At 39.9% G+C, this 288,358-nt stretch overlaps 12 protein-coding genes across 15 annotated transcripts; 6 read left to right on the top strand and 6 right to left on the bottom strand.

Moving 5' to 3' along the window:
- Nucleotides 1–14,806: 14,806 nt before the first annotated feature.
- LOC146708410 (neuronal acetylcholine receptor subunit alpha-7-like) lies at nucleotides 14,807–63,636 on the bottom strand. Its single transcript, XM_085460288.1, has 10 exons — nucleotides 63,393–63,636; nucleotides 55,026–55,165; nucleotides 46,032–46,076; nucleotides 36,626–36,735; nucleotides 28,376–28,455; nucleotides 27,111–27,278; nucleotides 23,897–24,091; nucleotides 23,272–23,358; nucleotides 21,513–21,622; nucleotides 14,807–20,708 (listed from the first exon to the last, which is right to left on the bottom strand). The coding sequence occupies exons 1-10, from the start codon at nucleotides 63,460–63,462 to the stop codon at nucleotides 20,106–20,108; spliced, it is 1,608 nt and encodes a 535-aa protein (XP_085316414.1). The 5' UTR covers nucleotides 63,463–63,636; the 3' UTR covers nucleotides 14,807–20,105.
- An 8,407-nt stretch (nucleotides 63,637–72,043) lies between these two features.
- Nucleotides 72,044–85,115, bottom strand: LOC146708409 (neuronal acetylcholine receptor subunit non-alpha-3). Its single transcript, XM_085460289.1, has 8 exons — nucleotides 84,652–85,115; nucleotides 78,283–78,434; nucleotides 76,834–76,878; nucleotides 75,556–75,665; nucleotides 74,899–75,412; nucleotides 73,201–73,391; nucleotides 72,832–73,048; nucleotides 72,044–72,627 (listed from the first exon to the last, which is right to left on the bottom strand). The coding sequence occupies exons 1-8, from the start codon at nucleotides 84,725–84,727 to the stop codon at nucleotides 72,493–72,495; spliced, it is 1,440 nt and encodes a 479-aa protein (XP_085316415.1). The 5' UTR covers nucleotides 84,728–85,115; the 3' UTR covers nucleotides 72,044–72,492.
- A 15,379-nt stretch (nucleotides 85,116–100,494) lies between these two features.
- LOC146708407 (neuronal acetylcholine receptor subunit alpha-3-like) lies at nucleotides 100,495–140,634 on the bottom strand. Of its 3 annotated transcripts, XM_085460286.1 has the most exons (9): nucleotides 113,828–114,072; nucleotides 113,640–113,663; nucleotides 112,610–112,749; nucleotides 111,542–111,586; nucleotides 109,103–109,212; nucleotides 107,657–107,864; nucleotides 105,429–106,040; nucleotides 103,672–103,941; nucleotides 100,495–102,344 (listed from the first exon to the last, which is right to left on the bottom strand). In XM_085460286.1, exons 1-9 carry the CDS (start codon nucleotides 113,847–113,849, stop codon nucleotides 102,219–102,221), a joined length of 1,557 nt encoding a protein of 518 aa, XP_085316412.1. In that variant the 5' UTR covers nucleotides 113,850–114,072; the 3' UTR covers nucleotides 100,495–102,218. The 3 variants fall into 3 exon arrangements, with proteins under 3 accessions (XP_085316412.1, XP_085316411.1, XP_085316413.1); XM_085460285.1 differs by lacking the exons at nucleotides 113,640–113,663; nucleotides 113,828–114,072 and adding an exon at nucleotides 140,421–140,634; XM_085460287.1 differs by lacking the exon at nucleotides 113,640–113,663.
- Nucleotides 132,334–134,152, top strand: LOC146708408 (uncharacterized). The gene is made up of 3 exons (XM_085460284.1): nucleotides 132,334–132,535; nucleotides 132,680–132,962; nucleotides 133,090–134,152. The coding sequence occupies exons 1-3, from the start codon at nucleotides 132,444–132,446 to the stop codon at nucleotides 133,759–133,761; spliced, it is 1,047 nt and encodes a 348-aa protein (XP_085316410.1). The 5' UTR covers nucleotides 132,334–132,443; the 3' UTR covers nucleotides 133,762–134,152.
- Nucleotides 140,635–153,092: 12,458 nt separating the features above from the next.
- On the bottom strand, nucleotides 153,093–161,058 carry LOC146708406 (neuronal acetylcholine receptor subunit beta-2-like). The gene is made up of 7 exons (XM_085460282.1): nucleotides 160,913–161,058; nucleotides 159,270–159,314; nucleotides 159,050–159,159; nucleotides 157,638–158,164; nucleotides 155,970–156,460; nucleotides 154,686–154,831; nucleotides 153,093–154,174 (listed from the first exon to the last, which is right to left on the bottom strand). The coding sequence occupies exons 2-7, from the start codon at nucleotides 159,294–159,296 to the stop codon at nucleotides 154,159–154,161; spliced, it is 1,317 nt and encodes a 438-aa protein (XP_085316408.1). The 5' UTR covers nucleotides 159,297–159,314; nucleotides 160,913–161,058; the 3' UTR covers nucleotides 153,093–154,158.
- On the bottom strand, nucleotides 160,996–176,280 carry LOC146708405 (excitatory amino acid transporter 3-like). Its single transcript, XM_085460801.1, has 5 exons — nucleotides 176,256–176,280; nucleotides 173,502–173,573; nucleotides 172,971–173,063; nucleotides 172,449–172,550; nucleotides 160,996–161,058 (listed from the first exon to the last, which is right to left on the bottom strand). Exons 1-4 carry the CDS (start codon nucleotides 176,278–176,280, stop codon nucleotides 172,453–172,455), a joined length of 288 nt encoding a protein of 95 aa, XP_085316927.1. The 3' UTR covers nucleotides 160,996–161,058; nucleotides 172,449–172,452.
- Nucleotides 176,281–180,999: 4,719 nt separating this feature from the next.
- rnf38 (ring finger protein 38) lies at nucleotides 181,000–204,559 on the bottom strand. Its single transcript, XM_085460280.1, has 13 exons — nucleotides 204,432–204,559; nucleotides 202,776–203,485; nucleotides 191,477–191,538; nucleotides 184,998–185,200; nucleotides 184,516–184,888; nucleotides 184,142–184,306; nucleotides 183,722–183,892; nucleotides 182,980–183,165; nucleotides 182,761–182,864; nucleotides 182,550–182,634; nucleotides 182,297–182,418; nucleotides 182,079–182,178; nucleotides 181,000–181,814 (listed from the first exon to the last, which is right to left on the bottom strand). The coding sequence occupies exons 2-13, from the start codon at nucleotides 203,395–203,397 to the stop codon at nucleotides 181,752–181,754; spliced, it is 2,256 nt and encodes a 751-aa protein (XP_085316406.1). The 5' UTR covers nucleotides 203,398–203,485; nucleotides 204,432–204,559; the 3' UTR covers nucleotides 181,000–181,751.
- Nucleotides 204,560–213,383: 8,824 nt separating this feature from the next.
- Nucleotides 213,384–215,331, top strand: LOC146708403 (cysteine-rich protein 1). Its single transcript, XM_085460281.1, has 4 exons — nucleotides 213,384–213,733; nucleotides 214,603–214,697; nucleotides 214,810–214,864; nucleotides 214,963–215,331. The coding sequence occupies exons 1-4, from the start codon at nucleotides 213,691–213,693 to the stop codon at nucleotides 214,971–214,973; spliced, it is 204 nt and encodes a 67-aa protein (XP_085316407.1). The 5' UTR covers nucleotides 213,384–213,690; the 3' UTR covers nucleotides 214,974–215,331.
- Nucleotides 215,332–217,312: 1,981 nt separating this feature from the next.
- pi4k2b (phosphatidylinositol 4-kinase type 2 beta) lies at nucleotides 217,313–230,385 on the top strand. Its single transcript, XM_085460279.1, has 11 exons — nucleotides 217,313–217,853; nucleotides 222,266–222,417; nucleotides 222,922–223,002; nucleotides 223,188–223,307; nucleotides 223,496–223,627; nucleotides 224,509–224,662; nucleotides 224,918–224,985; nucleotides 226,134–226,236; nucleotides 227,200–227,333; nucleotides 227,435–227,494; nucleotides 229,036–230,385. Exons 1-11 carry the CDS (start codon nucleotides 217,499–217,501, stop codon nucleotides 229,207–229,209), a joined length of 1,533 nt encoding a protein of 510 aa, XP_085316405.1. The 5' UTR covers nucleotides 217,313–217,498; the 3' UTR covers nucleotides 229,210–230,385.
- Nucleotides 230,386–232,879: 2,494 nt separating this feature from the next.
- On the top strand, nucleotides 232,880–242,289 carry htra3a (HtrA serine peptidase 3a). The gene is made up of 10 exons (XM_085460278.1): nucleotides 232,880–233,533; nucleotides 237,407–237,512; nucleotides 237,940–238,162; nucleotides 238,571–238,768; nucleotides 238,907–238,939; nucleotides 240,514–240,631; nucleotides 240,754–240,801; nucleotides 241,075–241,132; nucleotides 241,558–241,653; nucleotides 241,890–242,289. The coding sequence occupies exons 1-10, from the start codon at nucleotides 233,107–233,109 to the stop codon at nucleotides 242,056–242,058; spliced, it is 1,476 nt and encodes a 491-aa protein (XP_085316404.1). The 5' UTR covers nucleotides 232,880–233,106; the 3' UTR covers nucleotides 242,059–242,289.
- Nucleotides 242,290–256,670: 14,381 nt separating this feature from the next.
- LOC146708400 (G protein-coupled receptor 26-like) lies at nucleotides 256,671–259,151 on the top strand. The gene is made up of 3 exons (XM_085460954.1): nucleotides 256,671–257,700; nucleotides 257,884–257,997; nucleotides 258,405–259,151. The coding sequence occupies exons 1-3, from the start codon at nucleotides 257,027–257,029 to the stop codon at nucleotides 258,646–258,648; spliced, it is 1,032 nt and encodes a 343-aa protein (XP_085317080.1). The 5' UTR covers nucleotides 256,671–257,026; the 3' UTR covers nucleotides 258,649–259,151.
- A 556-nt stretch (nucleotides 259,152–259,707) lies between these two features.
- cpz (carboxypeptidase Z) lies at nucleotides 259,708–267,083 on the top strand. 2 transcript variants are annotated; one of them, XM_085460277.1, is made up of 13 exons: nucleotides 259,708–260,009; nucleotides 260,477–260,509; nucleotides 261,177–261,228; nucleotides 261,392–261,714; nucleotides 261,816–262,031; nucleotides 262,582–262,778; nucleotides 264,242–264,403; nucleotides 264,765–264,923; nucleotides 265,005–265,140; nucleotides 265,262–265,401; nucleotides 265,748–265,847; nucleotides 266,004–266,149; nucleotides 266,253–267,083. In XM_085460277.1, exons 1-13 carry the CDS (start codon nucleotides 259,916–259,918, stop codon nucleotides 266,454–266,456), a joined length of 1,962 nt encoding a protein of 653 aa, XP_085316403.1. In that variant the 5' UTR covers nucleotides 259,708–259,915; the 3' UTR covers nucleotides 266,457–267,083. The 2 variants fall into 2 exon arrangements, with proteins under 2 accessions (XP_085316403.1, XP_085316402.1); XM_085460276.1 differs by having other exon boundaries at nucleotides 262,582–262,817.
- Nucleotides 267,084–288,358: the final 21,275 nt, after the last annotated feature.

Here is a 288,358-nt window from a genome sequence, read left to right as displayed (position 1 = left end):
CTGCGGCCGGAGGTTAAATTCCTTGGCCACGTGATTTCTGCTAAAGGCGTCCAGGTAGATCAAGAAAAGGTCAAGGCCCTGGAGGCATGGCCGGCTCCAAGGAGCGTGCGAGAGGTGAGGCAGGTGCTTGGATTCATGAGCTACTACAGGCGGTTTGTGCCAAGGTTTGCACAGTTGGCCAAGCCTCTGCATGCCCTGGTTGGGAAAGGGTTGAAAAACACGTCGAGGGGCACCCAGACGTTTGTTTGGACCGGTGAGTGCCAGGAGGCACTGGATGAGCTGAAACGGTGCCTGGTGTCCCCTCCAATCCTGGCCTATCCCAACTTCGGCCTACCCTTCATATTGACCACAGATGGGAGTCTGCACGGACTCGGGGCTGTGCTCAGTCAAAAACAGGAGGGCGTAGAGCGTGTGGTAGCCTACGCGAGTCGGGGGCTGAGAGGCTCCGAGAAGAATGACAAGAATTACAGCGCATTTAAACTGGAACTTCTGGCGCTTAAATGGGCTGTTACCGAGAAATTCAGGGACTACCTGATGTACGCCAGGTTCACGGTAGTCACGGACCATAACCCGCTGCGCTACCTGGCAACGGCTAACCTGGGGGCTGTCGAACAGCGGTGGGTAGCACAACTCGCTGAGTATGACTTTGAGGTGTGTTACAAGCCCGGGCGGCAAAACACGAATGCAGACGTCCTCTCCAGAATCCCTAACCAAGAGGAACCCGAGCAGGAGGACACGGGCAAGGACTTTATCAAAGTGGGCCCAGAAGAAGTGCGTGCGTGTCTGTGGCCTGCTAGGTTGGAGGAGGATGGTAGGGCTGATCTGAAAGCCAGAGTGCAAGCGACTGCTGGGAAAGCTCTTGGTGGGCACAGCTGGGAGGAGGTCGAAGTGGCTCAGAAAAACGACCCGGTCGTCGGGCCCGTGTATCGGGTGGTGGAGAGGGGCACGGGGATGAGCCATGCCGATCTCCACGCGTTAACACCTGACGCGAGGCGGCTTCACCAACAGCTTGACCGCCTTAGGCTTTATAAGGGTGTGCTGTATAGGCATGTCAGCAACCCTCGTGATGGGGAGGAGATCAGGCAGCTCATTGTCCCAGGGGCCTTACAACGTAGGGTATATGAGAACCAGCATGAGCATGGGGGGCATTTCAGTGCAAAGAGCACCCTCGCGGTAATGAGAAGGAGCTATTACTGGCCTACCATGAGTAGAGATGTTCAAGATTGGGTTCAGCAATGCAGGCGGTGTGCATTGGCAAAGGATGTCTTTCCCAACCACAGGGCCCCCATGACCTGCAGCAATGTCACCGCACCCCTGGAGGTCCTTGCTATGGACTATACGGTGCTAGAAAAGTCTTGTGGGGGATACGAAAATGTCCTTGTCCTTACAGACATGTTCACCAGGTTCACCGTTGCCGTCCCCACCAGAAACCAAACTGCTGAGACGACAGCAAATGCTTTGCTGAAACATTGGTTTACCTATTACGGGTGCCCAGCCCGGTTGCACTCCGATCAGGGGAGGAGCTTCGAGGCTAGTGTTATAAAAGAGCTGTGCAGGGCCTATGCGATTGCCAAGAGTCGCACCAGCCCTTACCATCCGCAGGGGAACGCGCAGTGTGAGAGGTTTAATAGGACCATGCACGACATGCTCAGGACACTGCCACCAGAGAAGAAGCGGGATTGGAAAACGTACTTGCCAGAGTTGGTTATGGCCTATAACTCTCGTGAGCACTCTTCCACGGGTTATGCGCCCTTCTATCTCCTGTTCAGGAGGGACGCCAGAATGCCCTTGGACCTCCTGGGAGGGAAAGACATGAGGGAACCAGAGGCGGACAATCTGGACGACTGGGTCCGGGACCACCATGAGAGGCTTAGGACCGCGGTATAGAGTGTTACTGAACATGTGGGTTAATATGTGTTATTCTGTGTTTGTTACAGGGATGAACTGCTTGAGTCGTCGCTGGTGTGGCAGGGTTTAGCTGGGGGGAAATGTGAGGGCACATATTTACGACCCTTAGAAAACGGTCACGGGGTTTTTACAGCCTGAAGCAGCCAAGAGGAAGTGACGTAGCGTGAAGAGGACGGGCATGCGCAGTGAGAGAGAAGACGAGCGGAGCAAAAAAAAAAACACACGTGTCCGGACGAGGGAGGACGCTAGGAAAGACCCGAACAAAGTGTAAACGAGGGGTTAGCGAGACAGTGTACGGTACCGCAGCGAGTCTAGGCTGGGTTTCCGTCCGTGTATGAACTCTGATTCCGGCTACAGCGGCCTTACGGGTGCAGCGCCGGGGCGAAGCGTCGGCGGAGATAGCGCTAGCCGAGGGGCTAATCGAGAGCTAAGGGCTAGCGGCCGCTCCCCTCCAATCTGCCTCAGTTTCCCGGCGTTACCGGTAGAGTTTGACGGTGAAGAACGTTTAGAAAGCGAGACAGCACGGCCGGCTGTCTGGCGAAGGACCAGCGAGTTTCCGAGAGAGGAGTTGGGCGGCTTCGCTTCGCCCGGCCTGGGGACTGCCGTAGCTCCGATAGCCCGCGGGACCGCCATTTTGGGCCTCAACGTCGGCGGTGTTTGGAGTACCCTGCCACCCAGACGACGCTCCGGATGTTCACCCTGCTTCAGCGGGCTGTATGTAAAAGCTTCGCCTACCCGTGAGTTCATCACACCCCATTTCAGGAGGGGCAAAGGTACTGTTTCTGTGTTTTTTCTTTGTTTTGTGTGGACCGGAGAATGGACATTCTATTCCGGCTGTGGAAGTTCTGGACAGCCTAACAGACTGTAACTCCGGTTAACGACACCTACCCCTAGAACTATCTGTCCGTCCCACCCCAGAGACAATTTACTGGATTAAACTGTAAAGACTGAAATGTTCTTTTGGTGTGTCGGACATTGTAAATGATGCGTTGGGACTGTGTCAGCCATTTTAGACTGGATAATTGCTGTGTTAACTTTTACTGTTCTTCTGTATTGTGAGTGCTTTCTCTGTGACTAGGGTGGGTTGTGCGGAGTCGAGGACTCCTAACACTGGGTCCCACCAGTCTGTTTTGATTTATTTTACCTCATTTTATTTCTTTCATTTCTTTGGTCCTGGGGAGGCTCCTTGCTGTTTTCCCTTTGCTCTCCAGGGCCCTGTGGACATTGTTAACCAAGTTTGGTTTTTTTTGAGGGCTCTCCAGATAAATAAAAAAAGAGCCACGTGGTTTAAAAAGTCGTTGTTGAATGCTTTTGTCCGACCCAGGTTGCCTTGGAGTAGGGGCACCCGAGTTATTTGGTTAGGCACAGGACGACGGAGTTAAGTGGGACTGTGCTAGTATTCCGTGTGCAGGCGCTGCTATCATTGCAGGTCCGGGCCTGGAGTCCTCCTTTTGTGCCTACTGTTGCCAGGTAACTAACCCCATTCTTACTGAAGTAAGTGTCCGGGTCAATCGCGCTAGAGGGGGTTACGGACTTAGATCCCACCACCCGCTAGTCGTTCAAGGCAGCCTGTGCGCCCTTCTACCCCTACATAGCAGGGCTAGTAGCCCCTCACATGAACAACCAGGTTCCCACCCACCGTGCAAACTCCTGTTTTCTACAGTTAGAGAAATGGTCCCCAGAACTCCTTTTATCCACATTTGAAAGAGATACACATATTTACACCCAAACACACAAGTTTACAAGTTTAGTGAGTATTTTGTGAGGTTGTATGAAGCCAACTGAAAAGTCTTCTTTGAGCTCAGGCTTCTCTTTGTCAGTGACTCACAGACACTGATATGATAGAGAAAATCTTGGCTGTGCGTATTAGTCTGATTGTGTATGTGTGTGCATGCATGCAAACGTGCATTTGTGTATGTTTGATATGTGTGTTATCTCATTAGGTTGAAAAATGGTAGTAACACATACACACGCTTAGTTCATCCCTGAGGCACAGCACATCTCTCTGTCTCCTACTCTTCTCTCTTGCTCTCTTTCCATCTCCATATACACCCTATTTCAGCATGTGGTTCATCTCCCCTGACTTAAGCTGCTCTTCCGTAAGACTGGTCTGAACATGTGTATTGCACATTCCCTAAAATTTACTTAAACACACACAAACGGACACACGAGAAAAACAGAGAAAAGTCGCATTAGCTCATAAGGCAATGGGTAACCGCTGAGCTAGACAGCACATGTTGACTACCTTAGAAGAGAAAATCTACTTAACTTTGCCAATGCAAATTGAGTCAGAGTCAGGATGCCTGTAATGCAACATACAGCATAAAACATTACTTAAAGGTGCACACATTTATTTACATCTCTCCTTGCAAGACTTCAAGATTCCTTCCTCAGGCCTTAAAATATTAATATTTTAAGCATTATTTTCTTGCTAATAACAACAGAGGTACTGAAATGCAGAATAAAAGATCCAGAATTAAAGAAAAATGCTAAAATATTAATTTTACAACTTCAATTAGACTTCTCTGCAGAACTTGGTTAAAGTTTGTTGCTCCTTGTATTAGTTTAGCTTAACTTAGCTAGATAAAATGTCTGCAATTAATTTTCTTGTATGCCACATTTTTACACTAAAAACAGAATCATGTTTCAAATTGTCTGAGTTACACTATAGTATGATTCCAATTAGAGTCATTGCAACCAAAATACCTACCAGCCTGCACAAGATTGCCAATTCTGGTTTGAGGATAAAAGTGTTATATACCATTAGCCATAATGAGCCCTCAGTCAGCTTCCTTTCTTTCTTTCTTGTTTCTTTTTTTCAGAAAAAAGAAAGAGGCAAGCATTTCAATTAGTCAGAGAAAAATGTTAATGCGAAAGCTGTAAGAACCCGATATATTGTGTTTGTATTATATATGTATGTTTATCTTGTTTGGTTATTTATTATTTATTTAATTATGGAAGTACCTTTATCCTGAATCCCTAAATCTGATGTGTGGCGACTGCACCATGCATAGAACCTATTGTCAGATTAAATCTGTTATCCACTATCGTTGACTAGACTACATATGGTTGTAGTTAGTGTGTGTTATTTCTGGCTCAAGAAAAAGAAAACAATTTTGTTTGTAGAAAAACATTACTTTCTGTAAATACCAGCTATTTCTCCAAATGAACTTGAACTAAGATGAATCATGCAGCACTGGTACAAAAATGATCACAGTTATTTATTCATCTATTCATGTTTAGATATACACAGTTAATTTCTTTGTTGGATCACAGATTCATTTGGCATGTCCTCTAAAGTCCCATAAATAGTGGACATCAAACCCAGCCAAACAGGATATGACCTGACTAATTTGAATAACATTTCAAATTATCAGCCATCCTGCCAACTTTAAACTGTAAATCTCTATTCATGAAAATAAATTGCATAAAAGATAAAAAACAGTTTTAGATTTATTTCACATTTTCTTTTTTATTATACAGCTTCTGCAATCCCTAACTAATTAATTTTGTGTTTACTTTTTTTTTTTTTACCAGTAAATAAATTTAAAAAATATATAATTCCCTTCAGTATGGTTATCTGTTAAAACAGTTACCAGAGCTACAGGATGGTGTACTTGTTCTCAGTATGTTCATGGATGCCTGTCGCTGGGATCATGTTAACATGATGATTGATGATGCTTTGCATCGGTTATGAACGCCATGCTGCCAGTGGTGCACTTTGCCCCATAGCAGAACTAAGTGCCAGAGCATGACCTCTACCACATGCTTCCTGTAGAGGACCTCAGCCAAAGCTGGCATTCTGTCCACCACGGGTACATGTTAGATCCATTAACTTTCCCAAACAAGCAAGAAAACCCAACTAACTCTCTTACATACACACACATATTTTTGGCAAAGCGAAAGTATTTTGCACAGCAGTGCATTCTGACTGATTCTGCTTGGGGAAAAAAAGCTTTTTATACTACAAGAAGTGCATAAAATCATTTCTGGGCAGCCATTGTTGGGAATTTTAGCGGGTTACAGTGAAGGTCCCTCTTACAAAGATACAACGTAAAAAGCTGGCTCAATTTTTTTTCTCAACCTTCATTGCTTTTCAGATATAATATACTGTATGCTGGAAGTGAATTGCATACAGTGTAATAAAAATGCATTCGCTCACCCTGACTGGTTTATCAGCTTCCTTCATCTCGTACGTACAGTGGGGCAAAAAAGTATTTAGTCAGCCACCGATTGTGCAAGTTCCCCCACTTAAAATGATGACAGAGGTCAGTAATTTGCACCAGAGGTACACTTCAACTGTGAGAGTCAGAATGTGAAAAAAACATCCATGAATTCACATGGTAGGATTTGTAAAGAATTTATTCGTAAATTAGGGTGGAAAATAAGTATTTGGTCACCTCAAACAAAGAAAATCTCTGGCTCTCACAGACCTGTAACGTCTTCTGTAAGAAGCTTTTCTGTCCCCCACTCGTTACCTGTATGAATGGCACCTGTTTGAACTCATCGTCTGTATAAAAGACACCTGTCCACAGCCTCAAACAGTCAGACTCCAAACTCCGCCATGGCCAAGACCAAAGAGCTTTCGAAGGACACCAGGAAAAGTATTGTAGACCTGCACCAGACTGGGAAGAGTGAATCTACAATAGGCAAGCAGCTTGGTGTGAAAAAATCAACTGTGGGAGCAATCATCAGAAAATGGAAGACATACAAGACCACTGATAATCTCCCTCGATCTGGGGCTCCACGCAAGATCTCATCCCGTGGGGTCAAAATGATCATGAGAACGGTGAGCAAAGATCCCAGAACCACACGGGGGGACCTGGTGAATGACCTGCAGAGAGCTGGGACCAAAGTAACAAAGGTCACCATCAGTAACACACTACAACGGCAGGGAATCAAGTCCCGCAGTGCCAGACGTGTTCCGCTGCTGAAGCCAGTGCATGTCCAGGCCCGTCTGAAGTTTGCCAGAGAGCACATGGATGATACAGCAGAGGATTGGGAGAATGTCATGTGGTCAGATGAAACCAAAGTAGAACTTTTTGGTATAAACTCAACTCGTCGTGTTTGGAGGAAGAAGAATAGTGAGTTGCATCCCAAGAACACCATACCTACTGTGAAGCATGGGGGTGGAAACATCATGCTATGGGGCTGTTTTTCTGCCAAGGGGACAGGACGACTGATCCGTGTTAAGGACAGAATGAATGGGGCCATGTATCGTGAGATTTTGAGCCAAAACCTCCTTCCATCAGTGAGAACTTTGAAGATGAAACGAGGCTGGGTCTTCCAACATGACAATGATCCAAAACACACCGCCCGGGCAACAAAGGAGTGGCTCCATAAGAAGCATTTGAAAGTCCTGGAGTGGCCTAGCCAGTCTCCAGACCTCAACCCCATAGAAAATCTGTGGCGGGAGTTGAAAGTCCGTGTTGCTCGGCGACAGCCCCAAAACATCACTGCTCTCGAGAAGATCTGCATGGAGGAATGGGCCAAAATACCAGCTACTGTGTGTGCAAACCTGGTAAAGACCTATAGTAAACGTTTGACCTCTGTTATTGCCAACAAAGGTTATGTTACAAAGTATTGAGTTGTATTTTTGTTATTGACCAAATACTTATTTTCCACCCTGATTTACGAATAAATTCTTTACAAATCCTACCATGTGGATTCATGGATTTTTTTTTCACATTCTGTCTCTCACAGTTGAAGTGTACCTCTGGTGCAAATTACTGACCTCTGTCATCATTTTAAGTGGGGAAACTTGCACAATCGGTGGCTGACTAAATACTTTTTTGCCCCACTTTATGTTTCACTAAATTCATTTATGTCATATACAACAAAATATTCCGAAAAGAGACATTTCACCTTCACATTGGAAGCACAGCACTACTTAATTACTGTAACTTACTGGTTAATGTGTTTACTTAATTTTATAATACAAATGTAATCAGAGGTGGAGAAAAGAGATGTGTAAAAGAGATATAAGAGGTGTGTGAACAGGGATGAGTAGACATGCACATATAGTAACTGGTAATGTTTCACAAATGCAAAAGGAGGAAAAAAAACAAGGTAGATGGTATGTGTTCAGACAGGAGGAGAAATGATGATCATCAAATGATGAAATGTTTCCGCCATGGCTCCCACACACATCAGCAGCCTATTTGTATCACTTAGGGCACGAAGCGCAAAAACAGAAAATACGCCTCTTCAAACACATTAAGTTAACTCACTGCAGCACTGGGGCAGGGGCCAGACACAGGCTGTGTCTGTCACACACACTGCCTCTCCACACCTTACTGATCTGATAACAGCAAGCAGAGACATTATATTCAACATAATATACTGCAACAAAACATCTGCAATAAAAAGCAGCAGTGCAAATGGTAACTGTCACCATTCACCCCTGACTGCTTTAAGGGGAAAATAGTGATTTAAACCTGAGAGAACTTTAACTGCCAGTTTATGAGGTTCTGCCTGACTTCTCATGTGCTATTGCAGTTAGGGTTAGGGTTTTCTTGCTTTGCGGTGCCATTTAAATATACTTTATCAGAACATGTCTGATCAGAAGTGAAATATTGCCATTAAGTAAAATCACTTTCTCATGGTTGTAATTACAGAAACTCCTGAACAGAAGTTTAAGTTAAATGTTTATTTTTTCTTCATTTAGAAACCGCAGTCTTTCAATTTAGTTTTAATCATGTGTAATTCCCTCCAACTACGACATGCGATACATGGTTTTCTCATGTATCGCCAACAGCAACATGTGACCTCCTAACCTCCTTTAATAACCTCTTTTCTCCCAATCAGTTCTGTTATGAGCCAAGATTATGCACTAAGAATAACTGTGAATATGCACTGTACTCGTAGTGTTACTATGAGAGCATTTGTTAAGAATAGAATGGAAAAGGATTGAAGGAGTAAATGAGATTATATACCCCATTCACCCTGAAATCAGATTAAGAGCATTTTATTTATATGTTTTATTTTTTTACACACTACACACATATACATGCATTTCCATACTTCTGGATTAAGTTGGAGAGAAGAGAAAGTGGTTGATACGTGAAATAAATGAACATGGATGTAATTATTATTATTTCTATTTTTATTATTCCTTGGTTATAGACAAGGTGAAGTGTAGATTTTAACATAAAAACATCCATGGTTGATTGCCACATCTGTAAGACAATGAGGACGGCTGGTAACACATTTGTGTTACCAGCCATTGTCAGCAATGATGGACAGCACAGCTTGATGTCGGGTAAGCCTTGTGTTCTCACTGGGTTCAATTTGTTTTAATACTGCTGAGAACTGCCATTTGAATGGAAAATGCATGATTACAGAGATCAGATTAGACTTACTAGGTCATGCAGGTTATTCAAAAGCAAACTACTTCATGAAACATCCACGACAGCAGTGACTTTCAGATCATTGGCTAGAGGCTGGCTTTCCTCATATTCAGGATGCAGTAAGTACTTTTGACTTTTTGCATTCTAAATAATAGAGATGCATTAAGACATTATATTGCATTGCATTTTATTATTGTAAGAAACAATAGTTATTCAAAATACTCAGGTTAGCTTGTATTTATTTAGCTGCAAGTTGCAAAACATTTTATCATAGAACTGTTTAGGACCATATACATACACCTCACTGGAGATGTTAGGTGTGTGGTCTTTATATTGAACTACACTATTAAGCCCACAGAGGTGTGTTCCAGATTACCTGAGACCAACAGTGCCACCAAACAGAGAAAACATTACTCACCAAAACTGTGCAAGCATCCAGTACAACCAAAGTGGCCTGTTCCAGGACAATTTCAGGTAAAGGTTATGGCACTGTGTCTGTCACCTTGGTCTGCTGGCAAATGGAAGGTTGGGGTCCATGTGTTTGTGGTGTGATACAGTGGGGTGCAATTCCAGCCACCTACAGCTGTCTGTATGTGTGCAGTGAAGCCTGAGATTAGATTTGACCAATTTGAACATGTTATCACACTGCTGAGCAGCATTTGGTGTCTGTGTGTTTGTGTGTGTGCTAAGCTGCTGAAAGTCCTGACTAATATCATAGGCAGTAAGGAGATTGGATACTGTCTGACTTTGTTTATTTCCTCCATTCCTTCCTCTTGGGAAATGAGGAAGGCTGCTGAACCATACTGTCTGATGAATGTTTGTTACATGTTCACATATCTGAGTTTAGTTTAACTTATCAGCTCAGGGTGCAGAGAAGGTTCTGGCTCAATTTTGTGTAGTAATCTGAAGCCTGAGCCTAGAAATACTATTCCTAAAACAGGGAATCTTTGAATTTTGCATTGCATCGAACATGAGTTTTGAAATGTCAAAAAATGTCATTTCTTATCTTAAAAAAAAATCTATCAATACTGGCATATGTAAATCAACATGTGGTTCTGGATGTCTCTATTGAAGCTAGGAGCTTGACACAGCAGCAAGTTAATTACTGTATTTTCCGCATTATGAGGCATACTTAAAATCCTTTAATTTTCTCAAAAATCAATAGTGTGCCTTATAACACTGTGCGCCTTTGTGTATGAATTCTGGTTGTGCTTACTGACCTCAAGCCGATTTTATGTGGTCACGGCGCTCAAAAATCTGTCAAAAAATGTTTTAGTACGACTTTGGTAAGCTATGTAGCTGCACTGCTTGATGGATTGTCAGAGCATTACGGCTACCATAGTCAGGAGCGGAGTAATCTGGGTCCAAAACTCTTTCCACTTCAGGTCCCAAAATTAAAACGAACACTGCGGCATCAATGAGAGGTAAAAACTGTCTAAATTCTTTCATCTTTAACAAAATTAGCAAGATTTGAAGTTAGAAGTTAGAAGTTAGCAGGAAGTTAGCTCCCTAGTTTCCACCTAAACTTGATATGGTATGTTCTAAATGAGAGATTTCTGAAAAAAAATAAAACTTACAGCTCTGCTATCACTTCCAACATACATGAAGACAGAAAACTAAACAACAGTGACTTTTGTAAGGTTACTGAAGTTGGACTAGCTGGTATTTAATGATGTGCTATGTCAGTGGTTCCCAAACTTTTTTCGCTGCGCACCCCTTTGTTTTACAGAAAAATGTTCGCGCACCCCCCCCCTCGCGCGCGCACACACACACGCACGCTCTAACACATCCTCCAACCACACACACCCATATTTTGCTCAATTGTGGTTTATTTCACACCTCAAACATTTAGTAAACAATTAAGCAAATACAAGTAATCTGCAGGTAGTAAGAAAATAAACTACTAACTCTTTACGCTACACGGGTATTTTTTGAAAACGCAGCTGTTTCGTCCACACGTAAACGGCGTTTCGAATCACCGAAAACGGAGATTTTTTAAAACTAATTTTTTGCGTTTAGGTGTGGATGAGGAATACAGTTCGTCTCGCACCGTCAAAGGTATGTGCCTTTTTTCACGTCAGCTGTGCACCACGTTATTGCTTACATGAGTGGAATTGCAGAATGGCAGATAGTCAGATTAACAGTATTTTGTCTCTATCTTCAGGTTTTACATGCTTACATATAAACACGCAGTTACTGTCCCTCAATTTAGAAAGGCAGAGGCATCACGGTGTAATTATTTTACATGTAGTTGTTTTTTTCCTGTGTAATAATATTCAACATTGCTATCAATACATTTTTCAAAAAAAAATGCCTCTCTGTGCAAAATGGGTTTAAAAACATAAACAGCTGTGGGATACTGTTTGTCCATGATTTAGACAGGGGGAACAAATCGTGGCAGGATCAGCCTGATATTATTTGTACCCCACTGTAACTTTACTGTATAAAGAGCTAACATCTCCAAAATGTCAGGAGTAGTTTAGTCATTACAAGAAGTGTTTGTGAACTAAAAATCACGAATGTGGGATGCTGTTTGTCCGTGATTTGGAGAGCCCAGCTTGTGCTCCCAATGAAGGGAAAACCAATTCTGCAGGGGAGACCTACCTTGGCACTTGTGCAGGTGAAACCAAAGGGAAGATATGCTTCACCATATTTTCTAGTCTTTGGCTTAGAATGAAGTTGGTTTGGAAACATATTCAGCGATGCTTCATCTCCTGCTTTGCGTTTGTGTGGGCGCCCAATGGTTGTTTTGTTTTTTTCCCCTTTTCATGCTGCGCCCCCCCCTGCAATGGCTCTGCGCCCCCCATAGGGGGCGGGCCCCACACTTTCGGAAGGTCTGTGCTATGTGATCGCTAATGACACAGCTAGGATAATGTAATGTTAGCATAACATAAACACAGTGAAGCTGGAGGATGAATGCTAACTTTTTTCGACTCGATAAAAGTTAACATGAGGGTTCCCAATGGTTAGGAACAAATGCAATCACATGGCAGGATGCTGTAAACGAACCAAACTTCAGTTAGGAGAACAACTGAGATAACCCATCCACAATACGAGGTTAGTCATTAATATACTGCAACAACATGGGAATAGAGCAGCTGCAAGAGAATTCAACATTAATGAATTAATGGTAAGGAAATGGAGGAAGTAAGAAGAATGAGTTGAGTAAAATTTGACTTATCTGACTGTTTTGTTTCCCTTAATGCGTCTTATAATCTGCATTATATGTATGAAAACAGACCCGTTAATCTATAGTGCGCCTTATAATCCAAAAAATATGGTACATTTAGATTTGTTCACAGCTTAACCTTTATGCTATGCTGAATGACTCTTGACTTCATGGATCTTACTGCACATGTGAAGCTTCATGATCTCACTGTCATGAAGAAGACATATGCAGTTAGGGTCATACATATTTGGACAATAATAGAATTATTGCAATATTGTCTGTATGACATCACGGTCCAGCAATCAAGCAATTCAAGTCATGCAGTCAAGATGATTGTAGTGCAGACTTTTATGTTTAATTTAAATGATTTAACGAAGATATTAATTGTTTACATTAACTGTTTACAGACATTTTTAAAGAAATTCTCCTATTTTCAGAGGCTAAAAATAATTATAAAATTAACAAAGTTTTTTAGTTTTGATAATTGTGTTTAATGCTAGACTAGGGCTGCCACAAACGATTATTTTGATAGTCGACTAGTCACAGATTATTTTTGCGATTAGTCGACTAATCAGAGCATGCATCTGCTCTTATATAACTATCATTAGCTTACAGCTTTAAGTGTTTAAGGTATGTGCTAATTAAAAATAAAGGCAAGATGATAGTTTATTAAATTTTAATGAAATTTGCAGATTGTTTCGGTGAAGTTTAATAAACTCCTTGCTATCTAAAATATAACAGGACACCGGAGTATATTCTCGAGCATTTCACACTTCTGATAATCAGTTGTCTGCTTGACGTTTATTCAGCTGTGTAAAAACTATAACTTTAATCTCAGCCAAACCGATTTACTCAGGAATAAATAAAATACTAAAAAAAAAGCCAAACAATAACATTTTAAGTTATAACATATGTAGTGACTTACATATCATGTTTAACCCGAGTAGCGAAAGACGGCCGTGGGTTTGAAAACGATTTGCCCGGAGTCCGGGGTTCTCACCGGCTCTAGTCAGCTTTGCCCCCGGCTAGCTATCGAGGTAGTGGGGAACAGACGTTTGAGTGCTTTTCAAAATATGTGGTGTCTTGATAAACTGAGCAGATATTTGAGGTTTGCACAGCTACATTCTCGCTTGAAAATATGTTAAACGTTTATTTTGTGACCCAGAAAGAATAATAAGAGTAATATTAAAACTAACTAGCTACCGCCATTGTTGGAAACTGAGCTGGGCTGCGCTATGAATTCTGGGACAGAGCTACTTCTTTTTCTTCTTCGGGGTTTAACGGCAGCTGGCATCCTTATACATGCAGTGCTGCCATCTTCTGTTTCAGTACGTTATTACACTCTTAAATCCTACTTACTACTACTTATTCCTGCATCTTTTGTGATCTTACAAAAGCTTCAAACGACGCGTCGACTATTAAATTAGTCGTCGACGATTTTGATAGTCGACATAATCATGACTAGTCGACTAATCGTGGCAGCTCTATACTAGACAATGAAGCCTGGAAAATCATCCATTGCTGTGTTACCTTCCTTGTTGGCCTCTGCTAGGCCTTTACTGTAGTTGGCTTCAGTTGCTATTTGTTTGTGGGTCACTCTGCTTCATCATGATTGACTGATATTGTTGTATGCTTTCGATCATGAGGTGTTCTTTCCCTTCTCCATACTTCCCCCAGTCTCAATACTTAGATGTTTGTCTTCTGTGGTCTTTCTTGCCCTTGGCTGTTAATGAGCTACCCAGTGCATGGCTTTTTAAGAATATACCCAGTTTTGCTGTTTTGTCTGATAGATAAGATTTATTTTTCAGGGTAATGATAGCCTTTTTCAGTTGCATCAGCATCTGTCTGGACCTTATTTTAAAAGCACCAACGAAGGGCTACAAAAGTTTAGTATTTGGAATTACCACCTGATTTAAATCTCTGCTTAAATTAAAGCTGAAAGTCTGCACATTAATCACATCTTGGTTTTCTGTTTTTTTAAATCGACTGTTATGGTATACAGAACCCATTATTGGTTGCATTGTTCAAATACTTATGAACCTGATTGTGTGTATATTTTTCTAAATTTTGAACTCTTTTGTTAGAGCTTATTGTGAGAAAAAAAATAATATATTATTCTGTCAGTGAAATATGACATTTTATAAAACTGTGTGAACAATACCATAGAAGTCACTTGTGATTAGGCAGGCATATTAGATGACAAGCTGTCATTTCACTGACTCTTCAGATTGCAAAAAACAACCTAGTAATGACCACTTCCAGTCGGTTCCAGAATTCATCATGACTGATTGAAAATTCTGGTGGTAACATTTTAATCAAACTATATAATTTCATGAATTGTAGCATGTCAGCAAGTGAAATGCCAATAATTATTAGTCACTCCTTTATTTTTCTCAAAATAGTGATGTACACTGAGCATTTATGTACATTATTCAACGTAGAATGACTCTGAATGATACTGAGGCACAGACTACAAAGAATAAGACACTCAAGTTGACCAAAATACAACATTGTCAGTTTAAAAACCATTAAAAGCAACAGACAAATTCAAAAGCATTGCAAAAAGTAAACTGCCACATCCTCATTTTTAGCTATACTTGTCAAAATCATTCAGCAGAATTAAACCTTTAAAAAACTGCAATTCGAGCCTTTAGTGTGTGGGTGAACTTCAATATATTGAATTGTAAATTGCATTGTCTTTTACATTAAACAATTCTTGACATGGTTTTATTTCTTCTAATGCAACCTTTCAATTCATGCCTCATATGAACTATTGCATCTGTATGTTCCAACACGTTGGTAGGTGAGATGGAGCACATTTGTGATACCTTCCCACTTCTATCTGCATGGACATTTGCAGGCATTTCCAATAAATCCCAATAAATGTTTTGTTATCAGATCATCTATGATTGGATTCATATTTAAGCAAATACTGTACAATTTGGAATATGCTAGGACCGTGCACAATTAGAACACTGACCAATATTTAATGGAATTGTTCAACTTGGTAAAAAATGGATTTGTTTCTCTGAGTTAGACAGAAATATGTCAGTCAAGTAAGTTACCATCAGCATGTAGGTAGCTTAAGATAACTCCAGAGCACTGACTATAGCTCCTTTATTACACAGATGTGAAAGTGGTATTCATCTTTTGATCTGTTTGAAACAAATGTCTGCCTGTTCATTTAAAGATTATAAGACTACTCCGTGTTATTTTTAAAAGCATATTTGTGACATTTAAAGCAAGTAAAAACATCAAATCCCTGGTCACAGAAAAGTAGATTTTTGAATGCAGCTTAAGTTCGCACAAAAGAATTGGCAATAAAGCAACACTGTACATTTCATTGGCTTCACCTTTTGCTTCATGTCTATTATGACTGGACATAACAAACTGTTTACAGTGCTTTAGTGGCATAAAAGGTCGACAGCAGTTGGAAGCTGTTTGTCTGTACGTAGTGCATTGATTAACTGTAACAGCATGAATTCCATTTCAGTGAGTATTTCTGCAATCGCTGTGTGGTATACTGTATGGTGTTGCTTCATTCTTCTTTAGTTTCCCCACTTAACACCATTTAAAATATCCAATAGCTTGGTGGAAAAAGGCTGTGAATTTATGTGGGTTTTTAAAATGGGAATTCACTCATGTCTTTTGCCCCCTGGAATCAGAGGACAGTCAGGGGGCGAAAAGAGACAAAGTTGAACAAAAATCTGTTCTATCAAGTCACCCAGTAATTCTTGTTACATGTTGTCACTAGAGATTAGGGAAGAAAAGTGTTTGCCTTTCACTGAGCATTAGAGAGTAAAATACAAAGCACTCACCACTACAAAAGAGTACTAAATGCACATCTCAGAATAGATTTCAAAATATTCTCTTTCTGTATTGTGAGTTTCTGTGTGAGAATACAAAAACATGTCTAGCTCACACAAATAAACAAAGATGAATTTACTACCCAAGGAAAAATTGCACTGTAAGTGAGTGTGAGTGATTTACAAATAGTGCATCATATGCTAACAAAACTATACTGTATTAACACAAGGGATGGATGTAATGAAGTGACACTTTAATAAACTGCCCTGAAAAGTTAAGTTTTCAGTCACAGAAAAGTTCCGGTAGTATTAATTTGTCGCTTTAATGTCATTTCAAAACAGTAATGTTGACTGAGTATTTTTTCCAGTGTCTGGTAAATCATTCCTATAGTTTAAATGAACTGCCACTGACAGACTGGGTTGCTGTGGAGAAGCAGAGATTGGTAAGATTTGGCCTGTAAGGCAGGGTTAGCAGAGGTATATTAACATTTTGGTGCCTACGTATTCTGTGTTCTTCTGTCTGCAGTAAATAAACCTTATAAAGGGCAGGCGATGTATTGCAGGTTTTCTTGATTGCTTAAACACTATAACCAATCTTTTGAACTAAAATTTCAAAACCATAATGCTATTTTTCAAAAAGCACACCCATTTCCTTGAACTATAAACACTATTCCCCTGCTTTAACACATGAGTCAGATGTGGGGAACTGTTACTGCAAAACTCTACACACAAATCCCTACATTTTTCAGTGCTTATACCATGTGGCCATTTAGAAAGCGCTTGCATTCAATAATGTTAACTTAAGTCAGCACAGCTTGAGCTCAATTAGCACACAATTAACCAAGTGGAAACACTACGAGTCAAAATTTATCACACACCAATCGGAAACTCATTCAGGTTTGAAACAATGGATTCAAAGAGATGCAAAGGAAGAGGTTGAGGAGGAAAAGGAGGTCTAGGACACCAAGGAGGAGGTGGAGGAACATAATTGGCCATTGGGCTATTGTAAATGTACCTGGTCAGCGTGGAGGGAATGTCACTCTGTGCGCAGCCATCAGCCAACGAGGGGTACTCCACCGCCATGCCATTCTAGGACCCTATAACACTATGCTTCTCCTTGCTTTTCTTGATGGTCTAAGACAACATATGTTCCAGCGGGACTACAGTGAACCAGCACAGCCAGAGCAGCCTCACTATGCTGTTGTTTGGTGTAATGTCAGCTTCCATCACACTGCTCTGGTTCATGACTGGTTTACCAATAACCCAAGGTTTTCTAACATCTTTCTGCCTGCATACTCTCCCTTTCTAAACCCGATGGAGGAGTTATTTTCGGCGTGGCAGTAGAAAGTGTATGACAGAGAACCTTATGTCCGTGTTCACCTCCTCCGGGTCGTGGAAGAAGCCTGCCTATACATATCAGTAGATGCATGCCAGCGGTGGATCAGGCATGTGAGAGGATTTTACCCCTGCTGCCTGGCCAGGGTCAATATAGCCTGTGATGTGGATGAGATTCCCGGACCTGACCCAGATCACAGACAGGATGCTGCAGGTGGAATAATGTTTTTGCTGTGTGTTGTACTGTATGGTACATGAATAAAAATGTGCCACTGTATTAGGGCTGGGCGATATGACCCAAAATTCATATCTCGATATTTTTTAGCTGGATGGCGATATAAGATATATATCTCAATATTTTTTTTAAAGTTTTAAGTTTTAAGTTAAGAACAAAAAGAGAGTTCTAGTCACACTGTGTCCCAGATGTCACACGGGCACTTTTATTTACATACAGCGTAGATGTACATGAAGAAATTACTCAAAAATAAATTATCAGCATTTATTAAATAATCATGGTCCATAAATAAAAGAAAACAATGTTGTTTTTGTGCATAACAAAAAGCTCACAATTGTGCAATCAAAATGTAAACTAATAGACGCTGAGCATAGTAACAAAGAGACAGATTTCACAGCTGCACCACGTCTCTGAACAGGTGCCATTTGTGGTCCTTATACACACACAGTACGTATCACTCCGCGAGGCTCCTCCTCGGTAGCCGTAATCCTCCGACAATCCATCAAGTGGTGCAGCTCCGTAGCTTAGCAAAGTCATATTAAAACATTTTTTGACAGATTGCTGAGCGCTGTGTACCACATAAAATCGGTTCGCGTCAGTAAGCACAACCAGAATTCATACATAAGGCGCACTGTCGGTTTTTGAGAAAATGAAAGGATTTTAGGCCGTGCAGCTCCTCCGGGCTGCATGTCGTTAGCGCGGTTAGCTCGTTAGCGTGGTTAGCTCGCTAACACGTTGACACCGTCCAGCCCCACGCACGGGGCGATCCGAGGTAACTCGCTAACGGAGATTTTCCGCTTTCATCTTGTCATTGCCTGCAGGTGAAGCTATGGGGGAGGGGGAGTTGTGTTCAGTGAAGGAGAGGCGAGGCCGAGTGACGTTGCGTAGAGACAAAAGTGGACGAAAGAGAGGCAAACCTGCGGCTCCATAAGTATAATTATAACGTAACATAGACTATATGATATAAACGATATTGTCACATCTTATATCTCGTATGAAAATATATCGATATTTTTCAAAAACTCGATATATCGCCCAGCCCTACACTGTATGTACATTGGATCTTTTGTTTTCATGATGTGAAAAGGTTTTTGAGGGGAAGAACCACAAGCAACATAACTTGACAGTTTTTGAAATATTGTTTTCAATTTATTGCACCAATGTGTAAGACTATGTTGTAGTGTGTGTGTTTTTGAGGCCTTGTGTCTGATGTCTGTGGACAAAGTTTGGTTTTTCAGCAAGAGTGAATGGTTTTGAGTGTAGAGCTTAATTTTGACCTGAAAATACAATTTTCGGGAAATTGAGTGAGACGTTATGGATTTGTGTTTACTGTTTTGAGAATACGAGCCATAGTTTCAAGAAAAGTGTTTAAGCAATCGAGAAAGACTGTAATATATATTAGACTAATAGCTCCATTTGTAAAAGGAAGAGTAATAATGAAGGTATAAAGAAATTATTTGGCTTTCTTTGTTGTAATGAATCAGATACAGTTGTAAGTCAGGCTGTGGGAAATTATAATGGGCATTTTCACCTTGAGGGGACAACTATATAAATAAAATTGAGTTGAATTGAAATTTTAAATCAAATTTCAGTTAGCGAGGGAAAATGGTATATTTATCTAAAATGAAAATACTCAGTAGTTTCACACCTCAGATTAGTGAAATGTATAATTTCAGTAGATCTCAGTGAATTTGCTAACTCATTAAAAAATCAATTTCAGCTTAACCAGATTGCACTGTAAAATGTGGATTTATTTATAAAATACAAAGAACAAATGCATTACAAGAATACACCTGTAAAACCCTGTACTATATATGTAACTGCTGAAGTTGTTTAGGTAAGACATCTCTAGAAAACGGAGTGAAGACAGGATGTGTAAATTCTAAAATTAAGAGAAAAGAAAAGCTGTAAGGGAAAGAGTGAATTCTGATGAGACGTGACGCTCAAATGGTGGCAAGTAAATGATGTGGTGCAGCAGGGATACAGAAGAAAAGTGCATCAGTCTGACTTTCTACATCATTAACTACTACATGTTGCTTCAACTTCCTATGTACCTGTATGTATGTTGTAAGCTAAAGAGGAACCTTCACAGGGAAAAAACACATTACCCCAGCTATATACCAACAAACGTGTAATGAGAGGGGTAAAGGCTGGGTACTGATCTATGGTGATATCAATTCTAAATTAACTTGAGCTTGTGTGTCTTCACATAAAAGTACAAGAGAGGCTTGTGTGGTGCAGGTCTAATTGTGTCAGAATTTCTACTGTTAGTTTTTATCTGTCAGTGATGATAGAGAGCAGCCTTACGTAAAGTCTTTTGACACGGCTTCAATGAAATTGGGAGCTGACATGAGAATAGTGAAGGTGCAGATGATGGAGAACAGCGAGAAGGCCACCAGGCATAACCGGTCCACGACTGCAGCTGCAAATTTCCACTCGCTGCAGATTGCCTCCCCCTCGTCCTGCTCTCTGAAGCGATTCGCAATGTACTGCACTTCTTCCAAAATCCGGCAAATTTCGGGAATCTGCTCCAAAAGCAAAGTCCGTGTCTGGTCTGAGTGGATGTCAAGCTGGGAGGTACCGTTATGATGATTCCCTCCACCTCCATTTCCACCACCGCACACAATCACACCTGAATCAACACTAGGTGGAAACACAGGGTTGTCTGTGCCCATTGAGTGGTAGCTAAAGTATAGGTTCATGTTTCCATTGGTTGTTGTTGCCTGAGTGGATGGCTGCCCTGGTATGGTGCTCATCTGAATGCTGGTGGTGCTAGTGTGGTGAGCAGGAGAATGGGAGTACTTATAAGTTGGAGGACTGCTTGAGCTCACTGGAGTTTTGCTTTCCTCTCCAGGCTTCTTCATACGGAGGAACCAAGCGCACCAGTTGAGAAGAAAGACTCGGACCTGAAAGAAAGAAATAAGAAAGATAAAGATTTAGCTGGAGGAAAGAAGGTGGAAAGATTGGATTGATATGTTAATTTACACTGGAAAGTGTTCCTTAGACTACCATGACCTGGATGACAGAGAATCTACATAGACAGTTTAATTGACACTTACCAAAAAAATAGTCTAAAATCTTCTAAAATGACTAAAGCTAGCAACAGAATTGAAACAACAGTTGGTATGATTTCATCCTGAAAATTTCTATTTCTCGCATTTATTTGGTGGCCTACCAAAAAGGCAAAGCTTCTTAAGAGAATGAGAGCAGGACTAAAAGGAAAAAAATCAAAAGATAATAGAAGGATACATCAGAAATGACTTGTTCACAGCCACTCTTAAAATGTTGCCTCAAGTGGTAAAGGGTTTAAGAAAAGTTTTGCAGAGTATAGTTTTAAAAAGTACCTTTAATCATTGTGTAAGATCTTGGTGTCATGTCCTTACACAAACAAACTCGAAAATAAAATGGACTTATACTGGCTCAGCGGCTGTACCTCTATGCATTATGTTAGAGCAGTGGTTGTCAGGTGAAAAATATGATGTGAAACTAAGGAGAGTCAATTTTTTTTTTTATGGTTTTTTTTTTTTACTAAACAAAGAAGGATCTGTTATTGTTATTGTGCTAATGATGCGTACCCTTTTTGTTGCAAGAACTAACCTTTTTCAACTTCTAAAGAGGGGCACATCAAAGCTTGGAAACAGTTTTAGAGAGGTGGTTATTGAAATAATACTGTAATTAAATTGTCTCTTTTTTCCCCTTATTGAACTCACCCATTTAGGCATTTTTCCTCCGTGGGGGTCATGGTGGTGGAATTGCAGAACCAGAACAGTTACCACCACCGACAATCCCACAATCATCATGGTGCTAGCAAAATACTGAGCTGAAGAAGAATACGAACAAATCAGTATATTGCAATTTCAATAAAGGACACATGGCTTGTTAGTAGATATTGTAGTCTGTTAATGAATGATTTATTTATTTAAATATATAAGTGAAATGGTCATTTTAAAATTATTAGATTAGAAAGCATCATCACTGTCACCAAGTAAGGTAGCTGGTTGATTATTCAGTGAAGAAATTATCCCTGTCAACAAATCTAAGGTCATAACACCCCAGGGGCGGTTAAGAGGATGACTAACATCTTTTTTGTTAATGTAAAATGTAGCCAAAAGACATAACAGCCTTGGAGGCACTGGAAGACACACAGGGACATAAAAATGCATATCCTTTCCATGTAGGAAAGCATGTTTTTCAAACACATTCTGATGCAGCTGTGATGTCAGCGATTAAGTAGAAAGGCGGGCTAATGAAATTATACGTTTCCGTGTCACAATATAATTGGAATTGTATGATAACCTCTGATAGTAAATGTCAAAGACATTTTTGTCTTTTATCTATTATCTCTGATATACAGTATCTGTAGTGTGTTAAACATCTACTCTAAAAGGCGTGTTTTCTCTTGGCTTTGTTTTACATCACTGAGCTGCCAGATGATGCAGGGCAGCAGCCCTATCTGCAGCTTCTCCTCCCTTCTTAAAGTCTGCTGCCTTGTCTTCCCCTGTCTGCATCAGTATGGTCTTATGCAACACAACTGTTTATCTCCTACACTGAATATAATCTTCACATACTGCATCAGCAAGCAAACACCCACCCCACACTCTTTAGAACCCGCCCACAGCCACAACATATCAGTCCATCTGTGCAAAGAATGTTTTCTGCTACAGACTGCCCTGTGATGTGAGTATGAGGCATAACGATCTATTTTGACACTCTAACCTATTGTAGCCAACTGTCTCCTGGGTAAATTATTCTTTTCATCCAGCAACTTTCCATGGTTTTCTCTCTGAACAGTAAATTGAGAAAATAAAATCTCCATACTGACCCACTACCCTCACTGTGGCACTTTATACCTTTTCCACCTTTTGGGCAAGTCATGATATATTATAATTTTCTTACCTATTTATTGTAAAAACAATTCCATCAATTAAAAATAAACTAAAAATAGCACACATTTTAGCTCTTGGATGTTTGAAAATGGAAATATTAGATTGTGATTTAAATAACATTTTCTAGTGTTGGCATCCATAACCAATTTAGAATCACCAATTAACATCCATGTCTTTAGGTGGACACCAGAGTACAGTCTCTATGCACTACTGTGTAAATGGACTTGGTTAACTGATTATCAACAATTGCAATTGCTTCTATTAAAGCAGAAGTTTTAGCAGTTGACTCAGCAAATGAAGTGGTATGATAAGACCCTAAAAGAACTCCCCATAAACCTTGCAAATAAGATTTCTTCACAATTATTTTAGAGACTAGTGAAGTCATATAGAAAACCAATCAGTGCTTCAAGTTATTGCTGCTAAATGTTGTTCTACAAGCCACTGAATCGAGGGATGTGCATACTCAGACTGCATAGGTTCCTGTGAAAACCTTCACAATTCACAATTGCTTTAATGTTGTTTTTAAACCAACAATTAAATAATTACCAATAAAAGCATTACGAGGAGCTGAATATTGTCTTACCAATTAGAGGAACTGAGTCTGAAGTGGCAGGCATGATCTCTGCTACCAGTAACATGAACACTGTCAGAGACAGCAGTACCGTTATGCCTAAAAAGGGCAGACACATATTAGATACATTATTTCATCAAACATCTCTATTGCTGTTAAATTGTGACTTGAGAGAACTCAAAATAAATGCAGCTGGTTGTCTTCAAAACAGGTGACAAAAGCTATGAATTTATTTTTGGAATATTTACTATCTTATCCACCGTCAAAGGAGCACTGTCTCATTTCTATTTAGTGCAGCCCTGTCTCACGGAATGGCATTTTGAAACAAGCTGGCATTTTCAGGTCCACATGATTATCTTTCCTGCGTTAACAGTGGTGCTTTTGTTCATCTGCTAAGGAACAGAATTCAAAGCAAATGCTTATTCAAAGCAATAATGTCAGCGCTAGCATAAAGCAAAGACAAATAAATGGGTAAGCAATTGCAGTCTGGTGGGCAGAGATGACCAAAGTAGGGGAGAAAGGCACATTTTTGTCTACATGTATGAATATAATCATGAATCATTGTCCCTCTGCGTGAAACTGTGTATCTGTGTCTTTGTGTGCAAGGATGGCCTGATGTGTATGTGATCCTCTGTACCCAGTGAGATCTTTTCTCCAGAGTCAGCAGGGAGCAGAAAGACCAACAGTGCCAGACCAGAGATGAGCACACAGGGGATGAGCAGGTTTAAGCCATAATAAAGAGTCCTGCGGCGCATAGTGACTGTGAACGTCACATCGGGGTAGGGCTCCTTGCAGCAGTCATAATACAGCTCATTACGCTTTGCTGGTACACCTGGGAGACATATTAAGGGGTAAAAAGGTGTCAGTTTAGAGGTCAAAAACACAGAATTATGAAATAATGGTCCAGTTCTTTCTTCTGCTTGACTGAATATTTTTTTATAAACAGTAAAATAAGCCAATAATGCACATTTCTTCATACTTCATGTATGGCCTTGTTAACAAAAAGGCATTAGTTAAAATGTAAATAAATACAGGCAAAATACTTGTAGAAGTATAATGTTTTACATTTTATGGAAAGCCAACTTGTACTTTTTATAGAAGATGTTGGAAACTTATGAATATGATAATAGTACTTTTTTCTTCTTCTTTCAATTTCTGTATTTCATAAATTTGTAGACTTTAACCAATCAGATTAATATTATTTTGTCCAGACTGGAATTTAGTTAATCATGTTGGGAAGCAGCTTGCTTTGAAAAAAACAAAAACAAAAGAAAATCAACTTGTGCCTAATAATCTCAAATCCATTCCACCTGTTTGTTTAGCAGGAAGTTATAATCAGTATAAAGAATTGCTCATACAGTAGAGACTGAAATAGAAGTTGCAAGTTCATGGCTTTAAAATGACAGCCATTTGTTGAGAGCAGTAATTGGCTTTTGAATCTGTTTGCTGACCAGCTGGCCATCTTTTCCTCCTGTTATTGGAATTTGTTTGATCAAAACCAGCTTGATAACTTTCAAATATAAACTATTAAAATTTATGAATACTTCCACATCTATTTTACAGACAAACAACAGTTCCTGTTCCTTACAGCATATTTGAAAGGCACCTTTTGTACACAGTACTAGTTCAACGTATCAAAACAAGTAAGGGTAGACAAAAAATTAAATGAAAACAGTAAAATGACATTAAAAAGCAGTCACTAAAGTTTATTTTATGTTCAAGTTCATTTCATGGTGACTAAAAAGTGAAAATATAGAATATATATCTGAACAGTAACTCTGTTTTTGTAAAAAACAAATAAACAAAAACTAAAAGGAGCGTGTATTTATCTTTAGCTGTAATTTAAATAGTTTCAAATAAAATTATCTTTGGAGATTGTGGAAAGTTAGCTGTAGCTGCAATGCATTGTGCCATGATCATTGGTTGTATTATATGCCGAGCAAGAGTAAAGGACTGCCACACAATGTTAAAACCTGCAAATGTTAGTAAATGCTTCAGATTACCCAGCTACATCTCCAAAAAGCAGTCATCTGCCATGTTCAACACTATAGTTTTATCTTTGTTGTTGGCATAGATATATTTTGATTTTTAAAAGGTCAGTAACAGAAATCAACATCACATTGGCCTGGCCATAGTCAGAAAAACTACAAGTACAAGAACAATTGTATAGCTAAATGATCAGTAACAATAGCAGATCTATTTCATATGTATAATCATTTTAAGGTGGAATGCAGACAATGTTAGCTTGTCCTCTGGATTAATATCATCAATCAAGGACCTCTGTGTGAGTATGTGTGACTGCCAGGCAGTCATGTGTAGCTTACAATCAACAATCAGTGATGAATAAAAGTCAACCCACAAGAGTGCTGCCTGTGTATGGTTTACCCAGCATTATACACCTCTAATAGCAATTAATTGATTGTGAAAATGACACAATCAACAATACAGTCAAAATGCACAACTTTTTTCAAGTCAGTAACAGAAAACACTTGATATTATCACTGCGTGTGTGAGCCTTACTTCCTATAGGAATTCAGTTTAAATTGATTGCTCGGATTCAATTTCATTTCATTTAAAACTCTTGTCACCCGCTTGCCGAAGAGAAATAGCCTTTGTTAGTTTCTATTAATTTGATGGATTGTAGACCTGCAGATGTGTGTGTGTGTGTGTGTGTGTGTGTGTGTGTGTGTGTGTGTGTGTGTGCGTGCGCGTGCGCTCACTTGTATGGGGTCATGTCCTCCATTCCCTTTAGGGACTTTAACCTGACAGAACACTAACCCATGGGAACGTGTGTCACCCTAGAGACTTAAAAGTGCAGTCCCGAAGGGTCCAGACTGCTTTTTGGGGATAAGAGTTGGTTTTAGGGTAAAGGTTATAAATAGGTGAAGGGTGGGGGTGAGGCATTCAGTTGTGATAGTTCAGATTAGGTTAATGGGCTCAGGAATGGCTTAATTTAATGAGTTACCCCCTGAGACAGTGAAACAATGCGTGTCTGCTTGCTTTTGAGTGTGTGTTTGCACTCTTGCATGAACATGGGGATGTTCTAAGGCACCAGGACAGTGTGTGTTCTTGGCCAGCTAGCTGCCTGGCTGTGCCTGAATTAAGTGAACCATCCCTAGGCCAGCTGTCACCACACACACTCACAACCCCCCATCTATTCCCCCAGCCAGCTGGGTGCACCAACTCTGTGTGTTAGTCAGTTTGTGTCTGGAAATTATTCCATTGGCCTCCGATTAACACCCAAACCTGGATGAGTTCTTTATTTCCATATGGAGACACAAGCAGTGGAATATATACGGTAAAAATATTGATAGGATGAGGGATAAAGTTAGGAGGATGATTTTAAACGGCACTTTGATGGGCAACTTTCCATGTTTTTTGATATGCTTTATCCATTTGAGTCATCAACCCTAACCCTAACTGTAGGCAAAATGCTGGAGTCATTTCCTAGATGCTTCTGAAAGGCTTGAAGGTATGAACTGAGAGAGTTCTTTTTAACTACTTCTGATGGATTTTATTTTTAGCTTTGCTAGCCTACCTGTTGTGATCAGTATTTGAAATTAGCATCACCTGTATTGTACAGAAATGCTGTCAGAAACAGAATTTGTTGAAGATTTATTTAGTACTATAGTAAATAGAAGCTGCATTATTCACACCATCTAAAGACCCCTTCGTTGTGGACTGATTGACTAAGAGAGTGGCATCTTACAAAGAAAGAAACACAGCTGAAACACCTGCTGTGTGTGACACTGATTGGATGTTTCACATAGTTAATGCTGAATCTCAGTGAGAGTCTTATCAGGGTCTTTCTTATTCAGCATCTATGCATGACATTTTGTTTTCGTTCTTACCAACAAGGTCCCACTCCCCATTGGGTATATATGTAGAGACATCGACTTCCATCATCTGGAGATCCAGCAACCAACCATTGTGGGTCCAGGAACCAAATTTCAGGTCACACTTCTGAATATCAAACGGGAACCACCGAACGTCGATGTAGCAGGTACTCTTCAAGATACCTGCAGATAAATTACTTTTAGAAACCAATCAGTTTTTTTATGTAAATATTTATTTTTAAAATAATAAAAAGTTACTTCTACATGACAATTTTTACTTAAACATACTTTAAATAAATGCTTCTCTGATACTAAAATCTAGTATATTCCAAGCCATTTATTATAGGCACTGATATCCTTTTAGAATACAAATAAACATCAGCTTTGCGATTCAAAAAATACTGATCTAGAAACAGATCAAGAGCTTTAGTTAGTGTTATATCAAACATTAGATGGGGTGGGGGGGGGGGAGTATTTGAGTTCAGTGGCCATGGCATCTTTGCTGATGCCAGGCAGGGTAGTTTGAGTGAGTCTGAAATTGCTGATCTCCTGAGATTTTCACCAGAACAATCTCCAGAGTTTACAAAAATTGCTCAGTGAGCAGCAGTTCTGCAAACAGAAAAGTGCATGTAAAAGACTAAAAGAGAATGGTGACACTAGTTAAAGCTGACAGAAAGATGATGGTAAGCCCTTTAGAAAGCATAATAAGTGGAAGACCATGACGCGCTCTTCTCCTGTCAGCCAAGAAGACAATGCTGAGGCTAGAGCTAGCTTGTGTTAATAATCCAAGTTGGTTGTAGTGGTATAACAGTTTTCTCTGCAAACTTGAACTTGTATGTCTGCATGCTATAGTCTGAATATTTTTGCTGACCATATATTTCTTATACCCATAATTTACCATCTTCCAATGGCTGTTGCAGTAAAACAATGCAAGACAGCAATCCAATTCTGTCTTTGTGAACAAGAAAGTGAGTTCAGTGATCTTCCATGGCCCCCCGAGTCACTAGATCTATATCAAATGGAACAACTTTGGTATGTGGAGGAAGTGGAAACAGTCTCTAATGTTCAGTGATTGTAAAATGACATTGTCTTGGGAATCTGAATAGAGATTGTTCACCAGAACAGTGAGGTGAGAATGAGAAGGGTGTTGATGGCAGTGATAACAGTAATGATGATGTTGAGATAATGATGTCCCTAAGATGATGACAATTTGGATTTAGCATGTTGGGAGTAGTGTGGGACGGTAGTGTAAGAATATAGAAATATCTGGGATGTCTCACCTGGTGGAATGTACTGACAAGCTCCTGAAGCATTGACCAGCACATTTGTATGGAACGTGGCATCAAACCTCTCATCAGCACTATAGGGGGACAAGAGTAGTTAAATGGGGCATTTTATCATAACAATTAAATGGAAGAGAAAAACACACAGAAAGAAGAGAATAGAAGTTATTAAGCTGAGTCAGAGTCAACTACAAAAGTAAAGATAGACAAAAAAACATCAAGTGGTAAATGAAGGTGACAGAAGGCAGAGACAAGGGGGATTAGTGAAGATCCAGACAGAGTGTGTTTAATTTTGCTCATCATGTTAAATAAACACGGTCGTCTGTTACCAAGACGTCCTTCAAGCAGACCAGGGATTATCTATTTCGCATGCTCAAAATCTCTGGAACACAAAAACTGATTAATGTTTCTTTCAGAGAGTAAAAATAACCAGAAGAGTATCTGAGAAGTCAGTTGAAGAATACTTTTGCTTTGTTAGGCTGATTTGATTGTGTCATGCTGAAATTGTATCTATTGAGCTTCTGACAACACACATGCTAATAATAAAGTCTTCTACACTGACAGTTTAATATACCAACAACTAATTAACATCTAACAGTCAAATTAAACCATGCCACTGTTAGATAGTGAGCTACCACTGACTCATATTATGTTGAGATTAGTATGTGACATTAACTTCATTCATTGTAGGTGTCTTAACAATTATGGTTGCAATGTGGGATAAAATTAACAATGCCCCAGTCATACAGCTCTACAGACTGGTCAGGACCCATCTGGGAACTGGCAGGTTGCAAGTGGATGATGGAGGTTGATGGAGGGTGTCACTAGGAAAACAGTTGCAGGTGCAGAGACTGGTCAATGACCAGTGGAATAACCATGGAAGTGACAGACTTGTGCAGCTAATCTCTCAGTTGTAGTAAAACTCAAGTGTTACTGTCCCTCAGCTAGTAGTTACCAAGTATTTGAGGTCAAACATGCAAAATCACAGGCAACTGTGAGTAATCAAAGCAATCACTATGACTTTTTGGTGAAGCATGTTCTTTGAAGCCAATTTCACTGTGCGAGCAACAGTGACCTCTATTCATTGTTGTAAAAGTAAGCATGTGAAAAATATAAAAAAGTGTAGCTTTTAATAAATTCTAGACTGAATCTGTGAGTGAATGTGAGTGCGAATGGTTGTCTGTGTCTCTATGTGTTAGCCCTGCGACAGACTGGCGACCTGTCCAGGGTGTACCCCGCCTCTCGCCCTATGACAGCTGGGATATGCTCCAGCGCCCCCCTCGACCCTGGAAAGGATAAGTGGAAGTGAATGGATGGGTAGGGATTAGCTTGAAAAAATCTGTTGACTCATTAAAACACATCTTGATTGAAATATACTTGTCAGATGTCAAAACTTGTCAATGAGGTCATCAAATGGAAAGAACTAAACTAAATTGCCAAGCATCTGAGTATGTTAGCACGGTCATCATGAGTAATTAGCATATAATTTTATCATTTAGCTCAAAGCCTCCTGTGTATAAGTATACCCTATCACGGTTGTAAACACTTTTGAGTTTTGTTTATGCTGGATAATGAGATGGAAAAGAAGGGGAAAAACTACCAAATGGACAAAGCATATGGACTGAAAACAGCCTCCTTGCAAAAGTAATGAACCGGTAAATGGCATACAATTATACCTATTTATCCATGTATTCATAACAAGTATAATATTTAATTCACATATTTCAGTATGCTGTGACCTCTTAAAAAGGAAAACTGAATGAGGTGCACTGGCAACTCAATATATCTCATTTTAAAGGATGAATGAATGTTAATGCAACTCAGACAACAGTTCAAACCGCACTGTTATTTTCCATTAGTAAATATTTACTGCTTGTAGCATGAGACTATATGCAACTGGAGAGTGAGGAACATTTAAACAACATTTCAAATTCTTCTGACAAGCTTTTTGCTTTGTGGGTGGAGTATAGATTTTAGTAAAGTTTTTGGGACTGAATCCAGAAGACGTGTAACAGGACAAAGCTTTAATGGATGCAGATTTATAATGCTACATCCATAATTTATATCTAATCATTTATTTCACTTAAAGGGTGGAAGACAGAGACTGTGAGAATATTTCAGAGTAGCTCTCATCCATTGCCTAGAATAAATGATCTTAGCATTTAGCCTTGTAATGGTATCTGGAATACATCTACCTCACATGGACAAATTAAAGCATTAAAAATTGAAATAAAAACATTTCATTTTTCATTTACTAAACCCTCTCTCAAAATGCCAATATAAATGTTTAATATGAAAGACAATGACTTGAATAATGTACAGCACACAGAGACCCAGGCATTAATGATTCCTTGATGTATAACTTTAACCGCATTTAATTAGATCACATATTAATAAAAGATCACATGAAAACTACAATATGTCTTAAATCCCAATTGACTTTTTATTGAGTTTTTTCTTAATGGGATTCTTCAAAAACTTTACTTTATAGCAATAAATAATTCCAAAAGTGTAATATCCCAGTATTAAAAGTGAAAAAGAAAATGTATAAATCATAAATGGAAGTAAAGTATTACTTAAATTAAATTGGTCATTACTGCACTGTAACTTTAAATATGTTTCTCACATAGCAGTATAGAATATGAAGTCTGGTTTCAATAGTCAGTGGAGAAATGCAATGACACGGTCTGGACTGACATATCATTCTTGTCAAACACTGTTGTAGTGTGTGTCAGCAATTTATCTTTTAGATAACTAGCTATAATATAAAAAAGTAATGCTTCTTTACAGATAAATGGTCTATACTATTTACATGGGAAAAGTAGAAAGCTTAGTCTTTTTGTATTCAAGCTTTCCAGATATCTATAAATGATGAAATATTCAAATCCATGTCTTTGACAGAGAGGAATTGTCATTGTATTCATATTTTATTCATGTGAGGAGATTATTGATTTGTTTATGTGCTGGCACAAGCAAATACAAAATTACAACTGTCCCTACTTTCTGGACCTAGTGTTCAAAAATTCTTGACTAAGTCAAAGTCACTAACTTTCTTTAGAAAAAAGAAACAGAAAAAGACTATCCAGGATACAAAAAGTGGTACATTAAAATGCACATTCTCTGAAATAATATCAAAGTCAATCCACTGATCTTTGTCCTAAGGTGTTGTTGTATGAACTACCTTATGATCAAACAGTATCTGATACAAGTCCTGAGCCAGGAATCCTTAATGTCCCACTCAGAGACTCCAATAAGATGAAATTCTTTGAACTGGTTTTTGCTTCATAAGCATAAAAAAATAATCACCCTTTTTGAGAAGTGCAGCTGCATAGGGTTTACCCTTTTTGTTCTCTCAGATAAAAGTCCAACTAAACACCTCTACACCAGTAGAAGGAATATGATCATTGGTATCTTTTCACTTCCTATACTGTCTGCTGCGTCTTCCCCACCAGAGAGGAGACATTCTACATTGCCAGTCAGACTTCATAGTCCCAGACTTACCTTGAGGGTTGAACATGAGCATGGTTGACCTGGGCTTAGACTTTGTAAATCTTAGGGGCTGATGTGAGGCTGATGGGACCAAAGCAAAGATGCTTGATCCAGGTTTTACTCTGACCAGGGTCAGATGAAAGAAAGGTCAAGTGAAGTGTCAACCATGGCTAAAGACTTGGAACTTGTAGCATTTCTGAATATCCACAATCCAGAATATAATCTACTAGAAATGTGCACTTGCATTAGAGTCCACCACTTGGGAAGGAGCGCACTTTACGCTGCCATCATCATCATGCTGTCTGTGATAAAATAAATAAATAAGAATTTATTTTTTGCACAAAGGGCTGAATGGTCTGAAGATTGACTTAAGGTCTATGTATACCATCCATCCATCCATCTTCATCTGCTTTATCCAAGGCCGGGTCGCGGGGGCAGCAGCCTAAGCAGAGAGGCCCAGACCTCCCTCTCCCCAGCCATCTCCTCCAGCTTATCCGGGGGAACACCAAGGCGTTCCCAGGCCAGCCGAGAGATATAATCTCTCCAGCGTGTCCTGGGTCTGCCCCGGGGCCTTCTCCCGGCGGGACATGCCCGGAACACCTCACCCAGGAGGCATCCTTGTCAGATGCCCGAACCACCTCAGCTGGCTCCAGTGTATACCATCGTAGCTTATTGTCAGCTGGCCCAACAGTCCTGATTCCCATGGCTTTCATGTTGTATTTAAGGGGCATAGTAGTAAAGACAGTAAACATTTGTGACACAAAGTGGGCAGATCCTGACCTAAAAGTATCTTAATTTTGAAAAGATCATTTGATGTGATTCCTTCTGGGAGTGAAGGATACCAATAATTGACATCTGACAAGTTGGTAAATACATTAGATTGTTCCCTATGCAACCAAAACCTGCAATGCCCATTACCTACTAACCCTTAGCAGTGAAGTGGTAAATCTCTCTGACATGGGGGATAGAGGTTTAATGTCGAGATTTGGTGTGGGTGGAATGAGGGTGGTCCTGTCACTTTGAATTTAAAAAAAAATGTGTGTGCTAAAGCCTTGCCACTGCACTGACCTAGTTTCCCATTAGGGATTTGTAAAACTACATCTTCTCATAATTTTAATCTCCTCTCATGCTTGCTTTCTTGATTCATAAAAATAAGAGTAAATGATTTTACTCCAGATTTATGTTGAATCCATGAAGAATGTCATTTACAATCTAGGTCTCTGTCAGGAGCATATTGATCATTATCAGTTATCCCTACTGTAAGCCGCTTAATGTTCTGTATCATCCCTTGTAGACACCCAGAGCTCTTGCTTCCATCCCTCTTTCTCACTCATTCTCTCTCACTCTGTCAGGGTTCCTGGGTCGGTGACCCAGTGTTTTCAGTTCACACTCACTGTTTATCTACTGCCTGTTCCACTTCCTGTTTTATTGTGTTAGCCTTGGTCTGTGTGTATTATGTTCAATCCTCTTCCCATTATCATTAGTTCATTATGTTCAGCTGTGTACTCACCGGTCCCTCATTATCATCATTATCACCAGTCTGTGTATTTAAGCCCTCTGTTCTACCCATTCAGTGTCGGGTCATTGATGATGTTGTTTCTGTCGTGTGTTCCGTCCAGTCAGTCAGTCAGTTAGCCAGCCAGTCTACCAGTCCGCTAAGTCCAGCCAGCCAGCCATCCATCCTATCATCTGTTGTCTACATATTCAATAAACCTCGTTCTGCACCACGAGTCCTGCATGTGGGTCATCCCTTCCTCGCCTCCGCACACGAGCCCTGACACACTCAGTCATAGGTAAGCTGTAAATCTGTCACTATCTCTCCCTTATGAAAGAATATTTAATCAACTTAAAGAAGCTGAAACAGAAACATCAGGAGTCAAATCTACCTCTATCTTGTGTCCTGTTGTCTTTTTCCCATCGCAAGTCTACTTCTTTGTAAGCAAGAAGCAGTGTATTGCTGCAAGGAGTTAAGTGAAGCGCTGATGCCCTGTTTAATATCATCTGTTTTGACAGGTTAATAATGATCCACAATTACATAGCTGTCTGTTTTAGTCACATAAACTGGAGCACTATATAAATACCACTTCAGCGTTTCCTCAAGTGGCCTTGCCTTGCACATTTCTTTGATTAATGTTTAGCAAGTGGACATCCTTAAGTAAGAACTAGAACTGTCTTCCACTTTGCAGTTTAAACTGTAACGATTACTTACTATGGCCAATAAAATAAATAAATAAAAAAATAAAAAAAAACCTTCCTAAAATTGTCTATGTTGTTGCAACTCCTAAGATATTTTACTGCAATTTTCAAAGGAATTTTAAGTGTTTCAAGACACCTACCAAATTCTTCTCTGAAGTGAATATTATTTCACTATTTATTGACTTTATTTATTTATCTATTTTTCTCAGCAAATGCTTGTAGACAAAATCATGATTGATGTGCCCCACAGAGGCACACTGGGTGTTGCTGTTGATTTTTATTATGTCACAGCTGTTTTGCAAAAGGGTAAATGTTCTGTGTTATTTGTTTACTGTGTAGGCAGCTGTCAGTATATGTTATAAAAGTCTAAAATCAGGTTATGTTTGAGGACAACACTGGTGCCACAGAAAAGGTCAAAATGCAAAGGACTCTGGAAAATGATCAAGTCAGTCACTGGCAGTAATGTGAGGTGCTTGAATTCTTCTTAAATCTGACCAGATCTAGACGACATTGTGAAAGCAGCCCAAGCGCTTTGTATTTCTTCAATCTAGCCAAGCAGGACAATGAGCACAGGAGCCTCATGTCCAGCCAAATATGCTGAAAGAAAAGAGGTTCTGTTCTATTGACCTCTGTATCAGAGAAGCCAGTGAGCCAGTGTTCAAGAGACAGATTATTTCCCCTTTGTGCTATTAAAGCCCAATTCTTTGATAAAGGAAGAAATGAGCTTGTTCAGATGGATGTTTCCAAGAGCCTGTGGTTCATTATTGAATTGAACCTCATCTACAACCACGGTGACAGGGCCTAAAACATGGAATTAAGAGAAGAGAAGAATTCTCCAAATAAATAAAGGTAGTACAGAATATAGCTTAAATTCTCTCTATTCTTCTGAAGCTTGAATCGTTATTAGTTTTCAAACTAGCCAAAGCACTGGCAATTTTACCCACTTGGCACAGTGCTTTCAGTAGTCAGAGTCCTATGCTGTTACTGGAAACAGATGCAAAGCCTAAAAGGAGTTATGGTTTATTCCCCAAAGAGGGAATTGGCTCGATCATTTAATTAAATGATACTGTAAGCAGAGTGATATTTCATCTATAGAATCTTTCATTCTGCTGTGTTTTTGGATACACAGATACATGGCAATGTAGTGTAGTGTTGTGTCCATTCACAAAAGAAAGCATATTTTTCTACATAGAAGAAGAATGGCGAAAGAGAGAAAATGTAAAAACCAAAATATATAATGAAATCTAATGAAAAATTAAATGGTAAAAATCAATTTGAGGAAACAGTGTTGATTATTCTAGTGGGCAGTATGATGTAATTAACAGCAAAGTGGAGGTTTTGTAATGTGGGTTGCCTGTCCTTATCATTTGCTTAAAGTCAGTACACTTTATTAAATACCCACTCTAATTCACTACACTTTACCATGTGAACAATTTTAAATACAAAATGGTGAAATACCAAGAACTGTGTAAGTTGTCATGCCCATGGACTGCAAATTATATAATGGGTAAATTTAGCAACTATTGCCTGAGAAACTACATTTGAAAAGACATTATGAAATGTTTTACTTAATTTGGTCTGAAATAGTTTGTAAGCTTTTTATATTACTGTTGTAGCCAATTAATTGATGAATAAGTATTTTAACATGGTAAAATAAATTGCTAATTACCAAAATTGGACTAACAAATTCTAGTCATGATTATTGATTTGCTGTCATTTCAAAATTGTGTTTTTTACCCTTCACATTGACATTTTAGCCAGAAGATGGCTTTCAAGTTTTGGCTTCTGCAAGCTCCAAAACAACCCGTTCTCACTCCCAAAGCGTAACATTTTACGCTAGGTGACAAATCGTCACCATATTACGTTTTCGGCTACCCACCACGTTCCTAAATGACGACCTCGGAAAAAGAGGAAATATGAGAACCGTCTGGACTGAACCTACACATGTTCGCTCTTATTCTTCAAATCGCTTAGAAACACGCTATTTAACATCATTAAAGTCCTGGTTAAGGTCAGGAATAAGGTTATGGTCAGGGCCAGGGATAAGGTTAGGTTTAGGGCTGGAATACAGGGCTGGAACGTCTACTCCCGCGGGAGCGTCATTGCACTGGATTCCAGCCATAACCCGCCGCGTACCATAAGAACGTTCCTCAGGAACGCCGCGGGACGTGACAAAACGTCGACATGTTACGCCTCGGGAGTGAGAACGCTCTGTCCAAAAACACAATTTTCTTTTCTCAGTCCTTTATGACTGATAATGGAAAAAGTATATATCAAATTGTATTCAGTTTTAAGTTGTCAAAAGTCAGAATAGTTTTTTGTTTGTTTGTTTGTTAAAGAAGATTTTTTTTCTGTTTCCGGTTGAAATAGTTAAAAGCCATTTGAGCAAGGCATGTTCTTCTAATGGTATTAGAAGATCTATATATTAACTTATAGTTGGATCTGCTAGATGAGCATGGTTCTAATCAGTAAAATAAATGAACAAATGTTACTGGAAAGCAATGAAGTGACCCAATCACTAGCCTGATAAGACCAACTCAAAAAGATGAGAATGTAACATACCTGTTGTAGAGAAGAATATCTGGGACCCACACTAGATTTGAAGGGAAACGGAGATTCTGAACCCCAGGGTAGCTGTCTGGGTTCCATGAGAGGTAAATGTCTGTCCAATGCTGAAAACAAAGTGTCAAATTAGAAAAAATTATGTAAGGCAATGGAAAAGTGGAGGGTCAACAAAAGTGACATGTGAAGGAAACTTTTTCCCACCCTATATATTCGTGGTACAGTTGCATATATATCACATCACTGGTATTTCATAGCATTTTTTACTGAAACTATATCCATGCATATTATTGCTTTACCCTTGAATGACCAAAAGTATCAGAAACTGCAGTAGGAAGAAATCCACTGATAAGCTGGAATTTCCATCTGTTTTATGTGCATTGATATTAATTTATGTTTCACATGGTATTTGAATCCTCATCTCAACTGATCTGAAAAGTTTGGTGATTAACCAAGAATAGTTATTGTAGATAGATTTTCTATAGCAGATCCTAGAGGATGAGGGTGTACAGGATGTTGGAGCCAAGTCCAGGCCAATATTTTACTCAGTTACATCATGCCATATTTAAGTATTTGTCATGATCTTTAAGTTTTTATTATAATCTTGATCATTTTAGGTTATAATGTAATATGCTGTGCTCCATAAATTAATCCTGCTTTGTTAGTCTGTTGTTGTTGTAAAGTGTTGGTAGATGTCGTAAAGGGGGTGTGTATTTGGCCCGCATGCGGAGGGGTGTGGGTAAAAGGTTAGGTAAGCAAGCAGGACGTGGAGCAACAGTTTTCTGATCGTCGCCGTTTTAATGTTATCTTTTGTTGTAACACAAAGGGAATATAAACGGAGCTCCCACCAGAGGCATTTGTTTTGTACCTTTCGATTTGTAAGGAAAATAAATGTTTTGCACCTTCTTTCCTTCGCCTCGTTTTTTGCTATCGGAAGGCATCCAAGAGACTTAACAAGAGCACGAGTCAGAAACTTTACGTTCTGCAGAAGCGGCAAAGAAGGACCGAAGGTTGTCGCTATAATACAGAATTCTACTTTCCACTCAAACATTTTGAATATGATATTCAAAATGTTTGCTATGGATTTTTTTTTCTTTGTCAAATCACTGTAAAACTACCACAAGATTTTTAAGTACTTCTAGTAAAGTGTTGCTGTATTAGATACTCCTCTGTTTGCAGATAAGAAGCTTTTTAAGTCCTTAACAAGAGGACAGCTTCAACCCATTAGAAGTCAAATATTTCCTCTTCACACAGACTAATACAGCTGTTGGCTCTTCTACTTTGTCTCTAACTCTGATAATGAAGCTTGGCACAGAAACGTTGCCAGGCCAGCAGTTGTTGGCACTAACCATGTGCAGTCCCATTTGAGCCTGCCAGTATTCAGCTAACTGAACACAGCATCAAAGGGTTCAAAAACACAAAGAGTGAGTGTGATATGTGTTGCTTCTGTGCTTATTTTCATTACTTGTAATGCACAGCATGATGATATATGATCCACAGTGGTATAAATACTGGCATTCATCCTGGCATCTAAACGTATGCTAGTATTATGCTTTTTTCTAAATCTGTGTGCAAGCACACGTGTTACCCAGATTAACCACAATATTGAGCATGTCTTTACAATACAATTCACTGTTTGGAAATCTAGTTGTCAGGGTATTCATGTGGACAGACCATTCACCCAAACATTACATGGCAAGCACATTTACTCACGGCGAAGGTGGTTACAGGATAAAGTGCTTCGCCATTATAAAAAAAATCGGCTTAGGAGTGGCTTGACCAAGTGTATTCAGACTTAATAAAATCCATAAATTAGTCTGTCACACCCAGTCCATTGAGGTCTTGTCCCACTACTTGCAGCAATCAAAGAATCTGCTGCTAACATCTGAGTGACAGACACTACAAGACATAGTTTTTCCATGCTCCAATGAGTTGGATGTGTTTTTGCTGCATGAAAGCTATATGGTGTGTATATAAATATATGGTGGAGGCATTCAATTGCTGAAAGCACAGGGCAAATTCCTCATGTACCAACAAAAATCCCCAGAGCTAAAGTAGCAACAGTATATTTGGGATCATCTGTTTGTGTGTATGTATATGTGCATGCATGTATTTTTATAGTGTTTTTTTTCTTCCACTTAAAAGGTTTAGTCCTTGTGACTGTCAGCATGTTTCCACACCATCTGTCAGTTAAATATACAATAGAAAATGATTTCAAAGATATTCCATCCATCTCAAATGGGCCTGCTGCATATGTCTGCACTCACGCAGCTAATGACTTAATCACTACACTTGTCATCTGTGGGCCTTGGCGGTTTGGTGCTTCTTTTCATGTTCATTGGCTGGAAACACACAACTAACAGCCAACAGAACTAATCACAGCTCACTAACTTTGTAGTCTGTCAGGAACAGATGAGGAGGACTGAAAGCTATGTAAGGTAACAGCTGTCTAAGAATAGGTATGGAGTTGCATAACATAAATTCAAGACAGCATCTGTCACGGCGAGTGAGGTGAGCCGTGTGGAGGCAATGAAGGAGGATCCAAACGCAGGCAGTTGTGAAGGTGTGAAGGTGGTTTATTGAGCATGAAAGTAAATACAAACGGCAAAGGGAGCTATGACTAACTAGACTGGGAACAAACTACAGAACACGAACCTGAACATGAGCAGAAACACTTAGCGGTTGACAGCAGGGAAACACACAGATGACGCAGGGTGGAATACACAGACGGACCAGCAACTACAATGACGGCAGACATGACTTAAATACACGGAGAATCACAGGGGAATTACACACAGGTGGTGGACACAGCTGGGAATGATCACAAGACGAGACAAAGGTAAAACTGAACACACTCACATGAGACGCAGACCATCACAATAAAACAGGAACAAGAAACCATCACACTAAGACACAAACTCGACAGAGAGACAGACAATGGCACATGGAGCTAGACAAATACTAAGCAGACACAACCGAAGAACAAATCCTAAACACCACAGAAACATGAAACTCAAATAATAAACATCATCATCATCAACACTACAAGAGAACAAGAAAACAATCCCTGATGCAAACTAAAACATAATAAAACTCAAACTACTGGGTCCAACGGACCCAGAACCGTGACAGTACCCCCCCCCCCCCCAAAGGGCTGGCTCCCGACAGCCCCAAACAAAAAAGCACAAAGCACCAAGCCAGGGCGGGCGGAGGGGGTCCAGGAAGGAGGGTCTGAAACAAAAACAAGGAGCACAAGAGACCAGAATAAACCAAAAACAGGCCAACACAAAACAAGACCATACACGAGTCCACAGTAAAGTCCGGGGGCCGACAACACAAGAGCCGAAACAGTTCAGGGGGCCGACCCTGCACACAGCAACGGCGGCGACAGGCAAACAGTTCTGGAGGCCGACCGTGCGTGCAGCAACGGCGGCGAGGAAGCAGGTCTGGGGGCCGACCGTGCGGACGGCAACGGTGGCGCGAATACAGTTCTGGAGGCCGACTGCGCACACGGCAACGGCGGGCAAACAGTTCCGGAGGCCGACCGCGCACACAGCAACGGCGGGCAAACAGTTCCGGAGGCCGACCACGTGGAAGGCAGTGGCGGCCACCGAGCAGGTCCGGAGGATGGCCGCGATGCCAGCGGCGGCGACGAACACCTTCCGGAGGCCGTCCCGAAGGCCATGATGCCATCTCAGAGGCCCGGAAAACGGCCGGCAGAGGCGAGGCGGAACGGGTCGAGCTGGCACCGACGGCGGCGTGGCAACCACAGGACCAGGCGAGGCAGGACCAGGCGAGGCAGGACCAGGCGAGGCAGGACCAGGCGAGGCAAGACGAAGCAGAGGCAGGACCAGGCGAGGCAAGACGAAGCAGAGGCAGGACCAGGCGAGGCAAGACGAAGCAGAGGCAGGACCAGGCGAAGACGAAGCAGAGGCAGGACCAGGCGAAGACGAAGCAGAGGCAGGACCAGGCGAAGACGAAGCAGAGGCAGGACCAGGCGAAGACGAAGACGAAGCGGAGGCTGGACCAGGCGAAGACGATGAAGACACGGAGGCTGGACCAGGCGAAGACGATGAAGACACGGAGGCTGGACCAGGCGAAGACGATGAAGACGGCAGCGGGACGGCTGCGGAACCTGACGGCGGCAGCGGGACGGCTGCGGAACCTGACGGCGGTGATGCTGCAGAAGGTGATGTGGAGATGTGCTGGCTGGGTCCTCCAGGACCACCAGCAGATGTGAGGATGTGCTGGGTGGGCTCCACGGGCCCACCAGCAGACGACACTTGAGGCTGGCTGGGTTCTCCTAAACCCCCAGCAGACGACACTTGAGGCTGGCTGGGTTCTCCTAAACCCCCAGCAGACGACACTTGAGGCTGGACGGGCTCCTCAGGCCCTCCAGGGAAAGCAGTCTCTGAAGCAGCAGGTACGGAGACCTCTGCCAGTGTGGACACTGGCTGGGACTGAGCAGCACCGTGGCTAGACTCAGGCAGCAACAGTGGGATACAGTCCTCAGAGGGCTGGAAGTGTTCCCCAATACACTCAGCAGAGGACTGAGGCGGACGGGTGAACTCACTTGAGCTCTCAGGGGGTGCTGAGAGCCGAGACTGTTCAGGTGAGTTCTCCGGTGAGGCTGCTGGTGCTGGTGTCTTGACCTCTAGGGGTCCAGAGTTGGCTGGTGACTGACACCCAGCCTCTGGGGAGGCCCTAGAGGGAGCAACTGCCTCTGAGATGGCCAGCTTAAATGAACCAGCAAAAGTTTGTGTGGAGTGTGTTCCCTGCTTGTAATGAGGCTGTGAGGATAAAGGCTGGGTAAATGAGTGGACAGGCTGCTGAACTGGTGGCAACTGAGCTACAGGTAGCAAAGTAGTAACAGGTGGTGGAGTGGCTGGCTGAACTGATAAGGCTGATGACTCTCTTGCCAACTGAGCTATTGACTGGGCTATGGACTGTAACATGGTGTCTACTGGGTCTGACTGTGACTGTGATGGAGGTGATGAGTGAGTGGCTGACTGAGTTAGCAACTGCTGGGAAGCTAACCGAGCTACCGGCTGAGCAGCTGACTCAACGAACACAGCCCCGGTATAAACAGTCATATGAACTGGTGAAACAGACAGAGCGTCTTTTCCACTCACCACAGCCGGCAGTTCTGAAGTCCTATTCTCCAGCTGTGGGGCGACGCGCCGACGGCGCGATCGTCGCTTCCTCCCGGGCAAAACCTCCGGCGGGCCGGGCAAAACCTCCGGCGGGCCGGGCAAAACCTCCGGCGGGCCGGGCAAAACCTCCGGCGGGCCGGGCAAAACCTCCGGCGTCCGGCTGGGTTGGGAAGCGATAGCGGCTGGTGGGTGTAGGTGAAGTTCGTGAAGGATGAAGTCTTGCGCGAGTGGGTGTAGTGAGTCCAATAGCCAGGGATAATCCGTGAGCAGCTGTTGCAGTCTGGCTTCCAGAACGTGGAGGAATGCTTCTCCCTCATGCTCTAGCCACAGGTTGATTATTTGTGAAGCGGAGTTCGTGATGAGGTCCCGAAGCTCCGTGGGTGGGGTGAATGCCGCTGGATCCATATCTAGCTGGTCCGTACTGTCACGGCGAGTGAGGTGAGCCGTGTGGAGGCAATGAAGGAGGATCCAAACGCAGGCAGTTGTGAAGGTGTGAAGGTGGTTTATTGAGCATGAAAGTAAATACAAACGGCAAAGGGAGCTATGACTAACTAGACTGGGAACAAACTAACTACAGAACACGAACCTGAACAGAAACACTTAGCGGTTGACAGCAGGGAAACACACAGATGACGCAGGGTGGAATACACAGACGGACCAGCAACTACAATGACGGCAGACATGACTTAAATACACGGAGAATCACAGGGGAATTACACACAGGTGGTGGACACAGCTGGGAATGATCACAAGACGAGACAAAGGTAAAACTGAACACACTCACATGAGACGCAGACCATCACAATAAAACAGGAACAAGAAACCATCACACTAAGACACAAACTCGACAGAGAGACAGACAGACAATGGCACATGGAGCTAGACAAATACTAAGCAGACACAACCGAAGAACAAATCCTAAACACCACAGAAACATGAAACTCAAATAATAAACATCATCATCATCAACACTACAAGAGAACAAGAAAACAATCCCTGATGCAAACTAAAACATAATAAAACTCAAACTACTGGGTCCAACGGACCCAGAACCGTGACAGCATCACTAATTTGAGAGTATGAAAGGCTGATTTTTTTTCTTCAAATTCATATATGACACATGTGAGTCAACTGCAAATCCAAAGAGGTAACAGAGGTAATTGAAAATGTAGCACTAATCTGATTTTCGTTATTTGCAAGGGTGAATTGATTTTATTTGCACTGCAATGGCCATATTACTATATAAATATTCTACAAAATGTTGGTTTCATAATCAATGGATTGTTAACAATAACACAATTTCAGATACACTATTTTTATTTGTTTATTTGTTTTTTATTTTCAGTGCTGAGTATTTCAGTCACATCTGAATGTAGAACAATCATTGACTGATAAACCTGTAATCCCAAACTTGTCCTTTCTTTGACTGTCTGGCTGACTTTGTATGAGCTGGTTAATGTAAATCTTAGGTCTCTCTCAAAAATTGCAATGTCTGCAAAGCCCCCTTGAGCCACTGAACCATAGTAGATGCCAGTATTAAAGAGGAGGCTTCCTGAATAATTGATTTATTCAACTTGTAAGGTAGGCAGCAGCCAACTCAACGTGACGGCTGTGACATACTTAATGGGATCTTCTGAGTGTGGCTGTTCTTATAATGAGACTGTTGTACCTACCTGGTTTGATGTAACACTTTTCCTAGAGCTACTAAACGCTGCAATCCATATTTTTTATGCTATTTACTTCTTTGCCAGTTTCTATTCTGATATAGAAATTCTATTTAAGTGGATAAGAGATAGGAATTTGTCTGACAACAGCATAGCAACCACACACAGGTTTTGGTGGACTGTGTTGAAGCAATGCAAAGTTTTTAAAGAAATTATGAAAGTAGTGCTTGGAAATATATGCAAACAAAATTACCACAGATAGTGTGGCATTTGCTGCAACCTGCAACCTAAGTCAACAGTCTAATCCATGTTTCCCTTCACACATACAGTCATGCAATGTTTTGACTGGACTGCATAGAGTAATGTGAAAACAAAGTACACCCTTACTGCTTACATGGGAATTAAAAGACAGGTGCTACTTATCAAATAGATTTGAACAGTTTTAGCAGTTTGCTGGTTTAGAGCATTCAGGCATATTCTAACACATGCAGCCTCCCCAGGAATGGATGTGCCTGTAAATTTACCGCAAGGTCAGATCAAGAAATGCTCAGAGAAATTGCAAAAAAACCTAAGAGCTGCATCTCAGATGCTACTGGCCTCAGTTAACATATTAAATGTTAAGGACTTGTAAAAAGCATGTCTTGTTTGGAATGTTTGCCAAGATAAAGCTCTCCTCTCTAAAAAGAACACAGCAGCAGCTTAAGTTTGTGGTTTAAGCCAAATGGCCTTTGTAACAATGTTTTTAGGAAACTTGAGATCAAAGTGGGGATGTGTGACCATAAAGTTCCTAATCCACATTTGGCAAAAAAACCAACACAACATACAGTACAAACACCTCATGCCAGCTGTCAAGCACAGTAGTGGAGGGATACTGATTTGGACTTGTTTTGAAACCAAAGGACTTGGACAACTTGCAGTCATGAAATCCACAATGGGTAATGGCTCAGTCAAAGTCCAGACAACAATCTAAAATGTGGCAGTGCTTAGGATAGATAAGTGGAGTTGTTCTTATGTAGTACCTTTCTAGCCTGTTTGAACACTCAAAGCTCTGTATACAGCATGTCTCATTCAAACGCACATTCATACAACCATTTTTTTCTACATCTTAGTGTTTTCTGTCTTACATTCATATTCCGATGAACTCATCAAGAGCAACTCAGTGTTCAGTAACTCATTCAAGTATACTCTAGCAGACTGGTGCAACCAGGGATCAAACCTACCAACCTTCTTTTTAGTATATGACCTGTCCTACCTCCTGACTAACAGCCACCATGGAGGGTTCAGCATTAACGAATATCTGCAAACCTCAATTAACTAAAAAAAAAAAATAGAATATATCAACAATATCAAATTTGTCCCACAATGACATGAGAGACTAATGAAGTCATACAGGAAACAATTACTTCAACTTAGTGCAAGTTATTTTCAGTAAAGGTGAGTCTCACAGATGGACTTTTAACAGGAATCTACATATTTTGTATTAAATACCTCTACACCACAACAAAGTAAAAACCTGAACTGTTGACTCTCTACAATGAAGATATTGTGTAGCAGTTATGCTTTGGGCAGTATTTAGTTAGCATGGATTGGTCCACTTACCTCATTAGGAAACACGATAAATACAGATCAATACAAAGTTGTTCTGAGTGGTCAAATTTATGATGACATTTTTCTGTGCTGACGGCAGTGATCCTGGACAAGCTGACAACGAACCTATCCACAAGACACTAGGGGTTTATGGTTCAGTGGTTTGATGTGTATGAAATGGATGTGAGTCACTTCACAGTCACTAGAACTCAACCCAGCTGAACACCTATGGGAGATTTTGGATTGATGTGTTAGACAGACGCCGCCTACCATTATCAAAATATAAAGTGGGAGAATATCTTTGGGAATATGGGAATGCTGATAAGTCCAGGAATATCCCAGAGACTGGCATGTAGTGGCCTAAAAACTTAAAAAGTAATGTCTTTCTTTGTCACCTGTCTGTAGGAACGGCACTATTTTTTGTATTTTAGTGTGTGACTGTATTAGTTGAGGAGGATGTTGATTTTTCTGTGGCTTTAGGAACCAAGATTTAAAATTTGTATTTTAAATGTTGTCAAATCAGATATAATTTTTAAGAGTAAAACAAAGGTAAAATAGAAAAGCTTAAACAGCAAAATAAAGTCACCCAGTGTTTTAAATCTTGAGTCCTGAAAGAATATCTTTGAAAATATATTTCTATCACCTTCCCCTGCTATATTGCTGACAATAAATAGCCTTATGATACCATGCTATTATTAAATATTATATAATATCATATTATCCTTTGTGATCCATCTTAACATAATTTTTCCTTTATACTTGGCAGTTAAAGATGTCTGCCATAAAACTGCATCGTGCTGTTTCTTGTTTGTTCCCAGAAATTGTTTTTGTTAAAAACAAAAGGTTATTGGTTGTAGCTTGTGCTATGCCTTCAAGAGCAGTCAGATGTGTACACTTATTGAAAATATGAATGACACAGCCCACATATGGCTTCCAAAAATATACTAAACGACAATTATTGTGCAGTGATCACACAAAAAAGGACTTAAAAGTGAGACGTACCAGCTGCAGCCAGGCATTTGTTATCAACACTTGGTTCTTTTCATCCTGGAGGGGAACAAAAGGAGACGGAGAGAATAATCATCAGTGAGTTGACATGGGTGCAGGCAGATAGTAAATGACAATATTCTACAGGGCAAGAGTAAAAAAAAAAGAAAGAAAGAAATTATTCAATTCTGGTAAACATAAGGCACAATAATGAGACAGATCGGCAATGAAGTCAAACAGCATCTCATACGAGTCTGAGCTGCCGGCTAACTGAATGACAATGATGTACTTTTTCAGCATTCTCTTATTTACAAGGTTTTTCCATTGCCACGTCAAAGAAGTAACATATATCAATATTTTAAACAGAAGTAAAAATAATAAAGAAACAGGGTCAAGCAACAATTTCCATTGACATTAGACAGGGTGAGTGCTTTTCAAGAAAGAGATGAGCATACAGCCATTTCTATCCATATTGTGAAAGTATAAATACACAGAAGCTCCTAAAGTCCAACTCATGGTCAAATGTTCAGATGGAGAAAAACAGAGAGGATGGCTGTTGATTCTTTTATGATTCTAGAAGTAGTGAGATGAGAGTGAGAGCAATAAATGCAAAAAATATTCAGAGAAAACTGATTTCAGAGATGCTTCAACAAAGCAAGTCATAGAAGAAATAGTAGTAGTAGTATTGGATAAAGAGAGACAGGAACAATGCAGGGGGGAAACTGAGATGTGAATGAACTAGAGTCTGTTTTGTGAAATCCTACATGACAGCAGCACATTTTGCTCCTTGTGTTATTACTGATACATTGGGTTCATGTTTTATCACTGCCTTGGATCTGAAACACTTGCAAGCTGCTTGTGGGTAACTGGATGATCTCGTGCTGTGTTTCTTCATTGAATAGCCCCTTTTTAACATTCATGGATTCATTGAAGTGACTTATCACATTATCTTCTACCCATGACTGAAGCTGGAATAATACAGTTATTTCAACCCTTTCAAAACTTTCCCTTTAAAGTTACTGAGATAAAATCATGAAATCAATTTACTGTACTCTCTATTTTTCTCTGTTTGTCAGAACTAAGCTTCTGAACAGTTTTCTGTCTTATCAGACTCTTTCACGCTGTTACTTTTATTTTTCTCCCTCTGGATGTTCAGGATTTCTTATTTTGTGAAACAGTCCAAGTGGTGAAGTATGGTTAGATATGACCTTACAGGTCACCTTCAGATGTTTTTAAGACTATCTTTAAACATTAGTTGGGAGACCACGTGTACACTGAAATATTTGCTTGGAATGATTCTTGATTTTCATTGAGATGTTAGGAAAACCCTTCTTTAAGATGTATACAGTAGCTTGTAAACTTTGATTCTATATTTTACTGCTAAATAGATTTGAAATACTAGAAATGAATCACTGTCACATATATCCCCTCTGTTGAATATTGCTTGCCTAATAGTATAATCTAAAAACGGTAGTCAAACAGTAAATAGTACTTTGATAATGTTTCCATTAAATTGTTTTAGAGAGGCGTTGACATATTCTTCACAATAATTTTGGAGGATGTTTGAGGGTATTTTAAGTCCTTTATTTGAGCAAAACTGTCCTTTGTCACTGATCCTGTTCACAACTTTTGTGTACAGACTTTCTATTTGCAGGCAAGTAGAGCAAGGTTTCTGGTTTGGTGGCCTCAGGATCTCCTCTCTGTAGGATTAAAATATAACAAAAACAAGTCTGAGGCCATGGTTCTCAGCCAGAAATGGGTAATGCACCTAGAAGGATGAGTTGTTACCCCAAGAGTGGAGTCAGAGACTGACAGACTGATTGTTGTAGTGTCAGCACTGACGTGGCTGCTGTACAGATCTGTTTGTTGTGAAGAGTGACTTGAGCGTGAAAGGAAAGCTGCCAGCTTACCAGACAATCTATGTTCCTACTCTCACCTATGGCCATGAGTTTCCTCTGGGCTCAGACTATGAGATTGGTTGAGGAGCTCAGCCAGAAAGGGGTCATAGTAGAGCAGCTACTTCTCAGTATCCAAAGGATCCAGCTAAAGTGGTTCAGGGATCTGACTAGGATGCCTACTGGGCACCTACTAGGTGAAGTGTTTCAGGCATATCCTAACAGAGAGACACCCCAGGGCAATCACAGGACGTGTTGAAAATTATACCTGTCACTTGGCCCTCCAAAATCTAACTCAAAGTTTAAAAGCTACTGCCAGTGCACTTAATATTGGCAACCATGATTTTCTATTTTCAATAAAAAGGCACAATAAATGTATTAACAAAGCATTTACAGATGCTCATTTACACTAGAACTAAAGTAAATTAAAGTAAATATACCATATAAAATAGGCAACTGACAAAGAAGAGAATCGTGTCTTTGTGTTTACCAATATAAATCAATTAAAACATATTTTGCATATAAAGAATCCTAAACACATTTGTTCTGCCTCAGCACTATCTCTGATATGGGTTAAGCCAGAAATTATCCTCAACATCACAGGAAAGCGAAGCTAGCCAGAGGGGGAAACGTTATTAAACAAGTGTACTGACCCATGGCCCTTTTATCTATCTAGTGTGAGGTTCTGATTGGTAATCAACCAATTTTGAGTCTGAGTTTTCCACCTGGGAAACTGCTATGACACCATACACAATATTGAATCCCTGTGGTTCCTGAATGAGAACATGGTACAGCCAGTGATATAAACCCATTTCCACATGGACACATGAACTCTAGACAGTGTCAAGAGAATTAGGTCAGGACATTGCACCTTCTTGCATGCAGTGCTTAACAGGAGTTAGTCTGCTTCAGATGCTGCCCATTACTGGAAGTGCTCTATTTGATTTAGACCTGCGTAGAGCCTGCAAGGAGCAAGCAAATGCATGCAGTGATTCACCTATTCTCATATGCAGTACAATCATATATTACACAGACTTTCTACTAAGGGGCTGATGGCAAAACTGTCTAATATCTGATCTGATAAGGTTGGACACTTGCTTTTTTACACGCAGCTACATTCTGTAATATCTTGAAAAAGGTCAGGGCACAAGTGCATTTGTGAAAATGCACTTACATAGGAATTCATGAGAAGAGATTTTAACAAAAACTATAACTAAACCTAAGTCATACGCAAAAAAAGGAAGTTATAATGTGTAGGATACTGGTCTTGACAAAATACAATTCTGTAGACTATGCTACCCTGTCTCTACATGTTTTTTTTTTCAGTCTTTCACTAAAAAGAGGATTTTTTTTCACATAGGTATATAATGGAAATTCTGAACATACTTACTATACATAGACACACACACTCAGGATTGTGGTCACCTCAATTAAAAAAAAACAATGTAAGTAAATGAGATTTTTTTTTACAGTTACCAGTTTTATTCTTATTCTAAATTGTAAATGTAGCAGCACACACCATACAACATCGAATTTCATTAACATTCTCCGTCATGATTATCAGGATGTATAATCAACTACCACAGTTTTCCAAAGGTTTAACTTTGTGTCATCAGCGACAAGCCAAGCAAAGCACTGCTTTTACTTCTCTTTGTAGTGAAAATCGATTCTCACAGTTTACATCCCCCTATCCCTCTGCCTCCTCAATTCCTCCCTAACTCCCCCCAAACTACAATCTTATCTCCACCTGTCCTTTCTAATCTCTGCTTCTTTTAAACAGGCTTCCTTCTCCACAGTTGAAATGGAACAGCCTTCTATTGTATACATTACAAAGAAACATTTTATGTCCCTCTGGTGTGCAACCTAATGTACAGTTTTGGAGACCTGGCTTTGCTTTAAGGTTGCTGTGTTTTTGCTCTATTTTGTGGCTGACCTCTCTTTTTTTGGTGTTTTGTGAGATTTCACTGAGCTGCAATATCAGCTCTGTGACACCCGCTATAAACACTCTAATCTTTTCATAAATCTACTGTGATTGGTTTTTGTAGGCTGTGCTTGATGGACACTTGCATTTAATAACAGCTCTTTATCTGTATTTCACTGCAAGCGATATAGCATTCAAGGCTGAAAAATGTAATACACATATGAAATAGTTCTTTGTTTGAAATCTTCATGTGCATTTCCCCCCAGAAAGAGGATTTCATCTGTGGAATTCATTCAGTTATATCCCCAGCTTGGAACAATAGGATAACTTCCTACCTCTTTTTCTTCCAATCCAGATGAAAGGATCAATATTTCAAAGATAGAGAATCACCAAACAGGGAAGACAACAAATTCTAAAATCTGAAATAAATAATATCTTCTTAGAAAACTCTATTGTGCTTCATGTACTTGCATTGACTTTATATTTCCCATCAGTTTCTTTGAATAATAGAGCTTCATCGGGACAAAGAATAGTGAAAATTCGTTCTTTTATATACAGGTCAATGGATACGGTCATGCTTCTGCTGCAATGCATCAGTTTATCTGAAAGAGGAGCATTTCTCTGCAGATACTTTATATCTCAGGGTTGATTGAATCAAACATGAGCAGAAGCAAAGAAGTGCCTGCTCTTGTGCAAAGAAACATCTGTTACAAGCATTTTTTCTGACTATTTTAATCTTCCTCAAGAGTCAAGAATCTTCCTCCAGAGTTGTTAAGTAATACTATTATCCCAAAGCAAACAGACTTCCATCTTTCTTTGAATGTAGCATGAGCATACTTGGCAACTGAAGAAGTAGTATTCAAAATGGTTTACTTAAGCATTTATGACTAGTATTAATATTTTTTAAAATTATCACCACAGCAAATTCTCATTGTGTGAAAGTATGTTTTTATAACAAAAACTTGTTGAGAATGTGTCTTCAATGAAGCGTTTTTGGCAAAAATCCTGCAGATGAGTTTTTAACAGTGGAATTGGCCATGGTACATCAAAATTGTGACTGTTATATTTTATCACTGAATCATCTTCATTGAGGCAATACGATGATTGTGCAAATTTAATGTTGATAGCCGGATTAGAGCTCATTATTTATTTGATTTCATATTTAAATTTATAATAATGTCATAGTACATGTTTTTTTTTAATTAATTTTATTTATTTTTTAATGTAAAACCCTAATCAGTTAAGAACGCAACACCTATAGTATTCAAGTATAAATGTGCGGTAAAGTAAAATTGCAAATATTTATTTCTCATTCATAGTTGTTCACTCAGAGGTAAAAGAGAAACTCAAAAGAATGACAGGGTATATATGTGTTGTCCTCAATTAAATATACTTTGTTACATATCTGCAATGAACTTTACTGGTTTCCTAATAAGGTGCATGAGACACATGGTGGCACTTTAAACTATATGGTTACCAGTTGTCCATCAGTCTGTCTGTGTATGGCATTATTCATGGCAGTGGACCCAGTGGGCATCAACCTGCCCTATTTCCATGGTTAGAGAGTTACCCAGGAGCAGATGGAGGAATCAAAGGCCATATTACACACACATTGCAATTATACTCACATACATATACACAGACACAGCAAGGTTTACATTATTTACAGATGCCCAGTAAGCATTAATTCATCTGGTTTTGCCAGCTTATTCATTATTTATCAAGCCATCTAACAGCACAACAATACATAAACAACCAACACACAAACACACATACATGCACATACACTGAACAAAAATATAAACGCAACACTTTTGTTTTTGCTCCCATTCCCCATGGGATGGACGTAGAGACCTAAAATTCATTCCAGATACACAATATAACCATCCCTCCCAAACAGTGGTCACAAATCAGTCCAAATGTGTGGTAGTGGGCACATCTGCTATATTGAGATAATCCATCCCACCTCACAGGTGTGCCACATCAGGATGCTGATCTGACATCATGAGTAGTGCACAGGTGTACCTCAGACTGCCCACAACAAAAGGCCACCCTGGAATGTGCAGTTTTTTGCGCTATTGGGGGTCTGGGGACCCAGAACCGGTCAGTATCTGGTGTGACCACCATTTGCCTCATGCAGTGCAACACATCGTCGCATGGAGTCTATCAGATTGTCAATTGTGGCCTGTGGAATGTTGGTCCACTCCACTTCAATGGCTGTGCGAGGTTGTTGGATATTCGTGGGAACTGGTACACGCTGTCGTATACGCCGGTCAAGCACATCCCGAACATGCTCAATGGGTGACATGTCCGGTGAGTATGCTGGCCATGCAAGAACTGGGACATTCTCAGCTGCCATCTGCCCTGAACAATGTGAACCATGATTCATCCGTGAAGCGCACACCTCTCCAACGTGCCAGATGCCATCGAATGTGAGCATTTGCCCACACAAGTCTGTTACGGCGACGAGCTGGAGTCAGGTCAAGACCCCGATGAGGACGACGGGCATGCAGTTGAGCGTCCCTGAGACGGTTTCTGACAGTTTGTGCAGAAATTGTTTGGTTGTGCAAACCAATTGTTCCAGCAGCTGTCTGGGTGGCTGGTCTCAGACGATCTTGGAGGTGAACCTGCTGGATGTGGAGGTCCTGGGCTGGTGTGGTTACACGAGGTCTGCGGTTGTGAGGCCGGTTGGATGTGCTGCCATATTCTCTGAAATGCCTGTGGAGACGGCTTATGGTTGAGAAATGAACATTCAATGCACGGGCGACAGATCTGGTTGACATTCCTGCTGTCAGCATGCCAATTGCACGCTCCCTCATTGCTTGTGGCATCTGTGGCATTTTGCTGTGAGACAAAACTGCACATTCCAGGGTGGCCTTTTGTTGTGGGCAGTCTGAGGTACACCTGTGCACTACTCATGATGTCAGATCAGCATCCTGATGTGGCACACCTGTGAGGTGGGATGGATTATCTCAATATAGCAGATGTGCCCACTACCACACATTTGGACTGATTTGTGACCACTGTTTGGGAGGGATGGTTATATTGTGTATCTGGAATGAATTTTAGGTCTCTACGTCCATCCCATGGGGAATGGGAGCAAAAACAAAAGTGTTGCGTTTATATTTTTGTTCAGTGTACATGCACATACATGCACACTATACATATTTACATAACATAAACTACAATAACTATAAAATAGTTTTAAAAGAAAAGAAATTTGTAGTCATGTAACTATGTGACGAGTTCTTCAGAGATTCCATGTGGAAGCTGCTTGGTTCTGATTCTCCATATGGAAGCTCAAGATCTAAAATGCATTAAAATGTTTTTAGTGTGCGCTGTTTGAGACTTCATATTAACAATAGAATTAGAATAGGAGTCTAGTGTATGAGATTTACTGTACCACCATGTAGTTATCATGAGGAAACCTCATGTTTTGTCACAGGGCTGACTCTGGGAAGTGACAGGGTGTCAGCTTGGCTTTTTTGGTTGAGTGCCCTGGCTGTGTGGTAGGGCCAGAAGGCAGGAGGTTTGTGTGTTTTTGTGCAAGAGTAGGTGTATGAGATGGGGAACAGGAGGAAACACTTGACTGAGTGTAGAGCAAACACTGAAGGAGCAAAATATGAGATGTGACAGAAAATCTACTCAAACCACAGAAGTGTCAATTTAAGAGTTGTGGGTTTAACATTAAAAAGAGTGAAGAATGTCAGAGAAAGGGAGGATTGTGCCTTGTTGAGCTAAATGGTGTGTGTATGGGTGTGTGTTTGTGGGTATAAAATGTAGGACACAAAAATAAGAATGGATGCTTTAAGTCAAGCTTTTCTCTCAGGGTACCACTTCAAATGATATCCATAAAATGAAGAAGACAAACACAGGTATTGTATTGTGTTGTGCAGGAAGTGTTTAAAGGAGTGGCAACCAGCTAATGTTAGGTGGCTAATTAAGTATTCAGGCTGGCAAATGTTGTCTGGGATCGAAATATGCAGTCAAAAATAACTAAATCTGTCTGTTGAGCACTCGAATTATATTTTTCCATATGCCTTAGCTTGTTGACTAGTTAGGAAGACATGATGACATTGTTAATCAGCTCTAATTTAATATAATGATGCTTTGGGGTAATAAGTGTTTGAGGTGACAAAACAATTTTAAAAATTGTCAAGTAATAATATATTCTTAGGCTGAGTCACCATTATGAAACCTTCTAACCTCTGTTTTAGAGGTTATTTCTCCTATTTCTGGTGACAAATATAAGCAGCAATTTAGCATAGCATAGAAGAGCAGAGTTCTTTAAAGAGAAAATAGCTGAAGACGAAATTAAAATATCTTACAATATTTGATCTTTATTGTTGTTTTCAAAAACAACAAACTGAAAACTGACAGTGTTTGACACTGTAGATAAGTTTTACCTTGAAAACCTTCTACAGGAATTTCTAGAGAGGCACTCTATACTGCCTTTGGTTAGGATATGGTTAGCATTTTCAGCATGTCAATCTTTAATTTTTCCCCCTTGACTGAGTTTGACACTGTGGGAATAATAGTTTGAAATTCAACTTCACAGTTTTAAAGAAGTACAAAAGATGCATAAAGAAAGATGAAATACCTTCAATATAAAAAAGCCTAAAAGACATGCCTCAAGTTTCACAAAGTAAGACAGCATTATAAGCCCAAAACACATATAACGCTGGGCAAGGGAGGTATGGAAAGAAAGTGACAAATAGATGAGAAAACGTTTTTATTTAATCAAGGAATGCTATTGCTTCATTTTCAAGTATAAGTTGGAAAAGATTCACGTAATCAATCTTTTGGGATAAATATTTAGCACATTTGCACCGACCTGCATGCAGCCTGTTGCTATTACCCCTGTTTTTTTCCCCATTCTGTTATTTTTCATTATTTTGGATTGGGATTAATGAAGTATTCTGATTCTAATAAGAGATAAGAACCATTATTAGAAGACCAACACCTTTTTGTAATCCTGTTATTAGGGTAGGCAATAAACCTCAAGCTTGTTTTCAGTAAAAGTAATCATCCTCTCAAACTGAACTAACAGCAGTGGCTTCTATGTGCCACTGGCTGCGAGATGAGTGTTTGTTGCAGGCAGTGTGCTGCTGTACAACTTGTCTTAAAAAAACCCTCATCCTCTTTCAACTGTCTTCAGATATTCTCGGCACTTCACAACACACACAGACTCACCACATCAATAATCTGTAGCAAAGTGAGGCCGAGTTCGACCACAATGGGTGCAGAGTCGTTTTGGACTGGTCTCTCAAGTCGATTGTAGTTTACCATCAGATCACGATACAGCTTTCTCTGGTACACTCCACCATGACAAACTGCAGGGAATAAATTGAGAATTATAACCAAAATGAAGCAAGATAGTCACTCACTTTTTAACTTGTACAGATTTGCCCTATGGTAAAAGAGGAAAATGAACTAGCAAAGGAAACCAAAGGAACAATGGTGCAAGGAACTGATCAATTTAAATTCTGCTGTGCACATCCTTTTTCTTTTTCACTCAATCCAGTAACTTTATAAAACAATCAAACAGTTACTCCACCCATATTAAATCTAATCAGCACTGTTATTGCAGTTACAACCAACATTGTTCATGCAGTGTCAAATTCTGCAATAAATACTGATTAAGTCGCACTAAGGTGAATGTGATGAGCACATTAAATCATTGAACTTTAATTGTGTTGACTGTGTTTCCCTTTTTTCTCTCCTGTATTCATTATGCCTCATCAAGAGGTTTACACTGAACAATTACAAGTATTACAGCACAGTCCCTCAAGCAAAAGCAAGCCCAGGCAGCCACGAGGGTATCGCACATCCACAATGCTAAAATTCTTTTTTATCAGTGCTGCTGTCGTAATTTGAAATATAATTACTTTGAGTGGCGGTCAAAGCAGTGACTTTAACCAAGTTGCTGTTAAGGCCCTTTCACAGCAGGCAGGGTGAGCAGGGTAAGCAGAGTGATGATGGATGGTCAAATCGATGGAGCTGTCATGTCACACAGCTGTTGAGTCCACATTTCAAACAGTTTTTGTGTTCAAGTGTGACTCTGGTGGTTGCAGCTCTAAGTGTGTATCTGTTAGTGTAACCAGACAAAAACAAAAAACCCACTATTGTTATCAAACTAGTCTTTACAGTCAAAGCTTAAACTGAAGTAAACCTGTGTTGAACATTATTATATACTTGTTAGAATTTTTAATCTGAATCTCACAGTTCAGCTGTATTATTTAGAATATGTGAATATTTTGTGCTATAATGCCTTGCAGTGTTGCTTTTGAAAAAGACAGCAACTGATATAAATATAGAACAAGGGGGGATTTACACAATCAAGGCTCTGGTAAAACGAATGGAAGAGAGCCATAACTTTAGGTTCAGTGAACACCAAGACATAAAAATCTGATGAAAAAACTTTAATAATGTTTGGTGACTTTGGATTATGTCACAATGACATAAATTATACAGAGTACCAATATAATTACTGTTTCGGGCTCCTACCATAGCATTTGAATAAATGCCATGCAACATACAATGAAAATCCTGACTGTGTTCTTCCTATATTAACATGTAGAAATGTGTGCGCAACACAGATGTGAACATCAAGTGTATACTTTCTTCTCCAGAACAACAACACTGGCTTCCCATTTCAGCTGTTTTAAAGCTTCTGATTGGCTCTTTTGAGTTATTGGTGGAAGAATATATGGACTTCATATATTTTATTTTAGGATTCCTGGTTGGTTGCATATCTCTCACAGTCTCTCTGAGTTCCCCAAAACCTTAGAGCAGCAGCTTCTCTCATTAAAGGATGACATTAGATAATTTTCTAAACTTCTCTACTTCAGTGTCATTTTCAGTCACAGTTGAAAAGGTCTCAGTCTGCCTCTCCCCAGTGATCCATGTCCAAATTAGATGTTGTCTTAACATATTCCAGCAATTACCAAGTGACAGCCAAGACGTGAGTGCACCGACAATGACTGAGTGAATGACTAATTAGCTAATGAGGCAAAAATAAACAAAGGCATCTAGCTGTTCATTTGTGAGTGAGGGTGTTGGCGAGTGATAGGCCACTCCTAAATCTTGGGGTGACAGGAAATCTGCATAATGGCTGAAAGTGGCAGCCAGCAAAAATGTTGAGAGTCAGTAAAATGAAGTGAGCCAAGAAAAAAACAAGCTGAACAGTAAAGAGACCTGTCAAAGAGCCACTACAAATAATATACATCTCTAAATGGGTGTCAACATGGCAATTAATGAAATCTGTCTTGCTATAAACCTTCACAATAAGACAGAAATATCATGCGTATGTGTATGTGTGTACTTGCGATGTGTTATTGTACAGCAAACTTAAGAAAGCAGACTTCAGAAAAATAATGAAATGGTAATAGCTGCATGCCATCTACAAATTTAGAACATTTAGGACTGTTGCTTCTCCTTCAAGGAATGGGCATCCTGCAAACATGAAATCTCCACAACAAAACTATAGGTTCATATTTACATTATAAGAAAAACCCTGAAAAATGTTGTGTTAAAAAGCAACAAAGATCCTGAACATAGCACGAGCTAAATTGTGTGTTATAATTGGCTATAGTTTATTTAGCTGTAGCTGTTTGTAATTGTTTCTGTTTCCTGCACAACTGTAGTGAGAGCTTAGTTTGCACTAGCAGCAAAAAATCTTGTTCTCAGTGCCTGTTGGTCTGCCGTTTACCACCAATTCTGTTCATAATATTTATGGACAGAATTTCTAGGAACAGCTAAGGGTGGAGAGTTTGGTAGAGCTGCTACTCCTCCACATCAAAAGGAGCCATTTAAGGTGGTTTGAGCATCGGACCAAGATGCCTCCTAGGCACTTTCTAGGTAAAGTGTTTCAGTCATGTAATGGAGATCTAATCTCTCCAGAACACACTAGAGAGATTACTAGGCTGACTGGTTGACTAAAATACAAATAATGCTCACTTTAAGTTATGAAATGCCTCTTTGTTGTCCTTCTTTTTCTTCAAATACACAACTGCACATACAGTAAAACCTATAGTAAGATCTTAGAAATGCTTGATGTTGTACATGTGTTAATTATTGTAATCTAATAATGTTTACACTCTTTCTAGTGTTGCTGCAGCATACAAATCTAATTAATTATGTTAATTCTTAACATAGGGAGAATTAAAAGGCAGCAGTTTTCAAGGAGCGTAAAACGTCTATGTTGTATATTAACCTCCCTGAACTGCTACAAAGCTTTAGCTGAAGATTCAAAAAAGTCATGTTGTTCATTTTTCTCTATGGTAACTTCATAATTCCTTAAATATGTTTTTTTAGTATCTTTACAGAATTACATTTTTAGATCTGATGTTTACTTCTATTATCACGATAAATCCAAAAATACAGTCCAAAAAAGTCGATCATTACCCACTGAGAGAACAATGCCAAAAAACACTTTGGAAAGAATATTAACTTAAAATAAGAAATATTTTAGGTTAGTTTTGCTTTTAAAAGCAAAAGCTAGGGAAATATTTTCTCATGCTCTGTGGGTGGTCTTATCCTCAATTTTTTTTTTTACACAAATAGCTACATCCTCAAAATATTCATCTTACCCTCAGGTCCTGCCACTGACATACAGGATTCTGCCCCAGTTTTCCATCGTCAAGTCATACTTCCATCACCCAGATTGCAACTGTAGCTCTTTTTCAGTTTTAATTAATTAATTCTGAACTGAATGATACAGATGCACAGGACATACCAGTACAGTGTAGTTAACGGCAATGAAAATATTTTTTTTCTTTTTTATTGTCTGGATTCTACAGCAGTAGACAGAAAGACAATTTAGTTTATAAGTGGTTCACCCTTGAAGTTGTATGCTGCCTTTAAAATACTACACATACTGGCATCTGTACTGTTGTCATTCTTCTTGGCAAAGAAAACAAATCATAATCTCTCAGTTACACACAAACCTGATGCATGTTGGACATTATTCATTTTCATGTACTTAAAATTAGGCTTAAAGTAACACAGCTGACAGTAGAACTGCTGGATCTACCTTATGAATGTAATATCTACATATTACATTCATAAGGTGGAAATCCAGCAATTAAGTACAGCATGTCATTTCCTAAAGTTTGCCCCAAAATCTATTCCTGTCATTGTGTCCAAAATCTTGTAATTGCCATAGCTGAACTGAAAACCACATATTCTTCGCTCCTTAAACGACACTAAAAACTTTGTTTTACAAACTGAAAATATATTGGGGGAAAAATGAAACTATACTTCCTGAAGCAAATTCTTATCTGGGTTTCTCATCTTACTGTACACCATATTGCTTTTGCCAGCCAAAGGGAAACCCTAACAGCTTTTGGCTTCCAGCAATAAAACGGACACTTGAGGACAGCAGGCCAAAGACGGGCTTGAGCAGAGGAGAGTCAATCTTTAATGCCTGCAAAAGGTAGGTTGGTTTACACAGAGTAGTAAAAAGTGAAATTCACAGGACAATGAATAAAAGACCATTGTACCACTTTAAGTGTGACCGTCAGCGAGATTGCAATGAAAACAATCTGTTGTCAGTGTTTACAACAACCGACAGGGAAAATTGAACCTTGTTTAAAAAGCTGATAGCTGGTGGAATAAAGGCCCTCATACCAACTATCAGTGGTCCTTCTTGTGAGGTATGAGCTCTGCCCAGAAAATTGTCACTCGCATTTTGAGCCCTGACTTCTAAAACTTGTGCTCCCAAACTGCATTTCCATGTTATCAGACATTACATTTGTTTTTGGCATTGTACAAATAGGTTTGTATTCAATATATCTTTGTTCAAGTGGTTGCCTTTCTTCTGTCAGTTCTTGTCAGGCGACCAGTCACATATTAAATAGGGTGTTACTTGTCACTTCTGTGTAACCCAGAAAATAGACAATTAAATGTGGTTACTTTGTGAAAGTAAAAGGGTTTTCCTGCACCGAACAGTAAGTAAATACAAAACTAAGCAGTGAATAAAAAACAAAACCTAAAACTCATTAAAGTGAAAAATTATGCTTCCACATATTACTCTCCTACATCAAAGTTTTTTTTCCCTTTGAGTGGAATTTGTGGACCTTTGGAATTCTGTTGTAGTGATATTACACTTCCCTGCTAATGTATCTGAGCACTTACTTTAGTGGTATTGGGTCAATGTTGCCTCACAACAAGAAGGTCTTGGGTTCAAATCCACAGACTGGCTAGGGCCTTTCTGTGTGGACTTATGTGTTCCTCTGCAGCTTCCTCCAACAGTCCAAAGACATGTTTGGAGTTAGGCTAATTGGTGATTCTGAATTGGCTGTAGATGCAAGTATGAATATTTTCTGTTTTACTGTGTTAGCTACCTGATGAGGGTGTATCCTTCCTCTTGTACTTAACCATGAACTGGGTAAGTAGAAAATTTATGGAAGGATTTTATTATTTCCCAGAAGCATATTTTTGGTATAACTAAATATCTACATATCTAGCATATAACACATATGTAGATCAAACACAAACAGTTTTTCCTTGTTGGGTGTTTTATTTAATTTTACTTCAGTGTTTATTGTAGAAATACACATTAATATTGTACATTTTGCTGTGTGTGTTATTATAGTTTTCCTCTTAAATACTCCTACAGAGTTAGGATCACAACTGCAAGCACATGAAGGAATGTACATGAAAGCAGATACCATTCAACTAAAGAACAGATATCATGACAATTACCACACCACAAAGACAGATTAAATATTGATTAGTCTTGGCGAGTCTGAACATCGAGGAAGGCTGGCCAAGTTTAAAATCGAATCACATTAAAGCAGATGGTTTGCAAACATCTGCAAAAGATCAATACATATCCAGAATTTGAAAAGCAAGAAAGACAGCCCAACTGTGTCTGAGTGTTACAAGTAAGTTTCCTTGAGAATATGAAGTCACTTTGCTGGGAAGTGGAAATATGTTTTTAAGGAGGTTTTGCCATTGCTCTAGTCAATACAAAAACATGATTTAATAATTCCAAAAAAAAGTTGTCTCATACTTTTTTTTTTGTAAGCAACATTGATTTGTGCATTGGATCTGCATTATTTATTATAAGAAATGTTCTTTAACCTCCTAAGACCCGAACTCTTCCATGGCATGCATTTTTAATTTCTCTTTGATATTTGGGCTGATGACCCGATGAATGTAAAAACAAAGAATTAGAAGATTTTTTCTTTTTACCTAATTTTTCTTTCTAAGAAAAATGAGAGCCACATATGAGGATATTCGTTTAAAATTTCGATAGAACGGTAGCAGTATAATGTCCTCGTAAGTGGATATCAGGCGCTTGTAGAGCAAAATTGAGTATTTTGGTCTAAATAACCCAAAATGTGATGTTCACATATGTGGATGCCAGGTCCTAGGAGGTCAAAGCTGCATCAATTTTTTTCTAGCCACTTGGTGATGGTGTAACAACCTGTAAATAAAACAGACAAACTTTCAAAATAAAACTAATGAGGGATTTAAATGTTATCATCCAGGACCAACATTTTTCATTTGGCGTGGTGTGTGACCACCAACAGTTTACTTTGTATTCTGATCCCCAGTAAGTCCAGAGGGAAATGTCTCATGGCCTGCTAACTATTCCACTATGGTCAGCATCTAGGTACCACTCTTTTTTTTTTTTTTAATTTAACAGCGCTAATCAACCTAGAAACAGGTTTGATGCTGCTGCTGTATACTGTAGATATACTAGAATTGAAATGAAGTAGTATTTTTTTCTTTTATTTATTTTTTTTACTTTTTAATAGTTTTTTATATCTTATGTATGTTTATTGTTTAATTCTAATGTACAGCACTTTGTGTAAGCTGTGGTTATTTTAAAGTATTTCATAAATAAAGATGGTATGGTATGGTATGGTAGTTAAACCCAACTCAAAAAGGAAAGATGTGGGCTGAAGAATAAACTGAAAATTGCAAAATTCAGACAAATACTCAGTTTTCAGCAGCCATTAACATTTGTCTGAGTCACTCTGAACACAGGCCCATGAGTCATCCCAGTTTTGTTTTCAGTCTTAATCATTTATATCTAACTATTCAAAGAGAAATTGTCCTTTGAACTGTTTTCATCATGGCCGACTCTGAATCAGCTGCATATGCCTAAATGTTGTCAAACACAACAACAAAAATGGCTACCCATTTAGGGTGTATACATAGATTTTTCAGAATAATAAGCAATCATGCTACACTGTCTCATTAGCAGCCTTAATTTTATGGTAAGTCCACTGCAAATAATCATGTTCAGTGAGCTATGAAAGGACTAGATCCTGGCCATATTTTACAGACTATACTGAGAGTAACTACTGTATGATCTGAAAGGACTTGTGTGACTCAGTGTTGCTGGTAGAAATGCACATTATTAAGAAAAAAAACAACAACAACTCAATGATGCTCATTCATTGGGAATAAGTGCCAGTATCAATGAATAAGCATCTTTTCATTTCAGGACAGCTTAAATCCCCCTTCAATTATGACCAACGTTTTGTGCAGCATTGTAGAGCTCAGAAGACAAATCCCTTAATTCATTGAGTAATGAAAAGGGTTTGATGCACTACACTCGAGACAATTTCCTTGAAGATTCACAGACTCATCTCGTGAACAACATTTAACTTCACACTTGTCTCTTAGAAACTGCTCTTGAACATTCTCCAGGAAATGCCCCTCCTCCAGCCACTTTATTATACAGAATGTATGTTTGCCTGCTTTTGTAATAGCAATGTGGCTTCTTAGAGCTGCAAGCAACCTGTTGGGAGAAGCTGAGAGGACACATAAGCATACAGCACCCTCCTTACTTGAAGTCCTACCATGTTGGGATATTAATCTTGGAGCAATTAAAACGTAAAGAAATCACTTTTTGAAACTGGCTGTTCAACACCCCCCTCCACCTCCGCACCCTCTCAACAGCATCAAAATAAAAAAAAGACTACTGCACAAAGACAGAATAAAACGAGGGATTCAGACATAGACTTTTAACCTCGTCTGAGGGTTCTCTTGCTCAGTTCCACTGTCGCGCATTTAACAATCCTTTAATTGCAGATTACACTGAAGGGATGAATGGCCCCATGAAATTCGTGCATCACCGCCGGGACGCCCTCCTTATTGTGGGCCAGCTGTCGCCACTCTATTAAAGAAGGTTCACTCACTATCGTGTACGCGCAGACACATGCAGCCACTGAGCCATGCGCTGCAAGCATGGAAATCCAGTAATACAGCACTTTTAACCGTGGCAATCTTTAGGGATTCACTCTTTGCGCATATAATAATATACCGCAAATATATAGCCACACGACTGATATTACCACGCTGACTTAACATTATAATCAAGCATTATTATTATTATTTTTATAAAAGTCTCTACAGTATGTACAACTCATGTGCTTGGCTTTTTTAAACACACTGGATACAAATCTCATGACCGATAAACATCCGAAGTAATCCGAAGTCTGTCTTAAAACATGTCAATCCATTGCTCCTCTCTCGGTCTTTTTGGCCATCTTTTCACGCACGCATACAGAATATAGACTGAAGGCTCCGGTGACCCACCTTGACAGCAGAATGTTGCCCACAGGTAAACTCCAACCAGTACAAAACCAGTGCGTTTCCGAGGCTCCATGGTCGCGGCGGAGCACAACTCTTTCTGTAGCCGCTGGAGATGTCAAACTTTGAGGGAGTGCAGCTTTGTCAGACTGCTGGTGCTGCTCTCTCTCGCTCTGTTTCTCTCTCGCTCTCTCTCTCTTTCCCCTTGCCGGATGCTGGAGGAGACGCGCGGGCACGCACGCACACACCCAACGTGTCTTTTTGCGTTTGGGTCTGTTCAAAAGTCACATCGAATTCAGCTCTCTTGTACTCTTTCTGCTGCTCTCACGCGTATTTTTATATCAAATGTCTCGAGCCTGACCCTCGCGCGTTTCCGGTCGATTGCGCGTGCGGTGACGATGACAGCCACCTGTCCGCTAGCTGCTGCTGCGCAATACTTCGTCAAGGTTTGTCCCCTCCAGTCATTTCAGGCTCATCCTCATCTTCTTTATGGATGATGACTAAGGAACCGATGAACGCATAATCTCAACATGCACACATTTCCAAAAGAGGACAGCACGCCCCCACCCAACTTTTAAAAAAAACTTTTTACACACTTTTTTTTGGTAATTGATTGACTAAGCGGCTTAGCGTGATTTCACACCCAGTGTAATAAAAGATCTCCTCCTGCATGCCACAGGGATCTAAAACAACTGAGAAACAAATAAACAAGTATAGAAAAGAGCACACATTGAGCAGAGAGCCAAATCTTCTCCTTTTGTCACACTTCCTACAGCTCCTCCTTATTTCTTCTAACACACTGCTCCTTTGCCAGGAACCTGCCACTGAGAAAGTAATACTTTTAGATTGCACCTATGTCGCTGCTGTTTTTATTATTATTACTGTGCGTATTTCATGGCAGGGGAAAGCTTAAATATTCTAATTTAATTGTGAGATTCTTGGTAATACTAGTTCTTCACTGTGCAATACTTTTTGTTTATAGAGTGTTACCAAATAAATGCCAAATAAACAGCTTTAAATGCTTTAAGCTTTAAGTTTAATATAGATCTTTCTAGTTATGTAGCTCTCAATGTGATTCAGTCTATATTCAGTCTATATATCTGTATCCATAAAGTTCTGTCTAGCTCCAAATGGCCATGCCTACACCATCTTTACCCTTTCATTGTCATAGGTCTCAAATTGTCCTCCATAGCACAAGTAGGTGCAAGGTCATATTAGCATAGCGTTCTACATCACAATACAACACATGTCTGAGGGACCCCTTTGAAGTAATCTGTGAAATGACAAAAAGAAGACAGTGAAATTTGAGTTGGAAATAAAGGTAATGAGAGGCAAAGTTGACTTTGAGCTTTGATGCATTAAAAATAATAAGACTACAAACATGTGTACATGAATGAAAACCCAGAAACCTTTTGAAAATTGAATTTCACAGTAAAACAGACATGGCTCAGATCATGTGGAATCATGTGGCTTTTGTTCCCCTATGACTTACTCTGAAATTGTCAGTAATAATTTCAAAGAATATGCAGACTTGTTAGCATTGTTTCAAGGTACAATGAATAATGCAATCTGAGGGTTAGGTTTTAGACCGCAACCACCTGAAAATCATCTTAGACTTGTACTTCAAGCTTGGAGGAGGATCATTGGTCAATAAAACCACCACAAACCATCCTCTGTAGAGTAATTATTGATGTCTGTTCTAGGCTACTGTTCTCGTGCAAAATCATGGACCCCATGAAGAAGGACAGGGACCAAAAAATTTACTCCATTTGTTTTTTCAAGGTTATTACACATCTATTACAACATATTTTTGGATGATTCTGGTCTGTAGATTCTGTTAACTCCTCACACATGGAGCCATGCTGAGTCTTTAAGACATTCTTTAAAAAGGTATCTCAGCACCTACCAAAAGTTACTTGGCTTTCATTGTTCACTGCTCATTTAGATTTGTTCTAGTGAGTGTCAGTGTTAGGTCTCTCAGTTATACCTTCTTGCACATTACTCTTTTTTAGATTGGAAGAATAAGGTTCTTCCTGTTTTACCAATCAATGTTAATTTAAAAATAATAATAATAATTTTAGTGTTAGTCACTAACCAACATTTTATACCAAGAACATCATCCATGGCATGTCTTTGCAGCAGTGGTGCAGATGATGAATTAGGTTAGATGAACACAGTTTCATTTCAGCATGCACCACTGGTTATGTCTTTAATCAGCATGGCAGCTGTCCAGTCAGGTAAGTCTGGTGCATGTGGCCAATTGTTAAAGCATATTCCATCACGTAATTACTTCTAACGAGGCAGTTGCCTGAGCTTCAGTGTGGTGCTGTCAGTAGGGAGAATAACATCTTCAGGGCACAGGCAGCACACCTTGCATGGCACGACTGTTGTGTTGGGTTGCATGTGCGTGCACTTTGTGTTGCAGCTTGCGTGCAGCATTGCCACCCTGTATAGAGACCTTTCAAGTTGTTGTTTGGTTTGGTGTGATGCACATATGATTGGTTTCCACATCAGTTAGCTTAGTCATTTATGCTACCCCTGCATTCACTATATTATAGTTCTTTCTTTCCTATTCTTTTCTTCTTAGTCACCCTTTCACCCACCCTCATGTCCTCCAATTTTTTTCATTCTTTTTCCCGCTGCTAATCTGCTATTCCCACTCAATCCCTCTTTAAGCGTGATGTTGTCTTTTTTTCCTAAACAAACTGCAGTCTCTGTCTTCTTCCTCTCTGCTTCCGCTTGTCTCTGTTTTGTACTCTTGAAGCACTGAATATGAACATCAGATACAGTGATATCCTCAGACCATTACAAGAGAGCCTGCAGCGTTTTTCTTGCTCTCACTATTTACCACACTCTCTCACTGGATTGCCTTATCCACAGTGTAAAAAAATTCCCTTCTTCCCATGCCTCCCCATCGTCGCTTTCTGTCTCCCTAAGGCTTCAATCTGGACACAGTTCTGTGCATATATGATGAGTGCTATCAACTCAAATTAAACACAGGTCCCTTTGGCTGAGCCTGGAGGGTTTGTTACTGGTACTCTGCTCCTATTTGTGTGCTATTCTGTTTCTTTAAAATGCATTGCACTGTAAATAATCAGGTTGCACTGAAGACACAACACATACTGAATACAATCCTGCATGTGTCTTATAGCTTTAGCAGCTAAAAGTCTGGATATTTACCTCAAGAGCTGGTTCACGAGTTTATTTATACAACTGTTTCGTAATACGATCAACATATTTGCTTAAAACGACCAGTGGTCCCATTGTTGTTTTCTCATTTTTTTAATTGCACCTTAATAAACCATAAAATCTTTTCCATCCAGGATTAGGAAAATGTTTTGTTATATCTTATGTACCCGGTAAAAAAAAATGTCATAATTACTTCTTAAAGTTACATTTTGACCTTTTTCAAGTTTAATAGACCTTAAATAATAGAGACAGCAAACATGTTAGCAAATACTTGTGTATATTTAGCAGGTCTGGAAAAACATTAATTTGCAATTCCTGTGCTCACTCTCCTTCTCACTCTGTTTTGTTCTTCACTAACTCCCAAGGAAAATATCCTATTTGTTGCCCGGAGTGGAAGAGATTAGGTTTTTTTTGTTTGTTTGTTTTCCTTCTTTGTTACAGTTGGAAATGTGGTTTAGAAAGGGCAAATTCACATGTAGAAGAAACTTTAATTACACCTAACCTAACTGCTCCTTGGCGACAAAAAATGAACTGAAAGTTGCTGAAATACTCTACAAAGGACATGCGATGAATATGAGTTATCTTTACATCACTTCTCACTAAATACTTTTAGAAATTAAATATATTAATTTTTGTATAAATGACTTTCACACACAGACAATCTCTTTTACGAATGCAGCATTTTAGCATGACCTTTTCCATACCTAGTACTGATTTATTTAACAGTGAGTAAATGTACCTCTGTGTCATGGTCTACTCCTTGTCATGTCTCTGTGTCTGTCTCCATGTTCTTCTCCCTCTCTGTCATCCTTTATCTTCCCCAGTCTGTTGTGTGTTTCCATGTTTGTATACCCCTGTCTTGGTGTCAAGCCTGTGTGTCCTTGTCTGACTCTTGGTCTGCATGTTACTTCCTGTTTTATTTTGGCAGTCCTTTGTGTCATGTGCATTGTGTTCAGTTTTTGCTTCCCCTGTCTCCTTATGCCTGATTTGTCCTGCGTATGTTTCCATGTGTCTCCACTTAAATCACCCTCATGTGTATATATTGTGTCAGTTACTCCATGTATCCATGTGTCCAGTTCTTAGTGTTTTGTTTAGTTAGTAAAGTGTCTCTTTTTGCCTTTTGTAATCTTGTTGGTTTTTCTCCCAGCCTAAATAAACGGCTTGCTTTTTGTTAAGTCCACTCCTGTCTCTACGCTTCTGCTTTTGAACCCTCTCTCCAACACGATCTGCACACACAGATCATGACACCTCTGTGTGAAGTCCATAACTAATAGCAACCTATTCACCTTCTCACAGCTAACCCCTCTTGAGAAACCTACCTCGTTGCCATGATTTTTCTATAAATTTCTTCACTTTCATATCTCAGTGAGCAGAAAACAGCAAATGCCCTTCACTCAGACTGTCAGTTTTCATGACAGAAGACATGAAAGGTAAAGGTCACGTCGAAATAGGTCTGTGTTTTCTTTGAAAGGTAGGATCACACCTTTAAATGAAGAGGCTGAGGAGTGCAATAGAGTATGTTTTGCAGTCCTTACAAGCTTTTCGTAGTGCTGTAAGTGCTACTGACAATTTATGTCATGAATTCACAAGGCTTGTGTACACACTTACACACACACACACACATGCACACACACAGTAGATGTGATGAAAATATAAGGTCAGCAAGTGGATGGATGAACAGGTCTTTTCCAATACTTTCACCCACAGTGCCAGGGCAACAACCCTGTAATTTCTCAGTGATGTACAACCTGGAATTGTTCCATTAAGAATGGTTGTGAGACTGACCTTGTAGAGAACCTTGTGTGTTTCTGCCTTTTCATTCAGATAAGCTGCAGTTCCCAGTGGTGATAACAGATATAAAGCTGAAAATTGAGTCTTTCTTTATGCCAGGAAATTCCCTAGCGTGCCTCTATGATCACCTTTTCAATCTTTTCTTTTTCATTCCTACTGGAATTGTATGTCGGTGTCACAGAAAATAAACTATGCATATCCCAAGTCAGTACTAAGCAGAAAAGAAACCATGAATGTTTCTCAACGAGAGCTTTAATCGTGTATTTCTAAACCTGTCTCACAGTAAAGCAGTGCCTATTGCCTTGAAATGAAATGAAAATACCTGACACATAAAGGTAGGTAAAGCTGAATTTTACTTGTACGGTGTCTGGCTTAGCAATGAATGTTCATTCAGATGGAACGAACCGAGTCGGGATCCCTATGAATATAAAATACTGCATGACAACTTTAGTGAGTCCAAGTGACCCGTGTCCACGAATGTATGTCCGACATTTGTAATTTATCCAACACAGCGGACAAAAGTGAGACTTGTTTATCATTCTCTCATTTCCCTGTTTGGCAATTTTCACCCTAGCTTATTGATTTGTGTCTGATTGCTTTCACCTGTGTAAAATCTGTGCTATAGAGTCTTGCCTGTCCTCTTGTCGACTGTCAGATCATTAGTTTGTTAAACACTGCCTGGTAAACATTAACGAGTTAATTCTGCCACTAAGATGAATCTGTTCCTTGCTTTCTGCTACATGGTCAAAGTTACCTTTGGCTGTTTCCTTTGTTACAAGGGGTCATCACCATGAGTAGCTTTGCATATTTGATTTGGCAATTTTCTTTATGCCAGATGCCCTTACTAAAGCAACCCTCAAGAGATTTGTGTCTCCTCCTGGGATCAAATGAGAGATTTTTGACTTTTATTTAATCAACTAAACTTTTCGTCATATGTGTTTTTCACCATTTGTATAAACAACTTATCAAATTGCTCATTTTCAGCTGGGTTTTTCTGTCTTATTCAACTTGTGTCTTGTGGTATTAGTATAGCCAGTTTCCTTAATATTAGCTATACTGACAAAGACAGAGACACAGAGCTCTCCCTAAACACAGACATTTAGAACTTTCTGTTTGTGACAGGCAGCCAATCACAAGATAGTTGGCTGAGAGTGAGGTTTTCCTAAAAGGGAGACAAGCTCAAACACTTTCTTTCTGACAAAGGATGAACTCAGACTTCAGCTGTTGCCAATAAAAAAAGTTAAAAAGGATCATGCAGGGAACTACAAATCATTCAATGTGCTATTCAACAAAGACAATAATCATAATAATATGGAGTTAGAATAAAGCATATTGAGTACCCTTTACGTGCCTTCTTTTCTGTGGCGATCGTGGCTCAAGAGTTGGCAGTTCGTCTTGTAATTGGAAGGTTGCCGGTTCGAGCCCCAGATTGGACAGTCTCGGTCGTTGTGTCCTTGGGCAAGACACTTTACCCACCGCCTACTGGTGATGGCCAGAGGGGCCGATGGTGCGACATGGCAGCCTCGCTTCTGTTAGTCTGCCCCAGGGCAGCTGTGGCTACAACTGTAGCTTGCCTCTACCAGTGTGTGAATATGAGAGTGAATGAATAGTGGAATTGTAAAGCGCTTTGAGGTTCTCAAAAAGCGCTATATAAATGCAATCCATTATTATTCTTTTCAGTTAACTTTTGTTCACATGATTTGTCTAAATTATAACAACAAAAAATGATGTTTCAATCATCCATCCTTTACTATTTATTGATGCTGCTTTTTTTGTTTTTTATATTTTCTATATTCTTCGAGGTTTTGGTACTTGCAGTATAGATGTAGACAGTATGCCCAGAGAAGGGGGTATGATGTGACAAGCCATCCATGTTAATGCCACAGCAATAAACTGTAAAATGGGTGTGATGATTTGTGGTATGTGCCGTAGCGTATTGATATAAATATTTGGTGTTGCTAATAGCAACTTCAAGTCAATACACTGAACTTCCATTCAGTTTCAGATTCATAGAAACTGACTCAAAATGTGCATAACACAGGCAGTGTCATGGACAGAGCAAGCCTGGGATTAATTGCTCAAGTCCCACACCATTGTTGTTGTTTTTTTTTTTTTTTGCATGATTCATTGTTGATACTAATCCTTTATTACCACAAGATTGGCCACATTTCTCATTGGCTTTAAGATTGGCTGTCCCTTGCAAATAGAAAATTTAAACAAGTGGTTGGAGATGCAATGCTAACAGCCAGAACTATATGCTTAAAATGACCATGTTAAGGTCATCTGCTTTTGGTGATATCATGCAGATCCAGAAGTACAGAAAATAAGGAAAGACAAAGGTATATTTTAAAGTGCTTTGGTGGGTTTCAGTTTTTTAAACACAAATAACTGACGCCACCTGTCATACAGTTTAGTTGTCTTGAATTATTAATTTCCCAGCAGCTCTAAAGAAAGCAAGTAGATGAAATATGTTTTTGGCTGGAAAGAAGAGCTCCGTTCAAAATATTTTGGGTGTCTCGCATACGGTCAAAGATTTTTCTCCATTGAAAGAGCTGAAAGCTTGTTTATTTGTATGCAATCCTGAGGGGCTTGCACCCTCCTCTGTCACAGTCTATCTGTGTCACACACACACACACCTGTCTTCCTGAGTCAGATCTGTAGCTATGAATAATGGAAGAGTGGGCTGAGGTCAGACTGTTCAAGTGCAGGGGAAAGAGGGGAGACTCTTGCTTAAGCATCCCAGTCATATTTAATAAGTCAGAGAACAAACTCATCTTCCAAAAACTAGGCCAAATCACGCAACAATACGATATCGCCTTAGACTGCCACTTGTAACATCTGGGTGACTAAAAATGTAAGAAAGTTACCACCATTATAAAGTTATAGTTGGTGGTTCAAATACACACCCAGTCAGCTGGGAGAACAAGTTCTGGGGAGATTTAAGGTCACTGTCTCCTCGTGTAATTACTAATGATGACGATGGTGATGATAATATGCCCTTGTGCAGAGCTCATCTGATGAGGACTGACACAGCACCTCACCATTTTTTCTTGGGGGGTGAGGGGGTCTCTAGGGTTGATGCTAAACCATGGCATCAACCCATCCATCCAGCTATCCTTTTCCTCCTGCTTATCTAGGGTTTGGTCGAGGTGGCAACACCCTAAGCAGCTATCAGACATCCCTCTATATTATATCAAGTGATTTTATTTTACTAACTTATTATAGTCTATGTACAGTGTCTTAAATTGTAAATTGTATCTGTTGCATTATTATGTAGGCAAATTGGAAAGCAAAAAATGAACCCTTTTAGAAACTGTTTCTCAGCCATTGTTGCTCAACGCTAATTCCACCACATTGTTGAACAAAGACTACTGCTGTTCTGCAGAGACCGTCATGTGTGCCTTTGTGACAAAAAATGGATGTCTGCTGCCACTTAGTGTATATACTGTGTCATTACAACCAATAACACATTCTAGTGCACACTGAAGCTGTTGGGTGCAGTTTACAGTGCTAGATTACCATCTAGCGGACACTATGGGTACCAGACATCTATTTTTATTATTATTATTATCATTACTACTACTAATCATTTTACCATATTTATATATATATCAATTTAACACTTTATTCTACCTGTTCAGCATGTGTGGGTGTCGCAAAAAAGGACGTAGAAATAGTGGTATTCAATTTTTTCTTTATTCTGATCATCATTACAGAACATACAATAATCAACAAAGTGCATGTGACACATAAAACAGCTCAATATTCATGGAGTGACATTGTGCATTTTGTTGCATGTATAATTACTTTTACATTTATACAAACAAAGATGTTCAAATCATACACGCTACCTTAACCTGTTTATTGCTTATACTCCTCTGCACCCCTCTACATGCATTTCACAGCAAAGGACAAGTTGCATCTAGAGCATTACAGTCTCCAGTAGTTATTACAGGCTGCAAACCATGTTGTAGGGAGGTAAAAGTTTGTTGCCCGGGCTTGTCTCTACAATAGAAAGATACAATATGAATGTTTCATTGAGCTTTATCAATAAATCATAGTTAAAGACAGACTGGAAACCAAGAACGAACTGTTGGATAGTATTCATGAGTTTGAGTGTGCGCCTTCATGAAGGTGTGCTGAGGTACATCTGCAAAGCAGGGGTGAAGATAAGGATAGTTCCCAGGATTGACACTGTTAGGAAGGCCCACAGGAAAATTCTGTCCAGCACCTGAGCCACAAATTTCCAGTCTTGTACAACCTGATGAAACAAAGAGAGACACAGAAACACAAAAGTACACAGGTGTGAGTCTGTGTTGGCGCCAAACATTTTTTTCACAGTAAAACATCCCTCATTAGGGACATGTAAATGACTCTGTGCCACTTCTGTAACAGTAAACAGATGATGTAACACGCATCCAACCCAATTCGTCCCACATCTAGTCTCCCGTTTGGCCACGCCCACCTCTCTTATAAAGTGCTCCTTTTTGATATGACGGCTGATGTAGCGAACGGAATTTGTGGCTTTCTCCAGCATTGCCAACCAAGCTTGGTTTTCATCCTCCTTCCCTCCATGGGGGCCTCTCTGCTGACCGCCACAGTGCCCAGGAACGCCCCTCCTACCCGCACCTCGACGGGGCTTCAGCTCTGGGCTTAGCATCTCAATGTCTGGGAAGTGGTATCTGCAGATAATGACACTAAATCTGTTATTTTATTTCTTTTATTTTGCATGTGTAGCTGCTAACTGAAACTGTTAGGCTTCGAAGGTTAGTTGGAAATTTTATAACTAACTCTCTTAACTAATATTTGTTTAACTAAAGCTGATCTTTGTTACCTGTCTGTGTGTCCCCTCATGCAAAGGAGTCTGGGCAGTCTCTGAAGAAAGAGGCTCTTTACCCAGGGTGCCATGGGGTGATAGGTGGCAGAGGAGCGATGGTGGACGTTAATCACAAAGACAGTGACAATAATGGAGAATGTGACAAAGATCATGATGAAGAGCAGGTACTCTCCAATTAGTGGGATCACCTGTAAATGTAAAGATGAGACAGGTATTCAGCTGTGTACAAACATCAGTAATACTTCCATCCATCCAGCTATCTTTTTTCTTCCACTTATCTGGGGCTCTGTCAAGGTGGCAACAGCCTAAGCAGATACCAGACCTCCCTCTCCCGAACCACCTCCTCCAGCTACCTCCTCCAGCTTATCCAGGGGAGCACCAAAGTATATCCTGGGTCTACCCCGGGTCCGTCCCCAGTAGGACATCCCCAGCTGTAAATGTCATTCTTTCGATCACTAACCAAAGCTCGTGACCATAGGTGAGGGTGTGGACGCAGGTCGACCAGTAAATCAAGAGCGCCCCTAAACTATCTTTTCACCACTTTGGACTGGTGCAGCATCCATATAACTGCAGCAGTGGCCCCAATCTGTCCGTTACTTCCCCATTATCATTACTCATGAACAAGACTGTAGGATAGTTCCTCCACTCACTAATCAGCAAAATTTGGAATATTAGCCAAATTTAAAGAAAAATTTATGTCATGTAGTAGTGGTTTAAGAGACCTGAGTTTGTTTCACTGGCTTTTTAGGATGCACTGTATATAACATAAATAAATTCTTTTGATTCCTTGTGGTAGAATTTACTTTTTCTCATGTACTCTGCAGAAGATTACAAGTCTTTTGTGCATTATGTTTGAAAAGACCTCTGCTCAGGCTCGTGGCTACTAAATGACTGGAATTACGTGACATCATATAACTCAGTGTACCTCCTAGACTCCAAGATGTATAAGTCGTTTCACCTTAGCAACTCTATCAGGAGATTCAAGGAGCTGTTAATGAAGCAGAGACTGTACCCACCCACATGTTTCAGATAAGAGCTATAGTTTAACACTGTAAGATGCCAGTGTAGATGTTTAAAATACAATTTCATGCCTTTTTTTTCTTTTTTTGCTGTCATGGATGAAATTTGTTTATATTTAACAAAAATTGCTTTAAAAATATTTAATGATGAACAAAGTGCATTTCTGATGTGTTTCAAAGCTTGTTAAATATAGATTTTATTCATTTGCAAAAAAATACTAATTAGTCTAATACATTTAAAAAGCATGGTACACATTTTAAGAACTTTTATAGCATTTCTACTTACTTCTTGTTTAAACTATCCTCTGTAATAACATATTAACCCTGAATAAAACATTCAGGCAACATTATAATAGTCTATGAAATATGCCTCGTAGTGGGCTACAGACTGAAAAGTCATTGATTCTGTCATTGCCTTTGAAAGTAGTTTTTTCTGAAGGCTTTTTTGTTTTTCTCTGCTGCTTGGTTAATAGAGCTGACATGCAGTTCAAACAGCAGGTAATTGAGAAGGTTGGGGTTGTGCTCCATTTTAATTAGAGCATGCTGTAATTAAGATTGTAGTTAGGATAACTGAACACAGAAGAAAGAAAAATGGATTCAAAAATAAATAAATAATAATCATAATATAGCCCAGTAAAAACTTGACTATGGAGAAACACTGACATAGATTACCCACCTTTGAGGATGAAGGGATAATTTCTTCTATGACCAGCAGGAACACAGTGAGCGATACCAGCACCGATGTTGAAAGTGAAAGTTTCTCTCCTTCGTCTGATGGCAAATAGAATACCAGCACAGTAAGGAAGGACAGGCCAAGGCAGGGGATGATGAGGAAGAGGGTGTAGAACAAGGGCAACCTTTTAAGGATGAAGGAGTATGTGACAAATGGATACCAGTAAACCCCATCCCTCCTACTTCCCTTTACTCCAGTGGCATTGAGGATCTCCCATTCGCCATTATCAAAGAAGTCTTTACGATCCACGTAGTGGTCCACCAGGACAAGATCCACCATATTTCCATCATAAGTCCAGGAACCGAACTTCATGGAGCAGTTCTGTCGGTCAAAGGGGAAGAAGGTGACATCCATGGTGCAGGACGACTTATAGCTGGCGGGTGGAGTCCATGTTATGGTGCCATCCCAGCGCACAATGGCTTTAGTCATCAGTGAACCTTCAAAGCGACCATCAGCACTGGGAGAAAATGGAAAGAAATGGAAAAGAGAGAGGAAAAAAGGCTGAAGTCACAAAAGTGAGGCAAGGGAGGCAAAAAACAAAGCCACTGAGCAATGCCTCAGAATGTGGTACCAATGTGTGTAGAGTGTTGTGCAACTCACTTTTCATACAGAACAATATCAGGCAGCCATATTGTCTCCGAAGGCACTCTGATAGAGGTAATGCCCCCATAATCATCAGGGTTCCACTTCAGCTTCACATCAACCCACTCCTATAAAAACACAAACAATACCACAATGACCCACTGATACATTAAGCCTACAAGCTAAGTGCATGCAGTTTCTGCACACATGGTACTGTCCATGGTACCATCCATGCGCAGCACCATGGACAGCACCAGGCAGGTCGCTCAGCAGGAATGGAACGGACACTAGAATATGTTTTCCACCAGTATACTTCTCCTTATTTTTAAGGAGAAGTATACTGGTGATTTTACTTGCAAATACAATCTAAGATTATTTATTTTTTGCCCTTGTCATTGTGGTTTAAAAAAACGACTTTCTATTTCTATCAAGAGCTCACTCGCAGAATTTTTACTAAATAATTTATAATTAGAATAATTAACACTAAAGAAACTGTACAATGCGGCAGATATAAAGTAATGTTTACAATCAGGTGTAAACAGTAATAAGAATGGGACCAATTCTTAATACTTTTTTGCTGTTCTTTTGCTGATCTGACGTCTGATATCTCTTGTAGAAAGTAACACTAGTGTGAGACATTTTAAAGGATGGATTGGGAATCATTAAAAGGTTATTACTGAAAGGCTGAAAATTAAAAAAAGGCAAAAGCAGTATGTAAAGGTTAAAGCTACCCCCATCTATTATATATCTATGCATGTTTATTATCTTTATCTATTATACATCTTGTGTCAGCCAATTTACTATTGACCAAGGCCAGAGATGTATTGTTCCGTGAGTCCGACACAGGTTTCAAAAGATCATCTCTTGCTGTAGTGCAGTCATTCAGGATCCAGCCTCCTCTTAAATGGACTTTGAACCTCTCCAAATGTAATAAAATATACAAAAGCAAAATTTAACAGTGTGTTAAAGATGGGCACATTTCTTGCCTCTCCTCACAATGTGCCTCTGGAAATATGCGTAAATGGAAAATGTTTTATTGAGATTCATGTGCTCAAGTTTTATTGTCTTTTAAAAATAATAATAATAAATCGATAATTACTCCATAATAATCATTATTTTATATATACACAATGGTACATTTATGCCTTTATTTAATCATGTAGTCTCATTCATTTATATCTTCTTGTCCATGGACACCAAAAAAAACCCTTACCAAAATGTGAATAATAACAGTAAAAATTAGCTTACTGAAAATTAAAGATCCTATAATTTGTAAGCAGTAGAGCTAGTATTCACCTGCCAGAGCCAAACATTTGTAGTCATTAGCTGGTTCTTTTCATCCTGCAAGACAAAAAAAGAATAAAATACCAAGTTCATTATTTATAAATCTACTTACTTGAAATGATAAATGAAGATAATGAGGAGGTGAGCAGCAAACCCAAAGCTGGAGACAAAAAGCTGAGTGGCATTGAAGAAAGGACATAAGCCTAAAAAGGTTGATGGGTTAATTGCTTCTTCAGCTTCCTACTTAATAAGTGCAGTGGAACAGCTTTTGGGGTCTCGCACATATTTTAGAGTTTCTCACTTTTGAGTACAAACAATATTAGACAAAAAAAAAAAGAGATAGGTTACTCCAAATGACACTTTCACTTGGAAAATAGTATATAATAATGACATGGTTTACTATTGCTGTGATCTTACTCCTATCTTGTGCTATACAAAATAATGAAACCCACTGTATAAAAACACATTTGAGAGGGTGGTAGAGGATTACCAGGAGAAGGTCAAAGACAGAATACATTCCATGTGGAGTTTGAGAGCAGAAAAAGTATAAAGTATTAAGAAAGATGAAAATCTATGAAATCGATTTTGTCTACTCTCGTGAGCTTGTGAGGCATACCTGACTGCAACATTTAATTAATTTGGTATAAATATTTGCAGTTTAGACAGAAAACCAGAAGATGGCACTCTTCTAAATGTTATCTTTTCAGGGAGAAGTACAAATGTGAAATGCTGATGTAGTAAAACTGTTGCCCTCTTTAGACTTGGGACAAGCAGCTTTGTGAGCACATACTTGTGTGAATAATAAATGAAATCTGATTCCTCTCAGCTTGATGGCCTCATTACTTCCTCTCCCACTGCATGTACAAGTCCACTTTGGACTTCACTTTTAGTCTTTCTTCTTCTCTCTTTGTTGTTACTCTCTCTTCCTTTTGAGGTCCTTTAAATCCCTCTCGACACCCTTCTCCTTGTTTATCCTCACTGAAGGCTTCATCTCTACAATAATTTGTTTTTTACCTCCATATATAACATTTACACCTATTGTAAGCTCCATCTGTCTATTGCCTTGCTTACCTATCTTCTAGTTCTCCTGCTGCTGTCTCTCCTCTTTTCTTATTTCCACACACTCCTCTCTCTTGTTCCTGTGAATAACCCATTTCTCCTCAGACGATTATAACAGGATTGTATTAACCGTATTACATATTAATCTATGTTAATTTATGCAGAGTCACAGACACAGCTGTGTATTCACCTGAATCTACTTTGCTCAAGAATTTGATCAATACCAACTGACAAAATTACCCAAATCCTTGTAATTGTGACCTAATATTATATAAAAATATTGGGTAGAGTAAGCAGTGTCAACAAGCAGAGGCAATGTATAGAGCAATTTAACTAACTTGGCATTACTATACACACTGTATACCTCCTGCAGGTTTATGGATGTGCATGTTATTTCCTCACCACATCAACCAGCTGTGAGATCTTTAGTCCAAAGCGTACAGTGATGGTGTCATTGGCGTGCTGAACAGGCCGCACCCACTTCTGGTAACCTCTGAAAAGGTTCCTCAGCAGAGAATCCTCCAACTCTGCCAGCGACACAAAATCTTCCTGGACTGGAAGGAGGGGGAGAAGGTAGTAGGGATAAGGCCAGAAAGGAAAAATGTAAGACTGTTGTACGTCGTAAAAAGCAGGAGCAGCTGCCACACACTTGTAAAGGAATAGATGTGCTTCTGGAATCAATGCAGATCACTACACACATCACATAAACCTTTTGTGTCACTATTTATGGGGTAAAACTGTGGAATAGTTTTACTATAGATCTACAGCAATGCTCACGAATTAGTAAGTTCATGAAAATACTTCGAAAACTGATTTTGGAAGAATATGATACCGATAAAGATGATCACCCATTGTATGTATAAAAATATCAAATTATATCCAAATTATATCAATCACGGTAGCCATGTTTATATAGGTTCTCCTCGTGTATTGTGTGGAGTATGTGATGATGGGAATTAGGTGAATTATGTGGGATCAATAAGATGTTGAGCAGGGGTAGGAATTAATAAGTATGTTCATACTTCTTCCTACTCCTTTTCAGACCAAACAGTGTTACATTATGTCAGACGATTTTGTTTTATTTCATTATATTTTTTTTTTGTTTATCTGAACACATACGTGTGTGTGTGTGTATATCTACATATATATTCGTATCTGTAAATGAAAATATATGTAGTGTGTATATATTGTTTTTTTGTTTTATATGTCTGAAACAAATAAAGATACAATACAATACAACAATAATTACTCATATTTCACACAGACTGTACCTGAACTTAACATTTGACCCCCCTCTCCTTTTGATGTGTGTAAGTACAATGATTAAACTCAGCTCTTTATTTACCTAAATTAAGGTCATTTACACTCAGTGATTTCACATTCTTTTGACCATTGTGGCTTTCAATGCTGCTCTTCTAACATGCTGTTTCATTACTGTGCAGCTGTGCAAACCTTTTACTGTATAAGACACCGCCACACTAGCAGCTTAGTAAGGCTCAAAATGATGGTGGTAATATGATGATATTTAACAGGTTTCATTTTTACAGTGTTCACATTTACACACTAACACGTCATAGCAAGTTTAGCACTTGGAATCATTTCCAGATATTTTATTTCCTTAATTGTCAAATTACTTTTGAGCCTCTGAAAATAGAGGCCTATGTGTAAAAATGGCTGTCATGGGCTAGCAAGTTAATTTAACACTTGTGTGAGACCCTCTGAATTAATCCACTGTGGTGGCAAAATTATATATAAAAATGTCAAAGGCCCAAACTTTGTTGACCTGATTGTACATCATAAAGTGCATTACTTAAAAATAAAACTAGTTGAACCTCTAAACAGATGGCTACTTACCTCATATACACTCAACATTCATGTGCAAAACAGATCTGCACATAACTGTCACACTTTTCCAAGTTTTACATGTTTAAGTTATGCATGAACGAGCTCTACCACATGTCTCCGGAGTCTCAAAAATAAGTGGGATAAAAAATTAAGTCAGGGCCTTAGAGTCAGGCATGAACACACAGTCAGCCTCGGACTGACAGCTGGTCATGGCCGAGCGAATGCATCTAAGCTCCCAAGGCTGACAAGATGATCATACTGACATGATCACCTCAGACAGAACAATCGCCAGGGGAAACAAAAAGAGCTCAGAGCGCTTTGTGCAGTCAGGCACAAGACATAATAGCCAGTTAAAGAGTGACGCTCATGCTGAACAGGAAACAGTGCAATGAAGGAACAGTGCATTCATTTCAACAAGCCGGGAGATGTTTTTTTTTTTTTTAGGTAAACAGTTATAGAGGAGAACATGCAAGATTATGATGTGAATTTCAGTTTAGTTCATCTTTGCTAAAATATACATGTATGAGTTTGAAACCTAGACTGAGTAGAAAAAAACTACTCTTTGTGTGTAACTAAGATGCAAATGACAGCAGCATCCGTTGGACGCTCAGAGCATTATGTGGTATTTGTACTTGAGAGTCACACAAGAGCCTCCCACAGTAACTCTGTGGCTTTATCAGCTCAAAGCTTGGAGCAATTGTCTGCATAAGAGCCCGATATTTGGCACAGCCTATGGTAGTGTTGCAACAGAAGCTGATAGACAGAAAAGAGAAGTTTGAATCAACAGCCTCTAAAATGAGAGGAATGCTGCAGAGGAGTGGAGAGTGCTGATAAGAGAAAGAGTGAGACAGAGTGACCCAAAGCAATTCCCTCTAGAATATAAGAGAGACAGAAACAGGGGGAAGGGGAGAGGTTGCTACAGAAGGGTACACTAACTGGGGCAAGGGGAATGAGAACAGGCAGAAAAAAAGATAGAAGTGAGAAAACAAACTCCCACTTCCACTTGCATCTTAATGCAGCGACATTGCTCTCTGCTAAGCAATGCAATCTTCTTTTCGTCCTACATTTTGGTATACAGTCGTGATATAATATTTTAGCTGGAGAGGGAGATAAGAAGGGCATCCCTATTTATATAATTATTAATAAATAATATAGGAAACTAGGTTTATTTTAGATTGCATTTAAAATGTAATCTGCAATAATTTATTCTGTTTTTGGCTTTTTGGGAGGGCTATGGTAAATAATGATCTAGTGGCCACAATAATTCGAGCCAAAATGACTTAGCAAGCAAGAACAGCCTTGTAATGAAAGATGACTAGAGACCTGACAGTTGCAATAACAAAAGTTCAGAAGTCCTGAAGTGAAGAGAAAACCTGCCAGAATGACAACGCTTTCAACAGCTCAAGCTTTTATGGTAGAATACCTAGACAGAAGTCACTTGAGTAAAAGAGACTTGTGAGACTGTCAACTCTTTTTATTTTATTTGGTCTTACAAACTTGGTTTCTAACCAGATACTTACTCTAGATTTCATTACATTGGCCTCTAGTAATTCTCTGCAGAATCTTGGAGTCCATTTTGACCGGGACATGTCCTTCAACATGCATATTAAGCTAATATGTAGGACTGCTTTCTTGTATTTGTGCAATATCTATAAAAGAAACAGACTGAGTGGGTCTGAAAGACAAACGGAACTATTTCAGCAGAACTCCAAGCTCCAAGCTCACTCCATGCTTTATTGACTCCCTTGTTGATTCCTTATCAATCATCTCTGAGCCAGAACACAATAAAGAAAATGAGGAAAATGAAAGGCTTGTATATGACTATGCATGCTGGCACTGGTAAAAATAATAAAAGCTTGGAGTCATATCATTCAGATTAATTAGAAAATCTGGAAATGGTTTTCTACTCCCATCCCTACTCATTATCTGGTGGGTACAATCCATGCAATTAACTGTACTGTAGGAATGTGTCTCTGTGTCACGGACAGAGAAATGGGTGAAAGAATAGCAATGATTGCAGCCAAATGCAGAGAGGTCCTTGAAGAAGTTCTGAAATGTAAATACCTCATGAAGTGGTGATGCTGAAACTTAAAGCATGACAGTGAAGTGAAGCATCCAGCTAGGTCAACACTTGCATGGCTTCAGGACAGGTTTCTCATCATTAACCCTACCAAGAGTCTAAACCTAACCCTATGCAATATTTGTAGAAAGACTAAAAGATGAGAGTTTACAGATGCTTCCCATTTAATATAATGGTGCCTGAGAAGAACACCTTGGAAGTATTTCAATAAATTGCCCCAGTTCAGACATGTCCTGTAGAGACTTACCTGTACAGACTCAAAGCTGCCATTGAATCTATAAGGATATGAATGAACATTCTGAATGTTTGTACATATAACAGATATAAATTTGCTTTTTTTTTTTAAAAAAAATTATGCAAACATTTGATAGTTATTGGTCATCAATTGAGGGAAAAAACATGCAAAGGACAAAAAAAATACAGTGTGGGTAAAATGTGAAGGGTGTGTGTGCGTGCATGCATGTGTGTGTGTGTGTGTGTGTGTGTGTGTGCATGGACACAAATATACCGTGTATTTTTTTCATTTTTAGATTCCTCTTGTTCTCTGTTGGGTGTGCTGCCATAAGTTAAAGCACATGCTGTGTTCATACGCAGACAGATTACCTACTATTGCATCAGATCCGCTCTCAGTTTGTAAAGACTTGAAATGGGGCAACAACACACTCAGCTGAATCCATCTATCTCCCATCACAACAGGAAGCAGCCCATCTCGAGATTCTCATCAACAAAAACCCAGGAGCCCCTGTAGTCAAACACCACAGGGATGGATTCCTCTACAAGGGCCAACGCCCTCCCTCAGAGAGACGCTTACTGACCCTGCACTATGTGAGTGTGTGCATATTTGACTGAGCAAAGGTAAAGAGGAAAGTATTGATCAGAACACACACACTGTGATGGTTGGAAGGATGCGGTTGCTTCTCTGTGGGGAAATTATAATGCATTAGGTCGAATGTGTGTGTGTGTGTGTGTGTGTGTGTGTCTGAGAGAGTAAAAGAGATTTGTTGATGATTGATAGAGACAAAGGAGTGACCCAGCATGCAAACATGCACCCTGCCTCCTCCTCAATTTGAAGCACCCCATGGGTGACAACTGGTATGATCACCTTGACGTGACTACCATCTGTTCACATAGAGCGACAGCAGGATGCACCACTGCGAGGGGTAATATGAGAGAAGGAAACTGGAGGGGAACACCTTTTTTGGTCACACACCAGTGCATATGAACAACACTTTAACTTTATATTCTAACTCCACTGTCACTGTTTCAGTCTCAGCAAGTTGACAGAGGTTTTGATGTTTATTGGTCTGTCTGTGTGTCAACAGAATTATGCAAAAACAGTCAAGCTGAACCTCTTAACATTCACCAGGTCACTCATGACATATATGGTAATCACTAGGATTTTCGGGGGGGGGGGGGGGGGGGGGGGTAATTCACATACTAAAGAATCATATTTAAAGAAACTACAGGTTGTATCACTTAACCACTAGGGGACTAATGAAGTATTATCTTTTCATTGTTATAATAATGGAAAAGTAGGAAGCGAGCTTTGAATGCTGAGGGGTAATTTCAGCATTTCCCCTTATCCATGAAAAGTGATTTAAGTGACTCTAAATGTGGCATGGCTGTTGGTGCCAGACAGGCAGGTCTGAGTAGTTCAGAAACTGCTGATCTACAGGGAAGGTTTACAGAGGATGGTATGAAAAAGATAAAATATCCCGTGAGCAGCAGTTCTCGGAGTAAAACTGCCAAGCTGACAGGAAAGCAACAGTAACTCAACTAACCATTCATTACAACCAAAGTATGCAAAGAGCATCTTATAATATACTTTCTTGGCACACTTTGAGCATCATTTAAACACTATGTCCTTCCTAAACATTGTTGCTGACTGCATTCATACCTCTATCGCCACAGTGTACCCATTTTCTGATGGTTTCTTCCAGCAGGATAATGTGCCACGTCACAAAGTTCATACATCGGATCTCATTCCACCTTTGTTATATAATGGAATGGGAGATTCACATTTTTGATGCGCAACTGACATATCTGCAGCATGTAATAGATGCTATAATGTCAGTATGAGCCAAAATCTCTGAAGAAAGCTTCCAGCACCTTGTCCGTCTAAACCATGAAGTATTAAGGCAAAAGGTCAAGGCCACTGAGATGAAGTGGATTTACACAGGCATGTGCACAAACACACAAACAGATAAACAACTTTAGATTGTTAATTTGTGTCTGCGTGTTAAAGTAATATCTGCCCACGCTCACACACACACATGACAGCAGGAAGAAGAGACAGCAGTTTGATCGTGGACTTCTGTTCTGCCATCTCTGTGTCACAGTATTTTGCTCAATATATTTCATATCAAATTCTATGAGGCATAGCCCGCTCACGGCTTTATTATGTAAGGGAATTCTTCTCTCCCATTGCTGTGAATATGTATTGTATTTATACCGTCCCTTATTGTTCTACTGTAGTGTTATAAAGCCCATTCTTAGTCACACATCCCAAGGGGGGGCGCTGTGAACTCACTCTTTAATAAATCATAAACATGCTCTTTCACCTGACCCCATCGTTTTGTCCTGCGCCCTGATTAAAAACTATAATCATATTTAAACTACATAGCATGATCGCCTCTTTTTAAAACACCTTTCTCACTGGGCAGAGCCGTGGCACGTTAGCCAATTAGTGTGAATATTGAGGATATAACGTGTTTCGATTTAACTAGACGCAATTCTCCTGCTCAATCTTCTGTCAGTTTGAGCTTTTGTTTTGTACAAATTAGATTTTCTGTCCTGACAGTTGTGCAGATTCAGCAGTTTAAAGACGAGTGTTTCCAGATTCTTACCTTGCATCGTAGCTTTCCCAAGAGCCACGCAGAACCACAACACCGCAACCGCAAACTTCATCTTTCCTCCTGTCATCAACGAGACCGAGTGGATATTTCCACAGCGAAGATCAAATTATCTGACTGTTCATCCCTGCATGCATCTCAGCAGCCAAGTGGGACCTCCGGAGTGTCACCGCCGTGATGTGCAGTTTAAATAATGAAGGACGGTCGGTTGTTGGTGGCTTTGTACAACACGCACCGCCTTCACGCTGCGAAACACCACCTTGTGTCGAATATGTGTGTGTGTGTGTGTGTGTGTGTGTGTGTGTGTGTGTGTGTGTGTGTGTGTGTGTGTGTGTGTGTTTTGTTTTTTTCCTTGTCTTGGTTCTGTCGCCTGTTGGGTTTCTCTGCACCTTCTTTTCGTGCGTGTCCCGTCGCAGAGATGGATCCTGCCCGAGCCGAGATGGGCTGAGGGCGGGACAGAAGAGGGCTGGCTTGTCATACTGTGGGATGTAGGGGGGAGGACAGATCTGGTCCCCAATCAGAGAAAAAAATAAAGAAATAAAAAATAAAATACATTTCTGTGTGAGCAGTACTAGCCTCTATGATTAGGAAATTACATGCATGGTCTTATTATTAATGTTAAATATTCCAAAGTAGTGCAGCTCAGTGCAATTCGACACTCGTCAAATACGAATGATGCCAAAAAAAAAAAAAAAAAAGCATAATGAAAAAGAAGATTAAACTTGGCTGTGTTGTCTCCAGTTCAGAGTTACAGGTTGTTACATGTTTTATTCAGTGATGAGTGTGGTGGGGAGATGCTCGCTTGAATCTGTTACCCCACCACAAAGTGATGGCATGCTGCACGGACTGCACTTCATCGTCACTTACACGAATATTGCAAGTGTAAGAAAGAGCGGTGGTTTGCATATTCAACAAGTAAGGTAACTCTAAAAACGTTATATAAACCACAAAACTTGAAATAAATACCAAGTAGGTTGTTCCAGAGCTGAATTTCTAGTACATAAAATCCTGTTTGAGTTTTAACAGACAGTGTTTGCTTGCTAAGCCATGACAGGAATAGTACAACAAAGAAGGAATTTAATAATGAGAAGACTAACTTTAAAAGATACACGCTAAGATACACACCAGCTGCTGAAGCGACCCACTTTTTTTTCCTTTCCTCAACCCTTCTGAAGTTACATGTTCACACAAGGAGCAAATAATTGTGATGGACTGCAGTACTTATTGCTTTACTTGCAATAGTGCTGATGTGGTGAAGCACTTTGGTTTATGATTAATGGCTTAAGATAATCTTTCAGGAAGCAGTGACCTGTAAGTTTCCAAGAAGCGCATTACACAGTTTTATAGGTAGTGCATTATCATTACTCATCAGAGAGCAGAACTGATGCTTCATTCATTCGACTAGACAGAAAAAGACACTTACGCTATGCAAGCCATGTTATGTCCATATACATATGCATGCCGTGCTCCGATCTTTTTGGCTGGGTGTGGTTGTATAACACAAAGAAACGGAATCAATCATAATAATATAAATACACTGAGCAGGGGATGATAAAAGCATCCAGTGACTGGAACTATGCTGTAGACTCTGGCACATCACTTCCTGAAACTAAATCTGATTAGAGGTTATAATGTATGTGGGCATCGTAGACCTTGATTAGAGCCTGAATCCACAAGGCTGAAGATACTCACGCAATTATTTTTATGTATTTTTTTATTCCAAAGCTATCACCTTTCACTTATAAAAGGTAAAGTAGGAGAAAAGCACTTACTGCAGCACAATCTATCTAATTACTTGCAGTACAAGCTGAGCAGATGAGATGATCTAACTATCGATTTTTAAAATGTTCCATACAGTATTTGGATACTGAGAAATATCTATCGCCTTCAGTTATAATCACATCACTACCAGTTGTCAGCAGTGTAACAGACAGAGAATTTGACCAACTGACAATGACCAGGCTTCCCAATCGGTCAAGCAACTTTACCTTTCTCATATGTAATATAAAATGCATCGTGTCACTGTTTAAAAGACAACTAGTAGAAAACAAATAGAGTGTGAAGAATGGGGTTGATTTATTGAGGCACAACAGGCCAGCAGCCAGCCCATCTGACACAGAGCAGACAGTTCAGATTCATTTGCTTTGTGTCATTTATGCAGGCAATCAAATGAGCAGTCGGTTGACTCGTAAACAACTCATGGCGATTTAGTGAAGAAGATGGAATCCCACTCTCTCTGCTAATTAAGTTTGAGCTAACAGCAGCTGGAAGAAGAACTGTAAGGTGAATCATCCTGCACCTACACACAAACACACATGCAGGTCACATGCTTGAAAATCTGCCACTCGGCTGCTTTTGTTGGCTTTGTGTGTCTCATTAAATGCCATCTTATGCCAGCACCTGATCACTGCTCTGGTATTGCCAAGATTTGCCCAGGGGGACAGCCCAGCCTATCTGTCTCAAACACACATAGATAAACACATTCCTGTCAAGTAAGGAGAACCTTCATGTTTATCTAACACACAAACAACCTATGCCTCTTCTGTGTCAATGTAAACAAACTGAAAGTGGATGCTTTTAGAGTCTTGTTATCCAACGATGGTTGTAAATGTAGATTCTGGATGGACTTAAAATTGCAGACTACTTCAGTAATTAGTCTCATTCACTCCCAATCCAAGTTAATTAAGAAAATGAGTTCACATTAAGGTCATGAGTGCTGAGGGAAGGTCGGTAGAGCAGTTTGTGCCTTAATTATACAAGAAATTATCAAAATTCTTGAGGATCTGGAATACACAGATGAGTCCACAGTTTTTTTCTCTTCTTTTTTTTTCTCTGTCGCTTAATATCAGCTTTATATCTGTTATTTCTATCTTCCCCTCTTTTGATGAGTAAATGAATGGTTGACTGTAGTGGAAAATCCATCACATTAAATGATGGTATTCATCCCTGACTGCAATGCATTAAGTACATGTTTTTTTCTTATGAATGAGTATATCACTTTATGTTGCTTGACTGCTAAGTCACCGTGGAATCAGTGCTGCCCTTTAAGCCAGAGGTAATAGACCAAAACTTAATGCACGGCACGTATATCTGACTACTCACACTTACAGACAAATTCGCTAACAAATATCAATCCTCTTTGTCAAACTGGAGTCATTTTCACATCCATTTAGCAGCTTCGCTTTGGTGTGTGTTCAGTGACCTTTTCACTCCAAACAGCAAGAGAGTTAAAATAAGAACATTTGCCCCTGGCTGTGTACCCATGAGTTTCTTTCTTTATCTTTACATCGACAAAAAAAAAAGAAAAAAAAAAAGCTCCTTCTAGAGTTTTGGGGGCAAATATTGAATTTGCCCAAGAATTAAATTACCTTAGAGTATGTTTTAGCTATAAGCTATTCTTTTTAGAGTTATTCCACATCATTAGCTAGCTTAATATCTGACCAAACAGGTTATAACCAGATTCATTCATTTCACTGGAAAAGTCTATTTGACAAGGAAAAAAAGAAAGGATGGAAGACACATAGGTTTGGGTAGATTGGAAACCAGAATGTTGATTATGACAAAGCGATAGCTCCGATTTTCTGCCCCAGTTGCCCTGGCAGCCAGGAGCAGCTGCAGTAGCAGGAAAGCATTTGCTCTGCCATTCCACTCCTTCATTCCCTGAGCCAGTCAATTATCAATGATATGGAAATGCAAGGAAAATCCTGCTGGGCCCACTGCCTGACACAAGCTGGGGCCACAGGAGGGGGAAGAAGTATACACACACAGAGAATAAAACAGGTTGTCTGGTTGGCCTATAGCTGATGTTAAAATCATGGACAGATTAGAAAGGGAAGAAAAAACGATCATAAATACACAGATGCACTCTCACACTTGCTTTTTTCCCTCAGGAAGTAATCAAATTATGTAGCATTCATTCCCTGGAGACTTGTACTAACATTAACCACACACCAATCACGCATTAAAATCACCAACAGGTGAAACAAATACAGTAACGTTGATTGACAGTAGCCTGCTTCTTGACAGTAGCACCTCTCAGGATATGTTATCTGACAGGTGACAATGAGTTCTTAAAAGAGATGAATCTAAAGAAAATGGGTAAGCATAAAGATGAGAGTGATGTTTAACTGTGGTGGCCGAACGACTGAGACTATGTTTCACCAAAACAGCAGTTCTGTGAGGACCACTATTGTCATAGAACATTGTTATTTCCCAGGAACTCGTGTCATACCACACGCATATGTGGAAAGCACAATGTGTTGCAAAGCAGCTTGCAAATGTGCAGCTAAACAGAAGGCTGGCTAAAGTACTGTTTATAGCACTGTTTGAATTGTTGCAGTTTTACATGTATAAGGCTGTACGGATCCATATCCACTGCCTAAATGTACGTGTACATGTTAAATGTAAGCTTCAAACATGGATCATGGATAAGTGAAAGAAGGTGGTCTGAACTGAATCACAAAAGGGGAAAAAAGGCAGCAGGATTCACTATGTGCATATACAGGCAGTGTGATGCTTGGGACAACATCTGCTCAAATGGTTGTTGTCACTGCTGTATCACCCTATTCTATTCTATTCTATTCTATTCAGTTCATTTTTTAAAATATATAACATAATATATTACATATTATACATTTCCCACATTTCACATATCATACTGATTGAGGATTTGTAGGAATTTATGGGAAACTATGTCTAATTCACTGCCTCACCTTGCAACTAACTTGTGCACTCTTTGTTTTGAAAGGGTAAATATATTTTGGTGATATGAGGGGGATGAATTGACGTGATCTGCAGTATGCTCTGGAGCAAAGATTTTAGAATTGTATCTTTTGTCGTCAGTAATGACTCAGCATGGTGCTCTGAGAGCGCTGTGACATCATAATGTTTCTTTAATGACCCACACATTAGCAATCTCATTAAAGTGCTCTTCAGAGAACAGAAGCAGGCAAGAGAAACGTTTTTATAATAACAGTGATCATCTCTGAGTGTCTTCTCTTCCTCTTTTTATATTTCAGAATAAGTGTTACACTGCCTCTGCTATTTAAACTGAAATGAAAAGCGGTGTTCACTACACTCTTTGATACGTATTTTATTGCTTCAGTCATGACATCTGCTAGGACTTACCAGATAGATTTACAGCGAACAAGGTTTATTTCCCAAAGTGTTCACTATAAATTCTCTGTTTGCTTACTGGAACAAAAACTTCTAATGCAAGATATTAAAGTGGAATTCCCTACATGCAATACTGTCGATAAACTAATCATACAAAACTCCTTGGTCTGAATCTCTACAAATCAAGTGCTACTTTCTATTTTCAGCATACATGCAGTACTACGGTGTGTGTGGGAAAGTATATAGAAAAGAATATATTAAGGGAGCCTTGGTGAATCATTATTCTTTGATAGCTGCCACAGTTATCCACCCAGAGGGCTTCAGAAGTTTCAGATACTGGAGCGTTCAGGGTGGTATTATGGGGGTTTTGTGTGTGGATTCATGTATGTGTGTCTGTGTGTGTGACAGAGAGAGAGAGAAAGAGAGAGATTAATTTCAAAAGAGGTCACATGGTGACAGGGATACAGGCTAGGTGAGTCGGATGTAAAGGTATTTGTTACAATGTAACTTTAACATTTCTTGCATGGGTGTCTAGAGGGGTGTGGAGGAGAACACACACACACACACACACACACACACACACACACACACACACACATATGTATATAAACACTTTGTTATACATGTGCGTAATGCAGTGAGCAGAGAGAGAAAAATAAGGAAGAGTGAAGGAGTCTGACTGAGTCATACCTTAAACTCTCCATCCAGAACATTTTTGTGGCAACTTTAGTGGTAGGAGAGCAGAAGGAGTGTGTATGTTTGTGTTCATATGTGTGTGTGTAAATGCGTACACATATCAAGGTATACACCATCCACGAAGGCAGACAGTGAGTCGCACTGAGTCAGATCTCTGTCTCTCTATTAGAATATTTTTGTGACAGCTTCTGTAGAAAAGAGACAGCGAGCTAGAGATGAAATGACAGTCTTGGTTTTACTTATTGCAAGCTCCTGTCCTGTTAGTTGTGTGCGTGACTGTCTTTGTGGGTGTGTGTGGGTTTGTGTGTAGTTGGCTGTTTTTGCATGTCTTCTTGTGTTGCTTTTACATTTTCTTAAGAGGTACTTTAGTTAGACAAAAATGTTTGACAGTCAAAGGGTCACTTCATCCTTCAATATACATACTCAAGTTCATATGCAGCTGAACAATGAGCGAATACTTTTGGCAATAAAGAGTATATTTACACACGCATCAACCACATTCAAGGCTACTCAGATCTTCTGATATGTGCATATTTTAATCTTTTGTAATCTTCATATCTTACTTTTCTGCTCTACATATTTAAACTCATCATTGGTGCACTGGTGTTTTGGTAGGTGGTATACCCAAACCCTGACAGCTAATTATAGTGAATTGAAGTAAATAAATATATTGCTTTTTGAGGGTGTGTATTGTTATTTATGTGCAGGAATACCTTGACTTTACTTTTATACAGTGCTGTAACTTACAAAATCTAAAGAAATCCTCTACCATTTCTCACCACCCACTCATTTGCTGGTGTAATGTTCCTAACACTAAATCAGTTGCATTATCTCCTTCTGGAGATTCAGCTCCCATCTGCTTGTGGCAATCATCTGTATAAGTACTGGCAGATGTTTATTTTTCTCATTGACAAATTTCATCCTGCACTTCTCCCAAAACTCATGGCTGTTTCTTGTGTTGCCTAAGAGGAAGACTGTCTGCTGTCTCACACTGCAAGATGTCCAGTGATACATAGCCTACTGTATCAGTGACTTTTTAAGTAAGAATACATTAGCCTTCACTGTATACACTGTATATATCCATGCATATACCACTGCACCTACCTCTATATAAGACCAGTCACCCAATCAGCTTGACTGACATATTGTTGAGATTTTTGCAGTCCCTTTGCTCTTCTGCAGTTTTTTGGGACTTACTGTTACCCGGGATAGTTTATTCTGCATAGACTCACAGCATTTGTGAGTATTATTCCAAAATAAAAATATAGATCAAACTAATAAACATTTCAGCCTTGTTGGTTGTTTTGCTAAAAATATAAAGTACTTCTCTAGTAAAGCCACTTCAATAGGTTTTTCAGTGGGAAACATCAGAGTGTTTACTGTGTAGTAATTAAGAGGCTTGAGTTAGATTTCTTTCATGTCACATGAGAAACTTATTTAAGACTTGAAGATTGTGTCCAAGTAGCAACCAAAAAAGTTGTTGGTCTAAAAAACCTAATATGGCCAACATGGGACTTAACGAACATGCCTGAAAGAAACAAACGTGTAAACAGTGCAAAGTATTTACAAGTCAGTAACATGAGCATATTATTTCGCCATCAGTTACTCAAAATATTTTACAATTACTGAAAGAGTATATTTGTAAATGTAAAATAACATCTCACATAATCCAACTGATATAATCAACTACCCTCTCCATGTTCTTAATAAGACTGAGAAAAACAAAGAAACAGGTGCTCAGAGGTGTTGATCTGCAGGGGGAATCCAGCAATACAGAAAGTTTCAGATCAGGATTTCAGATTATCTCATGACTCTAGCAAACATACTAAAACCACGAGAACAGATGTAACCAGGTGCTGACAGAAAGCCATATAAATAATAAAACATATATAGTGATCTTTAAAACATACACTAATGTACAAAATAGATCAAGTTAGTTAATCAAATGAGTCACTTCTCAACAAGGAAAAAAATAAAGTGCACATTGTATAGCCTACAAAATCTGAAGATTTCCTCCACCGTGATGTAGAGTTATAACACAATCATTCATTTGAACTCATGTTTCAGGAAATCTAATGAATTTTAGTTTCATATCACACAATAACAAAGATAAGCACTTTATCTAGTTACTTAATTTGGAAGCAGCAGTTTTTAATCTCTACAACTGTTTCATTGGTTTGCAATTGTCCATTACGAAACAGCAGTATAATATAATTTTGCTAACACCAATAGACAGTGTTTTTGTACATCTCCCTCCCACTGCTCTGTCTGAAGTGTGCCTGTGAGAGTTATGCAGTTTAACATCGAACATTAAATCTTGTGATTTCCTGCCTCCGCTAGCCATCAAAGGAACACCTCTCTGCTACCATGGACCACATCTCTGTCTTTTTTTCCCTTTTCCTCCTCCAGTATCCCACAAGCAAACTCTTTTCTCAAAGAGGGAATGTCAGCAACGCCCTCATAAGTGCAGCTAAAAAAAAGTTGAACGATTTCCACACACACGTCAGTGCCAATTTTAAAACATGTGTTGTGAAGCTTCAGAAATAGAAATGTAATGTTTTTTTTTTTTATTTCATCTGCATCAAGATCTCAGAGATCTCATGTATTTGTGTGAATCCATGTTTATGTAAACAACAGGCATGTGTGTTTGTGTGCATTATAGACACAAGAAACTGAACTGAACTGAAGAATAGTTCAGTATTTCTATCTCCAACTTATTACCACATTACTGTAATATTTGCAAGATTAAATCAACTGTTGAAAATGAACTTAAAACTGAAACTGAGCTGTTTTATGCTCAGTACCAGCCCAACTATCAGTGTGAGCAATCACTCTCAAAGCGGTAAGGCCTCAGATAACATGATTTAGTGCTACAATTGGTGAAGATGTTTCATTACAATGGTAAATTTAGAGCATTTTACATAATTTTCAACACTTTCATCGTCTCTCTCATACAGTTTACCGAGTATGCTTCTTCTGCCCTCTGCATACTATTCCTAAAATAAAATCTTTCACATATATCATAAATCCTTGGCAGCGTTTGCAGCATAAAAAACTAATTATGTATATGAATATTGCACCAGCCACATTGAACCTAGCTCAGGGTTTCTTTGCTTCATACATTCCCACAACCAGGCTTTTCAGTAAGTCGTGCCATGATTTAATGTGCCAGCACTGTACAGAAAGGAAAAAATTTCTAGAGGGACTTGGATGTAAATTTGTATTACACATCATAATATTTCCTATTAGGATTGAGCTCCATTCCCTTTTGCAAATCCCTCTGAAAGATAGAGCATGAATCACCCCACACAATGTAATTCCAACTCTGCTTGACATCCCAATTTCATTTGACCTCCATTACTAAGAGCTTCCTGTTGTAGAAGGCACTTCATAGTAGTGTGTTAAGCTGCTCCATTAATGTTTTTCATTTCTCTTTCTTCTGCCTTTAAGCATTGAGCTAAACTGTTATGAATTAAATCTAAATCAAATTTTATGCAAATAGGGAAATCAAATGGCACCGAACCTGAAAATATTGCCAGCTCCAAAGCATGGGTTATTGATACTTTGCGGCTAGATGACTCAATACACTGCATCAGAGTCCACAAAGAGTGACTGACTTATGCATGACACCTTACAAAAAAATCAGTAACTGAGGATTTGTGCATGTTCTGTATATCAAATCATATCATATCTGCCTATTATGTTGTTGTGTTGCTATGACCTGATCACAAACCGGATTGTGACCATTTTCATCATGCTAAAAGCGTTTTTCTTTCTTTGATAAACAGATTATGAGGCTCCTGCGACAAATTCTTGATTTCTGATAATGCTTCTGATAAAGCTGGCATTTTCCCAGAACCACCACTACGTGCATGAAATTTGCAAACCTAGACTGAAAATGAAACATAAATCTCGAGTTTGATTTCCTGTGCTGCCAACTGTTCCTTGTGACCAGAGGGGCGGTTTGTTAGTGTGCTTCACACTAACAAAACCCAAACAACTACACTGGATCTGTCATGAATCGATGTGTGCAGGCAGGAGAGGAGGACCCAAACGCAGACTTCACAGAGGCAAAATGTGAACTCAAAAACACTGCTTTATTGCAGGCTCAGAAGTAATACAAAACAATATCAAAACTAAACTGGGAGAATTCTAAGTATACGGGGAGACACTGGGAAACACACAGCATGAGGGTACGATGCAACGATGAGTAGGAGCAGACACGGACACTAAATACACACACTCGGCAACAAGGAAGTGGTGCACAGGAGGGAGACACACCTGAATCTAATTGGCCAAAACGAGACAAGGGAAGCGAGACATAATACACTAACCTGAGACACGGACCTTCAAAGTAAAATAGGAAACACACAGACAGAACTTACAGACAGACTAAGACACACGATACAGATATTGTACATCAAAAACATAAAGATAGGGATGACTAGACAGGAAAGGCGGGACCAGGGCACGTACAGAGACACCCACCAGACACTAAACAGAGGGAGCACTGAGCACAGGAACCAAAACCTAAGAGCTAGAAATACAAAACAGAAATCAAACCTTAATACAGCGGGGAAAATAAGTATTTGACACATCAGCATTTTTATCAGTAAGGGGATTTCCAAGTGGACTATTGACACAACATTTCCACCAGATGTTGCCATCAAGCCAAATATTGACGTCATACAAACAAATCAGAACATATAAGTATACAAGTTAAACCACAATAAATAAAGTGAAATGACACAGGGAATAAGTATTGAATACATGGAGATAACAAGGGGCAAAATGACATAGAAAGCCAGGAGATCACCTGAAATCTGTCAGTATTGATAGAGAAATCCTGTCCCCTATCAGTACTAATTGATATCAGCTGCTTTAGTCCTAATTGATGGCCTATAAAGGCTCCTCATTACCCAGAAGGCACACAGGAAAGACTTCATGATGGGTAAAAGCAAAGAACTCTCTCAAGATCTTCGTAATCTTATCGTTGAAAAGCATTTTGATGGGAATGGTTATAGGTGCATTTCCAGAATGCTGAATGTTCCTGTGAGCACTGTGGGGGCCATTATCCGGAAATGGAAAGTGCATCAGTTCACCATAAACCTGCCACGATCAGGTGCTCCACGCAAGATCCCTGTCCGAGGAGTCCAAAGAATAATCAGGAGGGTTCTCCAAGAGCCAAGAACCACTCGGACAGAACTTCAGGAAGACCTTGCATCAGCAGGTACTGTTGTTTCAAAGAAAACCATAAGCAATGCACTGAACCGCCATGGCATCCATGCACGCTCACCACGCAAGACTCCATTGCTGAACAAAAAGCATGTCAAGGCTCGGTTAAAATTTGCGCAACAGCATTTGGAGAAGCCTGTGGATTATTGGACGACTATAGTATGGTCAGATGAAAGCAAAATTGAACTTTTTGGCAGTCATTCTACACACCATGTTTGGAGAAGAAATGGCACTGCTCACCACCCCAAGAACACCATACCAACAGTCAAGTTTGGGGGTGGAAGCATCATGGTTTGGGGCTGCTTTTCAGCAAGGGGTACTGGCAGACTTCATATTATTGAAGGCAGGATGAATGGAGAGATGTACCGGGACATTCTGGATAAAAATCTGCTGCCATCTACCAGGAAGCTAAAAATGAAAAGAGGGTGGACATTTCAGCAAGACAATGATCCCAAACACAAGGCCAAGGAAACAATGAAGTGGTTTCAAAGAAAGAAAATCAAGTTGCTTGAATGGCCCAGTCAATCACCTGACCTAAATCCCATAGAAAATCTATGGAGAGAACTGAAGATTAAAGTTCATAAAAGAGGCCCAAGGAACCTTCAAGATTTAAAGACCGTTTGTGTGGAAGAATGGGCCAGAATCACTCCTGAGCAATGCAGACGACTGGTCTATCCATACAAGAGGCGTCTAGAAGCTGTAATCACCAACAAAGGCTTTTCTACAAAGTATTGAATAAAGTGTGTTCAATACTTATTCCCTGTGTCATTTCACTTTATTTATTATGGTTTAACTTGTATACTTATATGTTCTGATTTGATTGTATGACTTCAATATTTGGCTTGATGGCAACATCTGGTGGAAATGTTGTGTCAATAGTCCACTTGGAAATCCCCTTACTGATAAAAATGCTGATGTGTCAAATACTTATTTTCCCCGCTGTATATCCAAAACACTGGGTCACTGACGACCGTGACAGGATCAATGTGCTAACTCAAATTTCCTTTAATCGCAATGTTTTACCTTTATTTTTCATGCACAACATCATATATTTAATGTTACTAACATCCAGAGAAACCACACAAGCACAGGCTTGAAGTGTTACCTGCGGCATAATTATGTGATAAAATAAAGTCACATAATTTAGATGAAATAGCTGCTCAGTAGAAGTGTTTACAGATATGTAAGATTTCCAAAGGAAGTAAATTGACTGTGACTATAAAAACCATAAAAAGATACCAAAATTAAATTTGCCCACCACCTTCATCAACACTGTCTTCTTAAAAGATATACATTTTGAACCAGTGGCAAGTCATGTGCCTAGCCTATAGGCTGAGAAGTTGTCAGATTGGGTTAGATTTTTAAAACTGGCACACTGCTGCATTCCTTAAAGTGCAGTCTCTTTATTTTCTTTCTGAAAATGTGCAGTTACGTGTGCAGATTTGTGATCTCACCATGACCACGATGTGTCACAGTTCATTAAAAACCAGAATTTTTAACCACCTACCCTGCAGGCCAGATTTGGCTCCATGTGACCGTTTACTCTTCCCCCAAATGAAAGTCAAGCGGAAGGGGCCTTTTTTTGACATACTATAGAGTGAGCTTCATACAAATGTGTAACTGCAAGTTGTCAGAAGTGGAAGTGGTGCAGCACTGCCCACGGAAGGGGATGGTGAGGAAATTCCTTCAATATGTGAAGTCATTGAAATATCAGCCCTACTGCACATCTGTTTTTACAGTGGAAAACGATGGATCTCATGTGTGGAGTACAATGCAGATCAAGCTTACCTATGATTTTTCTCTGAACCAATCATCCACTTTTGGAAATGAAGACGCATTATAATCCTTACATAGCATTATGTTTTCTTTTACATGCAAAAAGAAGAAATAAATATGATCACGTTAATCAATAGCAGTAAAACTTTATATCACCACGTTTCCATCATCACCAGCTGCCCTGCCTCTGTCTCTCATTTTGTCTCATTTATTTAAAAAAATTCAGTGAACTTTGCGTGAATACAACCGCAGGGAGCAGTTCAGGCTGTTGTCCTATCTCCTTTGGCCATTTATCGCCTTTGTGGTTCTATGAGTCATTTGATTGTTTGGATGCATGTGTTTGTATATTTTGCTTGTTTAATTAAAATGTCTGCTTGATTTCTTGATTGATTTAGATTATTATCAACAATACATAGTTTTTTTAAATCTTTTTTTCTGTCAGAAAAGTTATTGAACAAGTACTTAGTGACGAATAAGTTGAAGTTTGTATTTTGTTACATAGTTTTGCTGGACAGTGTACAAAAAGATCAACTCTAGATCCAACTTGGTCACGATCCTTTAACAATAACAGCCTTGCACAACATAATACGAGCATCTGACTGACTGTAGGCAAATCTAAACACTAAGGATGATGTCTTTAACATAGATATGCAAACAATATACCAGCCAAATAATCTTTAATTTTTCTGTAGCACTTAGTTAATCTCTATAAACATTTGTTCAATCTTTTTGTGCCACTCACTATGTACAGTATGTTCCAGACAAGCCTTTGCATGCCCAGAGCTCTGTCCCTAGCTGCTGGCCTCACTGAGGCTTCTGCAACCTCTGAACTACGGTCATGTGTTTCATGCTCTGATGGCACCAGAAGAGACTCGAGTAAGTCAAAATCTCTTGTAAGGCTGCATGTTAGTGTGAGTGTGCTGCAAGTTCCCTCATGCATTATGCTTATATAGAAATGTTGTGCTTTACACATTCCTGTACAGCAATGCAGAAAATCAGTGAAATTGGTGAAGTACAGTTTAGGGTAGAGCTTGTTGTGCCTGCTTTCTAGTTAAAAGACTTAAAATATGTCACAAACAAAATGTGGTGCATGGAAAATATTATATCTTATTGTGATTGTTGAACATGTCAATGCAAAATCATGTTCATTAATCAGCATTGTTAACAGCATCGATTCTTTTGAGGTTTTCTCCCATTCAGCTACAAAGGCTCTAGTAATATTAGAAGGATGGGCAGTCATACCATAGATATTCCACAAATATAACAAACACTTGACTAGTAAGAAACTTGGGGTTTGATAACATACATTATTTAATCTTGGGTCCTGCCTCTTAGTGGACTGTGGCTGTTTGCGCTTATATTATACTTAGGTGAAAATATTAGAAAATAACTGAAATAAGCAGGAGAACTTTCAAATATTTTCATGTTTACCACAACTTCCTTAAATATTCCAGGCAGAATGCCAGTCCAAGCATTTCACAAGGTGACACATGTCAAAAACAATAATACTACTATTAGATTCACATTCTTTACATTCTCACAAGTGGGCCAAGCAGCTAAAGTAGAGTCAGGCAGTAAATGAGGCTCTGCGCACCCAGATTGAGGTTTCAAAGATTAAAATGCAGGATACAGAAAAATATATTGCCTGTCATGGTGAGTTCACCTAGATCTCTATAGGTAGTGCAAATGACCAGTGGTCTACAAAAAGAGCTAGCTGCAGACTAGAGCTGAATAATTAGTTTGAAAAGGAGAAAGATACCCAGTAGGAACAAACAGAGAAAGATTGTCACACTGAAAGGGAGAAAGAAGACCAGGAGATAATCCAAAGCCTGAAGGATGATGGCACTGTCAATAACAATAATATTAATAATAATAACTCAGATTTATATAGTGCTTTTCAAGGAACCCAAGGTCACTTTACAAACACACACACACACACACACACACACACACACACACACACACACACACACACACACACACACACACAAAAAGACAAACAAAAAAAAAAAACCCCACAGTCAAAGGCCAAAGGCTTCAGTGAATACATGACAGTGTATCTGTTTTTGAAAAATGCCCAGAGACAGGGCAGAGTGGATCTCAGAGGGAAGCATGTTGTACAGAGTGGGGGGAACAGTGCTGAAGGGTCTGTCCTTGAAAGACTTTGGTCTGATGTGGGGGATGGAGACTAAGCCTTTAGTTGAGGAATGTTGAGGAATGAGGAGCAGGGAAGGAGAAGGTCCAATAGGTGAGGTGGAGAAAGAGCATGAAAGGGTTTGTAGAATCCTTTCTAATTATAATTTAATTTACAAAAAACCCCAATAAACATAAAGACAATACAAAAATACTCATATCATGATTGAATAATCATCACTAAACAATAAAGCATTTTTTTTTTAAATATACGTTTTATCTTTTAGTTTTAAGTTAAAAGACAATTACAAACAACATGCAATGGTTAGTGTAGACTGCAGAATTTTCTGAGGTGAACCATCCAAATGTGTTTGACATATGAAGCAGGTTTTTCATAATTTAGAATATGACACTTATTATCACAATTATTTTGCAATGTATTTATTTAAAGGTCATAACTACGTGAAATGTATGCACTAAGTAGTACTCTCCAGTTCTTCCCAGCTGAGAGCAAAAGGCAGGATATCACTTCTTGCTAACAGTCCCAAAGAGGTGTTTCACTTTATGTTGTAGAAGAAAAAACACAGCTGTGAAAATGTCTGCAAATGAATGTGTTCTGTAAGGAACATTAAGTATAGAATTACTGACTCATTGCAATATTCAAACAATGACTGCTATGTGCAGCTGGGAGATTGACCCTCTGATAATCATGATTATATGGCAATGTCATGTGTAATTATGCATTTTACCCTAACACTAAAATTATGTCTGAATAGCACAAAACAGCATGCTCTTCCATACGACATAACAACGGGCTTGATTATACCTCTGGTGGCTTTTTGTTAGAGTAATGACACACATATGCAACAGTGTAAGTCAGTGTATATTTTAAAAATGGTTTAATTAAGTCATAGATTTTTTTTTTAGCATCATCGCAAACCTTTTCTGTTAAATACTCGTTTTATTTTGAAATTCAGACAGTCTGACAAAGAATGGCAAAGCTCCTTTGCAAAAACAATATTTGCTTCTTTCAGCAAAGGCTGTCTGTTTCAGGTACATTAAAATATAATATAATATGATGTGAAAAAGAAGGATAAATTAAATTCAACATATTAAATTAAATTAAGCTTATATTGCTGTACAATTCATATATAAATATATATATATAGAGAGAGAGAGATAAAAATGGAGCTGTGCAGTAAAGCCAGAGCAATTAAATCTTGATTTTTATGAATATTAAACCATTCATCTCACAATGTGCAAAACCAAAATTCAGATTAATATATCATTAGCCATAGGTCAAAGCCATCAAAACTTCTGTGATACATGTTTCTTTCATCACGTTTGTGTTTCATAATAATCAAAAGTGACAAGAAAAAAGAAGATTAAATTAGTCGCCATGGAATTGGATGATAGAATCCTCTCATGAATTAATAGATGTAATGCTATTTCAGGAGCAACTAATCAAATACCATTTAATCCAATATTTACCAGGCCAACCAATTACCTCGTGGAACATTTATAAACGTATGGTTTCTAATTACAAATAGAAGAACAGCCTGCCCTTATCTGTAAAAGCACTGCCAAGCATGCCAGTAGTCTCAACTGTAATTGGAAATGGCACAAAAAAGCAGCAAGCATGATGACTCTGACAGTGGAATTCTTGATGAATCAGACTGGGTAACGGGTATGACAGTTATCAGTCAGCTGAGAGGAGGAATCTTGCAGGGTTAAGTTCAGTTTTTGTATCATCTCTGCTGGAAGTACAAAGTTCCAAGCATCTGTTGAATGTCCGAGTTCCAGTCCTAAAGGAATATTCAGTGTGCCGAGTTTTGAGCTGAGCCAGACTGTTACAGAAATCTATTACAATACAAAAAACAATCAATTACATATTTTGGCAAAATAAGGATGAGGCATGAATCTGAGTTTCTGACTTCTTTATCACATTTATTTTTTGCCAGAGGCAGAAATTTTATGAAAGCAGTATACAAAATTTCCCAAAAGGAAAAGATAGGTCAAAATTAAGCTGTGTGAATTTCGTTGCCCCTATGGACTATAAAAGTTGGACGTCACGATTGTAAGATCACTCACTGGTTAGAAAAGCCCAGTTCCGATGAGCCAATTTTAGCGATATAGATGTTAGCATGTATGTTTTGAGAGCTAAATGGATCTGAGTAATAAGGTAGACTGGTTTTGCTTTTTAGGAGGGTGCAAATGCTAGAATTTTACCCACAAAGCTCGGTCTCTGAGGCTGTTAACAAATTTAGCTACACAGGAAATCATTATGTGTCCAATATTTGTATTAAAGATACTTTAAAAGTACAAATGAATAAACATGGTCAAGAGGTAAAAAAGGAGTTATAGAAAAATCTGTTTTACCATGAAAGATGAGCTTATGTGTCGAGAACATTTTAGACTTCACTGTTTCTTTATTTCTATTTGCTGCAAAGGGAAAAAACACAAAAAACCAGCAAAACCAGCATACCAGATAGTGCTTAGGACTTAAACTGTCTTTTGATTTGTCGGAAGAGAACTGAGAGTCCATTAGTTACTTGTTTGAGATTGGTCTATGCACAGGGTGACTGAGGACCCTGACGGGCTAGCAGTTATGAGAAAAAGCCAAAAAGAGGCTGGATGAACAGGCCCATAGTTCCCAGGACGCACACGGTCACAAATACCCAAAGGAAGATTCTATCAATCACCATGGCGACGTACTTCCAGTCATCCTCCACCTGTAAGTAAGGGAGGGGACAAAATAAGAGGTGTAAAAAGACAGTGTCAGTGGTTAGAAATGAGAGATAAACATGAACAGAGATCATTTAAAAGCAGGTGAAAAGGCATGCATGGTGAGAGAGACGCACGTGATTCAATATCTCAGTGTGTTTGAGGTTACAGGAGTCAATGAGGTGAAGTGTAACACAGAGAAAGTGTGGGGGGGAAAGGAAGACGGAAATAATAGAAGAGAGAACAGCTGAAAATTTCTCGTAAGTCAACAGAAAACTGATACATAATTTACACAGGGAGAAATTACTATGATAATCACATTCAAACCACAACGTCAAAAATAAATAAGCAACAGGCGTTTTGACAAAGCTGATTGAGGCATGAGTTTTGCATATCAAAGGCTCCTTTTTGCCTTGTGGGAGATTTCACCCACTTTATTTATAACTGACAGAGAAAGGAGGGAGATTGTTCAGTGCAAATCTAAAATTATTTGCTTCTAACTTACATTGTTGTAAACTTATAGAGCAGGTTACACTCTGCAACAATACAACAGCTCTCCCTGCCAGCATATTTTTTTGTCAGTATGGAGTGGTTTTGCATAAATACATTATGGATGCTTACTATGTATTTGCTTTCCATGAACGTCTGTACATTTATATAAAGTACAGAATTACTGGAACAATGTATCTTCTGTGTGACAAATGTATGCCTAGTATTTGCTTACTAAAATAGAAAAGCCAAAGTCAAACTGTGTTTTAGTCAAATGGAAACACAATGTGCATATAAACTGGAGTTAAATTCAACATCATACTGTGAGAATAACCAACAAAAAACAGCTGCAAGTTAAAATCTTATTTGATGGAGCAATGTTTCCGTTTTAGTTTACTGGAGCTAGAGCCAAGGCACAGACCTTCTTTCACAAACAAAAGAATCAGAAATGCAATGAGAAATGGTAATGATGGATTTAGATTTCATCACACTGGGACTTCTTTTATAATCTCAGTGCACAGAAAGAGGATAGATAAGCTAAACTAAATTTGATGTATATGAATTTTGCAACCTTGCTGACCTTTATTTTAGTAAAATTCTACTTGGATGTTTTAGATGACAGCAGTTACCCCTTTCCCCACTGTCCTATCAACTACTTTGAAACCCAAAGAGAGCAAAGGAAATGCACATGCTATGTTTTTCTTTTTAAATACATTTTTTTATTTTGTTAATATAAGTCTTAAATGGAAACCTGAGTGAGTTGTTGTGAGTGTGTTTTGCTATAGGAACATCTATTTGATTTGTTTAACTCTTACTGTCCACGGACAAATGATGAGAATGCCTCACCTCTTTGGCCTTGTTGCGGCTCCTCATGTTTTCAGCAATGTACTTGACGCTCTCGATGGCCTGTTTAATCTCAGGTGACACCACAGAAAAGGCCACGACTGTGTTGATGCTTTGGTGACTCAGCTGACGTGTCATCTTCCCAGGGTCTGGGGTTTCTGGGGTTTCCTTCCCATGCTGGCAAGGGCAGGGGCATTTCTTTCCAGTGCAGCCCTCCATAGTTGAGAGCTTGCTTTCACCAAACTCCAGACAGTTAAGTGATCCTCCTCCAAACTGTTGGGAATCATAATCAATTAAGATTAACTTATACGCCCTCCTTTATTTCCAAATAGACATTGGCTTGTTTCATATGTAGATATTTAAGTGAGCTAAGCAGTCAAGCATCAACTGATATTAAGGAAGGACTTGTTCCTTTTCACTGAAGCTTAGTGTTCAAGTAGTACAAAAAAACTAACCAAAAAAACAAGAAAACACCCACAAATATTTCCAAAAATGTAGTGTTTTGTTTCTTTTTTTATTTCAAATATTGTATAACAAGACAAAACTGCACATTCTCAATCTTAACTAACTGAAGCTATTTAGTTCATTTAACTACCAAATAAACAAATTGGTACTCTCTTTCCGGGCAGACACGTCTGCTATACTTTTGTTCGTATTTAACAAAATAAAAATGCAGACATAAGTGTACACCTTACTCAATAAATGGGCCACAAGTAGGGGTGACGTGGGACGCAAGTGGCCCGCAGGGTTTGAGACCCCTGAACTAAGCTCTCTTTCCATGATCGGTGACAGAACTGTTTTGTAAGAGTGTAAGGCTTTGTTTGTCACGGAGACCGTGAACTTTGCAGCAGAGCTAACTAAGCATTATTGGACCTGCTACAGAGTCATAACCTGAGTGCAAATAACGGAACGACAGCTGTCACTGACACTGACCTACATCACTTGTGATAAACCGAATCAAAAAAGTTTATCATTAAACTATTTTTGTCGGCTAGGATTAGGGATGGGAATCAAGACACTGTTCTTGTGAAGAACCACTTCCCAGTAGTTTAGTTTATTGGAATTGTTGGTCTGTTTGCCTATTGATCCAGCTTATCGATTCCACTTGCACTGGCCCTGAAATCAGCTGATTTCAGTTCATGTGCCGGAGAACAAAAATATGGACATTACATTAAAATTTTTATTATTTTCATTGCACAAAAGGACAAGAGTTCAACAATAAAGTGGAAACTTCATCCAGAACAGAAACAACCGCATTATGCTGCTAACACAACTTTGGGTCTTTGCAAGCATCTGCACAAACAGCATGCTAACATGAGCAGTCAGGCTGCAGCCTCTGGTTTCTACCTGTTCGTGTTTCTACAGTAGAATCACTGTGATGATCACTTCAAAGTCTCTTTGTGCTGGTTTTCATCTTTGCTTTGTGTTGTCAGCTTTGTGTTCATACCTAAAAGATCACGTGTGTCCTCATTAGGACAGGGATTTGTGTTGGTGTGCGGGGCTGTAGCCTGTAGGTTTATATTGTTAATTTGTAATTATGAGATGGTGTATTTCAGATCATTCATCAGTAACATGAAAGTAACGTAACGAGTACCATAACAAATATCTTTCTCCTGAGAGTAATTAAGTAACATACTGCACAACTTTTAAGAAACGTGTTCTGTGTAATACATGACTGTATTGAGTAATGACCCCAACACCAAGGGAAAATACTTCCAATACATTCAACAACCAGATGTTTTGTGAGCAAAACCACTTACCTGCATTAAGCTATTCTTCCGTTTTCTCCCTCCTTTTCCTCCTCCGCCTCCTCCTCCCCCTCCACCTCCTCCTGCCTCCCCACTGCTGTCCAGCCCCCCAACTTTGCTGTTCTCATCAATCGGTCTCCGCATTAGCATAATCCTCGGTAGCACTTTGAGAAACACCGAGCGCACCCAGCCCGGCATAGTGTGGGTCATTGGTGTGCGATAATGTACATTCAGCACAAAAACAGTGATGACAATGCTGAGTGTGACGAAGATCATTGTGAAGAGGAGGTACTCTCCAATGAGCGGGATGACCAGCGATGTGGAGGGGATGGTCTCTGTGATAACAAGTAGGAACACAGTGAGGGAGAGCAGGACGGAGATACAGAGCGTGACCTTCTCTCCACAGTCAGATGGGAGATAGAAAACCAGCACTGTGAGGAAAGAGATGAGGAGGCAGGGGATGATGAGGTTGATGGTATAGAAGAGTGGCAGACGCCGGATGTAGAAGGAGTAGGTGATGTCTGGATAGATCTCCTCACAGCAGTTGTACTTGATGTCATGTTTGTAGCCTGGAGCATCAATGATTTCCCACTCGCCACTTTCCCAGAAGTCTTTCAGGTTCACCTAATACATGGATAAAGATCTTAAAAATCACAAAATCTGAAGAAAAAAAACATATTTAGAATCAACAAGCTATATTAAAAAGGCTCCCTTTTCTGTTAGTATAACCCGCATTATTTTCTTCAGGTAAATATGATGAATGGGGATTTGCAAGAAGTTGCAAACCAATTTTGAATTTAAAAAATGTCATGGAGCCACTGATTATCCACTGGACCTCCCCTAGGTCCAAGCAAAGTGGTTAATGCATGAAACAGTTACATTCTAAATGCTAATCTTAAAATTCACCTGTTTTCTGTATCTGTTTGAATAGCAGATGAATAAATTAAACAAACTTGCTATATCCAGTTACCAATGACTGTTGCATTTTCAGGAAGTTAATTAAAATAAGTGTTTAAGCAGCACCAACTTTTAGTTCCCTATGTGGTCTTCTGCATGCTTGATTTTATATTCCTAATAATGGAACTCACACTGTTTCCTAGATGCTCAGGTCTTTAAAACTCTGTCTTTTTACCAGTGAGCAGAATTTTTTTTTTTGCAGAACTCTTTTTCTAAGGAAATTGTTCCCACGTAGACATATTTTAATAGTTTACGCCACTAAAATTTAAAAACAAAAGTATCTATAACTCGAAATTTCAACTTAATTTTCTCAAACTTTTGAGTTAATAACTCAAAATTTCGAGTTAGCGCTGCCAATTAGTAATCTACATAAATGACGTCATTTCGTTGTTACCCGGAAGCTGAAGCCCTCAGCTACAAGTGCTACAGCTAAGCTACCAGTATTACAGCCAGTCATGAATGCACAAATTGCTGATTATTTTTAGTGTGGCTTCACAAATTATGAAATCCTTGTGTTATTAGCTGAATTACATGGTGTTACTATCAGCGAACGTACTCTCGAAAGCGGCAATTTGTTGTGATCTGGTTTTGAGTGCACATTCCACATAGATTACTGATTGGCAGAGCTAACTCGAAATTTCAAGTTACTTTTCTCAAAATTTCGAGTTAATAAGTCGACATTTCAAGAAAAAATCTCAAAATTTTGAGTTAATAACTCGAGTTATGGTTACTTTTTTTTGTGGCGGAAACGGGCTTGCATATAACAGCAACCCATTCTTGACCACCATTAAAACTGTAGTCATTTTATCAGCTTCATCCACATTTTTTTTAAAAAGAACACATTATAGCAACCATCCCAGATATTTTCCTCAACTAAGGATTTCATTTAAATGATTATTATTTGAGACTCCAGGCTATACTTCTATATGGCCGTCATGCCTGAGAAATTACTACTTTGGCCTACAGCAATTTGCCACATATCACTTTTTTGTCGAACCCCATTGAAGTTATGGTTCTCTGACTGTGCCACTGGCTGCAGAAGACATTATACAGCTTGTTTTACAGACCCAATAGAGCTCTTCATTACTTGCAAAGTGACCTTTTGTGTAAAATTGATGGAGGTGCCCTTTAATAAAATAAACAGTGAATTAAAAAAAAAACTAATGGGTTTGAAATGCCTGTTGTATCTAACTGGAATGAAGTCTGTACTAGGCAGAAAGAGATAAAAATGAAATAGATAGTTTATTGTTATACGAGGCTTAAATGCAGTTACAAAGACTGACCTTGGACCCAATAAGTACCAGGTCAATCTTGGCTTTGTCATAAGTCCAGGACCCAAACTTCATAGAGCAGTTCTGATAGTCAAAGGGGAAGTAGGTGATGTCCATTGGGCAAGATGATTTAAAAATTGCTGGAGGAACCCATGTGATAGTTCCATCAAACTTCAGCAAGGCCTTGGTCTTATCCTCCACCAGAAAATCTCCTACAGCACTGTGTAAGACAAACGTGAATGTATAACAAGGCGTACAATGCATTTCCATGGCAAACAGTGCATGAGAACGTAGACGTGTGGTGTGAATAGGACACAGAGGTTAGGTGGAAGGTAGAGATGTCAAACAATGAGAGAATACGCAAGGAGAAAACAAAGGCACAGAAGAAAGGGGAGAAGATAAAACCAGCAGTTATGGAACAAAGGATTATTAGGATTAAATAGTAGAGAACAATAAAGCTGCATTATGTATTATTGTGAAACACAAAACGACCTTTGATTAACAATATGAACCTTTGTTGTAAGTAGAAAGAAGTAATGAGTCTACAATTAACTGAGCTAAAACTGAGAGAATACAATGCAGCACAAACTGACCCTGAACAATAGGGAGTCCCATTAGCATATTTCACGGAATTTTCTGTTGGAAACTCTGAAGGTATAAAAGACATTTGTGCTTCAGAGAATATGGCCATTAATGCAATATTGTAATAAGGCTATTCTCATGCTGAAATGACATAGAGGGTTCTTTGTCAGTGCTTTTTTTAAAATTACCCGCAAGATTCATGAGCAAGGGGAAAATGTTAGGTGTTGCGCAAAAGCGACATTAGCATTCATTTGGAACATCTCTTCTGCTGACTTGTGATAAATACATATCAACAGTTTATTTTTATTTCACTTCTTCACCTTTCACAGTTAGCTGCTCTTCTACCACCATTAGAGCAGCTAAATGATCTGTTTGTTGTTTGGCGTTGGTCAGTACACTGAGTTTAGGAGTTATTTTAACAAAAACATCTGCCTGCTGCTGGAAACAGGGCTGATAAACCTAGGACGAAACCTGCAAACCCACATTAAAATTGCAGGCCAAAACAATGAAGAAGAGGAATATAAAACACTTCTAATATTATACTGAAAAGTCTGAGTGGTTTTACCTCTATGTAAGATCTATTGGTAATAAAACATTTACTAGTACAAGTTTAAAATTTCCAACATATTCTGGTCTGGGTGTAAAGAAACGGACACTTACAAGCAGGAAAATATAAATCACAATAATAATAAATCAATATAATCATTCACCTTTGCATTTTATAAAGAATTCTTTTAAATAGTTATTTTTATTTTGGCCATTATTATGGCTTTAATTGTTATGTTATAATCACTGATTGCATCGCATACTGTTGCCATAACAGAGATCCCAGCTAAGCTATATAATTTATGAGTGTTATGATGTTGACAGCCTCACTTGTTGTAGAGCACAATGTCGGGTCTCCAAATCTTGTTCGATGGGACTCTAATGAACTCAATCCCGTCAAACTCTGCAGGCTTCCATCGGAGCTTGTAGTCATTCCAAATCTGACGGAAGGGAAGGGAAAAACAGTTTTACCAGACTCGGGATTCAACCATCTGCTTTATATTTTGCATTGTGTGCTGCAGACAGTATTAGTCACTGGAGACATCCCCCTTCTTGGGAATATTTTGAAAAACATATTTATACTGCAGGCAGAACTTTCTTTGATCTTTTACAGTAGTGCTAAATAAGGGTATTATAGAGAAAACAAATCTGAAGGCTTTCATTTGCTTCTACATTAGCTCGTGAGTGACAAAATAACACTATGTGATATCAACAATAGCCTGCATAAAGAGCAGCGCATAGAGACGGGGCGTATGAATAAATAGCTCCCTGACAGAAATAAAGGAAGAGTGCATTCAACATATCCGTAGGTAGCATTTCATGAGCTGTATATCCATTAGTCTTGGCTATCTGCATGTCATTCAAGATGAATTCATTCATTAGAAAGGCAGATTAATACCCAGTTATGACCTGGAAGCTGTTTAATTAACCACTTCATGCAACACTGCCTTTTTCATTTGAGAGTTTGCATTGTGATTGGCTAACGATGTAATTCATGAGAGGCTCAGTTGTGCAGCTTGTTGTGACCGTAAAATTTCAGCATAAAAAATAGAAAGAAGAAGGAAAATATAAGTCTATTTAGCCTCAGTAAACAGGTACAGAGCAGTTTGTTTACAACAATAGGCTTGCCAGTGTAATTATGGTTATATTGTGGCTATGCCACTGGACGTCCAGCGTTCTGGGAAAGCACAGTTTTTTCTCCTCGTCACAATTAAAGGAATAGTGAGAATATTAACCCAAACTATGGTTCAAAGAATGCAAAATGTCTGTGTACTCTATATACTTTTCATGTATTTTCCACACATTTAGCAAATGGGATTACATGTTTGTTTTAAAGAAATATGTAATACATTGGCTTAGTTATAAATAGCAACATGTTGTGCCAAACCTATGTTTTTGGATATTTGGGAGATGCTCAGTTGTCTGAATCTTTATTGATTTTTGTTGAGGAAATGAGTAACCATCATAATTACTGATCACTCACTCAAGACTGATTAATATGCAGGTATCATCCTGAAAACTGAGGCTTTTTCAGGGCAGACCAAGTCAAAGATGTTATCACTGCTTAATTAGGAAATAGGTTTTATTATTTGCTCTACTTGTTTCATTGCCTACTTAATAAACTTAAAGGAGAAATGCTATTTGTTCATTTTGATGCATATATAACTCAACATGTATTTCACTGTTTATTTATTTGTTTAGAGTTAGATATTTTAATAGACTGATGGCATCTCTAGTCTTTGATAGAAGCTTACTTTGAACCATGAGGTTAAGCCCGTGTGCCCACCTGAATGTGTCTACATATCTACAGTACTCAAAGAACCTGTATGTATATGTATTACATTAAAGTTTTCCTCCCACTTACATAAAGTAGTCAGTGGAGCTAGATTTCAAAGAGTACACAGCTAGGATGTTTAAAAATATTGTGTTAAGGCTATTGAATAAAGAATCCCCTGCAGTCAAACTGCAGAACAGTTGCAATAAATACATCAAGGGGCAGATTTCTAAAGTGGCTTCCACTGTAAACCCACTGCTGTGATCCAGTGTCTTTGTCAGTGATTGTGGTGTTGGCACTGCTTGTCATTAGCAAGGACTTGTTGTAAACAAAACAGCCACGCCATTACAAACAATATATGAGATTGTACTATACAGGCATTTCAATATATTTTAATTGGAAAGCTCGGGGATAGCAGCACCACTGAATCACATCAGATTCTACAAAATGTTTGGCTTTGTAGAGCAATTAGCCACCAATTTAAGAAAGATAAAAATAAATCAATAATGCTTACAAGAAGTATTTGTAATCTTTTAAGCACAGATTAATAGTGGAGGGAAAAGGGAAGAGGAAACAAAATGTTATCAACGAGGTGAAAGAGAGAAAATGTTATTGGTTGGCAATGTGAGGTCAAGAGTTCAGGGTCTGTAGCTATAGATCTGCTGAGCTGCAGAGCGTGACTAGCAATAATGCTAACATTGATCACTGGGCTGATTCCATTTCCGTGTTTATGTGAGCTGTCTTTGTTTTCTTATCCACTCGTGTTCTCCTGTTTATTCCAACTAAATGTAACATTAAGTCACAGCTAAAAGACAGACTGCAGCATCCCATACTGCTTAGTACGTGTAAACAATGTGTTAGAACATATGAACCTCGTCGGGCTTCACTTACCCGGCTCTTTGCAGACCTCAACTGTAAGGTAGGTCAGTGAAATTGTTAATGCATGCTGTGTGTGATGTGTTTATCTGTGTTTGTGTGTGTACATGGTTACTCACATGCCTGAGCCATAAATTTGTTTCCATGATTTGATTCACCTCATCCTGCAGAGACACAGAGTAGGAAAACAGCTCATTAGCCAGCAGATGTGGGTGTGTTTGTGTCTGTCTGCTTGTGCATGTGTGAGACAGACTGTGTTGCTGCTTCAGCCTACTGGAGGGACTACAAGAAACGTGCACATCTTAGTCCTCTGTTATATATGATTAACCGACAGGATCAATAGTGAGCAAGTTCCTAATAAATGAAAAGGTTACATAGTTTACATCCTCTACGCCTTGTCTTTATTCAGTTCTGATTTGCAGTCTTAATGTTTTTACATTATACAGAATCAACTTAAAGAACTTTGTAAAAGCCATGTCTTGAAGACAAACAGACAGGTGAAAATGTGTGCATAAACACACACATAATGACACATTCATGCAGTGCCACCACACCCTGACATTCACATCCAGGCGCTCACCTTTAAATTAATCTCACCTCGCTGAGCAAGCAGATAGAGGTACCTCACAATCCAGTCTGGAAAAAGGCCCCTGCTGGCAATTTCCTCTTAATCTCAGGATTTCCACTCTGAGGTGAAAACCTCTTTTCACTGGGGATTGCACAGCACCCCCACCTCCATCACCAGTTTTGAACTTAACATTGCCAAAGCACAGCAGCATTGTATAAAAACACTGTGAGGCATTTTTGGAATCTGTGAAATTGAACAGACTAAATAAAGTCTGCATTCACTTTACGCTTTCACTTCTCTCGTTCCACGGCTTATCTTCTTGCTCTTCAGTTTCAAAGGTAGGAAATGTGATCAAGATGTTCTTGGAATGACAACTCACTGTTCACACAGACTATCATAAAATGTTGAGAAGTTGCTATGAGTGACAAATGCATAGATACATTTGGACAAATACATAAAACAAGACAGTTGCAGAATGTAGAAAAATGCTTAAAACACTTTCAGCATTACATTACAGTCTTTAAAAACCCAAAAACCCGTGTGTGTGTGTGTGTGTGTGTGTGTGTGTGTGTGTGTGTGTGTGTGTGTGTGTGTGTGTGTGTGTGTGCATAAAGCTTACAACTTTAACCAGCTGGGAGATGGAGACCTCAAACTCCACAGTGACTGGGTCAGAGACATTCTCCACTGGTCTGATGAACTGATTATATCGTCTAAACAGCTTCCTGAAAAGTCGGTCCTCAGCCTTTGATGAGAGGCAGTCTGAGGGTGAAACAAAGATGTAACAGGAGAAATTCATCTAAGATAGGGATTTAAAAAAAAAACACTGAGAACGCAACAAAGAAGGAACTAAAATAAAATAGAAAAGAAAAATGATATATATATATCAGACTCTTCTGAAATTCAACGCACCAAACATCAATAAGTCTTTTCAGTTTATAAAATTTATGAAGAACTCTCTTTAGATTACAACTTTTCTGCTTAGATCATCATAGTAAAGAAAGTGCTTTGAACAAGTCTGTGCCGTGAGATAACCTTTAGGGTGCTTTTCAGTATGTTTGAAATGATGAAAATTGAAGAATGATAAGTAAGGAAGCCAAGAGCAGTAATGTCAAGTTTCAATTCTGGCATGCTGCAAAAAAAACATAATAATAATAGTGATAATAATTACAACAAAACATGTTGTTTTTCTAGTTTATTTGGATTTTTTTTTTTTATTTCCTTTACATTTCTTTCTGATCATTTCTTTAACTGAAAATCTGCAAAAGAGGAAAATAAGGTCATCATTTCATTGAGGACACAGTTGCCTCACACCCACCTTCCACCTTAACCTCTTGAGCAACATTTGCAGTCTCACTGCTTCTGTTCATTTCTCAACACCTTCTTTCTGGACTGCCTAAAATCTTACTAGACCTGTTATTGTTTAGCTCAGTCACTGTTCATCTGTCTGACCCAAGACTCAGCAGTTCCAGTTCAGAATCCACTGTAATAACAGCTACCTTATTCTGTCCCCTGCGTGCGTGGTTCTGGTACACGAAGTGACAGATAGCTAAACATATGCCGTAAGCACTGAAAGCGTTGAATGATGAGTCAGGCGTGAAAGTAAAGTTGAGGGCTGTTTACTTGTTTGTCTTCATCAACGTACAACTTACAGTGATTTCCCAGAACTTGTGAAACTACAAAAAATACAAAAAGAAATATGCTCGATAAAGAATTATGCATTTGCTTCACATGGCGAACAGATCTAGGCATTTATATATAAATCTCTCCAAATATGCATAAAATCGATAAAATATACACCACTCACTACTTATAAAGATGAAACACAATTCAAACTTACAAACAATGCTTCTCCATGGCATAACACAGGTGGATGCTTAAGGATTAAACAGGGAGACTTCTGGTACGCCTCATTGTGCAAATCCCAATACTAAAATGGCTTCCTGCATTACCCCACTCATGTGACTCTAAACATCCAATAGGAAACTCTTCCTGTATCACCCCACTCATGTGACTCTAAACATCCAATAGGAATACAAGCCAAACCACATAAAAATTCACTTGACCGCAGTCTCCAAGCTAACCACTAGGAGATGCTAAAATTCTCAATGTGCACATAACATTACACTCGCCTGGTATTGAACACAATACCACTATCAATTTCTTAGCAGTTCAATCAGCTAAAGAAAACAGCACATTGACTGTCCATGGTAGATAATCAGATAGACAAAAGTACCACTACTTCGGTTACTGGTCTAAAGAAGGTCTTAATGGTACCTCCTTTCGTGACCTTCAGTTCGAGTTTCCTGACCTTTCCATCGCTGTCTGGGTAAGCCTTGGTGACAAGAGCCATTGGCCACTGATTTCTTTTTACCTGAGGGTCTTTGAGCAACACCAAGTCCCCTTCCTTGACATTGGGCTGACTATTTTGCCACTTGCTTCGATTTTGAAGAGTAGAGAGATATTCTCGCCTCCATCTCTCCCAAAATGTATTCGCCAAGTGCTGAACACGTTTCCACTGCTGACGATACATATCTGTAGCTTCAAATGATCCTGGAGGAGCAAGAGGGGTGCAGACCTTCTGTGTCAAGATCATTGCTGGAGTCAGAAGAAACGGTGAATCTGGATCACTTGAGATGGGAGCAAGAGGCCTTGCATTTATTATCGCTCCTACTTCAGCCATAAGGGTCGAAAGCACTTCATGAGTGAGATGCGAGGGACTGATCTGAGAAAGCATAGAGTCAAGAATCCGTCTCGAAACCCCAATCATTCTTTCCCATACTCCTCCCATATGGGAAGAATGAGGTGGGTTGAACAGCCATGTGCATCCTTCCTCACTGAGGTACCTTGAGATATCGGTTTCATCCCGTAGGAGAATTTGAAGTTCTCTGCAAGCCCCCTTAAAGTTTGTGCCACAGTCAGAGCGGATCATCTTCACAGGACCACGCATAGCAAAGAACCGCCGTAGAGCATTAATGAAGCTCGATGTGTCCATTGACTCTATGAGCTCGATATGTACAGCACGAACACTTAAACACGTGAAGAGTACTGCCCACCTTTTAGAGTTTGCGGCACCACCTCGGGTGCGACGGGTGGAGACATTCCAGGGGCCGAATACATCCAGGCCCACATTTGTAAATGGAGGTTCAGTGCTAAGAAGATCAGGTGGAAGATTTGCCATCTTTTGCTCTGCGGGTCTACCACGAAGTCTGTTGCATGTAACACACTTGTGCAGGTTTCTGGAGATACATTTCTTTGCCCCTACAATCCAGATGCCAGCCGTGCGGATAGCTCCCTCAGTAAAAACTCTGCCTTGATGGTGAACCCGCTCATGGTAGTAGTTTACAAGTAGAGTAGCTATGTGGCTGCGGCCAGGAATGATGAGAGGATGCTTTTCATGTGTCTCGATTGAAGCATGCTGGAGCCGCCCACCAACTCTTAAAAGTTTGCTATCATCAAGAATTGGGCTGAGCTTCCTCAGAGGACTGCTTTTGGGAATTACTTCGCCTTTCTCCAAACAAGACACTTCCACTTGGTATGTCTCCTTTTGTACACATCCAATAATGGTATGCCTTGCTTGCGACAGTGTATCCATTTTGTGTGGCTTCAAACAGTGATGCCAACCTTTGCAGTCTTGCCCATTGCCCATTGCTATCCTTCTCAGACCTGAAGGATTGGACGATGTGGATTAGGGAGGCCACAGCTCTGACAAGGGGTTGCCACATGGAGAATCTTTCAAATCGATGCGACCCCATACTCCTATGGGGGTTTGCAACAGTAGTAATGTGGCTTCTGACCTCTGTATCAGAGTCTGGATCAATGAGGTCATAGGATGTTTCTTTACCTGAGTCTATGTCCCCAGAACGTCTCAGAAAACGTGGACCTGTAAGCCAGTTGGTGCTTAAGAGACGAGCTGGATGCACTGACCTGGTGGCAACATCTGCAGGGTTTTCATCAGTGTGGACATATTGCCACTGTTCAGGGCATGAGAACTTCCTTATCCGTTCCACTCTGTTGCTGACATACACATAAAATCTCCTGCTTTCATTGTAAATATACCCCAGCACCACCTTGCTGTCAGTATAGAACTTCAGACTATCAAGACTAATGTCCAGCTCTTTCACAAGCAGCTCAGCAATTTCCACTGCCAGAACAGCAGCACCTAATTCCAACCTGGGAATAGTGTGGAATGGCACGGGGGCTAACTTGGCTTTCCCCATTATGAAACCTACATGACATTTACCTTCCACATCTTCCACTTTGAGATATGCCACAGCCGCAATGGCTTTGGTGGAAGCATCCGAGAAGATATGGATCTCTGTACGTTGTGCAGTGGACAGGGACGTAGCAATGTAGGCTCGGGAGATTGCAAACTGTTCCAAATCCTGCAGTGAATCCCTCCAGGTAATCCACTCTGTTGCCTTTTCAGACGGGAGGGGAGCATCCCAGTCACTACTGTCACGAGTGAGCTGCCGCAACAAGAGCTTTCCTTGAATAGTAACGGGAGCTACGAGACCAAGTGGATCAAACAAACTATTGATAGTTGCAAGAACTCCTCTTCGGGTGAATGGCTTCTCGCTCCTGGCAACACGGAATGTAAAAGTGTCATTCACAAGGTCCCAGCTTAATCCAAGACTTCGCTGCAAAGGAGGTGAATCTTTGTCCAGGTCGAGATTTTTCAAGTCTTTTGCATGATCTGTTGATGGGAAAGCCTGCATGACAGTTAGGCAATTGGATGCTATTTTATGAAGTCTCAAGTTGGAGATGGCAAGCATGCCTTGGGCTGCCTTGAGAAGACTGATAGCTGCTGTTGCAGATGGCAGTGACTTGAGTGCATCATCAACGTAGAAGTTCCTGTGTATGAACTCCTTTGCCTCCTCCCCAAACGCGCCCTCTCCATGTAAAGCTGCTCTCCGAAGCCCATAAGTAGCCACAGCTGGAGAGGGGCGGTTGCCAAACACATGGACTCTCATACGATATTCCACAACTTCTTTCGTGATGTCATTGTCTCTAAACCACAGAAATCTGAGGAAGTTCCTGTGGTCTTCCCTGACAACAAAGCTGTGAAACATCTGCTCAATATCTGCTGTGATGGCTACCTGTTCATGCCTAAACTGCATTAGGACTCCCAGCAGAGTGTTATTTAAGTCTGGCTCTGTCAACAGCACATCGTTCAAGGAGATGCCAAGATAAGGAGCGCTTGAATCAAACACAACTCGGATCTGGCCAGGCTTGCGTGGATGATAGACGCCAAAACTGGGAAGGTACCAGCATTCATCTCCATCGTTGAGTGCTGGAGCTGGTTCAGCATGATCTCGATCAAAGATATTCTGCATGAAAGCCAGAAAATGTCTCCTCATCTCAGGTTTCCTTTCTAGAGTTTTGCAGAGACTGGTGAAACGAGTCAGAGCTTGTCCTCTGTTGTTAGGCAGCCGTGGTCTTGGCATGCGAAAGGGAAGGGGAGCTACCCAACTGTTAGCATCATCTATGAACATCTCATTATTCATCAACTGAATGAACCGTTTGTCCTCAATAGATGGGGCAACTTCATTGTCATTCTCTGTTCTTTCGAAGATTTTGTTGCCAAGTAAATGATCATCAGAATTCTGAAACAGGCTGTCCAGAGGATGAAAGTGTGACAGGGTTTGAGAGTTGAGAGGTCTTATGCCTGTCCTTGTTGTAAGCTTCTCTTTCACAACTAGGTGGTTGGGACATGGACTGAAATGAGAGTGACGCCCATTCTCCAGAACGTTAGTCCGGTAGACATTAACTGCTTTCGGCTTGTGAGCTGCACCCAAACAGACGTCTCCAACTACGACCCAGCCAAGGTCCAGTCTTTGGGCATAGGGTGCATTATTGGGCCCGTTGCGTTGGTCTCTCACTTTATGGACTTGTAACACATCCCGACCCAGCAGAAGGAGAATTTGCGCATTTGGATCAAGTTCATGGATGAGATGAGTGATAGACTTTAGGTGTGGGTGGTGTTTGACTACATCAGGAGTAGGTATCTCCGATCTATCATCTGGGATATGGCTACACTCAATAAGAGTGGGAAGAGGAATGCTGAGACGTCCATCCAATGGCTGAGCCACAAATCCAACTCCTCTTCGGCCAGATAACTCAGTGACTCCAGCACATGTGCGCAGCGTGTAGGGAGAACCGGTACCCTTGAGGCCAAACAGGTGGAAGAATTTGGACCGAGCAAGAGACCTATTACTCTGGTCATCAAGTACGGCATAGACTTTTATAGATCTTTCTGGTTGTCCTCTAGGATGCACTTTTATGAGACAGATTTTAGAGCAAGAGCGGGAGTTATTGGCAATTCCACACACTTCTGTGCATTTGGAGATTATGTCAGGAGAAGCCGCTTCATCTTCCTCCCCGCCATGCTCATCCTCAGGGTCTTTGACAGCCCATGGAGCTGGTCCTGGATGAAGTGCTGTGACGTGCTTGTCACTGTTACACTCTTTACAGTGAATAATTGTTTTGCAGTCTTTAGCAACGTGTTCAGTTGAGGAGCAGCATCTGAAACAAACTCCACTATCTCGCAGGAACGTTTTGCGTTCATCCAGTGTCTTAGCTCGGAAGCCCCTACACCGCTTGAGAGGGTGGGGTTTTTTGTGAATCGGACACTGTCTGTCCACATCCAACTTACTGCTAGCTGACTCTGTGGGCTTGATGGCAGATGTTGATGTAATCTCTGTTTTGCTGGATGAGCTGCCCTCTCACAACGAACGTAATATGGTCAACACCTTGGAGACGCTTACAGCTGCTGTGAAGGCTCAAAACACCACCATTGAGCGTATGAGGGGAAACATCAGAGAGAGGCCTGCTCAAAATGAGACCCTTGAGCGACAGTTGGAAAACATCGCGGAACGGATCACTGCAGTTGTGAGGTCTCAGAATCAAAAGACTGACAACACCACGGAACAGAAGTTTGATACCATCATGGGGAGGCTCGCAGCTCTTCAACGGGAGATCGAGAGACCAGCCTCGGAGTGCTAGAATTCGAGCTGCTCACAAAGGAGAAATCAACAATATTCAACATTTGGACACCACGGCCCCAGCTGCAGGCCCAAGGCTGGAGCCCACCAAAACAACTCCCTGATAACGACTGTGTGATGACTATTCTTCCCGCCCCATGAAGGACACCTGGATTGGCTGGAGGACTGTTTACTTAGCCTGATAGGCCGAAGGACACTGTCTCAGCTAAACTATGGACACGCACACACACACACTTACACTGATAAGCACTCACTCATCCCCCTCCCTTTCCAACGCCTTCGATGCTTGTGCCCTACCGGGGATGATAGCAGTCAACTGGACCAGCACAGATGCTGCAGGACCGGATGTGCTGTCTACGCCGGCTCTCTCTTACCCTTTACCCGCCCCTGTTGCTTGTCTCGTGTTTCTATGGTGTATTGATAGTCATGTGCTTTTGTGCTGAGGTGTTTTTTCTTTTATCAAACTGTTCTCCCACTAGGAGCTCAGTCTGAGTGGAGTTTTTTTTTCTCCTCCTCTTACCTCATGTAGTGTATTTTCGTTATTTTTTTTCCTATCAGCCTACCTTCTGACATGTCTGCCCAATGTGATGTTTGTGTAAAGTTGGTCAGAAGGTTCCTTTGTGAGTGCGCATGCGCCATTAGCGTGCTGCCTGCTGTAACCCCTAATTTCCCTCGGGATGAATAAAGTATTCTGATTCTGATTCTGATTCTGAGACGTGGTTCCTGGAATGCGTGTACCTTTTAGGTGAGTTTTCTGGTTTCACTGTCGTCATCCCAAATGAGCTAAATGCAAAACTTGGATCATTACGAGTGCGGGCTTCTTTGCAGACAAAGTCAGTGAAGAATGAGAATGGTGGAAACTGGCCTTGGTTTTGCAGCTTGTACGCACTGCCTTGTGTCATCCATTTTTCTTGAAGGCCATACGGCAGTTTCTCCACTATTGGGTTAATGCCGCGAGAGGTATCCAGATAGGCGAGCCCAGGCAAACAACCTTCTAACTTTGCTGACCCCAACTCCCTTAACAAGTCACCAAGCTCTCTCAGGTTGAGAGGGTCCCTGTTGCTGATCTTAGGAAATCTCTCCAGTTTGTCCAGCAGAGCTTTCTCAATTATTTCAGGAGACCCGTAGTTCTCTTCAAGTCGCATCCACGCCATCCTGAGCCCTGCAGCGGGGTCATTGACATGAACAGCTCTGATTCTCCTGACTTGCTCAGATGATTGAGGACCTAACCATCTAGTGAGAAGGTCGAGCTCTTCATTGCAGGTGAGTTTTAGCCCTTCAATGATGTTCATGAAGGTAGACTTCCAGCCCCAATAATTCTCTGGACGATCATCAAACTTTGTCATCCCGGATGTCACAAGTTCCCGGCGAGCCATGTATACAGCAAAGTCATTAATGCCGGTATGGTTCAGAGCAGAGGGCTGCGCTGCTTGCATTCTAAGAGGATGTGTGTGTGGTTGAGGTTCCTGCAGGGGGGTGACACTACATGGATGAATCCCAGGGTAATTCTGAGCAGATGGATGCTTCATACCATTTTCTTCAAAGGTAGTATGGCTCTTGACACGAGCTGGAGTGGAGCTCAGTCCATCAATGGCTGTACGAATGGGATTCAGTTCGTTGTCCTGGAGTGGTGGCGCATGAGAGAAATCGCGTGGCCGACTGGAGGTGATATGGGACTCAAGGCCGGGCAACGACAGCTGACTAGAGTGCATTCTTGAGTGACACTCAACATAATCATTTGTTCTTTTTTCTGTGGAGTCAGGGGGAATTCCTATGATGTCCGCTGCCCTGAGATCTTGTTTAGAGCCGAGTTCTGCTACGGCTGATTCCAAAACCTCCGCCTCAGCTAAAGCCGCTGCAACTTCTTTCTCTTGCTTCAGTGTGGCCAGAGCAGCCTCCATGCGTGCCTCTTCTACTCTCAACTGGGCTTTTTCCACCATGAGTTCAGTTTCTTTTTTGACAAAGGTGGAGCGAGCACGCACTGCTTCAGCTCTTGCGCGTGCTTTAGCAGCTGCTTGTCAGGGTTCCTGGGTCGTTGACCCAGTGATTTCAGTTTGTTCATGTTCAGTTTGGTTCGCCACATTAATGTTCTCACTTCCTGTTTTTTCCCGTGTCAGCTTGTCTCCCGTGTCATTAGTCAGATTATGTTCAGCCCTGTACTCACCTGTTTCCAATCATTGTCATCATTCACCTGTGTATTTAAGTTCCTCGGTTTCACCAGTTCTCTGTCGTGTCATTGATGTTGATGTTCATGTGATGTTCTGTTGTCGTTTCCGCCTGCGTTCAGCCAGCCAGCCATTCAGCCTTCCAGTCAGTTGTCCAGCCAGCCAGCCATTTTCTCCCTTTGTTCTGTTCATCCACTCCTCACAATAAATCTGCACCTACCTGCGAGTCCTGCGTTTGGGTTCCTTCTTCCTCGCCGCCACACGACGCCTGACAGAATGACACGACCCGTGCCACGAAGACACGATTGGAACCCAGCAGACTCGGACCTCTACGAGCGGCAGGAGGCAGCGCTTTCCCGTTGGGCAAAGGAGCTCAGGGGAAAACAGCGGCTCTTCGCGGAGCGAGAGCACGTCTTCGAGGGCACTCGCTTGGCTCTGGGCGGGCCTCGGAGACGCCGCGTTCCCCCACCTGCTGCCTCACCTGTACCGGAGCATTTGCCATGGCGCTTCGGCCACTCCCTCTCTCGCCACTCCGCTCCTCGCTCCCACACCCGCCGCCTCATCCGCCGGACCTCCACCATCGCCGCGGCACAACGGCTACGCCTCCCACCTCAGCTCGACGGAGGCTACCGCGCCAGAGGCTCAGCTGTTTATCCCGGCCGCTTCCTCTTCCTGGAGAAAGCGGCGCACACGCCGCCATAAAATGGACTATTTTCAGCAATTCCCGGTGGTGAGTTCCAGCGACTGTTTTCCACCCTCGTTTGACTCTCCACTTCAACCCAATAATAAACCCGTCTTTGATTCATGGGACGTTTCCCTCCTAGAGGAGGAAGTGGACTGGGAAGAGTTTTTCTGCTCTGCTCCTCCAAAGACTGTAGATAGTGGTGGCAGGAAAACCCGAACATTCTCCCATACACCTGCCAGTAACACACACACCGTCACTATTTCCACACCCATTATTGAGCCATTGCCCACCAGCATGGGGGCCCAGTCTACGCCCACACCAGTGCCAGCTCCCAGGAGGAGGGCAGCTGCGACCCGGTCTAACTCCACACCCGCTTCTGTTTCTCAGGTGGGGGTGACTGGTGTCCAGCCGCCTTCCGTGCCCGTCCCAGCGCCCAGGCTGAGGGCAGCCAGAACCCAGCCTGACCTCCCTAGAGACTTGGAAGAGCTAACCGGTTCACCTGCTACGTCACCACTTCATCCACCTCCTGACCCAGCCTTTCACGCCCTCGCACTATCCCTAGTTAGGTTAGCTGAACTGTCCCCTGCCCAGGCACCAGCCTTACTAGCCCAAGCCGTAATTTTATCTCCGTCACTAGCTCAATCTGTAGCTCAGCCAGCAGCCTCACCTACCCCTGTTCATCCCTTAGCATCTCCACTCCAGTCAGTTCCCTCACCTGCTGTTCAGCTTTCCCTCCAGTCAGTTCCCTCACCTGCAGTTCAGCTTTCCCTCCAGTCAGTTCCCTCACCTGCTGTTCAGCTTTCCCTCCAGTCAGTTCACTCTCCTGCTGTCCAGTCTCCTGCTGTCCTCCAGTCACCTCCTGTAGCTCAGTCTCCTCCTGTTTCCCAGTCACCTGTCCACCATCCCGTCCAGTTCCCGGACCTGCAGCCACAGCACCCAGAGCCAGCTGTGAGCCGTCCTGCTTCTCAGCCAGGGGTCTCCGCACCCGCTGGCCCGGCCGCTCCTCAGCCAGGGGTTTCCGCACCCGCTGGCCCGGCCGCTCCTCAGCCAGGGGTTTCCGCACCCGCTGGCCCGGCCGCTCCTCAGCCAGGGGCCTCCGCGCCTACTGGCCCTGTCTGTCTCCGGCCAGAGGCCTCCGCGCCCGCATCGCCTGGTCAGGCCTCTGCCTCAGCTGCACCCACGCCCGGCCCGGCCTCTGCCTCAGCTGCGCCCACGCCCGGCCCGGCCTCTGCCTCAGCTGAACCCACGCCCGGCCCGGCCTCTGCCTCAGCTGCACCCACGCCCGGCCCGGCCTCTGCCTCAGCTGCACCCACGCCCGGCCCGGCCTCTGCCTCAGAGCCTTCGTCTGCTGCAGCCTCAGAGCCTTCGTCTGCTGCAGCCTCAGAGCCTTCAGCCTCGCCTGGCCCAGCCTCGTTTGGGTCTGGAGCTAAACGGCCATTTTCTAGACCGCTGGCTAGGCCACTGGCCGGGCGCCATCGCCGTCGTGGGCGGCCCACAGACCCTCTTCGCCTGAGTGGCCGCCGTCGCCTTCCGCACGGCCGGCCCCCGGACCGCCTTCGCCTGAGTGGCCGCCGTCGCCTTCCGCACGGCCGGCCCCCGGACCGCCTTCGCCTGAGTGGCCGCCGTCGCCTTCCGCACGGCCGGCCCCCCGAACTGTGTCCACGTCGCCGCCGTTGCCTTCCACGCGGTCGGCCCCCGGACCAGTGCTGTCGCCGTTGCCGTCCGCACGGTCGGCCCCCTGAACTGTCTCGTCTCGGCGACGGGCCGCGTGGACGCCCACCTGAACTGTCTCGTCTCGGCCACGGGCCACGGGGGCGCCCACCTGAACTGTCTTGGTGTGGACTCCGTCCCTCCGTCCTGGGCCCCCTCCGCCCACCCTGTTCTGGTTTTTTTCTTTCTCTTTTGGCCGTCGGGTGCCGGCCTTTGGAGGGGGGGGGGTACTGTCAGGGTTCCTGGGTCGTTGACCCAGTGATTTCAGTTTGTTCATGTTCAGTTTGGTTCGCCACATTAATGTTCTCACTTCCTGTTTTTTCCCGTGTCAGCTTGTCTCCCGTGTCATTAGTCAGATTATGTTCAGCCCTGTACTCACCTGTTTCCAATCATTGTCATCATTCACCTGTGTATTTAAGTTCCTCGGTTTCACCAGTTCTCTGTCGTGTCATTGATGTTGATGTTCATGTGATGTTCTGTTGTCGTTTCCGCCTGCGTTCAGCCAGCCAGCCATTCAGCCTTCCAGTCAGTTGTCCAGCCAGCCAGCCATTTTCTCCCTTTGTTCTGTTCATCCACTCCTCACAATAAATCTGCACCTACCTGCGAGTCCTGCGTTTGGGTTCCTTCTTCCTCGCCGCCACACGACGCCTGACACTGCTAGGCTTGCAGAAGACTTGCAGGAGCTGTTAGAAGAACTAGCAACAGATCTGGTCACATATGACTTCACAGATGTTCTTGGAGAGCTAGTCTTCTGTTGATCTTCTGTATCTGGCTTATTGTCCATGATGACTATTCGGCATGCAAGGTACAACTAAACAAGGCAGGAAGACTAATGAGCGTTAGCGGTCTCTGCTATCCAGACTTGCTGTATTATCCCTGGTGTGATGCTGTTTTTTCACTATTCTGTCCCCTGCGTGCGTGGTTCTGGTACATGAAGTGACAGATAGCTAAACATATGCCGTAAGCACTGAAAGCGTTGAATGATGAGTCAGGCGTGAAAGTAAAGTTGAGGGCTGTTTACTTGTTTGTCTTCATCAACGTACAACTTACAGTGATTTCCCAGAACTTGTGAAACTACAAAAAATACAAAAAGAAATATGCTCAATAAAGAATTATGCATTTGCTTCACATGGCGAACAGATCTAGGCATTTATATATAAATCTCTCCAAATATGCATAAAATCGATAAAATATACACCACTCACTACTTATAAAGATGAAACACAATTCAAACTTACAAACAATGCTTCTCCATGGCATAACACAGGTGGATGCTTAAGGATTAAACAGGGAGACTTCTGGTACGCCTCATTGTGCAAATCCCAATACTAAAATGGCTTCCTGCATTACCCCACTCATGTGACTCTAAACATCCAATAGGAAACTCTTCCTGTATCACCCCACTCATGTGACTCTAAACATCCAATAGGAATACAAGCCAAACCACATAAAAATTCACTTGACCGCAGTCTCCAAGCTAACCACTAGGAGATGCTAAAATTCTCAATGTGCACATAACATTACATACCTGCTACAATGTAGCTACCTAGTAGCATTGTTTCCTGTGGTTTCTTGAAAGACAACGTACTTATGTACATATCAGTATTTCCTGTAGGTTAGCTACAGCTGAGCCCTGAAGTCATGGATAATGCATAGTGGAGTTTCAAGTTTTGCAGTGCAACACGGTGACAGTGGATTTAGCATGCTTCAGTACAGTCTAAACAGGTATTGTTGAAAATCCATTGACTTGACATGAATCTAGTAATGAACTAAGCACCGCAGTAATTCATCATGAGGGAAGAATATTTTACTTCTGCCTGTTTGCATAGCACTGTGGACGGGTGTTACCATACTGAAGACAGCATGGAATATAAACTAAGTTAAACTCAAATAAACATGTGATATCTAAATGTAAATAAATCACTGTGACATGCATGTCCTCTTCTCTTCTCCTGAATAATGGTAACTATAGTTTGGTAGGTGTTGGAAGCTGTCAGTGTTCACCCATATGAGAGCATGAGTTATTATAATTTATCTATATATAGGTGTTTGTCAGGACTGCAGCTTAAGGGGTGTGTACGTAACCAAAATATGAAGAGCTTATTTACTTCCAGGAAGGAACCATGAAGGCTTCAGGCCGAGTATCTGTCTATTTAGTGGGAAATGCACAGCAAGCTATTTTAACATAGTGCAGAGGAGCTGCAGACTGCAGCCTGAGGACAGGAGATGAGGTGCTGAAAGTTTTTTGTGTGTGAGGAGTGAGGGGAGCTGCTATTTCTTTAAGCTTGTTCCCCATTCAGGATTCAGATTTCAAACTTTTGGCTTCACTGTGGGGTAACGTGAAAACTCTGGACTCTCATGGAGTGTCCAAAACACACATGCCAGTATCATGGGAAGTGATGTCAGTACAGAAGTACCTTAAACCTGCATTCCTAATAATGGTCACCATGGGCAATTACTGTGGTTGCAAAAAGACTTCTGGTCCTATGCAAAATAGAAAAAGGATTTCTGACTTGACCTCTATTAACACTTGTTATTACACAAGTATGTCGTTACAGTAGCCAGTGAACGTGTAGCTTTACAGTCAGATTCCACTGCTCTTATGTCACATCTGATTTCTGATTCTAAAACACCAAGAAATATCAAAACAGGACATTACAAATCAGTGGAACACATCACAGCAGCAGTTAACAACTACTTGGTACAGGTCTATGTGGCATACCATCTATGTGGACTCTCCTGGATACTAGTAACAACAGTATAATTGCACTATATATTGCCTCTTATCTTATAAGTTAAGGTTATAACGCTAACCAGAACTGCCACAAAATAAAAACACCTTAAAATTATTGCAGCATTTAGGACCAGCTGACCAACTGTCCAAAAATCATTAGCCATTGCAGCATCTTCACCAAGTGAAACACTGGGTGAGTTTTATTGTGAGGTCACAGGAAAATATTTGACACCACAATCCATAATTACAAGTAATAGCAGCTGTTGATTTTATGTACAAAAACAAACAAGTTGTTAAGGTGGTTTAGAAGAGAATAATTGATGAACGGGAATGGAAGAAGGTTATGAGTCAGGTTAACAACTTTCCTGTGCCATCATAGCAAAGCTGCTTAGCTGTGCTGTTGGCACAGAGTTACTGGCATGAGACAAAGTCAGATCACATTTGTTCTTGGCGTGATGAAAAGAGACCAAATATTGAATGAACATAAATGTGTCTGGTTGTGCTATAAACAGAAACACTAGTTGTGTCTGTTTTAGTCCAGGCTCAAGAAGTGTTTGTTTCCTCCAGGATTCTGTGACTATTAGATCACATTTATTGTTACCACCAGCAACTACATCCATCGTCTAATCCAGCAGAGCTAGAATCTTCAATATTACATTTGATCTAGAATTTATTCTAAAGAAGACTGAAACTACATTCAGGACCAAGATAAATCAGTTACTGGGGTTGTGTAAGCTGTGCAAGTTTTCAAAGTGAGCTGTATCAAAGCAATACGTTTAAAGTTCCCCACACAGCTTGCTGCCTTGAAGCCAACTGAGTCACATCATTTACACTCCTGCAGTTTGTGAGGATGATCACCCACTTTTCATCCTTCAAGACCCCCCAGTGCTCTTGGAGTTGTCACGCAGAAATCCCGCTCACGCTCCCCATCACGCTCTATAAATATATCTAGATCAATACCACATTCGTCTCTGCAGGGCAGCTTGAATGGAGGAGAGAAGATGCAGGACAGAGTATTTTGCAAGGAGAATGAGGACACAAAATAAGGGACAAAAGAAACAGCTAAAAGAGCAGGTACACAAAAACACAACAATTAAGAGACAGAAGACAAAGAGACATCTAATGTTCAGGAGAATTTCTTCACCTCAAAGACACAAGCAGATTTTACCTTCGGGTGTTTCATTATTTATTTCCCAAACTTTTTTGTTTTTTGTTTTAATAAACGCTATTCTTACTTGACTAACAGCAGTCAAATTGAGTTTGGGATACATGAGAGCAAAATGTTTTAATTAAAACAGACTTCTTTGGAGAAGTCCTTGAAATCCTGATGATGAAATATTGCTGACCCTATTACATCAAGATGCTTCGCTCAAAGGCAGAAGTCTTTATGCACAGAACAATGACACCAGAAACATAGCTTGTGTTGAACTTCTGATGACAGCCCTCTAGAGAGAACAACAAGAGAGGAAAAAAGGAAAGAAACACCAAGACAAGAAGTGGAGGGAGAGAAGAAGGGAGTAAGGGAGAGGAGAGACAGACTGGAAGCAAAGCCTTCTTGAGATGTCACTCAGAAGATTATGACTCCAGACTTCATAGCCTGCTGTCTGGTAGCTACTTAGCATGTGCTAATGCTGTGCTAAATAGAGTTTAAAGGGAGTATGGTAACAGACACTTCACATCTGATCCAAAAAAGGAAACAGTCCGTTGCACAATGACTATATTTTTCAGGATACAAGCGATAGACTGAAAAAGACAAAACAGAAAAGAATGAAATTTGAATTAAAATCTAAAAGAAATGAAGTAGAAAAAAATGTTTGACTAAAACGAGCTGTCACGGTGCTTCATCTACTTGTTAGTATAATTACAAAGACAGAGCTGCTCCCTGCTACACGTCCACTGACTAAACCAATTCTTTGATCAAAACCTGGCATTTATACACACACTCGCTCTCTCTCACAAACACACACATATGTATGCCTACATTTAGCTTGGTCAGATGCATTCCCCATTGAGACTTTAAAAAAAACATGTTAAAGTGAAATGATCTACTCACTTTGATCTGTATTTATCACATTTACCCTCACTTGCCAATTATTAGTCCACCAGTCAGAACTTCCCAATTTTTAATGGACACTTTCATCATAGTAGGATTAATGCATCAAATTGGGTAAAGAGTGGGAAAAAATAATTATGTAGATAGGAACATATTTCACACACTTGTGAAAATTAAAATGAGATTTGTGAAAAGGTGCATAAGAACAGAATCACGGTCACACATGCGACTTTCTCTGTACTCAAAACTCTAACTAGATTCTTAGGTTTTGCTGTTGATAGTTCATTAAGCTCTCTCTCATATCTTACCAAGCACATGAGTCTGTCAAGCTTAGCTTGATCCCCAAATATGGATGTGCTGTATATAGAGCTATACTAAAGAACAGCATTTTAAAAAAAGAAGAAGAAAGATTCAGTAAGGCGTTAATCCCTAGCAGTTACACTAGAATTGTAATTTTAGCATGATTGGAGCTGAAGGAACTGTTAGCATAACTAAAAATACGTTATGATGTGCAATTCGTCAAATCCGTCTTTTGTTTATCAGGACACCTTTTTTTTTGGATTTGATTAATCTATATGTTTTTCAACTATCCTACAAACTGTACTTCTGGTTTGGACCCAGGAACTGTCAATCACTGCTGCTTATTTTGGACTCCATATAACATAAAATCCCTCAGGGGATATGCCAGGGATGGTATGAAGGATGGGATTTTGATGATTTAGGGACAATGTGTTGATTTTAAGCATTCTGTAGTTAGGATTATTCCCTTAATATCCATCCATCCATCCATTTTCTATAGAAGTCTGTGGTCCCCACATGCTTCAAAAGATCCACCATCATCCCTGTGCCCAAGAACAGCAAACCCTCATCCCTGAACGATTACCGGCCAGTTGCACTGACCTCGGTAGTAATGAAAGTGTTTGAGAGGCTGCTGAAGAACATCATCTCCTCCTCCATCCCAGACACCACAGATCCGCTGCAGTTCGCCTACAGATCCAACAGATCCACAGAGGATGCCATCGCCCACGTCCTACACACCACTCTCAGCCACGTGGACAAGAAACAGGGTAACTATGTGCGAATGCTGTTTGTTGATTACAGTTCAGCGTTTAACACAATAGTGCCCTGCAGACTGTTCACAAAGCTCAGGGATCTGGGACTTAACAGCCGTCTGTGTGCATGGGTGTTGGACTTCCTCACTGGCAGAACTCAGGTGGTGAGGGTGGGCAGGTGCTTCTCCAACAGCATCACCATCAACACAGGAGCACCTCAGGGATGTGTCCTCTCGCCACTGCTCTACTCCCTCTACACTTCAGACTGTGTGGCCACCCATGGCTCCAACACCATTGTGAAGTTTGCTGACGACACAGTGGTGTTGGGTGCCATCTCCAACAACGATGAGGCGGCCTACATGGATGAAGTGAAGAATCTGGCATCGTGGTGCCAGGACAACCACCTCCAGCTGAACGTCAGCAAGACCAAGGAGCTGGTGGTGGACTTCAGAAGGAGTCAGCACAGAGACTACAAGCCCATTATCATCAATGGAGCTCCAGTGGAGAGGGTGCAGTCCTTCAAGTATCTTGGTGTCCACATCTCCTCAGACCTGACATGGGCTGCCCACATTCAGGTCCAGACCAAAAAGGCTAGGCAGCGCCTGTATCACCTACGACAACTGAGGAAGTTCAGGGTCTCTCCAAAGATCCTCAGGATTTTCTATACAGGCGCTGTGGAGAGCATCCTCACACAGAACATGACATCGTGGTTTGGGAACAGCTGTGTGAAGGACCAAAAAGCTCTCCAGAGAGTGATCCGTACAGCAGAACGCTGCTGCAGGATTGCTCTCCCCCCGCTTCAGGACACCTACACCAGGAGATGCCGGCCTAGAGCAGCGCAGATACTGTAACAAACTGTTCCAACTTCTGCAATCTGGTAGAAGGTTCCGCATCTTCCGGGCAAGGACAGAGAGACTCAAGAGGAGCTTCTATCCCCAAGCCATCCGTGCCCTAAACACACACACCCGCCCTCCCACATCCTCTATAATTGACAGACAGGACTCTTCCAGACACTAAACCAAGGCACAATGTACATTTCAATTCCTTTAATTTAAAATATGTTTATATTGTCTATCCTGTAAAATAGTCAGATGTCTATTCATATTACAGTTTTTCTCGATTGCTTAAACACTGTACCCAGGCCTCTAAACTAAAATTTCAAAACCGTAACGCTATTGTTCAAAAAGCTCACCCATTTCCCTGAACTATAAACACTATTCCCTGCTTTGACACATGACTCAAATTTGGTGAACTGTTACTGCAAAACTCTACACACAAATCCCTACATTTTACAGTGCTTACACCATGTAGTCATTTAGAAAGCACTAGCATGCAATAATGTTAACTTACAGTTTTTTCTGAATGCTCAAACCCTAACTGTGATTCCTGTAGCACAATCTCTAAAACTATTCAGACTTATAGCAAAACCACTCACTGAGTTTGCAAAACTAAAAGCACAAAAACTGCTTTGCACTCAGTTTGCAATTTTGTAACACACACTTTGCAAAACTGTAGGCACAATTCACTGCACAACACTCAATTACCAAATTTCCAACACACTCCTAGCAAAAGTATACACATGTATGGCTATCATTAACACTAATTTGCCAACTGTCTGGCACACTTTCACATGTGAAAACTTTTTTAGATCATTAGTTCACTTTGCAATCAGCCTAAGCACTATAATACAGGTAAGCTGTGTGTGCGGAGTACAATGGAGGGAGCAGAAAGAGTGAGAAGTAGAGGAGGCCGAGGAAGAGGACGTGGAGGTGAAGAAGTAGGATGAAGAGGACGACAAGGACAAGGAGGAGCAAGAGGAAGACGAGGAAGGGGGAGAGGAAGGGTAGGAAGAGTAAGAAATAGAATTGCTGATGACATCAGAGCTACAATAGTGGACCATGTAATCAACCGTGGAATGACCCTGAGGGTAGCTGGCCAACGGGTCCAGCCTAACTCGAGCCGCTACACTGTAGCAAGTACCATAAGGACATCTTGAAATGAGAATCGGTGAGTACAGTCACTTCGCACAAAGATTTGTAGCACTGCCATATGCCAATGAGAAACACACCAATACCATTGATGTAAAAATACTGAAATTGTTACTTTACAGAATTGCTAGATGACAAGATGCTGGGGGCAGAGGAAGCATGTTCACTGCAGACCAAGTAACCCATATAGTCATTATGGCGATTGCAAATAATCCTATACTTGGAAATGAACACTTGTGTTTGTTTTGATGTGTTTGAATAAACACCAGTACTTGAAGTTTGGATCCCTCTATGCTTATGGATCTATGACAGAAGTATGAGCTCAAACTGACATAGCCTACCTTGTGCACAGAGAAAGCAAAGGCCAGATGTGTTTTGTATTCATACCATCAGTGTGCAGTTGGCGCATTGTGTGCTTAGTAGATGATGGCTTGTGTGTACTGTTTGATACGGAAACACCATTTTTACGAAGGTGTGAAGAGTTAATCTAGCTGTGTTTGCTTTTGCAAGAGAACTACAATGTTTTGATGATTGGGTGACAGGTTTTCTTATTTGTGTGAAGAGTTTTGCAAAATTAGCCAATAGTTACAAAAAATGTGCTTAAGCAATCAGAAAAAACTGTAAGTCAGCATAGCTTGAGCTCAATTAGCACACAATTAACCAGGTGGAAACACTAGGAGTCAAAATTTAGTACACACCAATCAGAACCTGCGATGGATAGATAAAAGGGCCAAAGTCAGCTCATTCAGGTTTGAAACAATGGATCCAAAGAGATGCAAAGGAAGAGGACGTGGTGGAGAAAGAGGACGTGGTGAAGGAGGAGGACGTGGTGGAGGAAGAGGACATGGTGAAAGAGGAGGACGTGGTGGAAGAGGAGGAGGAGGTGGTCTAGGACAACAGGAAGGTGGTGGAGGAGGAGGGAGAGGTGGAGGAGGAGGAGGACGTGGTGAAGGAGGTGGAGGTGGAGAACGACGGCGACAAGGAAGGGGAAGAGCAAGGGCAAGAAGACAGTCAGTCTCGGATGAAATTCGAGCCACTTTAGTTGACCATGTCCTTGTCCATGGGATGACTATGAGGGAGGCTGGGCAACGAGTACAACCAAATTTGAGTCGCTTCACTGTTGCCTCCATCATCAGAACCTTCAGGGAGGAAAACAGGTAGGTGTACTTGCAGTAAGACTGCTTTGTACAGTAACGTTTAAGTTACTGAACTTATGTGTCTTGAGTTTCAGTATGTTTCCATTATTTGCCTGTAAAATGAATGTGTGACAGTTACAGTAATGAGTGCTTCTATTTTTGTAGGACACAGAGACGACCACCTGGTGGAGGCAGGTTAAGGCTTTTGTCGGAGGAGCAAGAGAGGGAACTTGTAAACATGGTAATTGCAAATAATGTAATCCGCCTGCAAGAGATTCAAAGGAGAGTGATTGAGGATGATCATCTTTTTCGAGGCATAAATGCCGTCAGCCTCTCCACAATTGACCGCATCCTCCGAAAGAATCAATTCCGGATGAAACAGGCATACCGAGTCCCTTTCGAACGAAACTCTGACAGAGTGAAAAACCAACGTGTGGAATATGTTCAGGTATGAGTTTTGATACTGTATAAAGTATTGTGTACCATCACAGCATGGCAGTTTATGCTGCCATTTCAGCACTCTTGAACTGTGGTTCAGGGTACCGACTGACTCTACTGTGTTATGTGTCTTGCAGAGAATCTTTGAGATTGAAGGACGGCCTGTTCCCCATGAAATAATCTTTGTGGATGAGGCAGGTTTTAACCTGACCAAAAGAAGGAAAAGGGGGAGGAACATAATTGGCCATCGGGCTATTGTAAATGTCCCTGGTCAGCGTGGGGGGAATGTCACTATGTGCGCAGCCATCAGCCAACGAGGGGTACTCCACCGCCATGCCGTACTAGGACCCTATAACACTATGCTTCTCCTTGCTTTTCTTGATGGTTTAAGACAACATATGTTCCAGCTGGACTACAGGGAACCAGCACAGCCAGAGCAGCCTCACTACGTTGTTGTGTGGGATAACGTCAGCTTCCATCGCGCTGCTCTGGTTCGTGACTGGTTTACCAATAACCCAAGGTTTTCTAATATCTTTCTGCCTGCATACTCTCCCTTTCTAAACCCGATAGAGGAGTTATTTTCGGCATGGCGGTGGAAAGTGTATGACCGAGAACCTTATGTCCGTGTTCACCTCCTTCAGGCCATGGAAGAGGCCTGCCTAGACATATCAGTAGATGCATGCCAGGGGTGGATCAGGCATGCAAGAGGATTTTACCCCCGCTGCCTGGCCAGGGCCAATATAGCCTGTGATGTGGATGAGATTCTCTGGCCTGACCCAGACCAAAGACAAGATGCTGAGGTGGGATAATGTTTCTGGTGTGTGTTGTACTGTATAGTACATGAATGACAATGTGCCACTGTACATACATTGGTTGCGTCTTTTGTGTTTATCATGTGACAAGGGTTTTGAAGGGGAGAACCATAAGCAACCTATTTGTTTTGGAACTATTGTTTTGAATTAATTGTACCAGTGTGCAAAACTCTATTGTAGTGTGTGTGTTTTTGAGGGCTTGTGTTTGATGTCTGAGGGCAAAGTTTGGTTTTTCAGCAGGAGTGAATAGTTTTGGGTGTAGAGCTTCATTTTGACCTGGAAATAGGATGTTTGGGAAATTGAGTGAGATGTTATGGATTTGTGTTTACTGTTGTGAGGATATGAGGCGTAGTTTCAAGAAATGTGTTTTAGCAATCGAGAAAAACTGTAATGTACAGAATTCACCTGCTTGCTGCTACTACTGCACATTCACCCAATGTATATACTACATATATATATATATATATATATATGTTCTTCTTCTACACCCCCCCCCCCTCCCCAATTTTTTTGCACATGTCGAGGAGCGTGTCAGGCTACATTTCACTGTGTGTTATACTTGTATAACTATGCATGTGACAAATAAAGAACCTTGAACCTTGAATATATTGGGCCATGCTGAGAACAATGGCCTCGGACTTGGAGGTTCTAATTGTCATTACTGCCACTTCATACTTGGGTGGGAACTGCTCCAATGCGAGCTACAGGTCACCACCTGATGAGACAAACAGAACCACATCATCTGCACAAAATCACCAAGGTGAAGGTCCACTTAGAAATTCTGCCCATTAAAATCTCCGAACAGAATCGGTGACAAAGTCCAACACCTCTTGGCAACAACTCCAACTTATTGCCAGCAATACACACCAAGATGTCGTTCTACTTGTACAGGGGCCAATGACTTGTAACAGCAAGGCAGACACCCTATACTGAACAGCTCCCATGGGATATCCCGAGGGTAACCTTTTTCCAACATTAATTTAAAACAGTTGCATTTTCCAACAAGTGCACTTTTTACAGTTGCCTAATTATTTCCTTGAGTGGGAGGAGTTACATATTGTCTCGAGATAAGCTTTGAATTATCATATTTATATTGCAGATTCCTAGTTAATTTCTCTTTTTTCCCTCTAATTGGATTATTTTCCTTAGCTTGGGCATGTCTTTAGTTTGGCCACCTTAACCTGCACTGCAAATATGGTGCACTAATCCACTGCTGTGATGAAAAATGGGGGAAAGAGAAGATTCTAAGGCCCTTTTATTTCTGCCTGCACTGCTTAGCTATCTTTCCTACAGAGATGTTCTAGTGACTTAAAGGAAGCATCTCAGTTTGTCTTTTGACACCACTGCACAGCTCTGTTCTTTACCGTTTAAGCGGATCATCTTTTTGATGGGACTCAAAAAATAAGACAGCTACAGTGTATGATACAGGGGGAGGGGGGGGGGGATATCCTGGTTTGAGTTAACAACATATACACTTAATGGACTCAAAAGTAGAGAAGCAGGAAACAGGAGACAAGCTGGTGTAGAGGAATACCGGACAGATAATGCTTATTGTTAAAGAAGAGACAGTTTTATTGGCCGTGTGAGAGGCTGGTGTAAGAGTAAGCCATTTAGCCTTTAGCCTCCCCTGAGCATGCAAATGCTTTTAAAGGAGAGTGAGAAAGAATGAAACAGAAAGGAATGGAGATAGACGAGGGTTCTTTTTTATGTACAATGCTTATATGGTAAACACTGTATAAAGCTGAAGTGTTTATTTTTCCTGTGTGCCTGTAAACTGAGCTGAAATGCATTGAATTTAAGTGACAGAGATTAAGTGGGAGTGGAAAAGGAGAGAGAGGAAAACAAGAGAAAAGACCGATGAGAGGAAAAGAACCTGAGAGATTAGTGAGTGAGAAAGAGGCGAAGTCACAGAAAAGTGAGAGACAGGTGCAAAAAGCCCAGGAAGATAGGATCGTGGAGCAGTGAGTGTATGTGTATGTGTGTCCAGTTAATGGAATACCATGAGATGTGACTGATGCCTTTAACAGCAAAGGCTCCACACTTGTATTCAGGCAAAATCTACAAACAGCTTTGTTTGATTTGTCTTTTTTATTGTATTCTTTTTGTCCCGACGTTCTCAGCAGATGCTAATATTGGTCAAGCATAGCTCTTTTTGAAGGACTTATGACATTCATGCTCGACTGCACGCATTTCGCAGTTCTCATCCATTTTTAACTTTTTTCACCTTTGAAATGAGCAGATCTAATAGAAATTTCCCTGAAGGCATGCTCACAAAAAAACTGGGTTACATGAATTTGAATATGTTTCATGGAAGAAAAGCGCTCAGCCTTTGTAGTTCAATATCTCAGTGGTCCTTTGCTCATTTTAGCATGTGCATTTTGTCATTATTAGGTGCGAATGTGACCCTGACCAGGAATGTAAGTGCCCATATATTCCTTTCTCTGGATGTAGGAGAAATATCATTTTGACTTTGGGCCATGCCAGAGTGAGAAATATTTTACATGCAAACTGAGAAGCCCTTGTTTGATGTTGACAGGAAGTATCTTTAGCTCAATATTCCATTAGAAAAACTGTAAAACTGTAACATAAAGGATCGCATTTATCCACAAAATAAGTTTTAACAACTGACAATGGACACATTTTCACAAACATCACCCGAAGCCTTCTACTCTAAAAAATGAACTCCAACAAACAGGTTCAGCCTTTATGAAAACCGGCGGATGTGAAGCGAGGGATGCAACATGAGGTCCTCTCAACACATTTATCTGTGACTCAGTTCATATTTAGCCACGCCCCCTCTGCTCTGTGTTCTGCGCTATAAATGTTACCGTGATATAAGCCTCGTTACCACACAGCTGCCGTCATGCAGGCACACACAGACACAAACACACACCTTATCACCACAGTTCACTGACCGGATCATCAGTCATGCATTCAATTACATTATGAGAATAGCCTTTATTTGAATACAAGGGGCAGTGCTGTGACTATATGCAAGTTAAAGTAACACACAATAGTAGCACTTCTGAAATCACCAGAGGCAAACTAAACATTGCTTGCTTAATTGGTGTTTACAGTTTGTGTGTTATCCAAATATATGGACACAACTGCAGCTAACGGTATGGTTACATAAGTTTTTCCACGTTTTGCACATTCACAGCTTTCAAAAAGGATGAATTCATGCGAGTAATATTAATCAGTGTCACAAATCACTAAAGACCATTACCACTGCTAATTTGAGATTAGGTGCAGCTGTGGCTCAGCTGGTAGAGCAGGCCATTTACTATTTGGAAAGTTTGTGGTTCATTCCAAGGTTCCTCCAGTTCACGTTGGACAATATACTGAACCTTCTCAAGTGAGATGCATCCATCAGAGTGTGAGTGAGTGTGTATGAGACAGATAAAAAGTGCTTAAAGTGCATAGAATAAAGCACTGCATGAATGTGTGTAAATGGGTGAATTTGGCTTGTAGTGCAGAAATGCTTTGAGTGCTCAGAAAAAGCAGAAAAGTGCTATATATATATATATACCCGTCCATTTACCAGTACAGAAGTTTGTATTCTGATAGTGTCTCCAAACTTAGTGCAAACTTTGTGCAGGCTGACTGAACACAGGGTCAGAAGTGAATGTTGAACTGCCCATGAGCCAGTTTTGGCTGTAGATTGTGCTGAAACAGAAAAAGAAGACGGGTGCTTTAAAATGTCCCTTTCTGAAGTGATGGAGTAAATGTTTGCATGCCCAGCTCATCCAACTCATCACTTGGTCAGAGGGGAGTAGTACAAAGCAAGTTTTATGGGTCAGGAAGCTATGTCGAGCTTAAAGTCAGAGTTTTGTGTGTCATGAAAGAGGCTCTATTTTTTTTTAACCTGGTTAAATCACCATGGTAACTTGTGCTGAATGCATAACCTGCTCAAGAGCAGAGTTTCAGTGTAAAATTGGAAGTGCCATGTTTTTTTTTTTTTTTTATGTGCAGTATGTATTTTGTCCTGTTGAATGTATTTGTGCAACTTGTTAAGCAGGAACTACAGTACCATCACAAATGAAACCCAGCTGTAAAGTTACAGCCTACAGCTTTACTGTGCAGTGCACATTCACTGAAATGTGCACATATTCAGCTGGTGATGCAGAAAATATAAATATAAATATATATAAATATTTTTTATATATATTTTTATATTTTTAGACTGGATTCTAAGCTTAGAATTGTGCTGCCAAGTCTTTCTTGTTTACTCAGCTGGAATTTCAACTACTGGAACACGTACCAAGAATGCCTTTTCCAGCAATAAAATGAATTTCGCTTTGATCTGCAGACAAACTAAAGGAATTTCCACGTCTCTGTTTTCAGGCTATGGCACAGTAACCTTTAATGTTTAATTGTATCCAATTTAAAGTTCAGAGCTCTAATCTGCAGCAGCTCCTCTTAGAAACAAACAGTGCATTCTGCATTCAAATAATTAACTGGAATAAAAATTGGGGGTTTTTTTTACCGCCCTGTGCACTAAATCCCAAGATTAACAATTTTCGACAGCATTAATCTTGTCTTATTTGCAACAGGATTTTATGATACTGTTATGTTTATGTTCCTTATAGAGTTTCTCTCAATTATATCATCATCTCTGATTGGAGGAACCAGCACTCAGTGGTCTCAGTTTTGGGACTTTGTAAAAACATGGGATTTGGTCATTAAATTATCACCAGGGAACGTGACATTTAATCTGATTATTAGAATTAATTTGTGTTCCTAAATTTATTTAAATGCCCCACATTGAAATTTTCCTACACTGTGAAGGATGAAAATCAGCATCATCTTAGCAATCTTGTGAGATACCTGGTCAAAATGCTTCAGCTTCTTTCTTAGAAGCTCACTGTCTTTAGAAGTGTTTATTAAATTTAGTTACAACAACAGATGAAGGGTCAAGTTTAGTTTTTTTCCAAAATTCATGTGACGTGATTCAGGTACAGGCGTGATATGGACTTGGAATAAAGAATGTGTATAAAGGCTGATACACCATAAGAAAGTCTGCCTGCCACCATGCATAAATCAGATAGCAAATGTTTACATTAAAGCTTGGAAATGCTGCAGCATAATTACTGTCGCTGAATTTATTCCACATAGTGGCTCCAGGTCAGATCCAGGCTCTCTGCTCAGCTGCGGTCAATGATTAAGATACTGGCTGCATATCAATAATCACAAATTCTTCCTTCCCTTTCATCATTCCAAGTTGGATGGCATCCTTATCTCCTTTCCTTGAGCCTCATCTCAATGCCTTTCCTTCTTTCTGCCCTGCCTACCCCTTTCTCTTCTTTCCTACTCTCTTTCATCCTTTATCCTGGCTTCCTACTATTTCTTCCTTCCATTCTCATTTCCTCCATTCCTCCTCCTCGCCTTGATTTCCTTCTTATCTTTGACATTTCATTCCTATTCCCTTCTACCCCAGCTATCTTTCCTTCTTTCTTCTATGAATCTTTTTGCACCAGATCTTCCCTCTTTTCCAATCTTTCTTCTATCTCCCCTCCCTTCTTTGTTTTCATCTTTATCTTCTTCCCCCCTCTCTCTCTCTCTCATGGCCCTTCATCCATTCCTATCTTCAACCCTTCATTACCCGATTTCCTCGCTTCCTCACTGTCTAGCTTTCTTTCCTCCTTCTATCAGTCATTTCTTGCGTCCTCCCTCTTTTCCTACCTTTCTATATATATTTTATGAATCTTCTCTGGACAAAGCTGCTCTTGTCTGAAAAAAAACATACACTTTTGTATGTTTTAGTTTAGTCGATTATTTTTACTGCTAGTTGAAAATACCTTAATGATTATAAGTTTAACTTTATTACAACAATCAAACGAGCCTTCAACAAGATAACTTTAAAAGTATCTCGTGCTAAATATGTAATGTTTTGTACCTATCCTTTGCTACAAACTATAAGAACAAACAAGAAATGAATACAACTTTTAATTAGTGTCGTAATTGGGGTGAAACGAAATAAGGTCATCAGATTCATCCGAAGACACGCATTGCTAGGAGGGTTTTTATCAAACGCCTGCAGCAGACCAAGCCCCCTCCTCCCGACTAAAACCTTTATATCTTCTTTCTGTGTGAATAAACAAAATTGGCACAGGCCTCGTATAACCTCCAAAAGTCTCGCTACCTGTAAACGGGGAAACGGAACTGTAATCTGTTTTGCTTAGTGAAATCACATCGACCCTTTTAAAACAAAATTAGCATTCATCAAAATTCATTTGCCTTTCTCCAGATTTTTCCGCATTTCGTTTTTGTTGACCTAGTGTTAGAGTCGTAAGAAAAGAAGTTTTAGTGCAAAAACCTAAAATTAATGTTTTGGCAGGAAATCTTTTGCATATTTTGACGATATTTTTGCTAATTATTCAAATGATAAAAACGAGAAAAAGTTTGGAGTCGACATAGCGATGACCACAAAGCACTGGAGGATGGCAGAAAAAGACAAAGTTACTAAAAGACGCCTCGGAGAATGCACAGTAATTCAGCCTAATCACCCCAGAATCACCAAGTTAACTATCAAGACACTGACGCGCAGAGAGGCTCCAGTGTTCTGGAGCCTTGAAAACCATGCAGCCAAAAATCCTCATGCGTCTGTAATCTGCAGAATATACTATATAACTCTACCTTGAATAAACGCCACTCACCTTGCGCCTTCAAACCCACGAGTAAAAGCAGCAAAGTCCATCTCTCCACAGACTGCATCTCTCCCTCGTGTCGTTTGGGGATCCTGTTCACTTTTTTCCTGAAGGAAGCCTGTCTCTTTAATCGATGAGACGAGAAATAATGTGAGAGGGCGTGAAAATGTGCCTCTCTCCCCTGGTGTCGTCTATCTCGCTTTGTCGGTGCGCTCCTTCCTGATATGATCCCAACTTGACTTCATACGTCCCTCCCCTACGAGCGCAAAAATCTCCTCTGGCGCATCCATACGGATCAGCACAGGGAGGGAAAACCGTCCCAACATGCGCAAAGTGATCCCAACACTGAAATGTCAAAGATCGAAGAGGATATGAACCTAAACTTAAAAGTATGACACATTCAAACTTAAGTGCCACACGCATAATATGCTGTAATGGTTTTTGGGGGGCGCTCAGTGTGACATTGTCTGATCTGATCCAGGTCCAACAGTAAAATCTGCGGATACTTTATCTCATTCCAGCTGTTACATATTGGTTAGAAAGTTGCACGGCACACGCAGGACAGAATGATTTGTTTGTGAGACGGTCAGTGAGTTTTAGTGTGCGCTCTCCGTGGTGCTGAAGTGTCCACACAACAGCCAGTTTACTTTATTTGACTCATTTTTAGCCTTCACGGCGTTTTCTTGTTTGAAATAACGTTTTGGAGCACGTCCGCATAAACCAGCGAGTTCGAGAACAAGTACTGCATTAATCCAGCGAGTTTGCTGAATTCCAAAAACTGGAGCTAGACCCCTTTGCATGCTGTGTCTTCACCCGACCACTGAAGTGCAGCACTGCGCTGTTCTGAGGAGGAAAGTTTATCTGCTCGGAAGCATGCTTCCTGCCGCTTTGAAACACGCTGTTCGCATTATAAGCTCCCCAGGTTTCTGTTTACCAGCGCTGATTAAGTTTAATTTTAGCCCATGATTTTACACGCTTGGTTTGACGTCATCAAAGAAAGTCATTAAGGAGAGGAGGCTTAGCGGAGCAGTGCTGAAGTGAACTGAGCCAACACAAAAGCCTAAGGTGAGTGGCGAGAAAGGGAGTGACACATGACTCTGAGACGTGTCCGGGTGCTGCACACGCGAGCTGTCCACACCTGCTTGGGGACACAGACACAAACACACAATGGCGAACAGATGCTTCCTTCAGTCAATATATAGACAGAATGAAATATAGTTTGACTTAAAGTAGAGCATCATTTCCACATCAGCCCCAAATATACTGAAAGTATATCCTACTAAGATGTGTCGTTTGCTCAGAGGACACCGTCACTGGCTGTCAGGACAGTCTTTTCTACCTTACTTTTAAAGAAATAACTAAAAACTTACCTTTTTGTTTGTTTGGTTGTTTGTGATAAGAAATAAGTTACCCTTTAAAGGATGATGAGTAATATTAAAAAGATCTGGAGTCTTTTGTAGCTTTAAGGGCCCTTAAAGCAGCAGTTCTGTTTTAGTATCAGAGCATGCTTAATGCTCGTAGTTTAATATGATTTCAAAACAGACTGCACGTGTGTTATAATGTGTAAACTTTTAATGCCCTTTGACCTTCTGACATTTTAAAAGCAAGATCTTTTGGTCAAGGTTTTTGTATTGATATGTGGCTGTAGGCTATTGAGTACCAAACCAAAAGTCTTTATTAACAAAAAACTATTGAGCCAATGTATAGATCAAAAAGTTTATTAATATTACTTTATTTAACCCAAAATTACAGAGAGGTGAGTTTGCAAGACACAGTTACCTTCTAAAGCAAAACTAGAGATGACCCATGTGTAACATGTTTAAAATTGTGTCCTCCCTTTTAGTCAAACTCATCCATGTGATCTAAATAATCTGCAAGTCCATAAATCACAGGTGCATGCCTTATTGCTTATGCAAACACATAAACACACTTTGTCAGGACCAGCCTCTCACCCCGAGGCCATATCATATCATTAATAGTGTTAAAATTCTAAACAATGACTTTCCTATTTGGGAGCTGTCACAGCAGTCAGTATCCCTTCATTTCAACACAAGCAGTTGTCAAAACACTGTGCAATTCTCCTTCTTTTGCTTTCTTCTGCAGTTGGAAGGAGTTTACTGAGTCTAATCCCTCCAGACAAGCTCCACATAAAAAAGGACAGATGAAGAAAAAGAGAATAAGCACAACGGGGATAATGTGCTTTTGCTGTTGCTGGTGTCACCATCTGACAACTGCTGAGCTCACAGTGTGGCGTCATGACACGCTTGTCTTCGCCAGTCTTATTAGTGAAGCAGTTTGGAGGAGGAACTAGGTGCGAGTCAGTGTTTCTGCCAGGATTGTTTAGCGTGACGCACCACAGCTTGTTCCAGTGTTCTGCCCAAGGCAATGTTTAATTCATGTGTTTCCTAAAAGCTGGATGCAGACGTCTACAAGCCATTAGTGTCATCCTCTTGTGTCCGCTCAGCGTCATCCATCCATTTTCACTTCCTCTCTTTCAGTCACCATCTCAATTCACCAACTTTCAATCAGTCATTTTCTGGCCTTCCCTTCATGCTTTTCTTCTCCCTCAGTCCTCTTACCATACTTGATTTTCTTTACTTCTCTCATTCACCCATCTCCTTTCACCTCGTGCTTTTTTCCTCTGCACTTGCTCTCATTCATATAACGTACACTGGTGCCATCTCTCTTCCTCCAGTGAAACATAACACAAAAATATCTATCTCCCTCGCTACAACTTTTAGACCATGTTGAATTATTCACATTCACATATCTGCGCCAAATCCCTTCAACCTGAGAAAAGTGCTTTTATTTTCAACCCTAAGTAATGAAATCTGGATTGCCCTTTTCTACTCTCTCTGGCGTGGTCGTCTTGCAGAGGTGGGTTTAATGGAGCAGAGATGATCAGAGTTTCTGGAAGCTGCCCAGACGCAGGGAGGTGGATATCATGTCTTCCCTATATTGTGAGAAAGAAAGAGCAGTATAGTATGGTACAGTAAAGAGGTCAGGGCTGCAGAGAGTACAGTTTCTAAGAAGTTCAGTTCTGCTAAAGAAACAGCAATAGCCTTTCCTGCAATGGCCTGCATGCTAAAATAATGCATAACACATGTACATTGTGATGTTGTAATGCAATAGATGCAGTGAGTCAGTTAAAAAATGACTAAAAGTGGAAAATTGTTTACATTTTGGACTATCCAAAATCTTTTATATGCACTACGTGAAGTTACTCTTCTTTTCATGTGTCTGAACTATTATAGCAATATGGCTTCTTTTTTTTATTTCCACATCAACAGTTCTGCAATTGTGCTGTTTTATATCGGTTTGCCAGTTTGTTAGGTACACTTGTATCACAAAAGTACAAGAAGTTCTGATCAAATATTTGCATCTAACAATATATAAGAAGATAAGAACTGTGGCCTATCCATAGATTTACTGACTCATTGGACACTTAGTTAGGTATACTTGTCCGAATACTTGTTAAGGGAAATAACTAGTCAGCCAGTCACAGCAACTCAAAGCATTTAAGTATGTAGGTATAGTCATGACAACCTACTGCAGTTCAAAGCAAGCATCAGAATGAGAAATGAGATGTAAGTGACTCTAAATGAGGTTTGTGTGTTGTTGTCTGATGGGCTGGGGGTAGTATGTCAGAAACTCCTGATCGACTGGGCTTTTCTTGCCATCTTTAGGGTTTATACAGGATGGTCCAACAAAAACAAATATCCAGTGAGTGGAGTTTATTGAGCAAAAATTACTTATTGATGTCAGAGATCAGAGGAGAATTGCAAGACTGCTTCAACCTTATAGAAAGGCAACACTCACTCAAATAACCACTTGGTATAGCCATGTGCCACTCATGTTAGCTAAGAGAAGGAAATTGAGGGTTTTTACATGGCCTCACCAAAATTGGATGGTAGAAGATTGGAAAAACATTGCTTGGTCTGATGAGTCTCAGTTTCTGCTGAGACGTTCAGACGGTGTGGTAAGAATTTGCCCTAAATAACATGAAATTTTGACTCTATCCTAGTTTGTACCAATGGTTCAAGCGGCCAGTGATGTTAATGGTGTGGGGGATATTTTCTTGACACACTTTGTCTCCCTTAATGTCATATTAATGTCATTTAAATACCACAGCCTGCTTCAATACTCAGAAGATGGGTACATTTTGTGACATGGCACATTATCCTTCTGGAAATAACCATCAGAAGATGGGCACACTGTGGTCATAAAGTTCAAATGATCTCAAACTGGTTTCTTGAACATGACAGTGCATTTAAATAGCCTCCAGATTCACCAGACCTCCATCGAATTGAGCACTTTAGGAATATGGTGGAGCTATATGTGGAGAAAACAAATCAGCAGCAACTGTGTGATAGTATCATGTCAACATCGAACAAAATCTCTGAGGAACCATTTCAGTACCTTTTCAAATTAAAGGCAGTTCAGAAGGCAAAGGCAGGGGCTCCAACCTGGTACTAGTAAGGTGTACCAAATAAAGTGTCAGTAAATGTATGTACAAATATTAAATAAGAATTAAAAAAGAATTTCTTGAAAGTGAACCCTTTTTTTATATTATGTTCAGCAATTTTTTCTGCATTCCTTAATTATCTCTTTATATAATCAGAATCCGAATATAGAAAGATACAGAATGTAGACTAAAGTAGATTTTGTTGAGACTGAAATCACAGTGCTGAAATATTCTGTGCAATTTTTAAAAAGCCCCATTATTTAGCGGTTTCCCATGAAATTGTGTTAAAGCTGAATTAAGTTACTTCTTGTATGCAAACAGAACATTTCCTACTGCTGAAACAGACTTCCACACTGCTGCTGTGTAAATGAAATAAAACCAAAAAATGCCGCGTGAACAAACTTGTTCATGGTTGTTATCCTTAATTATTTCTAACCGATTTTTAAAAAAAAAATTATTCATGCAATCTTTTGCATCCTGTTTTATCTGAAACGTATAAAATAAATATACAAATGTTCAACTACATCAAGCGGTTTTAAGAAGATGTTTACCTGTAATCTATCAAAACAACTGGCTGCATCTTAATCAAATTTCACTACCAGTGCCAATGAAAGCAATCTCATATTCGAATAAAAGATTAAAGGCTTAATGCATACACCTACACATACCTACAAACGAACATCTGTTCATTTGTCTTCAGTCATTTGATTGACTTACACAGATGTAGAGCTTTACATGGTGAGTGTGCTGTTATGTAGCTGTGTGGTGTGTAATAGACCTGCATAGGGAGACTTCATGCCATCTGCAGAAGTCATACTGTATGCTGGAGCCAAACGTTTGCTGGACAGAAACATGTTCATACTCCTGTGGTTTTGTGCTGTTTTTGCAAAACTAATTTCCCCAAGGACAGTAAAATGTCATGTGGTCTGGTACATTATGTCAAAAAAAAGGGGGTTGCATATACTGAGCGTAATTGCAGTGAATCAAATTAAGGGCAGTCATTTTTGCCCCAGTTTATCCATGTAAAAACTGAGCTTTCCAATTTAAAAGTGATATTCTTTCCACAGTGTGATACTCTTCAAGTGGGCACGCGTAAACACACACACACGTCTTTGTGTGATGGGATAACAGTTCAGAGAATGTAAACTGATTGGAACAAGTTTGAAATAAGTGTGGCAGCTCACCAGTTGGCCAACAATTTGAATGTTACAGCTTGTGATTGCGAAGAAAAAAGTATCTGACACTCACTTGTACTCAAGCCACAGGCAAGAGGAATGCTTAAACAAGCTCAAACCTCTGTTAGTACATCATAAGTGCTGTCTAACAGCACGGCACTCATTACCAACTGCAGAGCTGGGTATCTTTTATTCATCGCTGTGGCTGCAAAAGGGGATAGGAGTATAATTAGAGCTCAAATGTACTGTCAACACTGGAGATGTTTTCATATGTGCTGGTTATCCAAAATGAACCGGAAAGCTAAAATTAAAACTTGGCTGCCAAGTACAGAGATGCAGACTGTGAAGTATCACGATGGATATTTCTTTTAAATATTCCGATTATGCTCTGGCATTTGTTCTAACACAGAACAACTGGGCGTCCAGTTTTCACCATGAATTTACTGCTCAGTGGGGTGTTTTCTGTGTTTGTGTCCTTTTGGTCATCTCCAGCCAGCACAACCATACTCACATGCACAACCACAAGCATGCAAGCTGACACATAGGCCGATCAAATATTGTGCGCTGCTGGAAGCGGGTTATCCGGTGCGACAAGCTGACTTAAGCCATCAAGCTTAGGATGCGATATGTAGTGGAGTCACAAAGACACAGAGAAAACACTAAAAATATTATACTGCAGGGTCATCTGGGAGTGACCCATTGTTGCACTGGCACAAGTTGATTGTGTTGGCTGTTCTCCAGCTAACATTTGCACTAAATTGTAGAATATGCTGCACTTGTGTACTGCAAAATTAATAATTCTAGCAGTACTGACTGTTTCATTTTCTTAAGTGTGACCAGTTGATTTGCAGCTCCACAGCAGTAAAGCCAAATTGTTAAATTAGTTTGCTGAACAGCACAACATACAGGTGCAAGCGTGCAAACACAGGAATTCACACTGAAGGCTGGTTTCTGGCACACAGCTTGTCCCATGTTCTTAGCGATTTGGGCGTGTAGCGTGAAAAAGGACAGATAATTGGGTTTATCACCGGTGTATTTTTAGTTCCTATTTCTCCACACGCAATTTACAAAAGAATGAAAAAGGGTGGAGGAGGGCTCAGAGCAGAAATAGAGAGAGGGGAGGATAAGGAGGAGGGGGAGAAGAGGAATGGAGGTTAATAAATGGAAGTAGAAGAGACAGGGAGAAAACAGAGAGAAGGAATTGGCCACAAAGATGGAGTCTGGCATGTGTCCAAGTTTGGTGGAGTGTGTGTAAAGGAGCAGCGGCGTTTCCGCCTACAGGCACTAGTGCAGGTAGACAGAGCAGAACAAGCCCTCTGCATGACTACAAGGGGGCCTGACAAACCGTGCTTATTTAGGAGAGCAACCGGAGGAAACTTTGGCAACAGAGGGAGACAGATTTTCCACCGTGATGTAGACCTCAGCTAATACTGCCAAACATCACACGGCATAGAAGTGGAAATATGCTGGTCACTGCATGCTTTGAGACACCTCATCATAGATGAGATGATGAAGCAGGTAAAAGTAAATGCTGGAGATTTTTTTTCAAGAGATGTCCTGGATAAGAAAGGCGGAAAGAGAAAATATACAAAAAAATATTAATTTAAATTTTAACTATAGAATAACAGCATTGCTTAAAGTTTGTGTTAAGTAATAGGTACTAAGTAAGTAGTAATAGTAAGCTGCCAGTAACAGTCAACAGATCCTTCAGGTAGCCACAGGTGTGATTTGTATAAGATACCATAAAGTAAATTCCTTGCATGTTTAAATACTGAAAATATTGTTGCAATTTTATGTTGACGGACAGCTGTTGCTGTTGTGAGAAATGCATCTTACCAAATAAAAAAATGGACAAAAGGCTTGGCGTGTATGGGTGTGTGTGCTGGACAAAAAAAAACTGCTGATCTGAAAAGCTGGCTTCACTTAAATCTGCTGTGGGCTAGCTCAGGACAGCTCAGGCCAGCTCTGCCAGCGAAGATGGGATAGGGTGAGCAGTGGCTGATGGAGAATGGCATGAAACGAAAGACATGGAATCAGTTCGGATAAAAGGCACTGTCCTGGGAAAGTGCTGGTCTGTTAAAAATAGTGATTCTGTTAAGAAGTCAGAGCAATAGCAGGAAGTGAAGTTCAAGGAAGAATTCAGCTCATATCATCCATGTCATGTATGTATAATAATTCATAATTACAGTTAAAAATGTCTCATTCTGTATAATTTCTTTTCTAATACATAAAATACATAAAATATGTATGTCAACATTGCGTGTTGGCCTTATTAAGCTCCAGAGTAGTTACATCAAATGAAATTCATTCATCTGAACTGTTTTCATATTTAAATTTCTACAAATAGATGTTTTTGTATAAATGACATCTACGGTTCCTCCCCCAGGGAAATTTTGAGCATCAGACCCTTCATTTCCTGCATTCTGGTGACTCGTTGTGCATCAGTTTGTTTCTCTTCTGCATCATTTCATGAAAGAAATGTTTAGTTATATTAAGGGAAACACAAAAATCAGGCGCCATAACAGCTGAAGATATGCTGGTGTATAACGCAATGGAAATCTCTGCAATTCTTTATTGTTTTCAAAGACGTATTCTTAACTATCTTAGCCCTATCCTATTTTTGCCTGATCCAGATGTTAGATCACATGCTCAGAGTCCTGTCTTTATTTCAGATTAGTTTTGGTCTGTTGCCAAACCAACATGATAATAGTTATCCTGACTGAAGCGGTGTTCTTGGTGTGTGTTCTGCGCTTTAGAAGCTGCAGTTCCAGCAGTCTAAAAGAGATTCACAGTTAGCAGTGCTGTAACTTTACGGCTGGGCATCATTTGTGATGTTAGCGAGGTACAGTCTAACAAATTGCACATATAAAACTCATTCCCCTGACAGAGAATTTATATTGCTTAAAACATGCTGGAAATAAAAGAATCAGTAAAAATGTGACCCTTCCAGCATCAGCATAGGCTACCACGGTTATTTAGCCAGAAATGAGAGATGCTTTCATGATACTGAAGGCTCTGGCTTTAAGTTTGACATAGCTCACTAAACCACGAATCTTGCATCATAGTTTAGCCCTCAAGAAATGTGAAAAAAAGTCATAAAAAGGAACCAAAAACAAAGACAAAGAAGGAAGCACAGCCGACCAAACACTAAAACTCCAGAAAAACTATAAAAATGAAACAGCACCAGTCTCCCAGGCACAGTTTACACAGTTACTGCATTTCATGCCAATCATCTGGATAAGCCACAGATGTTCTGGAAAAAAAAATAGGTGTGGACAAATTTATGTAAGCATTAAGGCATATTTAGGAAAAAGGTAATAAAATCTTTAAAAAAAAAAAAAAAAAGAAGTGTGTTGAAAAGATGTTTGCATGTGGTGTTGTGTTATTACCAGTGGTACAGGAACATCTACGGGGATAGAGAGTAGACAGGATTCCACTAAATCTGGATGCAAATGTCATGCAGTCAGTTAATGTGGAGCTAAAAAGAGCATCTCTGCAACCTCAAAATCCACAATGAACTTTTAAATGGCACTTACAGCCCTCAGATTTGTGTAGGCAAGACTTGTCTGCTTTCTTATGAAATATGTAGCCTAACGTGCTTTTTACTCTTGCTGTAATGGTTTTGCAGACTGTGTAAATGATAAAATCTTTTGAAAGGCAAGCCATTTCATTTAGGCTGAAGGATCAAAAACACAAAATCCAAAACAAAGTCAAAACGAAATAAAACCACAAAATCCACAGGGCTACACAAAGGAACTATACCAGAGAGGATAAGAGATGCTGCAATAAACAAGAGGAGAAGACAGGTTTCAGGAATGGCAATCACAATCACATAAACTCACAATACACTGGAATAAAAAAAAACAGGGATTCAAAGGCTCCACAAAGAAAAACATCTAAAGTTTAAAACACCAGTGAAACAGAAACCCAAAGTTAAATATTAAGTAAGAATACAAAATTACACTGAATTCATCTATTTGTTTGGTTGTTGCTTTTTAACCACAATACAATACCCTCTTCTTTTCTATTGATTTGTTTCCATTTTCTGCCACTTATCCAGATCCAGGTTGCAGGGGCAACAGTCTAATCCAGAGGTAGGCAACTCCAGGCCTCGAGGGCCAGTGTCCTGCAGGTTTTAGATGTGTCCTTGATCCAGATGACAGATGATTTAAATGGCTAAATGACCTCCTCAACATGTCTTGGAGTTCTCCAGAGGCCTGGTAATGAACTAATCATTTGATTCAGGTGTATTGACCCAGAGTGAGATCTAAAACCTGCAAGACACCGACATTCGAGGCCTGAAGTTGCCTACCCCTGGTCTAAGCAGTGATACCGTGACCTCCTTGTCCCCAGCCACTCCTCCGAGGGACAGTAAGGCATTCCCAAGCCAGCCAAGAGACATAATCTCTCAAGTGTGTCCTGAGCCTACCCCAGAGTATATTCCCAGTTGGACATGCCCAGAAGACCTAACCGAGGAGGCATCCAAGAGGCATCCTAGTTATGTTCCAAAACTGCCTCTAGTGCAGGGGTGTTGAACTCCAGGTCTCGAGGGCCAGTGTCCTGCAGGTTTTAGATCTCACCTTGGGTCAGCACACCTGAATTAAATGATTAGTTCATAACCAGGCCTTTGGAGAACTTCAAGACATGTTGAGGAGGTCATTTAACCATTTAAATCAGCTGTGCTGGATCAAGGACACATCTAAAACCTGCAGGACACCGTCCCTCGAGGTCTGGAGTTCGACACTCCTGCTCTAGTGTGTGGGTATGCAACTCCAGGCCTCAAGGGCCTTTTGTTATTGAGGAGTAGAAGCTCTACTCTGACTGAGTTCCACGCTGGGCAACAACACACAATACTTAAACATACTGAAGAGTAAAAGTTTTCATATTCACTAATAAAATCCTAAAACATGACCACTTCATTACATTTCCATTTACAGCACATTTATTAAATTGCACTGAGCATCATTACATTACACAGTCGAAATCTATAGAATGACTGCTGGCCTGCTCCATCCTTGTTTTTGTTTATCACACGTCTGTCACCGTCATGCTCCAGTCAACCACATATAGGTATTGCTTAAACACACATAGGCGCACGCACAAAAACACACAAACCAGAGAGGCAGAGTAAATATGTGTTTTGTCGATAACTGTCCACCAGAGCAGACTCACAGCATTGCTGATGTGCTGACTTCAGGACTTCAGTGCTTCACTTTTGCTGAGATAAAGAATTTGGGCCAGTTAAATCTTATCGTTGTCTATTATGTGTGTGTGTGTGTCAGTGTGTGTGTTCATTCATGTTGTAGCGCACTAAGAGTGACTGCGCACGCTGTCTTCAGAGGCTCCTGGTTGTTAGCTGGTTATGTTATTTTTACCTGATATTACCTTTTTGTTGCCAGATGTTGTTCACAAATTTAGGCATATGCTGTCAGCAACACACACATACACGCACACCCTCAGCAGAACAAAAGCACATTAGTGTATTAGCAAAGCAGCTTTTCTCTTTTTTCAGGCTGAGGAAGGAGGTGCACTCTAATACACAACAATCAGAATGTCCATTAACAGGATGTGATCCTGCATGTGGATTCACTTACGGTTTGAGCTAAGTTTTAAAAAGGGTTTTAACTCAAGTAATTGTGTATTTGTGTGTGGATATGCACAAAAAATGTCACAGTGGTTTGCTTTATATCAGCAGTGATACAGAATAAAAATAATCAAGTCTTAAAGAGAAAATTGGTCTGAATATGTATTTTTCACAGAGACACAGAAGACTGCTGTCCTCTGGCACTGTTTGATCAAAACATGAAGAAAACAAGTTTAAGAAAATGTTCACCACATTAGTGTCACTGTAGCAACTTTTGAAATGTATAAAAATACTTGGGCCACTTTCTGTCAACCTTGCCTGCCCCCTTTCTGAGTACAGAAAACCTCCTTTTATGTTATACTGTCAGGGCTCTGCTTGAGAATGTCAGCCATCCCATCTACAAAAGCAAAGAAAACCCACTGTTTTTCACCTCCGCTCTCTTACGTTGAGTGCTTCTATTACTTTTACCCTGAAGTGCAAAGCTCCTGCTGTCAGTTTTCAGCTCAGAAGAAGTCTGGACAGGCAGCTGAATCCTGTTCTGTAAAGTAAAGCCTTGGTTATGATATGAAGGTTATGAAAGACTCAGTGTAAAATGATGTTTGGACATATTTTCACAGCTTGTGGTTATATTATACCTTTACCTGCAAGGTAACATATGACATACTAATGTACATGGGTGTAAATAATATTTGTGTAAATGAGTTACTGTCAGGCATGAAGGCATTTTACATTATTTAAACTGCAGGTGGGGTCATAATAGAAAAAAGGTACTTTGTGTTTTGTGTTGCCCAACTAATTCAGCAGGCAAACATGGTGTTACACGCGATTTGATAGGCCAATGTGCAAGTAGGGGTGAAATGTCAGCAGGCACAGAGAGAGTGTCTCCTGTAAGGGTTTGTATATTGTTGTACTCTGTTGTGAACATGGAAGTACAGCTCAAATCCAGCTCAAAATTCCCAGAGCTCGTCAATCACAGCGTGAAGGCGGTGTGATTTTAGTTTAAGTTCTGATGACATTTCTAACAGCATACATTAGACTACTGGCTTTAACAACAAACCAAGTCCATACAGATTTTTATTTGTTTGTATTTTTTATTCTCTGACATTTCCTTCCCTGACACCATGACAAGGAAAGAATGAAATCTGAAATCACCTAAACCAAATTACAGTTTTTATCAGTAAATTTAACCAAACTACAGTAAATATCTGATGAAGTGAGAGTGGAAAACTTATCCCAATTAAGTGTAAATATCATTGTTCTCGTGTGAGATCTGACCAATGTGAGTGACTTACAGAAAATAAACCAAATATGAATAATAACCGAAAATGAAAGTCATACTTACTATATTTGCATCCAATGTATTTTGACTTCTAACCATCACATTTTGAAATGTCTTCTACTAGAAAAGCCAATCTAAGAAGTGACCTTCTAGCAAATGGATGAGGAAACAGCACAGGTCAAACTAAAGTTGACAGCATTTTTTATTCAACATATTGAATTTGAATACAGTCAGTGTCAGATCATTAACATATAACATGGTGCAGCTACAGGTTTTTAATCTTCTGGTGTCCAACAAAGGTTTAAGGCAGTTAAAAAGTGAAGGGTGGAAATGAGCTGTTGGACAGGGAAACAGACACACAACTAGAATTAATGTTGTCTTTTCATATGAAATAAAATGCGTGATGTGTACAGCACTCGCTCCATCTGTCACATCTATTTGAAATTTCATCCATATTTTCAAGACTTCTATCAATATTTCTCAAACTCTGTCAGGCCTTGTGATTGTGGAATAGAAAGACAGACAAGAAGAGAATACACAAGCATGTGAGAAAAAACACAATGAGAGAAACCAAGAGCAGAACACACATTTCTCAAAATAAGACACTGCATTAGAGTTACAACGTTACTTGGGAGGTGGATTGTGGAAATGAAACACAGTGCTCTGAAGTGGAACAGGAAAAAGACAGAAAGAGAAATGGTGCGTTAATACTTCCACAAAGACAAAAGGTGGGCAGAACAAAATCCTCTTCCTATTACAGTAAAGGCTGATGTAGAGAAAAAAGAAATTATGTTCCGCTTTTGTACCACTGTTATAAATGTTCATACAATTTTCATATCAGCGATGCTGGAGAGGAGAGGCCTCATTGGAGCAGCAACATGGGAGAAAAACAGTCACAGTTAAAACCTTAAACACTTTCATCAGCAGTGCAGTCAGTCCAAAATGAAACAGGGACTGCAAATCATCTATCATTTTCATCACCTTTGTGTTTTTTACATTGTACAATTTTCTGGAACAACTGTCCACAGGCACTGTCTTCATCATCTTGGCAGAAACTGCTCGACTTTGAGGGGTAGAGTTTCTTCGATGAAGGTGGGGAAACGCACAGGCAAACGTTAAGCAACTGGTTTGATTCCATGTTCATTTGAAGTTCATCACCGGATGGTTATGTGTCAGATTTAATCATTAGGAGTAGATCACAGCCAGACATTGTAATGCTTCTCAAAGTTGCAGTCACAGAAAACCTAGAAATCTCCATATCTACAGGGAGAAAAACACACAAAGTAAAGCAAGTGTAGATGAAGATATACCTGAATCCTACAAATCACCCGGTGCATGAATGCTGTGCTGTGCGTGAACTATCCTTTATGTTTGTGTGTGTGTGTGTGTGTGTGTATGGGTTCTTACTATCTTGGTGGAGACCAAATGTGAAATTTACTATACTGATGGGGACCAAAATCCAGGTGCCCACGGGGTTGAAGGCATTTTTCACACTCAAAATGTGGTTTTAGTGTCACGAAATTGTTATGTCAATGGGATGTCCCCATGAGAATAGGAAACCAGACATGTGTGTGTGTCAATGAGTGTGTGTGTGATAGAAAAAAGCATGTCACACAAATAAAAAAAAGGGGGGGGGGGATGGGACATTTCTGGTATGTAAAGAAAACTGACAGTTTCTTTTATTTTTAGAATTTTAAATACGAGCCCATGCCAGGCTCAAACATGTGTTGCTCTGTATGTTAATGTGTATTTCACAGTGTGTATGACTCACTCTGTCTCATCAGCAGTGGGCGTGTTATAGCTCTGGAACAGTGGCTGCATGAAGAGTCCCAGAGTTCCCACCACACACACCAAGATGAAGATCCACAGAAACAGACGGTCTATCACCATTGCTACGTACTTCCAGTCTTCTATGATCTAGAACCACATTAACAGATTCAGACCTTTGCGGTTAAGGTTTGTATGTTTGGGTCAAAAGAAAATCAGCTTGTTAAATCTACCTTTTGGCAGTTCAGTGTTTGTCACACCTAAACACTGTAAAGCAGGAATGTCAAACTCATTTTACATTTAAGCCACATACAGACCACTTAAGGCCAGTGAAACTCCCATTTCCGTCAGTGTAAACTTTTAATCCCTGAAATATTTCAATGCAGGAAAAAGAAGTGCAACTTCAACTACACAATAAAGAAATGCTGTTCTCTTTCATGAAATAAATCTTTCACCACAACTCTTTGTGCTTAAATTGTAAAAAATAAATGTAAAATGACAGAAGACGTTCTGGTAGCTCATGACACAGACTGTCCTGTAATTATAAAGCAGAATGTTTTTGTTAATTTCCTATTTTATTTCATTATTTTACCATTGACATGGTGTGTAAAAAAACAAAGTTTCTATGGTAGCTAGTTGAAAAAACAAGAACTTTTCTGTCATTTATTTGTCTTTTACTTCATTACTTTGGTGTAGTATGAATGGCTGTGGGGTGGTTTTTATCACTAGGACTGTAAAATGTGTGGAAATAAAACCTATGCTCTCCTTCACATCACTAGACATCTAGTGGGCTGGATTGGAGTCTTTGACTGGCCGATTCTGGCCCCCGGGCCTTATGTTTGACACCCCCTGGAGCTATGGGTTAGCATGTCATTCAGAAAGAGTACAATTACAGATGCTAAGCATGTTTGTAATATTTATTAAATCTGTGAGGTTTATGATTTGTGCTTCAGTCAGTGTGTGTTTTACACAAAAGTATGTGGAGAGCTTTCTGATGACATTAGAAATGTCTATAGTAAAATATATAGCTGACAGATTCCAATTGTATGACAAGAGAACAAAAGCAAACACTGAGATATGGCTCGTCTCACATCTGATTTTGCCCTGGTAATCTTTCCTTTCCACCTTGTCGCTTGTCTGACATCATGCATCTCCATAATCTGTTTTTGTATGGCTTTCCTTTCCTCTTTATGTCTCTGCAAGAATATATTTTATCTTCTATTCCTTTCAATTTTTTGGTGTCGCCCTATCTCCCCTATTCATCATTACCTATCAATTTTTTTCTTACCCCTTCATCATCGTCTTCTGTCTTCATGTGCTCAGCTATGTATCTCACTCCATCCACTGCCTCCTCCAGATCTGCATCTAACTGATTGGCCAAAGGCCTCTGGAAGTCTGAAAAGCCACTGCCACCATCCGGGATGTCACCAGCCGTCCAGCAACACCGCTGCGCCAAATCCTCATTCACGTAGAAAGCGTCGGCGTCGGTTCTGATCCCACCGAGTCTGATGTTTGAGTACTGCTTTTTGTTTGTGCTGCTTTGGGTGTTATTTTTACAGACAATACTCCGACTGGTGTATTTCCGGCGCAGTTTATCACGAACATTGGAAGAGCCTGGACGCCTCATGAGGAGGAAGGTAGGTAGACGGACTAAGAAGAGCCGTTTGACCCAGTCAGGCATGTAGTGAGTGGACGGTGAGCGATGGTGCACGTTGAGGACGCAGACGGTGCTTACAATCGAGAACGTGACCAGCACCATGGTGAACATTAAGTATTTACCTTTAACAGAATGAGACACAGAAAAATGATCAGATGTTGTCATTTACCAACACTACTTCATGTCAGTCATGTGTTATTCAATAATCAAATAATAGCTGGGTCTCAAATAACAACCAGCAGCATCTCTAACACGTTTTTAATAAAGACTGTTTTAAAAGGCTAACTGGAAGGTGTTAATATGCAATACTAAGCAATTTTAAATTCAAAATGATGAAAGAATATATTAGAAATTAAAATGGTTTATAGCTAGAATAAAAGTACATCAAATATAATTTAAGAAAAAGAGAAAATAGAATAATAAAACCAATTTAAAAATAGTAAGGTTTGATCAGTCCAGTCATTGAAAACAAATAAATTAAATAATGTAATGCTAAGTAAAAAACTACAATTTTAAAATGGTTATAAAAGTAGATATTATTTCAAACAAAGAGTGGTGATAGCTTTCACTTTCATTTGCACCAAAGCAGGTGAAATACATTTGCATGACACTGGGGTGTGCTTCCCAGATCGTGTTATACTATTACAATTAACCATTTCCTTCATTTTTTTGAATGGCGCAGTACTCTGCTAGAATGAAGTATATTTCATCACTTTCAGCTGTTTGGTTTCCCTTATACTGTTCCATTAGTGTTCCTACTGAAATCTCCAAAAGCAGTATATTAATGTTAAGCGCAGGTACACGTATAACACTAGTAATTTAATGGGTTGAACTTAAACATTTATTATCTGGTGAGTCTTCGTGTTCACCGGAGTGAAACTGTCCATAATCTGAGCAGCTGCCTCTTCAGGCAGCTATAATATTTTTCACTTTTTTTTAATTTCCTTGTGTTGACTTTGTGCTGAGGTTGTAAACAGCATAATAAAAAATTAGGTGAAGGGCAAGCAGAAAAAGGACTGACCTGTCATAAAGCACATTTACAAATCATATATGAAAAATGAAATGTGAAGACCCATCATTTATATAAGACTATTTCAAATGCGGTGTAGCGCTTTCAGTTGTAAATAAATGGCATTAATCCATAATTGAAAAACTACTTTTTTCTTGTTTTATGTTTTCTTACACACATCACCAAACTATTATATTTATATAAAGTGTCTGTACATATAGTAAAAACCCAAATATTCGTTGCCCTAGGCTACAAACTGTTGCAAATAGACAAATATGGATATGACTAACCTATGAGTGGCACTGCTAGAGAGGTAGGTGGCACTATCTTTGATATGAGCAGCAGGAACACAGTGAGTGCCAGCAGCACTGAGATGCAAAGCGTCATTTTCTCCCCACAGTCTGACGGCAGGTAGAACACCAGGATAGCTAATGATGTGATCAGCACACAGGGGATAATCAGATTGATGGTATAGAAAAGAGGCTTCCTCTTGATGACAAAATCATAGGTGATGTCCAGATAGGTTATGTCGTTGGGGTCCTCGTTTTTGCGTGCTGGGAGCGAGACGATGTCCCACTCTCCACTTGGAGTAAAGTCGTCACGGCTGGCGAAATCACTGGTGAGGATAAGATCTACTTCTGTGTGGTCGTAGGTCCAAGAGCGGAACTTGAGAGTGCAGTTCTGCTGGTCAAAGGGGAAGTTCTGCACCTCGATGGCACAGGCTGACTTGTAGATTGCTGGAGGGAGCCAGAAGATGTCCCCGGTGCTTGAGACCACAGCATTGCAATAGAAGGAAACCTCGTACACACCGTCAGCACTATAGGAGGTTTAGAAATAAAGGATTAAAGAGCGTTAAGCACATCAAATGAAGAGGAAAGAAAAATTAGAGTCTGACCAATACAGGATTTTTTTTAAACCAATACTAATACTAATATTTAAAAATCTAATAAATGGGACAACATTTATTTGTACTTTCTAGCATTTGTTATGTGTAGTTATTTAGGAGTGCCAAATAACTGTAAAATGTCAATTCTTGTAAGATGGTTCCTGGGGTGCTTCTTCCATTTATTCTTTACTTGTTTCATTTTCATTAATTTCCTAATAAATTAATATTGTTTGCGATACTTGTATATCAAAAAATAGCAAATATTTGCCCAGACAGTAAATTAGTTGGGCTCAAATTATTAAATGTTGCTTGGCATGTGGTAGAAGAGTTCTATGATAGCACAGGTCATGCTATTATTGTCATCAGCACTGGAATTATTCACATAACTCTATCCTACTAGCAATCATAACTATACACATGAAATTGCTAACTTCCCACAACGAGAGTCAAACCCGGGCCGCCTGGGTGAAAACCAGGAATCCTAGCCACTAGACCATATGGGAATGTTAATATAAAACACTAATAATAAAGAGAAACTGGGTTTGTGGAAATTGTCAATTACACAGCTCCCACTGAAATACTTAGCATTTTAGTAACAACGTGTAAAACATGAGTGGTAATGATCAAAAACCTCATAATATTAAGAACGGTTTAATAAAATAATGGTTTAGTCCATTCATACAAGGCCTCCACAGGAATTAGTTTTCCTGCTTTAAATTGATTTTTTTATAGTAAAAAAAAATGTACAAATCACATAAATTAAACTCAGAAAAGCAGCCAAGTCTCTCTCGGTTGGGATCAAATTTGCATACTTACTTGTTATAGAGCACTATATCAGGAAGCCAGATAAGTTTGGAGGGTATTCGCAATTTCTTGATGCCTTCATATTTCTCAGGATCCCATCTCAACCTGTAGTCATTCCATTCCTGCAGAGGAGCCTTTGTTATTGTAACTGTAGCTATGACCAAAAAGACCAAATACTGACCATACAAGGTACTGTATAAGAACTGGGCAGCAGAGAAAAGACTGTAGGTACCTGAAACAGCCACAGGTTGGTCGTCATTATCTGTTCTCTCTCATTCTAAAAGCAAAGATCAGTCAGCTGTTAAAACTACATAATACTTTCCATAATGCTATTTTTATTTTGAGTAAAGGTCAAAGCAATAAATCAATACACACCTTTAATGAGTGCATGAAATAACACTAACATTTTGGAGCAAAAAACATTTATTTTTAAAGCCTGTTTTACAAATGCCTCAAAGGAAGGACTTACTGTGATACTAAGGTTAGCCTGTTTACTGTCTTGTCTTGAGATGAATGGAAAGGTTAGAATCAAAGTTGTCTGAGACAAATGGTGTTTTAAACCCTCTGGTGAGGCGCACGCAGCCATGGAGCCTAACATGATCATTAGTGAATATGATGAAAATAATGGCTTTAAAACCATATTCTGCAACACTTCAGTGGCTTAGGTGTTGTTCAAGCCGAGGAGCAGAAAGTAGTGCATTAAGTAATGTGAATAAGAAGCTTTTAGAAGCCCATGTCACGAGGTGAAGACCTTAAGTAAAGCTTAGTTGCAGTGACTTATAATAATAGTTCTGTGAAACAGAACAACAGGTGATCAAAAATTCTAAAAACTGAAATAATCCAGAAATGAATTATTCAGGTCACTTATTAACATTTTACAATCCAACCATAAAGAAATATATCCAAATGGTAAAACAAATAGTTTGGAGAAGAGAAGCATAAAACATCACTTGTCGAGCACAGGGCTAACTCAAAGAGACAGATAAATTGATTCAGACCTTCACAATTACAGGCAATTTAAAGTTGCCACTTCTATTCTACAACCTAGAAGCCTCTGAACTGTGACAGTGTCATGAATTATTATTAAGTTATTATTATTACATTATAATGTCAAATTAATTCTGCTCTTTTCTTTAATATTTATGTCGCTATTTTCCTTCTTAAAGGAGACTAACGGAGCATTAAAGCACTACTTAATGGTTACATAGTCACCACATAATAATTATAAAAACTTCTGTAATGCAATTAAAGGTAGAGTTTGGTGTTTAAACAAAAAGATGAATACTCCTAAAAGAGAAAAGAGGAGAGAAACAAAAGACTGCACATCCATACAGGTGCTCTAGCTGATTTCAAGACATAAATAGTTTAGAATAATCCTTTTTTGTGACACATGTATATAAAGGGATGCATGACGGCTGATTTTGGATTCAGAGTCCTGGTACTGTGTACATACAGACTCATATTCATAGCTTCTTGAGACATATAAATAGAACAGATGCTTTATTAGCCTTTATGTCTTTAGCAAGCACCTGTGTAAATGATCCCCTGTGAAAAGCCCTACTGAATCAATACGTGGGAACATATGATGTCACAAAGCTCTACAAACTAATAAAGATCATGCCGTAATCAAGCTGCCACCTCCGTAGCAGGGATATGGTGAAATGCAAACTCCTCAATTCAAATAATCCAGAAGTGAGTCAATCCCCATGTTAACACTTCACTTGAATCACATCAAATACGAACTGCCAGTAATGGGTTTTGATTGCGTCAAATTAAATCGTCACAAGCCCAATTTTTCATTTATTTCAGGTAACGGTGTTTGAGCCCAGTACACTCTGATGCATGATAATCTGGATGCAGTTTGTGTGTACTCACCACACTGATGAGCTGAGACAAAGACACCTGTATGGAGACGGTGACCTGCTGGCTCTTATTGACAGCAGGTCTGATTAGTTTATTGTAGTGCTCTGGACCTAAAAGGTAGTTTACCAGGCGCTCCTCTGCATTCTCTGCCCAGCTGCCTGCAGAGAAAATACAGAATATTGAAAGAAATCCAATTAATCAAAGTGCTTTAAACATAAAATGAATCTGTTTAAAATATGTAATATTATAGACATGATTACATGGAACTCCACTGCCTGAAAAGGCAGAGGCAATAACTAATGTCATTCATAAAGGCCATGTGTTTGCCCTGTGGCGATTCACAGCCAGTCAAGCATCCCGGTGAGACAGCCCTGAAGCTTTATGTTTCCTGAGCCCTAAATTATTGGTTATATAAAAGTAATTGTATGAATAAATCAGAAGCAAAATGCTCCAGCTGCCATTATATCCACATTGTCAAACAAACTGACAACAGCGCAGTGAGGATTGGTTATCTGGACCGCTTCCCTCCCTGTAGCACATGAGTTGTCTGTTTTTGCAAGATTGCATGCAGTGCAGGCTGTGTGAGCATGGATGTTCTTTTTTTTAGCAGCACCCTGCTGCTTCAAGTTTTCATGTCAGAGTGAACATCAGTGGTTTCAGCTGAAGAGAGGCAAGTGAGTCTCTTAGAACTAAATGAGAAATCTTTAGCTCTCAGTTTATTTTAACATCTGAGGATAAATGGTCTGCCATCAAGTAAGAACCTCAAGTATCTCTTTATGTAAGAGGAAAGCTATTTGTTAAAATGAAAGCTAAACCGCTTAATCACATTTATATTTCTTCTGAAGTGGCCCCAGCAGAGTTCAATACGATGTGTTAAATGTATGAACGTGCATAGAAATGTTTAGATTATACGCCCAGCAAATTAGGCTGTCATTAAAGTAGCTATACGAGAACAAATACTGTATGTAAATATAAATCAAGTCGATACCAAGTTTTTCATTTTAACAGAAGATTTGAATAGAAGTTTAATAGGAAAAAAGCAGTAAATGTATTAATATTGCAGTGCTGCTCTGGTATTATTTAACAACTTATTGTCAAAAGTTACCACATGTAAATCTCAACAATAAATATGGAGCTTTAACAAAAGGTCACCTTGCTCAGGTTTGCATGAAGAAAAGGGAAAACAAAGGAAAACGTCTATCAAAAGACACCAAAATGCAGCAGCACCCTGAAGCTCATTTTGTTTAATCTGTTTTACAAGGTATTCCCTGACTGTTTTATGGATATTTCAAAAATGGAAAACTCCTACTCTTTGAACCTCTGGCAAGCGATATAGCTCAATTTTCAGATTTTTTTTTTTTTTTTGCACGATTGCAATGGAATACCTCTCTGTAAGTACTGGAGATGTTATGCATCATGATCCACTTTATGGTGCTGGCATTTTGATTTCATGCATCTAACAAGTAGCAGAGAATTTCTTGCCGTGGCAAACTGATAGCATTCATAATCGACCACCGAAACCAGCTGGAATTTGTTACAGATGCTTCTGTCTTGATTTAACCATATTCCCAACATCTGTTGTAGTTACTATCATTTGGAACGGGAACCATTGAGGTAGGATGACTTATTGTAAATCCTAAATTGACACACATTAGCGGAATGCTAGTGTTGTATGGGCAAAATGGGTTTCCCTAAAAGAAAACGTATGTCTGCTAAAACTGTAACAGGATATGAGCATTTGTTTTGAAACAGGTGCTAATCATTTTTAGTAATTTAGATTCACTGAATCTAATTAGTTGAGGAACTCACAAGCACTCTCTGGCCAAATTGCAGCCAATTTCAGCATAATGACATAAGTAGGAAGTGAAAAGGCTCTCCACGGATGGGGTCTCACCAGGATCATTAACTTCCTGGAGTCTCTGACAGGATTTAGTGGGCAACATGCATTTTTTTATGCATGCACGATCAATTGTTGGGGTAATAAGAGTGAGATAATAGCTGCTGCATTCACTAGTATTTACTGTGGTACTGTACTTGTGCAACATTGCTATTCAAACTGAAGCAACAGAGATATTCTTTGTTTCAAGACGTTTCACTTTCCTGTCAAAGGATGGCAGATCAAGAGGATGATACTAGATGTAAGTGACTAAAGCCTCAAACCTATTATGGAGCAATAAACTCTTCTCAGTTTCCTTTTATAAAAAATATTTCAAACATCTAGTATGTTAAAAGTGGGACTGACTCGTGAAATTAGACTTGCGATTATGGCAGCATTAGAGTTTTCACATTCACAAGTATGGAAGGCTTTACTTCAAGGGGGTAGCAGTGACTTATCACTCAAGAGTAACCCCCCCCCCCCCCCTCCCCTTTGTTGATACCTTTTATATTAAGAACAGCTTAGCTACCAGTACTCTGCAGTGATGAGACTCATTAAGATTAAAACACTGACGCTGTGATGGAAGACTGGTGCCACATATCATTGCATAGTACAAGTCCAAGTCAAATCTTTAGGCCTTCAGAGAAATGCAACCACTCACAACAACATGGTGGAAGACACAGAGAAGTGCTATGCCGCTTCTCGATGTTTTACAGCCTTTAAATCATTTAAAGCTCAATTCCAGGGTCTCCTGCCTTCTCTTGATGGATGCTGCAGACTAATCCTTGACTATGTTACATGCCACAGCTGATCTTTGTCAGAGTTTGTAAGAGAAAATCTACAGATTGATGGCTCAGCTTTTTGGTTGTCTTCATTCTTTTTGGAAAACATTATTGTATTTTAGGTCTAGCTTAAACGGTAAAGCGTAACCTACAAGCTTAACCAGTTTTACATGTATCCAATGCACCACTCTCTGAAATAAAAGCTAAAATCAAGGTCAGGTAAGTAAGAGGAAGTTTTTCTTTTAAGGCAGTGAGAGATCCACATTTTGCCTAAAAAACAGTAGATGGTGCTTTCTTGGTGGTAGACAAAACATGGCTCTTATTTAATTATTCAAGGGCACATCTGCTTTTACTTATGGGTATTTTAAGAGTATGAACACCACCCACACTTTCTCAGGACGTTCTTGCAGAGTGCTGTTGTGGTTGCTTTAAATTCCTGTACTCAGAAACACAAATACACATCAAATACACTTCTTCTTCTTCTTCAGTTTTATAGAATCCAAATACAGAAAAGACAGATAATGTAAGATAATTGTAACTGTACCTTTCCAGGGAGGATGATCTGTTGATTATAGATACAGTATATGGACAATATAAGTAGAAAACCCTATACTTTGGGTTGCAGCTACTACTCTACTACTACTACTATTAATATTCTACCTTTAAGAGTGGGGAGGTGGGGGTAGCAGTTTGAGGAAGAGTTTAAATCATACAAATACATACAAATTAGAAAAATGACGTTAGTCAAGTCTGATCTGGATTATTTGGGATTTTTTTTATTAAATGAAGAAGAAAAAAATTCTGTCATGTGAAGAATGGTTTGAAATATTATTTTAATATTTGCAAAGACTATGGACTTCCAAATACTGACTTTGGTAATATATAAAAGTCTAAAAGCTTTGAATACATTACTATAAAGTGAAATAATAGCATTTATTTGATTAAGCTGAAGTGAAATACAGAAATATGAAGTTTAGTTCTTCAGGATTTTATTTTATGAATCCCTTTGAATAAAAAAAAAACATGTAGATAACTCTCACAACTACCAAAATGTTACATTTAATATAGGTGAGTAGTGGTATTGCACTAATTACATGATAATAAATAGAGAAGTATCAACTAGAAAAGCATCTCTTCTTTTAATTTGTCTTTTAAAAGATTTTCCACACTTTGAAGCACAATCATTTGGATTGTACCCCTGAGATTTGATTTACAGTTAATATAAGATTCTCTTGTGGCACCATTAATGTTATCCTTTGCTACAGGACACCTGAGTCTTCAATCAGGTCAGTTATCTCCTCTGCAGTTCAATGAAACGTGATTAAATCGACTTCTCTGGAAGAGTATCGCGCCTATTTTCAGGCCATAATCACTACCTAAGAGGGTGTGTGTGTGTGTGTGTGTGTGTGTGTGTGTGTGTGTGTGTGTGTGTGTGAGAGAGAGAGAGAGAGAGAGAGAGAGAGAGAGATCAACACCATAGACTTGGACATCTGTTCTTAGCAGTAAACTTCTCACAGGAAATGTTTCCATATTCGTACCAGTTTGGGATATTTAAAAGATAATAACTTACTTGTTAGAGAGAGAATGAGGAGCACAAGAGCAGTGCTGGTAGTCATCTCCTTTCCGCTTCACTACGCTAAGTTGCTTCTTTGTAATGCCTGTCCTCTAAAAAATGTTTTAAATCAAATAAAAAAAGACCAGAAATATCTTGAATGTCAAAAGTGACAATTTAGCCCAACCTCGCGGCTTTCCCTATTACTTTTGTCCACACAGGTGCTTCAGGTGTTTTCTCCTTTGCTGGAAAACACGCAGAAACTTTGGCTGTTATGGTTTAAAAAATATATATATCACGTGTAAAAAGTGTCTATTTGCCAAAGGCAACATGATGGTCCTTTACTTCACAGCATCCTGCGGGAGTTGGGCAGCCCATTTTGCGCAGCCGCCTCAGCAAGCAACTCTCGATCCAAATCCAGTAGACTAGTCCACGATGGTGTCCAAAAAAAATCCACATTAAACTTGTTTTCTTTTTTAACTTAATCACCAATATTTGCCTTAAGTTTCTTTTGATGAAGCGCCGATAACTTGAAATTGGCGCAGTTGATGAGACTAGCGCGCATGCAGGCGGGACGCTTGCGCTACATTGACTCCTCGGGGTTAAACCTTGCAGTCAAAGTCCACAAAAAAATCAAGAGCGTTTTTTCCATCAAACTTCGAGGAGAAGCTACGATGAAAAAGCAGGAGGTCGGGGCTCGGAGGGGGAGGTGCGTGTCTCTCTGCTTGTGTGCTCCTCGCGCCTCGGACCGGAGCAGATACACACGTCACGGCGTGGACTTTTGTGCATCTGCCAGTCTCATCTAGATGGGCTCTTTTTCAGCCAGTGGCGCTTCCACAGCCTACTTTTCACAACACTGTGACTAACTAAACTTAAAGCGTTTAAAACCGTAAATCACCGCAAAGTGGCGACTGTAGACCCCATGTTAAAGAATCAAAGATGCAAATTTAAATGAGAAAATGCCATTCAAGTCAGATGAGCTCTGTCATTGTTTTGTACTGGCACACAGTCAGAGTGTAGACTAAACTCACAACCTGATATAGGTCAGACTGATGGAAGAAGACAGTCTACATGTAACGAACCTAGTGTTGCAGATAATCCAGCATTTAAGCTTCCTCTTTAGGTGGTCTGTAATGTATATAATAGTGTAGACATGGAGATCCTGGTCCTTTTAATCTAAGACAATATACATGTTAGGGTTTTATAACCATGATAATGTGTTACTAAAACGTGTCAGTATAGTCTGCAGCAGAAACACATTAGCGCTGCAAATTATTTCTCACTGCAGCTTTGACATATGGCTGTGTGAAGACTTTCTTATCGACTCATAAATTCAAGTTAACATTATTTTACTTTAATTTTGCCTGTCCAAAAGGGGTTACCATGAGTTACAATGTTCTGGTGTTAAACAGACCATAATCATTTGTTTGATGGATGAATGTGACATTTTTAAAAAATAATATGGGATATAATGAGGAGAGTAATATAACCTGATGATTCAAGCTGATTTTGTAACTCAAAGAGGAGATAAGCCATTCCAGCTGACAGCACACCAGTGTGACTACACCACATCTTGATTTCTGCTGTGACATTCAGATGATAGATCGAAAGAAACACGTGGAGTAAACAAGCATGTTCCCTCTGACAGTTTTGACAGGTAGGATGATGGAAACTCTAGGTCCCCTTGCCACATTTTCTAAATCTTATGTCAGGAACCTTGGGATAACTTTTGACTCAGCTCTCACATTGCATGATCACGTTAGACTTGTGATTCTTGCTTTTATAAGAAACATTATTAGTCATGCTTTTGCTTCATCATTTACTTTTCTTAACAAAACCTCTTTGGAGCATCTGCAAGATATTCATAACGATCCTGCAAGGTTTTTAAAAGTCTTCTACTCACATGTCACACTGTTGCTAATTTAGTTGCACTGGCTCCCCATTAACTTAAGGCTCTACTTTTAAGATTCTGGATTTGACTTTTCGAGCTCTGAATGGACAAGCACCAGCATACATCAGCAAGCTTTTACACTGATACATCCCCAGCAGGTCCTGAGGTCATGTGGTCAGGATCTGCTGGGCATCATACAAGGTTGAGAACTAAAGGAGACGGACCTTTTGCAACAGTGGTCGCCAGACTCTGGAATCCTCCCCGTCTTTTTAAAAAATTTGATATTCTAGCATTTTTGTTATGAAGCACTTTGTGATATTTCGATTGAAAGCTGCTAGATAAATACAATTGTGTTTAATTCTATCAATAATTCAGGCTGATGGTGAATGGTTATTTTTTTCCTTTGTTTGCTTGCTTGTTTTACTGTTGATAGTTTTGTTGCTTTGTACCTGTGTGCCACATTTAATTTAAGTTGACTTTTGGACTGACATTTTGAATTTAGACTTCTGCATTAGTAAAATAAAGACTGGTATTTCTGGTACTCTCACACTCAGGTTTTGCCGGAGGTTTCTTCCTGTTAAAAAGGATGTTTTTTTTCTTCCCACTATTTAAACAAGTGCTTGCTCAAATGGGAGCCCATGTCTGTGGTTAACCTTAATGTCTGACCTCAGATAATACTCACATGTTAGTTTAGTACACGTGAATGTATTTTTATTGTTCATGTATTGTTCATGTGGCTATCACAGTAAAAGAATAATCACAAAGCCCGGGGTGGGAAAACAATCATATGAAGAAGTCATTAACATTCTGCTCCTCCTTTAGAAATGTATGCTTGTGTCTCATAAATAAACCACTGCAGATTCAGTGATTAACAACGTTATGATTGTTAATCACTGACTTGTCGTGGCGATTCTGGTAGTTTTTTTCCTTTTTGTATCTTTTTATAATCTCGAATTTTCAGCTAAGTTTGATACAAAGCATATGATTTTCTGAGTCCATAGTCCTTCCCACAATCCAGAAATATTCACGTTAAAAATAAAATGGAGAGATTTATCCAAGGTCTATCATTGATGCAGTTAGCATGTGCATAAATCCATCACAGCACAGGCCATATAACTAACACATTACTCCCTTACACGGCCCAGTGGAGATTTCAATCTGCTATAATGGAGGTGACTGTCTGCTTCAGTCAAGTTAACTGGCACAAGAGTGCCACGTTTTACAGCAATTCATAACATCCTTCCTCCCATGCTCTGCTGCTCCATCACTGCTTCTGTCTTACACAGGCAGATTTTAGGGTCATAAAAGTGCTAATAAGATATCTGAAAAAAATGATGTATTTACAGTAAAAGCACAATATTTATTAGAGGCAAAAATAAATCAAAATATTACACAAAGAATGAGTTACACTGTTAGTTTTACATTTTTATTCTTGGTTACTGTATGAGTGCACTGGGAAAGGATCTTCATATTCGTAAACAGACATCTGAGTGACGGCGAAGTTAGCCAGTGAAGAAACTAGTCAGACCATCAGTTTTAACCACTGATTAATAGGTTTATAATTATTTATTAACCAATAAGCTTTTTTCCTGTAATGACACCTTCTGGCCCATGTTAAATATCCCTTGGCACCTCAGAACATATGAGACTCTAAACTGGACCAGTGATCAAAGGGAGCCTATATTGTGGTTATGATAACAAGAGAACAAGCAGAAAGGGGACTGTAAATACCTCCAGAGGTGTTTCCAAGTATATAACACTGACATGATCCTAAAATAAAGTGGCTGTGGGAATGTGTTGTAGTACTATGAATGTTGTGTTCAGGAAAGAATCCATTTTCATAAAAGTGCGTCTGAGAGCCTTGGATGGAAGAGAAAAGTAGATTTGCTGAAATAACAATAATCAAACAAAGGTGAAAAGCCAATGAGTCTGGGACTGAGGTCTGAGGAAAGTAGGGTGTGGTTGTCTGGTTCACGGTCAAAACATTAGACCATTGTTTCTTGATGATTTTGTAATTTTTATGTCTACTAACACAAATGTTGTGTCTGAATATTACTGGACTGGTAGTTTTAGAGTTCAGTTCTCAATTGTGAGGAAGATATTATTGGTGTCTTGCTGTTTTGTCACTAAATTTCTACATGGTGTCCAGATTTTTGATGTTTAAATCAATATTTTTAAAAAAGCAATAAAATAGAGAAATACTAATGTTATGTGAACATTTAAAAATCCAAAGAGACATGCATTATACATGCATTAATATGCTAATAATGCACAGCATGCTTAGACGTGATGGTATAAATTATGGGCAAGCACAACTATGAACACAATAAGAGTGAAAGCCCTGATATGTAACAAATATCACACAGCTTTGGTGTAAAGAAGGACATCAGATGCTTTTGTTTTTGTCCTTTTTAAATATGTGCTTACGTTAAACCTGATCCCACAAAATGTAATCAGCCCATTTGTATTTGATGACATTTAAAGGCACATTCTTAAAATGTATCTATTTTCTTTACTGGCATGAAAGAGAAGGCGAAGAAGAAGAAGAAGATCCCAACAGTTCAAATATGAGAAAATAAACAAGAGGTTTGTTAAGCTATTTCATAAAACATCTATTAAAGATAAAAGAAAACATTCATCAAAAAAGAGAGTGTTGAAAATAGGCATACAAATTTGCATGCTTGTTTTGAGTGGGATATTTGTATTATTGATGTAATGAGCTACACCTGGGACTTAGGGGTAAATACCTATACATTTTAAATTATCTCACTTTAGTTGAAAGTAACTGTAAAAATAGAGAACCCAAATGATGTGTGCTCAAAGAAAACATCAAGCATTCTTTATTTGCCACATCAGCAAAACGTCATTATGCACCTTTGATAGAAACTTCCATAACCAGCCATTGTAAAACAGTAAGTTTAATGGAGTAAATGGACATCAAACTATAAAACTTTAATTGTAAGCTTTAGTTAGGCCCAATTTTTTTGTTTGTTTTGGAATATCTGTCATCATATGTGGAACTTTTTCTTAAAAAACAATACTTCTGTTTTCCTTAAAATAATTTGCATTGCCACACAATCTAAACCAGCGAACATCACACAGTATTTTCTAGGTGTGGCTCCAGTGTCCTGTTCGGAAGCTTGCAATTTTTACCACCACTAGATGGCAATAGAGACTCAATAGATACTACAAAAACATTTAACGTGGAAATCCTGTAGTGTAAAGGGAAATCGTGTCATGTGACAAATGAGTCAATAATAAACATTTATTTCTGAGTTTCCCATAACAACAGTGTTACCCATAACAAGTCTACTAATTTATATGGAGGCTCATGTTAAGATTAACCTGCTTTACTGTGGAGTCCATGCTGTGGTACAAGAAAGGTAGTAACTTCTACAGGTATACCACCAGAGATCACAGAGTGGACTTTCAGAGGCCATTAGATTAGAGATTTAAAATTATTGCAAGTTTGTTCCAAAAACACACAACCTGTTTGTTTTATTATCCGATTCATCATTATTATATCATTATTTGTTGACATATTATGACATTTCACACATTTGTTGTTCCAGATGGTTTGCAAGGGAAAAAACGTTTTTAAAAGTTATTTTAGAATTCATAAATGTCCTAATATATCAATGTAATCAGAGAACAATACTTTTGTTTTTTAAATTTTTATATAGATATTTATTGAGATCAGCTGAAAACTATAGTAAATCAAGACAACACCTTCTATAAGAAATAAATGCCAATATGCGCATATATCTATCTCTATCTATCTATCTATCTATCTATCTATCTATCTATCTATCTATCTATCTATCTATCTATCTATCTATCTATCTATCTATATATTTTTTTTAAGGGATGTTCTTAAAATGTATAGATTATTATTATTTTTTATTTATATATATATATATATAAATAAGAATAATTAACATAATTAATAAATAACCATGAATATCTGATTGTCTGCTTGGTGTAAGTAATAAAACATACATGTTTAAAGCTTGACAGAACCAGGTTTTTTGGCACCATATTTCTGAAAAAGAGTCAAGAAAACAACCATCATAGAAGATAAAAGCTATTAGTTGGTGTTTAGTGTTGAAGCACTTAAAAGAGAAAAGTGGTGCTTTAAAGTTATAATCTAAACCTTTGTTAAACATTAACACATATGTTACTTAAAAGAAAGCCTCACATATAGCTGCTTATGCAACTTAGAGTCACTGCAGGTTGGAGCCAAACAAATTTATTATTGCCAATAATAAACTGCCATTTATTATTGGATTATTGCCATGAGTTTTTTTTTGTTGTTGTTTTTTTTAACAATACTGCATATAATGTTTATATAAAACTATGCGAAGGGAGAAAGGGCAAAAGTCCGCGAGAGTAGTTTTCTCCAACAGAAAACAGAAACTGCTTCAAATTTTAACTCTGAAATGTCTCAGGCACAAGCAAAGCATGACAAACTTTAGGACTGAGACATTTCAGAGTCAGGAGTTAACTTTCAGGAGTCTCAAACCCTTACAGCATCTGAGAAAAATATGGGCTTTTATTCTTAGTGGCAATGCTACCAAAACAATATGAAAACTATTACTAATGTTAACATATTAGAGAAGAAATGTGACTAACATTTCTAATCAGCAGATTTGATAGTATTTCCATAGATTCTGCTAAAACTCAATGCTGAGGTACAATGTCAATGTAATTTTATTTATAAATCACCAACTCAGAGCAAGAGTAATCTTAAATTGCTTTATAAAGACCTTATAATATTAGCAACATTAGAGAAAATCCCCTATAAGCAAAGACTTGGCAATGGTGGGAAAAAAAGAACTCCCTTTTAATAGGCCTGCAGCAAAACCAGGCTCAAGGAGGGTGAGTTGTCTGCCTAAACTGTTTGGGGGGTCAGAAGAAAGAAAAGAGAAGAGAGATGTGTTGTTGTGTGATGCTGTGTTTTCATTCCATCTCCTGTGCGACAGTGCAGCTCAACTTTCTTAGGATTGTCTGACGCTACACACACAACGCAAATAATGTTAGAAATGGTAACAACATTCCATTACACCAATATAATGTGGAATTATATAATGTAGCAGTTTCTTCCGTTTCTGTTCCTGGATCTATTGTGCGCCACGAAACACAGATTAAATTTGATTTTTTATTTCCATTATAGCTAGGCCAGCTGACCAATCACAACAGACTCCCCATTTCATCAAAGATGAGCAAAAACCAGTTGTTTCAGATAGAGGGTGAAAATGAGAGCTGCAGCAATGCACATTAAGAGAAAATTTATATTTGTTTGTTTTTATAAAGTTAAAGAAGTTTTTCTCAGATTAAAGGATTTGACTGACTGATCTAAATCATGCTAAACTGGAAAATGACACCTAAATAAATGCAAGAAAAGTAAGAGTTAGGAAGGATTCTGAGAAAACAAATTTTCTTCTTACCTTATTAGATCCAACAAGACATCCACTGTTGAGAAGGCTTCATCATCGTCATCATCAAAAACAGTGTCATCCCAGGCTTGATCACCACTACCAACAATATTCCTACAATATATAATAAGAGTTTTAACAGAGAAATAAATATTCTGCAGCAACAAAAACAACGCACTCTGCTTAAGCAGGTCTAAATTTATTAGTTTTGCCTCTGTAGACTATCATAGTGGATTGTAAATGAAACAATCAATATGGTGATCAATTACCTTATCTCAACCCAAAAGACCATGCTCTTCCATGACCATGTACAAAAACAGATATAACTTTTTACCTTTTGTAAAATTGATTGTTTGATTTATAATCCCCTGTGGTGGTGAACAGAGGCAAAAAAAATGTGTCATTGTCCCAAACATTATGGAGTGCACAGATATACAGATAATATTTTTGGGAAGTCTAATGCTTTAACATAGAAAAACAAAGGTCTTAAAAGATAAGCAAAGATTCCTGAAGCTAAAACAAAATTTCTCTTACCTACACCTACAGACAAAACAGTGGTTGAGACAAAGTATATTATCGCTCGTGCAGTGATTCTTCTGGATATGCCAACACTTACACCACAAACTCCTGTTAAAGACATGGTATAAAAATAATACAAAGAAAAAAAACAGTCAAATTACTTTACAATACGGCTAAAGAAAATACAAACCATATAATACCTAAAAGAAGAAAAATAATACATTTTCCTGATCATAAATCTTTCTGTGTTGCGTCCACATTGAAACCACTGCAGTTTGTTTGATCAGTGAGCTGTGGAGTGATGTGTCTCAGACAACTGTCAAAATGTAGCTTTGTTAAAAATTTCATATAGGATTGTCATTATGTCAGTTTTCATTGTTAAATTTAAAACCGCAAGGAGAATTATTCTTAGATATATTTATTATTGATTTTTATCAGACATTTGACGAACAACCACTTTGGTCATTTAAAATCCAGGTGTAGAAAATGTGGGAGTTAATGTAATAGTTGGTAGGAAAAGTACTCATGGCTTATCCATAATCACACTTGACACAATGAAAGGAACAGTGACCAACTGAAGCATCCGCATCAGTATTTCTCCTGAGAAACCGATATACACTCAACAAAAATATAAACGCAACACCTTTGTTACTGCTCCCATTCCCCATGGGATGGACGTAGAGACCTGAAATTCATTCCAGATACACAATATAACCATCCCTCCCAAACAGTGGTCACAAATCAGTCCAAATGTGTGGTAGTGGGCACATCTGCTATATTGAGATAATCCATCCCACCTCACAGGTGTGCCACATCAGGATGCTGATCTGACATCATGAGTAGTGCACAGGTGTACCTCAGACTGCCCACAACAAAAGGCCACCCTGGAATGTGCAGTTTTGTCTCACAGCAAAATGCCACAGATGCCACAAGCAATGAGGGAGCGTGCAATTGGCATGCTGACAGCAGGAATGTCAATCAGATCTGTCGCCCGTGCATTGAATGTTCATTTCTCAACCATAAGCCGTCTCCACAGGCGTTTCAGAGAATATGGCAGCACATCCAACTGGCCTCACAACCGCAGACCTCGTGTAACCACACCAGCCCAGGACCTCCACATCCAGCAGGTTCACCTCCAAGATCGTCTGAGACCAGCCACCCAGACAGCTGCTGGAACAATTGGTTTGCACAACCAAACAATTTCTGCACAAACTGTCAGAAACCGTCTCAGGGACGCTCAACTGCATGCCCGTCGTCCTCATCGGGGTCTTGACCTGACTCCAGCTCGTCGCCGTAACAGACTTGTGTGGGCAAATGCTCACATTCGATGGCGTCCGGCACGTTGGAGAGGTGTGCGCTTCACGGATGAATCATGGTTCACATTGTTCAGGGCAGATGGCAGCTGAGAATGTCCCAGTTCTTGCATGGCCAGCATACTCACCGGACATGTCACCCATTGAGCATGTTCGGGATGTGCTTGACCGGCGTATACGACAGCGTGTACCAGTTCCCACGAATATCCAACAACCTCGCACAGCCATTGAAGTGGAGTGGACCAACATTCCACAGGCCACAATTGACAATCTGATAGACTCCATGCGACGATGTGTTGCACTGCATGAGGCAAATGGTGGCCACACCAGATACTGACCGGTTCTGGGTCCCCAGACCCCCAATAGCGCAAAAAACTGCACATTCCAGGGTGGCCTTTTGTTGTGGGCAGTCTGAGGTACACCTGTGCACTACTCATGATGTCAGATCAGCATCCTGATGTGGCACACCTGTGAGGTGGGATGGATTATCTCAATATAGCAGATGTGCCCACTACCACACATTTGGACTGATTTGTGACCACTGTTTGGGAGGGATGGTTATATTGTGTATCTGGAATGAATTTTAGGTCTCTACGTCCATCCCATGGGGAATGGGAGCAGTAACAAAGGTGTTGCGTTTATATTTTTGTTGAGTGTAGATTCTTTGAAACTTTGTCAGCTTGGCGTAGGTCCTCAAAATTGCACCCATACCTACACACCTTTGAGATACAGCAATACAGTTGGATCCATAAGCAATTGGACAATGTCACAATTTTTGTAATTGTCTCTTTATATAACACAACACTGAATTTTAAATCAAACAACCAAAGTTCAGAGTTTCAGATTTAAATCAATAGGTTTCAGAAAGTTTTTTTTTTAATTCATTAACTAGGAATTACAGTAAGTTTTATACGTAGCCCCCATTTTCAGAGGCTCAAACATAATTGAATATTTGACTGAAAAGCTGTTTTCATGGTCAGGTGAGGCCTGTTCCCATATTATCCCATGAAAAATTAATCATATAAAAGATCTGGAGTTGATTCCAAGTGGTTACTTTGTATTTGGTATTTTTTCACTTGAACTCTCAATACAAGGTCCAAAGAGATGCCGATGCAAGTGAAGGAGGTCATCACTAGGTTTATAACCCAAATGAAATTAAAGAGGTAGCAAAAACTTTATAAAGTGAGATAAAGAAACTGTTTATTCTTTAATGGCCAAGTCAGTCAGCCAATCTCCACCCACCCAGTTAATGAAGGCAAAACTAAAGGGAGAGAGATCCACAAACAAGCAGCAACTGAAAGGCCTGCACTAAAGGCCTGGCAGACCTCAGGGATACATTAGCTACATCATCCAAGTAAAAAAAAAAAGTCTTTATATTTGTAGTTATGTTCATTTGTGGACAGCATGGTGTTGTGGGGGTTAGCACTGTTGCCTTATAGCACAAAAGCGCTGAGTTCGACGCCAGTATCTGTATGGAGTTTGCATGCTCTCCCTATGTTTGTGTGGGTCCTCTCCAGGTACCCCAGTTTCTTCCAAAAAACTTGCTGTTTGTGGGGTTAGGTTAACTGGTGATTCTAAATTGCCCATAGGTGTGGATCTCAGTGTAAATTGTTTCCCGCCTCTCTGTGTTAGCATTGCATCAGATTGGCAGGGTTTATGCTGCATTTTGTCCTATGGTAGCTGGGGAAGGCTCCAACCCCTGTGACCCTGATAAGGATAAGTGGAAGAGAATGAAGTGGTGTTAGTTTTTCCAACTTTTTATTTTACTTCTGATGCTCTGAGAATAAGAGATTTTCTTTAAAACTGCCTGTAATTCCTAAATAGTTAAAGCTTTTCTAAAAGCTGTTTGTTTGTTACAAATCAGACTTTTTCAGTCTTTGGTATAATATGATGGATAAAAATCAGGCACAATCCACGATTTCATCAATTTGAATGTCCGAACCTCCGCTGTACTTTAAAGCTAGCAGGTAGACACACATTGTTGTACCTCTCTCCTGGCCTCTATCATACATACTGACAAAAATTAATCCAAAACCTCACATTTTGATTCATACCACCATACAACCTGTTGTCACAAAGTTTCTGTTCAGTTCTTGTGTAATTTGGCATAAATTAACTTTTTGTCCCATGTTCCTTCCCTTAATAATGAGTTGTTTACAACCACCATTTCTGAAGAGACCTTGGCACACAGTATTTTTGCTTCTTCAGAACATAATGTTCAGATGCTGTTAATTTGCTGTAAATAGCTGCACCAACTATCTTTTCCCCTCCACTTCTACAGTTTTCAGTTTATTGATCATCCACATAATGGCTCTAGTTTTCTAAAGTCATCAATGTAGCTCATACAGGTTCATAAAGCTTGGGTTTTATTCAATGACTGAAGAAAACAGAATAATGTCATCATGGGCTATGTGCACGTTAAAGTGTCACAATTTTTGCTGCTTACACTGATTTGGTGGTCACAACCAAATCCTAAGCTATGTAGATCTTTTGAGTTTCACAAGAAATGTGTGGCTACAAAACAAAATGTGATCATTTATGTAAGCCTCCTTACTAAACCTATGATTGCAAGATAGAACACCAGGTGAAAAAATTAGATAGAGAGAAAAGGTGAATACATAAATCCACAAGAACGAATTCTAGCTTTGTTTTACACCCTTATTATGGTATTTACAATAAAGGAACTGTGTTCGTTGCACTCAAATAGCCCTTAACATGCCAAATGCCACATTTGTCATCTGCAGTCTCCTGTGTTCATTTTTTTAAAGTTTTATATTCTTATTAAAACGTAAATTCTCATAGCATTAACCCCCTGCATATATAAAGAGCCCACACAATCTTGCTCATCATCCCACATTTAATGGGTTGAAGTTTGATTAGCTTAATTCACTGTTAGTTAACAGTTAACACCCATAACTTCCAAAATCAACTTCAAATCAAGGAATGAACTAAATCCACTCTAAAAGAATTTAAGGTGCATTAAAACCCAAAGCCTGTTTGAAATATTTTTAAGCCCCCGTTTTCTTCCTGCTAAGGCTATACATTATTACTGTTTTAGTAAAATTTAACAAGTACCAAAATTAGCATTATATTAGCCCAATTGCTAACTGCTTTATTACTTGTATTTAAAAGTACTGTTAAAGTTTTTTTGCTAGTGTTCTCAAAATAACTTCAACCGGAATGTTCAAATTCAGTTCGGCTTTAATTATTTATTTTATAAAGCCAGTGTATAGAAGTGACCTCAAGATACTTCATATCATAAGTCAAAGACCCATTATAAACTTCGGGATTTAGCATACTGTAGGAAAATTAATAGCCAGCTAGCATTAGCTTTGTCCATGTACAGTTTATGGCCATAAATGGTCAACAGCTGTCGCTATCATTAATTGCAGTAATTAAATAACCGTTTTCACTTACCCAGGAAAACACCTGTCAGACTTAAAAGGGTTAACACATTTCTTCTGTGGATACAAGAATGCCAGCACTTTCCGCAAAAGCTTAGGATGCACTCCATTTTCTTATTTTTTGTAAAGAGGAAACAAATCAGCCAAAATAGTCAACTGATGTCACACCAAACAGAGCGTAGATGGTGAAAGTACTTGAGTTACTTTGACCACCCTTCAAATAAGCTGTGTACAGCTAGTGCAGCTAGTTTGAAGCTAGTGCTCACAAATATGTAGACCTTATAGCCGTTATAAGGTGTTCAGATGTTCATTAGATCCGGAGGTTTTTGTTTTTTGCTGTCGTTGTTTCTTTGTTTTTTAAATCCTCAAATTACTCGTGACTAGGGAGCAGTGGCGGTCCTAGCCTGTTTGGCGCCAGAGGAACACTCCCTCTTTTGCTCGTTTCTCCTCCTCTTTTTTTCTATTTTTTCTAAACTGAGCACCTGATGGCTTTGAACTTTTCTTGTCCATCTTCCATTGGTTTTAATTTTGGACTCCAGTATGAACACAAATCCCCCAACTCGAGGATCACCACAACATAACCTAATAGACCTACACCTTAGTTCACAGATTCACTTTGTCTTAGGTGTATTTCTGGGATTTCACACAACCCATGATTCAAATCATGAATACATAATGGGCTTGGATTTACAACATTAAGAACCCGTTCCACGGGTTGTCTATGAGACATTAAATCATCAAAATATAAATTTTAAATTGTTATTGATCCCTTTACCCCGAGTCCTAAAGTGTATATTTATTTTCTTACTCTTCTTATATTTATTGTTTGGTTACTTGCACTTCTGTAACTGGAGCCTCGTCGTCTCTCTATATACTGGACTGTATGTAGCGGAGATGACAATAAAGTTGACTTTGACTTCAGCAGCAAGCAGGCGCAACAAGGGCTCTCGCGCTCACTTTTCGCATATAGAATTTCGAAAAAAAAATCGGTCCAAATTGTAAGTGTGTATCATAATGTCTGGTGTTTTCTTGTTTGTTGTTTTGTTTTTATTTTGTTTTATTTTGAGAGTTAGTTATTAGATGCTGCTCCAGCCAGCCACAGAATCCCCCGCAGCCCTGCCCTCTCCTCCCTGTGCCGAAAGCAGCAGGCGCACCTCGCAAACGGAGGGCGCCCTTACTCCCAGGAAATGGGCAATAGAAAACCGATCGGTGCCTATGCCATTCCCAATATGCACTGGCTGATGTCGGGGCAGCATGAGTACGAGCAATTTTTTTATTTTTTTTTGCCGATGCCCGTGATGCCGCCCCCCACCACGATGCCGCCTCGGGCAACCGCCCGTGTCGCCCGTATCAAAAACCACTACTGCTAGGGAGACTCTTATAAAAGCAAAGAAATACAATTTTAAAAACCGTAGAAAAAGAAAAGAAATGTTTGTTGTTAATCCCAGGACCCTAGGACCAGATCCTTGCCCAAGCAAAGGTTTAAATTAACCCCCTGAAAAAAAGAAACTAACATTTCCAAGGCCAAGAAAGCACCGTCTATGGTAAATGTGAGAAGTCACGTGGCTCAGGCAGGAGGATTACCTGGATTGCAGAACTGCACTGCCACCAAGAGGATTGTTGTAAAAAGCACTTCACTTATGTGGACAGTTCATTGGAGATGATAATTTACAGGATGAAGGAAACAAAATGCTGAGGAAAGAGTAATGATACCACAGTGTTTTAGAAGAGCATGTTATACATTTATTATTGAACCAGCTTTTGAAATCCAAAAGACAGGGTAAGGGATTAAAAAAAAAATCATTGCACTACTTAATAAAGTATTACTAGTAACAACTCTCATACAAAATGTACAAATGTTTGTTAAAAATTTCATTATCATCATCAACAGACCTTCAAACGATTTTGGTTACAGATATAATACATAATGAAACTACTATGACACCACTTTAATGAAAGTTTCATAGAGTTTAAAGGAATATATATCAAACAACCCAACAAATTGCATGGAAAATGAACAGATGCACACTAAGCATACTGGTTGTGCCATTTTCTGAAAAGACATAAATAGTGGGACTGAGGTAATTGCTAGTGTATCAAGCAACGAAAAACTGTCCAACAAAAAACGATTCTAAGACACAAAAGGGATGCGTACAGAAATGAAGAAGAAAAACATTGATTCCCATTGTTTAAATAAGAGTTGTTGTCTTTTTAAAAACGTCTGATAACACTAAAGAAGTGTTTTGGATAAACCAATGTTCTTTCCAGATTCTGGAAAGCAGAAATCCACTTTGAATTAATGTTTCCATCTGATGTGGCAACAGTGAAGAAATACGAGTTCTACCAGGAGAAAATCAGATTGGATAAAAAGGCATGTCAGATGGAAGACACTGCAGGTGCCGCACTGAACTTCCTCTTTACTTTTTATGGCCCATGTTAGCTTGTCATCTTAAAAATATTGACCATTCGGGATTTACATTTGAAAGCCTGATTTGTGCTTGAGGTTTATTAGTTATATCATGACTGATGATCATTATTAAGATACCGAGAATGAACACCTTTGGAAATAAACTGTGGGAATTTGAAAGAACTGATATATTGAGGGTGTAGTAAATACTGGAAAATGATGTTTGAAGAACATCTGTATTTTTTTATGCATTAATGCTTCTTTTTCTTAGAAAAGAGTGTGTATAGGTCATAAATCTACATATTAAAGTGCTGAAGTGAAAAATCCACCAGTGAACCAAAGTAGATTTAACGGTGACCTTATAAGACTCTTTAAACTTCTTCCCTGTGAGTGATGGGGAAAACACTGGAATCGCTACCTGCCAAAAGTATAGAAAGGTACCAAAAACAGACAGTCACATTTTAAATACCATATTCCCATTAAAATTATAATATACTGAGGATTGATGAAATTGTTGAGTTTTAATTAATTCAACCATATTTATCAAATATGTCTTGGAGGAGGAGCTTACTGAGCATGTTGAGATGTTGATAAATATATTTTCTGTTTTTTAAGGGGAAAAAACTAAACCTATACTTGTTTTAGAGAAGAAGGAACAGATGTAGATTCAAAGGTCTAATGTGTGGTTTAAAAAAGAAAGACGCACTGTCAGCTTCCCAAGAACCTTGGTTGTGAAGATCTGAAGTTACCCTTGACCTTCACTGGGTCTAAATCAATCTGAAGTAGAGTGGAAACAATTTAGGAAGTAAATGCACTGTACCACATAGGCTGCATAAATTCTACAGGAGGTGTAAAACTCACATCCCCACAAGTGAAAAGGCTCACACTGCTGAAAAAACACTCGCGCACAGACACTCGGATAGAGAAAATAAAGTGTATTTTTTCACTGTTCCAAAGTAGCTCACTCTTTGTCACACAGTGTACAGTATCTTTGTTTCACCCTATACAGACTGCTCAGAAACCAAGGAATGCAAGAATACACACAGAGAAATTAAACTGGCTCATTCTGCTGCACAATTATAATGAGTCTAGTTAAAAAGGTCAGTCTCTGCACACCAAAAGTGGGACTGCTTAATTATAACCAGAAGAACAATAACGAAAATATAATCTTTGGACTGCCAATTTCCCCCCTCAGAGTTTGTTAGTACAACTATACAGGTGGTTTTCAAATAAGCCTGTTCTTCTCTCCACTACCAGAACTTAACAGTTCACAATTCAGAAGGGTTCATAATGCCTTTTTTTTTTTTTTTTAAATACATACATATATGTCCACCTGCACATGACACTGTGTCGTGGGTGTGTTTTTAAAGGCCATTTATAGTGAGCGTTAACCATCAGAAGAAGGCAGGGTAGCAGGGTCTAATAGTCCAAAAACGGAAGGCCTATGAAGTCCAGTGATGAAGTAAGCACGAGTCAGCAAAAAGTCTCCACACTTCTATAAATGCTGATCCCAGGTGAGAATTACCATTCAGTGTCTGGTGGGATAGAGTGAAGGATTAATGAGCACTGGTCCCAGTTATGTGTAAGCAAAGGCTTGTGGTAAAGGGGTAAGGAAGTTCACTGATTGGTTGGTGGATCCAACAGGGAGTCAGGGATTGTGGATATTTATAGGTCACTCAGAGTCCCGTTGTACCTCAGAGGCATCGGCTCGACAGATAGGACAGGTCCTGTTAGCCTGGGAGAAAATTAAATAAAGAACCTAAATTATTAATGTACCAAATACAAACAGCGCAGCAAATAAAGTGTGTAATTTTTCTGTTTACTGAAGTGATTTACAAGTCAGGAGAATGCAGGCTGCTAGATATAAACACGAGTGAGGCAATATCTGTTTGGAAGTTCAGTTGTCAGTTATTTGCTGTGCCATGACTGCCCTGCCTGAGCTTCACAACCTCAGTGGAATTTATTACCGTTATCCTAATAAAAGAATGTCATCACTCACCTTAAGCCACTTGTCTACACACTTGGTGTGGAACTCGTGATTACAGGGTAATACTCTCAGAAGCTGGCGTGACTCGAAGTCACACATGCACACCACACACCTGAAAGACAAATGTTAGGAGCGTTTTTTACACATGGTCTTGGGCTAACATTTTAAATTGCGCAAACACCTGCAACTGCTCACAAAACAAAAGAAAATCCACGCAAAAAGGTACTCACAGTGTTTGCTCAGATTGATGGTTGTTGGGGTTGAACCTGTATGATGGAAGCTGTTCTATATCTGCTTTAGTTAGACCTCTGGGCTTGGCCTCTCCCAGACGCTCTGCGAGGTTCAACAGGGCCTGAAGATTTCGAAGATAAAGGACATGTTTACAAAAAAAAACAGTCATCATATTAACTGTCACTTGATTCTACGATGCAGTATTTTCAAACAAAATGAAAAATGTGACAGCTCGACAGCAGTTTGTTCTACCTCGTAGTTCTCCACCTCTCCATCATCCACATCCAGTTCTAGACTGATAGCAGGGGCCACATTTGGAGGCATAGGAAGCACAGACCTGTGGTGGATGAAGAGCATGAAGAAGTTTAATACACTGCATTCATTACCATCCTGAGGTACACTCAAATCTCTTGCAAATTCAGCCACGTAGTTCCAACAGAATTTTTTTTAAGAAGGAACTTACAAGAAGTAAGGCAGGAAGCTGGGGTGGTAGGGAGACGGGGGTACTGCCTGTTGAGAACGGTAACGCCGGCTTGTGAATCGCCGAGGCATAAAGTGAGGATAGGGCTAAGACACAGCAAAAGAGATGGAAAAAATGTATTACACTATGGTTAAAATTTTCATGTTACAAAAATCCTACATTGTAACATAAATGAACATCTGATTTGACAAATCTACTCACCACTGTAAAAAGCTCCTGTGACAGGGGGTCGTGGTGTGAAAGGAACTGGAGCGGTGTTGAAGGCGCCAGAGCAGAGGGCGGCTGGTGGTGATGGTGGTGATGGTGATGGTGGGCATAGCTGAAACCTCCACCCACTGAAAGCTGCTCTCCCAGAAGCTCAACCTCATTTTCAATCCTCTGTAAGGGCTGTGATTAAATGACGAAAGCATGCCAGGCGTTATGGCGGGTTAGACATGTTTGCTGTCCTATTTTTTTTTTCTTTGGAGATTTCAGCAAAATCACAAAACAGCATATTTTAATAACACAATTTATAACTGATGGCTTGACAGTTTAATTAATATTAAAAGTTGTAACTCCAATAATTCGACTACTCTTAAAGAGACACATTAAGACATGTAACATGTAAAATCTTAATATTTGTAACTTGAAGAAAAAAATAAAATGTACACGTCTTGTAATGTGGAATAAGAAACAGAAAAGAACACCAATTTACTCTATAACTTCTCATCTGTAGCTAAATAAAACACTTGGACAAATTAAACAAATATACTGGTCTAGTTTTAGCAACATTTCTTGTATTCTACCTTTAGTATAACAAACAGCAACAGCAACTTTGGGCAAATAACACACCTGTGTTTGACTAGCACTGACACTGTTTAAAGTCTTTATAAAACCGGATATAAGTCACTGCATGTATTGCACACAGCGATATAGGTCATTGCCAGTAAAGCTGATCACGTACCGAACGCGGCTGTTGTGTCTGGAAAGGCAGGAACTGTCCGGGTGTGGCGAGGTGGGGCGGGTGGTGAGACATGTGAGGTGGAGGGTGAAGCAGGAACTGAGGATCACTGGATAGCAGTGAGGGAAAGGCATAGGGCACCGGCAAATGTTGCACTGAACATGCCTGTATCATCTGGAAGAGAGTGGAAGAGAAGAGAGAAATAAAATGGTGGTCACTGTAATATGTAGTCTCACCACAAGGTGGCAGCCACAACTGAGAAAACTAACTAGTTTCCTCAAACAGGAAAGGTTTTGGCACACTTTTGTTGCTCACTTTAGTTTTCTTTTAAAGAAACTGCACAGAACAAAGTGTTTTATTTTTCAAATCAACAAAGAAACCCACACACTCCTACTAACTTTTACACTGTTTTATGCCTCTCACCGGGTGGTAGTGTTGTCCAGTGCTGAAGACCACGCTGCAGGCAGGGACCTGTTGTTGTGAGGAGCAGGTAGGTGGAAGATGCTGACTGCTACACAAAGGCGCTGTGAGACCGTGAGTAGGGACTGGGGTCACCGTGTAGGAGACAGGTACAGTGCCCTGCTGCAGCTGATGAGAAATCACACCAAAGTTGAAGTACAGCCTCTCTCTCTCTCACACACACACACACGCACTCACACGCACTCACACGCACGCACACACACACACACACACACACGCACGCACACTCACACACACACTCACACACACACTCACACACACACTCACACGCAGCTTTCTATCATTTTCCACAGAAAATAAAATATTTGCAGACTGACCTGTTCATGCAAATCCATTACCATGGCTCCTTGTTGCTGTTGCGTTGAATGATGCTGTTGCTGATGATGGTGGTGGTGATGGTGGTGAGTGGCCGGGTGCAGTAGTCGCGATGATAGGCTGGGGGGATGGAAAGCTCGAGGTTCCTCTGAACCTACTCCTCCACCCCCAGACGTAGGAGGCTGACTGTAGGCGCTGGGAGTGTGTGTTGGGTATGTCTGCGGAGTGGATGGATGGGGGTTGTGGTGGTAGTTTTCATCCTGGAGCTCGGATGGTGACAGACGAGATATGGGGCCTTGGGTGGGGGGGTGGTGATGAGGAGGCAGGTGGCGAGAGGGTCTGGAGAGACGGCCACGCTGACGTCTTGCTGGTGGACTAAAAAAGGGATAAATAACAGTTTTATATCACAGACCCTGAGGTAAGTTGTAATAGTGGAAGTGTAAAAATAAATAAATAAATAAAAATCTGGAAACTGCCACCTTACCTGCGTCTGTGCCGGGCTGGAGTGAGGCATCTCTCTTGGTGGTAATGTGAGTGAGGATGAGACTGTCTCCGACTTTGGGGTCCTGATTCCCAGGGGCGGATGGGAGGAGAAGGGGTGGATGGTGGGGGTGCAGATGAGGTTAGCTGTTCCAAGACGGACTGACTGGACAGCCTCTGGCGCTTTGGACTGGGGCTTTCCTCACTCTGTAGAGGGAGGGGTGAAACACGGAGGAGGAAAGGGGAGAGGGGAGAAGAGGAGAGAGGGAATGGATATTGTGGTCAGTGACCCATGGAACTCATATCAAATAAATCAATTTCACCATGCTTTTCAGTCCCTCTAGCCTACAATCCATACCATCACATTAGACATTATGTTCCTTTGTGACTAACGGTACTTCCTGTATATTCCATGCGAGCTTACATACTTTGCATGCGTGCATCTGTGAAAGAAAGCATATTACACCACCAGCTCTCGAAGGCCCTGAGGGTTGAAAGTCACTTCCTCTTGGCGCGAGGAAATGCAAACAAAACAAGCACTCACAAGCCCATGTGCAAATTACGAGAACACTCCCTAAATTGGATAGCTTGACAAATTCTTTCTTGCGAAGTCAAAAAAAGTCAACGATACATACACAAAAACAGAGACATAGCTCAGTTTATTAGTCATCCAGGTTTAGACTGACTAATAAGTTATACACCGCTTCAATCCTACCAACTCATCTGTGAGTCACTTCACTTACTGTCAAACAGTGACTCGCACGCTTAGCACTTGGTGAGGCAAGAACACACACATATCCATGTGTCAGTTCTTAGTCACTCTTTTACGAGGACCTTTGCTGTGCTCTGAAGAACACATGGATTCTTTAAGAAACACCACACACACACACACACACACACACTTCCCCATAGTTACCCTCTCAATGCTCCCCCCCTTTCTACTTATTTGATCCCTGCTTCCAGCTCCCCTCTTCGTGGGAGAGACACGTTGTTAAAGTGTGATAAAAATGACTCAGCGGCTGTGACTTTTTAGCACACATACACACAGACACACACATACACAGCTCAGCAACCTTGAGAGCAGTGTGATAGCTAACAGGAAACAGCTGGAGAGCAGACTGCAGAAACTCACACACACACACGCACACAGTTATGGAAACGCCTGCAGACATGCGCAAATTCACATTCACACATGGGCAGCTGCCACCGTTTGAGTTCTACAGCCTATAAAGAACAATAGCTTCTGAAGTTCTTTAGAGGCAAACTCTGCTGTTCAAGAAAGAAAAAAAATGTTCAAAATGTATTCTGACTGCAGGCCCAAACAGAGTATACACTAATGGCTTGCCCATAATATTGAATGTGACCTGGGCTTGACAAGTTTATGGGAAAGGCAAACAATAACTACTACCAGGCAACAAGAATAACAAAAGAGTCATCTCCATACATCTCCATATGTTTAACAGAAATGGTGATGCAGGCCGCAGTTTTGAACTTAAATAGTTTGACCATAAATACAAATACCTTTAAAAAACAACAGTTTATTGGTCAGCTCCCTTTCATTAATCAGAATGTTGGTGATTCAACTCCTAGTCTGCATTAGGACTGCCACGATTAGTCAACTAGTCACGATTACGTGGACTATCAAAATCGTCGAAGACTAATTTAATAGTCGACGCGTCGTTTGAAGCTTTGTAAGGTCCCAAAAGACGCAGGAATAAGTAGTAGGATTTAGGAGTGTAATAACAGACTGAAACAGAAGATGGCAGCACTGCATGTACAAGGATGCCAGCTGCCGTTAAACCCCGAAGAAGGAGAAGCGGTGTCCGGTATCGTAGCTGTGTCAGGAACCGCATCCTCTTGTGCCCGCATTTGTAGGCCGATTACGTTACAGCGACACGACGAAGACTGTCCAAATTTGAAGACTCCGACAAATGAGCCCTTCATTTCCCCAGATTTGAAGGATGGGTCCGGGTGTATACTTCGTGGCCCAACCTATCCCAGAATTCATAGCACGGCCCAGCTTACTTTCCAACAATGGCGGCAGCTAGTTAGTTTTAATATTACTCTTGTTATACTTTCTGTGTCACAAAATAAACGTATGACATATTTTCAGGTGAGAATGTAGCTGTGTAAACTGCTCAGTTTATCAAGACACCACATATTTTCAAAAGCGCTCCAACGTTTTCGGAGACGTCTGTTACGATAGCTAGCCGGGGTTCAAGGTTCATCAGAGCCGGTGAGAACACCGGACTCCTGGCAAATCGTTTTCAAACCCACCGCCGTCTTTTGCTACTCAGGTTAAACATGATATATAAGTCACTTACATAACTTAAAAATGTTATTGTTTGGCTTTTTTCAGTATTGTATTTGTTCCTGAGTAAATCGGTTTGGCTGAGATTAAAGTTATAGTTTTTACACAGCTGAATAAACGTCAAGCAGACAACTGATTATCAGAAGTGTGAGATGCTCGAGAATATACTCCGGTGTCCTGTTATATTTTAGATAGCAAGGAGCAGACGGCTGAGTTTATTAAACTCCACCGAAACAATCGGCAAATTTCATTAAAATTTAATAAACTAACATCTTGTCTTTATGTGTGTTTGAATGCATCTTCTATAATCAATAAGACTAGAAAAGCACCATTTAAATGCCAGTAAATTTTTATGAAATAGTGTGCAGGCGTGATTACTTTACTGTAATCACGCCTGGTAAAGTTAGTTCTTTACCATCCCTAGTTACAACAGTGTTTACAACAGTGTTTACAACAGTGTTTACAACAGTGTTTACAACAGTGTTTCTGCCTTTCATCACTGGAGGGCTGGTCTGTACAGTAAAAGCTGGTTAGCAGCTAGAAGCCAGGCTAGAGTAAACTTGTGCACACCGTCATGTTCAAATGCAGTCAATTGAAATCACATGTAGATGGTAACCTGTGTAATCTCCCCATTAAGCATATTTGTTATTTAGAATAGTCATTTCTTGAATATTACATAAACTGGTACCAATATATCAAAATTTTCTATTCTGCCCAGCCCCAACACTAACTATGGTTTCTTTAGTATTGCATGTACAATATTATATCAGCGGACTGGAAAGAAGGAAGGATATTTGATGAAAAAATATAGAAATAAAAAATAGAAATACAGAAATGAGTGTGACTTTGGTATTTGAATCTGTCCAATCAAAGGACTAGAGCAACGTGAGAGAATCAGGGCCCCAAATGAGTGAAAAAATGTGGATTTGGGTGTGCCTCTTCAATTTTTTATATGTCATGTGACTCACCATACACCTTATCATTTGGGTCCAAGATAAACAGAATACAAGCAAGTATGTTGTAACTTCTTTTGAAGCCATGTGATAGCTGAGCAAATCCTTTCCGCCTTATCCCCTGTTAAAATTCATTCAGAACTCTATTTTTAAGGGTTTTCTTCAACAGGTAAGGTGGAATGAACCAAACATTTTGAAAAATAAATACATGAATAAAATGGACAAGGTGCTTTGAGATGGCTTTTGCTTCAGTCTTGTTTTTGTATTACCGTACTACTCTGTAAGTCGTTTTCTAGAACACATCTCGTATTCGGTGCTGTAATGAATTCAGTTTATCTTCAAAGTACGAAATTTTCTTTCGTCAAACAGGCGAACTCGAAACAAACTAAACAAATAAAAATATGAGCCTTGACATGACGAGAAGACTAAGACTTCAGTCACACAAATATGTTTTCATTTTAAAACAAATCTCTGTACATACAAGCAGTGTTTTAGAGTTTTACAAATAATCTCTTGTCTGTACTAACAAGGCTATGAAGGCATATTAAAATGACGACACACATGCATGCTGGGCATGATTGTGACACTGTAAACAAGACAAAAGGGATTTTGGCTTATAGAAAAAACTACAATGAACGAAAAGCAAAAGGTACAAGAAGAAAGGACCTGGACCAAAGATGAGGAGTCGCAAAGCAAATATGACAATCTATTAAAGCAGTACCATAAGCATCATAAATTGGTACAGGAAGAAATGGCAATGGGGGGAAAAAATGCCCACACAAGAAGGATGAAATGCCTAGCTATAATGTTTTGACCCAATTTAATTAGCAAACAAAGCTCAAACAGAAACGTAAGTCTTTTCTGCCTGCTGTCCAGGCTAAAACATAATCCCAGACTGTCTTTGAAACTAAAATCTGTGTTTTTAAATTCTTTTTTAGGATGGACACTTGGCATATATGAAGTACACATTAACAAATTAAACTTATTCCCACTGCTTTGCTTTTGAAACACATTTTTAATCACATTTAAAAGTCAGCAGATTCTTTCGGGAGACGCAACACAACATATGTTGAAGTTCAAGTTGGAATCGGAGTGAAACAGTGAGGATAGGTTATTTGTTACATAAGAAATGAAAAATAAGCTTTTCTCCATTTCATTTTATCAAAACCAGCAGAAGATACTACAATACACCCATTACGGCATTGGATGGAGGGCACTAGTGGCCCACCCCCACCCCACTCTGAGACACTAAGCTCCTCTCTTCCAACCCAACACCCCACAACCTCTCTACCAGCCTCGCCCCAACCCCAAAACCCTAGGGACATCTACTGTGCCCATTTTCATATCTAAGCCAGTCTCCTCTACTCCCCACCCTTCCGAATAACCTCCTACCATCCCCCCTTTCCTTCCATCAGATAATCTAAACCAATCTATGATCGCCCCCTGCTTTTTCCCTGTCTGCCTGCCCTGTCCAAGACCCTTGCTTAAAACATGAGGCCAAAAAAGGTTCTTAGACAGGACATACACATCTTAACAAATGCAGACTATTGCCCATTACTATGAAAGTTTGATGGGCCTGTCTACCCACGTTAGAGGGAGGGGAGCACTGCCAGACAAAGGTGTGTGTGTGTGTGTGTGTGTGTGTGTGTGTGTGTGTGTGTGTGTGTGTGTGTGTGTGTGTGTGTGTGTGTGTGTCCTAAAGCAATGTGTTATAATGTGTCCTCATGTTCTAATTGAGTGCCCGAACTTGTGAACTTATACACAGACACACACATCTGGTCCAAAAACAAAAGCTAATATGAGAAGAAAACATTCTGACACAAACAAACTGACACACTGTGACAAACTGTGAATCCATCTATGGCTCACACATCCTCCTATTCCTTCTCACAGCATCCACAGCATGTTCACAGACCAGAGTGGACAGACATCCTGAAGCAGAAGTGCAGACACACCCTTCCACATTCTCTTTCACCATGTCTACATTTGGGGTATGCATGTATCCACTCTCACCCACATACACATAGCAACTCTGGCCAACAGCTGTTATGGCTTCACTGTCTTTGCTGAGAACCAAAATAAAAGAGAGGCCCAGAGACTGCATGAAAATACAAACCTAAAAAAAATACAATAGAGACCGGGTTTCTCTTTCCTGCCATGAGAGTCTGTTCACGAATTTGCACACTGAGCAAATATGGTCATTTGCTTTTACAGATTCATTAATATTTTGCAGACATGCTCCCACTAGCACTCAAACACTTCTCCCTCCCCCACTTATTTTCTTTCCATCAACAAGATTTCAAAGCCCATTTTGTTTCCTCTGCCACTGTTCCTCCCTTCCTTCCCCTCCTTTCGCTTCTCTCACTCCAACCAAGTTCCACAGCTGGAGGTGAAATCATTAGCAATACCCCCTCCCTGTTTTTGGCCTCGCCTCTCTCCCTCCCCTCTTTTCCTCCAAGCTTTCTGCAACACCTTCCTCAGCATCCTGTCTCGCCTCTCCTCCTTTTTTTACCCGTTTTCCACTTCATCTGTTAGCTTTTAACACACAACTTCACTTGTGATGATGACTATCATTTACTCAAGTACACTTGTATACTGAAATATTATCAGTAGCACACACACAAACACACAAGGTTTTTGTTTTGTTTTTTTAAACTGGTAGCGCAAACATATAGTTTCTGAAACAAAAAGGATACGCACCCTTAGCAGAAAAGGGAAACTGTTTTTAGTGAAAACACTGCAAATAACGGAAAGCGGCTAAATGCAATATCCAGTAATCAGATTAATCTGCTGTAAACAACTGGACATCAGCTGGTTATTCAAAAGCATGGTATGGTATGCTTCATTACACAAAAGTAAACAACAAATACATGAAACGATGACAGCCTAACTATTTGTAAAGAATAAACTTAAACAACAATCTGCAGTCCTCTCTCACAGATGTATAATGTGCATACAGTTATGTACCACCTCTTAACATACTTTGGCATTTATGAAATGTAAAGCAGAGGCACTGCTGTTTGAGTTTCTCAAGGAGGCAATTGGAGGCAAATGTCTACACAAGAAGCCTCATTGCCTGCTGCTGAATACTAAACACCATCAAGCACTTCTCAGAGCTAAAGCTTCATCTCTGGGAGAGGGGTCATTAAACCAGTACATTTTAAAAGTTTTTCCATTTTCCAGAAATTCTGTGAAAACTTTAATAAATGTCTTTCTTACCTTATCGCTCTCCTCTCCATACGCATGGTCTGGGTGGCAGTGGTAGGACCCGCCAGAGGCTCCTGTACAAAGAAGGAAAGAACATGTAAGGCTTGCTACAAACCTTTCGAAATGAGTAGTTTTTCCTTATTATACCACTTTCAAGTCCATTTGAAGGTCACAATTGATGCCCCTGCATGGTCACAACAAATGGAGGGCACTCAGACATCCTTACTAAGCCATCTCTACACTCCTACGACTCTTTTTCCCCACTCAGACCCTCTTGGATGCAAAAAAAACTACAGCAAAAAGTCTTAAATTGCCCAGAAATCGCCATCATCTCCGCTTGGTAAGTTTAACAAAATTGTATTTGAACAAGCATTATCAGGCCAGGCTAAAAAGTTTCTCTATGTATTTCTCATCCAAAAATACAGAAGCAGCTCATTTCCCTAAAAATACAACGCAAATAGGCATCAGTTTTTCTTATGTACACGGCCATGAAAGTTATTTTTTTTCTGTGGTGTACTGTGTATCATTTTACAATATAAACTACAACATAAAAGGAATACCTTTTGGCGTCATTGACATTATAGCCATCATTGTTTGGAGACCTCTATTATCTCCATTTAATCCCTTTGTTGTTATTATTCTAACCCAACTTAAGGCTTTATACACAGCAGCAAAAAACAATGACAACATGTTTGTTTGTGAGAACGCTTGCTGACCGTGTGTACGGCAAAAAAGTGACTGAAACACATATGGCATACTCTTGTCTCACATCAGAGGCAGTAGATGTAGGCACACATGCAAAAACACACACACACAAAATAAACACAGTAATCCTGGATTAGAGAAGCTTTCTGATGATACCGCCGCTTCCATCACAGCTAAGACTTTTACTCTTTTGTTTTTCAACAATCCTTTCATCTTTTTATTGTCTTTCCTATTTATTCTGGCTTTTATTTTTCCTTTGTCGTGGGGACGTCTCTCGTCTGAGACGTCCTCACCACAGATGGTGGCAGTGGTATACACACCAAGGGTAAGCACTCCCAAGGGCACTCCAGACAAGACTACCTTTTCAATAAAAATGAACGAATCAAAAGTAAAAAGAAATAGATGCACAAAAAAAATTACAAAGGTGTTTAAAAAGAGAATTTTTCACCTATCGGCTGTTTGTTTGTGGGATTTTTCCTGCTTACAGCCAGCCTCTTTGAAGAGAAGCTATGACTGACAACAAAGGGGGGAAGAGACAGAAAGAGGCAGAGTGAGGTTTTCACAACTGAATTCCTCAGTCCTTAAAAAGCATTTCCTTTCATACTTCAATCCCTAGAGCAGGACAAATAAATGGATTGAAAAGGTTGAAGTAAGTAAAGCTTATATTAGTGTAGTGAAAACCAGGCTAAAAGGCTATTTCCACTGAGATGATTTGGGACAGAATACTGGTGAAGTATATTCAGGGAGCTCGCCGGCTGCATAGCGGCTCGTCTCTGCAACACTCATTCACTGATCACAATAGGCAAAAATCCAGCTCCCTCCCTGAATGTGGTCTCACTTGCACATTGTCAGAATCCTGTAAATTGACTCAGAAACGAGTCATTCAGTTAGAGTCACTCTATAGAGCACAACACAGAAGCTACAGAGCAGGTTTAAAATGTTGCAGTAACATCGTGTTCACTGTTGGACTAACAGACTGTGCACAATCTTGGTTCTGCTGTTAGGGCACCGAGAAAAGCCGAATGGTGGGATTTGCAGTATGAATTACAATGTGCGAGGAAATGGCAAATTCTTCGACAATATCTAGGACGTTTTAGACAGTACAAAACGGATTTCATGGACACTGAACTACTGTACGAAGGACTTTGTCACATGAACCTTCATTGGCAAGCCACGGACTCTGCAAAGGATGTGACCTTCTTGAATCACCTTTTCCGTGTCTTCAGTCATTTTCGCAAATCCAATGAAGTCCCCAACTTTTCTTGGCATGTGAGGAAGCAGTGGGGTTGAACGTTAAACTGTCTTTGCCCCACCAAGTAAAAAGTCTATGACAAAGAAATGAGTAATATAATCAGCTGCTACTCAAGTAAGTCTCCCATTATAAATAAAGATATAGATAAAGTCCAATTTTACTGTTTTGGACTACAGTTGGTGATGGTTAGTCTTATTCTGCTGTGGAGACTTCAATGAGATTGTTGCAGCAGCACATGAACCAGTTCTTCACCTGGTTTGAGTGGCCCTCCCAGCTCACAGCAATTTTCCAGGGTAAAACAGCACCAGTCCAAGATAGCAGAGTTGGTAGTCAGTTGGTGACAATGAGCATCTTCGGAGAATAATAATATCTTGGACTAAAACAAAAGCAGTCTGGCCAATGAAGCAGTCAGTGTACAACTACAAGAGGCTAGGGTTAGCTGGAAAAACAGCTAACCTGGTTAAAAGCATAATGAACCAGTATTTGTGAAGTAACATTTACATACATGTGGGAAAACAGCAATAGGCTGCAAAGTTTTCTAAACTTAACTTTCAGGTGATTTTGTGTTTAAAAGTGAATTTTGCATAGCTATCTGAACAAGAGGAAGTCGGACACAGTAAGATATTTTGTTGCTAGAATAATAAGGTCAACACACTGCATCATGATGGAGAATTGGGTTTTTTTGACAATTAAATATCTGCCGTGTGAAGCAGATGATATGAAAAACTATGACTCATAATACTAAAGACACAAAGTACTGCTTTAGAGCACCACAATTCATCTCTTGTCTCTTTGAAAGTCACAAAACAAACTTTTGAAAAAACTTTAAAAAAATGAACTGAGTGTGCAGTAACCATTTCCTGCTGTGTGAAATTTAAAAAGGTCTTATCTAAATGAAGGAAAAATGATTGCAAGCAATGCCAGCTTAAGTAACTATGTGGAGAATGAATAGTTTGCAGGCCCCGCCTTCCCCGTGGCTGCAGAAAATTGCCATCGACTTTAGTTGTTTGTTTCACGAAACCAGCACAACAATGTTGGCAGGAGAGGGTGAAGGAGGAGAGAGAACGAGAGAGAGAGAGAAGTGTGGGTGACAAGAAGAGGGCAAAAGGGAGGTGCAGAAGAAGAGGACAGGGCTGGAAACATGCATGAAAAGGTGAGACCACTGAGGAGGAAAGGGAGACAGGAACAGACACGGAGTGGAAGAAAAACGAGTGGAGGGAGAGAGAGAAAGAGAGAAGAGCCAGAGAGAGGGAACAGGGTGGGGGTTGTGGCTTCCCCTCTTGACTGCTATTGATTTTCTGTAAGCCTCAGAGTGCATCAGCTATTTCTATCCATTTCCTTCACCTCTCCCTCCCCTTCTCATCCCTCCCTCCCCCCCCCTGCACTCAGCTCAGACACCCTCCTTACACATCCTCCTCCTCACACTCTCCATCACTTCATCACCATCCCTCCCAGCCACCGATCTATTTCCCTATCTGCCGGCCTGTCTCCCTCCCATATATTCCTGAAGCTTTATCGCACGGCACCCACATTTCCTTTTCTTGCCCTATCGCACCATCTCTATCCATGATCTCCATCAGCCTCTCTCTTACCGTCTATCTTTATTCAACTACATCTTCCCGTTTCATGTCCAAATGGAAAAACACAGGAGAGAGTGGGTGAACAGAAATGATAGATGAAAGGATAGATGATAGATAAGCAAAAGGTTTACTTAACAAATCACCAGCTCAACAGTAACAACCAGCCACAAAAGGCTTGCTGCAGAACTTGTATGCATTTACATAGCATTCACAGAAAGTAAGCAAAACTGAACATATGTATATCACACACATACACACGCATATACACACCTCTCACATCACCCCGCCTCCTGAACACATGTCAGAGCACACTTCACACCCTAGCGCAAAGCAGTCAAGTAACAAGCTGATATCCAAGCTTAAAATAGGCGGGCATGTAACGCTTGCCCAACCATTACCTGCTTCACACGCGCTTCATGGCAAAAGAGTGTGTCACGTATAGAAATGGGACTGATTCTACCGTTCTCCCACTTCATTGTCCTCCTACATTTCCTTCCTCATTATCTTTCTCATTATCTTTTTTTGTGTGTTCTGCTGCAGTCCTTGAGGTTGCTCCTCCATCCTGCATTTCTTCTCAAGCCTGAAAATTTACATCCCACAGTCTGCAAGCGTGTGCAGGTGGTTGCACATAACATACTTGAGTGCGAACTTGTTGTGAATATGGGCAACAGTGAGTAACTCACACGTCTATGTTCTTTTTTGAAACCTCATCTCTGCATGCCTACATCAGAATATTATGTCGTGTATGTATAATAAATAGTGTTTGCTGAAGCATCTTTCAATGTTTTTGGATTTAAACTTTTGCCATGGTGAAGTTTGCATGCCTTTGTGTGTGTGTGTGTGTGTGTGTGTGTGTGTGTGTGTGTGTGTGTGTGTGTTTGTTTTACCAAAAGTCCAAAATAGCCACAAAAAAAGCCCAAAACAGTTTAGAAGTTTAGAAGCATGTTTCTTTCAAATTAAGAGTCACTGAGTTCAAATATTAATGTAATCCATTCAAAAATCAACATTGTTTATTCATATTTATTACATACAGGTTAACACACAGATATTTTTTTGCATTGTTTAACTAAAGGGGAGGTTTCTCCATGCTCACCTTAAATAATAAGTGACTAATTTCATGGCAGCTACTTTCTAAACCAGTACATTGCTAGTAAACATAGTTCCAAGTCTGGTATTTTTGTGAGTATGCCTGTCCCAGTACTGTCTACGTGAGCTCAAATACAGGCTAAGTTTAAACATGAGCACAGTCCAAGAAATGGCCTATGGCTTCTTCCGACATGACAAAATGTTTAAAACTGGATGTGTAAATGTATAAAGTACATTCTTTATGACGAGGCTGGTATTGTTTTGACCTTCTGCATCTTTCAACATAATAGCAAAATGTGGATCTGCAGACACACAGAAACTTTACTGTGCTATGCCATTTGGGTATCTTAACACCCACTGAAGTATACTTTGCAACTGACTTTCATTTCATTATACTACAATACAGGTCAGACTCAAACCCGAGCCACTGAACTCCATGCGGCATGTGGTCGCCTGCTCACCTACTGAGCTAAAGTGGTGCTCCACTACTACACTTTTTTTCTTTTTTGTTAAATCCGTCTCCCTGAACTATTACATCCATTAATTTTCTTGCTCTTGCTTTTAAAGTTTTCTGCTAACCAACTAGCACCAATACTCCCTGTACTCATACCAGCTTGCCCCGTGTCCCTTGTTCTTCTAAACAGAGCCCGCACGACTGAGTACTGGTTCAGGAGCCATAATGTCGATATAACCACATCCACAGAACAGAGGACAGTACTACCGCCAGCAGGTTCAATCCAGTGGAGTTGAGAGTCCATTCGCAGGGTACGAGACTCACTGGAAATGAACCTGGTCACACCGCTCCAGTATGCTGCTCTTCTATTATGTATTTGTGACACAAAAAATTTCAAAATTTAAATATTTGCAGAGGAGTTTTATTTCATAATTGATTTAAGAAAGCGCATGCGTTAGAAATAGTGGTCTAAGAACTCAATAGCGTTGCGGCTGATATGAAGCTGGTCTCTAGCTCGACTGTGACGTCATCCTGTCTGTATGCACATGTTTCTAACAGTCCCATTCCTGCTCCCAGCCCACCCAGGCAGCAAGTAAATAAGGCGTGTGCACTGACGCACCAAGTCAGTCGAGTTCATAAAAATACAAAATGCACACAGCGAACCGCTCTTTCACACTCGTTTTCTTTTCTCACTCTACCTTCTGTCTTCAGTCTTCCTCTCCACATTCCCCTCAGTGAAAGACAGAAGCCATCTGAGCAACAGCATTAGGACAAGGAAAGTAATGGGCAGAAAAGGAGAGTGCTAACTGTCTTAATTCTCTACTTTCCATCATAAATTTTGACACTAGTGCCACAAAGTGAGCTCTCAACTATTTGAACTACATTCTGAGGAGCCCATTGGAAATAGCTACTAATAAAATGTGCTTGCTCTCTGTCTTTGGGGCAACTAACACATCATTTATAAGCCAGGATCAAGAGTGTACCCTGGCTCTCTACTTATTAGAGCTGGGATCTGCTCCAATCCCTAACTTAAGTGAAACTAAGCCTCCTGGACATCTTTTATCTCAAATGAAAAGAAAGAAAGTGTAATATTATTTCATAAGCTGGAAGGTATAAATCTCACAGCCCCCAAAAAACCTCCAACTAGATACTGAGTAAATAAATAAGTAAATGAAATTATCTTCACATTCTGACCAATAAAACACCCTAAGTGCAATTAAAATATATATATATTTATACCAAAAACAAAACCCAATTTCCCATTTTTTTAAAGTTTTTTTTTTCACCCCTGAGAGCTTGAGAGGTGGCAGGAAAGGCTATCAAAACAAACACAGACAGAAGCTTATAGTTCACTGAAATATCTTAATGACTCTTCTCTACCATCCCTACAGCGTGTTCCACCTCTCTGCTGCCCATCTGTATGCACAGTATGTTTAAACAGTTCCTGTTTGCCAAAATACAGCTCCATGAAGCGCTGAATTTTCAATGGATGTAGCCTTTTAGCCATATGTTGGCAAAAGGATGAATGTTTGGAAAACACTCAGCATATGTGTGGACAGCAGAGAAGTGGATTATCCTGCACATGAGGTTTGGGGGTGGGAAGGGTTTTCTTACAGTTACACTTTACAAAACATCCAAAGCAAACTTACTACTTCAATCTACAACTATGCAGATTAAAATATTCAGTTCATGTAAATGAGCAGTCTTGGTTAAAGCAGTGAAAACAAAAGACAAACAGAGGTGGAAAGGGAGAAGGACACATTGAGGGGTAGTGTTGAAATGATCAACAAAGATAAGGATACTCAACTGTTGAGGCACAGAATTGCAACAGAAGCTATTTGAGATTAAAAAGAAATTTCCAAAGGCGAGAATAAGAAAATATAAATCATGAAGTTGTATTACACCCAAATTTCCCTTTGTAGGACAATTAAAGGATTATTCTATTCTGTATGAAGTTGGCTGGGTTTATACTTGTGCTAAGGGTTAATGGTGGCCCTATCATAGTACTTAAAAAGTACAACTTGACATAATATGCCATTTCCCAGCAGCTTACTGAGAAAGGGTTACATGAGCAGGAAAAGAATTTTACAAAAGAGGATATTTCTCGCAACAAAAGGGGAAACACAGGCTTGCAGCCATGATATAACAAAAAGGTACATTCAGAGGACATATGCAATTAAACTGAAAGCAACAGAAGGCCAACATGCAAACACCAGGAGCAAAGTATGCCTCCCTCCCATCCTCCTCCTTAATTCACTCACCATCCATTCCTTTCTGACACATACCTTTACCCACATTCCCAAAGTTAGTGCTTGTCTTGACTTCAGTCAACTGTTCTGGCCTCTTCATGCCTCCAACACTTTTTCAGTATCCACACCTCCTCTCAGGTTGCACACAACTGCTTTGTGCAAGAAAGACATGCTTCCTGTCTATGCTTTGCTTATGGCCGCACCCCTGACGTGCTACGTTTCTTCAACAGCCCTCTTCCTTATATTTGTTCACATCTTCCTTTTGTTATCACTGCCTGGTCTCAGCCTAATCATCTTCCCGTTCCTCATCCCCTGCCTGCAACTGACCTTCCTAAAACTCGTTCACTGTACTTGCTTAATGCAGTCCTATGACTACAAATTCCCACCACTGACTTGTTTTTTAACCAGCTATTGCAGTTTTTGCTCACTCATTGGCTTCCTTCTTCTCTCCTCATACTGACCTTTCTTCAGGAGTTAAGTGACCCTTTGGCATTCTCTCTTACACTTAGTCTCAGAAGCACCTTTTTTCCAAACCAGATCAGAGCCCTTTCCCTTAGATTCTGAGCTAATTTAAGGTCACTTTCCCCTATTCCAAGGATCCTCTCTTGCTGACCAAAGTGACTGCTTTGTTGTTTATTTGGAGTGACAGAGTAGCAGGGAACCCCTGCTACTTGGTCAATCCAAGTGAAAGAGTTTCTCTTCAAACTAGAGGGGGTTGCCTGGGCGACAAGACAAAGGAAAGCAAAAAAAACAGAGTGCATGTTTCCACTTCTGTTACAGACAGAAGGATGGAGAGGACAGGAGTGGAGTGGAGGGGTAGAGGTAGAGTGGCAGGATTGTCCGCCTCTCTGCTGCTTTGGGCAATCCATTAAAACGATCCCTCCATTAGACAAATGTGAAGGAGGAAGCCGAAGAAAATGGACCGGAGGGGTACAGAAAGGGTTGACTGATTCAGACGGGAGGGAGAAGTGAATGTGAGTAACAGGACAGACTGTGACAGAGGTGGGTCACAATCAGGGTAAGATATCAGCTGCTACAAAGGATGTTTTTATCAACTCTGACCAATTGGCAGCAGTCTTAAACATTTTGAGAGCTTTTCTGTGCTTCTCTTTTGCAACCTCAAGTCTTAGTTTTGCAGACATCAGCTCTCTTAAGTCTGAAAACATAATGATTTCCTAAAAAGTCATGTGAACTTTATGACAGATAAAAAAAAAGAGGAAAATACCCTTTGCACTGTGTACAATATGAAACAAGTATGAAAGAACAACACATAAAGAGGAAAATGGGAGCAAAATAATTACAACGGGGGACTAGGAGAGTAGAGGAGATGAGTGGAGAAAAGGGGAGAGGAGAGGAGAGTAGGGAGGGGACTGAAGAGTACAGGATATCATTATCTTTCATGTCCAACGCAGGTGACTAGCAGTGGAAGAATGGATTAAGTATCCCTCCTCTCTCCCAGCAAGCAAATCCCATTCTGAGAATGGAAAGAGGGTTTAATAAGAGGTGTGTAGTGGTGGGAAAGGTCCAGCTAGCCAGCTGCTTTACTCTTGTAGGAGTACGTTTAACTATAAAAGTACACCCCCACCCCACCCCCTGCTTCCTGCAGTTAACAATGTAAACAGCACTCAATTAAAAATACATAGAAATAAAACAATAACTTACATTATATTTAAACTGCAATATCTACTAAATGAAAGAAACTTTTATATGTGTGCATTTGTTCTACTGTTAGACTCATCATCTACCTACACAAATGCAGGAGAGAGTAAAGTACAAACACAAATGTGTACATCCACCTGTAGCCTTTCTGAGTATCTGTTCTTTTGTGGGTGTCAGGTTGTGTTGAAATTTGTCTGAACAACAAGTTGGTAAATTTATAGAATTTCTACCCAGGTCCTCCTCCTCTAAATCAAAATCAATTTGGATGGAAATACAATAAAGTCATTCCATTCATTGATTTGAGCTATCCATTTCACAGCAAAGCTACTATGATAGAGTACAGGCAGCAAGTCTCAGTGGGTCGATAAACTCTGAAGATAACTAGAAGCAGTTTGGTGAGACACTGTGACTTGGCAAACTAGTCTATATTTTTATTCTTATTCATATTAATTTGTCTTGGTTCTTCGTTCCTTCCTAAGAACAACATACAGAGACACAACTTTATTTCCTTGGAACTCAACACAAAGGCATACAAGTAACACACACACACTGCTTTGACAACCTAATGACTCTGAGTGTTCAAAAGAGGCCTCTCTTTGTTTATGTGGGTTCAGCTGTGTTCTTGCTCTCAGTCTTCCAAACAGGTAAATCCAGTCTCTCTAAAGACCTGCTCAGTTTTTTGTGTACACAGATATGCAAACACCTACTGTTTAAAATGTGACAGTTTTTTTGTTTTGTTTTTTTAAGTCATCATCATCTTCATCATTATTACTCTTATATATAACTCAAGCCATGGACTTCAATAGTTTCATTTCACTGTGTATCTCGATGGTGTACCCAAGTGAGGACATATTTCGAAGAGGTGAGCAGAAGTAAGTACCTCCACAAAAAAAAAAAAAAAAAAAAAAAAAAACTAGGCCGTCTGTCATATATGAGTTGCTTAGTGAGAGAAATGACTGCAGTCTTAGACATATCCCAAGAGGTAGAATCGGTATGAGTAATTTGTCTGCTGTAATGAGACCAAACCTAAACCCTGCTTTTCCCAGAGTCCTTACATTTTAATGTCAATGACTCAAATTAATTTGCAAAATAAAAACTTTATAAAGCAAAAGTTCCACTACATAACGTCTGTATAAAAAGGGGATTTTGTTTTAGAATGTTCCAATGTTTCTTTAAAATAATAATAATAATAATAATGATAACTAGTAAAATGTTTCCACAACACCCGTGGATACTACCAACTGCAGAAGCATTTTCAAACCTGTGAAGCCAGTTAGGTGTGCTATTAGCTTTAGTGAAAGGAAAACTTTCCCATAGCCTCAGTGAATGTGAAACTCTAGCTGTGCTGCTTCTATGTTATGAAGTTCACAACACTGCACTCACTGTGTTGTGTGAGAGTGCCCTCACATGTATTTAACACCCAACACCAGTCCACACATACTCTAACCAAGTTTGCTTTGCAATGGAGCAAAAACGTCACAGCAGAGGTTACCCAGGTAGCTGTGAATTAAAAAGAAAAGAACATTTGAAACGGAATACAACCTCAGACGGAAACCAAATATCTGTTAAAACAGAGGCCATGGCTAAGATTGTTTACCACTTTGCTCAGCTGATTCTCTGTCATAAGCACGTTTTTTGTATGTGTATGTGCATTTATAACAGTAAATGCTGACTAAATATTGATCTATTCAATATCATAATATATGAGTAATATATGAGGATATTTTAACTCTTGTTCACAACTTCACAACAAGTTGGGTTATCTAGCTACAATTGTCCCTCTAAGAAGCTTTGAAAAAGAACAGACCATACGTAGTTTAGTCAAAGGTTTTGCCTGTACACATTATAAGGCTTGTTACCTAGCTACATCAATATTTGTGTAATTGACTAAAAGTAGACATGCCACAGTGCCTAAAGAAATGCAGTCTGGTTAACTAACTATGCACAGCAGTTCAACTGGCTTGAGGCTACCCCAGTCCAGAGCACAGGCTGCTGTTTTTCATTTGCCTACTGTATGTGCTAACTGTGTATCACATCCACACTATAGCTAAGTGGCAAGAACATAAAACACCCCATCTAATTAAAATACATCAAATGTGTTCACACATGCACAGACACTACAGTCATGCCAAGCCCAGGGCAGTCCCCTCCCTCTCTCTGTTAGCTTCTAAAGAAAGGTATTAGAACACCTCCGCTTATGTCCCTTCAACTCGCATACAGTGTGAAATTAAAAGTCTGAGTGGAGGTGTGACTCGCCTTTCCTTCTTGTTCTAAACCTACACAACCACATACACGTCCATTGACGATGACAAGTGGAGACGTTTACCTGCTGCTGGGATGCGGTGCGCTCCGGGAACAGAAGACAGCCTCTGAATGCCGGGAGAGGCGTTACTTCCTGGGGCTCGCTGCTGGTTCTCCGAGTGGATACTGTGAGTTCCAAGTGGTGCGCAAGCGGCACCGTTCTGCTGCTGTGGATGTAGTTGCTGCTGCTGCTGCTGCTGCTGCTGCTGATGGTGGTGGAGATGGTGGTGGTGGTGGTGGTTAGATACCATAACTGCGCTGCCGGTCATTCCATTGCCATTTCCAACACCGCACGACTGATAATATCCAGACCGTGAGCGAGATCGAGTCCTTGGAGGTTCCATGGTCATTTGGTGGGGGTGAAGGGGGTGGAAAAGAAAAGAGGAGGACGCTTCTGGGGACTGCGGCGGAGAGCCGTTGGTAGATCCGGGCTGTACAAAGCCCCTCGCGCCGCTCTGGCTGTAACTATAGCCCCCGAGTCCTCTGCCCCCCTCCGCGCCCCCGTACTCTATTCGCTCCGCAGACTCTGTCGCCCCCGCCTCGTCGAATAAATCAGCCCCTTTAGGGACAGGCTCCGGGGTGGAGGGCAGCCGGGGGCAAACTCGAGGCTCCTGAGTCGTTGGCTGTCCAGCGGCTGCGATTGGCATTTCCTTTCGGGGGATTTCCTTCGTTTCTTTTCCTTTTTTGTTCCCTGCGTTTTCCTCTCGTTCCCCTCACCGAAGCAGCTTTTACACACTGTTAAAATGACAAATTAAATGAGTTAGGAAGAGTTAAATCGAGTTGTGAGGTACTCTGTTAACACTGTACATCACAACATTCACCAAGCTGGACTACCTACACAAACAAGTCAAAGCCATCAGTTTCTTTTGACATGCACGTGTGTTGTAATTTTGAGTTAACTGGTAGTTTGGTACTACAACTTTGCTATTTCATAAACTGGTTCATCAGCTTACATTGTGAATATTTAAGTTTTCACTCGATTATACTGTTTGGGAATTAAAAATAATAATAATCTACAAGAATGTGACAGGGATACGATTCCTCTCCCGGCTCACCAGCAGCTTTAACTTCACAACAGCAACGACCACGGCTCGCTAGCTGACGGGAAGCTAGCGTTTGGGGGCGATGCTAACATTAGTGCGCATAGCACGCTGTGGTAAAGGCGTTATGATGCTTCTTCTAACTATATAACTACAGTGTTACCACACCAGCTCGCTTTCTCGGAATCCTAATTATCCTCGAACCGACTTTAAAACAACTTTCGCCACTTTAACCCACATTTAAACTTGTTTAGCCAGCCTGCGTAATGTCGTTCGCTAGCTTGGCAAGCCATACCAACCCCTCCTCCTCTACCGACCAACACAGAGAAAAATCCCATAGCTAGCCACCCACGCCTCGAAGCGCTTTAAAATATTTGGTTAATAGTAAGAAAACAAAACGGTGTTGTGTATAAACTTATTCGTGTGATTTCGCTGCGTTGGGATGAGCCGGTAGAGCTTTCCCGGTTGTATGGAAGCAAACAGCAAAGCGCAGACAGAAACATTAAAAGTGGCCGGTCTAAAATTACAAAGAAAGAACCACGGCTAAAATTAACAGGATCTTAAGGAATGACCCCGCCTCTGTGTCTAACGCTGAAACCGGGTCTATTTCCCCTGCTCTGAGTATTTTTTTAACAACTTACCTTCAACGCGCTCTCCCCGACTGTACTCCCAACTCGGATCTGTCGATAATATTGCGAGCCCTGTCTGTGAGAGTGTATGAACGCGAGTGTGTGAGCCCAGTGTTCGCTCGGTGTCAGCGTGAAATGTGACAGACCGTCAACGCTCAAGTCGGATTTCACCAGACCGGATCAATCGACGACAGAAAACAGAGTGCATTTGTAGTTGCTTCCCCCAGACACAATGCTGGTTAAGTCACCGATGGCAAAAAAACACAGACAAATGACTAAAACTGTTAATGTTAGTTTGTTTTTATAAATACAATTTTAAAATCCGGACTTTACCGGTGAAACGAACCAGTTTAAGCTCGACAATCTATTAGTAGGGCTGTTAAATCAGAAGCCGTGGATAGCAGAGAGGCAGACTAAAAGGGGCTTTAAATTATTTATTTACAAATACCAAGCCTACCCATTGCAGCTGTTTCCTTTGGAGTCGAAAGTTCGCTTTAAAATTAAGTATTTGCTGTGTTTGCAGAAGTTACTTGAGCTACAAAATTACAGTAGCGAGAAAAAAAATAACTAGAACGTTATTAAATAGTGACAAACATAGAAAAATGGCGGGGGGAGGGCAGATTATTCAGCCGTAATCTAAAATAAATTAGGCCACTAGGATAAATGAAGTGCCTGTGTTTATCAGATCTGGGCCAAAGTTTTCACGTTTAAAAAGGGGTTTTGCATGTTTTCTCATAAGCTGGAGAAAAATGTGATTGAATGTTAAAACAAACAAACAAACAAACAAACAAACAAACAAACAGCTGCAGAAGCTTGAGACCATTATACCTTTTTTTGAAAAATGTTCAATGGTGCCGTGTCAAAGGTCAAGAACATGCCCTGTTTGAAATATTTATGAAAACTACTGTTACTGTGTGTGTGTTGGGGAGGGGGGGGGGGGGGGGTATGGGAGCAAGAAGAATGATATGTGAGAGGAAAACTGTACGTGGTTTCTGATTGTCCTCTCATTCTCAGACACCCACACACACACACACACACACACACACACACACACACACACATCTAACGCCATCTGAGTCTATCTTGCCTCCTATACCCTATTCCCTTGGTCTTGTTCTCTCATTTCACACATACTGAAGCCCAACCCATCAACAACAGGCCTAATACACACATACGCCCAACAGACACACACATATTCTCTCCTCATTACACTCCCTTTTCCTACTTTGATGATATGCAAATATCCCTCCTACCCTCCTTCCTCTCACTCCTCCCTTCCTCCCTCTGTGTCTCCCACAAGCAGCAAGCTTACACACACACACACACACACACACACATCACACGCAGGCTAATGCGCTGTGGCAGCGTCCACAGACAGGCGGGGAGGATCAATTTTTCACCCAGTGTGCTACCGATATTCATAAGATAAGGCCACAGTAGACAGAGAAGAGAAAGAGAGGGAGGGAGAAAGGTGGGGGAAAGAAGGGAAACAGAAGAGATGGGGATAATGGCGAGTTGGTGTAATGACGGGGAGGGAGTATAGAAGAAAGGAAGGGTGTCCAGGAATAAGGGTGAGTGAGAAGAAAAGTGAAAGGAATGGAGAAGACGAGGACCATGGAGGTACTACGGAGGGTGAGAACGGGTGAGAAAGTGGAGAGGGTGGGGAAGTCTCATGGGTGTGTGGGAGGGTGGAGGCAGGATGAGTAAGTGGGTTAGGGGTGGTATGAAAGGGGGATGGGGTGTAGAGAGGGCTCTGGGGGATGGGATTGGAAATGGATAGGGTGGTAAGGGAAACCGAGGGATGGTGTGTGTGTCGGTGTGTGTGTGTGTCTGTGTGTGTGTGTGTGTGGGGGGGGGGGGGGGGGGTATTTTGCTGACGTGCTCTCTTATTGGCTTGTTCAAAACCTGGGGGAGGGGCAGCCACAAACCATACTCTCACCAGCTGTAGGGAAGAGCAGAGAAACAAAGAGAGAGAGCGAGAGAAGGATGGAGGGGGGCAGATAGGTTTTAATGTTGATATTCTGGTCTAATTAGATTCCTGTCTGAGTGGCGGAATGAATGGTGCTGATCATATAGGAACAGAGCAGAGCAGAAGAGGAAGCAGGCTTTGTTTGAGTTGGCGAATTCTGTTTTTTGTACACACAAGGGGCTCTTGATCTATAATTGAGACGCAGAGAGGAGCAAATTGTCTACACTGCCTCTTTTGGATACATCCAAACTCTCTTGCAGTCATGTTGAAAAAAGACCAAATGTCTTCTGTAGAGCAACTAAATTTTAGATGACGCGTCATTGCATTTATCATATCAGTGTTACCTAAGCATTATGCAATCAGCTTTTGAAGGTTAGACGTGACAACGACGATATTTAAAACGACCTGTGTATGAGAAACTCCCCAACCTTAGACATAAATTTCACTACAAAAGTACGCATTTGCCCGTCTACAGTGTAACATAAAGATACTTGACTGTTTTTAAACATGTCCATAAAATTAAAAGAAGATTAAACAGAAAGCTTTAAACAGCACGGAGAAAGAAATACCATTCCAGCACACACAAGAAGGCAGATTGAGTGCCATGTGTTTGTGGAGCCCAGCTGAACCCCGCCTGCTAAACCAGTCCGCTGGCTGTGACAGACTGTCAGGCAGGGAGAGAGGGTGGTGTGTGTGTGTGTGTGTCTGTGTGCATGTGTTTGAAGAGAACAAGATAAGAAAGAGGGGAGAAAATGAGACAAAAAGACAGACTGACCAGTATAGACAAACATGAAGGAAAGAGACGTAAGAGAGGAGGTATATTGACATACAAATAGAAAGAGAGAGGGGTACATATTGTAGTACATATGATGAGAATGGGAGACAGAGAGAGCAGAGTAGAGGAGGCCAGGCTTTCTGTGGCTTAGCCAGACTGGAGCGGTGGGACTTGGCTGGCTGTGGACCCTTGGCTTCACTATTAAAGCAAGAGGGAAAAAAATCACAGTCAAAAAATGAAAAGGGCAACAAGCTATGCCAAGAATGCACAGGCAAGAAGCAACACATTAGGTTCGTTCCTTCTGCCTGCCTTACTGTTTCCTAAAGCAGATCTAAACAATAGGTGGGACCAGCCTTGAGAACCAAGCACTGTGCAGTCAGAACCCTACTTAGTGACTGAGAGCTCATGGCAGCTTTTCCCTTTGGGGTATATAGGTACTCTATTCTATCTATTTCTAACAGTTTTCCTCTTTTTTGTGCTAATAGGTAGCCAGTCATCTTAGGCCACCTGCTCTGACTGGATCCACAGTCTTTATTTGTCAGCCAGGTGATATTTTTATGTGAAATGTTTAGAGCAAAGACGAACATGTTTGTCATGGTTCCAACATTAAATAGAAAAGAAATATCTAAAATATCTTCTGCATTATTGTAGAGGACATTTTCCTAAATGAAATCTGGCCTATTTTGTAACTTTGAAAAGCATCCAGTTCCCACTATAATTTAAACTGAATTCTGTAATCGTGAACAAAGCTTGGTTTCACAGTGCTGGCTCAGAAGCTGGACACAGTGGGTTTTTTTGTTTTGTTTTTTTACTACCGCTACTACAAAAGTTTCAAATGCTGGATGATTCATCAAACTGTCATGTTGTTGTAACAATACAAGACTAGAAGTTTAGGCATGCTAAAAGTTCTGTTAACCTGACACTACCCAGCAAACATGCCCACTCCAGGCCTGTGTGGGCCCCTGAGGGCAGACCTAAATGGCCCACAGTGGGTGCCTGTATGTGCCTCATTGGCATGGAGGGGCCAGTGAGGAATTTTTGTGCAAGCCTACAATAGGTTACCCACAGAAAACCTTTATGGGGACCTAAAAGGTAAAAACTTCTGTGGCCCCACACTGGTCTTCATTGTGGAAGTCCACAGTAGGCTTGCCCATAACCAATACTGGTGTCCCAAAGGCAAAACTGCCATGGGCCCCATGTGGGCACACTCAGTTTGGGCCTGTGTGGGATAAGTGTGGGTTTGCCCTGTCCACAAAGCCCTACAGTTCACCCACAGCTACTCACTGTGGGCCAACATGGGTATGTTTGCTGGGTAAATGTAATGTTTTATGGTAGTGGAAAACATTCTAAGCAGAGAGTACAGCACAGTCTGCTGGGAATGGGGATGGGGGGGGGGGGGGGGGGGGGGTGTCAGGTATTTAGTTATGAACCAAATTTAGGTGCACATTAGAAAATTTTCTGAATTATTATTATTATTATTATGGGACCAGAGGAAAAATCTGACCATTCACCCTGAGATGGATATAAATATCTGCACCAAAATTTGTCTAAATCCATCGACCAGTTGTATTATTTTAGCTAGGCTATGATGGGACTAGAGAAAAAGCCAGCAAAGATATGTAAAGAAAAATAATAAAATAGAATAGAATAGCCCTTTATTGTCATTGTACGTGTACAACAAAATTGTAGTTGTACATGTAATCACAAACAAAATCATAAGCCATTCAACATTTATTGGGATATCTTAGGTTTATTTAAACAAAACGAGGAGGATCAATCAACTGACTGACCAACTTGTCGCTTACAAAGAAGAACATCATAAAAATCTGTTCACTCCAGTTTGTTAAACAGCTCTTGAAGTTTGCTATCACAACAGTTTTTGCTGTCTTGTGCATCATGTTCAGTTTTTGGTGAGTGTGTGTGTGTTAGTACTCAGTCTGTTGCATGTGCGGGGATGGCATTTTGGAAGCGACATTAGACATTTGGGGGACTGGTATTGTTTATAAGCCCTATGGAGAATTGAAAGCCTAAGCAATACTGGCATCTGTTTAATTTACTGTTCATGCACACACACACACACACACACACACACACACACACACACACACACACACACACACACACACACACACACGCACACACAGAGGTTGTCACGAGCCCATGAATTCAGAGGACATTATAATGACTTTCTTTAACCTTAACCACAACTACTACTTTCCTATCCTCAACTCACTTTATACTCACCTTAAAACTACATTATGGAGATTTTAAACGTGCACACATTATGGTACCATAATATAAGTCAGTCGCTGATGTACACACAACAAAGACTCATGTACAAAAAAGAAAAACAACAGAATGAAAACTGACTGACCCAGCCACTCACATCTACTAATCATGTAGTAATAGTTGCCATTTATAATCATATCACTGCATAGAGGCATGAAGGGACTTATGGGCTTTGCCAGATTATGAGTGAAAAACAAGGACTTTTCCATCCACTCGTACCCTTAGTAGAGGATTATAGCCTTTAGATTGTTTGACTCCATGAAGACTGTCACAGAGGAGGATATTTGTGAAAAACACACCCCAGGAATGGCTTACCACACCACAGTGCAAGCAACCAAAATATCCATCTGACTGTTCCAAATGCACACCAGAAAGGCTTGTAACAGCAAAGGGTGAGAGACTTAGTTTTGGCTTGGTTACAAAGGCGTGAGCTGTTTCCCTTTCTTTAACAATCTAGTGATTATCAAAGAGGCAAAGAAAATTCATCTTGAAAACTGATATTTATACATCAACAATGAAAAGAGGCAAGTTCAAAAACAAAAAGGCATTCTCTGCACCTCAAAGAGTTACCACCAACTAAATCACCATGTGGTCCTTTGGTTATCTTCATTTGTCAAATGTTTGAAATGCTGCTTGATTTTCTTTGCCATATGTCTTGTACTGTGAGGCTGACTATGTGTATGCAGTTGAGATGCAACCCTAAAGCCATGTCATATTCTGGGCTTTGAGGAGAAAGAAGGATGCCAAGAGCTGAAACGTGATGACTAGTGGGTGTGTGAGAGTGAGTGGGGAAAAAAGAATCCTTCCAAAGGCTCTTTTTGGCTGTGTATATGTGTGACTGTACGTTCATGTGTACGCACATGTGATCAAGAGTGCATTTATGTGTGGGAAGAAGGAATCCTTCCAGCCGTTTTCTTTCCTGAGCCTCTTCCTGTGTCCCCTCCACCCCTCTGCATACAATTCTCAAAGCTGGCGTCGGAGGGTTTGGCCTATACAAGATCCAACCCACCAGAGGACACAGAGGAGAGAAGCCAGTGTTTCTCTACCTCTCTCTCTGTGTCTTCCCAAGCTCTGTCTCTTTCCACCACTCACTGAATGTTACTGTAAATCCTTCACTTCATACACACCATATTCCCACATCTCTCCATCCAGTGTGTTGGTGTATCTCATATGACTTGGCAGAAGTGAACCATGCATATGTGCTTGCCAGTACGGGAATGTGTCTGTTAAGAGTTTTGGCAGTTTTCTCAGCATAGCCTCACCAAGAGATCCACTGGGAAATGTGGTTTTAACGCCTCCTCTCTTCTTTCCACTTCTTTCCTTTCTTTTCCTTAGTTCACAATTACATTACTTCTGTTTCTCCATGCTCCACTTCTGTTTTCTTCCTAATTCTATCCCCTTTCCTTCAGTATTAAATTTTCTGCAATTTCAACCTGTGGAAATCTTTTGCTTCTTCTTGCTTTAATGACAACGGTCTCTCTTTCTTTCTGCATATTCAAAATCTGCTCTCTATTAAAAGCACATCATCATTTGCATCAAAAAACACTGCATGCATACAGGCCTCTAATTCAGGATGTAGCTCTCCAAGCGCTGTCCACACACAATGAATGCTGATGGAGAGACATGATAGGTTATCCTGTAGGGAAAGCTGGTCAGATGAAATACCTACTTGGTATTCCATCCCTCTGCAAAGCATGACACACAGGAGAGGGATGCCGGTAAATATGCAAATGATGAAATACATATATTCCATGGTTTTCAGAAGTTCATCAGCTGCAGTAATGATTTGCAGATGTTTTCGGCACGTCTAAAGGCTGAAAAAGAAACACTTACTGTAAAACATTGACTATGTATTGAAAATACATATGAATGCATGTGTCTATATACTATTTACTCTTGCATTATATTCCAAATATAGGACTTTTTTAATCCACAACATTTTTCTATCATCTAAATTGTGAATGTAGGGTAGAAAAGATGTGTTTTTGTCAAAATTATTGCAGAAGAACAACCGCAAACATATCTTACAATGCAACTTAACAGTGAACAGTTGTTGACTGTTAAGTTGAATGTGATATTTGGCCCTTTTAGCAGCTGCACATGTATGTATTATTGAACGGGGAGTAGGAGTGCGCTGCACAAAACACCCTTTTTTCTGACTTTGCACCTGCACTTTTTAATTTTCAATTTAAAGATATCACTGGAGAGAATTTGTCACATTTCAGTTACTCACTCTAGAGCTACAAAAAGCATCACTAAACTTTTTCATATGTAGCAGCACCCCCTAAGACCTTAAATAGATTTTCATGTGTATGCTGGTGGAATTCCCCTTAAGGATTAGAAACAACTAGTCAGTTTTATGGCATAATGCTCCCCGTGTCTGAAACATTTAGCTTTTAATTATTCCTAATTAACTTTTACTTAAGTAAAAAGTACATGGAGTTATTTTGCTCTGAAGTACTCTTAATTAACTAAACCATCTGAATAAGTCTTCCATCACCATAGTTTCCTGGATACTCCTTGATTCAGTTCAAGATTGAAGATTCAAGAGCTTTATTGTCAATACAACAGTATACACAGTATACACAGTATACAACGTAGCGAAATGCTGTTTCACCCCAAGCCCCTCATGGTGCATTTATAAGTATATAAAAGATATATCTCCAAGAGATATAAAACTAAGAATTACAAATAAATAACATGCTAAATTTTGGTAAAATTAAGGGATAAAAAGGTACTAATTACTAACTATACAATACTATACAATACTATAGTAGTAACTATACAATGCTATAATGATAACTATAAACAAAGACAGTCCAGAGACAACACAAAGTGTATTGTGCAGTAGGTATTGAATACCAGGTTGAAGTTATTGTCATGATATTGTAGACAAGACAGGGCGAAGACATGTGCAAGATGGAAAATGTGCAAATATAATATAATTTAGATATGTGTTCAGCAACTATGAGACTGAGTGTAAAAATAAGCATATTGTTCCCAGGTCCAGTTCGTAGTGGATTAGCGGAAGTTTTTGTTGTTTTTGAGTCTTTTGGTGAGTATTGTAAGGTGTTTGTAGAGGTGTATGTGTATATCAGTCCTTTGGTGGTAGTGAGTGGACTGCTTGGGGGAAGAAGCTCTTGCAGAGTCTGGTCTTTGGTCCTTGATGCTGCTAAACATCTATTTCAGCCATGTATAAGCCCAGACAGTGATAGCAATCGAACCACACAGACATTTGCCTGTCTTCCACAGTGACTTCAGTGGCCTTGTTCTGCACTCAACAAAGTTCATCACAGTTCATCGTCTTTGTCCCCGCTGAGCTGTAGTTGGCTACTGTCTCCAACCTTGTCTCGCTCATCTCTCCTCACCCCTGTCCCTCCCGAGGTCTGCTTCCATCACCTATCCCTAGGGGATAACTGCCTCCGCTGCCCAGCCCCATCTGTCCCTCCACTAGACCAGCCTCACCCTGACTCTCCCTCCGCACTTTGGCTGCAGCCTCTTTATGTGATGTCACTGAGCAGAAGGATGGCCTTTTTGGTGAGTGCATGTATGTGTGTAAATGGGTGTATGGTGTCTGTGTGAGTCAGTGAGCGGGAGGTGTGTGTGAGTATTTGACACACACACAGAGGGAGAGAGAGAGAGAGAGAGAAAGAAGACAGACAGAAAGAAAGAAAGAAGAAAAGAAAGGCACAAGTGTCAAGTTTCCCTTTTCAGTTCAGGAGCTCAAATCCTTGTTTTTAATCTAGAAAAGAGGGTGAAAAGAGCACGAAAAGGGAGAAGGTAGCTGGGAATTTGAGCTGGTGACAGATGTTTTTTGTTCCTTCTTTCTTTCTCTCTTTACAGTGTTATAGATGAGTGCGCAAAACAGTATATGAAGATATGAAAAGTTCACTGTAAAATAATGTGATTTAAAATATGTAAAATGATCAAATTATATACACACACACACACACACACACACACACACACACATATATATGAAAGAGACAAACTACCTGTCTCTAGTTTTTCCACTGATGACACCATTTACTGCTCAAATCTCAAAGTTTACTCTCTTCCTGTGACGTCTCACCACATCCTGGTTTTGACTGCACAAGATGCTGAGATGTCTACAGTTTAACGGTTTTCCTGTCACTTTTCAGTTCACACCCGTATTCACGCGATTTCGCTCATAGGACACTGTGGACTAAAAAGGTGCACACATAAACGCATATACTGATAAATAATTAGATACTATCATGGTAGGCTACTGTCCAATTTGCGGGAAGCCTGTCTACTTTGGTAAGTCTGACCTGTTTAATTTTTAAACTCGATGCAATTGTCTTCCTCTTTCTGTCTGGCACTTGCTTTACACGCTCTTTATCTGTCTGTCTACCATCTCTGTGGCAGATCAGTTTGGCATTGTCATAAAACTTGAAATCTGAAATAAAGCACAAATAATGAACAGGTGAAACCAGGTGTAATAAAATTAATAAAGGGCATTTTTTGGAGTTAACATAAGATTGAGGTTCACCTTGTGTTTTGTTTTCTTTCTGCAAAGTCTTATTATCTACATTAGACAAAGTGCAATGATATCAATATGTTCCTTAAATGCAAAATTGTTATCTATTTTCTTTTTAGAGGACAAAAAAAGGCATTTCACTCTTTCTTTTTAAGGCTTTTGGCTTTATTTGAACCATACATGCACACAAATGCACACACTCGTATCCATGATAACAACAGGATGTGGGTCTAGCCAAACGAGCATGCACTGCTCTTTGGGTTTCCTCCCTACCTCCCCTCTCTTTTAAACAAGTCCTTTTCCACATTCAGGCCTAGCCATTAGATCCACAAAATGACTCAAACCACCAGTTAGATTCCTCTTTGGTTGTTATTTTTGCTGTTAGTTTTTCTCGCCTGTTCATGCACCAGCTAAGTTCAAATTCTCTGATGTGACCTGCCCTACTTTTAGTTCAACATCACAGTCTCTGGCCTACTTGCACTGATGAGGCTAATAGTCTGTAACTTCTGAACCAGACACATGAAATCCAGACATTGTGTTATCAGAAATTGTATGAGATGCAAAATCCTTTTGACTTTTTAATTAAATATTAATAAAAATATCCGATCCTGCCTCTCATTAAGCTAGTCCATCTCTTCCTTTGGTGCAGGTGAGAAGAAGAGGTCCTTAGGGAGAGACTACCATCCTCTGTGTCTGAAGTGTCAGAAGTGTAACAGACAGCTCACCCCTGGACAACATGCTGAGGTATATAAGGACAACAACTGAGTCAATTAAGTATTCAAGGAAAGTAATATGAATGCAGTTTACTGAATGAGTAGGATGATGCTATAAATATGTGTTACTCGTTGTGTTTCAGTATGATGAGAAGCCATACTGTACACACTGCTATCTGAAGATGTTTGGACCGAGAGGTATACTGCCATCTCAGTATGAAAACACAAACACGCACAACTGGCCAACCACACGCTATTTCTGAATGCCTTTTCTCTGTGTAAATCTTTCTTAACAGGTAACAGGTAACTGACGTCGGTGTGGCACAGTATATCCCCTCAACAAAAGCCAGGATGAGGCAAAAATGAACAAATGCTGACATTTAAAAGATCCGGTTTATATAAGGCAAAAGATAAAGGAGTGAATAAATAATAATGAAGGACCGGAATATACTGTAAACCTTATAGGACAGAGTGAGCTCTCTTTGTTCCCTTTTGACGAATTAAAATATTTATAAATGTGGTAGAACTAGGCAATGCTATGTATATGTGACTGTTCACTTTTGTAATGTAAATTAATTTGGATGTAGAAAAGTGTGAGTCAGTGCAAATAAATACATTTTTTGAATGTTGCAGCATCAAATTCTGGTAGATGTCTAAGTTTTTAAGACTTTGCAATCAGGGGCTTACACTTTTAGATTTCTGGGCATGCGGCATGATTGTGTTCCCTCACAAACTAATAAAAACTCTAATCACCAACAATACAGATGCATGTAAAAAATTAGTTGGGCTAGAGGGTTCTCCCTCTCTCCCCCATCAAGCCGCCAGGGGAAAGGAGCAGGAATGGATAAGAGTGGTTGCTGTTGGCAGGGTAAACTAGATCTTCTGCCAGCAGAATCTACTGGAATGGGTGCTACAGTGAGGCAAACATGGGGCTCTCTCTGTCAAACACACACACACACACACACACACACACACACACGTGCACGTGCAAGCAGTGTGTCTGCAGTGTGCCTTCACTGCTGCAGGAGCTTGTCACCCAGTGGTGGGTGAAGTGCACAGTTTCGATGCACACGCTCTCGCTCTCTTTTTTTCAAACACACACTGGCACGCATATGAAAAAACAAAACAAAACAGAGATGTGGTTGATGCGTTTTCCTGTTGAGTGTCATGTGTCACTCCAGTGACATTTCAGGTGTTTGCTCTTGAAGGTGAGATGGATATTGAAATAAAGGGTGAAGAGGCTGAAAAAGAAATAGTATCGAGAGAGGAGATGGACAAAGGGAGAGAGGGTTTATTATGACATCTAGCAAAGAGTAAGCAGAGATATACCTGTCTAGCCTTCAGTGTGCCTTTAAAACTGTCCATCTCCTTCTCCTTTTTCCAGATCCATATTCTATCCCAAGCACACCAAGCCTCTCTCACCTTCCATGTCTCCTTCACCCTCTAACCCCCTACCTTGATAGATCACATGACTGCTGTGTTACCAGCTGGCTGACTGTTCATTTGCAAGTGTTTCAGCTACACTCCCTTATTAGAGAGACGGGTGGTGGTGGAAGGGCAGAATTATAGGTGGAAGGGTGGCAGAGGGATGAGTGGGTGCTATGCAGACCACTGGGTGATTGAGGGGCACTGACAGAACTGAAAGAAAAGAGAGGGAGCTTGAATTTATAGGCGAGACAGGAAGAGAGAGAGGGGAAAGTAAAACAGAGGGATGAAAAATTACCATATTAAGCCTTGCTAAGTTAATGCAGAGGTTATTCAATTTGCATTAATTCACCTTGGGTCGAAACTGGAAAATTGAGCTAAATAAAAAATGTCATTATCTTACCATGAGGTGGCAGCGGGAAAGGCCCATGTGTGGATCCAATATTAACTTCAGAGGCATTCTAAACCAGTAACTATGCTTGCCACACTTCAAACAATGACACTTGATGACGACTTGAAAATAGTATTTAAGTATTTTACAGTAACTTTTAAAAAATGTATAAAGACTAGACAATTTTTGCTTGTGAGGCGATGCGTTGCAACCATTTTCATTTATGTAATATTGTTGACATCTAGTGGCCGTGAATAAAACTGCTGGACTGCGTCGAGTCAGTTGAAAAGCCTGCACAGTAACCACTACAGTAACCACCAGAGTATTTTTGTATTAATAGCTTAGAAAATGCATTTTAATAAAACAAAAGAAATACTAACGTAGCCCTATCATGTGCCAATAATTCTAACTCAGTTCATGAATTTGAAATTCTTCAAGCACCGGAGAAGAAGACAGAAAGGACAAAACTATGAATATATTTGTTTTGCAAATAAATAAATAAATGCCAGGTCAGAAAAGGATATCTTGATAGCAGGTCTACTTAACATAGCTAATCTCTAATAAATAGCGTAGGAAGGTACGTGTTTATAGACCGACATGTTCTACAGCCTAATTTGTATTTTTTTTGTTTCTGTCTCTGACTTTGCAAATTGACAACTACGTTAGTCACACGGCAATAACAGAAGTAATGATGTAAAGCTCTCGAGTGTACTTGTCAACCGGGAATTTGAAACACGGGGGCTCGCTCACGTCTTTGAATTTCTTCGGCTTTTCCAAGCTGTACTTGAAGGCAACTCATAGCCAGCAGCGTCGTTTTGTGTGGCGCATGCGCATCTAGCTAACTAGGAAGCAGAGGAGACGGTCTCCATGGATTATGTGGACATATCGTTGAGTGAAAGCAGTAGCTGTTTGATTTGGATACATGCCGTGTTCTTACAATGAAAAGCTGACAGCTCGAAACGAAGTTGAGTCAATACGATATATATTTAACTGTATGTATTAGGGCCTGAGTCAGAATGATGTCAGAATGCGACCTGACAGAGACAGAGACCGGCGAGCCAGTGCTGGACACGGGGGAAAGAGCGGTGCCAGTGCTGGAGTCTAACTTTCACTCCATAGACCCTCCAAAGGTGTTATTTGACAGGAACCGGATAGGTCTGACAACTGGGGCGAACCCCGGTGGTGCCATACGTATTTCGGACTCTTGTGAAAGCGTGTTGACCGAACTAGAGACAGAGGGCTCCGGCGAAGAGGCGCTGCTGTTACCGTGCTTAGCAGGAAGCTCGTCGTCTCCGAGAGGTGTAAAAGAAAAGCGAAGCAGGCGGTACAGGCACAGCTCGTCTTCGGATAAAGATGCTTTAGCCTCCCCGGGTAAGTGTTTCAAATCACGGCCTTTGAAATGGTTGTATATGAAACTAATAAATAGACAGCCACACTCAGATACTCATAGGGGTTATGTCTTTTCTGACATTTTGTTATTTGATGCATATGGCTCTGGAAAAATTCTGCCTACTCAGGCTGATTACGGTTGTGATAACAGGTAATGCAACGTGGTCAAATAGATATGTTATGTAAGCTCTCTGAAGTGAGCATTTCACGCGGCTTTTTAATGTTTGGGTCTCTCTTAAGGTCTGTTGAGGCTGTTGGAGAACCAACACTTTGGTTATTATTAGAATTTTAAAAAAGCACAAACTTGGTGTCACATTACATAAAAAAGTACCCGGTTTCTCCACAGCACTTGGTGAACTGAAGGCTTGGTGTGCAGTCTGTATCGTGTCTGTATTTTCTGCTCAATTTGTCATCACCCATATTTTAGTCTGACAATCAAGACAGAATCAAGGCTACAAATATGATGACAAAAAAGTTTTTAAAACAACAACAACAAACAAACAGTTTATAATACTTACAGGATAATAAATAAGTCTGCCTCATCCATTGAACTCTTGCCCACCTGGTTGACATCATTGCCTCCTTCATCCAAATTATCTTTGTTCCTCAAGCTAGGAGGTTTTTGAACATTCTGGTCTGTTGTAAGATGTTTGTTGTGATAAAATTATTTGAGGCTATGCTGTGAACTAGATTGTCCAGCAGGAACAACTAAAGTTTCTGTCAGATTTGTTTTGGATGATGAGAAGTGGGGTGGGGGATGCAGGGAAAGACCAAGAAAAAGGTGACCTAGTCGCTATGGAAGCGGCATAATCTGACTTAAATGCTCACTGGATTTAACAACACTCCCCCTCATACCGCCCACCTTTTGTTTTTTCCTTTTTTCCCTCTGCAAAACAAATTCTGAGCATTTGTATTCATTTCTGTTATTCAGCCTCTCCCAACAGAGATCTATTGTTCAGATCCATGTCCTATTATGGCCAGAAATCTAGGCCACAGGTAGAGTCTGAGCCTTAAATGGCAAGTGTTGGCATTCCATTACTTGTGGCCTTTGTAGAACAATAATCTTCTCCTCTAAAATTACAAAACTGTTTTACAGATTATTGTTAGAATACTGACTAAGAGCCGTTTCTCTTGCACTTTGTGCCATTTAAAAATATCATGTAAATTAATTGTGAATTGTAGCTCTTAAATTCTGCTTTACGTGTCATGGGAAATATTAACCAAATAGCAATAGTGCTTTTTTTTTTTTTAACAAAGTAATTGGTAAAAATTTGCATGCGTCCATAAATGTATTCTATTTTTCATCACGTATGCCATCTTTTGCTGCCTTCTTTGTCACCAGTCCAAAGAGCCTAGAAACAGCACGCAGGGTTTATTTATAGTTATAGTCTTTATGTAAAGTTCATTTTGATAAACTTGAGTAAGTTGAAGCATTTTATCATGTAACTGTCAAAACTCGAGGGAAACAGTTTTAGCGTTTAAGACAAATTGTATCAATTTTATGCGCTTGCTGTAACTTAAATATATAGTTATAGAACACTTTTCACAGTCCAGTGTTGTGCCATGTCACACACTTTGTGCTCTGCATGTCTATTGGAGGTCTCTGAAGTTATAAGTGAGGTACACTCCTGCTGTGTGTGCCCCATTAGTTGACCAGGACATCTGAGAGGCTGATATTAAATATGCATAATGCCCCTGTGCTAGCAGACACACTTTGTAGTCCAGTACAGTGTTTGAAGATGATGAAGACGGAAATTGAGAGAAAGGAAGTACTATATGCGCATATACTATTACTTTGGCTTTCTACAGGTTGAAGCTAATGGGAAGTGGAAGACATACAAGGCCCATTACTGCCATCTGCAGCAATACACCACAGTGATCTTATCACAGACTATAAGCACCAGGGTTGCGCACAGGAAGCGTAGATCTGTCATCATACAAGATGATAGATTGAGCACACTTTGACCTGTTGTTGGGAATTAAATGAAGATAAAATATTGCATCACACAGAACTGGATTACAAACTCCTTACAGTAAATCAGAGATTTACTGTTTTAGAGCACAATCTAAAACTATGTTAAGATTTTTATACTAAAGTCAAAATGGAGCTATTTTTAAGTCATTACTTTTGGACAGCTTTTCCAGAGATCAGAGTTACCTTTATGGCCAGACATCTTGTCCCAGTGTGGTCCACATCCACAAAAACCACTCAGAGCTTAGCCTTCAGAGATTGTGCACGTACAGCATGATCAGAAATTTATGGGAGTATTTACCCAATAAAATTGCTTAATATTTGCAGCACAGTTTAAATTCTTTTTAAAGTAGGATGTTTGCTTTGCAGGTACCAAATGGAGCATGAAACACAGGTGCAGCCTAGCTTAAACCTCTGTTTCAAATAATTCAGTTTTAGTTATATAGCACCAAATCACAACAACAGTTGTCTCAAGTTGTTTTATTTTGCAAGGTAAAGACTACAGTAATGCGGAGAAAACCCCAAGAATCCGATGACCCGCAGAGTGGTATATAAACGCAGAGTGAAACTTTGCAGCATTTATTGAGAAGATACAAGGAAAAGATCAGTCTGTCTAAATTCTTCTTATTATTGAATTATTGAGTTATCTTACAGCCACAACATGATAAACACCTACCTAATCAGAATACTTTATTAGTAATGCTTTTTGGTAATCTCAGTCTCTAACTGAACGTGCTCCTGTGACTGACCAGCATGTCATGGAGTGGGTGGGAGGAATTATCCAACATTGTCTTCATCTTAATGTTGGATAGCTCCCCACTGTATCACCAAAATACCTTTGACGCATCAAAGTAATGCATAGTATGCTACCGGAACATTAACAGATAATTGGCTGCAGGGTGCGAGTACTGTGCTGTAATGAGGAGGTCTTGGTTAGTCACTTTACTTTCTGAACCTCCCCATCCATCCATTCGCTTATCCTTTTCAGGGTCGCGGGGGGCGCTGGAGCCTATCCCAGCTGTCATAGGGCGAGAGGCGGGGTACACCCTGGACAGGTCGCCAGTCTGTCGCAGGGCCAACACACAGGGACAGACAACCATTCGCGCTCACATTCACACCTAATGGCAATTTGGATTTTCCAATTAACCTATCCTCTCAAGCTGTATGTCTTTGGATGGTGGGAGGAAGCCGGAGTACCCGGAGAGAACCCACGCAAACACAGAAAGACCCCGGCCTGATGTTGGAATTGAACTCAGGACCTTCTTGCTGTGCGGCAACAGTGCTAACCACCGTGCTTGCTTCTGAACCTCCCCGTTAAGTTAAATTGAGTTTGACTTTTAACATATGATTCTGGGTACTTTTCATGTATTTGTTCAGGAGTAATTGGGCCATACTAGGTCAGACTAGGTTTGACAAGTATTCACTGTTTTAAACAATCCAGATTAATTATGTAACGTTTGCTTATCACTCTTTCTTTTCTTCCTCGTGTTAATTAGGTTCTCTTGGGCCCTACAGTTAAACTAGCTTTGAAGCTATCTTTGTTACTCCTTATCGGTCACCCTTGGCATGTTGACTGTCCTGTCCCTGTTTTTATAGCACCTACCACATGTCTGTGACTTTATCTCTCCTTGCATCCCACTGTGACTTTAGTGCGACTGATACAGAGCATGGGTCTCTGTCAGCTGATCGTTCTGCCCTGTGCAAGGAGGAGAACTTATGATCTGCCATGTCATGTGTTTGGACCTTTATCAAAATAATAATTGGCACTATTCACCAGAGAGCAGTGATTTCAAGAGAATGACGTTTGATCTGCAAGGCAGTAGAAAATGCCAGATTTTAACAAGTGGCGGAATCACTGGTTTAGACCAATTTTTTTTTAAGTTTAGTTGGTAAATTCTCTGTGATAGTGTACACACAGTCAAAATATGGGCATGCGATTTGGAATTCCTCTTAAATGTGTGTTTGTGTATTCCTTTGTGGGTGATTCCTGTGATAGACTTGGCCACCTGTTTTATCCCACCCTTTGCACAGTGTGCAATGGGAACACTTCCAGTTTCCCACTGCCTAGAACAGAATAATCAGGAGGTGAGATGGGTGAGGTAACGGACAGTTTACAGTAGTCTCTGTGAGGGAGATTGCAATTATTATTTTTTTACCACTGATTTTTCAGCATGTATAATGTAAATAACTCATTCATGATCATTTCAAAGGTATCTGATGGTCCTAAACACCAAAACATAACACCCATGCAGAGAAACCTCTTGATGTTTACTTAATGCCATATTTTGCAATGGACATGTAATTGTAAATGCAATCTTATTGTTCTAGTTCTTAAGAAAATACATTTGTTTAATTGTAGCAAGTTCTGGTTGTATACAATGTAAAAATAAATCAAAGTAATCTTGAGTTATTCCCCTTCTAGGTACCAACAGTGGAGATTTCAACCATTTCCCTGACGACCCCGAGTTTGCCGATATTATCCAAAGGGCAGAGCAAGCCATTGAGAGTGGCGTCTTTCCAGAGAGGATTTCCCAGGGCTCAAGTGGGAGTTACTTTGTCAAAGACCCAAAAGGGGTACGTTTGGTACAAATGACACAGATTCATGACAAGCGAAGGAAGGTTCATGGGCTAAACTTGGAGGAAGAATATAAATCAGTAGCTTAGCAACATTTCCAAACATTTATCTTTTCTTTTTTCAAAACATTAATTGCTTTAATCATAAGAGTTTGTAAATTAGGAAGAAGGAATATGGAAATCCACAGGATTATGATTCTTGTTTAATTATTCAAAAAGCAATGGTTCAGCTGATAACAGCAGATCACTGGCATCTACAGGTAATTACTGGGAAGATGGTGAGCCCAAGATGTCAGACGCATTCCTCACGCTTTACATTTGTTGCTTATAGTTACACTATTAGTCTTTGGCTTTTTAATTGTGCTTGTAAGGAGCTTGAAGCAACACTAATATGCGTGGTAAAATTAGTTCTCACTCTTTCTGTTTTCTGACCTGGGCTGTATGTCAGATTGCAAGTTTAGAAAAAAAACAAATGTATCACTCTGTTTTGTTTTTTATTTACAGAAAATCATTGGTGTTTTTAAACCAAAGTCAGAGGAACCTTATGGTCATCTGAATCCAAAATGGACCAAATACTTTCACAAGGTACTTTCTGTCACATGTATCACCTTTTTTAAACATCTGAAAAGTTATTAAGATATATATTGTCATTCATTTTACTTTAATGGCTGCACACAGTGAGTAAGATTAAAAAAAAAAAAAAAAAAAAAAGTAGGGTAATATTAACACCTCATCTGTAAAACTTCCCCCATGTCTGTCTCTGTTGTTAGCTTTGCTGTCCATGTTGTTTTGGCCGAGGGTGCTTGTTACCTAACCAGGGTTATCTGTCAGAGGCTGCTGCTTCACTGGTTGACACCAAACTCTGTCTTGGTGTGGTGCCAAAAACCAAGGTGTGTGCTTTTTTTTTTTTTTTTTTTTTTCTCTGTAGAGTTTTTGAATTAATAACATGTAATCTCCAAAACCCAGTATAAGTAAACACTTGAATTAATCTGGATTTGATTAGGGTCTCTGTGCTCTTCTTTCTGTTCAGCAGTGGTCACAGTTTCAAAGTAAACCAGTGTTATCTAAATTTTATCAGGTGGTGTATTTGGCCAGTGAGACATTCCACTACAACGCCATAGACAGAGCAAAGTCCAGGGGGAAGAAGTACGCCCTAGAGAAAGTCCCCAAAGTGGGGCGACGCTTCCACAGAGTGGGCCTCCCACCCAAGGTACCAAAGACTTTTAAACCGTCACAGTCTAACGTCACCATTTGTTTACTATAAGCAATTCATGAGGAGCTTGGAATCTTGACCTTTCTCTTGTTCATTCCTGTGTCGTTTCCTCCTCTTGCTTCCTTGCTTTCTCTTTGTATTTGTGCAAAAACACAGCCACATGCAGGAAAACCTATACTCATACTGGTTAAAACAAATTCTAATCTTCTTGTTTCAATATTTGTTAATAGGTTCTTTGTCAGATTTGTTCTATTCATATGTACACTGACTGCTTCTCTATAACATACAAGAGTTGTTGCATCAGTGAGTGGAGGGCTGAGAATAGCCACTGATGGTAGAGAACGGTAAAAGGAATCATGCCACACTATTTTTGTGTTGAAGAAGAACAATGTGTTTAGATAAAAGGCCATCAGAACCATAAATGTTGTTTCTGCTTTAAGCCATGTTCTTTTTCAGGAGCTGTAATACTTACTGGATATATTTATCTCTTGTATTGTGAACTGTAATCGTATATCAGTTTTGTCTTTTAATCAAAAACATGTATAACAGGTATTTCATTCCTGGCTGTTTATTACGTGAGACAGTCTTGTGGGTGATCTAAAGATATGTGGATGTTAAGATGATGTGAAAACATAGCTGAAGTGTCTTCGAGGAAGTAAATATGAGGAAACTGACTGCATATTTTCAACTGTCAGGCACAGCTGACATTTCAGCCTTTCGACATTACAGCTTCACTTGTAATATCACTGCACACCACATCATTTCCATTTAAACTGTCTACATACTGTTCTCAGAGCAGTGAACATTGCTATACAGTGTTTTGTTTTAATGGGTATGTTAGTTGCATTCATGCCATATGCGCCTCTGTGTGTTACCAGGTGGGCTCATTTCAGCTGTTTGTGGAGGGTTATCGTGAAGCCGACTACTGGCTGCGACGCTTTGAGGCAGAACCACTGCCAGAGAATATCAGGAAGCAGCTGCAGTCGCAGTTTGAGCGGCTGGTGGTGCTGGACTATGTTATCAGAAACACAGGTAGGCGTGCACGTGTTAACATTTCGATAAATGGTTTAAATTGAAGTGATCAGTCATTGTAGTCTCATTACAGTGTTGGCAGCTTTATTTCGATTTAGTTATACACTGGTTATGATAAAAATTCCTTTGATCTTCATATTTATTTTAAGTTAGTATATGCTTGCGCACAACAGCTGTTTGCTATCTTTGACATCGCTCTGTCTTCCCTCTCATTTCTGCGTATCAAAACTTGTTTATGTTTGTTTTCCTTGTTAGATCGAGGGAATGACAACTGGTTGATCAAGTACGAGACACCAGGAGAAGGAGAGGGAGAAGAACAAAAGGTGAGGTAATTTACCACATGACAGAGGTGTGTTCAGACTGTTCACCAAGCACGCATTCACCTCGCTTAACTCTGTTGAAACACATGAACACTTATAGTCAAAGGAGCTTGCAAAAGAAAAGCGTCTGGACTTCTTTAAGTTGCTTGAAGACATTTCACCTCTCATCCGAGAAGCTTCCTCAGTTCTAAGGTCAAATGGTGGAGAGTCCCAGATATAAACCTAGTGGGAGTAACCCCCCACAGAGGGACAAAAGGACCCCCTGATGATCCTCTAATCGCCTGAGCCAAGGTGTGAAAATGGGTGTGGGTCCCAATCAGCCAGAGTTTCGGGTGAGTTCATTGTGAAACCTGGCCCCACCTTATCACAACACAGAAGAGCCACCGCCACAGGACAAGACTCAGCAGTCCATCTGCATCTTAAGGATAAAGGACACTCTTTCGAGGATGCCGATGTTCACATTTTGGACAGAGAGGACAGATGGTTTGAAAGAGGAGTGAAAGAAGCCATCTATGTCCACTGTGAGCGACCATCTTTGAACAGAGGCGGTGGTTTACGACACCAACTGTCTGCCATCTATAATCCAGTTTTGAGATCCCTTCCCAGACGCCTTAACGCCCACTCACATCCTGGGCCATCTGATCTCAGGAATTCGCATGATAAGGTGGGGCCATGTTTCACAATGAACACACCCGAAACTCTGGCTGACTGGGACCCACACCCATTTTCTCTCCACCATTTGACCTTAGAACTGAAGAAGCTTCTCGGATGAGAGGTGAAACGTCTTCAAGCAACTTAAAGAAGTCCAGACGCTTTTCTTTTGCAAGTTCCTTTGACTACGATGACCTGGATGACTGAGAACCTTCACAGACATGAACACTTATATATTTTTAAACCAGAACACACCTTATGTTGGTTTTGCTTCTGTGTATGTGCAAACTAGACTCACAAATGCATGGAACAAACTTGATGTACGTCTTTGTTACCTATCATCAATCATTATTTTCGATTTGCCGATAAATGACAAAAGTTGTCATTTATGTGTGGCAGTAATCACCCCTCAATCAATAACCAACTTGGTCATCAGTCATTAATAATTTACTCACTTAATGAATTCGAGGTCTTTAATCTTTTTCTCCCTCATGCTGCAGGATGCAGAATGGACAGAGAACATTCAGGACTCCTGCATCAAGATTGCAGCAATTGACAACGGCCTGGCCTTCCCCTTTAAACACCCGGATGAATGGAGAGCCTGTATGTTTATCACTTATTTCACTTTTGCTCACCATCTCTGTCAGTGACAGTAATGAGAGGGCCCCTTTACATGTGCGATTTCATGTAAAGACTCATTAAAAAGACTCATTGCACTTGTAGGAAAGGGTATTGTCAACATAACCTTCTGAAAAACACAAAGTGAAAAGGCACTTTTATTTGAGTGTTTAAAGTATCTTTCTGTGCCACAGTGATTGATGGTTGACCCGGCTCTTTGTTCACGTGGGCTTTAGGAGATCTCTCTTGCAAAATGTGTCACAGCTAAAAGTCTTACTCTCATTACAAATCAGAACCAGGCACTGTGACTGCATGCAGTTTAGACTTGTGCTGTGTACTGAGTGATGCACAAATGCATTTATATTGCACCACAAGTTTCATTGTACTTGAAGACAAAACATTGAGATACCATGAAATTACTGGAGGGGACTGCATGTCTGAAAGGGGATTTATTTGCATACTTTTTGAGATGTATACTACTTTTAGACCCGCTGTCCAGATTAGACAATACAATTAGCTTATCTTAGTACCAAGGTTGTAAATAGGAGGAATTTACTAGCTTGGCTTTTTCCAGATGTAAAACTAACGTAAGAGCTTGTAAAATTGTACTAATCTGTGAACTTGATAAAGTGTTGCAATTAGTAAGTTGTAGATGTGATGGTATGATTTTTACCTTTGGACACTGCCACAGACAGTTCCTTTAATTTTCTGATAATCTCATTGCTATTGGATGATTTCAGTCCTTTTCTTCTTATGGTAGAATCTTGTCATCTGTGTTCTGGCAAGAATTAAAGAATTTTTTACAATAAAAAAAAAAAAACTGTAAAGAAAAATTAGGCCACTAAACAATCCTACATGTGGCCTTATTATCAAATACAATGATAGTTATAGGTTCAGTGACAGTGAAAGGCTATACAGACGGAAACATTTGTGTTGTCCCCCTAACAGATCCATTCCACTGGGCATGGCTTCCTCAGGCCAAGGTACCCTTCTCCCAGGAGACCAGAGACCTTGTGCTGTCCCGCCTCTCTGACATGAACTTTGTTCAGGATCTCTGTGAGGACCTCTATGAGATGTTCAAGGTATGAGATGTTCTCATAAGCTTTCCTTTTTAATCTGTTTCTAGATTTTTGAATTCTTAATTGCAGGATATCAGCTAATATCAGTCGTTTTCTGTTTTCAGACAGATAAAGGCTTTGACAAAACCATGTTTGAGAGACAGATGTCCGTCATGAGAGGACAGGTGAGCTTTTGTAATTTATTTTTTATTTTTAATGAGTACTTTAATGTTCCTCTAGTCATTTTTTTTAAACTTTGTACTGTTCTGTCCTCTATTTTATTTTTTTTCTGCCTGTTCCTTTTATATCCTACCTTGTTCTCCTTTCTCCTCTCATGGCCTACTTTCTGTCACTTTGTATGCTCTGTAACGTCTTCACCACACATTTTACCCTAATTTTGCATCTGCAGCCACTGTCCTGTCTCACCTTTCAGTCTTTCTATTCTTCTCTCAGCAAGCAGTTAATAATAAACACATGTTATATTAGTGAACAATACTGTGCAGGATTTGAGTCATTCTCAATTCTTTGTATTTTTGTTCTCCTTCCCTATTGGAATTCTTTAATATGGTTTAAAGTGCTTAAAGTCATGTCCTTAAGAAAAATGAATAAATCCAACAAAGGCATAACACAGGACCCAAGGACCTGAGATAAACATCTGACCCGTCAATTGATCCATCTACTGTTGTAAAGATGCCCTTCTTAAAGAAGAGAAAGAGGGTGAAAAGGCAGAGTTATGCCAAGTTACACAAGAACTGGACTTTTGTACAACAACCTGTTGTGAACAACGGGTCTTGTGAATTTTGAATGTAAATTTAACATTTTAAGTTCTAGTCAGTGTCGTTGGAGTGTTATGGAGGACATCAGTAGAGAGGTACAGCAGTGAATGTGTGCAGCATCTGTTAAATGTGGTAGAGGCTCTGTCATAGTTTGGTGCTGAATTTCCGTCAGTGGTGTGGGGGATCTTGTCAGAATTGATGGAATTATAAACGCAGAAAAGTACTGTGCAGTACCATCTGGAAAGCGCCTTGATTGGCAGTAGCTTATTTGCAGCATTACATTGACCTCAAACACACTGCCAGTGCAGTGAAAGCACACCTGGGTAGAAAACGCATAATAGAATGCTATCAGTTATGGATTGGTATCCTCAGAGCCTGGACCTCAATATTATTGAAGTAGTGTGAGACAGAGGCAGGAAACAAATGGATGAAAATCAGGTAACGTCCAGATTAGAGCTTCAATGTTAAGAAGCCTGGAGAATTATTCCTGAAAACTACTAAAATAGAGCCTGTTTTGAAGAATAAAGGTGCTTGTACTAAATTTGCAAGCTTGTCAGAATTTCACCATTTCTGTGTTTGCTTCATGTGCTATTTCCACACATGTTTGCACATTTCACTGATCACTGCACTTATTTCCCATTTTCCAAGCAAAATATAACAAAATGAGGGATGGCTCAAGACTTTGTCCTGTAGTGCAGTTGTTTTGTAATTTATTTATTTATTTTAACTTTTAGTTAATTATTTAACTTTTGTCAGATATTAAAATGACCTGGCTGTGGAGAAAGTAGCTAATAATAACTGCAGTTTTTATGTATTACTGTCCTTTATCAAAGCCATGTCACATGCATAATATGTAAGCACAGACTGTTTCATATTTCCAATAAGTTGTTTGCATATTCTCTAAAAACTTCGAGTTGCTTTTGCACAACTAATGCACCGTCTTTTCCCAGGTGTTGAACCTGACCCAGGCGTTGAAGGACGGGAAGAGCCCCCTCCAACTGGTTCAGATGCCTCGGGTGGTAGTGGAGCGCAGCCGCTCAGGTGGCCAAGGTCGTGTGGTCACTTTGGGGAATGCGTTTACACAAACCTTCCACTGCAAGCGGCCATTCTTTTCCTCCTGGTAGTCAGAGAAGGATGACGAGGGGAGCAGAGGAGAAGCATCTGCTTTTTGTCCACACATCACTCCTGACGTAAAGAAAGTGAGAGAGAAGCTTACACTGGAAACTGTTCATATTTGTCCTCGGCAGGAAGGAAGTGAAGAAGGATACGGTGATGATGGAAAATAAGATGAGAAATATTTTGTGAGGAAATTGACTTGAGGCCAATTCCTCATTTGAGGAGAGTGCAGGGAACCGTGGGAGCTGGAGAGATTAGCATACCGCCGTCTCCTAGAGAGACCTTGGGGCTGTTTGTGGTTACTATATGGCAACTTGATTAGATAATCAGCTTTTTCACAGAGGTGGGCTTTGTTTATTGTTAGGAAGCTGAAAGTTGTTTTTTTTTCTTTTTTTTTCAAACCACTCAAGCTACCTACTGAAGGTCTCTCGATAATATAGTGCGTTGATGGCCAAAGAGCAAGCACCTAAATACCACAAGCTAACAGCACAGTGGTCCTGGTAGTGTTTGGGAATCTTAAAGAAGTTTCTCTTGGTCGACATTATTCCTCATCTGGGATAAAGTCCAAAATATTTGCTTTGCCTTATAGGATTACTTAGTGAAATATAGATGTGCACTTACACTGCTGGAAGTGTTTGACCAGTTCCACCCAGCTGGGCCAAAACACACTTTACCCAGCTTTAAAACCACGTGTTAAACAAAGACAGTGTCTTCAATTCTCAGTGCTGCCAAAGTCTTTGTTGAAGGAATATTGAAGAGCTTCAAGACAAGAAAATTGTTGAAACTTGAATTTGTAGGAAGTGGAGGACTGCGAATAAACACTTCGCTTGAATGTAATCTGTTTACCGTTTATACACAGAATTTTGCTCCTAAACATTTCAGTACAAGAGAATTCTGTAAGAAATAGACTTCTCATTACTATGAATGTATTTGTTGTTTGACTTGTATTTAATTGCTGGTAAGCAGCTTTCTCTTGAATCTTCTGGCATGGGGGGGGTCGCAACTCTCCTTGCTTTTTATATTGTACTCTGTGAAGAGGAAAAACTAAATTGAGGAGACTTGCTTGATGCCATTCTGTTTTCTTATGTATGCATCTTGAAGTTTTTATTCCAACTCTGCAACTATATGGGATAAGTTGTATATTTAACAGATTAAAAAAAACAATAAAATTTGGCAAAATCAAGTATTTTGTAGTTGTCACTAGTACATGTTCTAGTTTATAGGAAAAGGCTAATTTGAAGGCATAAAGAATGAAGTGCACCAAGCTGGAGTTCAGCAGTGACAAAGGTATGTTCAGCAGAGCTCTATCTGCAGGATGACAGTTCTCATGCACCTGATTAATGCCTATTGACTTTAAGATTAAAGATGTCAACAGTAATTCCCACCCAACCTGCTAAAGCCCAAAGATATCCAGGTAATAAGGATGAAAACAAAAACAACAGATCTTCACACGCGAAATATTGAAATCAGTGAATTTTTAGCTTGAGAAATTATTAAAAAGGTTATCAGCAATTAAAGGTTTTCTGAGAGAAACTTTGCCGATTGCAAAGGTACAAGATCTAAACCAGAGCCATGGAAAATGTTTAATAGTGTGAAAGTGACAAAGGGAGCGGTTTAAGATTACAAGCTAATGGGGCCTTTTGTAAAGCAAAAAAACAAAAAGGTGCCCGGGTTCATCTGACCAATCGAGAATGTCAGTGATGTCATTCAAACGAGAAACAGAATATTTCCTACAGGTGTGCCTTGAAATTGTGGCGTGTGTTCTTTGTATAGCAGAGGTTTTCAAACCAATATACACCAAGGTGGTGGTAGATGTGAAGCACAGCTGAATAAGGTCACCACACATTCTCGCTAAGAAGCGACACACATCTGGAGAGGAAATAAAATGTGAAAAGAGCTGTTGCAATACTACCAGGATGTCTCGTCATCTTAGCAGTAGTGTGACACGGAGCCTTGCACAACAGTGCCCTCATGTGGAAAGTTTTCTTTATAACCTCAGGTTAATGGGTTCAAGTCACCACAAAAAAAATAGGCAGTCTTCTAAAATAGAGTACCAGGTCTTTTAAAACACTATAATAACCAAACGTATGATTCTGTACTCTGCTTGTGTGTATATATAGCTGTGGTCAAAGGTTTACATACACTCTTCATGGGCATGCATGTCCTGGTAATTTGGGGCTTTTTTAAACGGCTCTTTATCCACGGTGGAATGATTGTACAGCATACACCTTTACTGACTTCAAAAGTCAAGTTTGAGTTTATTTTTTATTTTTATCTGATCCATACTGGGTCAAATATATACACACAACCCACTAATATTTGGTTAAATGTTCCTTAGCAAGTCGCTCTTGGTTGCAATCAACAAACTTCTGACATAATTTTGGCTGGATATTTGGTCGGTTTCCTGGAATAGACTTGGTGTTTAAGCATAATCCATACATTTTCAATTGGCTTTAAGTTGAAGCTTTGGGAGGGCCATTCCAGAAGCTTGATGTTCACCTGTTTTATCCATTCTAAAACTAGTTTGATGTCTGTTCAGGGTTATTTTTCTGCTGGAACACTCAACTCTGTCCAAGTTAGATTTCTCTAAGTGTTGATTTGAGGTGAAGCTGAAGAATTTGAAGAATTCCCCCCGGAGCATGATGCTGCCACCATCATGTTTGAGGGTTGGTACAGTGTCTTAGGTTTGTAAGCCCCACCTTTACCCCTACAAACATGCCTCTTGTCATAGTGACCAAACAGCCCAATCTTTGTTTCATCTGAACATAAAGCTTTCCTCTAGAAGGCATTAGGCTCATGCCTGTGGTGGGAAAGTGAAAATATCAGTGATGACGTGTCGATTTTGAAGCAGGGGCTTTTTTTTCTGGGTTGGCAGTCTCTCGTTCCATGGGGATGTAAAACTTGCTTTACTGTGGATAGTGATGTTGGAGTTTCAACAGTTTCCAGTTCACGCTTTAACCTTGACGGTTCCTGGGCTGTTCCAGAACATCCTAACCAGTTTATTCTCATCCCAGGATGACAGTTTGGATCTTCTTCCAGATCCTGGCAATGCGGTGACACGTCTCACTAACTCATACATAGATACAGTAACTTGAGCTAATGGTTTTGTAATCTGCAGTTTTTTCGTAATGGCCCTGAAAGACCTTCCTAAGTTGTGTAAATCTACAATTCCGCTTCTTAAATTGTCACTGAATTTCTTGGGCTTTCCTGTTGTTCGAAGTATTGCTCAATCCAGTGAGTACTGGCAAAGGAAAAACAACCAAGTAATCAATCATGAACACTAATGAAAATTTAACAGGACTTTCATTTGTCAAGTAAAAGTATAATGTAGAACCTTCAGCACTGCTTATTAAAATATTTAAATAAATGTACGTCTATATCTGAGCCTGTATCTACACTTTGTGACTTTGCAAGAACTGGAGAAAATGCAAAATTAAAAAAAATAAAGTGCACCCAGTTCTTGGTTTTTTGAAGATAAAGACCGTTTCAAAGGAATCAGAAGCCCAAACTACCAGGACATTCATGCCCATGATGAGTGTATGTAAATTTCTGACGTGTACAAGCTTCCCTGCAGTTATGTCTGTTATGAGCTTTTGTTTCCACTAGATGGCGCGCAGTATCTGTTTTATTTTAGTTGCCTGCCGTCGGAAGTGCACTTCAAGGCGATGAGTTTACACCACTTTTGAGAACGACTAAAGTCACAAGGCTGTAAAAATATGCAGACATAGACGGCTTGGCTTGTAGTCCTTTTTAGCCAGAAGAGCCACGGGAGATTGTACTTAGATTACTTTTTAGTTCTTAAAGAAGCAACCCCAATGTTTTCAATGTAGTAATTTAATATGATTTTGTGAGGGCATATATATATATCTATATCATATTTATTTAAGCTTTCTGGCACTATTGACATGATGCAGCTCTTTATATTTGTGGCTGCGTTTTTCTTTGCGCACGAAATCACCGAAGCCGTTCGCTCTGACAAGTGCACCTCCCGGTGCGATGTGAGCTCTTGCCCGAGCCCCAGCTGTCCCGGTGGCTACGTTCCGGACAGATGTAACTGCTGCCTGGTGTGTTCCCCGCGTGAAGGAGACCCCTGCGGCCGCAAAGACGACCTGCCCTGCGGGGATGGATTGGAGTGCAAGTTATTCGCTGCGGGGAAGCGGCGAGGCTCCAAAGGGGTCTGTCGGTGTAAGATGGACCATGAAGTGTGTGGGAGCGACGGGAAAACGTATGGAAATGTGTGTAAGATGAGAGCAGCCAGTCGGAAAACTCTACTCAAGGGGAGACCCGCGGTCAGCCAAGCGCACAAAGGACCCTGTTCGCCTTTAGGAGCAGGTAGGGTTGCTTTAAGGTCGCCACAAACCTAGAATGTACAGGGTAGAATAGTTTTTTTTTTCCCGGATTTGGTATATATGTGTATATCTATGTAGGGGAGACCGGGGATAGTTGTAACGTGGGTCAGTTGTAACACTTCCAATTTCTCCAATCAGGGCTAAGTTTCAAATGATGTGACTCATCCTGTGCATGCCCAACTCAGTTCTGCTATCACATGTGAAAAATCAGCACATTTTGTCAAACACAGACAATTTAACATGAAAAAAAGTAATTTGTATACCAAAAAATAAGTTTTTCTACTTTATTTCAATGTTTAATAGCATTATCTGCTTTGCAGTTAAACTCATCAAATTTAAATTATGTTATTTGTATGTCTATGGGGATATATTCTGTGTAGGTCTTTAGTGCTAATGTTTTAGCCGTTGGCTGTAATGTTAGCTAGTTCATGGCTATAGGAGTCTGGGTCAGTTGTAACAGCAACAGTCTGGGTCAGTTGTAACAGCAACAGTCTGGGTTAGTTGTAACAATAATGCAGATGTTACAACTTACCGCACTATTACTTTAACTTATATTAAACAAGTTGGGGCAACGACATCAGCAGAGAGAGCTTCACTGGTCGCTTTTGTATATGCGGTTAATGCCATTGGCAACACAATTCCTCCACTGTTTGTGTTCCCACACATACATTATGCAGACCACTGTGTCAGAGATGGACCAGTAGGAAGTACTGGTAGTGGAAATAAGTCAGGATGGGTGCAAGAAACAGATTTCCTCATCTTTCTGAAGCACTTTGCAAACCACACTTGGTGTGGTTTGCAAAGCCATGGTAAGCCATGGTAAAAAGTAATGGAATTGCGATGCTGGTGCACAACTACATTTTTTCAGCTTCATTGTTATGTTCAAAATTGGTGCAAGAGCTGTAGTTTATAATGCCCACTGAGCCAATGAGGCCAAACTCAAGGAAGACCAACCAAAATTAATGAAATATTCAGTTGCAGAAAATTCCATAATTTGTCTTTTTTGGGGGGTTGGAATATGTTCAAAAGCTAGATTTCTGCATTCTGTCACACACACACACACAGCTATATAAATGGCTCTAAGTGCATTCATGTGTTGAATAAACAAAGATTACATGTTAATATTTTGTCAGTACCCTTATTTCATTGTGTTACATTTTACCCCAGGATATGTTACAACTAGATTAGATTAGATTAGATTAGATTAGATTAGAATAGATAGAACTTTATTAATCCCTCGGGTGGGTTCCTCTGGGAAATTCGATTTCCAAAAAAAGCACAGCACCGACAGAAGTTACAGAGTTACAGAATATTATATATATATATATATATATATATATATATATACACACACACACACACACATATATATAAATACAGAGACAATATAAATAAAATATACGAAGGGGATAAATAGAATAAATAGGAATAAAAAATAAAAATACAAGTGAATTGCACATTTCAAGTATTGAGGTCTATTGCACTGTTGACTATTTACAAAAAGTATTGCACAAAAGGTATTGCACAGTGAAGTGAAGAGGCACTACAGCTTAGTTGTTCCCCCCTCCTTTGTCCTCCTGTTTCCCCTCCCTCTCCCCTCCAGAGAGGAGTTAAACAGTCTGATGGCGTGTGGGACAAAGGAGTTTTTAAGTCTGTTAGTTCTTGTCTTTGGGAGAAGCAACCTGTCACTGAACAGACTCTTCTGATTGTTTATGGCCGTGTGCAGAGGATGCCCAGCATTGTCCATAATGTCCATCAGTTTCTTTAGTGTCCTTTTCTCTGCCACTGTCACCAGAGTGTCCAGCTTCATGCCGACCACAGAGCTAGCCCTCCTGATCAGTTTCTCCAGCCTGGATGAGTCCTTCTTTGCTGTGCTGCTCCCCCAGCACACCACAGCATAGAAAAGTACTCCAGCAACCACTGACTGGTAAAACATCCTCAGGAGCTTCCTGCAGATGTTAAAAGACCTCAGCCTCCTGAGGAAGTACAGTCGGCTTTGGGCTTTTTTATACAGGTGCTCTGTGTTGCTAACTAACCCAGACTATGGGGTTAACTGTAACATTTCACTCTTTGTGTTTGAGACCATACCATGCAATGGGTAATTGTGCTGCAGAGAAAATAGCTGCACTATTTAATAGCAGAGACATGTAAATACTTTGCATTACATTTTGAATCCACTACCTTAAAAGAGCTTCAATTTACAGACAGAAATGTCAAAAATGTTACAACTATCCCCGGTCTCCCCTATATATGGGTATATATACACATATATGTGTATATGTGTATATTTGTGTACACATATTTGTGTACTCATATTTGTGTACGCATATTTGTGTACGCATATTTGTGTGCGCATATTTGTGTGCGCATACGTGTGCGCATTCGTGTGCGCATACGTGTGTATAAAATATCTAGATTAGGGGCACTGAGGCAAGGTTGGTTTTTTATTTTTTGTTTACTGAAACATATTCCAATTATAGTTATATAATGGACATAATGTGTAGGCTCTCAGCTTTCGTTTGAGGATATCACATTCAGGTTGGATGAGGGTTTTAGGAGTTTCGGCTCCTTAACATATGCCACCCTCTTTTTAACGGGACCAAAAGTAATTGGAAAATTGATTCAAAGGAAGGTGTGGGCAATTCCTTCATTATGTCATTATTAGTTAAGCAGATAAAAGTCCTGGAATTGATTTGAGGTGTGCTGCCTGCATTGGGAAGATTTTTCTTTGAACAGACAACATGCAATCAAAGGAGCGCTCCATGCAGGTGAGACAAGCCATCTGTAAGCTGTGAAAACAGAAAAAAAAACATCAGAGAAATTGCTACAATATTAGAAGTGGCAAAACCTACACTGCTGAACTCAGCAATGCAAAAAGACCTGGATGTCCAGAGAAGACAGCAGTGGTGGATGATCGCAGAATCATTTTCATGGTGAAGAGAAACCCCTTCACAACAGCCAGCCGAGTGAGCAAGACTCTCCAGGAGGAAGTTGTAATCATAAACCTCAAGAATAAAAAGGTTGGACAAGCTAAAAAAAAAAAAAAATTCTAAAAAAGCCAGCAAAGGTCTGGAAGAACAGTCTTTCAACAGATGAAACCAAGATCAACCTCTACCAGAAAGATGGCAAGAAAAAAGTATGGCGAAGCAAACCACATCATCTGTAAAACATGGCGGAGGCAGTGTGATGGCTTGAGCGTGCATGGCTGCCAGTGGCGGACAGGGACACTAATGTTTATTGAAGATGTATCTGCTCAAATCCAGCTAAACTGAGTCACATTGATTGGCCGGTGTTTCATAATAAAAATAAACAATGAACCAAAACATACAGCCAAAGCAAACCAGGAGTTTATTAAAGCAAAGAAGTGCAATATCCTTGTGTTGCCAAATCAGTCACCTGATCTTAACCCAACTGAGCATGCATTTCACTTGTTCACGATTAAACTGTGGACAGAAAGGTCCACAACAGTAACTGAAAGCTGCTGCAGTGAAGGCCTGGCAGAGCATTAAAAAGGAGGAAACCCAGCATCTGGTGATGTCCATGAGTTCAAGACTTCAGGCTGTCATTGCTAGCAAAGGGTTTTCAACCAAGTATGGGAAATTAACATTTTATTTTCAGTAATTTAATTTGTCCAATTACTTTTGAGTCCCCTGGGATGAAGGGATTGTGTTACAAAAATGCTTTAGTTTCTCACATTTTTATGCATCTTTTTTGTTCAACCCACTAAATTAAAGCTGAAAGTGTGAGTTGTTTCAAAAGTTGACTCTGTCCAAATATTTATGGACCTAACTGTAGCTATAGATAGATTGATTGCTGTCTGTATTAATGTTTTGGTGGGGTTTTCTTGTCAGTATAGGTCGTACCCTGATTCGTCTCAGCAGCCCTCGATACAAGTTCAACTTCATTGCTGATGTCGTGGAGAAAATAGCCCCTGCTGTCGTCCACATTGAGCTGTTCTTAAGGTTTGGATTGTGTATGTGTATAAAAATAACAAAAATTGCTTATTTATATTGTTTTATAGCATAATGGCTTGATTTGTCTGCTTTGATCTCAAGTAAGAAAAAACGAGTGCAACCTGTTTCCTCAACAGGCTGTTTTAGGGATATTGGGCCCAATCAAGTGCTGTTTGCCTGCTATTATAAGTAGCATAAAATTACATTCAAATTTAAGCTTAAAATTAAAATAAAATTCAAATCATGCATAAAATTAAGCATACAATTTAGTCCAAAGCACATCACATTAAGGCATAAAACTCTTCAAGCTGCCAAAATTACTTCTATATAGGGCAACCAGAATGTGAAATATATGCAAGAAAAGCACATTTTAATTATTATTGTTATTATTAATCATGTTCGCTTTAATAATTTTTCATTTACCCTCTGTTTCCAGGCATCCTCTTTTAGGTCGCCACATGCGGCTCTCCAGTGGCTCTGGGTTCATCGTGTCCCACTCAGGTGTGATTGTGACCAACGCTCATGTGGTAACCACAGCTGCCTTGGTGACAGGCAGGCCACAGCTGCGTGTTCAGCTCCACGACGGAGATGCATATGAAGCCGTGGTGAAAGACATAGACAGGAAGGCAGACATTGCTACAATCAAGGTCAATCCACAGGTAAGGGCACAAGCCCTGACATGCTATCATCATAAGCTTCTCTACCCTCTTCTCCTTTTCAAATATAAACACATGAATCTTTAGATTTTTTTACATCCATAAATCTTAAATGAGCCCACATAAACCACACAGCCCACATCCTGACACATTTCTTTGTCAACATCTGACAGTTTTCTGCTAGACATTAATAAGACTTTCATAAACACTAGCTCCGTGAGTCACAGACAGAGCGCTGATGTGTGTAATCTCACACCCCTGTCTGAAATACCTGGAGAGTTTTGTAAGCTTTCAACTATTCCTCTTCCTCTAAATGTCTTTTCTTCTTTTCATCTGTGTTGCTCTGACATACTCGCGTTTTCGCCTGTGTGCTGGTATTTTTTGAGTGGGTTTTTTTTGTGCTTGTTGTAGCAGAAGAAACTTCGCGTGCTGTCTCTGGGCAGTTCGGCTGATCTGAGGCCAGGAGAGTTTGTGGTTGCCATTGGCAGCCCTTTCGCCCTGCAGAACACTGTCACCACCGGCATCGTCAGCACTACACAAAGAGATGGCAAAGAGCTGGGCATAAAGGACTCAGACATGGACTACATCCAAACTGATGCTATTATTAACGTGAAACATTTTTAAATATCTCCATCTATACACATTGATTGCATTATTGAACTACATAATTGTCTTTTAATATTCCCATATGTGTAAGAATTACTGTTGTGCTTGTTTCTATTTTATATCTTCCATACTTGTGTCAAGTACGGCAATTCGGGAGGACCTCTTGTTAACTTGGTAAGTGGTGTTCTCTAAGGTACAGTAGATGATCCATTTGATTTTGGAGTGTTTTCAGTTTGGCCTCAAACAAAGAACGGAGTTTTCACCAACACAGCATAAACAGTTATGAGTCACCAAATTGTCATATGAGCCTGAATATCACAAACGTATTATTCGCCAAAGCACAGAGGGAGCTTAAGTGTGATATACACTACAGACATTATACCTGATTTTGTTGTATGTATTGCAGCACATTTAAAGAAACTATTAACTGTCACAAATAGCTTTGTAGATGTGTGCATAACAAGGCACAGAATGCAAACAAAATGTGAGCTTTACCAGCTGAACAGTACTCCAAGAAGCACAAAGTTAAGAGTCACGAAAACCCAAAGAATCTAGAAAGAAGAACAAAGAACCAGGTTAATTCCAAAGAAAATAAACTGGACAGCATGAAAGGGAAGTGGAGGAGCACACACAGGAAATTCCAAAGATCAACAGTAAAAAGGGACGACAGGATTATAATTACGGAAAAATTATTATTGATGAAAACAGTAGGGAGAGGAGCACAGGAAGCAAAACTGACGCAAGACACAAAAGAAAGCAAACCTTCAAAGTAAAACACTAACAATTAACAAACGAACACACATGGAAACTCTTGCTAATATCAAAACACAAGATATCATAAAAAAATAAAACTCACGCTCTACGAGAACAAGAAATGAAAACAGGAAATCCAGATGTTCAACAAACACAAAATCAGAATCAAAACACTTTACTAATCCCTAAGAAAATTATGTGGTCACAGTTGCTCCAAAATAACAAAAAGAGTAACTATCTAAACTAGTGAAATAATACAGTGTATTGCAAGGCTGAAAAATATAGCAAACGAGCACTAATAAATAGAAACGGCTCTATTTCATAAATATAATTCAGTATATTACACATATTAAATATATATGGTTGAAAAAAAAATCTAAACTTCAAACATTAGAAAAATAAAACATGACTAAGACTCAAAAATACTAAGAAACCAGAATGCAGAACCAAAGCACAAAAACCTGCGATATGATACAGTCTTTGCTTGTTTTATAAACCCTCTTGTGTCCCATGAACTATGAACTCAAAATGGCTCAAAATTGATTTACAGATTTGTTCAAGCATATTTTCTTGTGGCCAGTGATTAACGGCTATAGCTGTTACTCCAATTCTGGAGTTCTACTAATATTAATTATAAAAAAGCTCAAAGTAGAAACGTGCAGTTTATTTTTATTGACTGCAGTAACACTGGGACACAATCGTGACACATCATGCGTCACATGCTTTAAAGTGTTCTGTGTAATGACACATTTATAACGCCATAAACGAGTGCACGTTTAAAAAGGCACATGCATTGTGTTTTTATCAATATATCTTAGCAACTGTAGTTGTGCCACATGCTCGGCTCTACATACCAACTGATGCAGTTTTTTTTTCTGGAAATCTTGACATATTTTTCTCAGTTCTTACTGGCTGATATTTATGTCAGCATCAAGTCCTTTTTGGCAGCCATCATGTTGTGTTTGTCTTTCAACATGTGTTTGTGTTTCCTTCAGGATGGTGAGGTGATTGGAATCAACACTCTTAAAGTGACAGCAGGAATTTCCTTCGCTATACCGGCAGACCGCATCAGCCGCTTTCTCTCAGAGTCACAGATTAAACACAAGAAAGATGGTGACTTTTTTTTGTGAAGTTTATCATCTTATTATCTAAAATATCTTTAAATGACTATTTCCCCCCAGTATATGTCTCTAATTTTCATTACCTACTACTCTGACTGGTTTTTGTTGTGACAGAAAAGAGACAGCAGAAAAGAAAAATGGACAAACCACAGTCTGATGCAGGTGAGAGACAAGACGTTTTTGTGCAAATATTATAACTATTTACATATATGGCAAAACATGCAGTTAAGAGTGTAGACTAAAAGTTAATAGATCTTTAATAACAAATGAAATCCTCAGGATTTGGACTATAATTTTAATGGCTACATTTATATTTTAATATGTGTTTAATAAAATAGTTATTAACTGTCTCCTCAGCTCATCTTTCCCCGTCAGCCTAACTTAGCCTTTGCATGAGGCTGTGTTTAAATTATGGTTATATTGTTGTGCTTTCAGACGCGTCCCTAGTTAAGAGACATTTTTTAGGCATCTGGATGGTCACCATCACCAAAGCGTAAGTTGTTACAAAGTCACACACATATTAGACTGTAAGGAGAAAATAAATTTTGCACTAATGTTCTTTAATACACTTCCTACTACAGATAAAGGTGGCATACCCAAATAATACTAAGAGCAACATTTGTTTTGTGAATAAATCATTTAACAAACAAACCGACAAATTCTGTGTTATTCTATGGGAAACATAAGTTGGCTTCAGGAGCTGGTATTGCTGCTTGTCTACTTTGTCTGTAGCCAAACAACTTTACCTTTGATTTGTCAGCAGGAGCTGTTTCATAGAAAATCAAATGTTTGCATGTCTGAGTATGTCCGAAAAGGGAATTAGTTTTATGTGATGCACTTCCTTTTTTTACATAATTGAAATGATAATGTGTAAAAATGTGTTAATAGCATTAATATTGTGTCCTACGTGTGCCACAGTCTTGTAGAAGAGTTGCGACTTCATAACCCAGACTTCCCCGACATCAGTAGTGGAGTTTTGGTGCGGCAGGTCATACCTAACACTCCAGCAGAAAAGTATGCTCACACACACCTGCAAAAAGTACACACACACACACACACACACACACACACACACACACACACACACACACACACACATTTCAAATGATATCACCCTGTTTCATACTTCCAGAAAGTGATTGCAGATTTATGGACAATGATGTCATTATAAGTCTGAATCTTCTTTTTCTCTTTCTGGCACACTTGTAGTAAACGGTTGACTCGAGCTTCTTTTCTTTTCCATGTCTTAGAGGAGGGATTAGGGAAGGTGACGTTATAGTGAAGTTGAATGCAAAGCCAGTCAGGACCACTGAAGACATCCATGAGGTGTTGCAGAGCGACCAGCCACTCCTACTTGAGATTCGCAGAGGGAACGATGACTTACTCTTCAATATCCACCCACAGCTTTTGGTACATTGAAAACTGGGAGAATTGATATCTTTTAGTTGTGAAGAGGCAGGACTCAATATGTCCAGTACTGATTTCTTATTAAAACAAGAGAACGGAAAAGAGCAGTTCCTTTCCCAACTAGCCTGATGATGTATGCTTTGGTAGAGTTTGAAATACTGTAGTTTAACACAGACTTCAAAATACAGCTCAGTAGAATCCATTGCACTGTATATTTAAGGCGCTTTAGAATAAAAGCTTAGAAGAAGGATCTGTGCAGTTGTGTGTTTTTCTGTCTAGTCTGTTCAGCAGCTGCTTTCCAGAAGGCAGCTTCCATTCCTTTGTTTATGTCTTCTCATCCCTCCTCCATCCTCTCTCTTGGAAAGACTTTCTCCTAATTTAAACAAACCTAAGTCAGCACCTCCACATACGGAACACAGGCACTATGAGTAAAATCCTGTTACAGGGAACAGCTGGTTGTATTCTTTCCTGTTTTGGAAATGAAAAATCTTCAGTCATAACATAACCTGAATCTTAAAGTCGCACACCCTGAAGTAGCCTGAAAGTACTTCTACAAAAGCCAAATTAAATCAAGATGGCAGAAAAATATCTTTCAGTAGCTTGACATTTTGCACATACTACATATATGCTTATACTTTTGAATAGTGTTGTTTTGGTTTATTTATCATTCTAAAAGCCTTCCTCCATGCTGAAATGACCTCAGAAATGACCTTGTAACCCACTTGAACTCCCTGTAAGTCCACACATCATAAACTGAGCCCAGACAGAAAACCCTTCCTGTTTATTTAAACATAGACTCTGTCTGGTTACTGTTGGCTGGAACAAGCAGAGGCCAAGGAAGCAAAGACAAACTGGAAGAACAAAAAGGAAAGACTGGCTGCTGGGCTCACAAACAGGAAAAACAGGGAGGAAATGTAGCTAATAAGTGACTCCTGCTGTGAACAAATAACTACCATTTCAGCCGGTCCTCGCAGACTGATTTTAATATGGTTCTCTGTGCTGCACTCAGCGTGTGACTTGATGGAGCAGTTGTTGGAGTGTGGGTGGTGTTTTCTAGTCTTGCCAAGACAGATTGTTATAGCTGAGCGCCAGACTACTTCAGTAAGGCAGACAGAGGACACAGCTGTGTCCACACTAAAACAATATATCTAAGCCCACACTAAATATAAACTTTCACTCAACAACAAAGGCCATGTGTTTTTACAGTAAAGCCAGAGTTTTACAGATATCTCTGCATGCATATAAAGCACAACATATACTCTTCTGTACACTGTTTGTACTTTAGATTAGTGCATTCCCTATGCAACCCAGTCAGTGTGTTGCCATCTAGAGGCCAAATATAGTTTAGTTTGAAATAAACACAATTTATGATTCCCAAAGAATCCACTAGATGGCAGGTGGAGAATAAAGAATTTCCTCCCAACGTGGCAATTGCTCAAACGCTCATCTTAAAGGACTGCTGCACTATAGAAGTCTATATATAGCTCTGGTTTCTGATTGCATCCTTTTGCACTTAAAGCAGAAGAGACAGTTAAACATTTCAACAGCATGTAAGACTGTCAGAGAGACAATCGTGCAGGTGGAACTACACAGATGGAACTATTTTATTTATTGATTTTTTATATATAAGGTTTTCATAATATACAACCTGGATATCTCTAGGTGTATATTACCTCTCGCCCTGTGACACTTGGGATAGGCTAGGGATAAGAAAATAAGTAAATGGAAGGATAGATGAATTCCAAGTGCTAATCATAGTGCTAAAAACAATATAGGGATAATGTCTCATTTGCTATAAACAAAAAGAATTCTTTATTCACTCTGAGACATCACATGGGTGTAAAACATCCCATTTTTCCTCTATCCAATCCAAAGATTGTGCTTTTAAGATGTGGAAAAAATAGTTGATGTTGAAGATTTTTAAACACAACACTCTTGCATTATTCCAGATTTTGATATTCTTTATAACGCCTTGTATCTTAAACGTCAAACTTTCATGTATTGATCTGTACTGTTGCTGTATCTTTTCACTTTTATTTGTTGGTAAATAATTTCTCAACCACTTTCTTAATAAGATCAATTGTACACAGATGGAACTATTTTATTTATTGATTTTTTTTAATATATATATAAGGTTTTCATAATATACAACCTGGATATCTCTAGGTAGTATGTTACCTCTCGCCCTGTGACACTTTAAGAAAATGGAAGGTGTTGGGATTAAATAATTTACAGTGCCTCAGTAATGCTATGCTTTTTTATTAATAAGTGTTATAAAGTTATATAGTGTAGTATTAAGTGGACACAGCCCTGAAAAATAAAGGCATGAGACCATGTGTCCTTAGGGAGTAGAAAGCTGTAGACTCTCGCTCACGCTTGCTTGGGAAAATGTAGATAAGAGGGGACCATCTCTAGTGGAAAGTTACTGAGACACTGTTGTTTAGACTAGAATGAGCTTCTGTAATAAAACTGTTAGGGCCACACCACCATTTTGAGATCCGCGGCAACGTGTCATGAAGGACGCATGTCCCTTCTAGAAGTAATAAAGTGTTAAATGGTCTACTGAGCAGTGTTTTGTCTTCCATTGGATGCCTCTGAGGAATCAAAAGAACTCGGTGAAGTGTTGATATTTACAAAGGATAGATGGATTTCCATATTTGTGCTTTTGTCTGTGGTCTTCTGTTTTCTATGACTCAGCCGTCATCAGCATTTGAATCACAGTCTGATGACACGTGTGATGTAATGTTACCAAGGTGCTGTCAATCTAATCTGATATCTTGGTGTTGAAGTGAAATAAATAACAACCTCTCTTTTTTTTTCCAGCCATCTCACTGCTGCACATTTAACACGGGATATTTCACATCTTGGAGAAATTCTTAAATTTTCAAGGACTTTTTCAGGGATCTTCATCCTTGCCTCTTTTACTCTCTTTCCGCTCATTCCACACCAGGGTTTCATTCAAAGCCACCCACACTTTAGCTCCCATCTGTCAGTGTTCAGTTTATGGTAAGAGTCCAGGGTAAAGGCCCAGAGACAGAGACCTTAGACGTCCAGGAGAGGCAGCCAGGGGGAAAAATGGACCGTCAGCTCAATTACATGTTCACAGAAAAATGGTGATGATGCTTATGATGCTTTGTGAGTTAAGGGCTAACAGATATTCATATTAGGCTTTAATCATAACGTCCCTTATAATGTCAAACTGTGAGTCATCAGTGACCTCAGAACCTGATGGCATTTTGAGTCCCATCAGCAGCACTTAATGGAAGCTGAGCAACATCATCTCCTCAATGCTTGAAAACACACACAGGACCTTTATGTGCCACTCGGAATATCCAGGGATGAATTTATCTGTTCGTAGGGAATGTAACTGTTTAATTAATGATCTAATAATAAAAAGAAAAGAAAACCCTTCTGATTTTGGATTTGTGCATATCTGTGGGTTTTCGTCCAATCGAGGAAGTGAACTGGAGACGTCCGTAACACTAAACACTTGACAGTATTAGGTTTGACCTGTGTTACTGGCAACCTCTAGCAAGAGACTGCGTTTATAGTAAACTTTTATATTTAGAGGAAGTTTAAGAGTCAAGACCACAGATTGGAGCATTTGGCATAGACAGCTTGCACTGGCTTAAAAAAAAGAAACCCTGTTAAATTGTGGTGTTACAGAAGTACAGGCCCTAACTACACCCATCTGTCTCAAATCCTACTCTCTATGACTCATGGCTTACTGATCACTACTAACGTGGGCAATTTACTCTAAAAAGACAAAAAGACAAAGCTACCAGACTTTTACAGAGTGAATCTGTTAGTCTTTCAACCTACCTCCCACACAGGCACACAAACATCCTCAGCATGGATGATAACACAGCAATACACCACATTTTTCACACAGTGATGCTCCACAACTGGACAATTAGTGTTAGAAAAAAGTTAAATACACCCATGTGCTGTTGTGTTGAGCGTTTTGCTGAAAATAGACTTCTTGTTTCCTCTTCTGCAAACATATTAAGTTGGTTTATCACACAGTGAAGTGCAAAGCTATTCTTGGAATGACGTGCACTTCAGGACACTTCAGATTATATTTCCCAGAGGTCGGTTTTCTAAAATTTAACGAGAGCTTAAATTCCAAGCATTCCTCTCAAAGTATGGCCTGTTTTTATTGAAATCTTTTTTGGAAATAGTCCACAGTCACTTCAGAGTTGGCTTTTTCAGAGTGACAGGAGATGAGTTCTCACTTGTTTTTCTCTTTGTCTTGCTACACATACGTCCTATCAACCCATTTTAACAGTGGTTCCACGTGGGTTTAGTAAATGACAGATGTGCTGCTTTTGATTATACTAAAGGGGAAAGAGTGAATACACATTTACTTTCATTATTTCATGCATTTAACATATGCACATATGCCAGAGCTGCTGATGCCCTCCCTGTAACTCTTCTTTCTTTGACTTCTAGTTTGTTTTTCAGAAGGAAAATTAGTCACCAGTGTCTATTTTTCAGATGCATAGCCCTTAGGCACTAACTGCAGAGCTTATAAAACACTTGGAAACTGTGTAGGAGACACGGTGCCCTTTTCTGGAAGACCTCTCATTTAATATTTCTGGTTGTGAATGTGCTTGGCATTCCTACTGTTTGATATTGCAGTATTTATAAATATTCACTAAGCTTAAAACTTATGCAAGAATTGTTTTAATATCAGACACTCATGATAGTGGATCTGATATTGTCTGTATTTTGAACTCCCACTGTCAACATTTCAAGTTATCAACAGCTCCCAAAACTGGTATGTGAAAGGTTAGCTTGTAGTAAGGAGTTACATATGGACAGTAAAAGAACCAAGTATGCAGCATCTTATCTGCTCTATAACATTTTATGGTCTTTCCTGCTCATTGTTCTGGTTTTCAGACTGCGGCCACTATTTTTAGTTTGCTTTATCCTCTGTCATCAGTTACCCACACATGTTCTGTGTTGGGAAGGTTACTTTTAAAATGTATTCAACTACAGATTACAGAATACATGCCCCCAAACGTAATTCGTGATGCATTCTGTTGAGTTACTCAATGAGAGTAATGTATTCTGAATACTTTGGATTACTTAATATATTATCAAGCTTTTTACAACTACATGAATGTACTATTGTGTGATTTATTACTATTACTGAAGGCTACAAATACCAACTAGATTTTTTTTTTTTTTGTGTCCCTTTAGGATCTTTAGCCATCAGAATTGTTGTCTTAAGGCCAAGAAAGATGCCAAGCGGATTTATTTTACCAAGTGGATCATCATGGCCTTGCCATATTGGTCCATTTGATTGACCTTTATTATAATTATGAATTTATTTTATTTTCAGTTGCTACAAACGGGACAGACATGACTGGGGGATAGGACAGGGAGAAAGAATGAAAGAAAGAGAGGGAGAGAAAGAAAACCAAAGGGGAGAAGAGACGGTGAGAAGGGGGGGACGAAAGAAAAAACAAAACAAACAAACACCTGGGTCACCTGTATGGAGAAAAAAAACAGAAGAGAAAGCAAACAACAAAGAGCAACATAATAAAAAAACCCCAAAAAAACAGCACTATCACAAAAAATTAGCTAGCAGTAGATAACAGTAGATACTAAATAATAAACGATATTGTGCAGCACGCAAGATAGACAGCGCACAATGTGCTTTGAGGCAGCCGCCAAGAAAGGTGTAGTCCACGTCTGTGAACACCCGTGTGTACACCTGTGTGCATACCTGTGTGGATCAGCATGCTTGTATTCCAAAAGGTTTACATGGTTACTAGATTTTTAAATCTTAATATAAAATGAGTAACAGTAGGGTGAACATAAGGTAAGGCTGCACTTTTTAAACTATTTCTGTATCAGTAATATGTTTCTTTCTGTCTGCTTTCAGGACTGCACGTGATTATTTGCAGCTAGCAGGTTGTTAATGCTATCCATCAAGTCTAACAGTTTGCACATATATGAACTAACCTCAGCTAACGCCAGCTAACAATGTTAGCTCGGTGCCGAGTGGCCTTCAGTAATAGTAATAAATCACAAATCGTACATCGAAGATACTGTGTGAAGTGGCAATAAACCAGGTAGCTACAACAACTAAAACAAGATAGTTGCAGCAGGCTAATATTAGGTTTGTTTGTTTTTTTGTTGTTTTTTTTTTTAAAAAGAACTTACTTCCAGATGTTGGAGGTGGAGTCTTTTGACGCTGAGAGCAGATTGGTTGCTGGCAAACAGAGTTTGCGTTGCACTGTCAGATTTCTCCCAACCCTTTCTTCTTTAAATATTTATTCATTCATTTATTTATTTATTTAGTTTCACACATGGTACAGCAGTAATTCATTTCCTATACACAACCTTCCTTTCAATTAAAGTATAAAGTGGTGTCGGAATTTCTAAGTAGGAAATGCATTCCTGCCCGTGCGTTGCTGGTTTTGATGTCCTGGCTCCGGGTCCATTGTGTAACTGACACTACCAACATTAACAGGACACTAACATTAGAGCCTCTCATTGCATGTTTTATTTGGGTTTCCACCAGTGTGGAATTTCCAAAATTAGAGAGGGGATAGAGAGGGGATAGCCTAACATATGAAACAGGAAAACGCTACCGTGTAATCTATTTATTTCAACAAAGTAACTTTGTTCTAATTATCACCTATTTAACCAGTAGCTGTAACAGAATACAGTTACTTATATTTTGTATTTTAAATACATAACACCGGTACATGTATTCCCAACAGTAAATGCAGACGGTGTCGGTAGTTGCTTGATTTTATAAACATGTAACAATGGGACTGAAAACACCTGACAAAGAGGTGTGACTCAGTGCCTTTTTCCATGTAGCGTTCAGGTTTAGGTGATAATTATTATCAAAACCAACACTTATAGCATTGTTACAGTGTTTTCACTTTATAATTCACTGTTATTTTTTTTAAAGAAAGAAAAATAACATAGACACTTCAGTGTTGCCATTACTGTGAAGCTGCCTCTTTTATAATATCTATATTTCCACACATGAATGTGTTAAAAGCTACACATTGTGCTTTTTCTGCTTCATTTTCATGCTATGCTAGGCTAACCCGCTTTCTGGGTGTGGCTGAATATTTGTGACTACGATGCGTTTTTTTCTACAATGTTGAATTGTCTCTTTAAGGCTACTACAAGTTACAATTTCACTTCATGCTTGTAAGAAAAAATATTTTAAAAGAAATATAGAAGGAAATATTTGCCTATGTTTAATAGACTTTGCTCACAAACAGACTGCCGCACACACAAACACTGAGTTACGCTCATTTGTAACCCAACCATACTATTACTTGACTTTGTCTCATTGTACCCTAATTGAAACCAAAAATTCATCCTAAAATCAAAAGAAATTGTCCCAGTATGAAGGCTGGTCTCCAAAATGTGACCGTGTAGCACACTGAGGTCCCCACAACATAAGCAATACAAGTACGCATAAACAAAACAGCCACAGTAAAGTGAGTGTTTTGTCAGCACTCCAGTGAGAGCTAAATCCTCTGAGCTCTTTTTATGTCTCTCAACTCCTGTTTTCTGGCAGACTGCTGACTCATGCATCTCCCCCTCTCGTTCTCTTTTTGTGTGTTTATCTGTCTTTCTTTGTTTCTTTGTAAATCTAGTCGGTGGACTTTTCCCTTGTCTCCTCTTGCACAAGCATTTCTCTGGATTTTGAATAATTCAGCTACATTTCCACATCTTGCATCCTCTGTGTGGGTGTGAGTGTGCGCTTTCATACTGGCAATGTATGTGGTGGTTAATGCCATGTGGTATCTTTATGTGTGTAATCAGTCGTTGTGTTCCTGCGTCATGCTGTAGCTGGATAGTTGGTTAAATCGCTTAATGAGAGTAATGCCTGCTGTGTTTGGGCACAGAGTTCAGTGGGTAAAGTTGGTGTACATACCTAAGGCAACATTTTACTGCTGTTTGAAAATAAAATCCTCTAAACTGAATGTTTAGCTTTTAGCATGGTCATTCTGTTATAGGTGTTTATCATCTGTGAAGCATCACTGATGTTGTTGACAAGATGCACAGTAATGAAGTAAATTTTTGGATGCAGCATCTAGAAATCCCCTTTCCAAATAAGAAACATCTGGAGTGTATCTTTGTGAAAATAAACTACTAGTCAGCCAAGGAAAACGGGAACTATAATCTTGCATAACTGCAAAGAAGAGAAACATATGCTCTCTAATGGTCTGGGATTCAAATAGAGTTTTCATAGCTAACCCTTGGCAGAGTGTTAGCAGAGAGAAATCAGAAAATGTGCTCAGTGTACACTCAACAAGAGGACACAAATTGACTTTATCTCTGCCATGGGCCTGACACGTTTAGTTTTCTGGAAGCCAAAACAGCACTGTTTGACTTTATCACAACCTAAACCTACAGGGTGATGCCAAGTCGAAAGACCCATCAAGTTGTCAGTTTTCCTGTCAGAGTTTTTTGGTGCCTGGCAAGAAATGCAAACACTGTGCAGATGACAATGATTGAAAGCAATTAAAATCTTTCCTCAATGACACTTTCGAGGAACTAAGTCTGTAAATATAAGCATACAAACAGTTTTTGTACACACATTAAAATTATACAGAATTCTAACATGACTTGGGATGACTCAAGATACCCCAAAAATAATCTAATGACATAAAGGCAGTGAGTCAAAGTGCCAGTAGAGAGAAAATATATACAATTAGGGCTTTGAAAAACGGCACAACTTTTGTTTTGCCTCTCTAAACCACCACAGTAGATTCTTCTTTTAAATGTTTTCTAGCAATGACTAATCTGGTCTTTTCTTGCGTGTAACCAGACGTATCCACCGTGTTGTGAATTTGCAGCGCATGTTCTTGACTGTGACAGCGATATGCTTTTCTCCTTGACGGTGTTTTTGACTTGTCAAGATGTTGTGAAGCTGTTTTTCTTAATCCCGGAAAGAATTCACTATCAGCTACTGTAGTTGTCTTCTGTGGTCTTTCAGACCTTTTGGCATTACTGAATTTATCAGTGCATTCCTTCTTTTTAAGAAAGTAACATATTGTTGATTTGACCACTCCTAAAGTTTTTGTTATTGTCTTGGTCCCCGTGTCTTCCTGGCTGACCTAGTTTTGGGCCATATGTTTGCATTGTTATTGTTTTCTCTCTCTCTCTCTCCTTCCTCTCCTCTGTCTGCCTGAGCAGAGCTCATGTTGGGCTCCGGCCCTTGGCCCACGCACCTGGCATAATCAACCTGCCGCTGACCTGTGTGATTGCCGAGCCACTATTTAAAACAGTGGCTCAGTGCGCTTCTTAGCTGGATCATTGAGTAACCTTAGTAATCGTTGTTTCTGCAACCCTACAGTGGTTTCTGATTGTGCTCTATTTATGAATAGATTCCCAGACCTGTTCCTGTTTCCTGTCCTGTCCCCGAGTCTGGCAGTGTGGCGTGGAGTTTATTGGAGCGTAAGTGCCCGAAGAAGAGTTTGGAACAAAGTGTGGAGAGTGTGGGAGTGGAGTGTGTTTTGTGGACTCCTTTCCTTTCCTTCCCTGGACTTCCTGACCCGTCGCACTGTATATGTCTTCACCTGGTGTTTCTGTATAAATAAACTATTGACTTTTTTATTCTGAACGAGCTATGCTCCAGAGAAAAAAGGTTAAAAATACTTAATCAACTTAAAAACCTACAGGCAGACTGTTTTATTACAAGAGACTCATGGGCCTGTAACAGGTTTGAATGATGTTTCCTAATGTGTTTTCAGCCTGTTATAATTCTTGACAAAGGGGAGTAGCAATTTTAATACATAAAAATATTAATTTCACAATACTCGACACAGTTATAGATCCAGAGGGCGGATTCCTAATCGTTAAACTATCTATACTTAACGAAAAGCTATGTATTGTGAGTATAAATGGTCCAAATGTTGATGACCCCTCATTCTTCCACTGATTTTTTAGTACACTCTCTGAACACTTAGATTGCATAATCGTTCTTGGGGGTGACTTCAACCTGGGGCTAAATGGAAAAATTGATAGGCTCAATGCAGCAGGAACTCAGTGCAATTGGCAGTCCACAAATATAATCAAGCAGTATATGAGCGACTTTGGTCTTTGCGATGCTTGGCACTCCCTTCACCCCTGCAGTAAGGAATATACAACAGACTTAAACTTAATTATGATAGCGCAAAACATGAACAAAAATTGAGGAAGGCAAGGACTAAACTGGGAGAAAAACGAGAAACAAGTAAAAAAAGAAAGCAGACGCCTAAGATGTGAGGAATGCCGCAAATGACACACAGATGATTCAGCAACAAACAGAGGAAGACAAAGGGCTTAAATACACAGAGGGATAATCAGGGAATGAGACACAGGAGGAGAGCACAGCTGGGAGCAATCACACACAACGACACCGATAAGAAGCAAAACTGAAAACACTAACATGGGACATGAGACCGTCAAAGCAAAACAGGAAACAGTAGACAGCCACAGAAACACGGACTTGACGCTGAAACAAGGAGAAGCACAGACATGAAAACATAACTTGACTAGACGTGACACAAGGAACACACGGGAGGCACAGAGACAGAAACCTAAAGACCAGTCGCAACTGGTCGCAGCAGATGTCCGCCCCTCTCAGAACCAACCAGGGAGTTTTTCCTTCTCGCTGTCGCCAAAGTGCTTGCTCATAGGTTATTTGATTGTTGGGTTTTTCTCTGTATGTGTTATTGTAGGGTCTACCTTACAATATAAAATGCCTTGAGGCGACTGTTGTTGTGATTTGGCGCTATATAAATCAAATCGAATTGAATTGAATTATAAATAAGCAGAAAACAATAGTGAGAATAAAAACCATGAGAAACAACAAATCCAAGAATATAAATTGATCAAAAAACACTGAGTCCCAGACCCAGTACTGTGACATGATGGCCCCTTTCACTTGCATTGACATCTTTTTGCACCTCATATCGATATTTCTAGTGAACTGCTCTAAAATGCTAATTCAACACTCAAAATCGACTCCAGATTGATCTTTAATCTCTTTAATTTTTTTTACAATACAATACAATGACGAATGATCATGTTGGTCATTTGTCATTACTTTTGAGCCACTGAACATGGGGAACCATACATAGAAGGACTGCAATTCAATAGTTTTTTAAAACCTTCTGAATTAAAGCTGAAAACTTGCATTGCAATCACCTCACAACTTTATTTATTATTTACTGTAATGATATACAGAGTCATATGAAAATTTAGCCTGTTATTAGTTTTATTTCATTTATCTCTATTTGTAAATAGTGGCTTTCAGATTGAATGGGGATGCTTGGCTTGAATATGTGCTTGCTGCACCAGAAGCCTTTAAAATCGCCTTTGGCCCCCTGAGGCTGCATCACTATATTAGCTGATGTGTTGCCAGATTGCACATTTATTTAACTGTGCTACTGACTTGTTGTTTATTGTAGACTGTACTATTTTTTTGCTCTTAATTATGATGCTACAACACAACAGTTTTCCTTGTAGAATCAATAAAGTATCAATCTGTCTATCATCTATCTGTTGGGTGAAATCTAAAAACAACAAATAAATAAATATCTGCATCATTTTTACACTTATGTATGAATACATAGATCATAGATTTCACCTGAGTCTGTATGCTCTGACCTGGATACACATCATTAGAAGTAGTTTCACTCCTGTCCCCTCCTTTCATTAACAAGTGTAAAAAGAGTGACACCTTTAACAGTATCGCAGAGTCACTGTTAACATGTGACTCAGAGTGAAATAAATAGGAAGGTAGAAGAAGGAAGGAACAGGAAGACTGACAGAGAACCTTGGAGAAACTGATGGCCTGTGTGTATCTGGACATGTGAGTGTCTGAGTGAGTTAGTGTTTGTGATTGTTCTGTAGCTCAAAGGGTCACGACCTGTTCATTCACCCAGAATCTCACACTCCAGAAACAGTCACCCTGACATTTGGTTACAGTCTTTGTCTTCTTGGCAGCCCATCTCTTTTTCTCCTCTCATGACCATCAGCATCATTGCTGAAAAGTTATCACAAAGCAGGGGCATGCTACCAACACCACCACAGAGCGCCTTCCTCTTAGTCTTTCTAATGTAGAACTGATTTTAATAGAGCAGACAGATCAGGGTCATAGCTGTCAAAAAGGAGCAATCTTCTTCTCTCTGTCACTAGCAGCCTATAGTACTACACCAAACATAGTGGAATAAGCATGTATAAAAACCAATGGGTTTCATTTTAAAATAGGCCAAGTACACCTACAAGGATCCATATATCAGAATGATGGAACCTAACATAAGAGATAAGAGACTGTCCTTAAACCACTGTCACGGCATCACAATGAAATTTACTCGTACTCAAACAAAAAAGCGAAAACTCTTAAATAATATAAATACAAACTCTCAAACACTTGAATAAAAAATATTAAAAGGAATACATACCTCATATATACAAAAGACTTGTGTGCAGTAGTAATAATGAAGGCTACATTAACAGATGGATGCATGGACAGAAACTAAAAATATTGTCATATTTTATGGGGAATTAATAAAGATGAAGTTAAGGTGAAGAGAGAGCTCTGTATTATGTTGTTGACTGTGGGAACTGTGATGTTACGTAATGGCGCAGATACTCACAGCATCTCTCTCTCTCTCTCTCTCTCTCTCTCTCTCTCTATATATATATATATATATATATATATATATATATATATATTATATATATATATATATATATATATATATATATATATATATATATATATATATATATATATAAATATATATATATATATATATATATATATATATAGCAGCCAGAGGCAGTGGCTCAAGGTTGAGTGGGATGCCTGCCAGTGGGACTTCTTAAGTGCTTCCCCATCACTATTCTGATACTGGCATAACAGCTTCGCCATCCACAGAAGCCCAGTGAGAATATGAGATCACTTAGAGGGTTGTTTCTGAAGGTAATTTCTCCTTCTTTCTCTTCTGCTATTTCTCCCGATATTTCTTCCTTCTTCTTAGCAACTGAGAGGTGCTGGTTTTTCTTCACAGCAGTTTAGCCATTCGATTACACACTCAATAACAATAATACCACTGAAAGCAGCATGACAAAACACCAAAAGAAGAAAAAGTACATCACTGGGGCTATTGCAGCACATACTGTAAATATGATCTTCTAGAAACCTGTTAATAATTGAATATAAATGTAGCCTTTGGGGACACAGAGGATGAAACACATGAAGAAAATAGGAAATAAAATACAGCCCACTTGCATGCCCTAAGATAACATAAACTGAATAATGTGTGCATAATGAGGAAAAAGATGTCCATCAGTCACACTCACAAGCCCGCGCATGTTTTTAGGCTTCAAACACATTGTGTTTGAACTGTGTTTGAACTAACTGTGCAGGCATTAGATTTTACATGTGACAGGAATTATCCATGTAACCTTAAATCAATGTTAGCACAGAAAACAGAATACTGCAGTTCAGTGCAACAGACCTGTCAATACTGCACTTAAAGCACTGTTATTGGTTTTCACTGAAGTGAAAAGGGCTTTTTTCTATGTCAAGATGGAGACATGTCATTATTGCCAAAATGAGAACAAACTAAGCCCCAGTTACAGCCTCTGAGTAGGAATATGTAACACTGAAAAATTAACATCAGGCACAGTAATGTAACGTCAAGCTTATTTCCACCAACTCGTTAAAGGGGTAATATTTTTCTGTTTTTACTGATGATTAAAATCTATCAAAGAGTTCAAATGGAAATACACTGCCCGTAAAGGCAATCTGAAACTGCACTGTGTATATAAAACAACAACCAGCATCTTTTTTTCTTCATTTCTCCCACACGTGTTCCTCCTCCCCCTCAATCCAGTTTCCCTTCAGCTTTTCAGGTTCCATCCGTCTTCTCTTAATTTGCCAGCTCTTCTGTCCTTTCAACCTGCCTTTGTAATCCATATGATCCGTAACACAGCATATGATGCTTTCAAGAAGTGTACTTAAATGAACATGCGGTGGCAAATGACTTCTTGAAGGTATTTGAGGACAAATCAAAAACAAATCAGTGCTAAGTAAGATGAAGTTCAAAGAGTGATGAAGACACCAGAGATCTTCTGTTGCTATGGAGATGTGTGTGTGTGTGTGTGTGTGTGTGTGTGTGTGTGTGTGTGTGTGTGTGTGTGTGTGTGTGTGTGTGTGTGTGTGTGGTCCCGATATTACTCATGTTATGGGGACCCAAATCTGCTTTCACAGTTACATCATGGTGACAAAGGGTTGTTTGCTGAGGCAGGTCATTCGATTATAAGGTGAGTATGTGCTTCATATCTAGAATAAAAGGTTAGAGTAAGGCATGAAGCAGCTGTGATTAGGATGAGTCAAGCTTTTCACACACACACACACGCGCACACACACACACGAAAAGCTCTGCTCTCCTTCCATAGTTACAGACAGCACAGCTGAGCTTTTCTTTTGGGATAAAAACTTAGAGCTGGATGCAAACACAACATCCTCATCTCTCACATTAACTCTTGTCCGCATGGATATTGTTCAAGCGTCACATGCGCCAGTCACCGACCGCACGTGCAGGGCGCACGGCATTGCCAGTGAGAGAGGAGGCGCCGGATAGTGCGCATGATCGCGAGTAAGCGCTGAGACCACCCGGCAATCTCGTGTTATCCTTTGCTCAGCTCTTCAATTTGGACTAAACTACTGTCATTAGTGGAGAAATCGGCGCGATCAGTAGTATTTGAGTTCCTAGAAATTTTAAACAACTTTTAAGTTATTTATCTCAACACTGACGTGAAGGTTTGTTGAGGCATTTCAGCACCGGACAGCGCTTTCTCTCTGCTTGGCTCACAAGTGCGCGTCTGGCACGTGGCAATGACTATCCGTCATAGCTGGTGGGGGGCAAAAGGAGAGAGCATGGCGGACTCTCCATAACATCCTCCCCACAGCTGCTGCTAACACGAACCACGAGATATGAGCATACCGGAGTTCCTTCTGGAAGTGTCCATTGTGATAATAGCTGTTGTTTCTCTGCTGACCAACTTGTCGGTACTGCTATGTTTCGTTCAGAGCAGCGATTTAAGAGCCCATGTACCAGGAATCTTTATGATAAATCTCTCTTTATCTAACATCCTCCTCAGTATTATCAACATGCCTGCCACTTTTCTGGGGGTGGTCAGTGGCGCAAACCCCTTGGGGGACTTGTTCTGCCACGTCGTCAGCTTTGCTGAGACTTTTATCACCAGTAATGCCATGCTGAGCATGGCGGCGCTGAGCATGGACAGGTGGATAGCGGTAGTATTTCCTCTGAGATACTCCAGCAAGATGCGCTACAGGGACGCTTTTCTGATCGTGGCCTACTCCTGGCTTCACTCTCTCATCTTTTCTCTCACTCAGCTGATGATGAACTGGGGAGGCTACAGCTACACTTACGCCTCATGCACAGTTCACCTGGACTTGGACCAGGTGTCTCAGCTGGGAATCTACGCCACCTTCACAGCGCTGTTCCACGGTAGCAGCTTTGCGCTCTGCCTCCTCGTCTTGTGCTTCGCTTACCTGAAAGTTTTGAGAGTGGCTAAGTCACACTGCAAGAGGATAGATGTAATTACAGTGCAGACTTTGCTTCTGTTGGTTGATATCCACCCCAGGTAGAGTGTTTTCTTTGAAAAAAAAAAGTTTGACATGCCTCTGATTTCAAAACAGCTTAATTGGATAAAATAAATCTCTACCAGTTACGCCATACTGAAAAAAACGGTTGCGTAATATTAGGTAACATGTTAATGAGTTTATTAATTATTAATGTCAGAAATTAATGTGTTTTTTTTTATCAGTGTGAAGGAGAGGTGCCTAGCGCAACGGAAGAAGAGAAAGCAGCGCGCCACTAAAAAGATCTGCGTCTTCATTGGCTCCTTCATCCTCTGCTTTTCACCATATGTTATCACCAGGTAAGCCTTCCAGTGTAGTTAAGTGGAATGGCAGCATGGCACCAAGTCCGTTGTGACATTTGACTGAACTTTGTTTTAAAATGTGAATGTCTTCTATATTTTATAATATTAAGTCGCGAATATATCTAGAATGTATACATCTTCCTTAAAGTTGAGTCATTACTTCTGTAACACAGCATCATAATTAGCCCTAATAAGGTTTCATTCATTGTATGAATGTTGCAGTGGATTGCATTAGACCCTTTATTTGAACAGTAAAAATATAAAACAACTTGCCTCTGAACCAATATAACAGGGGAAGAACCCCCATGAAGGCAACAGATGCCTTTTGTTGTTTCCATAACTTTCCATGCTATAAATACACATCCGGGGAAGTGGAATTTACTTTTTCTGTCTTACTCCCACAGGTTGGTGGAGTTGTTGCCCTCTGTGCGCATCCCTCGTTACTGGGGCATTGCCACCAAATGCTTGTTCTATGCCAAGGCTTCCAGTGACCCATTCGTCTACTGTCTTCTGCGGCAGCAGTACAGGAAGGTCCTGGTTAGTATTATCAGCCGAGTTGTAGGAAAAGATCACTACTTACTGTCTGTGACCAGTGCAAGCAGCACATTTGACACCACAGATGACAGCTGTCTTGCCAGGATTACTTGAGCTTGATGTGGTCATTTTTAAATGATTTAATGCTTTGATCTTTTTTGTAAAAGGTCACAGTCTTTAAAGTCAAAAAGGTCAGCAGATTGAAAGAAGTCAATGCCTTGCTCAAGGACTTTTTAACAAAGAACTGTGTCATGTGACTGTTAAAGGAACATTATTTTCCACTGGGAGAGCTTTGGAGGACACATAACAATTCATACTGAACGGCACCTCTCACGTCCGATGTGTGCCGAAGCCTTTTCAGCCTCTACAGATTGCTGTTTCCATAGGGCTCATTAGTTTGCCTGGAGATGCACAACCACATGAAAACTGCAACATGTTTAGTACTGTGGAAATGTATCTATAAAGTGTGATAACACTGGATTTGTCCATTTGCTCATTTATTATTGTTTTATGCTTACATTTTGTTTGTGTTAATGACTGAAATAGAGTGCAAAAATAGATACAAAGAAGAAGTGTGAAATTGTTATATCAGAGCACTTTCAAAAATAAACTCCACTGCCACAGATGAAAATCGAGTCTTCTATTTGAGTACTTAAAGTGAGTGTATACTGCAATACTGCATCAGTCTAGACTAGTGAGTCAAATATTATGATCGTGATCTTTTATTAACTGATATGAACTGAACATATTTTAAACTTATATTTCCACGTGTCTCTGTTCATGCATAAAAATCAAGAAGTATCCAATATTGAACGGTTAAACGAAAAAATTAGAAACCTGTGATCTAGAATCTTGTGAAGCTATCATACTTATTTTTGAATCTTTTGCTGCTACCTCTTAAGCCCATGGAAACTGCTGCTAAGCACTTTAAATCCCTGTTACAGCTTGGTAATGGCTTATTATTCTTACCAAAGCCGGGAATACGAAGGTCGGTGAAGATTTTCAGATACCCTAATGGTGCAAATCTATCCATACACTGGTGTGTGAACAGCCTCTGCAGCGCTCTTATGTCAAATAATAGGCAGAGACACAAACTTTTCTTACTCCCACCCCCACAAGCCACGTTTCTTCCTCGTGCCCACACCCCACATACACACACATACGCGCACAGCACTCTGTGCAGTGAAATATGATCGGCACAGCCGCGCTCCTGGTTCGCCTCAGTTTTTACAGGTCAGGGATGCACCGATAAAACAAAGGAAGGAGGTTTCCGTCCTGTGGGTGGTAATTATCATCCAGCATAGAAAACGAAAAGTGGCAGCTTCAAACACACACTGCCACATCACACACCGAATTTTCTGGCAGCGCAAAGCACTCCAACATGCAGCTAGGACTTTTGGTAATGTTTCTTTTCTGGGCGAAAACTTCGTTGTGCGTCCCGCAGCAGAATTGCCATCCAGGAGACGAGTATTTAGGTAAGGTCATCTGGTCCAAACAAATACGCGTACCGTGCAAACCCAAACCTGTGATGCATGCTTAGAGTCCGTGGGAGTTAAACCATGTAACTTAACGTCCACACGGTTTAGCTGATAGACTGCTTTCGACTTCCGATGTTAAGTTACCCGGATACTAATTCAAATAATTTTAAGGCCTACCTATTCATTTTAATTCTCTGCTTCGAGACAGCTAATAGGCGCTTTTTTAGTCTGCATATTTCTCAGTTTTATTACATAATAGCCAAATTAGACTCTGCAGAGACGTGTAAGGGAGATTTAAGAATAAATGTGTGTGACAGACTCATGGCCAGCTGCTGTTTGTTTCTGAATAAACGGTGATTTTAAATGGAGTTTCTTCTTTGGATTGTTGTTACGATGTCTCCATCTAGCGTTCAATGAGCGATGTTTATATATTTTTGAGTTTGTATTATTTATTTTTTTCACAGGAAGATGCAGCAACAGTGCATATGAAGAAAAACGTATGTGAATTTTTTTTTTACTGGACAAATTTTTAACTGCATGGATTGAATAACGATTGGGTAAACCTAGCCGTGGAGCATGGCCTGACCTTTGAGTCAGGTAAAACAGAAGAGCTGTACCTAGAAGATGCAGCATGCATCTGCTCCAGATAGATGAGACAGATCTGTAATCTCTGACATAAAGAAAAAAAAATGCAGTACCAAGGCTCAGCCTGTATGGGAGGATTTGTGCTTGTCTATTCTGTGATGAGGTACTATATCAGACAAATTAGCAGTTTTCCCACAAAATCTTATAAAAGCAAATGGTGCTTCCCCCCCCCCCCCCCCCCCCCCCAAAAAAAAAAAATGTGAGTCCCATTGACTCTCATCCAAGAGACAGTGAACAAGTCATAACAAGTCAGGGCTAATGGCACATAATCATACAACATCAGAGCTCTGAAGGCTGGTGAAAAACTCAAACCATGTAATCCATATGAACTGTATCCAAAGAGATAAGGCATTATCTTCAAACTACTTGTAAATATGTGATTTACAGTATAGTCTTTATATTTGAGCACTGGCGGGGAAAAAAACATGTAAAGAATACTTAAAAATAATGATTTAGTCAAACCATGTGTGTCCTCTTTTTGACTCCTTATCTTTCTTTACATCTATTCTGCTCCAACAGCTAAATGCACAGAGCTGAACCTGGGCTATTGTAATGATATGGAATACTCTAGGTAAGTAACAGGGCTTGGCCAAGAAATCTGTGCCAACAAAAACTGTAACTACACAACGGTCTCATAAGGTGCTGTTTTTTTTTTTTTGTTTTTTTTTTGTTTTTATTGTTTTACATGTTGATGTAAATCATGCTGTTAAAAATCATGTATACATTATATCCAGAACCATATTCCCTAACATCCTTGGTCATCGGACTCGTTTGGAGGCAGAGTCAGGGGCAGAGTACCTCCTCCTAAGTGTCATCCATGGCCTTTTGAATGGGGAGTGCTCCCCTGAGATTCGTCTTGTAGGTTGCTCAGTACTGGCCTCACCCTGCAGAGATGACAAGATGGTCAAACCCTGCCGGAGCACATGTGAGGCACTGAGGAAGGACTGCACACATGCCTTTGAGGCCATTGAGATGGCCTGGCCTTATTTCCTGGATTGTGACCGCTTCTTTGCCAGTGACCAAGAAGGCTGCTTTGATCCTCTGGCAGGGCTGAAAGGTAAAGGTCATGTTAATGCACTGTATACTGCCTGAGTAAGTCTGACACTCTTTTGAAGCACTCTTCTTGGCTTCCCCTAAATCTTGGTGTCCCTCCTCCAGCCAGACAGGAGCAAGCACTGTCCAGTCTCTCTCCTCAGGAGCCCAGTACTATCATTCAGTTCACCTACACCTCCAATGCACAGATGTACAGCATCCTGAAGAGAACAGCAGCCAAGTGCTCTCATATCTCCCACGTCTACAGCATTGGACGGAGCACTGAGGGCAGGGATCTACTGGTGATTGAGTTCACCAACAACCCAGGACAACATGAGCTATGTGAGTAAGGAAGGTTAATGCAAATGTATGATGTTATTTAAAAAAAAAAAGGTTTTACCTCTCTAAGACTTGGGGAAAACAAATGGTCAGATATTTTACATACAGCATTGCTATTTGTGATCTTATCAGCGAATAGCACCTCCTATCAGCTCTGCAGGGTTTTACCATTATTTAGCTTGATGTCTTAAATGCAAGATCCCTTACTCATCTTTATTCGTTTGGCTTTATATTAGCCCTCTTAAAATTGTTTCTAGCTTTAGATTTTCTACACTAAATATATATATTCTCAATATAGTGTCAGCTAACAAGCCAGGTGCTTTCTTTAAAAGTAGATAATTGACACAAACATACCTGAAAGGTTATTTTGACCCCCTCCCCTCCTAGGTTGTTTAAACATACACACACATTTATTAAATTCATCAGAACAACTACCTAAATACACAATTTGATTTGTGTTTATTGCTTGTTCTGCTCAAAATGGCAAAAGTTTAAAAAAAATAAATAAGAGAATGCAGATTTAATGATTTGCACTTCTGTCCACGAACTGTAGTAGAGCCAGAGATCAAGTTGGTGGGCAACATGCATGGCAACGAAGTGCTGGGCCGCCAGCTGCTCATCTATTTGGCCCAGTACCTGTGTTCGGAATATATCCTGGGAAACCAAAGAATTCAGACCATCATCAACACCACTCGCATCCATATTCTAGCCTCCATGAACCCCGATGGCTATGAGCTAGCCGCCTCAGAGGTAGAGGATAACAATGACCCGGAGCTCATCAACCATGAAGTAAATATTGTTAACAGAAAAAAGACAAACTGTCATTATCCGATCTCAATTTATTAATTGATCTTGGTCTATTTAGTCTGCTCAGCTTCAGGTGTGAAGGTGGAAGAGTGGGTCAATCTGCTAAGAACAGCTAATGCACAGAGCTTTTCAATGTGGATTGTGGACTGTGAAATTTGAAACCTAAGAGGAAACTTTTAACTATTTAATACATAACCGTGTAAGCACAGAAGCTCTACGAAATGACTCCAGGCTTCCACCTCCTACCTCTTTCTCTGTCAGCCTGTCTGCTTGTCTGTCTACATAGTCTTGTTGCCCAGGGCAAGTCCACCTACTCCCAGACAAATGCATAAACTTTGATTTGAATTTGCCAGGGTTTCAACATTTCTGAAATTAAGTGTGCATACATATCATAGCTGGCAGTGGGAAATCTGCATGTACCTTGCTTCACTTATCTAGCCCGTTGAGCAGTTGTAGAAGTCTCTGAGCTCTGTTTATTCTGGCATGCATTATGCTGGATTCTCAAACATGGCGAGACTTCTGTGCTGGCATCTCTTAATGAATACTCGGAATAACAACACTGGTGGTGGAACATTTATTTGAAATGTTGCATAGGCATGCAGCCTTGATGTTGTGCCTCTGCATAAAAAGAATACACTGACTGTCTCCATGCTTTAATGTGTGTATCAGCTGTTTGATACAGGATTGATAAAAAGATTATGAAGTCCACTGTTAGAACTGCCATTGTCATTGCATGTACTGTGCAGTAATTTAAATACAGCAGCACCCACAAACACATTTACTGCTCTGAGTGATTTATCCAGAGAGCATGATTTAAATACAAATGACAGTTTAGAGTGTATCACACATTTTATATCAATATGACCATATTTTAAATGTTATGTACTGCATGTAGTGTGGTAACTTTCCATTTGTATTTATTTAAAAAAGAGAGAGAGAGAGTTAAAACAGAATGTTGAAATATTTGTTCTGTATATGGACACATATACATAAATGTTTACAGCATGTAACAATTTAAATAATCCAAAAAAATAACTTTGTTGATTATTTGGATGAGATAAAGAAATTGTTGTGCTCATTCCAATTTTATTGCATGGTTGTGCTTACAATGACAATAATGCTTATCTCATCTCATCTTATGTTTAAGACTTAATGGTTTCTGCTTCTATTCGCTACTCTTTCTCTTGACGGATATATGATTTTGTCTTCATGTTAACAATAGAATTAACAGTCATAGTCTAACATGTTCCTTCTTGGATTCCTGACTAATAATCATAATATCTTGCTCTTAATATAGTCACGGCACCTACTAATGTCTGGACATGACATCGTTACAGTTAATGTTGTCATCAGTCTCAGCAGCCTTACACATTTTAATGCTTTTAGTGTGAATCTAAATGTTTCAGGGTCACTTGTTGAATGGTTGGACCAATGGTCGAACCAATGCCCAGAATATTGACCTGAACCGGAACTTTCCGGACCTTACGTCTGTCTTGTACCGGAATCGACGCAGCAGGCACTACCGTACTGACCACATCCCGATTCCCGACGCATACTGGTTTGGGAAGGTAAGAAGGCAGTACCAGAAAGTTGACTCTGTTCCTCTGGACGTAGAGATTTTTCAGTGGCAGAAACGTTTTGTCAGTCATCCAAATGACTTCTTCAGTCCCAGCGGACTGCAGGTTTCCCCAAACTTATTACCAGAACATTTGCATAATGACTGAAACTAGCAGTTTTAGTTTCTCACACTGAAAATGCTACATCCAGATGACCAGAAGCAACTTTTTAGGATTTCTGTACATGGATGATTGAGCATGCATCAAGACTTAAGAAGGTAGTACTAATTTACTAACAATTACCAGAAATAATCTCCAGCAGTTATTTCATATTGGCTTCCAAAAATGATTCAATCTTTTCTTTTTACTGTAGGTGGCACCAGAGACTTACGCAGTGATGAAGTGGGTCAGGTCTCTGCCTTTCGTTCAGTCTGCCAGCCTCCACGGAGGGGATCTGGTGATCTCCTATCCATTTGACTACTCTAGACATCCTCTTGAGGAGCGGATGTTCTCCCCCACTCCAGATGAACAGGTAGGGGAGTGGAATTTTATAGATAGCAGATTTCTAATAACAATCAATGTCTACCTTGGCCAATAATCTGCCAATGCTCAGGTCTTCAAGCAGCTGGCTCGCACATATGCCGATGCTCATGCCACTATGTCAAACAATGACACAGAGAGGTGTGGTGCCTCCTTTTATCGAACTCGGGGGATTATCAATGGGGCACTGTGGTACAGTTTTGCTGGTGGTGAGATACTTTTAACTCCACTCCTTAATTCTCACAGCAAAAGACATAAATCAAACTTCTTTGCGTAAATTTTTTTCCCCCAAGTTTCCCACAATGTGTGCACCTCTCCTACTTTTTGCAGGTATGTCAGACTTTAATTATTTACACACTAACTGTCTTGAGATAACCGTGGAGCTTGGATGCGACAAATTCCCCTCAGAGGCTGAGCTTTACCCAGAATGGAAGAGGAATAAAGAAGCTCTCCTCAGTTTTCTTGAATCTGTAAGTGCCACTTTTTTTTTCTTAACTGTGAATAAAAAGAAATATCTGTTCAAATAATAATATTTCAAATAATAATAATAATAATAATAATAATATTTCAAAGTTAAACAAGATATAGTAGCATGTTCATAATCTATATGTCATATATATATATATATATATATATATATATATATATATATATATATATATATATATACTATACTATACTATACTATACTATACTATAAATCATCGATGGTAAGTGAATTGCTAAATTATAATGTTGAACGCATGGATAATTACTCTGTTCAGGAAAAAACTACGCTTGACAAATCTTGCCATTGTATTCCTTTTCTCTAAACAGGTCCACAGAGGAATAAAGGGAATAGTTAAGGATGGTAATGGTAATGGAATAAAAGATGCAACAATTTCCATCAGGGGTGTTAGAAAAGATGTCACCACAGGTATACATAACTATGTCAGTATTTGATGTGTTGGAGTCTTACTTTTGTAAATGTGTAAATTAACCTTAGACAATACACATTTTACTGATTTTCTTCTTTTAACTTTCTTCACTTTCCCTCCCACCGTTCTGCGTCTACTTATTGCCTTTCTTCCAGCTGAAGATGGAGACTATTGGAGGTTGCTTAACCCTGGAACTCACATCGTGACAGCCACAGCCAAAGGATACTCCAAGGTCAGCAAGAGAGTTTATTTGCCTCACACCATGAGCAAGGCTGGACGTGTTGACTTTGTCCTGCAGAAGGTTTGTCTTCAAAGTCCCGCTGTACCCTCTGTACCACCTTCTTTTAAATATTACCTCCTTCCTCACCTCTGCTCTAACATTTTCACTCATGTCCTGCATCCAGGTTCCCGTGGAGCCCGATATTGATGACCACCTCTTCCCCACATCAGACACATGGGATCGATTTGACCCCTACAACCAGTTTGAGCAATACAGGGATCCAGATGTGGGTGATAGTGGGAGAGAGAGGGAGGAAAAACCATGGTGGTGGAACTACTTCTCCCAGTCTGGTATCTCACCTCCAACCTGGCTGCTGAGAAATGTGTAGACACATTTGGGACAATAAAGATCCTGATTACCACCTCCACCACATAAGGAGACTGGTGAAGGACCATTTTACATCCAGTCCCACTGGTGTTCTCAGAGGCGTTTATGTAGCAGGAGCTGTGACACTAACCAGCAGTAACTGAACACATTGCAGTACTTCCTGTAAGGATGTGAATTAGCATTTTTTCCAAGGGGCAACACATTTAATTTTGGGCTGTGAGTGAGATTTGGGGGCAGCATTGCTTTGAAGCAGCATTTACTGAATAATGAATGAAATATGGATGCCACAATCATCCCCTAAAACCTCATCACAATAGAGAACACAATAGAAGAAATGGGACTTGATATTTTGCTTACAGTTTTACAACACTGCATCTGCACACATTTGTGTACATTAAAAAATGAGTTGGGATTTGTTATGTTTATTTTTTTATGGGCATGTACAAGTAAATTTCTTGTAACATTTATCCATATTTCATACAATACACAAAAAATGTAAGCCCACTGGATCAGTAACAGCATGTGACATAGAGCTTGGATTAGCAGCAACACTGTGCCATCTCAAAACTGTAGAAAGCCTTGCTTTTCCCCCACAAGCATAACAAATAAACAGTGAATATTTCTGGCACTCATTTGTTTCAATGAATCAACTTCGGGGAGTGGTTTTCGCATTATGTCACTAGAGGGCGCAAGAGAACATATAATGGCATTTTCGTCGACTTCAACAATGAATTCTCTAATTAGCGTAAAGTCCATTTGTATTCTTCATTAAAGAGTTTATACATTTATTTATCCTAGTGTTTAGTAATTTGTTAAATGTTAGAAAAACATTTCACAGTTCAATTAAATTTCCACACTTTGATTTTTCTGATTTTTCTGCGTTGAGTTAAAGCTCCATGCGAATCTCAGGAATACCCAGAAGAGAGGATAAGCTGTCACAGTGAAGTTGTTTTTATTCTTATGTTTTTAAGCTATCCAGCGGAAGAACATGTAGCGCTGGTGTGCAAGTGCGTCCTGTATCCTTGCGCCTTATCCAGGTGCTCTGTTGTGATTTTTAGCATTGAACGACAGTTGTTTTGCTAACAAACTCCGTAGTCATATATGTAGTACCACAGTTAATGCTGCCAGCTGCTCCGTACATTATTACTCTTTGCGTTTCTGAAAGGAGAATGTGAACTGACAGTTGGCATGTTATTGACTTGTATCTGCGAGAAAAGCCCAGCGCAACAATGCTATTTTTCAGTTTGACACATGACTTTCCTTCAGGTGCAAACTTTAAGGTGATATAGGCTATGTTCACACAGAGGTAAGTTGCGCAATTCCTAACAATTTGTAGGCATATTTAATTCAAAACAGATTTAATTCTCCCCTTTCCAGGTTAAATGCTTTTCACCTCTGGGTAGTTTGGTTGAAGTATTGTGGGTTTTGTGGGAAGAGTTGTTTAAGCGTGCACTTCCCCTCCATTGCTCTTCTGTTCGGGCCTATAGCCTATAAAGTAGAAATAGTAAGTACTAGTGATACTAATACAGTGAAGCAACCTGAGTTGGGCTGTGTAGATTTTAGAAACACTCTTCTTCTGAGTCCTCACTGAACCGTGCTGCTGATATTAAAGCAAGAACACGGTTATACTAGATGTAGGTTTTCTTTTTGAAAAGGCCATATTTGCATCATGCTATAATTATCTTTTTTTTCTCTTTTTCCAAGGCGGTGTGTTCCCAGATGCCTCCTCCTTATGTTCCTGGAGTGAGTTTCCAGCTGGCAGTCTTCCACTAAGGTCTCTGGCCCTCTCTCTTTCTCTGGCTTTCCCAGTGCACCATGTAGTCACTTTCAATCTGACTGCATCAGTTTCTTCAACATAACACTTTTTAACACTCTGCATATATAATGCAAATGCCAAACCACTTTGCTCTGAGCTTCCTCTATCCTGCTCTCGTCCTCGCCTTCCTTTCCCTCTGCGTCAGTCAGTCTTTCATTCCTATAGCTATCTAGCTATGCCCCAGGAGTAGAGGCCTGCTCAATGTGGCAGAGATGATTTGTTTGCTTTGCAATTATTTTCCGTCAGTGGAGACAAATGGATTCATACTGCATAGACAGATGCACGCAGACGGGGCTGGAGTGACGAATACCATGGAACATACTAATATGTATAGCCCAAAGATAAAGAGGTGAGATGAGGAGTATAGGGATCCTTGGGTAAACTTTATAGACATATTGAGGGACCAAAAATATCTCACTTCCTTAAGACTGTGCTGTGTGTTGAAATGCATAACTGTGAGCCGCAACAAGTAAATGCACTATAATGTTTTAAAGTGACAGGTTGCTGTGCTATTCTAAATCATAGTTTGTAACCCCAAAATGCAATGTGTATATAAGTTTACCAGCAGTACTAATTTGGATTGAAGCTCTTTTTATTTAAATGTAGGCTTTTGTACCTACACGTAACTTTGTTAAAAATATATTATTGCACTGCTCATATGCAATTAAAAATAATTTTTAATGAAAAGTAATGCCTCCTGGATGATCTTTTTACAAATGTTGAAAAAACCCCATAGAATTAAGTGATATTTCAAATGAATTTGATTCTAATTATTGTTTTTGATACAGATGAAGTTTGAACTTTATGAAGATTAATGTCTGTAGTGAGCCAAGCTGAAACACAAGTAACCATGCTACACACACAAGACTCAGTCTGCAAGTCACTGGACACAAAAAGGCCCTGTAGCGCATTTCTTTACTTACTTGGTTGAAAGAACTGGTTAGTGGTAAGCTTGGTGTGATACAATTGGTAACAGACAAAAATTTTCAGGCGATTTTTAGTAATGTGTTAAACAAACAGTTGTAGAAACAAGGGAACATTACCAAATTTACCAAAAAAAAAACCCCAATTTAGGCTATAGGCAGATGGTAGTGCTGTCACATTTGACACTGAGACTGTTAAGGATCTTTTGTCTTTTCTCACAGTCTCTGTTCTATGTTGATGGTTTTTAAAAAAAACAAAAAACCCAAAACATTTCTATCACAAGCGATTACATGATTTAAGTTTTAAAAAGATAAATATAATATTTTCAAACCAAAGTCTAAAACAAAGACTGTTCAAATACTTTTAATCTTTTATCAATTTTGTTATCTATGTTTTTTCTTTATTTTTGATTTTTGTGAACATGTAAATATGAAAAAACAAGCACTTTAAAAAAATAAGTTTTGAGGTATACCAGCATTCACTAGATAAGCAGTTAAGAAAATGGGGATGGGGGGGGGAAGAGATGTTTAAGTTCTTCTTAATAATTTTCCCAGTAGGCATCACTGGGAAAATTTTCTTATTTAACCATGGTCACCCATGGTTAAATAAGAAAAATTGTCAACAAAGCTTTGTTGTAGCATCTCTACAATTCTCCCAAAGTAAAATATCAACAGTTAAGTAAACAGTAAAGTTTGAACATTCAGTGAAGAATCAAGCAGACCGTGCTTGAAGTAGCTTTTGTAAAGTCAGGTAGCCAGCAATTGTTTCCAGTTTGGTTAGTCTGAAAACACATGCCTGTTGTTCTGTATTGCTTAATGAGACTAAATAGCCAAAAAGGTTTAGCTCATACAGAACAATGATAACATAGCGATATATAAACAACAGAAAGAAGAGTTTTATTTTGCTGGCTTGGTGAAATACGCCAAAAATACGAATAAATGCCAATAAAATTGGTGGCAGTCTTGCTTTAGCACTGTTAAAGCTCTAATAAACAAATGAGAAAACATGATTTCTGTAACTATTTATTAGACAGTATGTAGTTATAGAATACACTGGAAATGTTTGGTTTCCTCTTATGCCCCCAATATAGGACACGCACAACTGGGCTGCAGACTTTTGTGTGTCTGATGAACTTTCAAACTATCCACAGTAAAAGAGATTAACCTTTTCCTCCCAGCTCATGTCTTCTTGGGTTTTCTTTTCTTTTGCCTTCTGTCTTCCTTTCTTTCATATGACCTTGTCTCCCCTTTTCTAGTGTCTCCGTTGACTATCGCTTGTCCTGTCCCCCCCTCCTCTTCTTGTCTCTCCTTTACCCTCCTTTTATATGAAGGGCAAGTTCAGGGGTCACCAATTACTCTGAGAGGGCTGAGAAAGTTGTATGGGCTTTGCCCTCGGGGCTGCCATGTTGCATTATCATCAGGGAGATTGCAGGTACGCAGCAGCCACTGGCTGCTGGCACAACCGCCACAACGTCAGCCCTAGAACCAGGCCATATAGACTTAGCCAAGTTCAAGCTGTCCTTATGCCTGAATGGCTGGCTGGCTTCTAGTCGTTCCCCCTCACTTACTGATCTGCTGGGCAGAACTAATATGTATGTCTAGGACCCCTCTACCAAATTGTTTTGGCTAGCTTTGCTGATAGGCTTACTTTTGTGCTGCATTGTGGCTTGTGCAGATTTGTGCCTTGAAGAAAATCTTCTAGTATAGTTAGTTTTATATCAAGTATCTCCAGGGTTTCTAGTTTAACACTTTCACTTGTGCTACTAAGTCTGCAGTGTTATAACATCTGTCTGTCAGCAGTCAAGTACCACATTTGCTTAAAGGTTTTGAGAACAAAAATACATGTCCCGGTTTTACTATCCTTTCAGATTGACAGGAAACGGTTATTTGCTGCAATGCGGGACACATTACCTGTTACGAACTTGTCGCAGATGCATCAGAACACATCGTTCTGGTTCACCATCCATCATCGTGATTGTTTACGCTTGTATTTTGTGCTTTCTGCTCATGAGTGGATCAAGGGACAGGTGTTTTGTAGCTTGATGTCTCTACCAAATCAGTAATGATGAATTATACTGTATCGTAGGGAGCAGAGGTGGCAAAAGTACAGACATTCTGTACTTGAGTAGAAGCACAGATATTAGTGTTAAAGTCCGGATTTGACTTCTTTACTTAAGTAAAAGTCAAAAAGTACCGGCTCTGAAATGTATTCAAAGTAAGAAAGCAAAAGAAGCTCCTTGAAGAACATTCCTACCACTTATTTATATGCAAAGGCAACTGAACCTAGTGCTATATTAATGTAATACTAAAATATTATTTGTAGATAGAAATACAAACTTCATTTTAGCCTACATTTTTATTTTAATAAAGGTATTTGGCTTATATCAGTAGAACATGAGCAGAGAAAAATAAGGAAAATAAAATAACAGCTCTCTTTTCTGTTGCCTACATTGTAGAGTGTGACTTTGCCTCTAAACAGGAAAATGTGTAGGGAAGAGGTCAAAGTGAGAGTCAGCAGGTGGGGAACCCTAAAATTAGTTGTAATGTCTCAGTGTGGGTAAAATAATCATAATGCACAATAATTTCTATTGAAAGCTTCAGGTTTTCTTAATGTACAGGCTGTGAACAGCTGATCGAAATCCATCACAGTGCAGCAAACTAACCTGTTTGTCCTGCACTCACCTGCAGAGTATTCTTCATGCAACCTTTAACACAGTTAGTCTACCTCAGATTGTTTTGCAGCACATTTCACAATATGAAAAATAATGAAATGTATGAAACATAGATGTCACATGTTATAGAGACCTGGAAATTCTACTCAAGTACAGTAACAAAGTATTTTTGTACTTAGTTACTTCCCACTTCTTGTAGGGAGTGACTGATTAAAGTGACCTTCAGAGGTGCTGGGCATCTATTTACTACATTTTCCAAGTCATTTTCCAAAAGCCAAAAGTATTTTTAATTGACAAATAAAAGGCAAAGCAAAAAAAAAAAAATAAATAAAGAAGAAGATTTATTTATTATTGTGTAGTTTTTCTTCTGTTACATCAGTTATTGCCCAACATATAAAACAACACTTTAGTGCAAATAAGAGGTTGGTAGATGGGTAGAATAGAGGTTCAGTGCTCCTATTCTGAAGTATTTTTCATAATTCTGTGTGGTTCTGCCTGCCTGCCCTTTTGGTGCTATCTCATAGATAAAAATGTAAGAAAACTCAGATCAAGTCACACTAAAGCAAATAAACAAAACAACTACAGGAGTTCACCCATAAGTGCTTTCCAGTCAAAGGGTAGATCCAATAGGATAACCAAATAAACACAATGTAAAACAAATTCAAGTTCATATTCTTCAAAATGTGTTTCCCCAGAACAGATTTTCAGGCCCGCACAGAGGCCCAGCCCAGTGCTGTTTAGGCCGGGGCCAACAGAAGCTGTGCAGCCAGTTGGAGTTGAAATGGCTTCTGAATAGAGAATCCCAGAGTCTGATTCAGCGTGTTCAGCCAAATCCTCAGTAATTGCAAAAACAGCACTTGGTCCACTAATAATGGGTGCGTGTCATCTCCAATCCCCAGTTCGCCTGTCTGTCCACGCCACAGAGGCAGCAATTACAGACTCGGGCCTGCCACTGCACACTGCAAGGGAAGAGGAACAGTTGAGTGTGTGTGTGTGTGTGTGTGTGTGTGTGTGTGTGTGTGTGTGTGTGGTAGGTTACAGAGAAGCTCGAATTAAAAGCTGCATAAATTATTACAAACTTTGAAAAAACAGTTCAGACTTGAACTGGCAGCTCCTCAGTTTACAAAAACAGCGATGATGTAATAGGAAGTGTTAGTAAGTGATTCATTCTTTGTTGAATCCAAGTGTAATGCATAAATATGCTCACAGCATTTGCTGCTGCTGTGACTGTCATTTTCCATTCTATTCAAGATTACTGTATCACCTGATGCCATAAAAATTACACGGCAGGACTTATCCATGTCTTGCAGTGAAAGGAAACTGCTGTAGTGGTATTAACTGAAACATCCTATTAACGTGTCTGTTTTCTCCCTCAAGTCAAAACCTGTTTTGTGTGACAACCAAGACCTTGTTTGAGCAGCACTCGTTTAGAGATTTCTCTGAGTCACTTCCTTTACAAAACACTCTCATGGCTACCCATCTGTGACCTCAACAATGCCCGTCACACGGATTTACTAAAACATCAACTGATCTTTCCTGTTGGACTGCTATTATTTTATTTGATTTTTTCCACAGAAGCATGACGAGTTGGTGTTGTGGCAGACAATAGAACAGACTCGGGGTCTGACCCCAAAACTAATTTGCCAGCTTACGCTCGCTGAACAAGTGGCAGTTTCAGTACTAGTCAGTTTGTTTACCCCTCATTCTTCTCTTTATATGTTATGATTTTGTTCACTGTTATGAACACAGCTATAAAAGGGAAAAGCTAAAAGGATGGAATTAAAAAAAACAAAAAGTTTCTGGGCTTCCCCCATCATCTGCTTTCTCAAACCACTCTCATTAAATCTGTCCTGTATTTGGAAGTTGAGATTATATCTTAAACCTTCCTGTGATTTCAAACCATTAATATGACAAGATAAAAATTACAGTGTATGATTGTGACAATTCCAGTATTGTACATTCATTTAGTAAATTGAGACGCTGGTTTTCCTTGTAAAAATCTCGCGTGTTCCTCGGAAACTTGGCTTTCATTGCTCAAGATTTGTTAAGAGACAGTATCTGCTTTTCATTTTCCTATAATACTTTTGTTGTAGAATTATACCATAACAACCAGTGTCTTGTTTCTCAGGGGTCAGAGGTTGGGGCGGTGTAGCCGTAAGCAGCAACAATATGTGTGAAACGTGACACAGCTATGCACCATTTGTTTGTGATTATGTCGATTTCCTAGGGCAACTTCTGTCGGCAACTTCTCACAGACCGATAGCATGCACAATTACGAATTTATGATGTGAGAAAAAGCTGTGTGCTCACATCTGACTTTATACTATGAAATAGATAAATATTTGTTGTGACGACTAGGTTTTTCATGCTGTAAAATTAAAGATACTCAAACTTTTAGTTGGAAGTAATTCCAGAAATTCAGCTTATAGCTATTATTACCTTGGTGATAAGAGCCGGGTCTCTAGCTGTGGCCAAGTCTCCTTTGACTTCATTTTCCAGCCTAAAATGAAATAGTGTGGGGGTTGGGAGTTACATTACATTAATCTGCTTTTTGATGCTGGACAGGCAGTGCAAGTTTGTTAATGAGAGCTGAAAGTGGCTTACAGTAAAAAGTGAAACTTTATGGCAGGGTGGTAATTCTCTGAATTCTCTGCCGTTTAACTCCTGAGTGATAACTTTCACACTACAAGAGGTCATCTGATCCATTGCTGATGTAAAAGAATGTTCATTTGCAGAACTTTAACAAATTAGAAGGTTTACTAAACTGGGCCATGAACTAAACACAATGCCCTGCTCTGAAGTGTTGAGGAACAACACATCAGAGGTGGGACCAAGTCATTGTTTTGCAAGTCTCAAGTAAGTCTCAAGTCTTTATCCTCAAGTCTCAAGTCAAGTCTCAAGTAATGTCAGGCAAGTCAGAGTCGAGTCTCAAGTCACTGGTGTAAAAGTCCGAGTCAAGTCACAAGTCTGAAACTTTGAATTTCAAGTCCTTTCGAGTCTTTAAAAAAAAAAACAACGAAAAAATAATGTTGCAGTTATGCTAAATGTAAATATTAGACCATGTAATTTTAAATCTGTGTTTTTCTCAACACATGACAAAATAGTGAACTTAGAAAATATACACAAATTGTGAAATTGCACCTCTTTAAAATGCAGCTCAATTAAACCTAGCTCCAAGAATAATTTTCACCGACAGTTCTGAGATAAGCTGCATGTTATTCTTGGATGCGGTTGTAGGACCAGCTTTAAAATCGCATGACAAAAATATCATACACATTAAAAAAAACTGTATCACCAACGTAGCCTGGACAACATTTGCTAGTTAGATGAAGTCAGCTATCTCATTGTAGCATATTTATATGCATATTTATAATCATACGGTTCTTGGAGTGAGTGCATACACTCATGAAGTTTAGTAACTTCAGGTCACTGCAACAAGCCCAGGTACAGTTTACCGACGGATGGGTGCAGGACCTTGAAATGCACCGTGTAGAACGAAAGACCATCGTACGTATCATAAGTTTACCAGTCTCACAAATTGTCGTCATAAATACACATTCCTTAACCGTTTATTAATAGGACCTTTGAGCTCAACGGTAATTAATTAGCAGTGGAAATAATTTCTGGTACCCATCACAGAAATGTAGCAGTGACAATAATATTGTATGCTGTAATCGTACTGGGCAATTAGTGATACAAAAAACCTGTTTTATCCTGTGAATAAAAGTATATGTTTTTGTCAATGTACCATAATAACAGAAGCGAAACGCAATATTGTGTCAGGACAATTCACTATTTATGCACAATAAATAAAGGAGCATAGCGCGACAATTTCTGTTCAGCGCCAGACTTGCTTGTAACCTATATCACTAATTATGTTATGAAAATGACGTATTAAGTACTAAAAAACACTGACCTTCGTGTAAATGCTTGGAGCAGACTAACCTGTGAGCTGGAGTGTTCTAGGACGTTATATTTGATCTTTGAATGGCTGCAATCCAGTCGCGTCTTTGTTACTTCGGAAACATGGCTCGAACAATTTCTCTTCAACGACGTAATCCGATAACAACCGATCTCTTTACCCGTCGGCTTCCCGTGGCTGTCATGCGACCGGCTATTGCAGTTAATAATACAACAGCTTCTTGCCATTTTTGTGTTTCTTTTTATCGCTGTATAACTGATTTTAATTGAAAGCCTGCGTGCGCTAGTACCGCTTGCCACGAGTTCCCAGAATCCTTTGCGGTTCTACCCGTGAATGACGTCACATTTTCAATCTCTATATAATATGCATGTTAAATTTTATATTTGGGGTAAAATATCAAGTCTTTTCAAGTAAACCGGTTCAAGTCCAATTCAAGTCCCAAGTCATTGGTGTAAAAGTCCAAGTCAAGTCACAAGTCTTAGAACATTTTTTCAAGTCAAGTCTAAAGTCATAAAATTAATGACTCGAGTCTGACTCGAGTCCAAGTCATGTGACTCGAGTCCACACCTCTGCAACACATACCATTACACTTACCATTACCAAAGGATGCTGGGCAGAAGATAAGACAGATGTGAAGACAGAATTTCCCCAAACTATTCCTACTCTAACTGTTTCTCTGTCAGGAAAATGCCCTAAAGCTACACAAACACAGAGACAAATATAAAAGCGGAAGATGCAACCCTATGGAAAGCTGCATTTTTAGAATTACTCATCATGATTCAGGGTAGAAGTGAGCAAAGCTAATGAGGAGAAAAAAAGGTCAATGCAATTATTTTTCACTTCAATGCATTCAAAATCAAGGTGATTTTTTTTGTGTATTTGAGAGTTTATGGAGGTAAAATTGTCTGACCATTCATCCGGCTAATGGGATTATTTATTGTGGAGTTCTTACAGTGTCTAAAATGTCCTCATGGATGATCAGTCAAAAGATTCACTCGAGATATTTTAAAATATGTCTGATTCACTGTCTGATGTTGAATCGGGGCGATGAAGTCAAATGCTAAAGTTGAAATGTCATTCAAAATTAATGTCAGTACTTGAACTAAACATTTGAGACTGTTCAGTGTGCAGAGACATCTTTTGTATCTCTCCTTTCAGGGAGTGCTGAGAACTGGCCTTTGCACCATTCAGGTAAAACAGTTTTTTTTTCCTCTTTCATCTTTTCTGTAACCTTTAGTTTTTGGTTTTGTGGGAAGTAGTGAAGTAAAATGCAGTTGAATTAAGTGGTTGTTAACCCGAGGCCTCTGGTGTTCCTTTTCTTCCTCTGCTCAAGTGGTTGTCCCATTTATTCCTTATGCAATGTTGAGATGTAGACCATGCGGTACTTTTTGCTATTATTATACATTGCTGTAAAATAGTAAACCCAAGCGTGTTTACTGAAAAAACATTTGATTTAATACAATCAACAGTGTAACAAAATCGTTAGAACCTGGTAAAGACCCTAATCTGGTCTTTGCCAAGTTTCTAAAATTATTTAAATGCAACCACATATGTATTTAAACAATACATCTCTGATATTATTTAAATACATCAGTTTAAACACATATTACACTGAATTGTTATTTATTTAATAAAATCTATGCCAGCGCAAAAGCACTGTTTGAACAACTAAGTGCCCCCATCATTCAAGAACCACCTTTAGCTGCAATGACTTGAAATAGAACTTTTCTAGCTTTATTTGTCTCTAATATCGTTGTAGAAGAATCCTGTTCCACTTTCGTTTATAACGTTACTTTAGTTTGTTGAGGTTTGCAGGCATTTACTCAGTCAGATTAAAGTCTAAACTTTGACTGAACCATCACAACACCTTGTTTCTGCTCGGCATTTATAGCTAAACATCTCCACTTTGATCTTCTCCATCCAAAGAAAAGAAGTACCAGAAGTGTTGTGGTGTGTACATATCCAACTTCATAAATTTATGCTATTCTGCAATGCTCTTTTTAGAGAGAATAGGCTTTCTCCTGGCAAAGCTTTCAACAAACCATACCTTCTTGCAGATTTTCTAATTGTGTTGTCATGGATTTGAATATTTAACACACAAACTGAGGCCTATAAAGTCTGAGACGTAGCTTTTGGGAGATTTCTCTGAGCACTGCACAGTCTGACCTTGAGGTGTATTTGCTGGGACGTCCACTCCTGGGAAGATTGGTAGCTGTCTTGATTGGTTTTCCACTTGTGAATGTCCTGATTAATTCAGAATTTCGATTTTTTTCGACTTTCTTTTTCACATCTATGCAGCTTTTTTTTGCCTTATTTCACAAAAGGAACTCGGGGTATAATGGTTTAAACCTCTGCCTCACTTATTCTCAACCCAACCTGACTTTTACTGAATGACATGTAAACTGGCCAAAGCCTTTGGCAGGGCCATGATAACGCACTAAACAGACACTAAGATCATTGTCCTTGCTCTCTCTAAAGCTAGGCTTTGTTGATCATATTTCCTCGGGGAGAACGAAACAGAAAAACACTTTAAAAGTCAGCTAGAAAGAGGCAGAGAAAGAGGAAAAGCCCTAAAGGCAAATGGCAGGAAACATCAGTGCCGTTAGACGGAGCTACTTTAGCTGTCATGCAAGAGTATGTGAACGCACCACTGAACGCACATAGTCAGCATCACTGAGCACACAAATAGCCCTGGTGGCGGTGATGATGCCAAGCTATTTCCTATGTTTAAATTAGCTTTATTACACTTAGAATAAACCTACTACTATACTACGCTACGACGCTATTTAAAACGTATCGAAAAGAAAAGGAGTTGCACAAATAAAAATAAAATGTGCAGCTGGGCTTATCCAGTGTACAGTTTATCAAATCAGCTTTAACCTCCTAGGACCTGGCGTCCACATATGTGAACATCACATTTTGGGTTATTTAGACCAAAATACTCAATTTTGCTCTACAAGGGCCTGATATCCACTTACGAGGACATTATACTGCTACTGTTCTATCACAATTTTAAACGAATATCCTCATATGTGGCTCTTATTTTTCTTAAAAACAAAAATAAGGTAAAAAAAAAAATCTGGTAATTCTTTGTTTTAACATTCATCGGGCCCCAATATGCCCAAATATCAAAGAGAAATTAAAAATGCATGCTGTGGAAGAGTTCGGGTCCTAGGAGGTTAAACCTTTACACTTTTAACGTTACCTGTTATAGATCCTCTAGAAGTATGTTTGAAGATCTAGACAGATGACAAATTAAATAAAAAAAATTAAATTGGTTTGCAAAGTCTTGGGCCACAGTGTTTCTTTGGATCCTTCAAGTCTCTGGAGATCTTCCAAACTTTTAAAAATAGTTTTTCCAAAGTATAGTCACTCATTTAGTGTGTGCACCATCACGCATTGGTTCAAAATCTCCTGAAAGTGTTCATTAGGGTTGGGATTTGATAACTGTACAGCTACAGCATGCAATTGACACAATTTTGATACTAATGAAACCATTCAGTAAACCTTAATTCCCTATGGATAGGACAGTATCATCCTGGAAGATACCACTCCCATCAAGATACCACTCCCATCACTTAGAACAACCTCGCACTGATTTTCAGTGACCATTTCCTCTTCCTACACAAATGTGTAATATGTTTTGTCTATCCAGAGTTCATTTGTGTAGGTAGAGTCCCAAAAATAACATCTACAAGGCTGTCCTCATTTAAGAGTTCAGGATATATGAACACACAAATAAACTTCGCAGAAGAACAAAGGAAATTTGTGTTTGGTCAGTTATTTCTTTTTGCTTTATTGGGAATAATTCTTATACCCCACTGCCTTTTTATTTCCCCTTTGAGAGGAAGTGGAGTTCCCCTGCATTTGTGGGTTGAGCAGCACGGTTGAGTACATGAGTTGTGCTCACTAACAACTTGCCAAATCTTCAATGCCAATGCCAAATGGCTTATTCTGGAATTTACTTTTGATTGTTGTAGTTTATTGGATTGGATTATTGAAGTCTAAAAATACAAGACATAGTGGCAATTTAACATTTTATTCACTCAACAAACATGGGCCTTAGTAGTATGTTGAAGAAACATACACTGCCGATCACCAGCTTGGTCAATCACTGCTGTGGGATGGCATTCCATTCTTCAACCAGTGCTGTGTTGGTCACATAATAAGGTGTTTGGGATAGGCAAAGAAGATTTGGTAACCCAAATACTCAACTCTGCTGCTTAACCCACGAATGCATTTCCCATACAAATAGGTCACCATTTAAGGCTTTCCAGCAGTTTACTGCCAAACTGTACTGCCAAGAAATGTTGTTACAACAAAGACAAACAAATCTTTTTTTATTTTATTTGCCTTTTTCCAGCTTCATTTATTATTGTTATAATTTAATTCAGTATCACAAGGCTGTTAGAAAGCAACTGTAATTTGTTGCATAGTTAGAAGTCAACCAATGAGTCAAAGTGGTTTAAACTCCACAGATATTTGGTTTGTCTGAGCTGATTACACTCATGGAGGAAAAAGTAGGCACTGTGGGATAACACGTGGTGGCATTGAGTTGAGCCGTTGGCCTCAGCCTGTTTACTGGGCAATGTGTTAGGACAGGGAGAATGAAGCGGAGAACTCGTATGGGTGGAGATGATAATGGGCGATTTCTCACACACAAGCGTGTCTCTTTCTCATTGTATTCAATGACACTATCTGTTTGTTTTTGCAGCCAGCTCTTATTATCTGGTAGCTGTGTTTGCTTGTGCAGGCATGTGTGAATATTCAGTTTAAGTGTAATTGTAGACAAGTGCATTTATTGGAACAAGACACATGTTTGAAAGTTGCATATACGAGATTAAGAAGAGTATTTTTTTTCTGTATCTGTGTGGTGCAGCCAAACATGATGGAGCTTTTTGTCACAGATCATCACCCGGCGGGATCACACAACACGATGTGACAGTGCACAGTGCAGCTCAGCAAGTGGTGCTGGGATTTTAATTGATGTTAAAACCAGTACTTGAAGCGCTGATGAGTTATGTTACTTGAGGGCAGGATTCTTTTAAAGCAGACAGAAAAAATCTTAATTGATCGGGGGTTTTTTGTTGTTAAGATGAAAATACTTTTTTCTTTCTTTTACAGAAGTTTTAATAGAATATATTGATAGTCACTATTTACTTTTAACTGATTATCGCTTTTCAGAAGTTAAAATGAGCAAGGTATTATAACATTTAATATCCCAAATATGTGAATGTCTGTCTTGATATTATAATACTATTAAATATCTAGAAACTCTCAATCTGTTTGTATTCAGCTGTACTTGGAAGACATGCCATCACACAATTGATTCACATATTAGATGAAGTCAGTAAAGTTCTTTTTATGGAAAAACCAAACAAGTTCTACCATGGAATGTTTAGGAATCTGATAACAAAAGAGTTTAGTGTAGTGTGCCTCTAGATTTTGACTGAAAAACAATTGTGCAAATAAACAACTCGGACTAAAACTGAAAACTATGATTGTCTTCTCATGTAGGTCAGTTGTCACATATGGGCTTCAATTAGAACCGGACTACAGTAAAAACAGTAATTTTCTGAGAGTTGCTGTTATTATCTTACTTACTGGATTTAAGGTTACATATTTATGCTATAGAACAGGTGCTATACAGTTCAGCTCATTCAGTTGGTTAAGGAGTTATTATACTGAATGCAGCTAACAGTATTATGCTTGAATGAATAGTGGTATTGTAAAGCGCTTTGGGTGCCTTGAAAAGCGCTATATAAATCCAATCCATTATTATTATTATTATTGTAACCTTCCACTTAAGTTTTTCTTGATTTGTTCCCTTGAGACTTCAAACTAGTTGCAGCCAAATCCTCTGCATATGACCTTCCTTTAATCTTGTGTTAGACAAAAGTGATCCAGTGTTAGCTTGGTGCATTGAGCTCATTACACAGTGATGAATCCCTCACATTGCATTAAGTCATTTGGATGACAAAATACGTAGGTGTGCCCAGTGAAATTAGCATAGATTTAGCTTAGCCTACCACTGCTTTGCCCATAGCTATTGAAAAATGCACCTTTAGGCGGACAACAAAGCTAATATTAGCTTAGCATTAGCAAACAGGGGGCTTAATCAGGCTGCTGGGCTGTCAGAACGTATAACCACATGCTTCCAAGGGTCCCTTTGGAGTTATAATCCAGGGTCTCGGCAGGCGATGACCTCATGGGCTGGACTGGTGCCTGTGGGAGGATTGGGGAAATTGTGTGTCTAGCAGGCCACTCACTCAGATTTGTGCGTGTCTGTGTGTGTTCTTCGTGTTATGTGGGCGATTGTTTTATTGAGGCATACGACACAGAGAGCCCACTGACACTGGCGAGCTGAACTTTGGAAAGATGCACAGAATAGAATTCCAGCTGTTTTGTTTGAGCATTTTTGTGTTGTATCTCATGGAGCTACACTGTATGCGTGCGTAGGCCCCGGGATATGAGAGCAATGATATTTCAATTGCCTCCATGCCACATTGTATTAGCAGTCTACATTGTTTTTCCTCATGGGTACGAGATAATTGAAAAGGTTAACCTGTCAGTTTTATCTTATGTTATTTGTCTGTCCTTAGACTAAAATAGTGGTTAATGACATCTGTGACTGCCAAGATGGCACACTCACATGAGTCCTCTGTGACCAAAAGGCCATCTTGTACACTCAGAAATGATGAGGATGTCTATAATGCCAGACTAAGACTTTATTTGGGAGTAGGTTACATTCGCCCTGCTATAAAGGAGTATTAGGGCCACATTAAGAAAAACAATATATTATTGATCATTTTGAGAATAAATAATTAAAGTTGGAAAAAATATTTCAAGTAAAAGTCGAAATACTCTTTTGAGAAAACAGTCAAAATGTGGAGACAACTGCCACGGGTGCTACATTCTCTACAAAATGCCTTATTTTTATGACATGGTGAAATCATACTTCAGAGTCCGTTTTAGTTATTAGGATGCATATACACAATAGGACAGCAGATTGCTTTTTACTAACTCATCTACACAAAGTAATTTGTAGAGGGTATAGGACCTGTAGCAGTTGTTTGGCTTGAAACGATAACTCTAATCTCTAATTTTGACCTTTTTTTTTTTTTTTTTCAAACAACATTTTAAGTTTAATCTAAAAATTTAACTTGAACTTGTTTTTCGTAATGTTGCATGATGATGACACCAAAAAAAAAAAAATCAATAAATGTATGTTTAAGTTGCACTTGATCTAGTTGAGACCCTAGACCCTAGACCACCCCTTTTACAAACCTAGCTCCAATATAAGTGGTGGGGGCTTGGGGTTAAAATAACTCTACATCTTCACACAGAAAGATGGAGATTGAAAATTAAAAGTCAGTTGACTGAGTTAAATGCACACACATGCATGTACAACACACACATACAGATGATGAATCTAGGACTCTAGTTGCAGACTGCTTTGCTGTCAGTATTAGGAAATGTCAATAGCTGCAGCCAGCCATGGACATTGTCAACCAGAAAAGACCCAGAACTCGCTGGCTCCACTGAGCATCGCAGCAGAGGTAACCTGTCAGTGTGATGCAGAAGGGTTCAGATCTGAGGACCAAAGACTCCTTATGAAACATAGTGTAATCATTAAGCTTTGCTGATGATTGGTAAGTAAAAAGGGGAAAAACTGGAAGTCACAACTTGATATCAAAATTACCTGCAGAGATCCATAAAAGTTAAATGTGTTAATTTTTTCCAGGGTTGTCTGTATCATAAAAATAATTTTGTTTAATTAAAAAAATCTGACAAAATATAATAAAATTGAGATGTGGTCTCAATCAGAAAAGTAAAAGAAATAACAGAGGCAACGTATGATTAGTACATAATAGATGCTAATAATACAGCTAATGCTACAGTAGTATCAACCCTGCATAGCAGTAGGTTTTGGATAAGCTAGTTCCAAAACATGAGTGAAGTTAGCCTCAAAAAAGTCCAGTATATGGTAAAGATAATGATTTATTTAGATTTAATTATAATAATGTCAAACCTTCTAACAAGTATGACCATCTGCCAAACACTGTGCACCAAAAACCTCCAAAATTAGTTTAATTGGTAGCAAGTTGAATGTTTTCCCAAGTTTTAAAAGAGCAACTGCTTGTCATTTTGGTTCTAACATAATACATTTTAATCAAGACATGTTTGAAATGAAGACTTTCTGGGTTAATTACACGTTTTTATACATAGACACCCACTTTCAGAGGCTCAGTATAGGCTTGCTTATCCTTACCCGGCTAGCGAGGGGCTGGAGCGGATCCTATCCTACCATAGGGCGAGAGGCGGGGTACAGCCTGGACAGGTAGCCAGCCTATCACATTGTAACTGGACAAACTAACATAATTTTAGATGTAAAGATTGTTTTTAATACTTAGAAATCCTTTGCAATTAATGAATGCCTGTTGTCTCATGTCTTGTCCCCATGTGCTCTTGCAAAATATTCTCCCCGGGGCTTTAATGTACCCAATTCTTGTTGCCGCTTGTTTGTGGGTCTTTCTTCATTTAGTTTTATATTTTATAAGTGAAATCCATTCTCTGTTGGGCTGAGATCAGGTGACTGACTTGGTCACTGAAAATACCCCATTGAAAATTGCCTTGTGAAACTCATGGGTTGATTTCTCTGTATTATTTTGCCTTCTTCGCTGAATCTTTGACCACTGATGTGGTTTGCTTCGGCTCATGAGCTGTTCCTTTTCTGTTCCTCCTCCCATCATTTTGGTGGTTTCATGTGTCCATTATTTTTCCTTAACTTACTTTGTGTCTGTGTGTATGAATGTCTGTTGTCTACTTGTACATGTAGTGTGGGAGTATAATTTTTAGTCTTTGTTTTTTTGGACTAATAAACAAATGCACAAAAGTTTTGTGGATGAAGACTTGATTGGAACCAGTTGATTAGTCTTCAGACTTCAGGCCTGTGGGTACAATTTTATCGACATAGTGGAATATCCAGTCAGCAGTTGACTTGTTAAAGCCATTCTATTCTGTGACTATCAACATTTTCAAATACACACACACAAAAAGAATTTTCAGACTGGAAATTTTGAAACTGCATTTTATGAAAACCAGTTAGTTTGTGTGGTGCACAAGAGGATACTATCTGCCCACATCCTTAAAATTCACATGCAGATATTTGTTTATCAAGATTAGGCTTTGATTAAAAAGGGACGATTCTTTAATCGATTTCTGTTGACTGATTGTCCTCTGAAGCAATGGAAACATAAATCCTGTGCCTGTGTGCGTCTGTCTGTTTATTGAAGTGTGTGCACTCTTGCTCTATGTATGTGTGTGTCCATGCTCTCTCCATGAGAACCAGCCCTCTGGCCTTCCAGCTGAGTTCACAGATCCAAAGTCGAGTTAATCTGGTTTTACCTTTAGCCCCAAAAACAACACAGGAGTAATCCAGGAATAGCTGTAATCAACCATGAAACCAGTGATGGCTGCATGCTAGCTGGGGTCAGGGAGCACAATCAGAAGGCGACCTGGAGAGAACTCTTGGACATTGAACTAATAGAGATTTTTCTGGATGTGATCTGACTATCTTCTGTCATACAGGTTCTCTATAACTGCTATACATTTAGTCTTAGAGTTTGTGACAAGTTTAATCTTTCTTTTCCTGATTTTTGCTAAAACCTCCTCACAATTTACCTTTCACAAACATTAATTTGTTGAAATTGTAAAGCCAAGTAATACTGCACACAATGGAGCCCATTGCGTTTTCCCTACGGTGTCTTGTGTGCTGGTGTTTTTGGTAACAGGTCAAAGATTCTGTCTGGTTGATGTCGAATGTCTGGAGTGGCGCAGTCTGGACCTCTGTCAGTGAATCCCTGTCTCAACACATTCAGAACAATTATATAAGGAGGCCTGGGATGCTGAGAGGCAGAAAGAGAGACGAGGGCAGGAGTGAGATAAAGACGGGAGAGTGTACAAACAGATGAATAAATGAGTTAAGTGGAGAGAAGGGAATTTGTGCTTTCACCCACCCACCCCTTCCTGTTGGACAGTTGAGTGTATGCTATAAGTGCTCTCCCTCTTCTCCTTATGCTTCACTGCTTCTCCACTCATCTCCCAATAGAAATTGCTCTGTGGCATTAAATATGTAAAATTAGCATTTTAAGTAGAACACATTTCTGTGTCGTGCCCCACTCCCCCCACTCCTCCCCTCTGCCTGCTGCCCAGCCCTGAGCGCATCAGTCACACAAACTCATGCATGCATATGATATGCATTTGGTCATCTCCATGGTAACACTTGTGGGGGAGGGGAGGGGCTCAGAGATAGAAGGATAAAATGGTGTAGTCATTGAAAATAGATCAGGTTGTATTTATTTTTTATTTAGTGAGTTTATTCATGGAATAAGTCACAGTGCTCTGTTAATGTGAAACGCTATGTAGGGGAGAGCGGGGTAAGTTGTCACACTGTTCATAACTCCAACACTAGAGGCTCTATCTCAAAAATGAAATAGCCACTTTGTGTGACTTCTTCTTCTATAGTCAACCTCCTGTTCACATGTAGTCAAGACTGCTCTAATCTGAGGTGAGCACATCTTTTTTTATTTTTTTGACCTAAAAGGAAAAATAAATCACTTTAAATTTTCGTCAGTACAACTTTGTTAGGTATAGATGTTACAAATTATTATTTTACACAAAATAGAGGAGACATTAACGTGTCTTTTGATACTTCAGCTGATGTGCTATGTTGAGCTAACCCTGACATTTAGCCAAAATTAGCATAAATGTCAGTTTGGGGCAAGTTGTCTCATTAACTTTGGGGCAAGTCGTCACATGTGACAACTTGCCCCAGTACAAATAAATACTCCAAAAAATTGATATTGTAATTCATTTGTATTTGTAATAAGGTTTTTGAAGAAAGGAAGGAGAGGCAGGAATTAAGGAAGGAAGGAAGAAAGTAAGATGGTTCGAAATTATCAACGAAAGACAGAGCGTGGCAGAACACCACCTGACATTATGTTAAAGGCAGTCAGGCAGGTAAAGATGCAGAACAAATCAATCAGACGTACAGCAAAGGATTTTGACATAAATTACCGTACTCTAACTCGGTATTGTCAAAAGATTACCAGAGAAGAAATTGAAAGTCAGACAGCCATGCCAACAACAATGGTTGGTTATACAACGCCAAGGAAGATTTTTTTCCCCTGATTTGGAAAAGCAGCTTGTTGAATATATTACTAGGTCAGCTGACATTTATTTTGGTCTGTCACCAAGTGAGGTCAGAAAGCTTGCCTACCAGTTTGCTGTGGCACACGAACTGAAGTTTGTGCCTTTGTGGGCAGAAAAAGAAAAGGCCAGCAAAGAGTGGTTTACAGGCTTTTTAAAGCAGCATACAACATTGTCACTGAGAAAGCCAGAAGCAACTAGCCTTGCCAGGGCAAGTAGCTTCAACAGAGAGAATGTCAATGCTTTCTTTGACAACTTAGAGAAAGTGTTATGCAAATATGAGTTTGGACCAGGAGACATTTGGAATGTTGATGAAACTGGGGTCACCACTGTACATAAACCAGACAAAGTGTTGGCCAGACGTGGATTCAAACAAGTAGGGTCATTGACCTCTGCTGAAAGGGGAACCCTTGTCACACTGGCCTGTGCTGTCTCAGCCATAGGGAATAGTTTACCTCCATACTTTATTTTCCCACGTGTCCACTTCCATGACCATTTCCTGATCAACGGGCCACTCGGCAGCAAAGGAGGGGCAAATTCCTCTGGATGGATGAAAGACACACACTTTGTTGACTTCCTGCAACATTTCAATGAACATACAAAGTGTTCAAAGGAGAAGCCCTGTTTACTCCTTTTGGACAACCACGAGTCTCATCTGTCCATTGATGGACTCAATTATGCCAAAGAAAATGGCATAATCATGCTGTCATTCCCACCGCACTGCTCACATCGGCTCCAACCATTAGACAGGTCTGTCTACGGGCCACTAAAGAGGCACATCAACAGCACGTGTGATGCCTGGATGAGGAACAACCCTGGGAAGACAATGTCTATTTATGACATTCCTGGGATTGTGGCAATTGCATATCCTCTGGCTGCAACCCCATTGAACATTCAGGCTGGTTTTAGGGTGGCTGGGATTCAACCTTACAACAGAAATGTATTTCTGGAAGCCGAGTTTGCACCATCCTACATCACAGATCGCCCTATTCCGGACCCTGCCCTGCCAGGCTCCAGCACCAACTCTGCACTGCCAGGCCCCAGCACTACCTCTGCACTGCCAGGCCCCAGCACTACCTCTGCACTGCCAGGCCCCAGCACCAACTCTGAACTGCCAAGCTCCAGCACCATCTCTATCACGAGCTCACCCTTACCCAGCACTGCAATTACTGACAGCGGACTACCAACTCCAGAGGACATCCGGCCATATCCAAAAGCTGGCCGCCGAAAACCATCCAGCAAAGGAAGAAAACAACGCAAATCAGCAATTCTAACCGACACGCCAGTGAAGCAGCAACTAGAAAAAGAAAAGAATAAGGCTGAATCTAGCAAAAAGCTGTTTCAAAAGAGAGGGACGCG

The sequence above is a fragment of the Copadichromis virginalis genome, linkage group LG6 (genome assembly GCF_057382275.1).
Source record: "Copadichromis virginalis isolate Kocher_CV1m ecotype Utaka linkage group LG6, C_Virginalis_male_GT1.1, whole genome shotgun sequence".
In the NCBI taxonomy this organism is placed as follows: Eukaryota; Metazoa; Chordata; class Actinopteri; order Cichliformes; family Cichlidae; genus Copadichromis; species Copadichromis virginalis.
The sequence above is the reverse complement of the archived record's forward strand: the minus strand, read 5'-3'. Positions and strand labels throughout refer to the sequence as shown.

Coding starts and splice junctions, on each gene's coding strand:
- htra3a (XM_085460278.1), top strand. CDS start 233,107: ATGATGCAGCTCTTTATATTTGTGGCTGCGTTTTTCTTTGCGCACGAA. Junction 240,802..241,074: donor CAAACCACAGTCTGATGCAG/GTGAGAGACAAG, acceptor TTGTGCTTTCAG/ACGCGTCCCTAGTTAAGAGA. Junction 241,133..241,557: donor ATGGTCACCATCACCAAAGC/GTAAGTTGTTAC, acceptor CGTGTGCCACAG/TCTTGTAGAAGAGTTGCGAC.
- LOC146708410 (XM_085460288.1), bottom strand. CDS start 63,462: ATGGAGCCTCGGAAACGCACTGGTTTTGTACTGGTTGGAGTTTACCTG. Junction 28,456..36,625: donor GATATTCTTCTCTACAACAG/GTATGTTACATT, acceptor GTCCCCCTATAG/TGCTGATGAGAGGTTTGATG. Junction 21,623..23,271: donor AGACTCAGTTCCTCTAATTG/GTAAGACAATAT, acceptor ATTCTTCTTCAG/CTCAGTATTTTGCTAGCACC.
- LOC146708406 (XM_085460282.1), bottom strand. CDS start 159,296: ATGACGACCAACCTGTGGCTGTTTCAG. Junction 159,160..159,269: donor CCAACCTGTGGCTGTTTCAG/GTACCTACAGTC, acceptor GCTCCTCTGCAG/GAATGGAATGACTACAGGTT. Junction 158,165..159,049: donor GATATAGTGCTCTATAACAA/GTAAGTATGCAA, acceptor AACCTCCTATAG/TGCTGACGGTGTGTACGAGG.
- LOC146708405 (XM_085460801.1), bottom strand. CDS start 176,280: ATGTATGATAGAGGCCAGGAGAGAG. Junction 173,574..176,255: donor TGATAGAGGCCAGGAGAGAG/GTACAACAATGT, acceptor ATTTTTGTTGAG/TGTATATCGGTTTCTCAGGA. Junction 172,551..172,970: donor TGTTTTGTCTGTAGGTGTAG/GTAAGAGAAATT, acceptor TATATATTGTAG/GAATATTGTTGGTAGTGGTG.
- LOC146708407 (XM_085460285.1), bottom strand. CDS start 140,478: ATGCAGTCTGTGGAGAGATGGACTTTGCTGCTTTTACTCGTGGGTTTG. Junction 112,750..140,420: donor CGTGGGTTTGAAGGCGCAAG/GTGAGTGGCGTT, acceptor TTTCACCCTCAG/ACTGCCTCTCATCAAAGGCT. Junction 103,942..105,428: donor GGAAGAATAGCTTAATGCAG/GTAAGTGGTTTT, acceptor GATTCCCAACAG/TTTGGAGGAGGATCACTTAA.
- LOC146708408 (XM_085460284.1), top strand. CDS start 132,444: ATGACTATGAGGGAGGCTGGGCAACGAGTACAACCAAATTTGAGTCGC. Junction 132,536..132,679: donor ACCTTCAGGGAGGAAAACAG/GTAGGTGTACTT, acceptor CTATTTTTGTAG/GACACAGAGACGACCACCTG. Junction 132,963..133,089: donor AACGTGTGGAATATGTTCAG/GTATGAGTTTTG, acceptor TGTGTCTTGCAG/AGAATCTTTGAGATTGAAGG.
- cpz (XM_085460276.1), top strand. CDS start 259,916: ATGCAGCTAGGACTTTTGGTAATGTTTCTTTTCTGGGCGAAAACTTCG. Junction 262,818..264,241: donor CGGAGCTCATCAACCATGAA/GTAAATATTGTT, acceptor TAAATGTTTCAG/GGTCACTTGTTGAATGGTTG. Junction 265,848..266,003: donor TAGAAAAGATGTCACCACAG/GTATACATAACT, acceptor CCTTTCTTCCAG/CTGAAGATGGAGACTATTGG.
- LOC146708409 (XM_085460289.1), bottom strand. CDS start 84,727: ATGACAGGAGGAAAGATGAAGTTTGCGGTTGCGGTGTTGTGGTTCTGC. Junction 73,392..74,898: donor TTATCCCTTCATCCTCAAAG/GTGGGTAATCTA, acceptor TTACATTTACAG/GTGATCCCACTAATTGGAGA. Junction 72,628..72,831: donor AGGAGCACTTTATAAGAGAG/GTGGGCGTGGCC, acceptor TTGTTTCATCAG/GTTGTACAAGACTGGAAATT.
- LOC146708403 (XM_085460281.1), top strand. CDS start 213,691: ATGGTAGGCTACTGTCCAATTTGCGGGAAGCCTGTCTACTTTG. Junction 213,734..214,602: donor CGGGAAGCCTGTCTACTTTG/GTAAGTCTGACC, acceptor CCTTTGGTGCAG/GTGAGAAGAAGAGGTCCTTA. Junction 214,698..214,809: donor CCCCTGGACAACATGCTGAG/GTATATAAGGAC, acceptor GTTGTGTTTCAG/TATGATGAGAAGCCATACTG.
- LOC146708400 (XM_085460954.1), top strand. CDS start 257,027: ATGAGCATACCGGAGTTCCTTCTGGAAGTGTCCATTGTGATAATAGCT. Junction 257,701..257,883: donor TTGGTTGATATCCACCCCAG/GTAGAGTGTTTT, acceptor TTTTTTTATCAG/TGTGAAGGAGAGGTGCCTAG. Junction 257,998..258,404: donor TCACCATATGTTATCACCAG/GTAAGCCTTCCA, acceptor TTACTCCCACAG/GTTGGTGGAGTTGTTGCCCT.
- pi4k2b (XM_085460279.1), top strand. CDS start 217,499: ATGATGTCAGAATGCGACCTGACAGAGACAGAGACCGGCGAGCCAGTG. Junction 224,986..226,133: donor GAGAGGGAGAAGAACAAAAG/GTGAGGTAATTT, acceptor CTCATGCTGCAG/GATGCAGAATGGACAGAGAA. Junction 226,237..227,199: donor CCCGGATGAATGGAGAGCCT/GTATGTTTATCA, acceptor TCCCCCTAACAG/ATCCATTCCACTGGGCATGG.
- rnf38 (XM_085460280.1), bottom strand. CDS start 203,397: ATGCCAATCGCAGCCGCTGGACAGCCAACGACTCAGGAGCCTCGAGTT. Junction 191,539..202,775: donor GCACCGCATCCCAGCAGCAG/GTAAACGTCTCC, acceptor TTCTTTGTACAG/GAGCCTCTGGCGGGTCCTAC. Junction 183,893..184,141: donor CTGGACAACACTACCACCCG/GTGAGAGGCATA, acceptor ACTCTCTTCCAG/ATGATACAGGCATGTTCAGT.